The following is a 288,358-nucleotide window of genomic DNA, read 5'->3' as shown; positions in this document are numbered from 1 at the left end:
CCCCATCAGGCAGACCGTTCGCCAGGTGCCGGTCTCTCAATTTGACGCCACTTCGGCGACCTGGAGTCGATGAGGATGTAAGATGATGATGAGGACAGCACAACACCCAGTCCCTGGGTGGAGAAAATACCCTGACGCAGCCAGGAATCATACCCGGGCCCAGAGGATTGACAATCTGTCACGCTGACCATTCAGCTAGTGGGGGCGGACATAAATATTGGTGGTGGCTACATCCTAACAATGCATAGTTATATATGAACTTCAGAACTGTTATAGTCAATCCTGATAGATCAGCTTTAGATTATCCTACATATGATAAAAAAACAATGAAAATTAATCGATAATTATGTTGCAAAAATGTTTGATTATGCGACCATAAAGAAGGAAAATAATATCCAGAATAGAATACCCTTTTATTTCATCAATAACTACATTACACTTGACTGCATCTGTTGCTGATAAAATAAGCATGGTAGGTCATATACCTAATAATGGAGAAATCAATAATGAGAAAAATAAAGTGTGTTATCAATTAGCAATGCTTGGTAGATTTTTTAAAGATTATAAAGAAGTAATGTGGGAATGCGATTTAGCAGTAATTTTCACTAGGAGTTCATGTGCTAGAGATGCTGTTCTTAGATGGGCTGATTATAATGAAGCTGTGGTTGGAATAAAAAATACACTTCCAAATGAAGGTAAAATTGTCATAAAATCGATGGAAATTCGTGTTCCTATATTTTAAATATGAACCAAATTATGAGCCAGAGCAAAGAGAAAATATATTGAAAAATCCGGAAATACCAATATCTTTTTATGAACTACAAACTGTAGAAGTTGTAGGATTAAGGGGAAAGAAGAATTTTGAGTTAGATATTACAAATTTTTATAATTTTGATATGCCATATTTCGTATTTGTTACATTACAGACAAACTGTAATAGTAATCACGTACTTCTCTCTTCATTATTCTATCACATTAAACTGCAGAACATATACTTGAAAAATGGAATAAACGAAATTTTCTCATGGGTCACATGGAATATTAATCTTCCAAATAATTTTTTCAAGGCATATTACTCCTCTCTCGATTTTAAAAGGCTTACACAATTGAAAGGTGGTGTGGATGTAAGCCTATATAATTTTATAACAGTCTGCCCTATATAAATAACAAACATGACATTACAAAAAATATTTTGTCAAGTCCAGAAACAGCTATGAAATTATGTGCTACTTTCAATGATAAAAATTCCTCAGATACTATAATGTATGTAATAATGTATGGCAAGAGAAATCTAACTCATGACGCACAACACAGCATACTAACAGAGAAATTCTAGTAGAATGTGACAGCATTTTGAATTTTTAAAATTGGTTGATAATCAGTTGACAAATAAACAAAAATCCGTCTCTTAAACTGGCTCTGGATGCCTGCAGACGAGAACTCTAGCATAACTCCTGCCCATATGAAACCTCACAGCTGATTGAATATTCCAGCTGTGAGTATCAATTTTTATCTCAGTCCCAAGATTGCACTCCTCACTATCAAATTCGCCATGGCCAGCAGTGTGCAGACTCATTAGCAGCACCTCGCGCAACAACAAACTCGGCATCTGAAGGAAACCCTCTGGGTTTCCTTCAAATAGTTCCAAAGGTTTTGTGCTTTTTGAGAATGAATCTACTTTTTTCTACTTAATTTTATTATCTTTAAATTGGACAATATCAAACGCTAAAGCAGTGTGGCGACTGTCTGGATAAAAAGAATATTGATGAATTTTATGAGGATAAATATCGAAGAGATGGGTATTGTAGTGTATGTAAAGAATGTAAAAAAATATTACCAGAAAAATAAAGCTCCTTGTGAATGTGATAAAACTGTAAGTAAGCTTTTTCTCAAAAACCATTTACAAACAACTCTTCATAAAAATCTTATGGTTGCCCAAGAAGAAAGAATTAGAAAAATTTTATGTAAGCAATAGATTTCTTACAGTCACCATAAATCATTTTATTTTTTCTTACATTCTGCTTTTGTATAAAAAAATAATTTTTTATAATAAGTGAATGTGATAAGAAAAAGTATTTTTTTCTTAGTAATTTATTATAAAATAGACTTTTTTAAATGAAATTAAGTGAGTTAGACCTGAAAAATTGACTCTACTATAACAGATGGAGAATACGAGCATGTAGTGAATGTCTGGCGGAAATCAAAATCTCCACTTTAGGGGAGTATGCACGGCCTTTGGACACAACGTGTGCTTGCATGAGACCATTTTAGAGAAATTCTGGAGTCTATGCATTACCAAATATTCTCTGGATCCCACCTTATATTACACAGCACCTCGGTTGTCCTGGGACACAATGCTCAAGAAAACAAAGTGCAGATTCATTTATTTACTGATGCTGACAAGCTTCATTTCTTTGAGTGAGGGGACTTTGCCAATGTATCCATAGGCACACCAAGGCAAATAACCCACAGTTGGATGACAGGTTCAGAACATATCTTGATTTGAGTTAAATCATGTACCTGAATGTAAATATGGGTACACCATGCAGCAATCACTGCCTATTTTTGAGTTTCTATGGTTCCCCGAAAATGAATACAAGGGATTAGGTGGAAAAATTAAAGGGGGTATGGCAGTTGATTCTGATGTGCGGTATGTCGGAGAGGTAGAACTCACATCTCCTATTAGCATCATGATCTGCACAATGATTTGCCACTGTGTCTGAAACAAGTAGTTTCGCAAGGAGGAACCACCCGAAAACTGATGGTAATGATGGGGAATAAGAGGCGATGTATTATTCATTACCATAATGTCCAGCAGTGTCTCAGCTTGGGGATGGAGCTAGTTAGAATCATCTGGGCTACCACCTTCAAGCAATCGCAACGGTTGAAGGAGTATAGTGGTTCAAAAATGGCTCTGAGCACTATGGGACTTAACATCGGAGGTCATCAGTCCCCTAGAACTTACAACTACTTAAACCTAACTAACCTAAGGACATCACACACATCCATTCCCGAGGTAGGATTCGAACCTGCGACCGTAGGGGTCGCGCTGTTCCGGACTGTAGCGCCTAGAAGCGCTCGGCCACTCCGGCCGGCCGGAGTATAGTCATCTGAATACGAGTCAGACAACTTCTGTGACGTGTAATCTTGAGAAACGTTTTTTAAAATTTGTAAGTACAGTAGAGCGTCGATTATCCGAAGTAACTGGGGGACATGGGTGTTCAGAAAAATGGTTTGTTCGGATAATCGAACTGTACATGTTTATTTGCCAAAAAGAAGTACTGTCCAGTAAATTTATTCACATAAACAGGCATCTCTTTTAGTATTACAAAGTAACATACGAAGGCAACTTCAGTAGGAATATATAGTATGTGGCACAGTTTATTAAACAAAAATATATACATATTACATACGCATTTTGCATGAACAATACACACAGTATACAAAATTAACGTTTAAAAAAATCCTTTATTTTGGTCTGTCCAAGCAAGCCTACACGCTTACGAGTAGGTAAGTCACGTACTTTTTCATTACAGATATCTGAAACTGGTCATTTTTCATCTTGGGCTTCAAACCATCGCAAGGCAGTATCTAAACAAGTGAACGCCTCAGAGGCTGTTAGTACAACCTTTTAATAATCTCGTACTTGTCCCTCATAGAATGGACAACACGTTTACGTTTAAGCATTTTGTATCGTCTAGTTCACTTCTTCACGCAGCAGCACACAAGTGGTCGTAACAGAGAACAGAAGGTGACTGTTTGCACCGTGAGAAGCTCTTCTCGGGGGCGCGAAATCCTTCAAACTGCGCGGAGCGGTACGCCTCAACTCTAAGCTGGTGCAGCTGTTGCTGTGAACAGTTTTGATACTGCCGCTACTTCTACTGCCAGTGCCAAGCCGACAGAAGTGTGCTGCTTGTTGAAACACAGCGACTGGCGGCTTGGCCGGTCAGCAGCGCCTTGTGAAGGCCCCATTAGAAGCAATCTTCCGCCAGCGGTGGCCCAGTGCGGCGACTACTATGGGAAACTTGGTTTGGGAGTGAGGGGGATGATGGACGGTAGGGCGGGAGAGTAACAGGTGCGAGCGAGTACACAGTTCCGTTAAGCGGTCGTTCGGTTGACCGACGTTCGGATAATCGACGCTCTACTGTAATTCATTTTTCGCGAAAAAATGGGGAATTTGAAGGAAGGGTGTGAAATTTTGATTAGAACCAAAAGGGATGGCGTATAGCGCAAGAAAATGCAGCACCAGACTAAATTTTTAATGGGTCACCACGTTCAATGAAAACTTTATTGCTGTGGAAATGGCGAAGTCTACAGTACAGTTTACAAAACCGGTTTATGTGTTGATGTGCATGCTAAACCTGTCTGAAGTCCACGTGTACCACTTTCATTATAAGTTTGCGGAAACGCATTTCACAGGCCCCAAATTACTTTATATAGATACAGGTAGCTTCATCTGCTGGGTTAAGAACAGCAATCCATATGAAGTAATGATGCACCGCAGTAATGACACATGTTCAGACAAGGTTGATAATCCTTATAGTTTTCTACCACAGAATAAGAGGGTTAATGGTCTTTTGAAAGACAAGGCTAATGGGTTGCTGATTGTGGAGTTTGTAGGTCTGTGATCAAAAAGTGATCACATGGGCTGTCGTGGTTAATGCACATGGTAGACCTTGGTTTATTGGTACAATACTGGTTAAGTGCAATCAGTCTACAAGGGAGATTGCTTACAAATAACTCGTGTGACTGGTTCTAGAATAATGCTCAAGAGTGTGGGACCCATACCAAATAGGACTAACAGCAGGTATCTTCCATATACAGAGAAGGGAAGCATGAATGGTGTCAGGTGTGTTCAATCCATGGGAGAGTGTCACAGGGACACTGAAGGAGCTGAATGGGTAGACTGTTGGAGGCTGATGTAAACTATCCCGAGAAAGTCTACGAACAAAGTTCCAAGAACTGGCTTTAAATTATGACTCTAGGATTATACTACAATTCCCCACATATCACACACATAAGGATAGTGAGGATAAGATTAGAATATTTAATACATATACAGAGGTATTCAAACAACCATTCTCCTCACATTCCATAAGTGAATAGAATGGCAAATGCCGCTAATAATTGCTAAAATGGAATGTACCCTTTGCCATATACCTCACAGTGGTTTGCGGGGTACAGATGCATATTTAGATTTAGATGTAGAAATGTATGTGTATCACACATTGGAAGGTCCTATCAAGAGGGAGGCTAAGGCATCGAGAGCCCTCTCTCTCTCGAAGACCATTTATAGTGCCTGTACAGCAATGTACGAAGTGTTGCACTGCAGACACCACATGTTACAGCGAAACTATTATAAGATCGAGAAGGCATAAGATGTACACTGAGAGAGAGAGAGAGTGTGTGTGTGTGTGTGTGTGTGTGTGTGTGTGTGTGTGTGTGTGTGTACTATGAAAAAAGTATAAAAAGTTTTAAAAATATAAAAAAGCTCAAGAAAATATATGACATCTAAATATTTATTTGTTCATACTCATCGAATATGTACTGTGAAAACAATGCAGATATATTTACATACCATGGGTGTCATGTAAATAGAATAGTTTTTAAGAATTCACCTGGTGCTAGCTGTCCAAGACTGATTAGCTTTTAAGTGCTTTTAGCTTACAGTGCATCGGAATTATTGTTAAACCTATTAGAACTGTGAAATTTAGTTGTAGCAAAAAAAGTATCCCTATATTAGTTTTTACCGTAGTTTTATAAACATAATTGTAAATATTCTCATCCAGTGCTACTGAGACAAACTGCAAAAATATTCTCAACCAGAGCTACGCGAAAAAATTTTAAAAATATTCCCAACCAGTCTCAACGTTAATTTTAAAGGTATGCACACAGTAAATCACTTGTACTCTTCCACTGCTCTATCCGCTGGCTCGTCTATGAACCATCCAGCATTTTCTAAATCGTTCAGATCCGAGGGAGAAGCAGAGACATATATTTTAAGAATCGATGTTATGCCTACATTGCATTTACAGTCAATCTCAACTCTGTTCAGTTCATATCATATCTCATGAAACATGAGTGCTGAAGCATTATGTATAAGGTTTGATGCCACTGTAGCAGCGCCATCCCATTTCGTAAATGATCCATCAAGATATATGAAACTCTTGCACAGGACGGTTAAAGTGTCTTTGTGTTGGGTGACAATCCCAAATTTATCCTTTTTGTTAAACATGGTTGAGGTATAAGGTTTATCCGAGAAGTATTCCTGCCATATAATACACTGGTCATATTCCACCAGGCTAATTATATTGAAGCACATCACTGTATAGCTTCAGACCCACTGATTTAAGAAACTCATAGTCTGTGTGTGTTATCATTTTGCTGTTCTGTTGTGTAGTGCTGTGCTGCACATAGTGCTCTTTGATTTTATACATACGTTCACCCTTTCTATGTTAACAATACAGGGGTACTGCGATCCCTGACTAGTTGAAGTTCACCGCCGACGCTTCCGGTCTGGCAAGTTAATGGTCATCGATTCCCCCTCCAACAGGTCCTCGCTGGTTGAAAGCCACTGTCGCTTTGGGTCCCTGCATATTCAAGGTCACTGCTGGTTCTACTTTAGATGTAGTCGTACAATGACTTCCACACCAAGAAATTTGACAAGTTGATTACCCTAGTCCACAATACGCAGCTCCAGATAGTCCGAGTCGCATAGTGCTCAGAGCCATTTGAACCAGATAGTCCAAAGCCTGAACTGTTACTTATCCCCTCATTACCTATTCCCACTGATGGGAAGAATCCGTAAATTATGAGAATAAATTTGTTGTTGGGATAAGAGTTTGTTGAAATGTTACACTCAACACCGATTGTACTGTAGGGACTATATCCACTGACTGATCAGACTGTAGAATTTATTAGGATCTTTCTTCAAAACTTCTCCTTCAGTGAAACATCCTAGCTGTCCTGCCGATCCTTTCTGGTTAAAGTCGATCATTGCATTCGTTGTGTTTATTTCTGATCTGAGTGTATTGATGTTTGCACACAGCGCAATGTAGTCCCTTTTCTAGACCTTTTTAAAACTTCGTTTCAATTGTGGATAACGTACACACCTGTTCTATTTCCAAAATTTATTTTCCACCAATAATTTCCAGATGAAGTTTATAGTTAGCCTCTGTGATATTCGGAATGCTGCTGTAAGTCTCCAGTTCAATCAGCACAATACTGCACTCCACATGGCTTAAAGCAGTCGGTGGGAAGTAATTCGTGGATAATACTGACGATCGTTCTTTCAGAGTCGGAGTTTACGACATTGCATCTGAACCTCGATGACTGTTAGGTGATAACGCATCTCCTTATAAAGATGCTTCTTCGTAAACGTTAGGAAAAACATGATGCACAGGTGCCCCCATACGTGGAATTAAGGTCTTGGTAGCGATGAAAATTGTAGAACACACGCCTTCTGTCAGTGAAGTATCGTTGTAACTCTTCTTGGCAGCTGCAAGTCTCCAAATGAATTGAAATAGTAGACATTATTTGTATTTTCCCTAACATACACCATCTAGTGGTTTCCAGGTCCCCCAGCAACATCTAAATTCACAATTCCACAGTCTCTGGATTTCCACATAGACTTTGGTAATGCATTCCGCGTAAACCTACCACAAAATCTGGGAAAGCTGAAGTTTTACCCAACTCACTTGAGCGCATCTTCACTTGTAAGCTGTCTGTTCAGTACGATAGCTATTGGGCTTTTTTTATTTATGAGAAGGTCTAGTTCTTTCTTGTATGGCTTCAGGTACAGTTCCTTTCCAATGGCTGGTGCTTCCATCATCCAGTTGTGTCCTCTTGCTTCCTCTAGCTCCTCCTGGGAGTTCTGTGCGTCCTTCACTGTTCTGGGAACAGCTGCAGCACCACCAGAGAGACCTATGGGGACAGTAATGAGGAAGGGAAAAATTCCACCTAAGTGCTGGGTATCGGCAGAAACCTGCGTGCTTTAACCATTCCTTTGTACTCCATGGCATTTTTAGCTGCAGTTATCACTGTCATGAAACAGTTTTTTGAACACCACTTCCCTGGCTTCTTCTTCTCCCTCGTTTTCTTCTTCTTCTTCTTCTTCTGCTTCTTGTTCTTCTTCAGTGCCCGAGGTGCAACGTTCATAACTTGCTTGAAATTCACACCCTAACCAAACTTAATTTTACCACACATGGTTTCAACAATTACAAATGCTACAACACACTGTCTTATACCAATATCCTTTCTTGCACATATTGCCTTGGCTTTTATCAGCTAAAATCTGATCTGCGGCATGACATCCTGGGAGATCTTTATGTCTTGTGTATGCTATGTCGTGTTCCAAACACGCTTCGTCAAGCAGTTTAATTCCCTTGTCACCATGAGCCAAACATTTTTGAAGCTTTGTACTAAGTCCACAGTAATTATACCTCGGAATGTGTAATTCGATGGGAAGTTTGTTGAGACTCCAACCATCTCCTATAATGCATGTTATGCTACTGTGCTGATTGTGCTCCATGCACCCCATTATATAACAATTGGTCAACATAAATCCAGCTGTTTTGAGTTGCAGGAAAATCAAGCCATTTAACTAGTGCCCTATTCCCTCAACATCTTATGACACTCTCAATGAGAAACACATGTGATTCTGAGCTCTTCTGCATTTCCTCGGCGCAAAAGTATCCTGAAATTTCAGTGCTATTGCTATCCTTTAAGATGAACACTCTGCGATCTCTTCTCTGCACTCTGGAAATTGTGAATATCTCACTCGACCAGTTTTGGAGGTATGACTTCTCAAATGCTGTCTTGTGTTTTGAGTTAAGTGCCAAATCAGCCTCATTGAATTTAATTTACATGGATCCAGCATTTTAATACAATAGCACACCATATGCATGAGTCTATTATCACAAACATCGATTGGCCTCATTTTCATGGTGCTATATTTGGTTCGATAATACTGTGCAATTATTTCTAGGAGGATATCTGCCCATTTTTATGAGCTGCAAAGATTAAAACACACCCACTTTCGACCTTTTATGGTTCTATTCAGACGTTCAATGATACTTGCCTCCAGATGGGCGAATGCTGAGCAACGATGTATTCTGTACCGCTACATCATGGTCTTGAAATACCTATTGTAAAACTCTCCACCATAATCAGTTTGAAGGTTGTCCAGACATCAATTCATACCTGTGTGCAAAAATTTCTCAAACACATCCACGACATTTCTCCCCATTTTTGTTTTAAAAGGTAATACAAAGGCAAATTTGCAGTATGTACCAATAACCATTATAACATATTTGAATCCGTCATTCTCATGTGAATATTCTGTCATATCTTCAAGATCAGCTTGCCATTAGTCATCGAAATCTTTAATCATAAAATGACTATGACAGTATGTTTTGTGTGCTGGTCTGAACAGTTCTCAAACTACTATCTCCATACTCATTCGATTATACCTCTCTCTCTTAGCTCTGAAATTACTGAGACAACCTCATTTGAATGAACAGTATTGCCTGCAGCAGCTGTTCGCAGTCTTAGTCGATTTATTGTCTCTTTGGTGTTGTCATAGTATATATACTAAGGAGGGTGACTGCTGACTCCTTTATGCTGAATGGTAATACCATCACCGCTGTTATACCGATTGTCTAATAACAATGCTTTAAAATGTCCCTGTATTTCACACTGCATGGTTTCCAGTTTTCCTGTGTACACCAGTCAGTTGTAGTATTTCACCATTCATCTCCAGATCTTTGTGTAAAAATTTTACTGTTTTTGAGGGTTTAAGGAAAATTAGGTTCAGTATAGGTGGTGTTTCTTGTAATTCCCTACCACATTTGTATTGTTCTTCCATTTAAAGTTATAGGCTGGGTGCCCAACACGTATGATTTTTCGCTGCTAACACAGAAAATGTTTTCTGTATAATTTCACTGATAGCTCATCAAAAGACTCAGTAACTGATTTAAACGTTTCTGGCTGTGTCTACTCTCAATCCAAATGTCCTAAACTCAACAACTGTAACTTCTCTCTTATGCCCTTCCATGCAGCAATGATGTTATGCTTAGTTGACATTTTGATATGTATTAAGTGGGCTGCTTCACTGACTATATACATTTCACTCAGGCACTACAGTTACATATATACTTTCTTTTCAGTTCCATCAACTTTTACAGCCAAGACATCTACTTTCTTTCTCAGAATGATGCAGGTGTATGTCTCTAGTTCCTTAATCCTAGCATCTAATTCGGTGATCAGTCTCAGAAGGGTTTGGGCATATGTTTCTAGCTACTTAACTTTACGTCCAAAAGACTGAAATTTTCCATCTCTGTACAGATACATTCTCTGTACATGCACATCTGTCCTCTGAGTCTGAGTGCTTGATATACGGGGTGATCAAAAAGTCAGTATAAATTTGAAGACTGAATAATTCACAGACTAATGTAGATAGAGAGGTACATATTGACACACATGCTTGGAATGACATGGGGTTTTATTAGAACCAAAAAAATACAAACGTTCAAAAAATGTCCGACAGATGGCGCTTCATCTGATCAGAATAGCAATAATTAGCATAACGAAGTAAGACAAAGCAAAGATGATGTTCTTTACAGGAAATGCTCAATATGTCCACCATCATTCCTCAACAATAGCTGTAGTCGAGGAATAATGGTGTGAACAGCACTGTAAAGCATGTCCAGAGTTACAATGAGGCATTGGTGTCGGATGTTGTCTTTCAGCATCCCTAGAGATGTCGGTCGATCACAATACACTTGCGACTTTAGGTAACCCCAAAGCCAATAATCGCATGGACTGAGGTCTGGGAATCTGGGAGGCCAAGCATGACGAAAGTGGCGGCTGAGCACATGATCATCACCAAACAAAGCGCACAAGAGATCTTTCACTCATCTAGCAATACTCTGTTTTTTTTGTTCTAATAAAACCCCATGTCATTCCAAGCATGTGTGTCAATTTTTACCTCTCTATCTGCATTACTCATTGGTTTATTAAGTTTTCAAATTTATATTGTCTTTTGGATCACCCGGTACATGCAAACGTGTCCATGGTGTGATGTACACTAACATACTCACCACTATTTTCATAGCTATATATATAACGCTGTATATATATATATATATATATATATATATATATATATATATATATATATATATATATATATATATATATATATATATATATATAACTCCTAGAAGTTCCACCTATACCTACCATCATTCAGTTTTCTTGATTTATCAGTAACAAGAAACCTGTAATGTGTGTGATTCCAGCTATCTGTAAATATCTTTACAAAATCACTGAATGACATGTGAGTTCGTACATGTGCCTGGTATACGAGTTTTAGATTCAAATTGTCTTGTCTGAAAGCTATAATGAGATTCCCATTATCCCTTGTCAATAGTTTAAGGATTCTGAAATATGTCTGACTCAAATAAAATACATTAGCACCCATATGATGACCAAAGCAGAAATATTGTAGAATTTTATCTTGGTTTTCCACAGCAACATCATCAGATACGAACACTATGTTTGGCTTTATTTTTTCCGGTGGGGGGGGGGGGGGGGATTGGACTGCTTTTACTTATACTGTGTGTATTACACCATAAATACCCTGCAGTAGCTAGTACTGGGCTGAAACAGCGTTTTTGAGAATACACATACATGCTCAAAGCGGACTCCATCTGAGTGTGTTAGTAGTGACATGAGAACATTTGTGTTGCCACAGTTGGATGGACCAACAGTTATTACTCGTATATTATCACATAAGAGTTTCCCATTTTCTTCTTCTTCTTCTTCTTCTTCTTCTTCCAGCCTCCTTCCACATCATCACAGGACTACTCACTTATAACAAAGCCCTGATGCTTCCCCCGCCGGACCACTATATCGATTAGGTCAGATTTTGGTGTGTAAAGGGCATTTATAGATAAATGAATGCTTGTAATAATAATACATGTAGCCTCTATAACACAGTCATCTTATCAACTGAGCTACAATGGCTACTATCATATAATGAGGGGGTAATTAAATAAGCAACAAAGATTTGCGATCACATACACTTATTTTATTTACATTTCAGCAATGATACATAGGCTACATTACATCAACAATAAAAACAACTGATTCATTTTTGTAGTATTTCCCAAATAACTGTTTCTTTTATACAGTAAATTCAACATGTACTTCTCTCAAATTGATGAGTGTCTCTTCAGCTTCTTCTTTTGACATCATTTTGATACACTGTTCCAGATCGTTTTCTTGCACACTGTGCATGCAAACATAGTTCAAGATGTCTTTACACACACTTTGAACATACATCATCCCAAAGTTCAGTCTTTCCAGAACAAGAGATAGAACCATCCACAGGCCAAATAATTTTGTGACATTGGAGTGTTGCAGACAAGTGGATCGCCCTTCAGATGTTACCACAAGTGTCACACCATCGTACAATGATGTTATAGACAGCATCAGGCTAGCACAGTAAATGCCCACAAATGGAATACTCAGAGGTTATCTGTTGGTTGACATAGTGTTCTGCACAACACAGTTCATCTTATTGAAAATTCCATAAACCACATCTTAACACTTCTCAATGCATTTTCAATCCCTAACACAACAACCCAGTCACTGTCCATTGATGCTTCTGTACCAATATTTAAGCGCTTTGAACCGCTAGCTGTGAAATTGTAAGTTGAAGTGAAAAGTATTAAAGCACTGGGAGGAATCTCATCCACCACATCAACATCTTGTCCTTGCAGTCACGCCAGAATGTTCTGTAATGGTGCGTACATTGGATACCAGTACTGACCTGCACCATGCGATGTAAGCGCCCCCCCTCCCCCCCCCCCCCCCCCCCACACACACACACAGTTCTTCTGAAAGTCTGAAACTTGCTGGGTGTCTTCATTATACAGATCAATGAGCAGGATGGACATTAACAGCTTCTTGTCCTGTTCCAACACACTGGTCAGGTGCGTTACAGGATCCCACAGTGATGCAACTGCTGTTGGTCCTAACAGGCCAGGTCCCAACAAGGCGATAGTAGTTGCTGCTGGTCTAAATGTGCTAAATGTTGCAGCCGGTCCAGACACGCCAAAGGCCATTGAACAAAGAAGAAGAAACAGTAAGTGTCCACAGACAATGACATGAAGCTGAACAAATAAAGGTAACTTGGCAAAGAAGAGGTGGAACTGCTACATGCGATAATAGTAGCAACAACATGTAAAGAGTACTTACTTGTACCTTTCTTCTCCGATGGAGAAGCAGATGAGGCTCTCAGTTGCTGTTGTCGCTTCAAGGTCTTTCTTCTTCCGGAGGCTGACTGCATCTGCCTTATTTCCCCTACATCATGATCATGTGACCAAATATCTGTGAATCAATCAATTTATTGACTTCAGCAATATTTCTGATTCGAATTGGGCTTAGAGAGAGTTCTTGTACGTGCTGGTCTCCAGCAGGGTAAGGATTGGAGGTTTCCCACAAAAATGCTGCTTCGTTTGTTGTGACTGTGTGTGACTGTGAGCAATGGTGCATGTGGGCCTAGCAATGGCACATGACAGGGAGTGACCACTTGAGAGAGAGGGAGAGGGAGAGGGAGAGAGAGAGAGCGTGTGTTTCGACAGGAATTCCTCAGGTGTCAATATCAAAAAGATGCCGTCACCTGATACTTTGTTTGTGGATTAGTACGACTTCTGATCTGCATGCCTCTGTCACCAACCTGTGTGCATGGTAATACATGAGGCAGCTGGGGGTGCTGCAGCCAACAGCGGTCGCGCGCCAAAGTGGGCATAGTGCACACTCTCTCCCAATCTGCGCACACAGTAATTCAGGTAGTGGCCAGCACATTGCCCTGTGGTTGGTGTGAAGGTGCAGTTGGAAGTCTTTTATCAGTAAAATTACGTGCAGTGAGTTACGCTGACCTTGATTGCATGACAGTATTCCTTGAGAGATTGGAAAAAACCATCTACTTGTAATTAATTACTTCCTTTCGATGTATTTTACAAGCCATGCATCTTCCGAAACAGCAGAGAATGATGAACATTTCAAAAGAGATCGAACCCCTATGAATTTAATTTTATAAATAAATATAATATCCCTTGCTATATAATTGAAACTGATTTCAATTTCCTGTCGTGAGATCCTCCCTATCTAGTGCAGACTGAGACCATTTCTTGTCAATTTCCAATGGGGCGAAGGGAGGGGGTAGCAGGTGGAAGGGAGGGCTAAGGAATTTCCCTGAGGGGTAGGGGTTGATTAATTTATTGATATAATTAATTAATCACTTAATTTGATGTAAATAGTGTGCTTGTAGAGGCTAGCGGGTTTCCCAGAGTGGAGAGGGAGGAGGAGGAGGAGAAGGAGGAAGAGGAGGGGGAGGGCTGCGGGGTTCCTCAGAAGATTACCACCAGAGGGGAATAAATCAATCCCCTGGGGTCATAAATCCATTAAAAACAGTAGATTAAGGGAAGGGGATCCCATAAATCAATCAAATTTCCCCACGAATCTATGCAACCTGCACTAACAAAACGAAACACACTTTGGCCGCCTACTGACATGTTCAGAACGTGTTGTGCAATGTATGCCTTCAGTTCAGCTATGTTTATAATTGGGGCATTGAACACGGGATCTTTCAGATAATTTCACAGCCAGAATTAACTCAGATAAAGATCAGGTGATCTGGATGGCCAGGCTGCAGCGATATGATGACTGATAATTCTAGCATTTCCAAAATGTCTCTGCTGCACCTGCTTCACTTGCTGTGTAGCGTGCAGAGCAGCACCATCTTCCATAAAAATATCTACCCACACATCCAAGATTTTGAAGGGTTGGAATGATGTTAGTGTGCAAAAGACTCTCATAGCATTTACAAGTCATGGTACTGCTAACAGCACATGCATAACCCATTTCCTGGAAAAAAATTGGTCATCCATTGCAGCACACAGTTATCTTTGCAGGATGAATCAGTATTGGTTGACATGCGAGCGGATTTTCTGTAGCCCATATTCTGAAATTCTGTGTATTGACATGTCATTGGAGATGGAGATAGAGATGGGTTTCGTCTGTCCACAGAATATTCTTGGGGATTCATTGTCCACTTCCATGTGAACAAGAAATTCTTGAGCAAACATTTGTCTTAGTGGCAAGTCAGCATAAAGCAACTCCTGAACATGGGTATTTTTGTATGGGTAGCAATGCAGGATGTTTTGTAGAACTTCATGTACTGTGCTCACAGGTATGTTCAATATTTGGGCAATTCCCTGTGCTCTGCATGTTTGCACATCACTGCTCGACTCCTCCTACAATGCTGTGGCCACATCAGGTTGCATTCACAATGGCACTCACAACAGTCATCTGACCCCATCGCCAAAGGTTGACAGCTTGGTCACGGTGCGTCCGGTCTCTGTTGTCAGTTTTCGGTGGGCTCAAGGAGATTAGGTTAGGTTAGAATCTATTCTCTATATAAAGTAGGTTAGATTTTAAGCTCCAAAACAAGGATGGCTACCATGTGCCACTGTGCTTGGAGACAAGTGCTGCAATGCAGCATTTGCTATTAGAAATATCCCAAATGCATGTAAATGAGCTATATCTGACTTAAAGTCACACATCAAAAAAAGTTTTGCATCACTCCATTTCCCAGAACTCCTGAAGATAGATTTTGACTGTGGATATTGTATTATGTCCATTATAATTATCCGGGCTGTTATGCCGTGGTCGGTTGATGAATTTGGTCTCAATTCCCAACTTTTCGTCTCCGACTGCGGGAGACATCTTCAAGGGGGTCCGTAGGTCGATGGGAGGTCCAACACACCCACTGGCTCGCTACTGACTGCCGCTTAAGTCCGTGTCCGCGCGCTCCGACGCCTCGGCGTGACGTCACGTGTTTTGAAAACGTCAGTGCAATTGGCCGCTGCCCGTCGCCGTCGATCGCCGTGGCCATCACCCAGTAGTGGATGGGTGGTACACATCTTCTTTAACACAGACATCCATATACCGTTTAATTTCACGCCCTCCTCCTTTCGGTTGAAATTATTTGGGTGTTTAGCGATTTCGATTGCCTCCCTGTAGAACCTTTCGTAGTATCCGCTTGTGGCCGCTAGTACTTGCGTCTCCTCGAAACGAATATTGTGGTTCCCTGGCTGGAAAGCATGCTCCGCAACAGCTGATCGTTCCGTTTCTCCTCTTCTACAATTTCCCCTGTGCTCTTCCAAACGTTTAGAAACAGTTCTTTTAGTTATACCCACATAAACATCACCACAGCTGCATGGGATCCTATACACTCCAGCTTTCTCCAAAGGTTTGCGAGCGTCCTTGGCAGGCTTAAGGTATTCCTGTATCTTCCTGGTGGGCTTGTAAATTACGGTAATATTCCGCTTCGTCAAGATCCTCCCTATTCTTTCCTTTACATTTTTAACAAACGGCAGGAAAACCTTAGATTTTGCAGTAGCCTGTACGTCAGTATGATTTCTGCGTGGCTGCCTCAACGCACGTTTTATTTCGGCGGACGAATATCCGTTCTTCATTAGTGCATTGTGGAGATGTTCCATCTCAGCGTCGAGCAACTCATGTTCACAAATATTTCTAGCTCTGTCCGCTAACGTCTTGATAACACCCCGCTTCTGTTGTGGGTGGTGGTTCGAATCCCAGTGCAAATAACGGTCCGTATGAGTGAGTTTGCGGTATACTGAGTGGCCCAAACTACCATTTTCGTTTCTAAAAACAAGCACATCGAGGAAATGTAATTTGCCGTCTACCTCCTCCTCCATTGTAAACTGAATTCTCGAGTTTATGCTGTTTAGATGTTCGTGGAACCGGCTTAGTTCCTCCCTACCATGTCTCCACAGCGCAAACGTGTCATCCAAGTATCGGAACCATACATTTGTTTTTTTGCTGGCAGTACCTAAGGCCTGTTCTTCGAATTTCCCCATAAAGAAGTTTGCAATTACGGGACTTAGGGGGCTTCCCATAGCCACGCCATCCGTTTGCTCATAAAACTGTTCATTCCACTTGAAGTATCAAACAACACTTAAACAGTTCTAAAATATTGGCAGGACAAATTCGATGGAGCTGTTCCTATACATCATTAAGTGGAACCATGGTAAACAGCGATACCACATCGAAGCTGACCAATATGTCCTCCGGCTGGACCACTATGCCATTCAATCTGCTGATGAAGTGTGTCGAAGTCTTTATATAAGAGTCTGAACGGCCCACATGTGGTTTCAACAGCGTAGTCAAAAACTTGGCTAACGAGTAGGTGGGCGGACCAATGGCACTAACTATCGGTCTTAACGGCACATTTTCTTTATGAATTTTGAGCTTTAAAACTCCTGAATGACGACGATAGTATTTTGGTTCTCCCAGCTGACAAAGGAAGCGCAACGGTGCTTATGGATGTGGCCGACTATCAGAGTAAAATTACTGATCTATTGGATCCGCAAGCATATAGGAAGCTAAATAAGGACCCCACTAACAACGTTCTCAGAACTGTGTCGCGGTTAATAAAAAAGTCCTCCATTAAAGAGAGTGTGCAGAAAGGTCTCTGCAATTCGGTTGCGCTACCACCGAGGCTTTATGGACTGTCCAAAGTTCATAAAGAAAATGTGCCGTTAAGACCGATACTCAGTGCCATTGGTTTACAATGGAGGAGGAGGTAGACGGCAAATTACATTTCCTCGATGTGCTTGTTTTTAGAAACGAAAATGGTAGTTTGGGCCACTCAGTATACCGCAAACCCACGCATACGGACCGTTATTTGCACTGGGATTCGAACCACCACCCACAACAGAAGCGGGGTGTTATCAAGACGTTAGCGGACAGAGCTAGAAATATTTGTGAACATGAGTTGCTCGACGCTGAGATGGAACATCTCCACAATGCACTAATGAAGAACGGATATTCGTCCGCCGAAATAAAACGTGCGTTGAGGCAGCCACGCAGAAATCATACTGACGTACAGACTACTGCAAAATCTAAGGTTTTCCTGTCGTTTGTTAAAAATGTAACGGAAAGAATAGGGAGGATCTTGACGAAGCGGAATATTACCGTAATTTACAAGCCCACCAGGAAGATACAGGAATACCTTAAGCCTGCCAAGGACGCTCGCAAACCTTTGGAGAAAGCTGGAGTGTATGGGATCCCATGCAGCTGTGGTGATGTTTATGTGGGTATAACTAAAAGAACTGTTTCTAAACGTTTGGAAGAGCACAGGGGAAATTGTAGAAGAGGAGAAACGGAACGATCAGCTGTTGCGGAGCATGCTTTCCAGCCAGGGAACCACAATATTCGTTTCGAGGAGACGCAAGTACTAGCGGCCACAAGCAGATACTACGAAAGGCTCTACAGGGAGGCAATCGAAATCGCTAAACACCCAAATAATTTCAACCGAAAGGAGGAGGGCGTGAAATTAAACGGTATATGGATGCCTGTGTTAAAGACGATGTGTACCACCCGTCCACTACTGGGTGATGGCAACGGCGATCGACGGCGACGGACAGCGGCCAATTGCACTGACGTTTTCAAAACAGGTGACGTCACGCCGCGGCGTGGGAGCGCGCGGACACGGAATTTAGCGGCAGTCAGTAGCGAGCCAGTGGGTGTGTTGGACCTCCCATCGACCTACGGACCCCCTTGAAGATGTCTCCCGCAGTCGGAGACGAAACGTTGGGAATTGAGACCAAATTCATCAACCGACCACGGCACAACAGCCCGGATAATTATAATGGACATGATATTTCTGGCCGTGAAAGTCTATATTTTAGTAGATTGTATTACAGACATAGTCCTTTCGACTGTTCAGAGATGTCACTAAACCCACGCAAAGATGTAAGCAACCATGCTTGAGCAGTGCCTATTAGATGGAGGGGGTCCGACATCCGATCAGTTCCGGTCATTCCACCTCGACGGAGGTACACAGCGCGTGTTGTCTGTAGTTCAACCATGCCTAGACGCCGTGCCTAGACGGTCAATACCGCGATTCGATCGCGTCCGCATTGTTACTTTGTGCTAGTAGGGGTTCTCAACAACAGAAGTGTCCAGGCGTCTCGGAGTGAACCAAAGCGATGTTGTTCAGACATGGAGGAGATACAGAGCGACAGGAACTGTCGATGAAATGCCTCGCTCAGGCTGCCCAAGGGCTACTACTGCAGTGGATGACCACTACCTATGGATTATGACTTGGAGGAGCCCCGACAGCAATGCCACTATGTTGAATAATGCTTTTCGTGCAGCCACAGGACGTCGTGTTACGACTCAAAATGTGCAAAATAGACTGCATGACGGGCAACTTCACTCCCGACATCCATGGCGAGGTTCATCTTTGCAACCAGGACACCAAGCAGCGCAGTACAGACGGGCCTAACAACATGCTGAATGGACAGCTTGAGATTGGCATCATGTTCTCATCACCAGTGAGTGTCACATATGCCTTCAACTAGACAATTGTCAGAGAAATGTTTGGAGGCAACCAAGTAAGGCTGAACGCCTTAGACACACTGTCCAGCGAGTGCAGCAAGATGGAGGTTCCCTGCTGTTTTGGGGTGGCGTTATGTGGGGCCGACGTACACCGCTGGTGGTCATGGAAGTCGCCATAATGTCTGTACGATATGTGGATTCCATTCTCTAACCGATAGTGCAACCATATCGGTAGCATATTGGCGAGAAATTCGTCTTTGTGGGCGAGAATTCGCGCCCCCGTCGTGCACATCTTGTGAATGGCTTCCTTCAGGATAACGACATCGCTCGACTAGAGTGGCCAGCATTTTCTCCAGACAAGAACTCTATCGAACACGTCTGGGATAGATTGAAAAGGGCTGTTAATGGATGACATGACCCATCTACCACTCTGAGGGATCTACACCGAATCACCAATGAGTGGGATAATCTAGACCAATAGTGCGTTGATGAACTTGTGGATAGTATGCCATGGGGACTACAGGCATGCGTACAGCAGTCTGGACCACCACCTCTGAAGGTCTTGCTGTATGGTGGTACAACGTGCAATTTGTGGTTTTCATGAGCAATAAAATGGGCGGAAATGATGTTTATGTCGATCTCTATTCCAATTTTCTGTACACGTTCTGGAACTCTCGGAACCAAGGTGAATCTAAACTTTCTTTGATGTGTGTAGTACTGTATATTCTGTCCTCAGCTGCTGAAATTACCAGACAAGTTTTACAAATATATTAGGTGAAGGAAAAAAAGCTATGCCACAATAGTTAAAAACTTTGTGGAGCCACTGTCTTTTTGTCATTACCCTTTAGCGTTATCCCATCACCTATGAAACTAACTCACCGTAATCGTTGTTTTTCATATATTTTATAAGCATGTATTACGAAAATACACCATATTAAGGATATACAAGATGGCGGCAACTGACGAAAGTAATTCGTCTCGAAAGTGCAAAAAGTTATTGAAAATTACCGAAATAATAGTGACTTGTGTACTGTGGTGTCGAAAACAATTTCACAGTGATTGTATCGACCTAAGTGGTATACGGTCGCAGGTTCGAATTCTGCCTTAGGCATGGATGTGTGTGATGTCCTTAGGTTAGTTAAGTTTAAGTAGTTGTAAGTTCTAGGCGGACTGATGACTCAGATGTTAAGTCCCATAGTGTTCAGAGCCATTTGAACTTAAATAGCAGCGAAGTTCGCATTGTGAAAAGTTCAAAAGATAGAATCATGTTCTGTTGTGAAACATGTCAGCTCTCACTACGCATCGTAACATCAAAAGACAATGGATCTAGAAGCTACACAATGCTCAAATGGACAATGCGAAACCAAAATTGCAGAGGCATGTGACGATTCCAAACCACATTATAAATATGCAAATAGAGATAAATCGATCGTTTCAGAGAAGCCATCCTGCAATCCAGCCAAACAAACACAAACATTAAGTCCTGTTCTTGAGCAAAAAATACGGACACTGTGTAAATTTAAGTGAATCAGTGGTAACAATATAAAACTAGTGAACAAACTCACAAAAAACAATGCTGAAATAAAAGAAAAACTCGATAAAATACAATATACTAAAAATTCTAGGTTGTGTAAATTTAAGTGAACCAGTGGTAACAATATAAAACTAGTGAACAAACTCACAAAAAACAATGCTGAAATAAAAGAAAAACTCGATAAAATACAATATATTAAAAATTCTAGACCAATCAAAATCTGCTTATAACCCAGGAATATCCAGCGAAAATAAACAAAACAAGCAGTTAATGTCCTCAGAAAAGGAACAAATTGCAGAGACACTCGGTGAAGTGACAAATATACATCTCTACATCTACATCCATACTCCGCAAGCCACCTGACGGTGTGTGGCGGAGGGTACCCTGAGTACCTCTATCGGTTCTCCCTTCTATTTCAGTCTCGTATTGTTCGTGGAAAGAAGGACTGTCGGTATGCTTCTGGGTGGGCTCTAATCTCTCTGATTTTATCCTCATGGTCTCTTCGCGAGATATATAGGTAGGAGGGAGCAATATACTGCTTGACTCTTCGGTGAAGGTATGTTCTCGAAACTTTAACAAAAGCCCGTACCGAGCTACTGAGCGTCTTTCCTGCAGAGTCTTCCACTGGAGTTTATCTATCATCTCCGTAACGCTTTCGCGATTATTAAATGATCCTGTAATGAATCGCGCTGCTCTCCGTTGGATCTTCTGTATCTCTTCTATCAACCCTATCTGGTACGGATCCCACACTGCTGAGCTGTATTCAAGCAGTGGGCGAACAAGCGTACAGTAACCTACTTCCTTTGTTTTCGGAATGCATTTCCTTAGGATTCTTCCAATGAATCTCAGTCTGGCATCTGCTTTATCGACGATCAACTTTATATGATCATTCCATTTTAAATCACTCCTAATGCGTACTCCCAGATAATTTATGGAATTAACTGCTTCCAGTTGCTGACCTGCTATTTTGTAGCTAAATGATAAGGGATCTATCTTTCTATGTATTCGCAACACATTACACTTGTCTACATTGAGATTGAATTGCCAATCTCTGCACCATGCGTCAATTCGCTGCAGATCCTCCTGCATTTCAGTACAATTTTCCATTGTTACAACCTCTCGATACACCACAGCATCATCTGCAAAAAGCCTCAGTGAACTTTAGATGTCATCCACAAGGTCATTTATGTATATTGTGAATAGCAACGGTCCTATGACACTCCCCTGCGGCACACCTGAAATCACTCTTACTTCAGATGACTTTTCTCCATTGAGAATGACATGCTGCGTTCTAATGACATAATTTGTAGCTTAGAAAAGCACAAATCGCAATTAGCCTCTACTGCAATACACAGTGAAAAAATACACAATAAACAAACACTGCCTACAGAAAATGAAGTTACTGGGGAAACACTGAGTGAGCCTAGAAACTCACAGAGCATCAGTGAAATAATGCAACATAAAAAACAATGAAAATATTGTGTGAAACACAGATAAATCTCCAGTAAACCAACATTCTTGTGATATCCAGACTGATTGGCAACAAGTTAGTCACGAAAAAGGAAAGAAACTACACTTTTATGACCCAAACAATCCACCCATGACTACTATTCAAATAAATCCACAACAGCCTTATACAACCACACCTCAGAGCTCTAGACAAAATGAAAACCTCGAAATACCCGTTCTTCAGGTATCTGCTACACCTGAAAGGGTACAGTACCGCCCGACATTGAAAATAGGTACAACATACTTCATTACTTTTGTCAGAACAACACATTTTTTTTTGTAAAATAACTCAATTTCAATTAATACAGTGAAGTCGGATACCAGTGTGGGAAAGAATGACAATTTATTTATTTAATTGATCACATGTGCGCTCCCACAAAGTAAATCCCTACATCCAGCTTGGTGAGATCTGTGAAATGAATGAATGTATGGTCGTCTACTAACCGCAGATAGTGAATGTGAATATATGATCATCTTTGAGACGATCCTTTGGCCACCTTTGGTGGGACCAAAGAGATGAAATTTACCTGAGCTTTGAACGCCTGAAATGTGGCTGACCAATACGGTAGCAAGGTGCTCCCCCACTTCAGCAAAGGTGCGAGAGGACCCGGAGAACGGCCATGTTTCAGCACTCTGCCGCTGGATCTTGTGCTGTTAAGACCTGTTTTAGTTGTGCTCTGTAAAGACAAAAGAGCGGAGACATGGTATGCATGTGGAATATTTAAGAGTAGTTTGAAATAATAATTTCTCTATTTCACGAACTTTTGTGGGGAGAATTAAATGTCAGGCAGGTAATATTAGTGGGATCGTAGTAATCTTCAGAAGTGACCAACGGTCACAATGAAGCCACGTGTAGCAATAAGTTGAAATACTTCCATGTGCTTAAGTTAAGCTGAATTACTAGCGTGTGTACAATAAGTTGAAATATTTAAGAAATAGCGTGTGTACCACAAGTTGAAATATTTAAGAAATGGCGTGTGCAGGACTTGAAATTAGAGACGAGTACTTCCACGTGGTGAGTACTGTGTGAGTCTCAATCTGTGTATGAGACAAAGGATAAAGAGAAGTACTCGCCCATGGTATCAGTTGAGGACTCGCGTGTGTGATGAATATGTTCTTAATATTACTTTGCATGATATGATTCCGTGTGACGCTAGATTCAAACTCTGAGAGAGAAGCAAGGTGAGTCGGCCGTCTATCCAGCAACGCCACTTGGCTTGCATTGCACAGGAAGACGTGCAAATATCTCCAGAGTTCATAGTAGGAAAGTAGAATTACAAAGTGGGGCAGTGTCGTGTGAAACTGGGATAAATACTAATTGAAGTGGGAAAGCTGAAAGTGATAGTGTTGTGACTATTTAGTGTTTTGTATTCCATGTCGTAGTGTGGTGTATGTCATGTAATTTGGGTATGTGTGGTTTGCATGGGAGAGTAGCAAGGTAGTTTCAAAAGATTAGTGGGTTATGCCTGTTCCTTCGGTACCGCTCGGTCTGGAGGAAAGTTTCGTGATGATGATTGTGAGAATCGAAGGGTGAGGTATAATAAAAGATCCACCATCCTATCCAGAAAGTGCACTGTAGTGTTAAATAATTACGAGACCATAATATAGAGATTCACCAATGTAAAGCCATGCCCACTGGGCGGAATTTCTCATGTGTTATTGTTGTAGGTTATAGAATTTGTGTGTTTAGGTTATAGAATTTATCGGAATAAATAAGATAGTGAAAAGAAAAAGATTGGTGGACTTTTCCTTTGAATTGTATGTTGTCATAATGTCCCGAATTTATAATGTGTGTGCCATTCATATTCAGTGTGGTGGCCACGTGTTGACAAAAGCCGTTAAATAAAAAGGAAAGAAAATGTGGTATTGCCAGTGCATAGTGTACAGTCAGAGTTCTGTAAATTACTGATAGTCAGATGCGTGTTTCCGTTGCGTATTATTCATACAGGAGGATAATTTTTAACTTAATTGTGAGTACGAGAGTTCATGTTACTCGATAAATAAGAATGAATCCACTCGCTTGGCAGACCACTCATCTTGCAGGCCTGACTGCTTGATGCCACAGTATGAGCAAGGCATGTGGGTGCCTCTCATAATTTCGACACTGCCAGGATTTTTTGCTGTTAGGGTTTGCTGTTAAGATTTTTTTATGGAATGTATTGTGATAGCGCTAAGAAGTAAATTTTTTTTTGTTTGCAATTTCTTTCTGGATTGGTGAGGATCTTTTATTTTTTTATGTAATTAATTGCTATATCGTCCAAGGCTGGAAGATCGTTGTATAATTTTTTTTTGCGTAATGTCCATAGTAACTAGGTCGCAGTCGAAAAGTGTAGTCACCATGGAGAATAGCGATTCTGGGGTGAACGTAGCAGTGCAGCAGGAAGTAGGTGTCGACCATGGGCTAATGAGCGGGAACGGCAAACACTCGGAAGGGGCTGAATTGTTCAGTGGACCGCTGCTAGGTGATCCTTTGAGCGGCGGGCTTTGTTCACAATCGGGGGCTTTTCCCGACGACGCGGGCGAGCCAGGACTAGGTCAGGTATGCAGCTACCCTTAGCGAAGCTACGGTTTCACAGGCGAACGAGGTGAGCGCGTCGAAAGTAGCAAATGACAATGTGCTACTGCAGTTTTTACAGAGGATGGATAGAGATAATAAGGAAAGATTGGAAGCGATGAATAAAGATAATAAGGAAAGATTTGAAGCAAATAAGGAAAGATTGGAAGCGATGGATAGGGAGCATAAGGAAAGATTTGAAGCAAATAAGGAAAGATTGGAAGCGATGGATAGGGAGAATAAGGAAAGATTGGAAGCAAATAAGGAGAGATTGGAAGCGATGGATAAACATAATAAGAAGAGAGATAGGGACACTAAGAAAAGATTGGAAGCAAATAAGGTAAGACTGGAGGCAATGGATAAGGGAAATAAAGAGGCAATGAGGAAGCTACACACAGTTATCGATGAGCGTCTGTCCGCAGTTAATAATCAGTTAGATGAGGGGGAGAAGAATCTGGATGTGTTGAAGCAAGTATGTGATGCCGTGAAACAAAAAGCCAATAATTTGGAGGTATGAATAAGTGCAATAGAGAGCGATATTACAGAATGTATGGACGTGTTGCCAGATGAGCGAATCAAAGAGATAGTGGAGGACTTACTTGCAGATAAACAAGGAGCATTAGACAGCGTGGAAGCTCAAGTCACCCGGCAGGAAGTGGCGCTAAATAAACACAATCCCTGTTGCGGAGGTAGTGGTCAGAATGAATACGATTAGCGCAGATGTAGAAAAGATCAGTATGAGAGGCGAAACAGGCTCTGACAGTACGCAGCGAGAGGTTTATGCCGACCAGGAGGAGATACAATCACTATTACAATTTAAAGAGGCACAATTAGAAACAAATAGGAAACATAGGGAAGAACTTGCACAGTTGCAATTAGCGAGCAGAAGTGAAGGTGAAACACCACCAGGTAGGCTGCAGAGGGAGAGTGAGATAAATTCAAAAAACGAAAATAGGCAGAAAGAGGAAGACGAACTCAGAGAGTTAGAAGAACGGTTGTGTCGGATAAAACAGGTGGCAAACCCAACTGGGTATAGTCCAAGGTCGGAAAACATAAATGCGGAAGAAGAATGTAGGAGGCACTTCGTGTCGGTACAAACGTACACTTGTTTTCCGGATCCTGATAATTACCAACATCCATGCCTGTGGCTGTCTCAATTTCAAGATTCATTACCTTCATCGTGGGGTCCGCTCCTCAAAATGAAGTTTGTGTGTAACCATTTGAGGGACGAGGCTAGAGCGAAAATGCAGGAAGTTATTAAAGATTGTAGTAGCTACAAGATATCTTGTGACAAGCTTTTAAATGAATTCTGGTCGAAAAGTAAGCAGGACCAGGTTAAGCAAAGCATATTGATGATGCCAAATTGTAACGAAGGTGGTATAAGAGATCCAGTGTCGTGCTATAAAGAAATGCTGAGACGAAATAGGTATTTGGATGTGCCATACGAAACTGGGGAGCTCATTAGGATCTGTATAACGAAGTTGCCAGTGAGATTGCGCAGAGATATAGTGATAGCAGGCAGAGGCTTAGACGATTCTGCGTCATTTCAGCACTTGTTACAAGAATTGGGTAATGAGAGCAAAATCGTGAACGGAGACACGACTCATAGGTCAGATAGTGTCGAGGATAGGAACGGCAGAAACTATCAGTATGACAGGAGAACGTGGAATCCTGGCATTTCATTCTTGTCATAATGGATTGAAGAATAGGAGAAACTAATCCAACATATCAGCCCTTAGCATCTTGCCTTAAAACACATGCAGCTGGCACTGAAAATTGTCTATGTAGCAGACATACTCTACTGATATGTAGGAATGCAAATACCATACTTCTGATCAGAGAATAAAACACCAGTAATGGAATCTGTTAGGCTGGTCTCTCAGAGCAAAATTTGCAAATTTTTATTTCGAACTGTAAAGTAAAAGGACTGTTTCCTCAAAGAAACCAGTTGCTAAAATGTTATGTAATAATGCCAATGAGTCCAGTTTAATTAGTGTGATTTGACTATTGCAGGTACTTAACACGTAATGTAAAAAGTAAACATTGTGATCTGTATGGAATAGAGTACGTTTATACTGCTGTTACAGGTAACATCAGTATTGTGACCGAAGTTTTTAGATTAGCTGCCATCTGATCGGTAGTATGTCATTGTCATAGTGACAGTTATGAGGTGCTGCGTATGGTTGTTCGGAATCTGGTGTTAGTGAAAGAGGCCACTAGCACCAAAGTTTCTAACACTTGGGCTGCCCATTTCTCCCAGCTTGTGTATTCTCTGCACACATTTAATTTTCATGTAAGCTCAGATTCCTAAAGAGCAAATTCTTTACTGTGTATAGTGGACCATTCAGAGTGAGGCGGATTGTCCATGAAAATGCTGTACCGATTGAGACGATCAAGGGAAAACAATCTCGTGGGCTTCATCACATTTCTAACATCAAATTATGGAAAAGTGAAGGATAGATCGAAAGTAGGCAAGTTATGGTAGATAGTCAGTGTATTTATTTGTGGTGTGTAACGTTGTGCAGGGTCAAATCGAACATAAGAATTTTCAGGCGGGATGTCAGGAAGTATGACGGAATAGACTGATCGAATGAGTCATGAACAGGAGTCAACAGAGTGGTGTATGTACGTATTTTTTGTCGTATGAATAAGGATCAAGCAGAAACGACGTGGTGATTAATGAGTGGATAAAGATGGTAGATAGTGAGAGAAGCGACGTGATAAATAGTAATTGATAAAGGTGATATTTAAGGAGAGAAGCGACGTGAAGCAGTGTGATTAATAAAGAGAGATACGACGTGATGAAACAGTGGTAAATAAAGGTGAGTAGTATTAATAATGTGGAGATATCTTAGATGTATGTTACAGAGAGGCCTGTGTATGCTGCAATCGAGATTGATGCGAATGGCGAAGGAAGACCAGGAAATGATGGAGTAATGGACGGACGGAGAGCCGAAATACGAATGAAGAGATGAGGACAACTGCACAATGTGAAAGGACATAAAGGGAGTATGAGATCCAGATGGTGAACGTTGTGGAATACTGACGTAGGATGTAATATAAGTGTAAATCTAATTCTTACCATAAGATTTGCAATTTGGCAAAAATAATTTTTTTGTTGTTGTTGAAGCCTGGTATCAGTATAACTAATCAAAACGGTACCAAGAATGTGTACAGTTATTTTGCAGGATGAGTAATTTGTGTATTTTTTGTTCTTAGATGAAATGTCGTAATTCTAAGTTGATATTTAGCAGGATGAATAGTCGGTAAAGTGAATGCAGAGGTAAGCCGATGGAGAGAGGTGCCAGAGTGAAAGGACGAATTCGGAGACTGGAAAGCTATCTCCGAAACAGCTTCATGTGTTATGTGGTTGAGTATAAGGGAGCAAAGGTATGGTATGTTGTCGTGAGTGTGGTGGTGTTAAGGTTAGCCGACTTCTAGACCTATTCTGTTAGTGTATTAATGGATTGAATGAGAAGGAAAATGTGATGTCTGGTGCGTGAGAGTCGTAGAGTAGTGTGATCAATGCGCACACTCCTGTAAAGGGGATGCTACCGATCCATAACTAAAACACTATTGTGTTATTGTTTGATTTGGATGAACCTCGATGGCAGGTCAGGATCTGGCATCGTGTGGATGGTACATACATGTCCTAGAAATGTTGTTACATGTAATAAAAAGGTAAAATATATAAAGAGATACTAATTTCAATCTGTCACAAGCACAAAGGTGCATTGTGTATTGTAGATTTAGAGTCATCAGTTTCTAAAATGTTTATTGTGTTAGGATGTTAAAGTAGTTTACTATTTAGTAACATGTGGTAGGTAATAGTGAGCTGTGTAGATTATTTCTCATTTTTTTGTTAGAACACTTTCAAGGGGTATTAATTTCAGTCTGTCACAAGCACAAAGGTTCACTGTATATTGTAGTTTTAGAATAAACAGTTTCTAATATTTTCACTGTGGTAGGATGTTAGAGTAGTCTACTATTTGATATTGTAATTATGAGCTGTATAGATTGCTTCTTATTCCTTTTTTTTTTTTTTTTACACTTTCATGTTTTGTATGAGGGACGACAGGTACAATCAATAGCACAAGTGTGGGAAAAACGCTATGCAGCGAACTTTTGGAACAGTACGAGAATGGTGTAGATGAATTTCTTGGAAGAATTGTGACAGGTGATGAAACATGGCTCCATCATTTTTCACCAGAGACGAAGAGGCAATCAATGGAGTGGCATCATGCCAATTCACCCAAGAAAAAAAATTCAAAACCACACCTTCTGTTGGAAAAGTTATGGCTACGGTGGTTTTAGATTCCGAAGGACTCTTGCTTGTGGACATCATGCCAAGTGGAACCACCATAAATTCTGATGCATATGTGACGACACTGAAGAAACTTCAAGCTCGACTGAGTCGTGTTCAACCACATCGGCAAAAGCAGGATGTTTTACTGTTGCAAGACAATGCACGGCCACATGTCAGTCAAAAAACCATGGAAGCGATCACAAAACTCGGATGGACAACCCTGAAATACCCGCCTGACAGTCCTGACCTGGCTCCATGTGACTATCATCTCTTTGGGAAACTGAAAGATTCTCTTCCTGGAACAAGGTTTGAAGATGATGACTCCCTTGTGCACGCTGCCAAATAGTGGCTCCAACAGATTGGTCCAGAATTTTACCGTGCGGGTATACAGACGCTGGTTCCAAGATGGCGTAAGGCAGCTGAGAGGGATGGAAATTATGTGGAGAAATGAAAATATTGTACCTAAAGGATGTATCTACACACTTTAAAACTTTCAAGCATGTATATAAAAGATGGAGTTTGGAAAAAATAGTGTGCGTTTTTTTGGAGTGATCCTCGTATATCGAGAATAGATCTTAAATTAAACTTCGTTGTAGTACTATTAGTCAATAAGACTTCATAATGGCAGGTTCGTTAGTACGTACACACCCAGCTGCGAGGCAATAGCTTTAGAGACGCATTTTCTCTGCTGAACTGAGCGAGCGAGCGAGTTCAGGTCTACTTTCGTGACATATGCGCCGCTTCCTGTCTTTCTCGTGGTCCTCGAGTCGGTTCGAGGCCCACCAAAAAGACAGGCCGTGGCGCGTACGTCGCAGCACGTAACACTGCAGAGCTAACGAGTGCCAGCAGTCGTCTACGGCGGGGAGCGAGTAACTATTTCAGATGAGTTTAATAATTCTTGACTGCGTGTTTAAGTGCTTGTAAGTTTTCGATAGCACACGACAAAATTAAGACCTTCAGTGGGAACTAATATCGGTTTCCCGTGAGGCGCTGCACGCAGCCAAGCTTTCACGAAATGTGGTGGAGAAATCCATTAGTGTGACATTACAAGTTCGTTGCAGGGCCCGTATATTTCGTTGGCCCCGAGTCGGCTTGTCCACCACACTTCGCGAACTCTCGGCTTCGGGCAGAGCGCACGCGAAATCATTATGTATTATGTATTAGAACTAGTAGACATGAATTTGATTACTGTTTCAGTGTACCATTCACCAAATGGAAATTTCGAAAACTTTATCACTAACTTGGAAAGTTGTTTACATCACATAACACACCATAAACCAAAATTTCACTGTGTGGCGATCTTAATGTACACATAGGTGAAAATAGTACAAAAGAGAGAGCATTCTTGAATTTAGTAAATAGTTATAGTCTCTTTATAGCAAACAGTCTTCCAACTAGAGCTGATGTCTGCCTCGACACCATTATTACAAATTTAGATACCTGGAATTACAAAATAAATGTAGTTGATGCAATGATAGCAGACCATAATATATTAGTCATAAAACTACAAACGAAGACGCTGGGTAACCAACAGACAAATACATGGCAATCAAACTATGTGTTTCATAGAAGAATAGTGCCAAAAGAAAAACTAGACACATTCAGTGCCTCATTGTCCATTGTAAACTGGCAGCAATTAATTACAGAAGCAAATCCCAATGACACCATAAATGTTCTTTTCCAGACACTAAAAACCAAATTTGATGAGATGTTCCCACCGATACCAAAGAAAAGCCACACAGATAAAGCACAAGGAAAATAGTAAACGCAAAAACATGGTACACACCTGAGTTAGCCAATCCAAAAAACATTTTCCTAATGTGGAATGACTGTGCCAAAGCAGCCACAGATCCAAATAGTAAACAATTGATACACAGCAATTACATAGAGGCCAATAGAGTTTACAGAAAAAAAGAAGAATTTAAAAGGAGGGGGAATGATAAATTCATAAGAGAAGCCTATAATCCGTGCAAAGCAGCGTGGACTCTAGTAAATGAACATAGGAAGAAGCCTACTTCCTCTTATAATGCCTGCAGTTCCGATGACTTCAATGACTACTTTATCAAAGTTATAGAAAACACTGTTGCTGAAATCCCAGACTCGGTTATAGATTTTTCTGTTTACTTACCAAATAAAACTCACAGTAAATATGGAAAAAAGGTACATACACATGACATAGTGAAAACAGTAAAATCTTACAAAGCTTCAGAGAGTCAAGGTATCTATGGGATGTCCTGTACTGTCCTAAAGAAAATTATTGGAGAAATAGTACATTTGAAATATGGAAAAAAGGTACATACAAATGACATAGTGAAAACTGTAAAATCTTACAAAGCTTCAGAGAGTCAAGATATCTATGGGATGTCCTGTACTGTCCTAAAGAAAATTATTGGAGAAATAGTACAGCCATTAGCAAACAGCTGTAAACAACTGCCTATCTGCAGGAGCTTTCCCAGATTTCTTGAAACTTGCAAGGACAGTACTAGTTTACAAGAAAGGAAACCCAGGTAATTTGTAGAGTTTTAGGCCAATCTCAATCATTCCTATATTAGCAAAAGTGATTGAATCCATCATGAAAGATCAGAACCTAACTTATTTTGAAGAAAACAATCTCTTCAAAGATGCAAAATGCAGGTTCTGGAAGGGAAAGTTCTGTACCACTGCAGCATTAGACTTGTCCAAGCAGTCATGAAGTCTGATGTACAGTTCGAAAACGCTAAAAAATGGTTCATCATCAATAAGATGAAAGTAAACGAAGAAAAAACCCAGTGTATGGTACGCAGCCTTAGAAAAAACATGTACTCTGGCCGTATAGAATCTGTGAAACGCTTAGGCTTCACAATATACTACAAACTATCATGGAACAGACACACTGTGCATGAATGCAAGAAACTCTCTAGTGTAATATACCTCCTACGAAGATTAAAACAAGTGATAACAGACCAGTTTCTGATAACTGTCTGCTATGCTTTGTTCCGTAGCCACATTTTGTATGGATTGCAGCTATACCCATTTGGCAGTCTGCAAGGATGTGCTGCTACTACAAAACAAGGCAATAAGAATTATTACATCGACCAGCAGCCAGGAACACTGCAGACCGTTATTCAGAACATTGGGAATAATGACAGTTTATAACCACTATGTATTATTATGCCTCATCCACATAAGGGAAAACCTAGACACCTACAGCAAGAGGCATAACATCCATAAACATAATATGCACAGCAAAGAATACATAAACCTACCAATCCACTGACTGTCCAAAACAAGAGACAGTTTTCCAGTGATCGCTGTGAGGATGTTCAACAAACTATCTGTTGAACTGCAGACCCTGCAGCTGGACAACTTCAAGAAACAAATTGCTGAAGGCCTAAAACAATGCCCACTACACTTGGCCCAAGAATTCTTTGACTGTGAAGAAAGTAAATGGACACAGTAAACATGACATAGTCTATATACATTACCTGTATAAAGTTAAGCTGTTATTCTGTAATTCATTATATTGTAAATCACTTGATTGTAACTTTGATGCAGTCTGTCCAGCCATGGCTTGTGAATGATGAAGACCTAGTAATCTCTAAAACACATTGTTGTGGATACAGTTTATTAAGCTAAGTGGCAGGAGGAACTATTTTGGTGTATAAAGGTTTTTCCATGAGATTATGAACATATAACAGTTAATTTATTTTGTGAAAGTAAATGTTATTTCTATTACCTGACACACAGATAACATTTGTGTTTGAGTAAGCAACTATCGTTTCATTAATGAAAGGTAGGTTTGTGGTTTCCAGCAGATGACTTTATTCTGAAATTGGTGAAAATTAATGCAGTACTAGCAGTATACCCAGAAAATTAGATACGTGTACTTGGAGTAACAAGGTTTTGTATTTCGTGGTATTTAAGATACAAGACTGAAAATATTAGTTTTAAAGTTAGTTTTCATGGCATCGTGGATAGTATTCAACATGTAAACAAAAGCTTTGAAATTATACTTTTCAGAACATGAAATAGGCATAAATATTGAAAAGATGTGATCGCCAGATGTCAAATGTCGGCGTGTCGTCTAGTTCTACTTGAGCCAGGACCATATCTTTAATCTGGTTCTACATGGATCCTCTGGAAATCACTATTAAGTGCCTGGCAGAGGGTTCATCGAACCACCTTCACAGTAATTCTCTGTTACTTAACTCTTGAACACCTGCATCTTTCCATGCTAGTTCTGATTACCCTAATTTTAATATGATGATTGTTTCTCCCTGTGTTGATCAGTGTCAGCAAAATATTTTCGTAATCAGAGGAGAAAGTTGTGATTGAAATTTCGTGAGAAGATCCGGCACAACGAGAAACAGCTTTGTTTTACTGATGTCCATCCCAATCCTGTATTACATCCATGACACTCACTCCCCTAATTCTCGATAACACAAAATGTGTTGCCCTTGTTTGGACTTTCTCGATGTATTCTGTTAATCCTATCAAGTAAGGATCCCATAACCTGCAGCAATACTCCAAAGGAGGATGAGCGAGGGTAATATAGACAGTCTCTTTAGTAGATGTGTTGCATCTTCTAAGTACTCTGCAAATAAAGCGCAGTCTTTGGCTCGCCTTCTCACAACATGTCCTATGTGTTCTTTCCAATGTAAGTTGTTCATAACTATAATTCCTGGGTATTTTGTTGAATTTAAGACCTTTAGATTTGATTGATTTATTGTGTGACCAAAGTGCAACAGATTTCTTTTAGCACTCATTTGGATGACCTAACATTCTTCATTATTTAGGGTCAACTGCCAATTTTTGCACCATACAGATATATTTTCTAAATCGTTTTGCAATTTGTTTGGATTTTCTAATGAATTTACTAGATAGTAAATGACAGTGTCATCTGAAAACAACCTAAGACTGCTGCTCAGATTGTCTCCTAAATCGTTAATATAGATCAGGACAGCAGAGGGCCTATAACACTACCTTGGGGAAAGTCAGAAATCACTTCTATTTTACTCAATGACTTTCCATCAATTACTACGAACTGTGACCTCCCTGAGAGGAAATCAAGGATGAAATTACATAACAGATGATATTCTATAAGCACCCAATTTCACTACGAGCTGCTTGCATGGCATAGTGTCAAATCCCTTGTCAATAGCACTCAACACTTCGTGTGAGTAAATATATACAATATATGTACCACAATTATGTTGTATATCGACGTTAATGATATGGATTACTTCTACTACCTTTCTTGAATATTGGTGTGACCTGTGCAACTTTCTAGTCTTTGGGTACGGATGTTTCACAAAACAAGCGGTTTTATGTAATTGTTAAGTATAGAGCAATTGCATCAGCATACTCTGAAAGGAACCTTATCGGTATACAGTCTGGGCCAGAAGACTTGCGTTACTTTTATTAAGTGATTTAAGTTGCTCACTACTCCAAGGATATCTACTCCTAAATTACTCATGTTGGCAGTTGTTCTTGATACGAATTCTGGAATATTTACTTAGTCATCTTTGGTTAAGGAATTTCAGAGGGCTGTGGTTAGCAACACTGCTTTAGCAGCTCTGTCACCAATAGTATTTCCGTTGGTACCATACAGAGAAAGCACTAACATATTTTAAATATGACCAGAATCTCTTTGAATTTTCTGTCAGGTTTCGAAACAAAGTTTCGTTGTGGAAAGCATTATAAGCATCTCGCATTGAAGTCTGCTCTAAATTTCGAACTTCTTAATGTATTGGATACATTTAATAGGATCACTAAAAGTACATGAAATTAGCTTTCATTATCCAAAAGTGTTTCATGTATGAGACTTCAGCTTTATGTTCTCGAGATGATTCATGGTGATCCTGAAAATAAAGATTACAGTTACTTTGTTCTGCTGAATTTATTTAAAGTTGTGCAGACATACATCAGTTATGGCCAGTTCGAATTAGCCATCATTCACGTTGCATCCCGCCAAAACATTCTGCCATGCATTTCAAATTGCAGCATCTACACTGTCCGTCCCATCCCGTCACACCACTATCAAGGTTTCTCAGCAAAAAGTTTTGATTACTGATATCATCCACCTGTTGTTGACCATGTGACCCCAAGCTCATTTCCTTGACATACATGGCCATGTGCCTAGCTCCATATCTTGTTTCAATGTGGTTTTCATGGTTAATTACAGTTGTTTACTGTTCGTTATTTCTTACAAAATTGTTTTATTTCGTTATTTCTTTTGTTAAATTTTCTAATGAATGATGAAACATCAATTGAAACAATGAGGCAGCAGTCTGAATTGTATGAAATGAGTGTACTAAATTACTTGCGCTCAACTACTTTTATAAAATGGATTTTTATACATACCAGTATGGTATTTAATATTTTACTATGCAAAATGGCTGTAGCTTGAAGTGAAGAAAGTACAGTGGATAGAATCAGATTGATTGGAAATTATTTGTATTTTGTTAGGCATTTGTAGTGTTTCATAAAGAAATGGATTGAAATCTTCAGATGCTGCAAGTTGTTTGTTTACATATGATTTTGTGACATGCCTATCTGATGTTAAGTAAGTCTCTGGATTGTGTGTGAAACAGTTTTGCAGGCATCAGTGATCAATATTTATGTGGTTTCATTAGCTAACCCCAGTACAAATCAGGCACTTGAACTATTAAAAGCCAAATAAAAAATGTAAAGAAAATCTTTAAATCTTGAATGGAAGAGTATTGATGGAGATGCATCTCTATTGCACAAAAATCTGCAAAGGACTAGTAATGAAATTTAACCGTAAACAAACCTTTTTTTAGTAATTCAGGCTGCAATTTGATGTAACAAATGAAAAAACTGATGCTTCGATTTTCTAAAATATAAAATGAAGATTCCTCTTCCTCGAGTTTCGTGTATAATGTGTGAAATTCCCCTTCTGTACCATATAGTGACATTTTCCTGACCCACTCTCTTTCTTTTGTATTGTTTTGCATCTCTGTCTTCCTTCGCTACTATACAACCTATCCCTGCAAGTCCAATAAACGTCATTTCTGTACAAATGTGGACTTCAACAACCACATATGCTACCACGTGTAAAAACAGTTGAAAATCATCTCACGAAGATCGCAGTTCTCACGAAAAAACCGTTGAAGACAGTGAGTTGAGATCAAGTGACTTGAACTGACTTAACATGCCACGACATGAAAGATGGTATGAATAGACCTCAACGTAATGGTGCCACGATGTGACGGCGCCATGATGGCCAGTGTAATTGGCCTTTAAAGTTCAATGACTGTCATTCAGCATAAGTGTGAAAGACAAAAATCAAGTTTCAAATGAGATACCCCAAACACCTAAAGCAATGAAATGTGGAAAGACATTACACTACATTTGCAAACCACTTCATGTAATAGAAACAGCACCAAACTGACCTAAAACCACCAGTAAGCAGTAATAATAATTTGTAAACGCCTAATGTCTGCCTATTAAAACTAAAAAAAAAAAAGATCCACTATAGTAACTTTAAGCATAAGATACTGGTATGCCATCCTTCGCAGATGAATGAACTATATTTTGAGGTTATAATTTACCCCTAAAGTTTCCAGTTCAGATTTTACCTACTTCTTGTTTCCAAAAAACTGGTGATTTCAATCCACAGATTCCAAACTACGTGCCAATTATGGTATTCTCATCATCACAATGCCACAAACTCCTTCTTTCACTAAATTTATCAGTTTCTCTCAGTCGATGTTTTGTGTCAAGTCGGTCGATATGGTCGAAGAACACAAAGTGATTTGAATTTTACCGATTGTTGTTCGAAATCCATGTGTTCAGGCGATGATGTCGGCTACATTGTGACTGTTACACATAGTGGCACACTGACTGGAAAAGTTTGGCCATCTTCGTCCAATGTTGGTTATCGATGGCATCCACCAATATCAGTGCCACTGTGAGCGCAATCGGATCAATGGGTTTCCTCCCTCGGCCTCACTCCACTTCAATGAACCTCTCTTTTGAATTTCGTGGCCATTTTCCCCAGAGCCTTGGCAGACACTGAATTAATACCTTTCTTCATACCATTGAGTGTCCGAAATATGTGCAGAGCTACTGAAGTACAATCACCATCCCTGTAAAAAAGCTTTACCAGAAGCACATGCTGTTGCATTGAGGAAGTATACCGGTCTCAGATGCAAACTGAGGAACAGCCGTATATCACTCATCTTTTATTTTGCATATTATGCTGTTTACAGCGCCATCTAGTTGTAGAATTTTCGTTAATTTTTTCCCATAGTATTTCCCCCATAATTTATAATATTTCGCTCAAATTTGTGTCATTCTGAGCACTGGTTCAACTTTTACAGCGTTTTGAAACTGTAACTTTAATTATAATTATCCTGTATGTGTTGGGAGATGCTTATCCAAACATCAAAATACACTCCTGGAAATGGAAAAAAGAACACACTGACACCGGTGTGTCAGACCCACCATACTTGCTCCGGACACTGCAAGAGGGCTGTACAAGCAATGATCACACGCACGGCACAGCGGACACACCAGGAACCACGGTGTTGGCCGTCGAATGGCGCTAGCTGCGCAGCATTTGTGCACCGCCGCCGTCAGTGTCAGCCAGTTTGCCGTGGCATACGGAGCTCCATCGCAGTCTTTAACACTGGTAGCATGCCGCGACAGCGTGGACGTGAACCGTATGTGCAGTTGACGGACTTTGAGCGAGGGCGTATAGTGGGCATGCGGGAGGCCGGGTGGACGTACCGCCGAATTGCTCAACACGTGGGGCGTGAGGTCTCCACAGTACATCGATGTTGTCGCCAGTGGTCGGCGGAAGGTGCACGTGCCCGTCGACCTGGGACCGGACCGCAGCGACGCACGGATGCACGCCAAGACCGTAGGATCCTACGCAGTGCCGTAGGGGACCGCACCGCCACTTCCCAGCAAATTAGGGACACTGTTGCTCCTGGGGTATCGGCGAGGACCATTCGCAACTGTCTCCATGAAGCTGGGCTACAGTCCCGCACACCGTTAGGCCATCTTCCGCTCACGCCCCAACATCGTGCAGCCCGCCTCCAGTGGTGTCGCGCCAGGCGTGAATGGAGGGACGAATGGAGACGTGTCGTCTTCAGCGATGAGAGTCGCTTCTGCCTTGGTGCCAATGATGGTCGTATGCGTGTTTGGCGCCGTGCAGGTGAGCGCCACAATCAGGACTGCATACGACCGAGGCACACAGGGCCAACACCCGGCATCATGGTTTGGGGAGCGATCTCCTACACTGGCCGTACACCACTGGTGATCGTCGAGGGGACACTGAATAGTGCACGGTACATCCAAACCGTCATCGAACCCATTGTTCTACCATTCCTAGACCGGCAAGGGAACTTGCTGTTCCAACAGGACAATGCACGTCCGCATGTATCCCGTGCCACCCAACGTGCTCTAGAAGGTGTAAGAACTACCCTGGCCAGCAAGATCTCCGGATCTGTCCCCCATTGAGCATGTTTGGGACTGGATGAAGCGTCGTCTCACGCGGTCTGCACGTCCAGCACGAACGCTGGTCCAACTGAGGCGCCAGGAAATGGCATGGCAAGCCGTTCAACAGGACTACATCCAGCATCTCTACGATCGTCTCCATGGGAGAATAGCAGCCTGCATTGCTGCGAAAGGTGGATATACACTGTACTAGTGCCGACATTGTGCATGCTCTGTTGCCTGTGTCTATGTGCCTGTGGTTCTGTCAGTGTGATCATGTGATGTATCTGACCCCAGGAATGTGTCAATAAAGTTTCCCCTTCCTGGGACAATGAATTCACGGTGTTCTTATTTCAATTTCCAGGAGTGTAGCTTTGAGGATGTTTACAACAATTTCTGTGACTACAGCATTCTGCCAAACCAGTTTCAGCAGATTAAAAATGATAAAAAAAACACATAAGATCGAGTATGGGTGAATTAGACTGTCAAATTCAGCTATCTTGTCGATAGAATGTGACAGCTGCTAAATTTTACTTAAGTACCATAACCAATGAGTTTGCTCCATTCATATCAAGGAAATGGAAACTAAATTCACAATAAAAACACAGTTTTTGGAAAAGAAAATATTCTCAAAACTTATTTGTAGGCCTTCATCTTTTACTTAATAACTTATACTGTAAAATGAGGTGAATCCGATCGAAAACGGCAGTTGTTATTATTACTGTTGTGATATCAGAATAAAAATACAGTATGTTAATTTCATAACCTTGATAATGATATATTCATGTATTACATTATTTTTCGTTCATAATTGCAGTAATTATTTTAAGTTAATTGTTGATTGTTTTCACCTCCTCAGTTGGGGCGAGTCTGATCACCATTGTATTTTGTATGCAGGAATGGAATCAGAATTCCAGTGGTGTGAATCCGATTACTATTTTGATTTTTTTAAAATATATTTCTGTATTTGCAACAAAATTTTACAATTTCTAGACCAAACAAATTTTGTGCAAGCGCTTTAAACTGAGATTTTTGCTATAAAAACACTTGCATTCACGAAATTTGACAAACAAATATTAATTTTTAGTTATTATATGTCGTACTCAATGTGAAAAGTATTTACTCATTGTCATGATCATCCATCCCTTCAAAAATAAATTTACCTTGCCTTCTATGTTCTGGAACAACTTTTTAATGAATTGGGATCTTTCTACCTCAATTGCATCTCAGTTTCTGGAAAGACAAAATAAACATTACCATCAAGAATTTTCTTACTCAGAAATGTTTTTCGTAGGTGTCCTTAGAGATGCTTTTTCTTGTAGGTACTTTTACTATGGTGAAATCATTTTATTTAAACTCATGCCATTCTTTATCCTTCTCCTTGTCCAATTCTTCATTTTCATTTGACTCGTGTTGTTCTAGATCACTGATAGATGTTGTGGATAGGGACCTCCTGCTTGCAGCCCCGTCACTATCATTTTCACTGAAGTCGCTAACAATTCCTTTTCCTCGATTTAATGTTAAATGCCTTGCTTGTCACGGCTTTCCTTTTGTTTCCTTAGAGCGAACCTGTTCCAATTGCATTTTGAAGGTTGCTGCCAAAGAAATTTCTGGTGAGCTGGTGCCATGTTCATTGTTATCGGTTGCTTCTGGAATCTGTGAAATGACTTTATCGGGACAGAAAGGAAAAATTCCTGCTTTCCTGAACCCAGGTATTACATTTGATTTGGTCATGATAGCTACATGTTCAAAGGTCTTTTTCAACAACCTAGGAAATTCGGATTTTTGGCACCACTCCTCTATTCTTCCTTTTCCAATCATCTAACACATTTCTCCAAGCAAGTTTTAAAAGTCTAAAAAAAACGCCTCCTCAAGTGTCTGATACAAATGAGTAGAATTAGGTGGTACAAGCACAAATTTGATGTCCTGTTCCTAGCACAGTTTAATCACGTTATTACACAGTTAGACAGATGACTCTAGAGGTTGTCACCTATAATTACCTTAGGTCCCTCTAATTGCCAGGTATAAGGCAATACAATATCAACAAACCATGATTTACACATTGTTAGGTCAAACCAACCACGTTGATTCTGATTATAACATGCAGCAGCTACGTCCCTTTCAGTCCAAGTATCATAGAGGTGGTTTGCTCTATAAACGGTGCATGGTGGGACGACTGAGCCATCGGCACCTGCTGCTATCATCACACTGATACTTGACTTAGAACTATCCACTATCTTTTCAAGATGTTTTGTGCCTCACTTCACTATTACCTTCACTTGTCCAGGACCATCAGGGAAGTTTGTCTCGTTATAATTTATAATTATGGAGGGAGGGACGCTACTCAAAGTCACTTCAAGGTTTTTAAAATAATCAATCACTGTTTCTTGGGTAACTGCCGCCTTTGCCCTCTTAACATTTTCAGTTACTCTATCGTTAGTTCTTTATGTCTTTTCAGAAAAGACTTTATCCACTAATGCCCAGGACGATTGTTACAAAATCTTTTTCCAATCCTCCCTGCTTGATTGAGATATGCCTGTACAATGCCCCTAACATCATTATTCCTCAAAGGAAATCCCCATTTTGCACAACACAATAATCCTTCAACCAGACTTTTTTTCTCACTATTGGTTAATGTTGGTTGGACGCCTATTTTGTATTTGTACCTTTTCTTGAGTTTGTCATTTAATGTGGTACATCAAGCTGTATATTTTTCTGAAGCTTTCTGGATGCTTAATTTTCCTGGTTTGACAGCTTTCACTGCATTTAGAAGAAATTCTGGTTTGTAGTTATATTTCTGTGTTAGTCCCAGAACCTGTTGGTATACTTGCATGTTTGCATTCACCCTACAAAAGCGCAATTTTGTAATTAGGCTTTCACAGTGACTAAAGAGTATTAACAATGAACAAAAAAACGGAACTGTATCACATAAGACATTCATATGCAAGCAATAGTATTGCAATCTACCAGTTACACTTCGGAAGTAACAGGCACTAGAGGAAGTTTTCGCACTATTATGTTGACTACAAGAGTGTAGCACAAGAATCACACACCTACTGACAATGAATTTTTGCTGGTTGCATGCACTCCAACACACCACTGTTGTTGATAGATTAGTCAAGAATTCACAACAATGGTCAGCTGCAATGTAACTGTTAAAGTGCTATGCTCAGTTATATAAACGTGGAAAAACTGGTAAATGATCGGACTGACACCACCTGATCAGATTCATCTCATTTTACAGCACACTATTAATAATTTATGAGGAGCAAATAAAATCTATTATTTATTAAATATCATATTAAAATCATTGTGCAGTAGCTAACATAAAAATACCAGGACATGGATTTTGCTTTACTTTCAGTATTGTAGAACATTTATATAGTTTGCAATTTACTTACAACAATGATGCGTTTAATTAGTTGGGTGCAATGTTTTTCATCTGTTGTTGTGTTTATTGCTATTGTGGTCTTCAGTCTGAAGACTGGTTTGGCAAAGCTCTTCGTACTAGACTAACCTGTGCAAACCCCGTCAATTCTGCATGACTGCTGCAATCTACATCTATTTGGGAGCAAAATAACTGATGATGATCGAAGTAGAGAGGATATAAAATGTAGACTGGCAATGGCAAAGAAAGCGTTTCTGAAGAAGAGGAATTTGTTAACATCGAGTATAGATTTAAGTGTCAGGAAGTCATTTCTGAAAGTATTTCTATGGAGTGTAGCCTTGTATGGAATGGAAACGTGGACAATAAATAGTTTAGACAACAAGAGAATAGAAGCTTTCAAAATGTGGTGCTACAGAAGAATACTGAAGATTAGATGGGTAGATCACATAACTAATGAGTAGGTATTGAATAGAATTGGAGAGAAGAGGATTTTGTGGCACAACTTGACTAGAAGAAGGGACCGGTTGGTAGGGCACACTCTGAGACATCAGGGGATCACCAATTTAGTATTGGAGGGAAACATGGAGGGTAAAAATTGTAGAGGGAGACCAAGAGATGAATACACTAAACAGATTCAGAAGGATGTAAGTTGCAGTAGGTACGGGGAGATGAAGAAGCTTGCATAGGATAGAGTAGCATGGAGAGCTGCATCAAACCAGTCTCTGGACTGACTATATTCAAGCCTTGGTCTCCCCTACACTTTTTACCGCCCACTGCCTACTTCCACTACCGAACTGACAACTCCTTCATGACTCACAGTGTGTCCTACCAACTGGTCCCTTCTTTTAATACAGTTGTGCCTAAATTTCTTTTTCCTCCCATTTCTATGTATTTGTTCCTCCATCTACCCATTCAATCTTCAGCATTGTTCCATAGCACAACATTTCAAAAGCTTCTGAATTGCCTTTCATTTGTGTTCCACTTCCATACTACACTCCAGACAAATACTCTCCGAAAAGACTTACTAACATTTAGGTTTACATTAGATTTTAACAAATTTCTCTTTTTCAGAAAAGCTTTCCTTGCGGTTGCCACTCTGTATTTTGTTTCTCCCATACTTTGTCCATCAGTAGTTACTTTGCTGTCCAAATAACAAAAGTCATTATTAAATCAAACAATGGAATGTCCAGGATGGAATGTAACAATATGATGAAAAGGAAAATCGCTACTCACCATATAGCGGAGATGCTGAGTCGCAGATAGGCACAACAAAAGGACAGTCACAAATATAGCTTTCGACAAGTAAGGCCTTTCTCAACAATACACACACACACACACACGAGACTGCAGTCTCAGGCAACTGAAACTACACTGTGTTTGTGTGTGTGTGTGTGTGTGTGTGTGTGTGTGTGTGTGTGTGTGTGTGTCGTCTATTGTTGACGAAGGCCTTACTGGTCGAAAGCTTTATTTTTAACAGTCTTTCTGGGACTCAGCACCTCTGCTATATGGTGAGTAGCAACTTTCTTTTCATAACATTAAAACTCATTCTTACTTTTAGTGTCTCATTTCTTAATCTGATTTCATCAGCACAGCCCGATTTACATTGACTACATTCCATTACCCTTGTTTTACTTTTATTGACATTCATCTCATCTTATAACCTCTTTTCAAAGCACTATCCAATTCATTCCACTGCTCTGCCGAGTGCTTAGCTACCTCTGACAGAATTACAATGTCATCAGCAAACTGCAAAGTTCTTATTGCTTCTTCCTGAAGTTCAGTTCCCTTTCATACTCATAATTTCTCTTTGGTTTCCTGTATGGCCTGCTCAATGTACAGATTTAAAACACTGGGGATAGGATAAATCCTGTGTCATTTCCTTCTAAACTACTGCTTCCCTTACATATCCTTTGACTTGTTTAATGGCAATCTGGTTTTTGTACAAGATACAAAATCTTTTGTTTCCTGTATTTTACGCTGAATACCTTTAAAATCACCAAAGACTTTCTCTAAACATACAAATGCTCTAAATGTAGGTTTGTCTTTCTTCAACCTATCTTCTGGGATGAGTGGCAGGGTCAATATTGCCTAGCACTTTTCTACATTTTTCCAGTAGCAAAACTGTTCTTCTCCTGGCCCAGCCTCTGCCAGTTTCTCTGTTCTCCTGTAAATAATTTGTGTCAATATTTTGCAACGATGACATCATTTGGTAGTATTTACAGCTGGTAACAATTGACTTCTTTAGAATTGGAATTATTATGTTCTTCCAGAAGTCTGAGTATATTTCGCTTCTGTCATACAGCTTGCACACCAAATAGAATAATTTCATTATGGATGGCTCTCCCAAGTCTATAAATAATCATTCTGAGGAAATATCATCAACTGCAGGAGCCTTGCTTCCCCTTAGGTCTTTCAGTGCACCATCAAATTCTTTTTGCATTATCATATCTCCCATCTCATCATCTACTTCCTCTTCCATTTCCCTTGTAGAAGCCTTATATTTATACATGCCACCTTTCAACTTTCAGTTCTTTGCATAGCACTGGATTGTTGTCGGAGCTCTTGCTATTCATACAGTTGCTTTTCTTTTCTCCAAAAGTTTCTTTAATTTTCCTATAGGTAACACCTATTTTCCTCTAATAATGAATGCTTCTGATGCCTTGCATTTGCCTTCTATCCCTTCCTGCTTAATGTTTTTGCACTTTCAGTCAGTCTCACTTTTTTAAATGTCTGTATTCTCTTTCACCTGTTTCATTAGTTGTATTTTTATAGTTTTTCCTTTTGTCAGTTTAATTCAGTACCTCCTTAGTTATCCAAGTACTCCTACTAGGTATCGTCTGTTTATCCTCTGTTGCCTTCATTATTTCACCTCTTAAAGCCACCCATTTGTTTTCTGTTGTATTCCTTTCTCCTGTTTCTGTCAAATACAGGGAGCAGGAAACGTGTAATTCTTAAGGATTTTTGGTACCCAGCCTCAGCAAGGAACAGCCGGTAACATTGGGAAACATGAGTACCAACTCCTCTCAATCTAATTTCAATAATTTAAAAATAATGAGCCTTAACATACAATGCATTAAAAATAAAATATTAGAACTTGAGATTGCAGCCAGTGAAGCTAGTATAGATTGTATTTGCATTCAAGAACATTGGTGCATGAGTTATGAACTAGAAAATATTTGCATTTCCCCATACAAATTAGTAAGCCATTTTTGCAGGAAGGAAACAAGACATGGTGGTGTTTGCATTTATGTAAAACCTGAGGTAAAGATTAAAAAGATGACTGTAACTGAATCCTTGAATGAAGAAAAACATTTTGAGGCTGCAGCAATACAGTTGAATATGCAAAAGAGTAAATTAATAATAATGTCAGTGTACAGATCACCATGTGGTGATCCTGAAATTTTTAGAAATAAGTTAGAGGCATTGCTCAAAATATTACATCATAAAAAATCAACAATAATTGTAAGTGGAGATTTTAATGTCAACTTATTGACTGAAGGTGCATCCAAAGATCAGTTCCTGAATGTTTTACATAGCTTCAATTTGTATCCACATATAACTAACCCTACAAGAATAACAAACTCTTCAAAAAGTCTCATAGATAATATCTTCACAAATATAGATGCCATAGATATAGATGTAATAAATGTTGACCTAGGAATATCTGATCACAATGCACTTATCCTTAAATTTCCCATAGCCCCTGTGACCAAAAATAGTTCATACCAAATGTACAAAAGAACCTTCTCCACAAATAGTTGCAGTCACTTCATAAAAACACTGACTAACCAATCATGGGCAGAAGTACTGTTACAAACTAGCACAAACACTGCATATAATGTTTTTTCTTCCCTGTTTATGTTGAATTTTGAAATGTGTTTTCCTAAGAAACTTGTCAAAACAAACACATATGGGCATACACATGCTAACTCCTGGATCACAACAGGTATTAGAAATTCCTCCAGGACCATGAAAATGCTTAACTATAGACTGAAAAGTTGGACTGACCCCAAGTTTAAAGAATATGTAACAGATTACAAAAAAATATATAGAAAAGTAATTACAAAAGCAAAATTACTAAGTAGTGATAAATTAATAAGAAAATCAGGCACTAAATCAAAAACTATTTGGGAAATTGTGAAAAGGGAAACATGTAAGGGCCTCAAGGATCAGGAAATAGTACTCAAAAACAGTGAAAATATTGAATTAAAAGATGAAACTCTGGCAAATTACATTAATAATTACTTTTTAAGTGTACCAGTGTCATTAAGTAAAAACTTTACTAAACATGAGAAATTAACAGCCCCAAAAGTAGACAGTAGTATGTTGTTAACTCCCACAAATGATAATGAAATATTAAAGGTGATAAAGAGTCTAAAATCAAAAATGTCTGCAGGTGTGGATGAAGTGTCTGTGTCAATAATGAAAAAAGTTGCCCAACAAATTATAAAGCCCCTGGTACATATTGCCAATTTGTCTTTCAGCAAAGGTGTGTTTCCTGAGAGGTTGAAAATCTCTAGGTTTAAAAAAGGAGATCCATACAAGGTAGAAAATTATAGACCAATATCCCTTCTCCAATCATTTTCAAAAATTCTAGAGAAATTAATGAAAACCAGACTCATAAATTACTTAGATACTCACAAACTTCTAAACTGCAATCAACATGGCTTTCGCTCAGGCCACAGCACAGAATCAGCTATCCATGCCTATACCAAAGAGATTGTCAGGAGTCTCGACATTAAAAAATGTGTACTGGGAATTAACTTAGATTTATCTAAAGCTTTTGATACAGTAAATAACAAAATTCTGTTAAACAAGATGGAGGCAATAGGTGTAAGGGGAGTTGTGAAGCAGTGGTTTGAATCTTACCTTCCAGATAGAACTCAGGTAGTAGAAATCATCGCAGAACATAAAAATCAGAAAATCAAGTGGGTCTCAGATGCAAAGAAATTGGAAATAGATGTCCCATAGGGCAGTGTTCTTGGTCCCTTATTATTCTTGCTTTATATAAATGACATAAAAAATCCTAATATTTCTACGAAAATAATGTTGTTCGCAGATGACACTAGCATAATTATAAGTGATGATAAAAAATCATTAACCACCACAACTGATATAGTCCTGAAATATATTCAACATTGGTTTAATGCTAATGAGTTAACACTTAATCTAAGTAAAACAAATTATATACAGTATGGCAAAGCAACTCAAGATATGGACCTCCAGTTAAAACTAATGGATAAGAAGATAGAGAGTGTACAATCCACAAAGTTTTTGGGCATGCACATTGATCAAAACTTAAGCTGGAAAGACCATCTCAAGTACTTATCCCAAAGGCTCAATTCGGCATGTTTTGCATTGAGGATATTAGCTACAGTATGCAGCACAGACTGTACGAGACTAGTGTATTTTGCTTACTTTCAGTCCATCGTGTCTTACGGCATAGTGTTCTGGGGTAAAACTAAATCAAGCTTAACAGATATCTTCAAATTTCAGAAAAGAGCTATACGAATCATAACACATAACTCTCCAAGAACTCATTGTAGGCCCATTTTCAAAGAACTGCAAATACTCACAATACCATCACTGTATATTTTTAAAAGCATTCTGTGTACAAGAGCACATATGAAAAATCTACCTACAAATGAGGACTGCCATAATTATAATACTAGAAGAATTTGTATGTAGAAAGGGTAAGGACAACACAAACCTAAAAGCATGTAAGTTATTTTGGAATAAAACTCTACAATGCTCTGCCAGTGTACATGAAGGCAATAATAGATGAAGTAAAATTTAAGACTGAGCTTAAAAATTACCTTTTAAGCAAAACTTTCTATGATGTAGATGAGTACTTTGATTGTGTGTAAATTTATTGCCAAAAATTTTAATTTATATGTCTAAATTTGTACTTTTAAAAAATGCCTTGAAAGTGATATTCCATTATTATGTCTGTAGTACTTGTACTAGTATGATAACTTTGTTGTGACAATTCCTACATCATGTAAATGATATACAGGAAGATAATAAAATGTAATAAAATGAAATGAAATGAAATGTTGCCTAATGCTCCCCCTGAAACTCTCAACCACCTCTAGTTGCTAAAATTTTTTATCCATGTCCCATCTTCTTAATTTCCTATGTTTCTCCAATGTCTTCAGTTTCTGTCTGCAGTTCAAAACGAATACACTAGGGCCAAAGCCCACATCTTTCACTAGAAATGTCTGACAGTGTAAACTGCTTTTGAAATCTTTGTCATGACATTATATAATAAATAAATAAATAAATCTGAAATCTTCAAAAGTCCCTAGGTCTCTTCTGCATTTACAAGTGATCAGTCTTCTGACTGCTTTGGTGTGGCCCACAAAAAAATTCCTCTCCTGTGCCAACCTCTTCATCTCAGAGTAGCAGTTGCAATCTACGTACTCAGTTATTTGCTGGATGTATTCCAATCATTGTTTTCCTCTACAGTTTTTATTCTACAGCTCCCTCCAGTAACATGGAAGCTATTCTCTGACATCTTAACAGATGTCCTATCATCCTATCCCTTTCTTCTTATCAGTGCTTTCCACATTTTCCTTCCCTCTCTGATTCCATGCTGAACCTCCTCATTCCTTATTTTATCAGGCCACCTAATTTTCAACATTCGTCTGCAGCACAACATTTCAGATGCTTCAGTTCTCTTCTGGCCCAGTTTTCCCACAGTCCATGTTTCTCTAAGCTACAATTCTGTGCTCCAAACATTCATTTTCAGAAATTTCCTCCTAAAATTAAGGCCTGTATCTGATACCACTAGACATTTCTTGGACAGGAATTCCCTTTCAGCCAGTTGTAGTCTGCTTTTGATGTCCTCTTTGCTGTGACCATCATGGGTTATTTTGCCATCTAAGTAGCAGAATTCCTTAACTTCATCTACCTTGTGATCACCAGTCCTGATGTTAAGTTTCTAAATGTTCTCATTTCTGCTGCTTCCCATTACTCTCATCTTTCTTTGATTTACTGTCAGTCCATATTCAGTACTCATTAGACTGTTCATTTTGTTCAGCAGATACTGTAATTCTTCTTCACTTTCACTGAGGACAGAAGTGTCATCAGTGAACCATACTGATATCCATCACCCTGAATTTTAATTCCACTTCTGAACCTTTCTTATACTTCCATAACTGTTTTGGATTGAACAGTAGTCGCAAAATACTACATCATCCTTGTCTTACACCATCTTTAATCTGAGCTCTTCATTCTTCATCTTCCACTCTTCTTTTTCTGTCGTGGTTCCTGTACGTATTGTATATTACCCATGATTCCCTATAGCTTACCCTATTTATATCAGAATCTCGAACATCTTGCTCCATTTTACATAGTCAAACACTTTTTCCATGTTGACAGATTCTATGAATCTGTCTTGATTTTTCTTCACTCTTGCTTCCATCATCAAACACAACCTCACAATTGCCTCTCTGATGTCTTTACCTTTCCTAAAGACAAATTGATCATCATCTAATAGATCCTCAGTTTTCTTTTCCATTCTTCTGTATATTATTCTTGTCAGCAACTTGGATACATGAGCTGCTAAGCTGATTATGCGATAATTTTCACACTTGTCAGCTCTTACGATCTTCAAAAATGTGTAGATGATGTTTTTCGGAAAGTCAAATGGTATATCACCGGACTCAGACATTCTACACATCAGTGTAAACAGTTGTTTTGCTGCCACTTTTCGCAACAATTTTAGAAATTCTGCTTGAATGTTGTCTTTCCCTTTGGCCTTGTTTGATAATAAGTCTTCCAAATCTCTCTTAAATTCTGATTCTAATACTGGATCCCCTGTCTCTTCTATATAGACACCTGTTTCTTCTTCTGTCTCTTCATCAGACAAGTCTTCCCCCTTGGAGACCTTCGATGTCGTTCTACCAGTCCATTCTTTCCTCTGCATTTAATAATGGAATTCCCATTGTACTCTTAATGCTTCTACCCTTGCTTATAATTTCACCTAAGGCTGTTTTGACTTTTCTGTAAGTTGAGTCAGTCCTTCCGACAACAATTTCTTCTTCCATTTCTTCACATTTTTCTTGTGGCCATTTTGCCTTAGCTTCCTTGCATTCCTATTTATTCCATTCCTAAGTGACTTCCATTTCTGTATTACCCTGACCATTTTTGTGCTTCCATCTTTCATCGATCAACTGGAGTCTTTCTTCTGTTACCCATTGTTTCTTTGCAGTTACCTTCCTTTTACCTCTGTTTTTCTTCCAACATCTGTGACTGCCCCTTTTACATATGTCCATTCCTCTTCAACTGGACAGTTTACTGAGCTATTCCTTATGACAGTATCTATAGTCTCAGAGAACTTCAAGGGTATCTCTTCATTCTTTAGTACTTCCGTATCTCACTTCTTCACATATTAGCTTTTCCTAATTAGTCTCTTAAACTTCAGCCTACTCTTCATCCCTACTAAATTGTAATCTGAGCCTATATCTGCCCCTGGGTATGCCTTACAATCCATTATCTTACTTCGGAATCTCTGCCTGACCATGATGTAATCTTACTGGAATCTTCCTATATCTCCTGGCCTTTTCCAAGTATACCACCTCCTCTTGTTATTCTTGAACAGAGTATTCACTATTACTAGCTGAAATTTATTGCAGAACTCAATTAGTCTCTTTCACTTCTCTCATTCCTAGTACCAAGCTCATGTTCTCCCATAACTCTTTCTTTTGCTCCTTCCCCTACAACCGCTTTCCAATTCCACCTGACTATTAAACTTTCATCTCCCTTTATGTACTGAGTTACCCATTCAATATGGGTATATCCATTCAATGTGAAGATATCCTCATGTACTTTCTGTATCTCTTCATCTTCAGCTTGCAATGGTGACATGTATACCTGAGTTATTACTGTCGGTGTTGGTTTCCTGTCGATTCTGATGAGAGAAACCCTATCACTGAACTGTTCACATTAACTCACTCTCAGTTCTACTGTCCTGTTCATAATGAATCCTACTCCCATTGTACTATTTTCTGCTGCTGTTGATATTACCCTTTACTTATCTGATCAGAAACTCTTACCTTCTTTTCATTTCACTTCACTGACCCCACTATATCTAGAATAAGCCTTAGCATTTCCATTTTCAGATTTTCTGGATGTTCAAACTTCTGTCTTCCACACCCCAACTCATAGAATCTTATCTTTTCGTTGGTTATACAATCTTTTTCTCGTGGTCACTTCGCCATTGCCAGCCTCTCCCAGATATCCAAATGGGGGACTGGTCCGGAATCTTTTACCAATGGATAGATCATCATGACGCTTTTTCAATTACAGGCCACATGTCCTAATTCAGTGGTTTCCATTGCCTCCTGCACCCTCATGATGTTGATCATTGCTGATTCTTCTGCTCCTATGGAAACCATGAGTTAGTCTGGCTTCTTCACAGATACTCCTTTGTGATTGTACCTGCCATATGGCTATCAGGTCTTTATCATTTCACCTATATGGTTCATTTAAGTAATACTTTTCAGTGCTTCATTTTTATTAAACCCACCTTACAAATTACAAAATGTCCTAAATCTATGTACACACATCCAAAAATGTATTGCATCACCTCAGTTCCAGAACCTGTGCAGCAAATTGGAATAGAGATCAACATAAACATCATTTCTGCCCTTTTTATTGCTCATGAAAACCACACATTGCATGTTGTAACACACTACAGTGAGACCTTCAGAGATAGTGGTCCAGATTGCTCTACACACCAGTACCTCTAATGTCCAGTAGCACATCATCTTGCATTGATACATGTTCGATAGGGTTCATGTCTGGAGAACATGCTGGCCACTCTAGTCGAGCGATGTCATTATCCTGAAGGAAGTCATTCACCAAATGTGCATGATGGGGGCACAAATCATCGTCCATAAAGACGAATGCCTCGCCAATATGCTGCAGATATGTTTGCACTATTGGTTGGAGGATGGCATCCACTATCGTACAGCCATTACAGCACCTTCTACGACTACCAGTGGTGTACATCAGCCCCACATACTGCAACCCCAAAACAGCAGGGAACCTTCACCTTGCCTCACTCGCAGGACAGTGTCTCTAAGGAGTTCAGCCTTACTGGGATGCCTCCAAACACGTATCTGACGACTGTCTAGTTGAAGGCATATGCGACACTCATTGGTGAAGAGGACATGATGCCAATCTTGAACGGTCTATTTGGCATGTTGTTTGGCCCATCTGTACTGTGCTGCATGGTGTCGTTGTTGCAAAGATGGACCTAGACATGGACGTTGGGAGGGAAGTTGCGCATCATGCAGCCTATTGTGCACAGTTTGAGTCATAACACGATGTTCTGTGGCTGCACGAAAAGCATTATTCAACATAATGGCATTGCTATCAGGGTTCCTCCGAGCCATAATCCGTAGGTAGCGATCATACACTGGAGTAGTAGCCCTTGGGCGGCCTGAGTGAGTCATGTCATTGACAGTTCCTGTCTCTCTGTATTTCCTCCGTATCTGAACACCATCACTTTGGTTCACTCCGAGACGCCTGGACACTTTTCTTGTTGAGAGCCCTTTCTGGCACAAAGTAACAATGCGGATGCGATTAAACTACTGTGGTATTGACCGTTTAGGCATGGTTGAACTACAGACAACACGAGCCGTGTACCTCCTTCCTTGTGGAATGACTGGAACTGATAGGCTGTCAGACCCTCTCCATCTAATAGACACTGCTCATGCTTGGTTGTTTACATCTTTGGGCGGGTTTAGTGACATCTCTGAACAGTCAAAGGGACTGTCTCTGTGATACATTATCCACACACAACATATGTCTTCGGGAGTTCAGGGAACTGGGGTGATGTAAAACTTTTTTTGATGTGTGCATAAAAAAACCACAGAAAGGTAGTTTTTCTTTGGAGGGTGGGGTGGAGGGAGCTTTGTCAGTTCTGCCAAGGGCACAGTTTTATCTCAGTATGGGTTTGCTCCTTTGGTAAAGATCAGTATTCCATAGCTATACAAACAAAACTGGAAGGCATTGTCAGATTTTTAAACTGGTTTTGGATTCTTTTAGTTTCTTGTTTTAGCATTATGATAATTTTTTCTTCAATCCAATTTTTTCTTTTACTTTTTAGGAGTTTATCCAAATAATAATGTCATACATGAATAATGACTTGATACTGCTATGGCACATTGCTACCACAAATGGGCAGCTTGTGTTTTTGTGTGAGAATTTGAACTGCATATTGAATTTTTTAATTAACTTTGCAGGCACATCTCCCATTCTGGTTCTTCCTAAATGTGAACACATAAACAAAATATGTCACGCAGTTCAAACACTTTTTCCTGCAATGGATAAAGCTGGTGTTACAGGGCATGGTTTTCGATCAGTGTGAAAACTGGTTGCTGCTGATTTTTTTTTTTTTTTTTAACCAGTGGGATTGTTTTCTAATTACTTCTCTTATCTGCAAAATGTATGCTTTTCCTGCTTAGTTGTTTCCATGGAGAAGTAAGAGGACAGAACTGAGAAATGTCCTCTGACATGCTGCATTCCTTATGCTATGATACATTACTGTGCAAACTGGTAATCCAGTATGTTTTTGTGCTTTTATTTATCTTTGCATTAGTAGACACCTATAGTGATAGCCAAGTCAGTGCTTTTATTATTATTAATTTATGCACTGTAATGTCATGATTAGGAACTCAAAGACTATACTAATTTGAAATGTACAGTAACATTAAAATGATTATCTAAAGATGTTGATATTTCACTCAAAAAGACAGCAGTGACTCCATTCGTAGGTCACCAATGCGTTTTGAATAAAAATTACCGGTATCTGGTGATATTGTTGGAATTATTACCAGCTCCAGCGTTCTATTTTCACAATATTAGTTATTTTACTTCCTTTACAATCGATTGATAGGTGGATAAGTACATGTGGTACCGATATACGTCGTCTTTGTGACTGATCTTGAGTACTGAGAGTCATCATGCAACAAACCTGAGGTGTCTTTCGGGCATTTTTTCCAGAATCATTCATTTTTTTGTGCTATAAACCACCACGGCTTTAATCCGAAATGTTTCTCCTCTCCAGTGACAGTATGTCGTTTTTGTAAAGCAATGCGTTAAGGGAAGGACCAGAAATTATTATCCGTTATAATTATCATGTGCAGCATCCTGTTCACTGAAGTCACCATCTCTCAGTTGTATCAGTATCAACTGTGAACTGAGTGAACTGACCGCAAATCTCCTGTTCTGCCCGATGCAACAGGTGTGAGGGTCACGTGACCTTTGTTTTCGTGTAGCCGGCTGGGTTACCGGTGACAATAGATTGGACGCACGCGAGCAGAGATGCAGGGTGAAGTACCATGTTTTGGTGCGATTAATGCATTGCGCTGTCGATAACCCTGGCTCTCAGCTGCAAGCTTTGTTTTTTGGTTGTTTCTTTTGGTGAAAGCCACGTTATATAATTCGCAACAAAGCTGGTAGGAGGATTTTGTGTTTGTGATATTCAGTAACATAGCTTTCTCGTGTCATGCAAATGAAGCTGCAGATGAATAAAAACCAGTCAGTGTTGAATTAACAGAAGTCGTAGATACGGATTCTTTAAAATCCGCGCCTTTAGCAATGCACCGTTGCAGTCCGTTTGTATCGGATGGTGTTACGACGGATCGTATTGTGCTCACACAGTAATTAAATGTTTGTGGAAGGAATTTCTGTCATTATTTCATCATGTGTTATAAAGTGGAACTTTCACTGTACCCGTTTTGTGTTTATTTGCCGTCCCGTACTGTGATTTCCGATATTACTAGTTGCGATGACATTTACGCTTGTCTTTCTTTTCTATAGACGCAGTTTCTCATGTCTAGAAAGGGTGATTCAAAATGCAGATAACTGTCATTGCTTTCCTAATTTCTTTTGTCACCTGTATACCACGCGGCAATGATAATAACAATGACCTTTCATTGTGGATTGACGAACAGCAAGTAAAAATGTTTAGTGGTAAGTGGAAGAGTTTATTTTTTATATAATGCTTTGCCTTTATAGTACAAGGCCTATTCCATTTATTTACCCATCTTGCAAAATTCAGTTAAATGAAATATGTGTGTTAAAACAGAATTCTCATTAAAATATCCACTACCAATGAAATAACAATACTAGTGAAAAATTGCTGCAAAAATTAGCATTTTCATCATTTTTACAGGTTTCTCAATGGAAATTTATGCAATAGCTAATGGTAGGGTACTCCCATACATATTGGATCCAAACTTTGAGAAATATCTTCCAATTATCCCATCTGAGGTATGTTTTACGCAATAGACATTTAGAATGTGTAGTATTCTACTATTATTTCTTGTAACTAACCATACAGAGTTTGAATTCGTAGACAACTCTGAGGCTACACGCATCTGTAATCCATAATTGTGTGAAAGAAGCTGCTCTAATATTCACTCATATCTTGATAAGATTTCAAAGTGGTGCAAAGATTGACAACTTCCTTTTAATGTTCGGAAATGTAAAACTATGTAGTTCACAAAATAAAAATGTAGTTTCCTATGGCTATAACATTAATGAGTTGCAGTTGGAATAGCCCAACTCATACAAATACCTGGCTGTAACTCTTTGTAGGGATATGAAATGGAACGATCACATATGCTCAGTTGTAGGTGAAGTAGATGCAGACTTCGGTTTATTGGTAGAATATTAGGGAAATACAATCGTTCTGCAAAGAAGATTGCTTACAAATAATTCGTACAACTGATGTTGGAATATTGCTCAAGCTTGTGGATCCTGTACCAGACAGGACTAACTGGGGGTATTGAATGTATAAAGAGAAGAGCAACATGAATGGTCACAGATTTGTCTGGCCTGTGGAATAGTGTCACAGAGATGGAGAAGAAATTGAATTGGCAGGCTCTTATTGACTTTCTTACAGAGCTAGTAAGGGCAATAACCCATAAATAGTTTGATGGGTCCAATTCGTGCCTGGTTTGGTAAGTGAAACATTTAACACCACCTTCCAATAATCAAGATACTGGCCTTCATTTTAGATTTTATTGAAAAAAGCATGGATGATTATTTTAAAAAAGTCATGGGTTAAGATTTCTGAAAATCAGTAAGTCTCCCAAAAAAAAAAAAAAAAAAAAAAAACTACATACAGCTTAGTATGTTGAAATAATTATATTGACATTGCATAATGCTTCTGTTACTTTTCTACATAGTTGTCATGTTTTTCCAAGCATTTTTTGTAATGTGACATAAGTTTTTCCAAACCAGTGTTGTACCGGGCCAGGTCCTGTGCTCGTAATAAGCCATTCACTGTTGTAACATCATCGCTGTTGGCATGCGTAGCTCCAAGATGCCCTTTCAGACCATGATGCACAAGTTTCAAAACTAAAAGATTTTTGTACTCAAACAAATGTTATATATGAATACAAACCATGTAGTAAAGCTAATCCCAGTAAGAGTCAATTTTTACATTTTCTAACACACAATTCAACAAAACCCAACATTTAATTCCACAGAATAGGCATATGATTAGTGAAACTGAACATTTCCAATTTATAGGTGTTAGTTCAAATTTATAGGTGTTCAGATAGATAGTAAACTGTTGTGGAAAGCCCGCATTCAGGATCTTGTTCAAAGACTTAATGCTGCCACTTTTTACAATTCGATTGGCATCGGAAGCAAGTGATAGTACATTACAAAAAGTAGTCTACTTTGCTTATTTTCATTCACTTATGGATATATGGTATTATATTTTGGGGTAACTCATCCCATTCTAAAAGGTTACTTTTGACTCAGAAATGGACAGTTCGGGCAATAAGTGGTGCAAGTTCACACCCCTCTTGTCAGCCCTTGTTCATTAGTCTGGATATTCTGACATTGGCCTATCAATATATATATTCTTTACTGCCATTTCTTGTTAACAATATTAGCTTATTCCCAAGAATTAGCAGCTTTCAGTCAGTTAATATTAGGCAGAAATCCAGTCTGCATTTGGATCGCACTTCCCTGAGTCTTGTGCAGAAAGGAGTGCAGTATACTGCTGCATCCATTTTCAATAAGATGCCTCAAGAATTCTAAAATCTTAGCAGTAATCCACACACTTTCAAATTGAAACTGAAGAGTTTCCTCGTGTCACTCCTTCTATTCTGTCAAGGATTTGCTTGAAATATTAAGCTCATTCCTATGTTATAGTATTGATTGTGCTTACATAAACTCATGGCTTGTCTTTTTTTGGGTTCATTGCACTATTATGAAGCAGATAGTGAACGAGCAAAATCCTCTGACAGTCGCAGAAGATGGTTACCCTAACTTTCCTTATCGAATGTGTGACATTTGCCATTTTTGGGACACTTTCAACAAGTTTCTTCCACACCATATCATCATGTTTTGGTATACCTATAGACTGCATGCTAAATATTGCCAGCCAAATATATTACTTGGTACACCGCTGTAATGGGGGGGGGGGGGGGGGGAACAGTTAACTTCTTCCTTACTGATTTTTTTTCAATTTATCTTTCCAACAACTGAGAGATGACACTTTAAGCTTCAAGGATGATGATTTGTATGGCAGGAGTTTGAGGGGGGGGGGGGGGCAGGGGGAAGAGGAGAAGACCCCACTGCCCCTCTCCCTTCCCTTGCCCCTCTCCCCTCCCCTCCCCTGCCCCTTCCCCTCCCCCGCCCATGCCCCCTCAGCTCTCACCTGCCATCCTACCATTTCTCCCTTCACATATTTGTAAGAATGTTGATAACTTAGTTATTGTATTTTCACGGTGTTAAACCCCACAATGGTCATCAGCAAACAAATCAGTCAAGTCAACCATTGGTTACACACTTAAATTCATTTTTCTGTGTTATTCTGTATGGTACTCATGTTTATGATTTTGTCCATTGTAGGTTGGCTATGTGAATTTTACCTGGAAATCAGGGTCAAAGAAATATATTTACAATTTCGATCGATTACAGTCATTCGATGAAGCAATTTTAGACCCTCCTGTTATCTCTATCAAGACAAAGGGCAGAATACCACGTAGACCTAAAGGTACGTTGTTATTCAAGAAGAATAACTTTGTGGATAAGCAGTTTCCTCAAGTTTCATAATTTGCACATGTATTTATTGTGAATATCAAGCAGTTTGTAACCTTGACCATTTTTAGTTCACAAAAATCTGTCCTTAAAAAAGGTCTAAGGCATTAGCCATCATGGTATGAACTGTGCTAATATTAGAGTGTGTTGTTTGTATGCATAAAAAGGAAAATTCACCCCAGAAAACTAAATTATGAGACAGAATTTCTGGCCATTACTTAATGTCAAGAGGCAAAAATATGAGCAGGCACATATAAAAACACATGGCATTGTCCTAGAGGTGTAGGTTGGGAAAGTGTGAAAGATACCTGCTTTTGATATGTTGTGAAAAAATAACTTTAAATTAAAATATCCATCCTAAATTGAGAAGAAAGATATTTTCATAAATTATATGCTAGTTAAAAAGTTTACATCCCCTGCCCATGATATCTGTGCAGGTGTTGTAAGTGACATGACTGTTCCTAAAATTTTAAATTTTTGCTGTAGGTTTCAGTGTCTCCTTGCCATGCTCAGGAAACAGCTCTGGTATTGCAGCTTTCGGCATTGGCCTCATAATTGAAAGCCGTAAAGGAAAGCCATTGCCGGGCACACCTCTTCGTCTTCGATTACGGAAGGAGTGCGCACAGAGGGGTATGTTTGCTTTTGCAAAAATTGTCCTTTTTATCAAGGACTTTCATATTGTGTTGTTGTACCCCCTGTACTCCTACTACTTCCAGTACATTGTTCATCTTTCACACGTAAAATTGTTCATTTGTTTTTATGTAATTGAACCAGCACATGAATGACTTAAATGGTTTCCCTGTTCTTTTTTCTCCAGAAATTCAAAATAGCATTTACACTTTTCATGATCCAGTCCAGTTTTATCTGAAGAGACGTTTACATTTGATGCCTGTTAACTCATGACAAATGCTCTGAAATATTAATTATATAGTTTCAGCTACAGAATGGAATGACGGAAAGCTGATGGTAGTCATTATTCGCAATTGCGAATTCATCTGATGCTTTTAGTAACAGCTGTGGTCGCCGCAGTGCACCGTCATCAGAATAACACTGGCACTGCAATATTGTATTTATCTGCCAGTGCTGGGCATGCAACTTTCAAGCATAACGTCTGATCTGTATGGGAATACACATAATGGATGTGCGAGTACAGATCATAAACGTATGGAAGTTTGGGTCTGGCCACGAGTTGTGCACGGATAGCCAAATGGTAAGGTGACTGCTCGCGAAAACCTGGAAATCCGGGTTCGAGTCCTGGTCTGGCAAAAATTTTCATTGTCATTCCATTCTACAGCTGGTGGTAGTCATTATTTGCAGTTGCGAATTCATCTGATGTCTTTAGTAATGACTGTGGTCGCCGCACTGTATCGTTACCAGAATAACACCAGCCCTGCAATATCGTATGAATTAATTTGGTCCAGTCGATAGCTGAAAACATTGATAGGAAGAATATAATGAAATATGTCTTTTATTTTAATAACAAATTCAGAGTAAATACCTGTAAAAATTTTAGAGTGATATGTCTACATCTGTAATGTGGTTAGCCGCCTTACTGCGGGTGCTGGTGGGTACTTCTGTACCTACCATTTCTGGCCTTCATTGTTGCATTCACAAAACAGCACGGGAAGAAAGGCTGTCAGTGAGCCTTCATATGAGCACTTAATTTCTCAGGTTTTCACATTGTGATCATTTTGTGACATCTGTTTGAGTGGGAGTAACATGTTGCCTTGCTCTTTTGAGGATTTCATTCTTTTAGAAGCTTGCTTCTGATTCTTGTGATTGCATCTGGTGTCCTTCTTTTGCACAGTTACAGACACCTCAATTATTTTCTTGGTAGTACCACATTCGAAATATATTTAGCACATCTGCTACAAATGAACAGGAAATTCCCACAGCACTGTTTAATAGATACACAGGCACGTCCAAACTAAGTGCCGAGTTAGAACAGACAAGGTGATTAGCAGTGGTCAGACTGTCACCAGTCTTGAGTCATGTGATGCATTAACAGCTCATCTCCAAGAAATGGTGTCAGTGTGTTCATTTATGTATGTGCAACTAACTGCATGCAAGCCATTAAAGAAATGGCACATATTGCTTTTTAAATCTCATCAGTGTTTTGGAGAGCTGTGCTCAATTAAGGGAACAAATATAAGTAAATTAAAATAATTTGTAATAAATGTACTAGTGTGTTTTCCTGGTGAATATGCTGCTTGAATGTCTCTGACATACAGCCACATTGAATGTTTGTAGTATGAACTTCCAGTGCTGTATTGTGCCATCGTGACCATCAGATTACTCTTGTTCACAGACGCCCTGATCGGTAGTGAATGATGTACATAGTTGCCCCCTCCACTCGTGGACCTTGCATTGGCACTCTGCCTTTGTCTTGCTCAGTGTCCTACTTCTGCTTCTTACAGGAAGATGACATCAGATCCAGCCAAGTGGTTGCAGCAGAAAATGATTGAACTGACTTGAAGTTCATTTACAGACAAGGCAGCAAAGAAACTTTGGCTTTACAGGCTTCCAAAGATGCGCAAGGAGGGCATACTCCTGAGATCCATAGTAACCACAATAGGAATGCCAACATACCCCATTGCAAAGCACCTGACATCAGTTTTGAGTCTCTTGGTTGGCAAATTTGAGCATCACATTAAGAACTCTACTCAGTCCGTGGAATGTTTACAACCTGTAAGACCGGTCATCTTAGATCGTGTGGCCAGTTTCAGCATTTTCACTCTTCACCAGGGCTCCATTTAAAGAATCACTACAATTATTTGGGGCCACATCCCCAACTTCTTAGATTTGTGCTGATGTCCACATACTTCCTCTTTGAGTGACATTACTGTGAACAGACTGACGACAAGCCTGTGGGTAGCTGTCTGTCACCCATGGTTACTAATATGTACACAGTTGAGAATAAGGCCATACTTACCACCATTAAAACTGAGAGTTTTATTCATATTTACTGACTATACTTTCATCAAATGGCCACATGGTAAAGAGAGCTACAAGTTTTCTTACAATACCTGAACTCCATCCACATTGAAATAGAGTTCACTATGAAGAGGATGCAAATTGGCCGGTAACCATTCTTGGATGTTCTGGTCTACCGTATCTTCCTTCGCCGTCGGCGTTGTCGTTGTTACCGTGAGACACCGTTATACCAAGAGGAAAGGCGCGTCGATCTTAGAGCATGAGACATGATGACCTTAAGCCATTGACAACACACAACGGTCACGGTAGCACCTGATTCCAGAATAACTGCAGTAGTTAAGATCTACGAACTATTCCCTGTTGACCAGGTCCCCAAAACTGAACTCGTAACGAGATCCCTTCAAAGCAAATTGTCATAACGATCGTCTATAAAGGCTTCATACAACGAGAATAAATGTTACGGTTTATGGAATAATAACAGATACGGCCAAACTGTCTTGTCTCTTCTGCTTTATTTAACATAACTTCGTTCACAGTTTCATTTCGCATTCACCACTCATTCACCGAAACCCTTTTATGAACAGTTTTGGTTGCTTAACACCAACAGTCAATGATAATGATACAGCTTTTCTCCTTTTTATAAATTGAAGCCCGCTCTCCGTGATATAATTTAAAAAAAAAACGGTCTCAATACCGCGTCCCTCGTGAGATGCGAATAGACTTATCCCGGAATTGACCGCCCTGTAGGTGTACTCAATTTAATGACCACACTTCGCTGTCCGCTATTTCGTGTAACTGAATGTCCATTTGTTAGTCTGATTATACACTGTAGCTATTTAAAATTCGCCCCTATATTTTTCACAATGCACAATTAGCACTTTGTTACTTGTTTTCTTTTTTTTCTTCTTTTCTAAGAGTAAACGGAAAAAAAAGACGCCGTATCATCGGCTTAGTCGATATAAAGCAAAACACCTTAATACGCCCAATTCTACCTCTTCTTATAGGATTGGCTACCTTACTCATTAATTTATTACATATTATTTCCAATAACGCTAAACAGGTATCGCCGTTATATTTTAATTGTATTCAAAAGCATGTTACTACTATTATGACCGACCAAATCGTAACAAATCGCGCGGTGTGCGTTTTTAACGATAACTTTACGCTATTCAAGTTCCGTTACAGCTGTCTTGACTCGTAATGTTACACGGCCCCCCAGACTGTGATGTCTTGAAGAGGGTTCCAGACAGAACAGGCTTATTTTTTTTGTGTACTGTGACAGGAGAGGGTATTTGTTTCGGCGAATACACTCACTCTCAGATTCACTCAACAAGTCAGTACATACATTCTACAATATTTAAGTTGAGTTAATGGGCCTAGACAAAATGCCCTTAACTAAATTCCACCTTTGTTTATAGGTTGTCTTAGAAACACTTCGCACTAATCACGTCATATTCACACCACATTTTTTTTTTCTTGGATGAAGCCCTCAGTTCTTCAACCGACTGTGCAAGGCAGGGATCACAGCCGGGTTCGACGATTGGCATCCTAGGCCAAAACCCTTATCAGGCCACTTGTTTAACCAGAGAGGATTTGGTCCTTTTCTTTTCCTCTTAATTCCACTTTTAAATCATCCATCCTCGCTGTTCGGTGAGAGGATAAATCGTATTTCAGTGTCGTCATTGTTGCTGATACCAAGAAGGTATCTCATGGAAATCGTCGGTACATTCTTTAATTTTCTTTGTAAGTTAGTATAAGTACGTATTTATCCATTGGTGCTTTTATTTAGTCCACTGAGTGTAGTCTTGGTATCATTCAGTGTTTCTTGAATCTATATTTTGCTCATTATTGATAATACTTCTTCAGGTCTATGTGAGGGAACAAGCCTTTAATTACATCAGTATCACAATCTGCCAGGAGGTAGCTCCCTTCATGAGGTATTTTCATTATTTTATATGGACCTGTATATAAATATTGCCATTTCTTATTCAGTCTTTTCCTGGCTGATGCTTTTGGGTGATTTCTCAATAAAATTTCTTCCCCTACATCATATGTGACTACTTTCTTCACATTTTTATCAAAACGGGTTTTTCTCAATTGTGCTTGATGCTTCAGGTTTTCGTAGACCTTCTTCACCATATCTTCTTTCTTGGTAATCTTTTGTTCTGTCGCAGGTAATTTCTTCATCCATTCTAGCACAATACTTTCACCAAATACTATTTGGTTAGGTGAATAACCTGTCGATAAGTGTGGTAAGTCATTATACACTTTCTCAAATTCATAAATCCAATCGATCCATTTATAATGTTGTTTGGGTATGTACGTCCGTAAAAATCGGTTCAACTCTCGGAAGATTCTTTCAACCGGATTTCCACAAGGGTAAAATCTTGAGATGTAAATGTGCTGGATTCCTTGTTCTTTCATAGTGTCTCTCCATACTTTGCTTGTATAATAAGCAGCGTTGTCTGTCAAGATCATTATAGGTTTGCCAAGCTCAGTTATATAGTTGTTGATAAATTTACGTAACATGGGTCGAACGTGGAGATTTTTCAAAGGATATAATTTCACATATTTTGAAAAGAGATCATAGAAAGCCAATACATATTTGAACCGTCCACGTGTCATGGGACATGGCCCACAGACATCAAATGACACCAACATTAAAGGTTGTTGTGGGATGATAGGATGTAATTCTATCTTCTGACAATAGTTTATGGGTTTCGCCTTCTGACATATTTTGCACTTCTTAATAATATTTGTAGCTATACGTCCCAAATTTGGATGATAGCAGTATTGTGCTATTTTGGCTGTACATTTAGCGGCACCAAAATGACCCCAATTCAAGTGAGTGTACCATACTAGTGATTCTAAATATTTATTTGGAACACAAACTTTCCAAACATCTTCTTCATCCTTCCTCCGATACAATATTCCGGATTTTAATTGATACTGTTCTTGAGAGTGACTTAGCGTTTTGCTTTCAACAGCATGCCTAATGGATTTCCACAACTTATCATCTTCTTGCAGTTGTGGAAGACTTTGATATAGCTGTGAAATCTGCCTCTCACAATATTGCCTTGATAAATTCATGACTTTAAAGTCAATAGTCCGTTCTTCACACTCGTCGTCATTCTTTCTTTTCGGTAGTCTTGAAAGAGCATCGGCTATGATGTTGTCTTTCCCTCTGATGTATTTGAGCATAATATCATATTCTTGCAGTAGCAAGGCCCACCGGGTTAAACGTGAATGGAACATCCTTCCTGTTAAAATAAAAGATAAAGCTTTGTGGTCGCAGAATACAATGATCTTCTTTCCATATACAAAATAGCGAAACTTTCTAAGGGACCAGACCACGGCCAGTACTTCCAATTCAGTAGTACAATATGCACGTTCACAGCTAGAGAGTGTTCTGCTGGCAAACCCAATTATCTTGATGGTACTGATATCTTCTGGATTGTCCATCTGGAAAAGAGTGGCACCCAATCCTGTTTCAGAAGCATCCGCAGCAATATAAAAATCTTGATCAAGTCTCAGATGATGTAACAGTGGAGCATTAGTCAAAGCATTGCGGATGTTATCAAAAGCTTGCGTGCATTCGGAATTCCACTCCCACATGACTTTTTTTTTAACAGCCGTAACAAACAGTCTTGGCTTCCTAACTGATTGGCTAAAAATCGTCGAAAAAATGAAACTAAGCCGATAAATGACTTTAATTCCATTCTATTCTTTGGATAAGCACATCTGTTAATCGCATCCATCTTTTTAGGATTTGGTTTTATCCCTTCAGGAGTGATTATATGTCCAAGAAATTTCAATTGGTTATGAGCAAACTTGGATTTGCTCAAATTTACAGTAACTCCGTATTCCAAAAATTTCGCAAAAACTCTCCTTAATAAGTCCAAATGTTCCTCCCAAGTTTCAGAAGCAATTAGCAAATCGTCCACATATAAAGTAACTTCATTCAAAAGGTCTCTGCCCAGTACGGTATCTAATGCTGATATGAAAACACCACCGCTTATTTTCAACCCAAATGGCATGACAGTAAACTGGTAACTTCGGCCCAGAAAAACGAATGCAGTATATTTTCTAGATTCTTTCGATATTCTAGTTTGCCAATATGAACTACGCATATCCAAAGAAGTTAAGAAGCGGGCACCATAAAACTTTTGTACTAACTCTTCTAGGTTCTGCGGTCGCGTTTGTACAGGTATAATGATCTTATTGATCTCTCTGGCATCCAACACCAATCTGATGTCACCATTGGGTTTAATTACCGCCACAAGAGGGTTACAATATTCGGAATCTGAGGGCTCAATAATACCCCATTCTAACATTTTATTGATTTCCTTTCTGACTACTTCTTTCTTTGTCCATGGGATAGAATAGGAAGTACGACAAAAGGGTTTATGTGCATACGTCTTTATATGGTATTCAAAGTCTTTTATTATACCCGGACGTTTACTAAAAATTGACTGATATGCTTCCAACAAGTAGTACAGTTCATCCCTTTGGATAACAGATAAATATTCTGATTCTAACACCTTTTCCTGCAATGACATTTTATCCATCATTTCTTCAGAACATGCAATAAGGCATATATCATACACATTTTCATCATCAATACTGACATATTTTACCATTAGATTCATACACAATTGATTTGGAATTACTCGGCCCTTTCTCAGGGTGGTTGTCAAAACATTACCATTGGAATTAAATACACATTCACCTTTCTCTAAATTAATGATTGCACCAGTCTCTCATAAAAAATCCAAGCCCCAGATACATGGTACTGTCATTTTAGGAACAACCAGGAATGTACTTTCTATTTGAGCCCCCTGTATTGTAACGTCGACACGTACCTGTTTCACAACTTTTTGCATTTTTGCGCTGAACGCGCCAGGCACGGTACATCCTGTGATAGGAAAAGTGGGCATTTTTACCCCTCGGCTTATCTGTTTTAAACAGTCCAGCGTCATGACACTAATAGTTGCTCCAGTATCAATTAATATTTCAACATCAACATTATTTATACTTGTTGGAATTATTGCCTGTAAAATTTGTCCACATTTATTAGAAACTTCAGGTTTTTCTTCAATTAATTCATTCCTTATATCCTGATCATTATTGTACCTTAATACTCTCAGTTCAAATTGATGCCTGCCTTCCTTCTCCTTTCCAGTCATCCTAGGAAGGCATTTGGTGACTGGTACTAGTTTAATCTATCTCGTTGAGTCATCGGTGGGGGTTCATGAACTTCCACAATCCGTACAGTATGATCCGAGTTATGGTATTCACCCCGTCACACATTGGAGGCTCCTTCGCCCATTGGTATAACTCCTTGTGCTGGATGAGGACTCGAGGCATTTGTTCCATCCTGCCGATGAACATTATGCTTCGAATTATCTTCCCAAGGTCGAATGCAATTGGGTTCATCACTTGGGTACCTGTTACTCTTATTAATATCACTACTATGCACATTCGCGTCACCATATCGAGGTTTACCTCTAGCACCGTAAGTATCTCTTCTATATTTATTATAATCATTGTTTTTATTGCAACCATAGGATGAAGATTGTCCATGCTCCTGTGATGCGGGTTTGACCTGGTTTTCGGTATTATTATTATCATATGTTAAATTATTATTATAATTATTCGTATTACTATGAGTGTGAGTCGACATTTGATTACTACTCATTTGTCTTGCGTCTTCCATAATCATATCTATAGAGTAAATCACCGACAAGAATTGTTCTACATCGTGGTCAAGAACATTTATTAACTTTTCACGTATATTTATGGGCAACCTTCCCTTCAAAATTCTGATCACTTCCTTGTGAGAAATTGGATCACTCCAATAACGTGTCTTATTTATGTACTTTTCAAAATATTGTCTTAAAGTACTCCTTTTACTGTTAAAATACTCACGTTGGTAAACCTCTTTTCTTAATTTCTCTTGTTTACTCGATGACCAGTATTTAGCCAAAAAAAGTTGTTCAAACTCAGCGCAAGTATGGCAACTTTCACTTACTTCGGCGGCCCATAATGCGGCTTCTCCGGTAATTTTGGATACTATAAATTGAAGTCGGTCGTGTTCTGACCAGCTACGCGGAAATATTCTTTTGAAATTATTGATAAAGATTTTCGGATGCAGGTTGTTCTTTTCAGTGGAGAATGTTGGGAATTGTCTACTTTTAAAAATGCTGTTCTCCACCTTTAAAGAAGACAAATATCCTCGCTGACCAAAAGAATCATCATCTTTACCAACCGAATCATCAACATCCCAATGCAAATTTTCACCACAATTGTACTTCGTATTATCACATGTTTGGTTGTTTTTCGACCTATTCTCCGAACGTTCGTCCTCTGTCAACAAATTTTGTGATGACTTTCGTTCTAACTCCGCCAATTTATGATTGGTTTCCTTTTGCCATTTAGGTAACTTATCAACTATTTTCTCTTTTATTTTCTGAATTTCGCTAGTGAAGAGCTTAATTAATTCATCATTTCTACTTAGGTGCTCATTGATATTTTCATTTGGCTGGGATTCAATAGTAGTCTTAACCTTGTCTACAATTTCATTTCCTTTTATTTCTATCCATTCAGTTAGATCTTCGTCAAGTCTTTTAGTTTGATCTACTAACTACTTGTCAATCCCCTTACAAGCATCAGACTCAAACTCGACTATTTGTTTCGAAAGCTCTTCTATCTGTGCGCTAGCATTGAAACAGCTGCTTTCACACTTAACCATCCTATTGGACAGGCCATCATAACTCTTCGAAACTACCTCATATTTCTTTTCTACGTCATGAAGTTTTCCCATTAAATTATTATATTGCCTTTCTAAGGTGTTAGAAAACTCTACATCTAGTTCTCCAAATTTTGCACTTAATTGAGTCTCCCAGTCCGCCTTTAATTCTTTCTTAGTATTTTCCAGTTTATAATCAAAGGTGTTCAGTTTGCTTTCCAAAGAATCCATTTTAACTTCTAATGAACCAAATTTGGCCTCAAATTTTTCATTTAACTTTTGATTGTCCTCTTTTAATTGCTTATTATCTTTTTCTAGTGAACCAAGTCTTCCATTCGTTAAACCCATTTGAGTATTTATTGATAGCCAAGCTAAAGTTTTCCGGGCACAAAAACGTGCAGTGAGAGTTATATGTGGTGTGAACTCAAGAGCATCCTGCAGAAGCCTGTTTAGGGAACTAGGGATACTAACTACTGCTTCCCAATATATTTATTCCTTAATGAAATTTGTCATTAAAAATATATCACTTTTTCAAACCAACAGCTCAATTCATGGAATCAATACTAGAAATAAGAATAATCTTCACAAGGATTTAAAGTCACTTAGTCTTGTACAAAAAGGTGTGCATTATTCAGGAACACACATTTTCAATAACTTGCCAGCAGCCATAAAAATCTTAACAACCAATGAAATTCAGTTTAAGAGAAGCCTAAAGGATTTATTGGTGGCCAACTCCTTCTACTCCATTGATGAATTTCTTAGTAAAACCAACTGATTTGTATATAAGTACAACATAACTTCTGCACAATTTCAGTGCAGTAATGTGTTCATTGAAAATTTGTGTGTGTGTTTGTGTGTGTGTGTGTGTGTGTGTTAGTATAATCTAACTTCTGCACCATTTCAGTGCAGTAATGTGTTCATTGTAAATAAGTATTACAGTAGTTGTATTACCTTATAAATAAATAAAAAACTTTTTTATTTTAAATTCAGTGCATTAGTATTTGTAAAATTACTCTTAGTGTTCATTAAAAAATGACGATCATTCCACTTGGGACCTGTGGAATGGTACCTTAGCTTATTTGTTTTAATTGTAAATATTTGTCATGTATTGTTGTTTTTCTGACATGTTCCACATCCTGGAGGACCTCCTCACTACAGATCAATTGGAATGAAAGTAAATCTAATCTAATCTAATCTATCAAACATTTTTTGATTAATATTTCCATTTTGAGGATCAACTTGCTGATCTACTTCCGAAACCTCAAGATCTTTATGTTCTCCCACGCTGCTTACCTTACTTATCATTGTATTTGAATCTCCTAACGGCTCTAAATCAATAACTGTATTATTATCTGTACATGTCTCCTGTCCCACATTGAGCTCATGGGATGCATCATCCCTATCCTCTTCACTTTCCTCTCTCTCTCTACTCATTACTCTACTCAACTGCATATTATCATGTATTCTTTTCGTTCGTTTTGACATGATTATTTACTACCAAGACATACACTTATTTTCACTATGTATTTATATATATTTATCTACCGAAATCACAAGTCTCAACTTCCTCTTTTTTTTTTTTTAAATAATTATACAGTTATTTTAATCATACCTGGTAGTATCGCTCACTTTTAGCGATTATTGAAGAATACCTCTTTCATTGCACAGACTCACTGGCTGCTACAATATTTTCCAACTCTAGGGTTCGTGAATCCGGATGACACTCGACTCGATGCAGCAATCCTCCTCGATCGAGCCCCACGTTGGGCGCCACTTCTACCGTATCTTCCTTCGCCGTCGGCGTTGTCGTTGTTACCGTGAGACACCGTTATACCAAGAGGAAAGGCGCGTCCATCTTAGAGCATGAGACATGATGACCTTAAGCCATTGACAACACACAACGGTCACGGTAGCACCTGATTCCAGAATAACTGCAGTAGTTAAGATCTACGAACTATTCCCTGTTGACCAGGTCCCCAAAACTGAACTCGTAACGAGATCCCTTCAAAGCAAATTGTCATAACGATCGTCTATAAAGGCTTCGTACAACGAGAATAAATGTTACGGTTTATGGAATAATAACAGATACGACCAAACTGTCTTGTCTCTTCTGCTTTATTTAACATAACTTCGTTCACAGTTTCATTTCGCACTCACCACTCATTCACCGAAACCCTTTTATGAACAGTTTTGGTTGCTTAACACCAACAGTCAATGATAATGATACAGCTTTTCTCCTTTTTATAAATTGAAGCCCGCTCTCCGTGATATAATTAAAAAAAAACCGGTCTCAATACCGCGTCCCTCGTGAGATGCGAATAGACTTATCCCGGAATTGACCGCCCTGTAGGTGTACTCAATTTAATGACCACACTTCGCTGTCCGCTATTTCGCGTAACTGAATGTCCATTTGTTAGTCTGATTATACACTGTAGCTATTTAAAATTCGCCCCTATATTTTTCACAATGCACAATTAGCACTTTGTTACTTGTTTTCTTTTTTTTTCTTCTTTTCTAAGAGTAAACGGAAAAAAAAGACGCCGTATCATCGGCTTAGTCGATATAAAGCAAAACACCTTAATACGCCCAATTCTACCTCTTCCTATAGGATCGGCTACCTTACTCATTAATTTATTACATATTATTTCCAATAACACTAAACAGGTATCGCCGTTATATTTTAATTGTATTCAAAAGCATGTTACTACTATTATGACCGACCAAATCGTAACAAATCGCGCGGCGTGCATTTTTAACGATAACTTTACGCTATTCAAGTTCCGTTACAGCTGTCTTGACTCGTAATGTTACACTGGTATAGAGAAGACCACAGAATACTAGAAGACAGTATCTATTGGAAGGCAACTCACTTAAACCATTACCCCTGTATGCCTGTAGTTCTAATCACAAGTGGAGGAAGTGCTAAACACAGAGGTCCACAGTGCTCGTGTGATCTCCAACAGAGAAAGTTTAACACCAGAACAAGCCTACCACGAGGTCTTGTTCCAGAAAAAGGCTATAGTGACTGCCACATTTGGCATGCCTTTTGGTTTATGACAACAGGATACATGAGGTCCGAGGAGGACAAGCCTACATCCCATATGTCAGCAACATATCAGAAAAAATTGGAAGAATTTTATGCAGGCACAAGTTCAAATGCTTGTACCACCTGCCAACCACAATTACGTCCCTTGAAAATAACCTGGGGCTCAAAACCTGATGTGTACCTGAGTGTGAGTGTGGAAACACGTGTTGGACAAAGCATCTGCAAGGTTGAAAAAAGATGCTCGGTGACCTCCAGCAGCAAATGAAATCGGCAATTGCTTTTGCATTGCTTAGAGCCAAATCATGAAGTGAAGTATGAAGACAAAAAGGTTTTGGTGAAAAATGGCCGTCTTTTTGGACTGTGCATAGGAGGAGGCCGTCAAAATCTGGCTACGAAAGAACCAATCAACAAGGACTGTGGACCTGAGCTTATACTAGCATAGAAAACAGCACTGAAACTACCTCACACACAGTGGAGGCTGAAGGCTGAGAAGGATGAACGTGGAGCACAGACTGAAATGCACCGTTCATATCTAGAGAATAAGCCACTCCCACAGCTGTCGGTCACATGGGGGGAAAAGGGAGGGGGGAAGAGAAACAACAGGGGACACACACACACACACACACACACACACACACACACACATATGTGTATTCCAATTGATTGCCTGGGAGACTACAGCAATTTGTAATATACACTCCTGGAAATGGAAAAAAGAACACATTGACACCGGTGTGTCAGATCCACCATACTTGCTCCGGACACTGCGAGAGGGCTGTACAAGCAATGATCACACGCACGGCACAGCGGACACACCAGGAACCGCGGTGTTGGCCGTCGAATGGCGCTAGCTGCGCAGCATTTGTGCACCGCCACCGTCAGTGTCAGCCAGTTTGCCGTGGCATATGGAGCTCCATCGCAGTCTTTAACACTGGTAGCATGCCGCGACAGCGTGGACGTGAACCGTATGTGCAGTTGACGGACTTTGAGCGAGGGCGTATAGTGGGCATGCGGGAGGCCGGGTGGACGTACCGCCGAATTGCTCAACACGTGGAGCGTGAGGTCTCCACAGTACATCGATGTTGTCGCCAGTGGTCGGCGGAAGGCGCACGTGCCCATCGACCTGGGACCGGACCGCAGCGACGCACGGATGCACGCCAAGACCGTAGGATCCTACGCAGTGCCGTAGGGGACCGCACCGCCACTTCCCAGCAAATTAGGGACACTGTTGCTCCTGGGGTATCGGCGAGGACCATTCGCAACCGTCTCCATGAAGCTGGGCTACAGTCCCGCACACCGTTAGGCCGTCTTCCGCTCACGCCCCAACATCGTGCAGCCCGCCTCCAGTGGTGTCGCGACAGGCGTGAATGGAGGGACGAATGGAGACGTGTCGTCTTCAGCGATGAGAGTCGCTTCTGCCTTGGTGCCAATGATGGTCGTATGCGTGTTTGGCGCCGTGCAGGTGAGCGCCACAATCAGGACTGCATACGACCGAGGCACACAGGGCCAACACCCGGCATCATGGTGTGGGGAGCGATCTCCTACACTGGCCGTACACCACTGGTGATCGTCGAGGGGACACTGAATAGTGCACGGTACATCCAAACCGTCATCGAACCCATCGTTCTACCATTCCTAGACCGGCAAGGGAACTTGCTGTTCCAACAGGACAATGCACGTCCGCATGTATCCCGTGCCACCCAACGTGCTCTAGAAGGTGTAAGTCAACTAACCTGGCCAGCAAGATCTCCGGATCTGTCCCCCATTGAGCATGTTTGGGACTGGATGAAGCGTCGTCTCACGCGGTCTGCACGTCCAGCACGAACGCTGGTCCAACTGAGGCGCCAGGTGGAAATGGCATGGCAAGCCGTTCCACAGGACTACATCCAGCATCTCTACGATCGTCTCCATGGGAGAATAGCAGCCTGCATTGCTGCGAAAGGTGGGTATACACTGTACTAGTGCCGACATTGCGCATGCTCTGTTGCCTGTGTCTATGTGCCTGTGGTTCTGTCAGTGTGATCATGTGATGTATCTGACCCCAGGAATGTGTCAATAAAGTTTCCCCTTCCTGGGACAATGAATTCACGGTGTTCTTATTTCAATTTCCAGGAGTGTATTTTATTTAGGTTATTGCAAATATTTTAAATAATATAAAAAGAAAGGCATAAATAAGAATATAAAATAATTTGTCATATTAGGCAGTCTATCTACCGTTAATTTAGAAAGAACTAAACATTACAATAGCTTGCAATGTGTTTGCAGGTCCTGACCCAGAGTGTGATAAGAAGTGTGCAAATGGTGGCTGGTGCAATCATGACAAGATCTGCCAGTGTCCTGAGGGCTACATGGGACAGCACTGTCATACAGCCCTCTGCTACCCACAGTGCATGAATGGTGGCAGTTGCACCTCTCCTGGCATATGCTCATGCCCAGATGGCTTTCAGGGTCGTCACTGTGAAGGGGGTAAGTCAGGATATCTCGCATCATCATACTGAGTCTGTCTCTAGCTTCAAGATAGTGATGCACAAAAAGCAAAAACTGGCAATGATAAAAAAAAAATGTTAGAGTAAAACAAGAAATGGCGATAAGATGTATCGTGTAATCACTTTTAAGTGCTAAAATGAACAATTGCACAGTAATAGACTTCTTTATGCAGTGATTGTCATTGTCAGGCAAAAGACATCTGCTGCTGGATAAAGGCCTCCTCTAGACTTAACCATGTGTTTTAGTCTGGATCTACACACATCCGTGTAGGTTTCTCAATGTCATCTTCCCACTTTTCTTTGTGTCCTCATACTGTCTTTTCTTATTTGTTGCAATACAACAAAAAGTTTACTTTGTCCCATCTACCATCTATGTGCAAGACTAAATGTTTCACACCTCCATTTCAAGTCCTTTTACCTTTTTTCAAAAATAATTAGCCCTTTTATTTATGTCAGCATAACTTTCAGTTTTCAATGATACCGAACTTCCTGCTTAATTTAATGTAATTTAGTTCCTTATTCTTAAGTAACCACAAAAGTTCATGCTTAATGGGTTTCTAAATGTCATCTATTTTTATTCTGCATCTTATGTGCCTATGAAAATTTGAAATTCAACATTGCTTTAGGATCATCACAGCCCATAAAACTAGATTAAAAGGAAAATCTATTTGAGAAAATCTATTAATTTGCAAAGAGATAGAGGGGCTGACCAATATGTACCTGCAGGAGGCAAAATTCCAGTGCTGTTGATAGACACGATTAAAACAGATCAAACATATCCTAGTGTTTGAAAGTAGTTCCCTTCCTAATGCAGGAAAGAGAGATCAGTTGAAAGGAAGGGCAGGTCACTCAGATCCCAGGAGGAGGTACCTGTTGAGAAGATGAGGGGACAGATGGAGGGGAGATGTAAAACTTTAGTCTTTGTTTCCCTCATCCTCACAACAGGTGTCCTCCTCTCATCATGGACTCTTGAGTAACCTTCCCTCCTTCCTGACCTTCCCCAGTCTTACCTCACTTTCCTCCCTGAGGAAGGAACTACGGTAATAGTTCTGAAAGCTAGGAATAATTCCTTCACCTTTAAATGTATCACCAGTACTGGAATTTTGTCTTCTGAAGGCATGTTCTAGCCAGCCATTCTGTTTCTTTGTAATAACCTGTAAACTAGTCAATTTTATTTTTATTTCAGTTTGTTCCTTTCATGCCCATTTTATGTTCATTTTATTCTGTAAGAATGGGTTAAGAGCTATCTTGTTCTCAAAAATTTGTGTCACCCTATGATGTCTGTCACTTCTGGAGTCATATCCAGAGTTTCCCACCAAAGAATCTTTATTTAGTTTTTGTTAATTTTATTAAACTCCCCAGTTATCATCTTGTGGGATTTGCAATCATTTATTCGTTTTCTGTTACTCTTCACAGAGTACCTCTTGATCTGTGTACCAGTATATTGGCACATAGACTTGAAAATGATTTCAATGGAATATATTTCTTTAGACATATCTGGTTAGTTATTTCTGAGAGTCATGCAATATTGTTGTTTTCTAATTTTCTTTTTTCAGTAAACCCTACAACCAGATTCATGACAGAGCTCTCCTCCTCTTTAGTCAACCAAAACAGCTAGTTTAATCATACTTCATCATAAACACTCCCCCCCCCCCCCCCCCCCCCCGGTCACTTCTGATAACTAATATATCTCATGCTATTTAACTCCTCTTCCAACTCTACTGATCCCAAAGTTGTGGAATTTATTGCCCTTAAATCAAGTCTAATAGAAACAATTGTGTATTTACAGCCCATGTTATTGCCTATATAGTCAAACTTCATACAAAAAGGTGCAGGTGAAGAAGTAGCTGGCCAGGCACCATTGCCCACTTTTCCTCAGTCCACTACTCTTAACATTCTTTCACCCAAGCTATGACACTGATAACATGAGAACACTGTAGTACGTTGCACCTCCCCTTGCTACAACATTACTCTTTTCGTTTAGTTTCATGACTTTACATAGTGTTTCCATCTTTATTTTTCTCGTCAGGTATTGTATATCATCAGCTAGGTGCTCACTTGAGCTGCCATCTCATTTTCAGTTGTCTTAAAGTACACGAAAAATGCAGATACAGATGCTTCCTGGGGATGTTGAACAGAGTGGACACTGAAAGAGACCCACACACAGATTTGCTCAATAAACAGTGAGCTTCAAAATATTCAGTTGTGGAGTACAGGGCAGCCTATTGTAAATCTACATTAAAAGCAGAAGGAAGGTTGGAGAGAGAGATTTAAAAGGAAGAAAGAGATTTTTTAAATTATAACATCCCAATAGCAATAGGGTCTCCAACAACACTATCTGTAATATGCTAGCCTCCCAGGCCCCAAAGACTTCATTCAGATATGTGGCCAGTGCTAAATCTCAGCAGAGATGTAGCATGTAAGTCTCAGCTGTTGTCTGAGAGATTATAAGTTTCAGACAATATAATCAGTTTGCATGCTTATCATGTAATACTTGGATCACTCCAATCAGTGTTATCAATTCAGAGTACCCTGGCAGATTCCATTAATCCTTATTAGGGTGTAATTTAGGACTCTTTCCCAGTTTCTATTACAGTCACATTTAGCAACCCAAAGTTGTGGTAAATATTGCTAAATATGGTATGGGCTTATTTTGTATAGCATAATTTTTTAATGTTGTCTTTATTCATCCTGTGAATAAGAATGAACTTCCCCTTGACCATTAATTTAGTCCATAGTTTTTCTTCTTCTTCTTCTTCTTCAAAGTACATGTTTAAGGATCTCTTGTCTATTTCTTTAATAAGGTTGTTTCCTTCAAAGTTCCTCCATATATGTCGATAAATAAATACTGCCTGTTGTAGTCCAGAGAACTAGTTGCCATGAAAATGCACTTTGTGTTGTTAGCTCCCATTATAACAGTATTAAACATACAGGTATTTAACTGTGTGGTAGCTACTCCTAACTTTTCAGATTCCTTCACTGTCATAGTGAAACTTTGAATGACAAGGCCACATTTATAATGACATCAGATATATCAGTGCTGTGGTACTTATTAAAGCTTTCAGTGTAACATTTCTAATGGAAGTGTGAAAGGTAAGACTGCCAGCATAGCACGATTCCTAACACATTATGCCGTTTCAGTGATAGTTAAATGGTAGTGAAACTGGTAATGTGCTGGACCAGCATTACAATGGAGTCTCTAAATGAGACAGCAAATCACATGAATCAAAAATCTTTTTGAGAATAATCTGGCAGCAGATGTCATTTGCATTAAAAATAAAATCATTGTTATGCAAATGAAGATTTTTGTGGCATGAGATTGCAATAAAATTTTCTGGAGCTCCTTTCCACATCAAACTGTTTGATTAGTACAGTGAATGTTGCCTGAAAACTATGGAATTAGTGCTGTAGGCACAGTGAAGAGAGATCATATTAATCAGTTACTTAACTTATTTTTTGAAATACTGTAGCTTATTTTTTGAAATACTGTAGGCAGAGATGGACTAGCCCAAGGATTTTAAAAGAGAGAGAGAGAGAGAGAGAGAGAGAGAGAGAGAGTGTGTGTGTGTGTGTGTGTGTGTACGCGTGTGTGTACGCATGTGTGCGCACATGTTATAGAGAGAGAGAGAGAGAGAGAAGGACATTTTACTCCATCCAGGACATATTTTCGAATATTTCTGTCGATGCTCGGTTTCCCTCAGGTTTGCAGCTCATGGTACAGACCAGTGAAATGTCTGCTTACTCCACGCATGTGCCATGCCGTTACATGGATTTGAACAACAAAGAGAAATATGTTTCCAGACTGAGTGCAAAGTTATGGCCCATTTGTTCATGTACTTGTGGAAAGTGGTGGAAACAAACAAATACATTGTAGAGAGAGTGTCTCTGGATCATTGCTGACAACATGTATGTATCATTTACGGCTTACTGCCCACATCTGTGTTACACATTGACAGATCTTGAAAAATGTTAGTAGCAGTCAACAATAGTACAGAAATTACCCAGTACTTGCGAAATGTGCAGGTTTGAACATTGGCAGCAGGGGCCATAACTCGGGGAACAAGCTACTTATCTGTTGTCGGTTCATACTTGAAGAGCAGCAGCAGGGGCCATAACTTTGTTAATGAACTACAGTGGAACTGACGTAGCAAGCATAATTTGTTCCAGGATCTTACTTGTGGTGCGAAACACTTGTTAAGTGAAACAATTTATCTCATATAAAGTATGTAGAAAACAATAATGTGTTCCATGCAGACACAGTACTAAAAGTTTCATCTTACTCATGGCATTTATTCAGAGAAAATTATGCTTGCAGTATTAGGTACTTTATTATTCACAATAAAGAACTAATTCTTTTTTTACCAGTGAGCTATCTACAGTCATTTGTTTCTGCCAACGCTTCAACACTTGGCAAAAATGCGACACAGGATTATTGTCAAATAAATTTGAAGAGCACGTAGCCACTGCATCATTCGGGCGATGATTTTCAATGTATAAGGGGTGTTCAAAAAGAAACGAGCCGGAGGCATAATTACAGAAACCAGTACCTGTATGTTAGAAGTACTGACCCGAGCTGTTGAGACACTTGTCCCACTGTGACAAAAGGCAGTGAAAGGCTGTCTCATAAAATTCCCGGGGCTGCAATGTTAACCAGTTCCGCAAGTACAGCTGGACGTCTTCATCCGAGTTGAATCGTTTACGCCTCAGAGCCTTTTTAAGGGGACCAAAAATAGTGTAATCACAGGGAGAGAGGTCCAGACTGTATGGATAATGGATATGGAAATAGTTCCCCTCCCTGGCCACACCATGGGAGAAGTGAAAGGTTAAGGATGGTAGCGAGACTTATTCGCCCCGGTACCTAGTTTGTACGAGAGCTGATGGGGAGTCTTTCATGATGATGAAGCCTCACTTCTTTGTAGAGCATTTAGAGGACAAGTTTTGGGAGGTGGAGGGCTTGTCCAAAATGCGCTCTGGGGCACTTTTGATAAAAACAGCATTCTCTGCCCAGTCACTGGCTTTACTCGCTTGTGACAGGTTGGGAGATGTTTCTGTTACCATTGCACCCCATAAGAGCTTAAATATGGTCCAGGGCATTATATTCCACAGGGACCTTCTTTTGCAGTCCGATGACAAGCTGCGCGCCAATTTGCAGCGGCGAGGTGTTAATTTTGTCCGGCACGTTGATCGGGGTCCGAGGGATAATCGGATTGCCACCAGTGCCTTCATCTTGGCCACATTGCTTGAGAAGGTCAAGGCGATGGTCTGCCGCTGTGACGTCAAGCCCTATATCCTTCCCCCAATGCACTGGAAGTTCGGCCATATGTCTTCCCGCTGTATTTCCAGCCTCACATGTTGAGACTGCGGACGCTTATCACATCCCAATACTCCCATGTGCCCTGCCTCCCATCTGTGTCAACTGCAGAGAGCACCATTCGCCTTTCTCGCCAGACTGCAGGAACTGACCTACACTGGGGCTAAGAGGAAATATGAATGACTCCATCCTGTGCAAATGACTTCCTCTTATGCCGCCGCTACGACAACAGTGATAGCCCCATCAGGTAAGCGAATTCCAGGCTACACCTGCCCCCTGGGCCATGGGGGGTACTACTCTCCCTGTTGCTCCTGTGCCACCTACTTTGGAGGCAATGTCCCCTCACCTATCAGGGATGTACGTCCCCACTTCTAAGCCGGAGAAGCATCCAACTTCTTTGGCTCCTCTCACTTGGAAGGGGTCCCTTGGGTCCCTCCCTTCCTAGATTTACACCAGTGGAAAAGATGACACTCACCAGTGGCTGAAGTGCCCACAAGCAGCTGGTCGTTGGGCTTCACAATCCTCCTCAGACTTGGAGACTGAATCAGTGAAGCCCTCCCAGACAGTGAACCCCAAGGAGCAGCGAGAAAAGTCCAAGAATAAGACCTCTAAGACCAAGGCCCTTGCGGTGGCACTCACCCCACCGCTACCTACAAGCTCTGCGTCTGAGGTTGAGCTGGAGATTCTGGCATCTGCTGAGGACCTAGATCTTGCCAGACCCTCAGACACAATGGATGTCGATTGTACAGGTACTCAATTGGTGCCAGCAGGTGACTCAGCGGTGTAATCTGTCTCCTCGGTCCCTTCACACCTTTTTCGACCGCGGACTATGTCATTCTCCAGTGGAATTGCAGCGGTTTTTACCACCACCTTGCTGAGCTCCGACAACTTATCAGCCTTCACCCTTTCTTCTGCATTGCTCTCCAGGAAACTTGGTTTCCAGTGATGTGAACCCCCGCCCTCCATGGCTATTGGGGTTATTATAAGAATCAGGCAGCTTAGGCGAGAACATCTGGTGGAGTCTGCATCTATGTCCTTAACTCTCTTTACAGCGAGTGTGTACCTCTTCAAACACCTTTAGAGGCTGTCGCTGTTCGGGTGTTGATGCCTCAGGATGTTACTGTGCAGTATCTATCATCCAGCGGATGGTGATGTCCCATAGCATGTATTGACTGTGCTGATAGCCCAACTGCCACCACCTTTTCTGTTACTGGGTGACTTTAACACTCCTAACCCTTTGTGAGGTGGCTTAGTGGCAACAGGCAGAGGCACTGTCGTTGAGCAAGTGTTGGCACAGCCCATCCTTCCCCTTTTAAATAATGGTGCCCCCACACATTTCTGTGTGGCGCATGGCACGTACTCGTCCATCGACCTTTCAGTCTGCAGCCGTAGCCTTCTACCATCTGTCCAATGGAGTGTGCATGATGACTTGTGCAGTAGTGACCACTTCCCGACCTTTCTGTCACTGCCACAGTGTTGCTCTTCTGGGCGCCTCCCCAGATAGGCTTTGGATAAGGCTGACTGGGACTTGTTCGCCTCCGTTGCCACTATTAAGCCCTTTCTCATCATGCCATTGATGTGGTGGTTCACACAATCACCACCGGCGTCATTTCTGCCGCGGAATCTGCAATTTCCTGTTCGTCCGTGTCCCCTTGGAGGAGGACTGTGTGTTGGTGGTCACCTGAGGTCACTGAGGCAATTAGAGATCGCAGGCAGGCCCTCCAGCATCATAAGCGGCACCCATCATTGGAACACCTCATCGCCTTTAAACAGCTCCACGCCCAAGCCCGCTGCCTGGCCGTTGGAAGCAGGAGTGCTGGGAAAGGTATGTCTCCACCATTGGCCTCCATACCTCTCCATCGCAGGTTTGGACAAGATTACGTGGCTCTATGGATATCAGACCCTTCTCAGCATCCCTGGGCTTTCCCTGATTGGAGCAGTCTGTACTGAGTAGGACACAATTGCAGAACTCTTAGCAGAATTTATGCTCCATTCAGTGAATGGGAATTCCAAAGTGCTGTAGCTGCTTGCCCTGATACGGCTCCCGGGCCGAATCGCATCCTTTATCAGATGCTCAAACACCTCTCGGTGAACTGCCAGCAGCATGTTCCAGACCTTTTCAACTGTATCTGGGTTGAGGGTGAGTTCCCATCACAATGTTGGGAAAGCATCGTCATCCCCTTGTTGAAACCTGGCAAGAACCCACTGGAGGTGGACAGCTATTGCCCCATTAGCCTCACCAATGTTCCATGCAAGTTTCTCGAATGCATGGTGAGCTGGAGGTTGAGTTGACTACTTGAGTCTTGCGGCCTTCTGGCTCCGTCTCAGGGTTGGTTCCGTAAGGGCCGCTCTGCCACTGATAAACAGGTCTGCCATCCGTACGGCCTTTGCCCGCCGTCAGCATCTGGTTGCCGCCTTTTTTGACATGTGGAAGGCAAACGATACAACAAGGCGACATCACATCCTCACCATGCCTCATGGGTGGGGTCTTAGGGGCCTGCTCACGATTTTTATTCAAAATTTTCTGTCGCTTCGTTCCCTCCACGTTCAAGTTGGTTCCTCCCATAGTTACTCCCGAGTCCAGGAGAATGGGGTCCCGCAAACCTCTGTCTTGCGTGTCTGCCTCTTTTTAGTTGCTATCAATGGGCTAGTTGCAACTGTGGGAACGCCCATATCAGCTTCTTTGTATGCTGACGACTTTTGCCTGTACTATAGCTCCACTGGCATTGTGGTTGCTGAACGGCAGCTACAGGGCACTATTCGCAGGGTGCAGACTTGGGTCATCGCGCATGGCTTTCAGTTCTCAGCTGCCAAGACTTGTGTCATGCACTTCTGCCGGCGTCACACTGTTCACCCTGAGCCACGGCTTTATCTTGACAGCGAACCTCTTTCCATGGTGGAGACGCATCAGTTTTTGGGCTTGCTTTTCGATACCTGGTTGACTTGACTGCCTCATATTCGACAGCTTAAACAGATGTGCTGGCGCCATCTTAACGCTCTTCGTTGCTTGAGTCACACCAGCTGGGGTGCTGATCGGTCTGCCCATCTACGACTGTATCAGGTGTTGATTCAGTCTCGTCTCGATTATGGGAGCCTAGCTTATGGTTCAGCATTACGGTTGCTTGACCCCATACTTCACTGTGTGATCCAACTCAGAACTGGAGCTTTCCACACAGGCCCTGTAAACAGCATACTTGTGGAGGCTGGTGTCCCTCCATTGCGGATCCGGTGCCAACAACTAGTGGCCACTTATGCTGCACATGTTTGTAGCTTGCCCGAGCATCCAAGTTACCATCTCCTATTCCCCAACTCTGTCGTCCGTCTTATCGAAACGCGGCCCAGTCAGGATGTCGGATTGCGGTTCACGTCCAGTCTCTTCTCTCTGGGCTTGAGTTTTTCCCTCTCCCACCTCTTTTCCAGGCCCATATTGTCTATCCCCATGGTGAGTGCCCCGCCCATGCCTTCAGCTGCATTTGCCACAAGGCCCGAAAGGCTCAATCCCTCCTGAGGCCCTCCGCCGTCCGCAGACGCTTTCTTTCCATCCTTGCCACGTTTCCCGGCTCTGCCATAGTCTACGCTGACAGTTCGATGGTTGCTGGTCAAATTGGGTATGCTTTTACTCTTGGGGAACAATCTGAACAACGCTTATTGCTGGATGGCTGCAGTGTTTTCACTGAAGAGCTTGTCGCCATCTCTCGTGCTGTAGAGTATATCTGCTCCTGCTTCAGTGAGTCTTCATTATCTGTAGTGACTCCCTGAGCAGCTTATGAGCTGTTAACCAGTGTTTTCCTTGTTCTCGTCTGGTGATGGCTATCCAGGAGTCCCTCCATACTTTTGGCCGTTGCGGCCACTCCTTGGTCTTTGTGTGGACCCCAGGTCATGTCAGCATCCCAGGTAATGAACGTGTTGACAGCTGGCCAAACTTGCTATCAGCTCACCAGCCCTGGAGATTGGCCTTCTGGAGTGTGATCTCTAGTCAGTTTTGCAGCAGAAGGTCCTTGGCACCTGGGGTGATGAGTGGCACACACTGCCTTTACCCGACAAACTTCGGATCATCAAGGAGACTACCGGTGTGTGGCGCTCCTCCATGCGGGCCTCTTGCAAGGACTCCGTTGCCCTCTGCCAGCTATGCATTGGCTACATCTGGCTGACGCATGGTTATTTATTGCGCCGCGAGGACCCACCTCTCTGTCGCTGTGGTTCAGCATTGACAGTGATCCACATTTTGTTGGACCGTCAGCTTTTAACTGCACTCAGGCAGACATTTGCGCTGCCTGATACGCTCCCTGCGCTTTTAACAGATGACGCTGCAATGGCAGACTTCATTTTGAGTTTTATTCGAGCAGGAGGCTTGTATCACTCGGTCTGAGGGTTTGTCTCTCTTTTTTGTGTTGAGTCTGGCCTCTGCCTACGGTTTCAGATTGGGGTTTTTAGTGTGTCTCTTGGTGGTTGGCTTTTATTTTTTTTTTGTTTCCATGGTTGGCCAACCACTACCACTGTGTGTGGTTTTAATTCCTCTTTTCTGGTCTTTGCCTATGTCTTTCTTGTTCTCTCTCTTCCCTTGTCATCTCCTTTGCTTGATTTTGTTCCTTGTGGGTGTTTCTTGATCGTGGAAAAAGGGGCCGATGCCCTCTGTAGTCTGGTCCCTTCAACCCCCACAAACCAACCAACCATCCCCCTCCTCCTCCCCCTCAACTACTGATAGCCCCCCCCCTTTCCCTCCCCCTCCCCCTTTTCTGAAGACTTCCTCTCCACAACTTCCTGCTTGAAATAAGCTGCAACGCCATAAGCTCTTTGGTGGTCATTTCTTGGCTGTGATCTTCCACAACCTCATCAATATCATTGTTATCCTTTTCTAGTCCCATGTTCTTCGCCAAAGACAATCTCATTGACTACAGGCTCCACAAGAACTGACACAAATGCCCCAGAGTCACATTTGACAATGCACGCTGGCTAAAGCTTCTTGCAAGCAGAAGTGAAAGTTCTCTCGGTAACTCCTTTCCACGCCTTTTTGATCATCTTGACGGAGGCAATGAATTTGAAGTGATATTCCCGAAACTCTCTGAGAGTGAGATTGATAGCTTCAGTCAACTCAAAGCAATGTCCGAAGAGTGCTTTAGTGTAGAGCTTCTTAAAATTAGAAATAATCTGCTGGTCAGTGGGCTGGAGTGTTGTTATCAGCGATCATAAAGCGGTTACTGCATCGATGCTTTCAGCTGTAAATAGAAATATTAAAAACGGCAGAAAATTTTTTCTGTTTAGCAAAAGTGACAAAAAGCAGATTTCAGAGTACTTGATGGCTCAACACAAAAGTTTTATCTCAAGAACAGGTAGTGTTGAGGATCAGTGGACAAAGTTCAAAACCATCATACAATATGCATTAGATGAGTATGTGCCAAGAAAGATCGTAAGAGATGGAAAAGAGCCACTGTGGTACACCACCGAATTAGAAAACTGCTATGGAAGCAAAGGGAACTTCACAGCAAACATAAACATAGCCAAAGCCTTGCAGACAAACAAAAATTATGCGGAGCAAAATGTAGTGTGAGGAGGGCTATGCGAGAGGTGTTCAACGAATTCGAAAGTTCTATGTACTGACTTGGCAGAAAATCCTAAGAAATTGTGGTCTTATGTCAAAGCGGTAGGTGGATAAAAACAAAATGTCCACACACTCTGTGACTAAAATGGTACTGAAACAGAGGATGACAGACTAAAGGCCGAAATACTAAATGTCTTTTTCCAAAGCTGTTTCACAGAGGAAGACTGCACTGTACTTCCTTCTCTAGACTGTGGCACAGATCACAAAATGGTAGATATCGAAATAGATGACAGAGGGATAGAGAAACAATTAAAATCGCTCAAAAGAGGAAAGGCCGCTGGACCTGATGGGGTACCAGTTCGATTTTACACAGAGTACGTGAAGGAACTTGCCCCCCTTCTTGCAGCGGTGTACCATAGGCCTCTAGAAGAGTGTAGCGTTCCAAAAGATTGGAAAAGGGCACAGGTCATCCCCGTTTTCAAGAAGGGACGTTGAACAGATGTGCAGAACTATAGACCTATACCTCTAACGTTGATCAGTTGTAGAATTTTGGAACACACATTCTGTTTGAGTATAATGACTAGAAATCTACTCTGTAGGAATCAACATGGGTTTCGAAAAAACAATCGTGTGAAACCCAGCTCACGCTATTCGTCCACGAGACTCAAGAGGGCCGTAGACTCGGGTTCCCAGGTAGATGCCGTGTTTCTTGACTTCTGCAAGGCGTTTGATACAGTTCCCCACAGTTGTTTAATGAACAAAATAAGAGCATAGGGACTATCAGACCAATTGTGTGATTGGATTGAAGAGTTCCTAGATAACAGAACGCAGCATGTCATTCTCAATGGAGAGAAGTCTTCCGAAGTAAGAGGGATTTCAGGTGTGCTGCAGGGGAGTGTCGTAGGACCGCTGCTATTCACTATATATATATATATATATATATATATATATATATATATATATATATATATATATATATATATATATATATGACCTTGTGGATAACATCGGAAGTTTACTGAGGCTTTTTGTGGATGATGCTATAGTATATTAAGAGGTTGTAACGATGGAAAATTGTACTGAAATGCAGAAGGATCTGCAACGAATTGACGCATGTTGCAGGGAATGGCAATTGAATCTCAATGTAGACAAGTGTAATGTGGTGTGAATACATAGAAAGAAAGATCCTTTATCATTTAGCTACAATATAGCAGGTCAGCAACTGGAAGCAGTTAATTCCATAAAGTATCTGGGAGTAGGCATTGGGAGCGATTTAAAACGGAATGACCATATAAAATTAATCATCAGTAAAGCAGATGCCAGACTGAGATTCATTGGAAGAATCGTAAGGAAATGCAGTCTGAAAACAAAGGAAGTAGGTTACAGTACACTTGTTCGCCCACTGCTTGAATACTGCTCGCCGGTGTGGGATCTGTACCAGATAGGGTTGATAGAAGAGATAGAAAAGATCCAACGGAGAGCAGCGCGCTCCGTTACAGGATCATTTAGTAATCGTGAAAGTATTACGGAGATGATAGATAAACTCCAGTGGAAGACTGCAAGAGAGAAGCTCAGTAGCTTGGTACGGGCTTTTGTTGAAGTTTCGAGAACATACCTTCACCTAGGAGTCAAGCAGCGTATTGCTCCCTCCTATGTATATCTCGCAAAGAGACCATGAGGATCAAATCAGAGAGATTAGAGCTCACACAGAGGCATAACGACAATCTTTCTTTCCACAAACAATACGAGACTGGAATAGAAGGGAGAACCGATAGATATACTCAAGGTACCCTCCGTCACACACCATCAGGTGGCTTGCAGAGTATGGATGTAGATGTAGATACCAAATTGGTGATTCCTTGATGCCTCAGAATGTCTCCCAGGTACCAATTCCTTCTTCTATTTAAGTCGTGCAACAAATTCCTCTTCTCCCCAATTCTATTTAGTACCTTCTCATTAGTTATTTGATCTACCTATCTAATCTTCAGCATTCTTCTGTAGCACCACATTCAGAAAGCTTCTATTTTCTTCTTGTCTACACTACTTGTCATTCATGTTTCACTTCCATACATGACTACACTCCATACAAATACTTTCAGAAAGGACTTCCTGGCACGTAAGTCCACACTCAATTTTCTCTTCTTCAGAAAAGCTTTCCTTGCCATAGCTAGTCTAAATTTTATATCCTCTCTACTTTGACCTCATCAGTTATATTGATCCCCAAATAGCATCTACTGCTTTAAGTGTCTCGTTTCCCCTCAGCATCACCTGATTTAATTCAACTACGTTCCATTATCCTCGTTTTGCTTTTGTTGATGTTCATCTTATATCCTCCTTTCAAGACACTGTCCATTCCATTCAACTGCTCTTCCATGTCCTTTGCTGTCTCCGACAGAATTACAATGTTGTCTGCAAACCTCAAAATTTTTATTTCTTCTCCATGGATTTTAATTCCTATTCCAAAAATCGAGTGAGGTGATGCAGTGGCTAGCACACTGGACTCGCATTCGGGAGGATGACGGTTCAATCCCGCGTCCGGCCATCCTGATTTAGGTTTTCCGTGATTTCCCTAAATCGCTCCAGGCAAATGCCGGGATGGTTCCTTTGAAAGGGCACGGCCGACTTCCTTTCCTGTCCTTCCCTAAACCGATGAGACCGATGACCTCGCAGTTTAGTCTCTTGCCCCAAAACAACCCAAAGCAACCCTATTCCAAATGTTTCTTCCATATCTTTTACTGTTTGCTCAATATAAACATTGAATAACATCGGGGAGATGCTACAACCCTGTCTCCCTCCCTTCCCAACCACTGCTTCCCTTTGATGTCCCTTGACTCTTATAACTGCCATCTAGTTTCTGTACACATTGTAAATAGCCTTTCACTCCCTGTATTTGACCCTTGCCACCTTCAGAATTTGAAAGAGAGTATTCCAGTCAACATTGTCAAAAGCTTTCTCTAAGTCTACAGATGCTAGAAACATAGGTTTTCCTTTTCTTAATCGTCTTCTATGATAAGCCGTAGGGTCAGTATTGCCTCACGTGTTCCATTGAAGTTTCATTTCAGCGCATACTACGCTGTAGAGTGAAAATTTCATTCTAGAAACAACCCCCAGGCTGTGGCTAAGCCATGTCTCCGCAATATCCTTTCTTCCAGGTGAGTCGTGCTTAGGTAGCTCAGTTGGTAGAGCACTTGCCCGCGAAAGGAAAAGGTCCCGAGTTCGAGTCTCGGTCCGGCACACAGTTTTAATCTGCCAGGAAGTTTCAATTTCCAAATCGCTAAAGCCTTTTGCTGAAGACAAATTCATAAAGGAGTACCTCTTGGACATTGCATATATACTTTGTCATAAAATCATCATTAAAAATAAGTTGTTCATTGAATTGATACAATAGCTCATGACATTAAAAGATGTTAATGTTGTCATGTGGCCACATTTGAAGTATTTGTGATCACATTAGACGAGAGCACTGATGTCAGGCACAGGCCGTATGTCCCACATCGCTTCTGTGGTTATTTTAAACAGTGTTGCTTGTCTGTTAGAACTGACCACTCTACACAAACACCACTGCTCTTAGTCATTAAATGAAGACCATAGCCCACTGCATTGTCTATGGTGAGGGGTAATACATGAAATTCGGTATTCTCGGCACTGTGGCTCTCAGCATATTGAATTCCTTAACGATTTCCAAAATTGCATGTCCCATGCATCTAACTCCAACTACCATTCCATGTTCATAGGCTGTTACTTTTAGTCGTGTGGCCATAATCATGTTGGACACCTTTTCACATGAACCGCCTGAGTACAAATGACAGCTCCGCCAATGCACTGCCCTCCTATACCTTGTGTAAGCAATACTGCTGCCACCTGTATATGTGCATATCACTATTCTGTGACTTGTCACCTCAGTGTAAAATAAAAAATCTGCTGAATTATTCATCAACAAAGTTTGTGTGCTACACTGAGTTAAATGAAAAATGCCATGTATGTATTTACCAAAAGCATGAATTTTATAAAGTTCCATGCACTAAATCGCTGCCATTTAAAACAGTATTTGGATTAAGTATGCTCCTGTCACAAAGATTTGACTTACCTTTGCGAAGTGAAATGGTTAAGTAAGGACAAAATGCTGAATCTTTTTATGATTGTCAGAAGGAAATAAGATTTTTTGGCTATAAGAGAAAAATCATTGGCTAAAGTAAATGAGCCACAATGGATTTGTGATATAGTATTTTTGATTATCGCAGGCCATTTAAATGACTTAAATTAAAACTTCAGAAACAAGGCCACACAGTTCATGAATTACACAGCCATTTAAATGCCTTTTAGGCCAAGATGCTCATTTGAGAAATGCACATGAGAGCTACAGGGTCAGCTCAAGAAAATGTTGATTATGTCTTTTATGCTGATGGACTGAAATCATTATTAGTGCACGTTGTCCTGCATTTTGTGAGTCTAGGAACACAGACAGCACTTTTGCTATATTTGCCAGTTCAAGAAAATGTGATGACCAAAAGGTCCCAGGAAACCATCAAATGGATCTTATTGAACTTCAGGAAGATTTTTCTTTTAGAGCTAAATTTGTGGAAGTAGACATAGATAAATTTTATAAAACTTACTTGACTGATGGAAATTACCCATAACAGAGACCATTTGCAAACAAAGAAAAAATTGTCTTTTTGGAAGTGCAGATTTGTGTGAACAATTTTGTTCTCCCATAGAAATAAATAAATGCACTATATGTACAAAGTTAACAGACAACAACATCTAAAGTAACTTGTGATTCTGTGTCAGTGATCTAAATCCAGGTAGGAATAATCTGGCATTAAAAATTCAACTCAGAGTTTGCATCAACAAAAATATTTTACTACAGTAATCTGGAGGTTTATTGAGGCATGCAACCAAAGGACTATATCGGGTATCTATTGCTCCTGAGGACATAGTGAAAAGATGTGTGGTGCCTATAAAAAAATTCTAGCAGGAACCTTACAACTCACAGTTGATATACAAGCTACCTCCTTTCTGAATATTTGCTGCAGAAGACTGTCACTTGCATTGGTACAATGACAAAGAACAGACGTGAAATTCTTCCAGAATTTCTCCCAAACAAAACAAAAGAAATTGGAAGTGCAATGTTTGGATTTCAGTAGGATAAGACCTTAGTTTCATATGTTCCTTGTAAAAACTGTGCTATCATACTTTGGTCTGCTGTGCATGACATGTAAACAGTGGATGAAGAAACACACAAACCTGAAATCATAATTGAGTACAACATGACAAAGGGTGGAGTTGATGTAGCTAAAATGTGTGCCTGATACTCCATTTCAAGAATTACAAGTAGATGGCCATTGGCTACTTTTTCATTTTTCTGAACATTGCCAGAATTAATTCGCACACAAATTGTTTGTGAAAGGTGTTATGAAAGTGAACATCTGTCAGATAAACTGGATACATTCGTTTTTTAAAGAACTAAAAGAGCAAAACCTTTTTGTTATAAATGGTGAAGATAGTGAATATGAACTGCTTTCTTCAATAAATATAATAGTTTGTTTAAGGCAAGTTTGTTTTTACTGACAAATGACCAAGTTGTAAACTTTACAACGCATGCCTGCTCGTGTGACAACAGCCTGCTGGAGGGTTAAGGTAATATTAACTAAAAGAAAACCACAGACAGCAACCAGTGGTTGCCTTTTTCTTATTTCAGGTACTGTTCTAGCCACAAATTTCCATTATTATAATATTGGCTTTTGTATAGTCAATTTTGATTCTATCTTGAACTGTTTGATGATATGTAGAGGCCAAATAGTGGACTCAAATGTGGCAGAAAGATAGTAAAACTGCTGTCAGCCAGAAGGTAAGTTTGAACATACAGTGCTTTTATTAGCTGTGGTTCAATTGGAGGTGTTATGCCTTTGCATTCCTCTGATCTTTGAACTGGCACAACCACCCAGTTAGAGGGAGCCTATATAACACAAAGCATCTTGCCAGTTTTCATGTTAACAAATCATGCTAGAAATGAAGCACGTGGTAAGTGACAGAAATTATTGCAGGATTGACTGGGGATTTATCACAAACCTTAGGGCTTTAATCTGGCTGTCACTGACCCACCAGGTCACACAAGAAAAAGTAACTGTAGGCTGCAAGTGCCTGAAACTTTTATTTGAATGATTACATAAGTTTTTTCTGTAACCTTATGGAAAATCTCATCATTTGCTTGTGCAAAAAATTAATATTTTTCAAACATTCACAGAGACACAGTCAGATATTTTTTTCTTTGTGTCCTACCTCAAAATTTAAGATTTAGTTTGAAGTATTAAGCACATGATATTAAGATACCAAGACATAAAAAGAAAAAAAAAAAGTGATTGGAACAAGCATTGTTGTCATTGTGTATAAGAATTGCTGGCATTCATACTTCCTGTTAATGCAACATGGTTACAGTGCATCTCCAAGACTTACCTGCACACACCTTCATGTTATTTTCTTGGGTTAAAAAACTTAATGCATTTCTTCTTGTGCAAAATTTTCTGTTTTACAGACCTTATCCTGACAATTTTACAATAATTACATTGAAACTCTCTGATAAACAGCAGACAACAGGTTTACAATAACAGTTAATTCAACAATTTCTTACACGGCCTCAGATATGGCAATAGCTGTACGACATCCCACTTTGATGACAGCAGTGAGTACATTGTAGAAGGGTGCAGCTTCTGCTTCATGTGCAAGGCCTGTATCATGATGGTCTTGCTCGTCATCTCGAAACTGTCGAATAGTCTCCAGCAGTTCTTGATCCACAGCTTCGTTCTGCTTTCCAACAAGCTCACGCAATTGGCTGTCATAATGTTCAACAATTACAGATTCTACAGCTACTGTGCACGCCATTGCAGCTTTAGGACCTAAGAGAGCACTACCTGCCAATGGAAAAGAGAAATATAAACAAAATGTATACTGAATCAGAGATTGTTTTGTGTATACTTTGGGAGGCAGAGTCGGTTTCTACAAATCTTTGCAAGTTTTCATGTGAGTCATCTCACAACATAACCAAAACATTGGAATATTCCAGATGATATGTTCACAAACCCAGAGTCTACTCAATTGTCCCTTATTCTGTTATCTGCTCTCAACAAAGTGTATTGTAAATCCTAAATTTTGTTAAATGGATTTATCATTTCCATTTCTTTTATGCTTGAAGTAACTTTTTTTTCTGCAGATGGCAGTCATAAATATAACTGTAAAGTTGTTCCATCGTATTTGCCATACACAGATTTTTAGTAGGTATTTTTGTCGTAAGTTTTCAAAAGTTTGCAGAACTCAGAGAGAGAGAGAGAGAGAGGGAGAGAGGGAGAGAGGGGTGGGGGGGGGGGGGGGTGGGGGTGCAAAGAGACAATAGAGCAGCTTACTACTGCTCATACAGCTCATCCTAGATTAATTATACTACTGACATCTGTAAACTGGCAGTTATAGTTGTCCATTAAGAAGTCCAGGAATGCTGGAAAAATCTATACATGACTCTTATTCATCTGGAAAGGAAGTTCCTTGAAGGTTGTTCAACAGAGAGTGGGAAAGATAAAAATCTGAAGGCACAAGTTTATGTGTATAATGTTGATATCGAATGACTTCCCAATTCAACTCCTGTATAGCATTTCTGTCAGCCCAGTAGGTTGCAGGCAGGGTTATCATGGATTAGCACCACTGAATGCAGTCTTCCTGGTCATTGTTCTCGTACTGCAAGACATCTCTGTTGTTAACAATAAACGTCAGCAGTGATGGTTACACCTTGGGGAAGCAATTCATAATACACCATACCATTGCTGTTCCCCCAGATGCATAATATTATCTTTTCTGGTTGCACTCTGGTCTTCGTACGGGTAGTTGCTGCTTTGCCGGGGATCAGCCATTACTTTATTTTCCTTATGTTAGCATAAAGATATCATTTCTTGTCATCAGTACTGATACAAGACAGGAATGGGCAATTTTGTTCACAAGTCAGCTGACGACGCACAAGTAGAGACACACACTTTTGTGATTTTGGCTTAGAACATGCAGTACACATATACCCGATTTTTGACACTTCCCCATTGCAGATGTCGGGGGGGATCTGAAGGCAAAATTTTATAATATTGGGAGTGGTCATTATCCATAAAGCAGCAACTCCTCATGGCATGATAAGTACACAAAAAGTCGTTCATACCCACATTTGCCTGAATACCATATCATTGCTCACCCACTATTCAAATGATGATTACTACCTTCACATTAATTCCATTTATTGCATTAACTGATGGGTACAGTCATCACAGTGCTATAAACACATAATGAATTTCGTCTGGAGTTGCTGGTTTCAGTATTAGTACTGTGGCCATAGTGATAAATGGGACTAGTAGTATATCTGTGCAACTAAGCCCACAATCGGAGCACATATGTATTTGTGATCTTGGAAGACTTGGAAGAAGATCCAGCCACAAAAATTCAGCTTGCATTCTCTCTCTCTGTCTCTCTGTCTCTCTCTCTCTCTGTGTGTGTGTGTGTGTGTGTGTGTGTGTGTGTGTGTGTGTGTGTGTGTGTGAAGTGATGAACAGGACAGGATTGACAGTGCAAGTGACACATCGGAAAGCAATGAAAACAGTAGTGTTTTTAGCCATGAGAAAATTGAATGCACACAACGAAATGTCCTGCAGACTGTTCAAAGAGAAACTGTTGGAAATGGGACAATGTAGCTTATCTTCCTAAAAAAATACTTACTATATTATATCTGAAATAGAAGGTACAGTTTTACAAAGTCTTGGAAAAAATACAACTTCAAATCATTAATGAATCACTGACAACACTGTGTTTTTGTCAGTTACAAGAGAAACAATCTCTTATGCAGCCAAAACATTGCCTTTTTGACTCAAACAAGAACACGTGCTGGTTTCTTGCAACAATGGATGAGCCAGAGGCACACTCAGCTCTAAGCATTTTCATGTCACAGATAAAAAGAAAAAGAATTGAGATTCCAGTTTTTGCTGAAACAATACCACTGAGACATTTCACAGCTCTCTCAAAGTATTTACACTTAGATTCTGATTAACCAGAAACACTACATGATAAACTGAGGAAGATAAGACCAGTTATTTAACAGTTGCTTGACAGTATATGTCAGCACTGATGAGTCAGATAACACCAAGGGGCAGACTTTAATATGTTCAGTACAAGCCACCAAAGGGGCTACATTTTGGCATAAAGGTATATAATTTATGTCAAAGTCTGAAGCCATATGGGAAAGGAGAAGGAAATTTGTGATTTTGCTGCAAATCCAGCCAGTGAACTGACTATGTCAGGCTCTCTTTGGGCAGTGATTAACTGTTTACATGGGCAATTGGTATAGCTCTCTTAACTTGTTCGAGGAATATATACACAAAACACACATGCTATTGGGACTGTAAGACCAACAAGGCAGCCTCAGTTCAGCAGAAGTACCCAGAGAAATGTATTTGCATCAGGCAATAATATACTTGTTGCAAAATGGGCTGGTAACAAAATAGGTACGTCTTATGAACACCTAACAATAGACCAGAGTACATGGAAATGCACCTTCTAGAATGATTGATGAAGTCAAATGTCATTTATGATACGAGAGCATGCTGAAAAGTAATGCCTCCGAATTTTTTATGAGAAAACTCTTAAACCTTTTTAAATAAAACAAACTTCATAATGGTCTACACCTTTAGTCTTTATGTCTAAATATTTTTTTCTCAACATAGTCACCCTGGCGATTAACCCATTTCTCCCGATAGGACACCAGTTTGTTGATACTGTCACGGTAGAACATTCGATTTGCTGACAAAGCCACAACCACACCTCTTTGGATGACAGTGTGCCAAATCACTGAGCCACAGTTGTTTGCGATTGGTTTGTAGAGCTTTCTGGACAGTTCGAGCGAATTATTTGGCCACCCAGATTACCCATTGTGAATCCCACTGAACATGTATGGAACATAATCAAGAGGTTACTTTGTGCACAAAATCCTGCACAGGCAACATATTCGGAATTATGGATGGCTATTGATGCAGCTTGACTCAATATTTCTGCAGGGGCTTCCAAAGACTTGCTACATCGAGTTGCTGCACAAGTCAGTTAAAAGGAGGTTCAGTGCAATATTAGAGGATATCTCATGACTTTTCTCATGTATTATGAAATGGTGCAATGCCTGTGCTGACAATTTGTGTGAAACAGTGTTCATTCAGACAAGCATGCATGTCTCAAGGAACAGACACTGCATTACAATCCATAGCTGCTCATTAGAGATTGTAAAATTTAGATTCACAAATTACAAATCTAAATTGACTTCAGCCGTACTATTTATTGACAACACACAAAATTTGTGCCACACCAGAATGCAAACCTAATTTCCCACTTTATGCAAGTAATCAACTTAACCCATAAGGCTGTCCAAGCACACCTCCAGGGCCATACCAAACTTCCCTTTGTAAGGCTGTCTCCCTCCCTCCCTCCCCCCATCCTCCTCCTCTCCTCTCCTCTCTCTCTCTCTCTCTCTCTCTCTCTCTCTCTCTCTCTCTCTCTCTCTCTCTCTCTCTCTGTGGGATTCCCGCCAGGGAGGGGGAGGTGCATTTTGCCCTCATTAACGAAGCATCTTCTGTAGTCATTCTAGTAATATTTGTTCACTAAAGACTAAAAAAGGATTTTCTTCATAAAGTTGGCATGCAATTTATGTACAGTGTTTCAACCTCTTGTACACACATTCTGCAAATCACTGGTTTTTCCTGCTTTGTTAGTGGAGTTTGGAGGGGGGGGGGGGGACACCTACTTCACTGTACATCTACAATGCGCTTTTTGTCTTTTTTCTCTTACTCTGCATTTGTGTTATTTTCACTTCATCTCACTTTTGGAAGTGGAACTGCAGTTATATATGTTCACATTCAGCACATGTTACACCAGCGCTTAACAACTGGCCGGTTTTGAGCGCGAGTACTCGCGTCTGCTCAGGCACGTGCTCACGAGCGGGTGCAAGGTCACGGAGTAGGGAGATAGGGGAAATGCGTGCGCACGTTTGAATGTGATCTCGCATTCTTAGCAGATTTAACTAGCCATCTGAATGCTTTGAACATTTTACTACAAGGTAAAGATCTGCTAATTACTAATTTCATAGATCGAATACGAGCTTTTAAAATGAAATTGACACTTTGGGTGAGTCAGTTGGAAACAGGAAATGTAGCTCATTTTCCTAAATTGTCATCCATGCAAGATGTTCACAAAGACTGTGAACGTTATTCACATAGTTTAGTTGATCAGCGCTTTCAAGATCTGACAGCACTAGACAGTGATTTTGATCTGTTCTCTCCATATTCGGCGAATATTTAAGAGATTCGTCCTGAGCTGCAGCAAGAAATTATTGACCTGCAGTGTGACAAAGAATACAGAGACAAATTTCAGAACAAGAAAAACATTTTGGAATTCTACAGACACTTCCCTCAGGATAGATTTCCTCGTTTGCACAAACTGGTGGCTACAATAATATCAATGTTCGGTTCCACGTATGTTTGTGAACAACTGTTCTCTGCAATGAAATGTAACAAGATGCGCCTGAGAAACGCATTGTCTGATCGAAATTTAAACCGCACGCTGCGCCTAAAATGCACAAGAACAATTACTCCGAACATAGACGCAATTGTAATGGGCAAAAAGTACAAGATACCCGAGAATCCCACACTTCAGTGACACCTTTTATTGTGTAACAGTTCACAAATTAATGCAAATGTAGAGGCATACACTAAGCTAATAAAATTATGTGGCATGTGTACATTCTCCTTTATTTGTTTCATTTGTCGCAGTAATAATTCGTGAGTGATATCCCTGCAGGTGGCCGCGGATTTACATTGACTGGCGGCAGCTGTTGTGTGCCCCACGTGACTTTCCCCACTCTCCACTCTGGTCCGGTAGTGGGGGTAGCGTGCTCGCGCTGCTCTGTGCTCGCGCCTTGCTGCTCACAGCACGTATGTTGTGAAGCCCTGTGTTACACTTTTGTGTGTGTGTGTGTGTGTGTGTGTGTGTGTGTGTATATAGATTGAGTATTGCCAGACTGCGATATTTTTAAATAATATGTTGTGTGTGTGTGTGTGTGTCGGGTTTCTGTAAACTAGTGTGAATTAGTGAAGATGTCTTACATGTTCAATAAAGATGTGAGTATTGGAGGGGGGGGGGTGTACATGGACTTGTGGTTCAAATTTTAAATTTTGAGGTGGGGGGGGGGGGGGGGGGTAGTGATTATAGGAAAGAAACAGGAAGAACATGCGGAATGGTGCCTAGTCTGTGTCTTTTATGTTAAATAAGTGGTCAGTTGGCTTAAAGACTGTTCGATTTGCCAGGTTGATCTGATCATTTGTGAGTTGTTTCTTTTCTGTTATGGTTTTCTGAATGTGGTAGTTTTCTTGTTGTTGTTTATCCTTATGATTTCCGTGTCTGTGTCTCTAGTGGTGATTTTAGGTTGGTGGAAGTGTTCTGCAGAAGTTGAATGATTTGTCCTATACTTCGATGCACATAGACGTTCTTTGTATCTGGTGTCAAATGCCTTCCTAGTTTGACCTATGTGTCTTTCATCACATGTATTAAATTTCAGTTGTTATATTCCTGCTTTCTGATGTAGACCAGTTTTTCTCTTGTTTTTGGAAAGTACTTTTGAAATGAATTGTTGGTTTGGTGGGCTATTTTTATGCTTTTTTTTAAAGTCGTGGATATTTTGTGGTTGTATGTCATTGTGTACCATTTTTGTTTTCTGTTTGTTTCGCACTTTGTGTTGTTCCTGGTCTTGTGTTTTATATGTTGTTTGTGTGAGTGGCTGTCCACGTGTTGGTAATAGCTGAGTGTTTGCTCATTTTTGTTGCTTGATTTTATTGTTCAGCTTTGTCACCAAGTTTTCTTTGTATCTATTATTTGTGGCTGTTTGGGCTCTGATATTCATTTCCTTTTGCTAGTTGTCTGTGTCTAATGGTATTGTTTAGTTTGTGGGGCATGTATCTAAGTGCTGCCTGCTTTTGACAGTTTTGGTGCTATGATATCTGCTTCATGATTGTACCTGTTGTCAGTTTTTGGTAAATGAATACTGATTGTTCTGAATGTTTATGATAATGACCAAGAAATTTAACTGTCTATTTTGGTCTATTTCTATAGCAAAAGCTATATTATTTTGAATGGAATTTATATCTGTATATAACTGGTCAATTTTAATGCTTCATCGCGAGCGCACGCGCGCTTGTGTGTGTGTGTGTGTGTGTGTGTGTTTGGAGCTTATGTTAACATGTTATCACACAGTGAGGAGCAACCCTATAAAATAACACTCATGACTCACTCTCACCTCACTCACAATGACCACATGCTCACTGTTTCACACATCTTCAGACAATGGAGAAAGGGTGAATGGTAGTATGCATGGGATTAAAATTCAAGCAAAACAAAAGAGGAGCTAAAAGAGAGGTGCAAGGAAATGTGACGGGGGGTGTGGATGTGGTTGAGCCAGTCACCCTGTTACCATGTTAAAAACATCTCCCTAAAATTTTCAAAAACTTGTTGGACAAAGCACAACACCTTAAAACTCTCACTACATTCATTTGACTGTTACTCAAAAGAGAAGGCAGATCTGTCGGTGACTCTGCCACTGCCCACCTTTTGAAAAAACACAGACTGACTAAAATGTATTACACGTGATGGAAGATACATAGCTCAAAATAGGAAGACAATTGACACCAGATACAAGGAACATGTATGAGCATGGAAGTACAGGACAAATTGTTTGACTTTTGCAGAACACTTACATTAAAACTGACATAAAATCACCTCCAGAGATACAAACATGAAAATCATAAGGATAAACTACAGCAAAAAACACCGCCTCACCTTACAAGAAAACTACCATATTCAGAAAATCATAACAGATCATAATGATCAAACAAACCACACACCCTTTAATGTAACTGACCACTTAATACAACATTAAATATATAGCTATGGCCAGACACCATTCACCACTATCCTCTCATCTCAGTCTCTTTCCTATATTAACTGTCCCACCATCACCACAAAAAAAAGAAAAAAATCAAACTGCTTCTCTCAAGCCTCCCCACACTCACATCTCTGTTGATCATACAACTAATTTAGACTAGTTCACATTCACCGACCCATACTCACTAAAAACCACACACACACACACACACACACACACACACACACATTATATATTATTAAAAATGTTTTAAAAAATCACAGGTTGCCAATGCTCACAACCTACACGAGAAACGAAAGAACATAAACACTGTGCTGATTGTGAACACACGACTGTAGACCTATCTCCAAAAGTGGGGTGCAGTGCAAAAACCACCAATGTACGAGGGCCGTTCAGAAAGTAACCTCCGGTTGATTTAAAAAAATACACCAAGTTAAATAAAAATATTTTAATATATACATCTTACAACTACATCTTTGCACTATTTTTCTACATAGTCTCCATAGCGATTGAGGCACTTATCGTATCTCTTCACAAGCTTTGAAATTCCTTCTGCATAAAAATCACCCGCTTGTGCCTGGAGCCAGCCTGTGACCGCATCTTTGAGCTCTTCGTCGTCATCAAACCGCTGTGACACGAGCCATTTCTTCAAATGCATGAAGAGGTGATAATCACTTGGCGCCAGGTCTGGGCTGTAAGGTGGATGGTTGATAACGTCCCACTTGAAGGACTCAAGAAGGGCCGTTGTTCTGCGAGCAGAGTGAGGACGGGCGTTATCGTGCAAAAAAACGATACCGGAAGTCAGCATACCACGGAGTTTGTTCTGTATAGCCCGTCGTAACTTTTTTTTGTTTCACAGTACACGTCTTGATTAATGGTCGTACCACGTTCCATGAATTCAACCAACAACACCCCTTTGGCATCCCGAAACACCGTTGCCATCAGTTTTCTGGCAGAAAAATCTTGCGATGCTTTTCTTGGTTTGGTAGGCGAATTTGAATGTGCCCACATCTTTGATTGTTCTTTTGTCTCAGGGTTCACGTACTTAATCCAGGTTTCGTCACCGGTCACGATTCTGTTTAACAATGGTTCTCCTTCGTCCTCATAACGTGACAGAAAGTCTAATGCAGAGGCCATTCTTTGAGTTTTGTGGTGGTCGGTAAGAATTTTGGGCACCCATCGTGCACAGAACTTACGGTAACCCAATCTTGCTGTCACTATCTCGTACAAGAGAGTCTTAGAAATCTGTGGAAACCCAGTAGACAACTCTGACATTGAGAAACGTCGATTTTCACGAACTTTTGCATCAACTGTCTGAACGAGTTCGTCAGTCACCAATGATGGTCTACCACTCCTCTCTTCATCATGAACGTTTTCTCGTCCACTTTTAAATACACGTACCCATTCACGGACAACTCCTTCACTCATAACTCTTGGTCTGTACACGGCACAAAGCTCACGATGAATAGCTGCTGCAGAATATCCTTTGGCTGTAAAAAATGTTATGACAGCACGCACTTCACATTTGGCGGGGTTTTCTATTGCAGCACACATTTCAAACTGCCACAAAAACTAAACTAGCGCAGGTACGACGTTCACTCGACCACGGCTTGATGCCGACTGACCTGTTGAGTGCGTGAACGCACAGATGGCGTCGCTACTCCCCCCACAACCCGCACTGTGACCAATCGGAGGTTACTTTCTGAACCGCCCTCGTAGATAAGAGAAAGTGCAAAAATTCAACAAACTATCAAGTGTGTATGTACAACAAAGTTTCTTTCACCTTCAAATTCCACTAACAAAGAAGAAAAAGACAGCGGTTTGCAGAATAAGTGAACAAGAGGCAGAAACACCATAAGTAAATTGCACACCAACTTTATAAAGAAATACTGTTTTTAATTTTAACAAACATTCTGGTATACACTGCTGAGACAAGACATGGGATACCTCCTAATACCATGTTGGACTCCTGGCGTAGTGCAGTAACACAATGTGATATGGACTCAACAAGTTGTTGGAAGTTCCCTGCAGAAATATTGATCCATGCTGCCTCTGAGTTGCCTGTACAGAACTTTGTGCATGCATGAACTGACCTCTTGATTGTGTGCCATAAATGTTTGATGAGATTCGTGTCAGGCAATCTGGGTGGCCACTCAAATTGTTCAGAATGTTTCTCAAACCAGTCACTAACAACTGTGGTCCAATGACAAGACACATTGTCATCCATAAAAATTCCATCATTGTTTGGGTACATGTTGTCCACAAATGGCTACAAATGGGTCTCCAAGTAGCCGAACATAACCATTTCCAGTGAATGATTGGTTCAGTTGGACCAGAGGACCCAATCCATTCCTTGTAAACACAGCCCACACCATTATGCAGCCACCATCAGCTTGCAAGTGCCTTGTTGACAACTTGGGTCCACGGATTCATGGAGTCTGCGCCACTCTCAAACCCTACAATAAGCTCTTACTAGTTGAAATTGGGCACATCTGACCAGGCCACAATTTTCCAGTCATCTGGGGTTCAACCAGAATGGTCTCGTGGTCACGAGCCCAGTAGAGGTGCTGTAGGCAATGTCGTGCTGTTACCAGAGGCACTAATGTCGGTCGCCCATTAACACCAAATTTCGCTGCACTGTCCTAACAGATTCGTTCATCGTACACTCCACATTGATCTCTGTGATTATGTCATGCAGTGTTGCTTGTCTGTTAGCACTGACAGCTCTACACAAATGCTAATGCTCTCAGTTGTTAAGTCAAGGCCATTAGCCACTGTGTTGTCTGTGGTGAGGGGTAATGCCTAAAATTTGTTATTCTTGGCACACTCATGACACTGTGGAACTCTGAGTACTGAATTCCCTAACAATTTCTGAAATGGTGTGCCCCTGCATCTAGCTCCAGCAACCATTACACATTCAAAGTCTGATGATAATCATGTCAGAAACCTTTTCACATGAATCACCTGAGTAAAAATGACAGCTTTGCCAATGCATTGATTTTTTTATACCTTGTGTACATGATACTACCACCATCTGTATATGTGCATATCACTATCCCATGACTTTCCTCACCTCAGTGTGCCTATCCATATTTCAAGAATGGCAAAAGAACATGCCTTGTAAATAGAAGTGAAACATGTCTGATGTAAATTTCTCTTTAGTTAATTTCAGTAAGCTTAAGAAAGAGAAGATCAAACAAACATAATATAGCAGTCTAATTGTAAATATTAACATACAGCTATAAAACAATTTTTGTTACATTTAACATGTTAATTAACTTGTGTCACAGAATTCAGTGTTTTCATAGATATGATATTTCAATATTAAAACAATTATAATCACATAAACATCAGACTAACCTGCACCAAGTGCAAATCCTGCAATATTCCACAGTGGCAGCATGACAGTCGGCCTTGCACGGTGTTTACGAATTAAATCTTCAAATTTGGCCAGGTGAGCCTTTTCTTGATCCCACATGTGTTGAATTGTTGCACCGACAGGGCTGTTTCCTGTAAACAGGTTAGGTATTGTGTGTTCTATAATTTATGCTATTGAGCATCAGCTGAATCTTTTTCTGTAAGCAGTGTCTTGCACAGCAAGAATTATTGTTGTATCGTTGACAAGGCAAGATCCAACAGTTATCTTGAGTTAAGGGTGTGACACAGCCTTTGTATACCACTGTAGATTCTATTCTGGTGCAAGCTAATAAAAATTAAATACACTGTCAGAGATAGTGCAAAGTAAATAAGCATACAGATATAAAAACAAAATGATGTGGAGTAGTTCAGTCAACCAGAAGAAGAAAAGCAAGAGAATGAAGTTTCTGCCTTGTGAAGTAAGTGTGCTGCCAAATGGAAGAGTATACCAAAGACTGAGGTTCATGGTGTTAACACAGTCTCATATTATATTCGTACGATTTTTCTCTGGGATTTCTGTATGGGAATTAGTGATCCAGCTTACAAATAAACCTGAAGTAAGGTATGTGTCTGTTCTTGAAAGAGAGAATTCAAACAGTTAAGTGTAATGGGAGGAGATGTTCAAATAACACAATGCAGTACTGAAAAGTTTACATTGCATTGCAGATGAGTGAGTGATACTGAAAAGCACAGCTTATTTAATTTTGTTTCCATCTTCACTTTTAATGTGAGCATATTATAGAATTAACCACTTAAGGCTCTGATGAAAGGAAATTTCTAGTTGAAGTATAGGTAACAGTAACTGTCTACTCTACATCTACAGGGTGGGTGAGAAGTTTAGTCTCAAATGTTATTAAGCAGGTTGGTATCTATGTTACTTCTTGTCAGTTGTTGGAAGTCATGTTCAGTGTTTTTTCATTCAAGGTCAAGTTTTAATCTGTAGCTATGGCAGATGTGAGCAGTAATAGTTAAACTACTGAACAGCATTTAGTGATAAGTTAGTGGGTGCACGAATAACAATACACAGGGCAGATAATGAGAAAGATTTGGGGACCTTTCCAGAAAAGATTTAATAAGATTCCACTGCGAAAAGCAACAACTTCTGGATTGGTAGTGTTAAAGACAGGTCACAGAGTGGAAGGAAGAAGACATGAGAAGAAACAAGTGCTGGAGTCTCTCATTCTTTGAACGATCTCCTATGAAGTCAACATATAAACGTACTTTGGAGCTCAGTATACTGAGGACAAAGCAATCCGAGATCACATGAAAAAAGACTTAAGGTCAGATCTTTACAACCAACATTCATAAAGGAGTTATCAGGTACAGCCCGAAATAAGTAAGTTTTAACATTCTGCGCTTTATTAACTCAGTTTCAAAATTCAGTGAACTGTGCCAAGATTGTGTTTTCAGATGAGTACGCCATTTATTGCAGCTCATGTGCTAGAAATATTGTCATTCAGAGCCAAAGGGAATCCTCATCACACAATCAAGTTAGAAAGGAATCTGTCTCATGTAGTGATATGGGCAGCAATGACATCACAACATCTGCTTGCGCCGTACTTTTTTGAAGGGACTGTAAATGGTGGAAATTACTTACACATGTTACAAACTTGGTTAATACCTCAGGCTGAGGAAAGGGGCCTCACAGAATGCTTACCAGGTCTCTTGATATGGCAACCAAGAAGTCCTGACCTCATCACACCTGACAACTCATTACGGGAGCACACTGTTAAGCTACAAACGAAGACTGTGCAATACTGCTTAGGATGCATTTCACATTATAGCACTGGACATGCACAAAAATATGTCAAGAAGAACAAGGAGAACCTTCAACATCGCAGCGCGTCAGCAATCGTTGGTCAATATATTAAAAAACTAAAAACCAGCCTCGATTGCGAAAAAAGCACCTAGTGTTAAGTGTTAACCCAGGTTTCGCCGTAGATAACTACCACCTTCTTCTGAACAACAATAAAACCAGCAAGTGCCTAAGAAGATCTTTGTCAATGATTAAAAGAACACCATAGCTATACATTTATAAACGAAAAAGAAAAGGAAAACACAAGCAGTACATATGTACAAAGTCAAAACCACTACTTAACTTACTGGTGTACGCTCCACCTCACACCGGCCTATGTTTGATGGGCCATGACCCGCCAAACTGCAGCTACAAACGGTCACTCACTTACAAGCCTGACCCGTCATGTATGCACATGCACAAGACAAGGGAAGTTACTTGAATGCGCATGCGCATCCAAATATGAGAAAGTTTTACATGGGTTGGGGCACATGGAAATGTGGTAACAGCATGCTGCGGAACATACCAATATATTGTTTAATTGGACAGGTAAAAAATCTACTCACCAAGCGACGGCAGAACACACACATGAAATATCTTTTGGAGCCAGTGACTCCTCCTTCAGGCAGAAGGGTTGAAGGGGAAGCAAGAAGGGTGAAGGAAAAGGACTGGAGAGATCTAGGAAAAGGGGTGGATTTTGGGAAAGTCACCAAGAACCGTTAGTCAGGGGAGACTTGCCGTACAGGATGAGAAGGAAAGACTGATTGTTGGGGACTGCATCGGACGAGATTTGAAAACATGAGAGCTTAAAGGTGGAAGACAGGGTAATATGCAAGACAGAGATTACTACTAAAACATCGTGCACGAGTTAATACGAGTGAGAAACTAAGTGCATTGTACGTAATGGAGGTGGGCGGGGGCGGTGAAAAATAGACAGGAAAGACAGTGAAAGATGTAGAAAACTAAAACAGAGTGAAGCAAAGAGTAGTTACAGTGAAGAAAAGCTGGGACAGAAGAAATTAACGTAAATTAAGACCGGGTGGGTGGTGAGAACCACTACATGTTGTAGTGCCAACCTGTGGAGTTCTGAGAAAGTGGTGTCTGGGGGGAGAATCCAAAGCATACTCTGCAACAGGAATATGCGAGTTGCCAGTATAATACCCTCTGCATATGCCCATTCAACCTTAATAATTTGGTGGTAGTCATGATGATGTAGAAGGCTGAACTGTGTTTACATAGTAGCTGGTTTTCGTTGTTATATACGAATATATTGGACACTTAATAAATGAGTAAGTGTTTGTGCTGAAACAAATCAAATCAATTAGCTTTTGATACTAGCAGGTACAGGGACTTTTCGTCCACCCTGTACATACCTACTCCAAAAGCCACTGTGTGGTGCTTAGTGGAGGGTATATGGTACAACTACTAGTCCTTCCCTTTCCTGTTCCACCTGCAAATGGAGCAAGGGAAAAAACAACTGTCTAAATTTTGTCTGTACAAGTTCTAATTTCTGTTTTATTGTCTCCATAGCCCCTACACGAAATGTACATTGGCCTCATTAGAATCATTCTGCAGTCAGCTGCAAATACCTGTTCTCGAAATTTTCTCAATAGTAATTCACAAAAATAACATCATCTTCCCTCCAGAGATTCCTATTCGAGTTCGTGAAGCATCTCTGTAACACTTGCATGTTGACCGAATCTATGGGTAACAAATGTAGCAGCAGTCTTCTGAATTGCTTAAATGACTTCCTTTAATTTGGCCTGGTGGGGATCCCAAAATCTCAAGAGCTACATAAGAATGGGTTGCACGAGTGTTCTACACAGTATTTTCTTTTTAGATGAGCTATACTTTATTAAATTCTCCCAATAAACTGAAATCACCCACTTGCCTTCCCTGCCTTATGTGATTGTTTCATTTCATGTCACTTTTTAGCATTACTTCTAGATATTTAATCAATCAAAGAGTGTGTGTGTGTGTGTGTGTGTGTGTGTGTGTGTGTGTGTGTGTAGCACACCACTAATACTGTATTCAAATATTACATCATTTTTTTACATACTCAACTACATTAACTTACATTTTCTTAAATGTAGAGCAAGCTGCCATTCATCGCATAAAACAGAGACACTGTCTAGGTCATTTGGCATTGTCCTACAGTCATTTGATGACAACACTTCCCATACGTTACAATGTCATTAACAGTTCCAGACTGCGGATCAGGTTATCTGCAGAGAGAGAGAGAGAGAGAGAGAGAGAGAGAGAGAGAGAGAGAGAGACTGTCCTATCACACTTTCCTGGGGGCACTCCTGATATTATCCTTGACTCTAATGAACGCCCACCATTCTATTACTTAACAAGTCTTCGAGAGAGAGAGAGAGAGAGAGAGAGAGAGAGAGAGAGAGAGAGACTGTCCTATCACACTTTCCTGGGGGCACTCCTGATATTATCCTTGACTCTAATGAACGCCCACCATTCTATTACTTAACAAGTCTTCAACCCATTCACATAAATGGGAACCTATTCCATATGCTTGGAACTCTATTAATAGTCTGCAATGGGGTGCTGTGTTAAATGCTTTCTCGAAATTTAGGATATGGAATGTGCCTGTTGTCCTTCATCCTTGCTTCAAGTGCAATTCGTGTGAGAAAAGTGCCAGCTGAGCTTCACACAAGTGAAGCTTTTTAAGTCTGTACTTATTTTTGGACAGAAACTTTCCTGCCACAAAAAAACTTTGTTATATTTTAAATTAGAATATGCTCAAGAATATGGCAGCAAATTAATGTCAAGGATAATGATCAGTAGTTTTGCAGGTTCCGTCTTTTATCCTTCTTCTGATATGAAAATCAAGTTTTATATCTTCAGATGTCACAATATACTGAGACAGATAAATAATTTCTGAAGTGAAAAGTAATAAAAATTCTTAGGCCATAAAATAGATCAACATATTGGTATCACTGTAAGCATCAAAATATGAGTGACAGTCTAAACGCACATTGTGTTTAATGTTGTATAGATAATTTGTGTTACGTTCTGTTTTCTCTGTTACATGTCAGTATTTTCATAAATAAATTAGAATCTATATATCATATCATTTCCACCATGAAATACTAAGATTCTATTTTGACAGATATTATATTTCTTATCTGGTAATGTATAATATGTTACAACTTCTCACCTAAAACAGCCATTTGCCCAGCATAAATTCGATCAGCACCAAGTTCACCAGCATGGTCGACACGTAATATTCGATCAACTGTGGAATCTGCTTTAGTTGAAATCAATCTTCGTGCAGGAAAGGCACAAAGAAATGAAGCTCGAGGTATCAGTGCAGTCTGCATCTGTAGAAACAGCATAATAATAATAATAATAATAATAATAATAATAATAACAACAACTTCTACAGAAATCTGTAATTATTGATACATGTTCAATTACCCGAAAGTTCCTAAATGCAATGTAACATATACCATACTGTTAAAAGGAAGTCACGCTTGATCAATGTCCGCGTCACTTTCCGTTTTTTACCAGACATAACGTCTGAGAAAGGAAAGGAATAATAATAATCATCTCTCAGTACTTTCTATGAGGCAGTTTAAAGTAATAAATGACATTTTCGATACAGGTGCTGTAGTTCCAAGTGAAAAGCACCCAACTTCCTGAACAACAAGAACTTTTGTCTCTGAGGTAGCCTACATGTTTCAAAAGTATTTTCTTAATATCTACTCATACAGTGAGCTCACCACCTCATTTGTATTTTCTTAATACCTATTCAGCCGATATAATTGTCACCCGTTTGCACCACACAACTAGTCTCACAACAAAGTGTAACTACTTAATGATATAACTGATAAAGGCTGGTGCATGTTCTTTTGTCCTGTAACCAATGACGTTGTGAACCAATGGTGTATGCAATATGGCAGTGGGTGGTATACAGCACATGTGCAAGAACCAGTTTCTTTTTCCAGAGAGCTGTCAAAATCATAAAACTGCAAAACTTAGAAACGGTGTGAAAGTCATGTTATGTTGTACATATTCTTTGTTTACATCAATGAGTTAACTCAGGCAGACTAAATGTAGGGTACATGATCTGCATTACCAAGAGAAAAGCCTTAAAAGAGCAATGTTAGTGTCTGGAGTTTGAGACAACAACCTAGACCACTGAATCCTTAGAGAGTGTGAAACTTAATGGGAAAACAATGTAAGGAGGATTAAGTTTTAATGTCTTTTCAATGAAAACATAATTAAAGATATGAATATAATAGAGGGAAACATTCCACGTGGGAAAAATATATCTAAAAACAAAGATGATGTGACTTACCAAACGAAAGTGCTGGCAGGTTGATAGACACACAAACATACACACAAAATTCAAGCTTTCGCAACCAACGGTTGCTTCATCAGGAAAGAGGGAAGGAGAGGGAAATACGAAAGAATGTCTGCTTGTGACTCTGTGTGTGTGTGTGTGTGTGTGTGTGTGTGTGTGTGTGTGTATATATATATATATATATATATATATATATATATATATACCCGTCCTTTTTTCCCCCTAAGGTAAGTCTTTCCGCTCCCGGGATTGGCATGACTCCTTACCCTCTCCCTTAAAACCCACATCCTTTCGTCTTTCCCCTCTCCTTCCCTCTTTCCTGATGAAGCAACCGTTGGTTGCGAAAGCTTGAATTTTGTGTGTATATTTGTGTTTGTTTGTGTGTCTATCAACCTGCCAGCGCTTTTGTTTGGTAAGTCACATCATCTTTGTTTTTAGATATAAAACATAATTAAAGATAGACATGGGAAGGAAACTGAATGGATCCTTTTCCATGAAAGCATTCCAGTATTTGCCTTAAATGATTTAGGAAAACCACAGAAAACATAAATGTGGATCACCCACTCCTCCCAAGTACATGTCCAGTGTGTTAACTACTTGGCAAAATAGGCTATTATTGATAAGGTTAAAGGAATGTCAAATTCAGGAAACTACTCCATTTTTTTCCTTAATGCTATTTGCAAGCCATCATCAGTGATGATGTAGTTTTGTTGTGCTGTTCTCACATTCCCACATTTGTCTTCATTTTCACATGGATAATTTAACATTTTAAGTCCATCTGCAATTATATTTTGCATACATTTACTTTTACCTACTACCATGGGTAAGACCTCTAATGCACACTTATGTGGTGGCGCTCGATTCGGGGGTAAGCCGATTCGAATCCTGGCGGTAAAAATAATTTTCTGACAGTGTTTGGCCAGCAATGGGAAGAGAGGTGGTGGCATAAAGTTCCTGATGATCAAACTGTGCGCCAGTGTCCTGGTTTAAATACCAAAACTCTCTGCAGGGTCTCATGAAGTGAGGGCATGTGATGCTGTTGATGGCAATCCGTCCATCGGTTGGGGACGCTAAGTTTGGTGGCCCCCCTTGGTGCTAATCATAAGGGAGTAGGCTATGTGCAGGCACTGGGTTTCACTTTCTACAGTCTCATCATCATCATCATCATCATCATCAACACAAACATTACACTACACACACTACTTCATACACAAAATACATACATGAAGTATTACAAATAGTGTGTAATGGAGTAGATTTATTTTTTACACTGTATATGGATAACAACGGGTAAAGAAAAAACAGATCTCTTGAGGAAACAGGTACAGGCATGGGAATGTCAGAACAACAAAGATGCTTTGCTCCATCAAAGTAGAATTCATTTCATAATAGAAGAAGAAAATACAGCAATGATCTGCATCAGAATGTAGCAGGTGGAAAAATTACTGAACATAAATCACAGAACTGAGCGAGGTGGCGCAGTGGTTCGACACTGGACTCGCATTCGGGAGGACGACGGTTCAATCCCGCGTCCGGCCATCCTGATTTAGGTTTTCCGTGATTTCCCTAAATCACTCCAGGCAAATGCCGGGATGGTTCCTCTGAAAGGGCACGGCCGACTTCCTTCCCCATCCTTCCCTAATCCGATGAGACCGATGACCACGCTGTCTGGCCTCCTTCCCCAAAACCAACCAACCAACCAATAAATCACAGAAATAATTTGTCACAGTTAATTTGTATGGGGCTGACTGCCATGTGGAGCACCCAGGTTTGATTCCCAGTACTGCCAGGAATTATTCCTTGGTGGGAGGACTGGTAAAGGGTGCACTCACCCTCGTGAGGCCAACTGAGGAGCTACTCGATCAATTATTAATGGTTCCTATGTCAAGAAAATAGATGACTGACTGGGCAGTGTGCTGACCACCACGCCCCTTCATGCCGCATCCAGTGGTGTCACTGACAGAAAATGAAACAGCAGTCGGTCACATCTGATTGGCCCATCTAGAGGCAGAATGAGAGACTTTACTGCCACTTTTTATTGCATGCAGGGTGGCCAAAATAAAACTGGACCAGAAAATGTTCATATGTCTGATACAAAATAAGTTATCTTAGCTATTGAAGTTTCCAACACTTTGGAAAGAGTAAAATAAAAATTATGATGGGACACTGGAATAGCTTAGTAGGGAAAGGAAAACAGAAGGACAGTTGAAGAATCTGGACTAGGGAAAAAAATGAGAGAGGTGAAAACTAATAGTCTGCTATGATAGCTTTGATTTCTGGATTATAAACACCACCATCAAGGGCTGTATGCATTAGCTGCTCTTAGTAATAGTGAAGATAGCAGATGATTATTTTATAACCAACCCAATATTCAAAAACGGTATCAATATGGCAAAAACATTTCCTGGAACAGATGCCGACGCAGATCAGAACTTTCTAGTGGCAGATGTTTGCAAAAAAGCTGAAGAGTATTAGAAGAAGAAACTGGGATGTGGTCAAATGGAACCCTGAAGGATGTAAGGCCACTGTTCAAAATACTGAAGAAAAACTTTTAAATTCAGCAGAATGTGCCAGTGTACCAGAAGAATGGATTACAATGAAAAATACTATTCCAAAAGCCTTAGAAGAAGTTACTAGAAAAGTAAAGATGAGAGGGAATGGATTACACCCAGTATGTTAGATATAGTGGATGAACATAGGAAAAGGAAGATTTGACATTCTGTGGAAGGAAGGAAAAATAATATAGAAAGCAGACTAAAGAAATAAGACAATTAATTGATCAAGCTGGAAAGGAATGGGTGAAAAGTAACTGTGACGAGATTTAAGAACTGGAAAGGCAGGATAATGTAAAAGCAGTGTGCATTGCAGTACAGGTAAGTAGCTCACAAAGACCTAAGAAAAATCAGCAAATAGGGTATACAAAATAAAAATGGAAAGATGTCAGCATGCAAAAGAGAGAACAAAAAGCGTATGGAAAGAGTAACAGTATACTGAAGAATTCTATGAAACACAGAGAGATCATACATGACTATGATTGTAGCTGAAATTGGAATGTGACAAAATGAACTGTAGGCCCAAGATATGTGAAGTGGAGAAAGCCATTAAGGATCTCAGAAAAGGAAAGCAATGGGCTGTAATAAAATACCAGCCAAAGCTTTATCAATCAGATATGGGATGAGGATATTTGGCTTTGATCTATTTAAAAATATTCCAGTATCTTTACCAAAGAAATACAAGGCCAAGATTATATGTCAGTTAATTTCATAGGCAACATTATAAAGGCTGTCAATGAACCAACATTTGACTTCCAAAGAATTGCATATGTGTCTTGAGTGCTAAGTAACCTGTATTATCCATCATAAATGTCTGAACGGTACAGTATTTGGTGCAACAGAGTTTTTGTGTCAGGTGGTATGCACTGAAACCGATGAACAGATTTGTAAATCTCTCTACGTGGAATTGTGACATTGCATGTTTAGGAGTTAACTATTTTACTCAGAATATTAGAAAGAATAATTGAGACAAACATGGGGAGAGCATCAATTTGGGTTCAGGAGAGGAACATAAGGTACTATTGGATGTTTGAGAGGCATAGAACAAAGAGTGCTTGGAGTTAACTGGAGTATTTACATCATTTTTTTTTTTTTTATAGGGAAAAGGCATTTTACAGCGTGGACTGGAGTATCCCCCTGAAAACCTTAAAAGATGTTGATGTAAACCGGAAGGACCTGTGGTTGTAAGTGATGGTAAAGGTTGGTACTGAGGAAACAAACAAAACAGGTATTGGAAGAGGTGTTAGGCAAGTGTGTTATTCATTGCCGATACTTTTCAATATTTATGCTGACGCAAGCTTTAGAGGGGGGGGAAAAAAAGAGACACAATATTAGGAGACTGTATCAAATCTACAAAAAACAACTGCCAACATGAGGAACTTTGACGTAGATATCCTCGGTGTAGTGAAGTAGCTTAAATCACTTAATAAAGGCAAGGCCTCTGGTCCAGATTGTATACCAGTCAGGTTTCATCCAAAGTTTGATGATACAATAGGTCCGTACTTAGCAATCATATACAACAACCGCTCACTCTTTGAAAAATTCAAACCTAAATACTGGAAAGTTACCCAAGTCACACCAATACTCAAGAAAAGAAGCAGAATAATCCACTGAATTACAGTCCCATATCACTGATGTTGATTTGCAGTAGAATTTTGGAACACATACTGTGTTCAAACATTATGAATTACCTCGAAGAAAATGATTTATTGACAAATAGTCAACACGGATTCAGAAGATATCATTCTTGTGAAACGCAACTAGATCTTCATTCTCACAAAGTATTGTGTGCTGTCAATTGGGGATATCAAATTGATCCCATATTTTTAGATTTCCAGGCGTCTTTTGGCACCATTTCTCGCACACTTCCAATCAAATTATATGCCTATGGAGTACTGCCTCAGTTGTGTGAGTGGATTCTTGATTTCATGTCAGAAAGGTCACAGTTCATAGTAACTGATGGAAAGTCGTCAAGTAAACAGAATTAATGTCTGGTGTTCCTCAAGGAAGTGTTATAAGACTGTGTACTGTTCCTGATCTACAAAAACAACTTAGTACACAACTGAGCAGCCCTCTTAGGTTGTTCGCAGATTATGCAGTCATTTACGGTCTTTTAAAGTTAGCAGATGATTAAAACCAATGGAAAAATGATTTGGGCAAGTTATCTGTATGGTGCAAAAAGTGACAACTGATTGTAAATAATGAAAAGTGTGAAGTCATCTACATGTATACTAAAAGAAATTCACTAAATTTTGATTACATGATAAATCATGCAAATCTAAAGGCTATAAATCCAACTAAATACTTAGGGATTAAAATTGTATCTAACTTAAATTGGAATGATCACATAGATAATGCCGTGGGTAAAAAAAAAAAAAAAAAAAAAAAAAAAAAAAAAAAAAAAAAAAAAAAAAAACCAAAGACTGTGGTTTATTGGCAGAACACTTAGAAAGTGCAAAGGTCTACTAAAGAGACTATTTAACACCACACTTGTCCGCCAGAGCATTCAACTGATACTTGTGCAGAGATGGATACACCAAAGAAGAAGGCTGCTCTTTACAGAAGAGACTGGAAATGACTACCATAGAAATCAATCCAGAAAAATCTTGTTGTTTAGTTTACCTTGTCATAAAACAATGAAAACACTTTTGGGCCAGTTCTATTGTACCCACCCTGTAGTTCAAAGACTGTTTCGGACAAACTTTCACTAATGGAGCATATTTGAAGAAGTAAAGGTAACTGCCAACAGTATGGTTGTGATGCCAGCTGAAGTGACTACAAGGATGAGACCAGCTGAAATGACTACAAGGATGAGAGGTGAGTTGGAGGGAAGAGAGGCTGGCAACTATGAGAGGGAGGCAACAATGCCATGGGATAGAAACGTGGGACAGGCAAGCCCACGTTAATGTAAGCAGTGGAAGTTGCATGTGGCACACAATGAAGTGTAAGAGATTGGGAGAGCAGATACAACAGAGGAAGAAGGAAACTACAGAGAGAGCATGGTAGGTGTGGATTAATGAGTGAAGTGGGAGCCATGAGACAGGTGTAAATGGGTGGCCATTTGGATTGAGAGATAGTAGTATGTATTGGAAGGACATATCCCACACACATCCGCCCCTGTTGGCATTTTGCCTCCCCCGCCCCCCACTTATATTGGTTTACATCCTTAGTGTCCTCTCTCTGTTTGTTCTGCTCCCCCAGCCCCCCACCCCCCCCCACCCCTCCCCCCACCCCTTACTCCAACCCTTACACCACCAAACGCACTCATCCACTTCATCACAGCTGGAGGGTAGATCACCTATGCCACATTCCTACATCTCTCTCCTAGCTGACGGTCTCCCTTCTCTCCTCCCCTCTCCAGCACTCCAACACTTGAGCTTGGCCGAGCTGCAGTGCTGGGACAGTGTAGCACTGTTGTAAAAATTATTAGGTTAACTTGGTTTTCTTATAACTGAATGAATATGACAAGTTCACAGTGTGTTAATAAAATGTAATAAAAGTTATCAACAATAAAGAAAAAAATTCTGGACCTAAGATACAGTGAATTTTGATAAGAAACATGAAACTGAGTAGCAATATTGCCTCTAAACAGAACAAGGTAGCATCTTTGTTATGAATGATGCACAGCTCTTTGAGGTTCACAAAGAGCTACAGTGGTAATATTTAGGTTGGCCACAACTTTCTTCAGAAATTCACATCATCTGCTGTGGCTCTGAACAAGTAGCAAATGGTTCCTACTCCATATTGTACATGCAAAGATCATATAGCATCAACATTGATGTATCGTCCCCATATTCCTGAGCTCAATTTTGCACGGGATCATGCTGCAATCACCTCAATAGGATAAAATACAATTCCAGTTTGCAAAGCATCCTAAACTGTTACCAGTGAACCTTACATAAATTAACTCTCTGTAAATAGACTGCTTTCATGGAGACTCTGTAAACCATATTTCCAAACTTAAATAATTCAGTTTTAACCACAATATCTGGGTGTAGTTAGCTCTAAATAGAGAACCTGTGTAAGTATGTTTGGCTGCCCTTGTAACTCTGCGAGGCAGTCTTCAATGATGAGAACTTGGTAGGCAGACCACCAAAGAATGAAAATTTTACTCCAGCTATATTTGTCAGATTTTCAGTCTACCACTTGTATGACATCAGAAAATGATCAAATGTTTATTGCTTTCTTTTGTTTTTTTATTCGCTAATACACTTTATAAGGACACAGTTGTTCTGTAGCTCTTAGACAGATGCGATTGGATCTTGTACCCAAAAAGGTACAGGAATGCTTAACTGTCAACTACCACATCAGGGGCAGCAAGTATGCAATTAACTTTCCCTATTTTTTACTTCAATCTATGTTGCTTCAAATTTTCAGATCTTCGCAAAACTTTGTGTGCCAGTGTGTAATATTATCTTTTTTCTTTTAAAGTGGCACAACTAAAAAGAATAGAACGGCTGACATGGTAATACATGTTTTAGTCTCTTGACTGTAATGTCCTGTATAGACATGATGAGATCCAATAGTTTACTGTTATGATTACAGTAGACTTCACATATGCTGATACCAATTAACAGAAAAATCATACCCATTGAACAGATATAGTTAAACATGTAGTGTGTCTCAAGTAATGTGTACACCCATAATATTTTGTAAATGGTTCTAGATGCCAACAACTGATAGTACACAAGAGCTTACTGTATGAGTAACATTTGCAAGTGTTCTATTTACTCAAGAATTTAATCAACTGCAATTTTTTGATCAGAATAATACATTTTAACAATATTCAGTAAATCTAGAAAAGAAAAGTGTAGCAATACAATCATGTTAAACTTTTCAGAGAATTGGTGGAATGAGATAAATTTGAAGACAAAATCTGCCTGCTGGCTTACTTTAGTATTCACTTCAGCCTTGTGTATCAAAACAGAAGAGGACTGTGCAGCAGACTCTAATCTAAAATTTAGTACATTTCTAAACTATTTTTTTGTGAAATATTGAACTGCAAAACTAAGGTCTTTTCAAGAATTATTAAATTTTACAAAATTGGTATATAGCTTCATGATATCTGTAGATAAACTCAATTGAATTGTAACATTAAGCTCTTTTCAAGAGCTACTAAAAGTTGCAGTGTTTCTTATAAAGCAGTATGACAAGTAGTAACATACTGTAAATAGGACTCAGTATTTACAGATGTGGTAAATATTTTCTAGAAAAAAAAATGCCATTGTATTCCAATAAATATTAAGCTACTAGTAGCTAATAAACAGCAGCTATATAGCAAAACTGAAGAGATAGCAGCTTATGTTTTCGAAGTAGTAGCCTTCCTAGTAATTTACTAGGCTAAATCTAGATGGCATAAATGTGAATAGCACTAAGCAGTATAGTGATACTTTATTGTTCTTCTTAGGTCTTCAGTCATCAGGTTTGTTATCAGAGCTCGCCATGCATTTCTGTCTTTGGCCTTCCTCATGAGGGTGGTGCAGCTGGTATCCTCCATGATCTAGTCGAGGTATTCTAGTTTTTGTCAGCCTCTTGTGTTCTTCCTTTCTAATGTCCCTTCAAAAAAACTTTTAAGATACCATCAAACCTCAGCAGTTGGCCAACCCAAGTGTCCCTTGTGTCGGATAGGCTTCAAGAGACATGGCTTCTCTTCCTCCAGTCTGTAGGATATCTTGCCTATCGAAAGAAATCTTGAGCATTCTGCAGTAACACCACATCTTGAACGTTTAAGAAAAGAGATAAAATTGGGCCATTCCAACCCACAACCTCCCTTGTAAAAAAATGTATCAAAAAGCATCTAACAGTGACTCCAGAAAACACACATATTGTCTCTTCCAAAAGCATGGAAATGAGGTCTGTGAGATTTTTCTTGTCAGAGATGTCTTTTGTAATGTATAGGAAATTTATCCCCAATACAATTTGATTGAGTAAAAATACTTTGCTCACAATTTTCCTTGCTTACCACAGCAGTAACAACCTCTATTTTACTTCCCTTATAAGTTTTGTCATTTCTACCTTTTGAATTGTGTTTTATCCCTATCTGCAGTACCACACGTTTTAGAAAAATTGACCAGGTACGAGTAGGACTCGCACATTAAAGGTTCCATAAAAACTTAAATTATGTATATAGACAGTTTATCCATTCTGGGAATTTAGGATCTTGAAGATTTTTTTTCTTGTTATCAACATTGATACTGGCAACATATCAGTCGCAGGGATTCCAAACATTTTGAAAATGTTGTAACTTCAAGTTTGAAGTCAGATAACAAATGACAATTTTTTTCATGTGATATAATTACAAATTAACAATTTTCTGATTTCCCCTCCCCCCTCCCCCCTTGAAACGTTTATTCTTGCCAAATTTCATGATGCTGTGTCAAGGTGAAGTACCTTATAGGTTTTAATGAGTGAGTTTGCAAGTATAAAAATACGAGGGGGTCCCCAAAAAAAAAGAATAAAAAAAAGAAATAACATTTCTGTGGGTGAAGCTTGTGTAGAATATTTTTCTGCCGCGAAACGTGTGTAGCACAACTCATTGCCAGTTCAGTGATGCCTACGTTGTTGACCTGGCTTGTTCTCTTCGTCTGCAGTGATTTGATTTTGCTAGCGCTGTTTTGTTCTTGTTCCATTTTTTACTATGGCAAGTTTAAGTGAACTACATGCAGCCGTGAAATTTTGTTTTGTACTTGGAAAAAATGGTCCTGGAACTGTTTTAATGTTGAAAAGAGCTTACCAAGATGACACTATGGGAAAAACTCAAGTGTACGAGTGGTTCACTCAATTTAAAAATTGCAGCATGTCGATCGATGACAAACCTCATTCTGGACGTCCATCAACTGCCCTAGTCAACGAAAATATTGAAAAAATTCGAAAACTTTTGCTCACAGAATGTTGACAGACAATTGATCAACTGTCGGAGACTAGTTCGTTAAAAAAGACCCAATTTGTGGCAGACAGGAAACTGGTTATTCCACCATGACCACCCACCTGCACACACAACCATCTCTGTTAGACAGTTTTTGGCTAAAAATGGCATGATTGCACTGCCCCATGCACCTTACTCACCTGACATGGCTATGTGTGACTTTTTCTTATTTCCACTCATGAAAAGGGGCATGAAAGGACAGTGATTTGACAACATTGAATTAGTCCAGAGGGGGGAAAAAAGAGGGGTGTCAGCCATTTCTAAAGTTGAATACAAAACGTTTTTCGAACAGTGGAAACACTGGTGGGACAAGTGTATTAGTTGTAATGGAGAGTATTTTGAAAGAGATAAGGTGGTTTTGTAATCAGTGTTTGAAAATATATAGCTTTTAAAAAATATTTCAGTTCCGTTTTGGGACCCCCCTCGTATGTGACATAAATAATGAATCTTTTGATTGCATTGACTTAGAAGCTAACATTTATTATGCCCCTAAGGCACCACAGATATTAGTATGTGACATAAATTTTAACTTGAGACATCTACCTGTTCCCAAGAAAAAGAAGTTTTAACAGGTGGCTGGACAGATGGATAATTAACAAATTACCAAAAAAAAGAAAAAAATTATTTTTTTCTAAATCTGCCTCCATGGCCGAGGTTGCTAACATGCGCTTGTGCTGTGGTGCTTGACCTGGTGGTGGGAAAAATTTTCACTGCCAGTGTTTGGTCAGCAAGAGGAGGAGGGGTGGTGGTGGCATAAAGTTCCTGATCATCAGACTCCACTCAGTGTCCTGGCTTAAATACAATACCTCTCCACAGCATCTCAAGAAGTGAGGGCATATGAACATCATAACCATCATACAACACAAACATTACTCTACAAAAACACACACACACACACACACACACACACACACAAAAAAAAATACATACATGTAGTATTACAAATATTGTAGTGGAGCATGTTGTAAATAAATAAATAAACAACAAATTTTTTCATGTGATACAATAACAAATTCACAGTTTCCAGATTTATTTCCTTTACTTGTACAGTGAAATCTTTCTTATTGCCAAATTTCATGATTGTAGAGCAACAGGAAGTAACCCTGTAGGTTCTGTTGAGTGAGTTTGTGTGTGTCAAAAAATGTGACGTAAATGCCTATATCGTTTGATTGCATTGATTTAGAAGCTAATGTTTATTATACTGTCAAGGGGCCGTAGATTTTAGCGCTTCACATAAATTTCAACTCTATGCTTGTACCCATTCCTGAGAAAATAGGGGCCTAACAGGTAGCTGGATGGACAGACACATAGACAACAAAGTGCTCATGTGCGGGTTGTGTTTCTTACCGATTGAGTTAGAGAACCCTATAAATGACACACAGAAAAGCCTTTTCAGTATTCTGCACAGAAGTTTCTTTCTAAAATATATTGTCAGTATTTTTGTCTATATGTGTTGCTTCTTAATTAGAAGTCATATGAGTTTATGGTTAAAGTAGAAAGTCAAAGGACTTGAGCTGAAATATTAATATAATATTAATGTATAATAATATAATATATATATAATACTATTAATATTAATATAATATTAAAATAATTTTAGCAGAACGCTATTACATTCTTATATATAAATTTGAGATTCAAGGATTGGAATTCTACATTGTCTGTGATTATAACGTTACAAACAGCCTGTAATAAGTATCTGTTGCTAATGACTGTGTTGCAATTGTAATTGTTTTCAGGTATTTGTGCCGAAAAGTGCCTCAATGGTGGAAAATGCATACAGAAGGACACCTGTGATTGCCCCAAGGGTTTCTATGGCTTGCGTTGTGAATTCTGTAAGTAAGATTATTTCTGTTTATTTTACCAGCATTTAGTCTAGGAGGTGGGATAATTTTGTTGTATATATATATATGGTGCCAGTTTGGCTTGCTATCTGTTTAACTGAACCTTAAATAAATTTCCAGGTTTCTATGCAGTAATGTTGCAACTGTACATTGTACAGAGGTGCTAAGTTAATTAAATGTGAAAATAAAACTTAGAGTGATGTACTGAATGTTTTTAATTGGATATCTGGAGTCAGCTTAAGGAGGCAGGACTTACCAATCTATGCCAGTACAGTGGTCTGTTCACTGTTTTGTACAATCTGTTTAGTTTTTGTATTCACAGATTGTGCAGTGTGTTTAATCCAAGATATTGGAAACCACACCATTACCAATTTGTAAGGTGATGTGATTCTGGGGTGAAGGCATTAGTAGCTTAAATAAAAGCCCTTTGAGGCAACATTCGAACGCACCAAGGATGTTAGAAAGGTTGTGGCAGAGACTTGGATGTGTGTGCTATGCATGCCATAGGGTTTGGTGGCCAGTGCACAGAGCAGCCATTTTGAGCTAAGAAATGGCATGTTATCTCAGATTCAGAACGATGTTACAGTTTACCCCTGTACAAAAAGTTTTGTAACATGTGAATGTTTATGTAACTAATAAATGGAAAAAAATTGCACTTTGCAATGCTGACACATCTGTTTAAGATTATATGTCATTAATTGGGACCTGAAAATGTAGCATTCCAATTCAGTAATTATAAAATCTGTAGAATATTGATTTCATAGCTGTGCAACTCGGACTTGGCACTGTGCTACAGATTAGAACCAAAATTCAACACAAAAGTAGAACTAAAAAAAGCTCTGTTCACACATTACAGAAAGACTTTCAGCACAGTCAGAATATAGTGACAGATTTTGTTTTCCGGTCACTATAGTGCAGAGTTTGGACACTATAAAATGGCAGTTGGCTGCAAATGTAAATTAACTAAAACTACGACCACCTGTGGAAGTGAGGCACAGTGCGAGGTAACAAGCCCTTTTTCTCCTCCCCCCAACCACCGAACCCCTCTCCGAGCAGCCAGCTGACACCTGTGTTCTGTGTATTTGTTGTCGAACTTCATGTTGGAGAAGGATTAGTCTCTTCACTAATTTCTTAGAGAAGAAAACAATGTGCAATGCACGACACAGAACAAAATGGAGTACAGAAAGCATTCAGTAATGACTGGCAGTGTAATAAGTGAGGTAGTTCAGGCTTGACCTCTCCTAGTATTCGACACTTGACAGTTCAAAACACCCATCACTCAACTACCATTTTGAAGTGTTCACCTTATACCAACCTTTGAACTTCAGCCAAATGCATTTTTCTTTGCTCTAAGATGATGGGTGCCATGGCTGAGTCCTATGTTGTGCTATGCAGTGCAGTGTGTATCTCATATAGGCCTTTCAACCACTCACAAGTGGAGTGGCACTAGAGCATTGCTAGCACTAATGTGTCTTTGTGTTTGTACTCTTTTTACTTTGCAAACACATTATTACACACTTTTATCTTTCTAAATTGGGCTTTACCAGATGAAGTGGAGTGCAAGTCACCAAAATTCGTTTTATTTTCAATGTTTATATCCAGAAAATACAGCTTTCAGACTTGTCAGATAACTTCATTCATCTGGATGCAGTTTGCTATGAAATAGAATTTATTAGTAGTCTCACGTTTTTGCATTTTGAGGTCCAATTCACACCTATATTCGCATTTACTACAAATGCATATTTTTCCAGTCTTTACTCATTAAGTATGTACTGCCAGAGTTAGTGTTCCATACTTAGAATGTGGAGTGGAGCAGTCTACCTTTTTTATTTGGTTTTGCATCAAGCCACAGGATTACCTTTCACAGATTCACTGGTGGGAAAATTAACTATTCTGTCCTTTATTCCCAAGTGACACTAAGGCAGCCCAACATACATCTTTATGTGGCACTAGAGAGACACTTCCACTATTTGAAGAGCTATATTCATCACCCATGACCAGTTTTAATTATCCTCAGGCAAAGTAGAACTCTACATGACATTGGTGCACAGTAGCAATTAGTGTGCTAATAGGGCACACGAGAATGTTGCAGTGATATTTCAAACCAACAACAAATAGACTTCTGTGCAAATCAGACCAATAACAGCAGCAATACTAAAGAAAATTGAGAAATCTCTGTTAATATTCTTTAACACATTAATATTTATTGAGCAATAAGGATTTTGAGTAAGTTATCTTTTTGTGAGCACTGTTAGTAGGGGGGTGGATTGCTCTCACCATAAAGATGACATGTTGAGTTGCAGACCGGCACAAAAAAAGACAGGTAAACATTTATGTGTATGAGGGTATCAGTGTGACTTTTGGTAACAAAAGTGGTATTCCATAACATAGGTATTCTTCGTTACAATTTTCAGTCCTGTAACAGAACATATTTCTTTTGCGTGCTGTTAAGCACTGGAGCATTGGTGATGAGGCAGGATGCAGAGTACCATTAACACACATAAAGTTGTATTTAATCTCCTACAAGCTGTGACTGATCATGTCCTGTTATCCCACAGCTAGCCCCATTTTATAACCTGCCCTACATATTAAGTCTGCATCACAGACTCTTCTCTCTCTCTCTCTCTCTCTCCTCCACAGCCTCCTGATGCTGCACCTGGCAGCCTTGTCATGTCACTATCTAGTCCCAGCATGCTCCATTACCCATACCTTGCTATCCCTCCCCTTCCCCACTCTGGATTGCTGCTTTCATTAACAGTCACGTGTGCATGAGGTGTGCTTGCTTGCGCACATGTCTTTCTTTCTTTTCTGAAGAATGCTATGGCCAAAAACTAAATGTGTAACAGTCTTTTCATTATGCCTGCCTGCAACTCTACATGTCACCCTTACAGTGAGTAGCAATATATCCTTTTCACAATATTTTTGATATTCTAACATGGATTTTCCATTGTTTCAAAATGATATCTGGGATGAATAAGGATTGAACCGTAGACATTTGTATTTGTAGTGCAACTCCTAGCCACACCTGTATCTGGCGGTGCATTTCAAATGGCTACTGCTGCCAATTTTATCATTTGATACAAACTGATGTGTTGGCAGAAGAGCCAACACCGTGTTGCTAGAGGAGGCCGAAATGCACGCGTTTAAGCTCACGCAGACTGGCGTGAGGTCTGGAACAGTTAAAGGAGTTGAGTCTACTAAATAAAGTGCGGAGTTGCTTGAATACTTAACTTTAATCCATAATTGGAGAACATCGCTCTTGATGATACATAATTACAGTCTCAATATAAACTGGTAATGGCGCCTTGCTAGGTCGTAGCAAATGACGTAGCTGAAGGCTATGCTAACTATCGTTTCGGCAAATGAGAGCGTATTTGTCAGTATATCATCGCTAGCAAAGTCTGCTGTACAACTGGGGCGAGTGCTGCAATCACTGACAGTGACGACACGTGGGTCCGACGTATACTAACGGACCGCGGCCGATTTAAAGGCTACCACCTAGCAAGTGTGGTGTCTGGCGGTGACACCACATAAACATTAAACCAAATTCACCTTTCACTGTTTTAATACAGATTTTGTCTCCTTTCCCCCACCCACACCTACCCCTTTATTTGAAAGAATATCTCTATAGGTTTTTGTAATAATAAATTATTCATCTTTCTTTTGAAGTTTGTGATATTGGGCATAATTATTGAACAAAATCTCCCATTATCATTGTGTGTATAAAAACATGTTTTACAGCGAATCAGTGTTCGTTGCCTGCAAACTAAAAGTAGGTTACCATTAACTGTGCATGTGTTCCCATGGAAGTATAATCCTAGTCCAAATAAAATGTTCTTGATGTGTTGAAAAATGCTGAGGAGTTGAAACCAGTTGCATAGGGACCCTGTGCATGGTATTGTAATCCCTCCACGAATCTAGTACTTGTACACAATTTGTAACTGAAATGTACATGGCTGAGAACATAAGAAATAACTATCTTGTGATAATCTTCTTGCCTGTGTCTTGTTCAATATATATTAGATCTGACCACATAAAAATGCCAAAAACTGCACATTCCATGGAATTTGTTTCAACTTTCTGTCCTAGAATTATAGTGCAGTTAATCTATAAATATTAATGCAGTTTAGAGTTTACAAAATGGCCACAAAAAAAATCGAGACATATTTTCTTATTGTCTAATTAAAGTTTTAGCAGAAGTTTGTGTTTCCCTATCTTAGAAAGCTGACAGTATATAGAAACTAAGCTCTGAATATACAAAACTGAAGAAAAAGTGGCATGGTTGTTTTACTAATATGTTTCACAAAAATTCTTGAAGTTCCATTGTGTACATTGCAGCAAAGTGTATCATCCCGTGCCTGAATGGTGGACGCTGTCGTGGGGTGAACAAATGTCGATGTCCTCCAGACTTCCGGGGTGAACACTGTGAGGTCGGACGCCGCTCTTCATCCGGTGGCTCACACAGTCGAGAAGAAAGAAGGAAAAGACGATTACGTGGAACACTTTAACTGTTTATTAACAGTGCATGGATACAAATTTTAACAATCTTCTTGAACAATTGCCAAACATGTAATGATAAAGGACATTCTGCAACCATTGCTTTTTCCCAGTAAATATGTTTGATATTATCCATAAGTCTCATTAAAATTTAATAGAGAACTATAAAACCTGCACCTTATTTACACACTGACTCCCAAAAGGCACCTAGTTGCCACAACAGAGACTCACACTTGATGCCAAGTGCCTGATCTGGCTGTGAAACATCCATTACTGTGCGTGCGGCAGTCAATGTATTCAGGAGTAATATACACATTTGTTGTCACCCTTCCCCATTTCTCCTGCGCTACCAGAAAAAGTTAATCACATGAGAGCACATTGTATGTGAAATTACAAATGATGTGTGTTTGAGTAGTATGCTACAGAAAGGATTATGCCATATTTTTATAAACTCCAATTCACCAGTAGAGGTTTGTCAATGAAATGAAAGACATGGATGTTGGTGAGAGTACATAAATGATCTTTTCAACTAACAACCAAGTTTACTGACCAGTGTAAGAGTGTGATTCAGAAAGTAACAGCACACAATTTTTTGGCAAAACACATATTTCACTTGCAAATACAAACAAGATATCATTTTTCAACATAACTACTCTCCTTTTTGATACACTTCTCACACCATTGCACCAACTTTTCTATTCCACTCGAATAAAATGTTTTCGATTGTGCCTGCAACAAAGAGTGCACCACTTCATCATTACTTTCTAATCATTGTCCTATGAGAGCATCCTTCAGGGGTCCAAACCATGTGTAATCTGAAGAAGCAAAATCAGGGCTGTATGGTGATGAAGTACAACTTGAAATCCCAATCTCCAAATGGCGGCAAGAGTTTCAATGGTGGTGTGGGGGCACACATTGTCATGAGGGAGAAGAATGCCTCTAGACAAAAGTCCTCTGTGACAGTTCTGTATTGCCGGCTTTAGCTCATTCTCCAACATGGCACTGTATCAGGCATTGTTCACTGTTTCACACCTTTGCTGATAGTGCTCCAAAATCAGAGCCCATTTTTTTTTTTTTTTTTTTTTTTTTTTTTTTTCCCCAGAAGAGGGTGGAAAGGACCTTTCCAGCAGAGGGCTGAGACTTTAATTTCTTCTTGGTTGGAGATGATGATTGTCACCATTCTGAAGGCTGTCTTTTGGTTTCTGGTTCAAAGAGATGCACCCAGGTTTCGCCACCAGGAACGATGTGTGTCAAAATCGTGTCTTTCAACATTATATCATGCCAGAAATGATGTGGCAGCCTGAAAACGCATCATCTTGTGTTCACCAGTGAGCATTCTAGCCATCATCATGCACAAAAAAAAACGGTACTTGAGTACCTCACTAATAATGGTATGAACAGATCTGACACTGACACTGTCCATACTGGCTAAAGCTTCTACAGAAGTATGCCATTTCTCATGAGTCATGGTGTCAGTGCATCCCACATTCTCATCAGTAACAATCTTGCTGGGACAACCAGAGCGTTGCTAGTTTGTTATTTACATACATCCACTATTAAAGGCATTTACCAACTCATACATATCTCTCACTAATGTAGCTCTCCCCATACCTTTCCAACATCCTTCTATGGATTTGTTGAGGTTTTATGCCCTCTGACCACAAAAATCTTATTACTGCTCGCTGCTCTTCTACGGTTCACAGAGCTAGGAGTACTGCCACTTTGTTTCTACTGCCTCTCCTTTTCAGCTTTTCAGTCCACCTGTTGGCATGTCGAAACTTTGTCAAACCATGCATTTTCACTTCCTGGCGGTTTCAAATCCCTGATGTGTTAATAGCATTTAATATTGATAGTTTGCTGTTACTTTCGGAATTACCCTCATATATTAGAATGAATGGCGACGGACATACTGGCAACATCCAGCTGCTGAGCATGTTACAGAATTAACAGTTGGGATGTGGACACACACACACACAATTGCACATTTCAGCTGCATTTATTTGTGTTTCATTTACAATTACACCCTGTGGTTTCTTTCAAATTAAGCTCTTACATATAAACTGCCAACTACCAATAACTCACAAATGTCAGAACATACTGAAATTTGAATCTTGGCTCATAATTTATTATTATTTCTGAACACTTTTTGTGCTATATCTTCTCCCTCTCCTCACCTGATCCAAGATTTGCACTACTTTCCCTAAAATTCAACATTCATAAAACTTTCCTTGGTTTAATCCAAAATTAATACAACATTTTGATTGTTAAAATCAGTGTGAAAATGTAGACTCAACAACCTTTCACAATGCAAAAGCACTAAAATTGATGTATTTCTTACGAGCAAACCAGCATCAAAATAATTATACAAGAATGTATAAAAGTGATAAGGTTAAAAATATTAAAATGTATTTATTTTGTTTATGTTTGTATCAGTCAAACAGTTTTTGTTCAAGGCCATTATATGTAGTGCGTCTCTGATGTGGGTATTTAAGCGTGACACGCAGGCAACAGATTATTGTGATATTCATGCCTTCCCGATTGCGTGCAGTAAATGCAGAAACGTGAACTATGACAATGTTATTACCAAATGTGTCCAAACAGGACAAATGTGCTGCTATTCTTTTCTTTGCTGCTGAAGCATAAAAACCGGTAGACATCAATCGGAAAATGATGAATGTGCACGAGGGGCAATGTGTCTGTTGGAAACCACCACTGTGGAATGGTGCAGCAAGTTCCATGCTGGTCGTGGTTCAACACAAGACGCCAGTCGATCTGGGAGGCCAGCCTCATACATTATAGCCAAATATGTGGCATTTGAGCACCTGCCCTATAGTCCAGATTTTTCCCCATGCAATTATCACGCCTTCAGTCCCTTAAAAAAGGCATTGAAGGGTTGACATTTCCTGTTGGATGAGAATGTGTAGCAGAAAACACATTCTTCTTCATGCTGCAGGACACAGTTTTTTATCGAATGGGTACCTTCAACCTGGTGTGTCACACAAACTACTTCTTGCAGCAAAGTAAGTTTTTTACCAACTGGGTATCTTCTACCTGGTGTGTCAGTAGGATGATTGCTTCAGTGCTCACGGTGATTTTCCGTAATCGAAGTACCGATTCTAGACTGTAAGGCCTTGAAACGCAAACTTTTTGACTGTCCCCTATTGATTCTTGTTTACTAATTCTGATGGGGGCTTGCCCCTTTGAATTGCATTAATTTTAGTGTTCTGCATTGTGGAAGTGGTAGAGTGTACATTTTAACATTTATTTACTTGTTTCTTTTTCTGTTTTAATTATTTTCCTGTCTTTTGAAGAAGGAAATTTGAAGACTCCGAAGGCTAGAGATCGAAACATGTTTTTCAGTGTAGCTGTAGTAATTTGTGTGCCAAGAGGCTTGGATATTTTTGCGAACAAATTTTCAGGGTTCGTATGTTTCTTAAAAGTACTTAATTTTTGTACTGTGCAATAAAAGTCCTTATAAGTGCTTATTTTGTCCTTTTTTAAATTATAGTTCTTATAAGACCTTATTTTTGTCTTGGCAATTGTATTCAAACTTAAAAATAAATTAATTTGTCAAAGTTAAGAAGGTGGAAAAAAGACTGGATGTATAGGTTGAAGGTCAAATCAGTTATGAGGATCGCTCAGCTGTGTGACATGTAGGATGACGGGCAAGGCTATCTCGCCTCAGGCATGTAGAATAGAGTGGAGTATGATTACACGCAGTACTGGCAATTGACACCATTTGCTTTACATAAACTACAGTGCTGGTAGTGAGAGATATTATACACTGGCAGCAATAGCAAGGGGCATGGAAACCTTAACTAACTTAGTACACCTGTGACAAGAAAATATCTGTGGCAAAGTATCAATCCGTGATTTATCGGCCATCCCTACTTGTAAAACACGTTTGGTGGGAACACTGCAGAACAGGTGTATTTTTAAAATTGTGATTAAAATGCCATGAGAGTGTGCCTGAAGCCAATTGTGGCCATAACAAAATGAATATAAACAATGGCTAGTGCCATGGAGACACATTCACAAAGTAAAGTGTAAGGACATTGATATGTTGTTGATGAGAGAACCAGTAATAAAAGCCCATATGAAAGGTAAGTGTTATTTCAAGTTATATGTAACTTGATGTGCTTAAATTATGCACATTACACATTCAATCGTGAATGAGTTGTTAATACACATCATCTGTACAAAAATACTTGGATAGTAATTATTGTTTAGTACCCGAGCAAGCAAGTATTATAAATTATTGGAACCAACAGAGCTGGTGCAGTGGTTAGCACACTGAACTTGCATTCGAGAGGATGACGTGTCTAACCCGTGTCCGGCCATCCTGATTTAGGTTTTCCGTGATTTCCCTAAATCGCTTCACACAAATGCTGGGATGGTTCCTTAGAAGGGGCATGGCCAACTATCTTCCCCATCATTCCCTGATATGATGGGGCTGATAATGTCGCTGTTTGGTCCCTTCCCCCAAATGAACCAACCTAAATATCACTTAAAGGTGAGGTATAAATGAAGTATATGATTAACGATAACACAAACAGTAAAATATTAGCATGCAATCGCAATTGCTTGAAACTGTGAAAATTTACAAAAAAGATGAAGTATTTTACAATCAAAAGAATAAAAATAAGAAGAAACAAAGGTAAAGACGCTCTGCTTCTACAGTTTGCAATCCACTGTGGGGTGCATGGCAGAGGATACATTACACCTGTTATTAGGGTTTCTCCCTGTCCCATTCATGTATGGAGAGTGGGAAGAATGATTGACTGAATGCGTCTGTGCATGCAGTAATTATTCAAATCTTATCTTAACTATCACTATGTGAGCGATATGTGGGGGTTGTAGTATATTAGTAGAGTAATCTTTTAAAGCTGGTTCTTGAAACTTTGTTAACGGACTTTCTTGGGATAATTTACGTCTACCTTCAAGATTCTTCCAGTTACGTTCTCTCAGTACCTCTGTGACACTCTCCCACAGATTTAACAAACCTGTGACCATTTGTGCTGCCCTTCTCTGTATATCACTCTCATAATTTCGCGAGCACTTTCATTATACAGATGACACAAAGAAGTAGAATTCTCACAGAAAGGTGATTTCAGCTTAAAAGTGTGAATTACGGACGAAATCGTTCAAGTTCAATATGGCATAAGCTGGATTGTTCCTCAGCAGTTATCAAAACCTAATGAGGATGGAGCTGGATCACGTGACAGAAGAGCTGCACCAGCAGCAGATCAAACCCAAAACAGGAACACTACAGAGTGCATACATTTAAGAATATTATAGGGTCCATCTATCAGACCATACCGAAAACTACCTTTACATGATATAACATTGGCGACAACAGGAAGGCGTCGAATCGTCAGGCTGGAGGCACATTTCTTGACTTCTAGGCTCCTTACACCTGCAAAATGCAAATATCTGGGCAATTCCAGGGAAACTATTAAAGAAAGTACTGGCGAAATTGCGTGTTTTGACATATACACTCCTGGAAATGGAAAAAAGAACACATTGACACCGGTGTGTCAGACCCACCATACTTGCTCCGGACACTGCGAGAGGGCTGTACAAGCAATGATCACACGCACGGCACAGCGGACACACCAGGAACCGCGGTGTTGGCCGTCGAATGGCGCTAGCTGCGCAGCATTTGTGCACCGCCGCCGTCAGTGTCAGCCAGTTTGCCATGGCATACGGAGCTCCATCGCAGTCTTTAACACTGGTAGCATGCCGCGACAGCATGGACGTGAACCGTATGTGCAGTTGATGGACTTTGAGCGAGGGCATATAGTGGGCATGCGGGAGGCTGGGTGGACGTACCGCCGAATTGCTCAACACGTGGGGCGTGAGGTCTCCACAGTACATCGATGTTGTCGCCAGTGGTCGGCGGAAGGTGCACGTGCCCGTCGACCTGGGACCGGACCGCAGCGACGCACGGATGCACGCCAAGACTGTAGGATCCTACGCAGTGCCGTAGGGGACCGCACTGCCACTTCCCAGCAAATTAGGGACACTGTTGCTCCTGGGGTATCGGCGAGGACCATTCGCAACCGTCTCCTGTTCCAACAGGACAATGCACGTCCGCATGTATCCCATGCCACCCAACGTGCTCTAGAAGGTGTAAGTCAACTACCCTGGCCAGCAAGATCTCCGGATCTGTCCCCCATTGAGCATGTTTGGAACTGGATGAAGCGTCGTCTCACGCGGTCTGCACGTCCAGCACGAACGCTGGTCCAACTGAGGCGCCAGGTGGAAATAGCATGGCAAGCCGTTCCACAGGACTACATCCAGCATCTCTACGATCGTCTCCATGGGAGAATAGCAGCCTGCATTGCTGCGAAAGGTGGATATACACTGTACTAGTGCCGACATTGTGCATGCTCTGTTGCCTGTGTCTATGTGCCTGTGGTTCTGTCAGTGTGATCATGTGATGTATCTGACCCCAGGAATGTGTCAATAAAGTTTCCCCTTCCTGGGACAATGAATTCACGGTGTTCTTATTTCAATTTCCAGGAGTGTAGTTTGTAGTCTTAGCACGTGTCTGAGAGAAGAAATTCACCGTACCTTGTGAACAGCAGAAGTGCCAATAATTATTTTTAAAAATTGATTTAGGGGGTTATATTAATTACCAAGAGTATTACTAAAAATAATACCAGCATATTTTATGTTGTGGGCTGGCAGGAGAGCCCACTGGAATATTTGAGGAAGCCGAAAGGCACGCGTTTTAGCTCACAAAGGCTGGCATGAGGTCTGGAACAGGACAAGGACTTTATAACTTAGAAAAACGGACGCAGATGGTGGAATACTTAACTTTAAGCCATTAATGTTGAACGTAGCTCTTGTCTGTACATTATTTACAATGTCAATATTAACTGAACATGGCGCCTTGCTAGGTCGTAGCAAATGACGTAGCTGAAGGCTATGCTAACTATCGTCTCGGCAAATGAGAGTGTATTTTGTCAGTGAACCATCGCTAGCAAAGTCGGCTGTACAACTGGGGCGAGTGCTAGGAAGTCTCTCTAGACCTGCCGTGTGGCGGCGCTCTGTCTGCAATCACTGATAGTGGCGACACGCGGGTCCGACGTATACTAACGGACCGCAGCCAATTTAAAGGCTACCACCTAGCAAGTGTGGTGTCTGGCGGTGACACCAAATTTTTTCTTTTCTTCTAGAACTGAAAAACATTGCACTGATGAAACAGCAAGAAAGCATGCTGCATTTTAAAATAAACCACAAGAACATCAAAAAGTGTGGATAATTTACTTTCATTTTCTGAAGACCTGCACTCAAATTAAGAAAAACATGAGGCTTCAAACTGTCCATCTTTGCCAACAGTAAAATTATACGTACCAGGAAATAAATGTTGAAGGCTGAAGTAATTTGAGCAATGAAATGCTGTGAATTAAATTATACTTTTAAATCATGTACAACTATTTCATCATTTATAAATATGTTTCGTGGTAGTGAAATAGCAAAACACTTCACTTGTGGAGAGAAACAATGTGTATATCTAATTTGTTTTGTTATTGCCCCACATTTCAAACAGTTTATTTAAATGCTTAGATTCTGTAGATGGGTATACACTTTTACTTGATGGAAGTTTTTATACATCCACCCAGACCAAGCAGGTGGATATTTTAGTTAGGTTTTGGAACACAGACTTAAATCAGGTTCATACAAGACACTTTATTCCAACTTTCATGGCCCGTGTAACAGCAGAGGATATTAAAAATTCATTTAGGGCTGCTGTGGAAAGTATTACGCTTCAAAAACTTCTGCAAGTGTCTATGGATGGACCTGCAGTAAATAAAAAATTCATTAAGATGCTGCAGCAGAATATGAAACAAGATGATGCATAGAAATGATTGGAATTGGGCTCCTGTGGCTTACACACACTACATGATTCTATTGAAAAAGATGCTCATTTGGGACATATATATTTTCTTAAAAAGTTTATGTTATCTATTTTGTGACTCATCTGCAAAAGTTGAAAAGTACATCGAACTTTCAGACTCAAAGGAGGTAAGCCTGAAATTTTGCCACCATAGGTGGTTAGAAAACCTTCCTGCAGCTCTGAGGGCTCTTTTGAATGACATTTCTCTGTTTGTTGCTAATGTAGAAAAGGAGAAAACTACCATGCCAGCTTCCAATCCCTATAAGGTTGTTTTGTCAGCAGTAAAGGATAAGTTACTACAATTAAAACTTCAATTTTTTGTTGCTGTGGGCCAGATTGTTCAGCCTTTTGTGACTATATATCAAATCTGATGAACCACTCTTGCCTTTTTTTTTTTTTTTTTTGCAAACGATCTCACAAAATTAGTAAATCATGTTTTCTCAGTTCATGCACCAAAGAAAGAGGATGTCAAGAAAATTGATTCCTCAGATAAGCTTGCTACTTATGAAGTGGAGCTATCTTCATTCAGTAAATTAAGAAAAGCAGGTTTAGGCTTTATTGGAGACAAAATTTTGTCTAGCATGGTTGAGGAGGAAAAGATTACCAACAAAGATGTTCTAACCATAAAACACAAAGCACAGTCATTTAATATGAAAATAGTTGAAAGTGTTATTGAAAAACCTTCATTACAGTATTCCTATGTACATTATTAAGCGTGTCTGGATCCAAAAGTTATTCTTGAAAATAAAGGTGGTTGCTAGAAAAAGATGAAATTAATATTGAATAGTCACTCTCTTTTGGAGTTTAGAGATTTTTTACAGCAAATTCCATACCAAGAATATAGAGATTCTGATGTGAAAATTTCATGATTAGATGACTTTCTGTACAAGAATAAGTATTAAAGAGATTTCACAGAAATCTGGATGGTTTGCAAGAAAATTTTAATCTGTTCATATGGTCAGGTAACAGTAGAGATAGAGTCTCAATCAACAAGGTTCTAGGTCTAGAAATATAAAATTTGAAAGAAAGATCCTATGTTGCTATGCAGCAAGTTAAAGACCACCATAAATTTTGTGGGGGACTGCAAACTGTAAAAATTATTCAGGATTTTTGGGCATCTGCATCTTCTACCAGAAAAAATACATGGGCTTATCTTGAACAAAAACAAGTGGAGAAGACCAAGACACAATACGAGAGGAAGTGCAGATTGCAAGAGGAATTGGGAAGGTTTAAAGCAGAAAAGAATGCACCTTGATTCTGACATTTCTTCATTGCACAAATCAGCTGATGAACTTTCAGAGGTTGTGGAAAAGCCAAGCATCATTTCTTACTGCTCACAGTTTAATGCACTATGGAAAGAGACTTGTGAAAAGCAAGTAGTAGTTCAAGCATTAGACAGCCAGATTAAGAAAAAAAACTTTTGAACATAACAACATGTTAGGATTTCCTTTTTTTTCTGTACTGTGGCTTTTTTAATTTATCTTTTTTTGGTGCTTATAAGTTTTTCGTATTGACAATTCATATTCAATTTCATTAAAATTCACACATTTGGAATTATTTCATGCATTATTTTGTGATAGAAACTGTGAAGAGAACTATAAAATGTGCCATGCTTACTTTAACTGATTTAATATGAAAAACATTTCTTGAAGAACAAGCAGACGTGTAATGAGGGATATTGCTGGTAACTTTTTAGATAATTTGCTTTATTTCTATTACTTTGATACAGTTGAATTTTATTGTAGTAATACTATACTGAATTTGTCATCTGCTTGTGCATTTTTATTTTATTCTTGACCTCACTTACAGCATTGAGTGCAACTACTGTCAGTCAAGGAAAGGTGCTTAGAAGTCCTTAATTTTTATTTTGCAAATTCAGAATGAACCATGACCTCAGAAAACCCATATGCAACCGCAAGAGTGACAGAAATAAGCATGTCACATCGACACAAACAAAGGAGAAACACCATAGCCTCCAAATCTATGACAAGCTGTAAATTGTGTAGCAGATTTCATGCTAACAGCATAAAGCAGAATAATAATAGGTTTAGATGACATCAATTGAATGTTACTTCATAAGATATATCACATAAAATGTGGGAATGTTAAAAAACAACAGTTAGCATAATCCATTTCTGAATATACAAAAATTCATGTAAAGAGTATGTAAAAGTAGCAGAGCTGAACCCTCTCACCATTTCTCACTATCATATGACTCTGAAGAATCACAAGAATTAAAAGAAAACTTTCATTTGTACCACTTGCTATATATGTTTCTTATTTGGCACCTTTTTAAATTTTTTATAGTTATTCAATCTATTGCTAACCTACGTGAAATTTGGGTTCAGTAGGATAAGGGGAAGTGGTGTCCCTGGTGCTTCAAAATCGGGAAGTCCACAATATAAAACAATCATCTTCGTAAAATATTACTTCCCCACGACACATTTGTTCATTATCCTTCATTTTCATGTCACAGCCTGCTATGGTTGGATGATATGACAGAACACTGACCCTTAGACAGGCAGATAAAGTAGAGCTTATCCATTTTCATACCCCAACCCTTTCCACCCCAACAATCTTTTGCTTTCAAGAGAAAATACATAGTGTGTTCAAAAAGTTTTGCACAGATGTCTCTAATTGTTTTATTTTTTGCAAAAGAAGAATGAAATGTTTTGAGAATATACTTGGAACATTTAACTATAAGTTGGTATATAACAGTATTTTCTTCTTATTTACAGGTGAGCCATAATGGACCATGAAGTAGATGTCATGTTACGACAATGGTCGGTGATGGAGTCCCTCTTCAAGACCAGCAATGACTCTGCCACGTCGGTTCACAGGAAGTTGCTACCTGTTTATGTGGAGGACACAGTGGCTCACAGCAGTATCCAGAACTGGTTGCAGAGGTTTAAAGAAGGTGATTTCTCTCTAATGGACAATCCACGATGCGGCAGACCATCGACGGCAGTGAGTGATGTGAATAAGAAGACCATTGATCAAATCATCCAGAATGACAGATGTGTGACGACATGACAGCTTGCTGAAATGACTCGTTTGTCATTGAGTAGTGTGGTATCACTGGTACAGTCAGCTCATCACACTACACCAGGACAATGCCAAATCCCATACAGCCCTTACAGTCCGAACTTGGCTCCGTCTGATTTTTATCTCTTTGGTCATCTGAAGGCCCACCTGCACGGTGAAATATTTGATAGTGAGAAAGACCTTATTTCCTGTGTCAAACGATGGTGTTAAAAGTCAATCCCCAGAATTTTACCAAAGTGCATTTACATCATGGAAAGAATGTTGGGACAGATGCATCACAGCTGATGGAGGCTACATTGAGTAGGCTCCACGTATAGCTAAATGTTCCAAGTGTTGTTGTTGTTGTTGTGGTCTTCAGTCCTGAGACTGGTTTGATGTAGCTCTCCATGCTACTCTATCCTGTGCAAGCTTCTTCATCTCCCAGTACCTACTGCAACCTACATCCTTCTGAATCTGCTTAGTGTATTCATCTCTTGGTCTCCCTCTACGATTTTTACCCTCCACGCTGCCCTCCAATGCTAAATTTGTGATCCCTTGATGCCTCAAAACATGTCCTATCAACCGATCCCTTCTTCTAGTCAAGTTGTGCCACAAACTTCTCTTCTCCCCAATCCTATTCAATACCTCCTCATTAGTTACGTGATCTACCCACCTTATCTTCAGCATTCTTCTGTAGCACCACATTTCGAAAGCTTCTATTCTCTCCTTGTCCACACTAGTTATCGTCCATGTTTCACTTCCATACATGGCTACACTCCATACTATTCCAAGTATGTTCACAAAAAATTTCATTCTCCTCCTCCAAAAAAATAAAAAAATTAGAGACGACTGTGCAAAACTTTTCGAACGCCCTTTGTAGCAGTTGTAGCAAGGATAATGCCTTGTTTAGTTCGTTTATGGAAGAAAATTTATTTACTCAGGTATTACTCCCATGAAATAACTGGAAGCAAAATTACATCTGTCTAAGAAATGATAATGGTGTCTTCCTAATGTTTGTGGTGCAGGAATTGATGATTTATTACAAGAAAAAAATTCCAACACAGTAACTGAAAAATGAGCATCAAAATTATAAATGTCGTATCAACAATGGAGGTATCTACAAAGCTTGCCAAATGATCATCAGATGACCAATTTTGTTCAGAACGAGATGACATTTTTGACATAGTACAAAGTAATGCTTGTATTATCACTACTGTTAAAGAAGACAGACAGCTTCTGATCAACCAACAGTTGAGAGGATGGACAGAGCTCCGCATGGAATTGATCACCAACTACTCAAGAAAAAGAAAAGAGCAACTGAGGAAGTAGAGGCAGCTGGGAAAAGGTGAAAGCGAAGATCATTGGGTAACTCTTTTCAAATGCATTTATGTTATAAAAAGTGAAAGGACAAACCTACCATAAGATGTTCATTTTAACATGCTATCGCATATTTTCTCACAGTGACTTGCTGAATCTGTGATGTGTAGTTCCAGTAATGTTGAATCAGAATTACTAGAGTCTGAAGAAGGTCCAGGAGCACCAATGTGCAGTGAGGACACGGTAGGGCTGATATGTGCAGTCGGGAAATTTGGGCGGGAAGGGGAGGGGGGCGGGAGTGCGAGCAGAAAACGAGAGACAGAGATGAGAAAAAAGACTAGTGGTTGTGTTGGTGGAAAAGAAGGCTGTGTACTGTTAAAATGGGAGCAAGGAAGGGGGTATGTAGGTGGAGGACAAGAACTAGCAAATCTTGAGGCTGGGGGTTATAAGAAAGTAGGATACACTGCAGGGAGAGTTCGCACTTGCACAGTTCAGAAAAGCTGGTATTAGTATGAAGGATTCATCCACATGGTGCAAGGTGCAAGTTGTGAAGCAGTCATTGAAATGAAGCACATTGTGTTGGACAGCATGTTCAGCAACTGGATGATCCAGCTGTCTCCTGTCCAATTTGGTGGCAGCCACTCATGCAAATAACCAGCTTGTTAGTTGTCATACTAACATAGGATGCAGCACTGTGTTGGAAATTTAGGTTGATGGCTGCTCTCACAAGTAGCCCCAACTTTGATGGATAAGAGATGCATGTGACTGGACTGGAGTAGGTGGTGGTGTGAGTAGCTATGGAACAAGTCTTGCATGTAGATCTGTATTAGCCGTGAGGAAAGGGGTAAGGAGCAGGGTTGAAGCTGAGATGGACAAGCATATTGTACAGGTTCAGTGGACACCAGAATACCACCGTAGAAGGGGAGGGAAGGATATTCCCCATTTCAGGGCACGAAGAGAGAACTAGTTGAAACCCTGGCGGGGAATGTGATTCTGGATAATCACCCTTTCCATCCTTCCCATGACGGTATTCCCCCATCCACCGAACCTGCGCAATATCCTTGTCCGTCCCTACTCGACCCCTGCCCCAACTCCTTGCCTCATATCCCTGCAATAGACCTAGATGTAAGACCTGTCCCATACATCCTCCCACTACCACTACCATCACCATCACCACCGCCTTCTCTAGTCTGGTCACATGCATTGTCTATCCTATTGAAAGTAGGACTATCAGTGAAATCAGTTATGTGATCTACAAACTAAGCTGCAACCACTGTGCTTCATCCTTAGTGGGCACATCCTTAGTGGGCATGACAACCAACAAGCTGTCTGTCCACCAGAGTGGCCACTGACAAATTGTGGCCAAGAGAGAGCTGGACCACTCAGTTGCTGACATACTGCCATACACAACATTCTTCAGTTTAATGACTGCTTCACAGCCTGCGCCATCTGATCCTTCCATAACACCAGCTTTTCCGAGTTTTACAGTTGGGAACTCTCCCTGTAGTATACTCTTTGTTCCTGTAACCCCTGGCCTCAACCTTTGCTAGCGTTATTCCCTGTCCTTGACTTACGTATCCCCTTCACTGCTCCCACTCTAGCACCACACAGTCTTTAACTCTGCCAACGCGCCCACTAGTATTCATCTCCTTATCTACTATTCCATTACCCCCCACCCCGCCATCAAACTTCTCAACTTCACCTAGCAACTGTACCCTGTCCCCATTGCATTCCTGCATGCTCCTACAAGCAGCACTATACCTGTGACTCAACATTTCCTCCACATGGTGTTTAGCAATTGTGTAGGTGCATAATGAAGGACCCCCAGGATACCGTAAAGTTAATGTTTATTTAAAAAATAAAAAAAAAATTGAAACACCAATCGATCATAAACATTGGCAAAGACGTTAATTATTTGTATATGATTTTGTTTTTTAGAAAGTCTCAGTCAGGCTCTCTCATATTTAGAAGTTTTGTTATGCTGTAATGCTCGGAGTATGATGGGCTACGAGTCTTTTGTATCATATGTGTTTTCCGAATAAGAGAAGACTTAATGACAATGTTAAGCATTTTTATTAAAGTGAAATAGAACCAAGTCAAGAAAAATTCTTTAATATTTTGCATCATCTTGGGTTCCCTGGAGTCGGCTGCCTGGGTCTACAATTGAAATGGAGGAAAAGAAGTCCACGGTCATATTTTCGTAAAATTAACAGAAGGAGAAGCTTTCGGAAGATGAGAAATATAGTGATGGACACAGAAAAAGAAATGTCACAAGGTAAAGTGAATGAACAATAGCACAATTTTGTACACGCAGAACATTTCATAATAATGCAATTGTACTTATATTCTCCCTTCACTGCAAGCGAAAGAACAGTTACCAACCAATTTCTTTCATTCCTTCCTTTCATTTTTTAAATTATTTTCTATTATATTACACAATCTATCCTTTTTCATAATACTATTGTTATTCCATTCTGGACTTCCCAGTGTTTGATTTTGAGTTGATCTATTAGTATTTTTCCTAGACAATCCTTCAAAACATTTTTACTCTACTTGTTTACTGAAAACTACTTCACTGGTCATTCTGTCTGCCCATGAGATCTTCAGGATGCTTCTCCAAGACCATGCCTCAAAGGTCTGTAAGCATTTTGACTGTGGTCTCTATAATATTGATTCAAACTGTGTGCAACCTGTGGCTATTTTATCTGAATGTTAATTACAATGGTCATTGTGTATCTGGTAGGCAACAAGAAGTAATGAGCATTAAAATGCTTAAAAATATGTTGTAGTTAGTTTCACTTAAGTCACTGACATTGTGATCAGTTAAAGAACTCAAAGCACACTCATGCAAAGAAATATTATGTAGAATAACCTAACAAGTAGTTGAAGCTAAAGCATATCTATATTTCAGTATTAACATTAAAGATTAGATATCATGAAGACCAAATAAATTTTCCGGTGACATTTTCACAAGGCATGAGCCTCTTACAACATTCATGAAATGTCAGGTAACATAGGAAAGAAGACAGTAACAGTGGATTAGCGTTTTTTTTTTTTTGTTTTTATTCAAGAAGATTACAGAATCATGTATATTCCCCCAAACAGGCCAGTTCTGAGAGCCAAACAAATTTATATTAATTATAACAGGAATCAAATCATCTTTTTTAATATTCATCTGCGACTGCAAAGTAAATTGATAAAAAAAAAATTGCACTACCACTATATTTGGGACCCCACTACACAGCAGTGTTTTGTGTGTCACAACAGTGGTCAAATGTTCAAATGAAGTCACTGAAGTGTATACCAGTTCAGCAGATAATCTCCCAAAAAATTAAATTGAGCACACATTTTAAACTGAAGATGGCCTTTCGAAGCTTGTTGACAGACTACAGTGTACATATGCCTTAGCTCACTCCCATTCATGATTCAAGACACGGCAGACAGGTTTGCCTTTATTTCCATAACACAGGTAACAATATATAGTGATTTCCTATATTCAAAAGAATAGTGAGGGAGAGGTTTCCAACTGAACTACACAAGTAATAAATGTGGTACAAAACTTTTTTTCAGCAGTAAAAGACAAAGCTGAAGCTGCTCACAAACCAGAGGGTAGTTTGAACACTATTCTGGTGTACTAGGCATGGTTCTGCTGGAGGTGGTATGCTCTTGCCTTCCTCCAATGGAATACCTTTTCAGTGCCACGACTGTTCATGTGGTTTCGAGGCAAAGAATTCCTCGAGCAACATTTGGAGCACATTTTCATCTGGAAAGGAAGTTCCTTGAAAGTCGCTTGATAGAAAGTGGGAAAGGTGAAAATCAAAGGGCACAAGATCAGGTGAATAAGGTAGCTGCAGAGTGAATTCCCAACCCAATGCCTGTATAGTGTTTTTGTTGGTCGATTAGAATGCTGGTGGGCATTATCATGAAATAGCATCACTTCACAGTCTTCCTTGTTCTTGAAAAGCATCTGCAAGAGGTCTCAGTTGTTGACAATAAATGCCAGCAGTGATTGTTACACCTTAGGAAAGCAATTCATAATGCACCACACCGTCTCTGTCCCACCAGATTCATAACATTATCTCTTGTGGGTGTGCACAGGTCTTTGTATGGAGAGTTGCCACTTTGCTTGGGCTCAACCATTCCTTTCTTTTTCTAATGTTAGCACATACACACAATTTATCATCACCTGTAATAATACAGGATCAGAATGGTTGGTATTGTTCATGAGCCAACTAGCGATGAGCAAGCAGAAATGCTCGTATGGCCACTCACTGATTTTTGTGATTTTGGCTTGGAGCAATCGGTACCCATACGCCCAATTTTTGAACCTTCCCATTCCATGCAAATGTTGCACAGTGGTGAAATGGTCACAGATCATCACATTTGCCAGCTGTCCAATAGCATTATCCCCATACACAGGGCAAATGTTTCTGTCTGCCTCCACTGCTGACACCCCTCTATTGAGCTCATACAGAAGAATACACTGATCAGCCAGAAGAATATGATCACCGGCCTGCTATCGATATAAATGCATCCACGCGACAGCAGCATCACCTGGGGAGGAATGACTGCTAGTCAGACACACACATGGTGCATGTAATATCAGTAAGCATGCTTCCAGGGTAATCTATCTGTGCTTGACCGAAGGCAGATTGTGATGGCCCAGAGGCTCGACACGAGCATTTCGGAAACTGCACGACTTTTTGGGTGTCCGAGGAGCGCCATGGTAAGTGTCTTCAACATGTGGTGAAACCATGTCCAGACATTATGGGGCTGGGCAGCCACCCCTCATTACGGATGTCTGACATTGTAGGTTGGACAGACTGGTAAAACAGGACAGGCAGCAAACTGTGATGGAACTAACATCAGACTTTAATTCTGGGCAGAGTACAAGTACAAGTTTGTCTGGACACAAAGTGCACTGAACACTGTATGGTCTGATGAATCCCGATATCTTCTTCATCATGCTGGTGGGAGGGTGCAAATCTGTCATCTTCCAGGGGAACAGCTCGTTGACACCTGTAATGTGGGGCGGAGGCAAGCTGGCGGCCACTCCATTATCGGCCACTCCATTATGCTCTGGGGAACATTCAATTGGGCATTCATAGGCCCTGTGGAGCTTGTGCAAGACACCATGATAGCTAAGGAGTATTGTACACTGGTTGCAGACCATGTACATCCCTTCATAATGATCATTTTTCCCAATGGTAGTGGCAGTTTTCAATAAGATAATGCACCCTGTCACAAGGCCAGGCACGTGATGGAATGATTTGATGTTCTAGTTCCAATTGATGTACTGGCACCCCAACTCACCAGATCTGAATCCATTCAAACACATCTTGGATGAAATTGAACGTGGTGTCAGAGCTCATCATGGTCATAATGTTCTGGCAGATCAGTGTATGTCAGAAATGTTTAGATTTCTCTACTTGGCACTCCATTTTCTAGCATTCTTAGCTCCACTCACTACCTCTATATCACAAAATGACAATATGTAAATTCAAACAGTGACAATGAACTACAAATAAAAAATGACAATCATTAAATAAACCCACAGCAGCCAGAATACCAACATGCAACAAAAAAATGCTACAAACTCACACATCAACTAATACTTAGGTAAAAGAGAAAAAGCCAGAAGCAGCTCTGAAGAGGAGAACCCATAATCAAACGTTTTATTTTATTTCATGAATGCTGTAAATGTGTTGCTAGGTCCTGTGTTTTAAACCTCTCTTATGAAGATGTTAATTTGTGTTAAGAATGATTAAATTAGTTGAACACTAGCAATTATTACTGACACACTTCTTTTTATTTTTTCCTAATTGTCCCCATCATAAAGTTTGGAATCTGAAAATTATAGGATGAATGTCAGAATGGGCTGATACATTTTATGCAAACAGTTTCACTTCTATTTAAGCATTCCTCTGCTCCCAGGTCTTCATTTTTGTAGCCACAAGAAACAAGAAATTGTGGTTCAAATGGCTCTAGGCACTATGTGACTTAACATGTGAGGTCATCAGTCCCCTAGAACTTAGATCTACTTAAACCTAACTAATCTAAGGAGATCACACACATCCATGCCCAAGGCAGGATTCGAACCTGTGACCATAGCAGCAGCGCGATTCCGAACTGAAGCACCTAGAACCGCTCAGCCACAGCGGCTGGCACAAGAAATTGTGACTAGCAATTGCGTGAACAGTATTTAACACTGGTGATCCAACTCCCAAACACTCCAAATGAAGATAATTTTCAAATTGCATCTTCACAAAATTAGGTACATTAATAAAAGACTGATTATGAGGCATGCGTTATTTTCCAAAATGAATCATGACTAACATCCAATATTAAGCATTTGCAGCATGTAGTGCCAAACAGAGAAATCATCATTACATTTAGATCTGCCACTGGTTATATTGCGGCTATAGGTATTTTCTTAGAAGAGAAGAAAGGCCATAAATGCTCTTGGAGAAGAGTTATTTAAACTGTTGGCAGTTAATGTTGTTGCACAAGTGCAGCCTTCCTAAATAAAGATGGTTAAGCCTACAACATACCTATATCTAAGCCTACAACATGCATATATCTGAGCAATGATTGTTATAAATATAATGCAGAAAAGATAGCTCATCCCTCTGTTAAAGAGCTACACTGTGTGATGATGCTGTGTCTGGACATAGCTCGATAACACGCGCACGCACACACACACACACACACACACACACACACACACAATATGCTGCAAGTTGCCATCTGGCTACTAGACAAGAAAGCATATTTTAGTTCCTTGTCATGACCGATCATCCTCGCATGTTGCATCAACAGTGAGCAGTGCAATATTACAGTAGCTTTCTGACACTGCTTTGTAGCCCCTCATTTTGCTCCCACATTGACAAGCCTGATGTTTCTGTTAAGGCTGTCTTTTGCATGGCATTGAGTAATCTTCTGTAATGAATTCTTCAATATGCTCTTGGGGGAAGGGAGGGGGCGGGGAGAAGAGCACTGTCTGGTGGAGATGTAGAAACTAACTAGATGGCAGCAAGACAAGGCACTCAGGTGCAGTGTGGGAGGCTGTAGGGGAAGGAGGGGCAGGGAGGAATGAGTAGAGCAAAAGGAGAGCAGCAGAGATGGGGAAAAGAGCAGTGGCTGCATTGGCAGAAAGTGGCACACAATGAGGTAGATGGGACATGAATTGGATGAAGGTGATAGGACAAAGGGGTGGAGGGGAATAGGTTCTCATAGGTTGAGGCCAGGGTAATTTTGGGAGTGGAGAATGTGTTTTACAGATAACTCCCATGTGTGCAGTTCATAAAAGCTGGTAGTGGAGGGAAGGGTCCACACGGCTGAGGCTGTGAAGTAGTCATTGAAATTAATCATGTTATGTTCAGCTGCATGCTGTGCCACATGGTAGTCAACTCTGCTCTTGGCCACAGTTCGGCAGTAGCCGTTCATCCTGTGGACAGCTGGTTGGTAGTCACACCAATAAAAGAAACTGTGCTAGGATTGCAGCAGAGCTGGTGTACGACATGGCCGCTTTCACAAGTGGCCCAGTCTCTGATTGTGTAGAATAAGTTTGTGACAGGACTGGAATAGGAAGGGCTGGGTAGATGGATTGCACATGTCTTGCACCTGGATCTTCCGCACGAGTATGATCCATGTGACAAGGGGTTGGGGTTGTGAGTAGCATGTTGGGGAGGTTGGGGTTCTGAGTGACATGTTGTGAAGTTAGCGTGAGTGATGGAACACCATTTTAGGAGGGGTGGGAAGGATCTTGAGTATGATGTCCCACATACTAGGGCATGACGATAGATAATCAAAGCCCTGTCAAATGATGTGGTTCAATTGGTCTAGCCTGAGGCGATAATGAGTGACAAAGAGGGTGCTCCTTTGCACCTGGTCCTTAGGGGTGGCGGGAGGGTTGGGGCTGTGAAGGGATATGGCACAGGGAATTGGTTTTGAACTAGGTCTGGGGGATAGCGCCACTCTGTGAAGGTTTTTGTTAGACTGTCAACATACTGGGCACGGGGGTTCTTGTCACTGTAAATACCCAATCCCTGGATGGCCAGACTGTATGGGAAGAATGTCTTGGTGTGGAACAGATGGCAGCTGTCGAAATGCAGGCACTGTTGGTATTTGGTAGGTTTGCCATGGACAGAGGTGTGGTTGGGGCAATCAGATTTGGAGGAGGTCAATGTCCATGAAGGTGGCACACATGGTTGAGGAGGACCAGATGAAACAGAGGGAGAGAAGGTGTTGAGGTTCTGAAGGAATGAAGATAGAGTGTTTTGGCCCTGATTCCAGATCATGAAATATCATCGATGAAGGTGAACCAGACCAAGGGTTTGGGGTTTTGGGAAGCTAGGAAGGTATCCTCTAGAAGGTCCATGAACAGGTTGCCATAGGTGAGTGGCATACGGATGCCCAAGGCTGTGGTACATATTTGTACGCCTTCCCTTCAAAGGAGAAGTAGTTGTGTTTTAGATAGTAAGGAATGAAGTAGTGGGTTGAGCCTCAGGAATGTTGGGAGGGGTAGTGTTCAGTAGCAGTAAAACCAAGGGCATGAGACATGTCTGTGCACAGGGAAGTGGCATTAATAATGACAAGTAGTGATCCTGGAGGTAAAGGGGTAGAGATAGTGGACAGCCCGTGAAGGAAGTGTTTGGTATCTTTGACATGAGAGGCTAGATTTTGGGCAATTAATTGGAAGTGTTGGTCAATGAGGGTCAAAATTATTTCAGTGGGGGCACAATAACCAGCTACAATAGGGCTTCCAGGATTGTTGGCATTGCATATTTTAGGGGTCAAGTAGAAAGTGGGGGTGAGGAGAGAAGTGGATTCAGGGGAGAGGTCCTGGGAAAGGCTTAAGACTTTAAACATGGATTGGAGGTTATGTTGGACTTGTGAGATGGGATCACTCTGGCAGAGTTTATAGGGGAGGAGTCAGACAACTGGCAGTTGCCTTCTGCCAGGTAGTCTTTGCAATTCATAACAACAGTGGTGGAACCTTTGTCTACAGTTAGGACGATTAGGTCAGGATATGTTCTCAGGTTGTGTATGGCTGTCCTTTCTTCTGCTGAAAGACTAGTGTTCTTAGGAAGGGACCTGGGGAAGAATGGTGGGGCCAGGTTGGCGGTAAGGAATTTCTGGAAGGTGACCAAGAGGGGAGAGGATCACAGTTGTATGGTAATATGAACTGGGAGAGGAAGAGGAAGGGTTCGATAATGGGATTAGGTTGGCTATGGTTGGAGGAAGTGTTTCCCCTGCAGTCCAACATGGTTAGATTGAGTGTAGGACTGAAGGTGAGGCCTTTGGATAGAGCTACGTAGAGGGGCCCGGAAAAGAGGTGGAAGAGGGAAAACCTCAAGCCCAGAGAGAAAAGCTCTGACGCAAATTGCGATCGTACAACCTGACCAGGGCCGCCATTCTGGAAGATGGACGACGGACTGAGGGAACAGGAGATGATAATTGGGATGCCCGGGTATCATGTGTAGCATAAGCTGCCAGTAATCGTTGGTGGCAGAACCGCAATGGAGGGACACCTGCCTCCACAAGTATGTTGTTGACAGGGCTCGTCCGGAAAGCTCCAGTGGCGAGTCGGATCCCACTGTTAAGGATGGGGTCCAGCAACCGCAATGCGGAAGAGGATGCCGAACCATAAGCCAGGCTCCCATAATCTAGATGGGACTGAATTAACATCTGGTATAACCATAGAAGGGTAGACCGATCGGCACCCCAGCTGGTGTGGCTTAAGCAATGAAGAGCGTTAAGATGCCGCCAGCACATCTGTTTAAGATGCCGAATATGAGGCAGCCAAGTCAACTGGGAATCGAAAACCAATCCCAAAAACCGATGCGTCTCCACCACAGTAAGAGGTTCGCCGTCAAAATAAAGCCGTCACTCAGGGTGAACAGTGCGTCGCTGGCAGAAATGCATAATGCAGGTCTTGGCAGCCGAAAACTGGAAGCCATGCGCTACAGCCCAAGACTGCGCCTTGCGGATAGTGCCCTGCAGCTGCCGTTCAGCAGCTGCAATGCCAGTGGAGCTATAGTATAGGCAGAAGTCGTCAGCATACAAGGAAGCTGAGACAGACGTTCCCATTGCCGCAGCGAGCCCATTGATTGCAATTAAAAAGAGGCAGATACTTAAGATGGATCCTTGCAGTACCCCATTCTACTGAACTCGGGAGGAACTGTGGGAGGCCGCAACTTGCACGTGGAAGGTAAGAAGTGACAGAAAATTTTGTATGAAAATGAGCAGTGGACCCCGAAGACTCCAACCATGAAGTGTAGAGAGGATGTGATGTCGTATCGTATGCCTTTTGCATGTCAAAACAGACAGCAACCAGATGCTGACGGTGGGCAAAGGCTGTACGGATGCCAGACTCCAGGCTCACTAGATTATCGGCGGCAGAGCGGCCCTTACGGAATCCACCCCGAGACGGAGCCAGAAGGCCCTGAGACTCGAGCAGCCAACTCAACCGCCGGCTCACCATACGTTCGAGCAACTTGCAAAAAACGTTGTGAGGCTAATGCGGTGGTAGCTGTCCATCTCCAGTGGGTACTTGCCAGGTTTCAAAACGGGGATTACGATGCTTTCCCGCTATGGCGACGGGAACTCATCCTCAACACAGATACGGTTGAAAAGGTCTAGGAGGCGTCGTTGGCAGTCCACCGAGAGGTGCTTGAGTATCCGACAGTGGTTGCAATCTGGCCCGGTAGCTGTACCAGGGCAAGCGGCTAGGGCACTTCGAAATTACCACTCACTGAACGGAGCATTGTAAGATTCAGGGTGGCATGTGTGAAATGAAAGGTTCCGACATTCCAACCGCTCTTTCAGCGAGTGGAAGGCTAGTGGGTAATTCACAGAAGAGGAACTCTGAGCAAAATGCTCTGCTAAGTGGTTTGCACATGTGGTGGAGTCAGTACAGACCGCTCCATTCAGCAAAAGCGCAGGTACCTTGACGGGGGTCCGATAGCCATAAATTCTCCTAATCTTGGCCCAAACCTGTGATGGAGAGGTACGGAGACCAATGGTGGAGATATACCTTTCCCAGCACTCCTGCTTGCATTGGCGAATGAGGCAGCGGGCTCGCGCACGGAGCTGTTTAAAGGTGATGAGGTGGTCCAATGAGGGATGCCGCTTTTGACGCTGGAGGGCCCGCCTGCGATCTTTAATTGTCTCAGCGATCTCTGGCGACCACCAAGGTACAGTCCGCCACCGAGGGGACCCAGAAGAACAGGGAATGGCAGATTATGCAGCAAGTACGATGCCGGTGGTAACCGAGTGAACCACTGCATCAATAGCGTCATTGGAAAGAGGCTAAACAGTGGCAATGGAGGTGAACAAGTCCCAGTCATCCTTATTCACACCCCATCAACAGGGGCATCCAGGAGAGTGATGCTATGGCAGGGACAGAAAAATTGGAAAGTGGTCAGTACCGCACAAGTCAAGTCATCGTCCACACTTCATTGGACAGGTGGTAACAGGCTAGGGTTGCAAATCGAAAGGTCGATGGCGGTGTATGTGCCATGTGCCACACTGAAATGTGTGAAGGCACCATTATTTAAATGAGAAAGGTCGAGCTGTGACAACACTTGCTCAACAACATTGCCTCGGCCCGCTGCCACTGATCCACCCCACAGAGGGTTATAGGCGTTGAAGTCACCCAGTAACAGAAAAGGTGGTGGCAATTGGGCTATCAGTGCAGCCAAGATATGCTGCAGGACATCGCCATCCAGTGGAAGATAGAGACTGCAGACAGTAACAGCCTGAGGTGTCCACACCAGAACAGCAACTGCCTCTAAAGGTGTTTGTAGAGGGACACACTCGCTGTAAAGGGCGTGAAGGACGTAGATGCAGACGCCACCACATACCCTCTCATAAGCTGCCGAGTTCTTATAATAACCCCGATAGCCACGGAGGGCAGGGGTTTGCATTGCTGGAAACCAAGTTTCCTGAAGAGCAATGCAGAGGAAAGGGTGAAGGCTGAGAAGTTGTCAGAGCTCAGCAAGATGGAGGATGACATTGTCCACGGCCGAGAAAGGCGTGTAGAGACTGAGGAGGCAGATTACGCCACTGGGTCACCTGCCGCCACTGACTGAGTACCCGTGCGAGTGACATCCATTCGGTCTGAGGGTCCGGCGAGATCTAGGTCCTCAGCGGACGCCAGTATCTCTACCTCATCCTCAGATGCTGAGCTTGTAGGGAGCGGGGGGATTGGGACCACCGCAAGGTCTGGATTCTTGGGTGCCTTCTTCTTTTTCTGTTTTTCTCGCTGTGCCTTTGGTGGTTCTGGCTGGGAGGGCTTCACACTGGGTCAGTCTCAGGGACAGACGAGGACCGTGAAGCCCTACAACCAGCGACCTGTGGTTGCTTCAGCCACTGGCAGGTGTCCGCTTTTCCACTGGTCAGAACCTGGGAAGGGAGAGCCCCAAGGGACCCATTCCTGGCAAGAGGAGCTGAAGAAGGTTTACGCTTCTCCGGCTGGGAAGTGGGAACTGATATCCCCGATGGTTGGGGGGATGTCGTTCCTGAAATAGATGGAGCAGGAGCAACAGGGAGTAAAGTGCCCCCAACCATCAAGGGGGCAGGTGGAGTATGACAGATCAGAGAGCCAACTGTACGCAATGAAACAGGCGATGGTAGAACCGTTGTCACAGTGGTGGCTTAGGTGGATGTCATTAGCACATGATGGAGTCTCTCATATTTCCGCTTAGCCTCAGTGTAGGTCAGACGGTTCAGGGTCTTATATTCCATTATCTTTCGTTCTTTCTGTAAAATCCTACAGTCCGGTGAGCAAGGGGAATGGTGTCCTCTGCAGTTAACACAGATGGGAGGCAGGGCACATGGAGTATTGGGATGTGAAGGACGTCCACAATTTTGACCGGACGTACATCGGGATGACATATACCCAAACTTCCAGCATTCAGAACACCGCATCGAGGGAGGGATATATGGCTTCACATCACAGTGGTAAACCATCACCTTGACCTTTTCGGGTAAGGTTTCACCCTCTAAGGCCAAGATGAAGGCACCGGTGGCTACCCGATTATCCCTCGGACCCCGATGGACATGCCGGACAAAGTGAACACCTCGTCGTTCCAGGTTGGCGCGCAGTTCATCGTCTGACTGCAAAAGAAGATACTTGTGGCATATAATACCCTGGAACATGTTTAAACTCTTATGGGGCGTGATGGTAACTGAAACATCCCCCAACTTGTCACAAGCGAGTAACCTCCATGACTAGGCAGAGGATGCTGGTTTTATCAAAACTGACGAAATGCGAGATACGATACTGCGTGAAGAGTTTGACAGAGTACTGAAAGACCAGAGTCGAAACAAGGCCCCGGGAGTAGACAGCATTCCATTAGAACTACTGACTGCCTTGGGAGAGCCATTCCTGACAAAACTCTACCATCTGGTGAGCAAGATGTATGAGACAGGCAAAATACCCTCAGACTTCAAGAAGAATATAATAATTCCAATCCCAAAGAAAGCAGGTGTTGACAGATGTGAAAATTACCGAACTATCAGTTTAATAAGTCACAGCTGCAAAATACTAATGCAAATTCTTTACACACGAATGGAAAAAATGGTAGAAGCCGACCTCGGGGAAGATCAGTTTGGATAGAAATATTGGGACATGTGAGGCAATACTGACCCTATGACTTATCTTAGAAGAAAGATTAAGGAAAGGCAAACCTACGTTTCTAGCATTTGTAGACTTAGAGAAAGCTTTTGACAATGTTGCCTGGAATACTCTCTTTCAAATTCTATAAAGGTGGCAAGGGTAAAATACAGGGAGTGAAAGGATATTTACAATTTGTACAGAAACCAGATGGCAGTTACAAGAGTCGAGGGGCATGAAAGGGAAGCAGTGGTTGGGAAGGGAGTAAGACAGGGTTGTAGCCTCTACCCGGTGTTATTCAATCTGTATATTGAACAAGCACAAAAGGAAACAAAAGAAAAACTCAGAGTAGGTATTAAAATCCATGGAGAAGAAATAAAAACTTTGAGGTTCGCTGATGACATTGTAATTCTGTCAGAGACAGCAAAGGACTTGGAAGAGCAGTTGAACGGAATGGACAGTGTCTTGAAAGGAGGATATAAGATGAACATCAACAAAAGAAAACAATGATAATGGAATGTAGTCGGGTGATGTTGAGGGAATTAGATTAGGAAATGAGACGCTTAAAGTAGTAAAGGGGTTTTGCTATTTGGGGAGCAAAATAACTGATGATGGTCGATGTAGAGAGGATATAAAATATAGACTGGTAATGGCAAGGAAAGCGTTTCTGAAGAAGAGAAATTTGTTAACATCGAGTATAGATTTAAGTGTCAGGAAGTCATTTCTGAAAGTATTTGTATGGAGTGTAGCCATGTATGGAAGTAAAACATGGACGATAAACAGTTTGGACAAGAAGAGAATAAAAGCTTTTGATATGTGGTGCAACAGAAGAATGCTGAAGATTAGATGGGTAGATCACATAACTAATGAGGAAGTATTGAATAGAATTGGGGAGAAGAGGAGTTTGTGGCACAACTTGACAAGAAGAAGGGACCGGTTGGTAGGACGTTCTGAGGCATCATGGGATCACAAATTTAGCACTGGAGGGCAGCGTGGAGAGTAAAAATCGTAGAGGGAGACCAAGAGGTGAATACACTAAGCAGATTCAGAAAGATGTAGGCTGCAGTAAGTACTGGGAGATGAAGCTTGCACAGGATAGAGTAGCATGGAGAGCTGCATCAAACCAGTCTCAGGACTGAAGACCACAACAACAACAACAACAACAGCTCTATATTCAAGTGGCAAGCAACTATAAATACCCTCAAAACATTTTAAGAAACTAATAATTTTGTACCACAGGTTTTTGTGTTGCCTTAATAGAAATCTCATATTTTGTATTTGCTTCAGTTCTTATAGTGAATTAGCAACTTTTTAGCTAACACATTAAAAGATAATCAGCGGGCTCAATTTATTTTTTCACTGCCTTGTAATAAACTGCACCAGCCAAACGCAGCCCCACTGTGAATGCTATTCTCGAAGAAAGACTGAATTGGTTGACATTTGTAAGCAGCTGGACAACACCCTGATTAGTGTCAAATGATTGGCAACTGCTGCAAATTGATGTATTCGGAGAGCTCCCGAGAGTCTCTGATATCAGTACCAGCGTTACCGCAAGTACTATATTTTCCTGTTGATCCTGTCTCCTCTGCAGAAAGTACAGGATCTGTCATTACTCGTCCACTTGACTGCGAGTGGTGTGTCAGTGGTAGATCAAGCCGTAATGTGCAGGGTGGACAGGGACCAGGGAGGACTCAGGGCGTTGTACTGATATCTCTAACAAACAAGTTTGAGGTGCTCTCTCTCACTGAAACTGAGCCAGTTTTCACCTTATTTGGAGAAACCTGTTTCGGTGTCAGGAGGATGCAAACACAAAAGGGTAGAGTGCAATCAACTGCAGATTATGGCACAAGTTGAAACAAATGATGCCTGCCACCTGGCCTCCGAGGTCATACAGGTAGTTGGGTCATTCCAGCAACTGTCAGTTAGAAGATCAGTCGTGCACATGGAGTTTCAATAAAGCTAACAATTTGCAGAATTGCCCCCTGAGCTGATCATGGCCCTTTGGTTCTGAATCAAGTGGAAGGGCTGAACCAGAGACTTCAAAGATTCTTTGACAGGCTAGGCTGTGACTTCCTGGACTTGCGCCACAGGTTGAGATCTGTTTGGTCCCCATAAATGTGTCAGGTGTGCACTACACATCAGAGGCTGCTACTCAGGTAGCTGACTGTGTGTGGGATGCACACAAGGTTTTTTTTTACATTAGGCGACCCTCCATTCAATCCAGATAACAATAGCTATAGAAAACCCAGAAGTATCAGTGTAAGATCACAAGAAATACCTCCCACAGGTAAGAGTATTAAAATCCTAATCATAAACTGCTGAAGTATTCGCAACAAAGTGCCAGAGTTCAAAGTGCTCATGAAAAGCAGTGAAGATCACATAATACTAGATACAGAAAGCTGGTTGAAACCTAAAATTGAGAGCAGTGAGATTTTTGGAGAAAATTTGTGTGTATGCCAAAAGGATAGGCAAATGGGAAATGGAGGCAGTGTTTTTGTTGCAGGAGACAAGGCACTCAAACGGTAGAAATTGGAGCCACATGTGAGATTGTTTGGGCGAGACTTAATATTGGGGGTGGGCATAAAATGATAATTGGAATCTTCTGTCACCCACCACTCATCTTCCGAAGTAACCAAAAACTAAAACTTTAGAGGAAACCTCAGTTCACATGTACGAAGCTTCTCCTATCATACAGTAATCATCAGTGACGACTTTAATCATCCAACAATTAAATGGAAAAATTACAGACTTGTTAGTGGTGGGTATGATAAGACATCCTGTGAAACAGTACTAAATGCCTTCTACGAAAACCGCCTAGAACAGGTAGATAGGAAACCCCTCATGATGAAAACCTATTGAATCTAATGGCAATAAATAGACCTGACCTCTTCGAGGATTCCACACTGAGACTGGTATCAGCGACCAAATGCAGTTTTGGCGACAATTATTACCAAAGTATGAAGGACAACTAAAACAAGCAAAACGATATTTATGTTCAGGGAACTAGATAAAAGAATCAGTAGTGTCATATCTCAATGAAGAACTTGGAACTTTCAGCACAGAGCAGGAGCATGTAGATGAAATGCCAACGTACCTATGCACACACTGGATAGATACGTACCCAGAAGACCAGTCCACAATGGGAGGGAACCTACACAATATATTGTCACCATAAAGAAACTCCTGAAGAAACAGAGATTGCTGGTGTAAAACAAAGCATAGGGCTATAGACAGATAGATGATGAATGAAACGTGTTTGGCTGTCAGGAGAGCTATGTGCAAAGCCTTCACTTACTACTGTAGTAGAATATTGTCAAATGATCTTTCACAGAACCCCAAAAAAGTTCTCGTCATATGTACAGGCTGTTAGTGGCACCAAAGTTATTGTCCAGTACCTACCAAATGAAACAGGAACTGAAATTGAAGATAGCAAAGTAAAAGCTGAAATGCTTATTTCAGTTTTCAAATGTTCCTTTTCAAAGGGGGGGGGGGGGGGGGGGGCTGGAGAATAGTCCAATTTAATCCTTGTACCACTGAAAAGATGAACAAAATAAATATTAGTGTCTGTGGTGTTGAGAAACATCTGAAATCATTAAAACTGAACAAAGCTCCAGAGCCAGATTTATTTTATGTATTTACACATCAAGTTCTGTAGGACCAAATTGATGAGCAAATCTCCAAGGTCATGAAACATGTCAGTACATGAAATTACAACAGAAAAGTAATAAGAGATATAAATAAAATGAACCTGAAAAACGTCAGCCCATATGTTTAAGTTAACGCAATCAACAATACAACACAGATGGAACCTCAATCAGATTCTATACTGAATTTGTGGCCGAGTTAGCTGCTCTTCTAACTACAATCTATTGTACATCCCCTGAACAAAAAACCATACCCAGGTTTTGGAAAAGAGCTCAGGTCACATGTGTGTGTCCAATATCCTTGACATCAATTTTGTTGTAGTATCTCAGAACATATTCTGAGCTCAAACATAATGAAGTATCTTGAACAAAAAGACCTGCTCAATATCAACCAGCATGGATTTCGAAAAAATCGATCATGTGAAACCCAACTTGCACTTTTCTCACATGACATACTGAAAGCTTTGTATCGAGGCAATCGGGTATATGCAGTATTTCTTGTTTTCTGAAAAGCATTTGATTCATCACCATATCTATGTTTACAGTCAAAAGTTCAATCTTATGGGACATCAAGGGAAATGTGTGACTGGATTGAGGACTTTTCAGAAGGGAGGACACAGCATGTTATGTTGGATGGAGAGTCATCATCAGACGTAGCAGTAACTTCAAGTGTACCCCAGGTAAGTGTGTTGGGACTATTGCTTTTCATGTTGTATAGGCCTACTAATGACCTTGCGGACAATATTGATAGTAACATAAGGCTTTCTGCAGATGATACAGTTATCTATAATGAAGTACTATCTGAAAGAAGCAGCATAAATATTTAGTCATATCTTGATAAGATTTTAATGTGGTGCAAAGATTGACAACTTGCTTTAAATGTTCAGAAATGCAAAACTGTGCAATTCACTGTTGGAATCAGCCACAACTCATACAAATACCTGATATTGAATGATCACTTAGGCTACGCCGTGGGTAAAGCAAGAGGTAGACTTCAGTTTACATGCAGAATACTAGGGAAGGGCAATCAGTCTACACAGTAATGGAGATTGCATTAATCACTCGTGCGATCCATCCTAGAATATTGCTCAAGTGTGTGGGACCCACACCAGATAGGACTAACAGGGGATATTGAACGTATACAGAGAAGAGCAGTATGAATGGTCACAGGTTGGTTTAATCCATGGGAGGGTGTCACAGAGATACTGAAAGAACTGAACTGGCAGACTTTTGAAGACAGGCGTCAACTATCATGAGAAAGTCTATTAACAAAGTTTGAAGAAACAGCTTTAAATGATTACTCTAAGAATAAACTGCAGCCCCCTACATATCACCCATATAGGGATTTTGAGGGTAAGATTAGAATAATTACTGCATGCACAGAGGCATCCAAATAATCATTTCTCCCGCACTCCATATGTGAATGGAACAGGAAGAAACCCTCTCATCTGATGGAGGTTTGCAGAATGGAGATGCAGATGAAAAGCAAAACAAGGATAATTGAGTAGTAGTTGAATTAAATTCGATACTGCTGATGGAATTAGATCAGAAAATGAGAAACTTAAAAGTAGTAAATGAACAGTGTAATTGATGATGGCCGATGTAGAAAGGATAAAGATGTAGAATGGCAATGGCCACAAAAGCGTTTCTGAAGAACAGAAGATTGTTAACATTGAATATGGATGTAAGTGTCAGGAAGTCTTTCCTGAAATTATTTGTATGGTGTGCAGCCATGTATGAAAGTGAAACATAGACAATAAATAGTTTACACAAAGACAATAGAAGTTTCTGAAATGTGATTCTACAGAAGAATGCTGAAGATTAGACGAGTCGATCACATAACTAATGCAGAGGTACTGTACAGACTGAACAGAACTGGGAAGAAAAGAAATTTGTGGCACGACTTGGCTAGGAGGAGAGATTGGTTGATAAAACACAACAGATCACCAATTTAGCAATTTAGTCCTGGAGGGAGAGAGGGAGAGGGTGGGGGGGGGGGTAAAAATTGTAGAGGGAGACCAAAAAATGAATACAGTAAGCAGATTCAGAAGGATGAACGTTGCAGTAGTTATTCGGAGATGAAGGGGCTTGCGCAAGATTGCGTTGCACAGAGAGCACCATGAAACCCGTCTTTGGACTGAAGATGAGAACATGAATAAAGATTAACAGTACTCTTGCCAATAGCTCTCAAGCGCCTTTGTATTATTGCATTGTGATCAGTGGCCAGTGCCTGAAGAGGGGACATAAAGTGTTTTTAATATCCTCTGCATAGATCAATTACTAGAGCTCCTAAAGCTGCTATTAATAGGCTATAATGTACAGCATCTACATATCTTCATTGTAGAACCATCAACACAATGAACAATACTAGCAAGGCACTCTCCTACCTACCCCCCCCCCCCCTCCCTCCCTCCCTCTCTCTCTCTAATTAAAACAGCACCAGAATAGACATGTAATTGAAGCTATATAAGCCAAGTTTTGGCTTTTGTATTCCCCGCTACATGTTGTTGTTCTACCTCATTTCATGATAGTGCCTCATAAGTTATCTGACCAATCAGCAATTACTTTAAAACCGCATTTTTTTTTTTTCCTTACTTATGTCTGTCATAGTGTATTCGTTTCTACACAAATCTGCTAAACACTGAATTTAACGACAGTTCTTACTAGATCAACATTCCTATAAAACTCCCTGAAGGCAAGCCACGTATTATACTTATTTATGTCGAAATGCTGTGATGTTGACTACCTGACAACAAACTCTTTTCGAAGTTGGTTATATTCTCAAAAATCACATACTTTGTCGTGAAACTTTAATATCAGTAGCAGGTAGAACAGCATTTTGGCTTACACTTAAACTTAATTTACTGGTGAGATTTTGCATATCTTAAAACACCACCCCTCTTTGTGGTTGTTAACAGAAGTCTTCACATTTTACTTCCTTTGACGGAAAAATATGCAATTTGAACCTAGTTCTGCGTGAACTGCCTATTACAAGACGCACGTTACGCGTTAATGACGGAAAGTTTGTGAATGGACGAAATTACGTTAAGAACAAAAAATAAAATCTCGTACGAAGTAATGCTGAACGTTATAGTTTAACTTAGGTATTATCTGTATAAAACACAACCTGGCGCTTTCTTCCTCCTCTATAGACGGCGTACGTTATGTCGAAAGATCAGTAATGTAGACGCATCAGTTAACAACTGACATGGATACCCCTACAATACTTACATCCAAAGGAGTAAACTACTTGTAAGTTTCACTGGTCAAACCATCCTCGCGTTACAAGGTAATTCCAGTCTCAACTCCGCATTTCTATTCGACAAACCCAGGACGGTAAAACCAACTATAACCGTGAAACTCTTCCGGTTATAGAATATGCAATTTCCGCAGCAAAATATTTGATTGCAGCCTAGACCAATCTGAGCACCTTACAATTACGTACAAGCAGCATCCCATAAGATGCTCATTTCAAATGTATACGTCGGTATATCTGATTCATTCAGTAACCTTATACCGACAGTAATTATGCACAACCTTCTTATCCACTGCTTTCTAGTAAAAAAAATTGGTCGTATACTGATAGCCAACGAAACTTAGAGCTTACTGTTTTGATATGAACAACAACCATCACAAACACTTTTCAGCGTCTGACACAATTTTTGTCTTTCGCTGATAGATGGCAGGCATATTGCGCGATCTACTCACACATACAGGCGTACGAGAGCGCTTAGAGAGGAAGTAAAAACGCGGGAACCAAAAGCTCAGCCTATGTCACAGACAGAGACAATAAGGTATGTCTATAAGTCTTATTGCGCATAGTGCGATAGCGGTAGTGATTATTACTGACTTCTATGACAGATTTCTGCTTCACCACTCAAACATTTCGTATCGTCTGCTGAAGTGGCTTGTGCGCAGGCTCGGGCAAAATGGCGCCTGTGAATATTTTGTTGGACATTTCCTCGGAAAGTAAGGTTTCGATCGATATTCATAGAACCTTGCTGGATTTTTTAGCTATAGGTGTTTTACAAACATGGTGCTGTCGTTGAACCATTTAGATACGTAATTAGTGGTTGGCGTGATTACTTTCTCCCTAAGTTTCTTCGGAGTGGAACCGGAGACATGTTTTCATGTTGAAATGACCCTCCCTTCACGCAGGTGCGTACGCAGCCGTACTATCTGGATTTTAACTGGGCCTGCTCAGTGCTGTGCCGCGCATTTCTTGTTGTGTAGCGTAAGTTAAAGCACTCGCTGAGCTTATGCGCCGCCAGTTGAGCCGATTGTAGGCCTGAGAAACATAAATATAAGCGTTATAATGGTTCATAATCTGTTGTGGTTTAAATTATTCGAATTTAGGGTGGCCATATTTCAGTTTATCCCTGTCTGTCCTCAAATATGGGCTTATCAACCCCCTTGAACAGACAAGACGAGATACTCAGTGTATCACTTCGGTAGTGATATTCTCAGTAAGTAAAGAAAAATAGAGCTTTTTCTGTTACACTTGACATTTATTACAGTGATAAGGTGATTGCTAATCGAGATAATGTCTCATCCCATAGTTCCAAGTCAGCCCTGTTTACGGAATATTGATTTTCACGATTGATATATGTTGTTGTTTCGTAATGCTTATAGTTTATTCCCGCTCATTTGGTGCAGTATATTATAAATTGCTCATCGGAAGTGCGAAATTCGAATCTAGGGAAAAGCATTGTCATAGGCCTATTGTTACGGTTTTAAAAAAAAATATTAAAAAGTGGTGCTTATGCTTTGATTGAATTAAGGGCCTTTGTGTGCTAGCGTGTGATAAAATAAAACTTCTAACACTTGTGGAACGTTATAGGGCACTGTTGTGCCGATATGTTCATTTATAATGTGGTACGTTCTTTTTGGTGTTACAGAAAAAATTCACTTCTCTCTCGTTGTTTCATTAAGTAATGACGGAGCCTCAAGAGGAAATACGCAATACATTCATTACTATAATATAAAAATAAGTTTTGCATTCACAGTCTGTACCACTACGCGTAAAATATATCAGATCTTCTCTTTAATTCCCTCGAAATGTCACGAATATACATCCAAAAATACTTAATTCCGATTATTTAACACCTACTAATACGATTTATACCCTTCCTTCATGCATTACCCACATTGCCTTAGTGTTCGTTCAGTCACGACAGTTTTATTCCCACCCGTAATTATTTTCACATTGAATGTTGAACAGATAACGCATAGCAGCAGCACATTCACATATTGCTATATCGTACTGATAAACAAACAGTTCCACAAACATGAAAAATTAAATGTCTCCTACATTGTTTACCTGGATCTAGTGTCAAAACTTTCACTTCACTTCGTGACCGGTAGTAAACAGAAGAAAGGTAGTTTCCTTTATGTGAAACAACCAGATTTTTATTGAAATTACTATCATAGTGCCAAAATAGATTTTTATGGATTTGTTTTGAATGCTTTTTGTACTGAAGAACAAAGATTGAAGTATTACTTTTGACAGAGCTGTCATTAAATTATGAAACATTTGGCACTTCGAACAAACAGTAAATCATTTTCACAAATCACTGTCTTCCCTGTTTCGTACTGGAATAGAAGGCAGAATCGATAGAGGTACACAAGGTACCCTCCACCACACGCCGTCAGGTGGCTTGCAGAGTATAGATGTATATTGTTAAGTATTGTTTTTATTTGTATGCACATCTGCACATTTTGTCACAAAAGAAGCTTACATTGTCATGTTCATTGGATAGATGATAATGCAGAAATTTTGTAACTGCTTACTAAAATCACAGTATTTTATATTGTTGGAGGCAGTGATTGTTGTTACAGATATTTGCTGATACATGGTGCTATTATTCTAAATTTGTTTTTTATTGTATTACTTTTCATTGTATTGCATTGGCAGTTTAAATGGACAGTGAAAATTGTGCTTTGGCTCTTCTCATTACCATGTAATAATCGTAATGAGATGTCAGTCACCAAACTAATTTCTTTTATCCTGTCAAACAGTGCAAAATCCAGAATGGAATAGCAATAGTATTGTGAAAAGGATAGATTGCTACTACTCACCATCATGTTTTTGTGAATGTGTGTGTTTTCTTCTTTAGAAGAAGGCCTTTTGGCTGAACGTCAGATGTATAGCAGTATCTTTGTTGTGCTTATCTGCGACTCATTTCCTCTGTATGGCGAGTAGCAGTCTGTCCCTTTCATAATATTCCTTTATCCTGTTTATACAATGAGTAAATGGGTGAATAACAATCTAAGACACGTGGGTGGTAGCCATTGCCTGTTGAAATGTCAAGTTTATTCTTAGACCTTTCTAACGAGGGGAAACTCCCCATCGCATGCACAACCCCCTTACTTTCCCGGATTTAGTGTTAAGAGGTCCCAGTAGACAACCTGTCAAAACCAAACACAGATCGAGCATGAAAACAGGTAGTAGTTGTATTAAACTAAGAAAAAACAGCAAAATATAAACACTCCAAGGAGAAGTGCAACATAGAGCAGCCTGAAAGAGCAACAGCGTCATGGTTAAGTGGTCATGGTGTTGAATTTTTTTTTTCCGCGCAGTTCACTATATTGAAATTTGTGCCTGTGTCGTGGTGTAAGGAAGGGACTTAGTGACAGTTGATTCTGCAAAACTACTCTGTTAGCAGCTGAAAGGAAGTGGCTTTCAAATGGGAACCACAAATGCTTTATTGACAAGGCAACCAGTCAACCAAATCCTTCACCGGAACACACATTTGGTATGTCATAGATGGCATTAGTGACAGTATGTGCCATGATAGGAATGTCTTATTGACCTAATTTGTAAGACTGATATGTGAATCAGATATGCCTCCTTGCCCGATTTAGGCTGCAACAAATGAAGACAACAGTTACACAATCTCACAGTTTTGCTATTCTCTGTCAAAACATATGTTTTTAACTTTTTGAAGTTTCGTTTCATTTTGGAAGTTTTGACTCTTGTATTCCCTTGTTGTAACATAGTTCACACCTTTTTTAAAAAACAATTCTATATTGTATCTCACCTGCTCTCACTATTCATCACATTTACTTGCAACAGTAACATATTAATACTTACCACATGACTCATATTCTATAACCAATGTACAGTATTAAAACTGCCCAAACTACAGATATTCCAGTAACCGGATGGACAGTTCATAATAGTGTGAAAAGAAAAATAAATTTCAGGGGAGAGTTTCAAGCACAGCTCATCCTGTGTACAGTATTTTATTATTATTTATTTTTCTTTTTTTGACAGCTCAGTATACCTTCTTCCTGTTTCCATGCTTGATCTGTGTTCGGTTTTTGATAGGCTGTCCAATGAGCCACCTTATCACTAAATATTAGGGGGTTGTGGTGGGGAGTTTCCCTTGTAATTCACCCCCCTCCTTCTCCTCCTCCTTTATGGGGGTGGCATTGTTATATGGTTTGATTCAGTGTTAGTGACATAGGCTGAATGCCCTTTCATTCACCACCGCAACCTACAGGGCGGAATCTGTATCCCTTCTGGCTGCCTACAGCTTAATGGGTACCTGAGGTGGGATGTAGCTATTTACCCAAGTGGATTTTGGAAACTAACTGAAAACTATGTTCAGGGTGGCTGGCTCACCAGCCCTCGCCATTGACCTGCAAGGCATACTTGGGGTCATGAGCAGGCTTGACTCCCTAAATCCCAGAAGCTGTGTGCTAATCTGCTTGACTGTTGGAATCCTTCTCAGACCTTTCTAAGATGTTGCACATTTGTTCACTGTTTTAAATGACAAGGACACACTCCCTCTATGACTTAAATGTGGATAAGTGCCTGACTGCAGTAGCAGCAAACATTGGTTTTATGAGATAAAAATATACCAGTAGTAGTCCTACTTATTTTTGCCACTGCTATCCCATTTTGAGAATGTACATTGAAACACACCAATTGGCCCTACAGAACAATCAAGCAGACATCAGACATTTCAGATCGTTTAGAAGTTGTGGGCGTAACAGTGAGGGTGAAACTCGTTGTCAGAATACTTCAATGTAAAAGTGTACAGTGGTGCCTATTTGCAGTGTTAGCCAGTTAAAGAAGACGTACTGACAAAATTGTATGTAAATGAGGTCAAAATGCTGGTATATAACTTTAAAGCCAGATTGTTTAGAGTGTTGATGTAAAAATAGGCCAGTGTTTATGCATGTCAAGATGTATTTGATTCATTTCCTAATGCATAACTTCTTCAGTCATGCACACTAAATCTTAAAAATGACTAAAATATTGCATGCATTAACATTATGCTAACTGTTAAAAAAATGAAGCAAACATACAATTTTTTTTTGGGGGGGGGGTGGGGTGGGAGAGAAAGCACAAAATGGAAAAAAGCAGGAATGGCTTGAGGAGAGATTAAAATTTCCAGAAGTATGCATCACAGTGGGAAAGGTAGGTGCTGCATATAGGAAAATAAAAAGAAAGCTTTGAACAAAAGGAATTACTGTACAAAGAGCTAAGATGGAAAGGAGGTACTAAGCAAGGCAGTGAATGCTGAAAGGTGGAAGGAACAGGTAGGGGGACTATTCAAAGGAAACAACCTCAAAGACAATACTACATTAAGGGAATAAAAAGTTAAACATGATGAGAGATCCAAGTTGAAACTAGACAACTGGCGTAGATGACATTCCCTCGGAATGATTGTCTTTGGGAGAATCAACAGTGACAGAACTATTCTCCTGGCATCACAATGCAGGCAAAAAAAGAGTTCATACTTCAAGAAAAATTTAATTATTAAGAAAAGAAATTGTCTTTGGGAGAATCAACAGTGACAGAACTATTCTCCTGGCATCACAATGCAGGCAAAAAAAGAGTTCATACTTCAAGAAAAATTTAATTATTAAGAAAAGAAAGGGTGGGTGAGGGGGGGGGGGTGTTAATTGATAAGTGTGGATATTAACAAACCATCCATTTAACAAGTCATGGTTGCAGAGTACAGATGCAGTTTTACAGACAGTAATAAGATTGGTGTAAGTCAACATGAGGGGAAATTCGTTTGGGTGCTGTTGAAATTTAGAACATTGAGGCAGTACTGAACTAAAAATTTATCTACACCCATCACCATTATTTGGGCTTCTTCCCTTCCATTCACATGGGAGAAGCGATTGCTTAAACTTCTCTGTGTACACTGCAATTAGTATAATTTTGGCTTAATACCTATGGGAGTGATATGTAGGAGCTATAGTATATGCTTAGATTTATCACCTAAAGTTGGATCTTGAAGCTTTGTAAGACAGATTTTACAGGCTAATTCACGTCTATCTTCAAGCATGTCAGTTGCTTTTTCAGCATCTCCATGATGCTCTCCTATGGACGAAACAAACCATTGATCTTTCGTCTTTCGTGCTGTCCTTCTGTGTATGTTAAGTATTGCCTGTTAGATTTGGTATGAGACCCCCCACCCTTAGCAATATTTTCTGATGTACTGCATGAGTATTTTGTAAGCAATCTTGTTTGTAGAATGTTTACATTTCCCTAGTATTCTACCAGTGAACCGAAGTTAAACTGTTTTATATAAGATTAGGTTTATATGTTCATTCAATTTCATATTGCTACAAATTGTTACACACAGGTGTGTATAAGCTGACTAATTCCAGTTGTGACTCATCAATATTCTAGTCATAGTACACTACATTGTTTGTTTTGTGAAGTGCAAGACTTTACCTCTCCGAACATTTAAAGCAAGTTGCCAAAACCACTTTGAAATCTTATCAAGAGCTGACTTAATATTTATGCAGCTTTTTGCAGATAGTAATTCATTACAGATAACCATGTAATCTGCAAAATGCCTTAAGTTCCTATTAATATCATCTGCGAGGTCATTAACATAAAACATGAACAGCAAGAATTACCACACACTTTCCTGGGACACATCTGAAGTTACTTCTATATCTGTCGATGACTCTCCATCTGAGATGTATGCTGTATCCTCCCTGTCAAGAAATTCTCAATCCATTCACAAATATTGCATGATACTGCATATGATTAAACTTCCAATGATAATTGTAGGTGTAGCTTTGTGTTAAATACTTTCATGAAGTCTGCAAAACTCTGCGTCTACCTGACTGCCTTGATTGAACTCCGCTGGGCCCTGGATCTCCGTTCAGCTTTAACCATTTCAGCTGTTTCTTAGTGTTATTGACTTGCTGTTTGTCATCATAGCCATGGTATGAGAATTAAATTGGGTCAATAATCCCACTGGATATTTGTTTGTAAAACATTTAAAAACTGAGATTTTGCTTTGCTTTCCTCAGGTCACAGTTGGACTTTCAAATTTTGAAACTCAAAAAACGAAAAAAACAAAAAACATTTGTAGCTAGTGTTAATTATACTGACCTTTGCCATTACTGTTGTCAAGTCATTAGCAGTATCTGGTGTACTGTGACCATCTGGTACTTGCTCAAATCAACTTGGCCACAGGGATAGGCTCTCCCCTCATATGGTTCCTGCAGCACCATCTTCGAGAACCATTCCCTATATCTGGCAGGAGAAGTTGCACCCTCCTCTGCCGTCTACCGATGACAGGGCTTTCTCTCCCCGAAAATCTACAGATCAAGAGATCCATCACCAGTCAGTGGCTAGAGGAGCCATGGACTGTAGGTCTCAGGGCTGCCTGCTCTTCTTCTATTCCTACATCTGCAGTTGATAAACCCGCAGAGGAATATTGACCACCAAATGATGTGAAAGCGAAGGAGAAATCTCTGCAGAAGGCTACTCTTATGACTCAGGCAACCCCAGATTTGCTTGTGCTGTCAGATACTGAACCACTGTTCATTGATGATCTGCAGCTACTGTTGACACAGTGATACTGGGGTATGAACTGTCCTCCACCACTGATCAGGATACTCTCAACGTGATGACGCAGTGGAACTGCCATGAATATTACTGTCATTTGCCAGACCTACAACAACTAATTTCCTCTTGTTCTCCTATCTGTGTTGCTCTCCAAGGATAAAACCTCACTGATGACCATTCCCCAAATCTTTGAAGTTCCCATATATTCTGTTGGAAGTATACTGACCCCAAGAGAGCATCTGGTGGAGGCTGGAATTTGGTTCACATTGATATCACCAGGGAGTGGATTCCTCTCCATACCTAATTGGAAGCAATAGCAGTGCAAGTTCAGATGCCCTAATGATCACCATTTGTCTCCAGGCAGAGCATTTACTTATCTTGAGATTAAAACCTTAATCCAACCATTTTCCACCCAGCCCTTTTCTCCCAATTGGGGATTTCAGTGCATACCAGTGCTCAGGAGCATCTTCAATTTGAAATTGTTGTCCTCAGTCTATCATCTTGGAATATGACTGGCCATTGATGCTTTCTGGACTAGTTATGTAGACAGTCTGCTTGCGAAAGCAGGCATCTTCTCTCTTCAGTATCAGCTCATGGTCTCCTATGCAATCACTAGTTGATAATTTCCTGATCATCCAAATACCCTATTCTCTTTCCATAAAAGGGTCAACACCTGCCTTGAGGTGAGATTACCAGTTCGAACGCATCTCGCAACCTTCTGCCAGGACCTCCGCTTCTCCATAGAATGTACTCCCCTTGTTTTCCCATGGACCCCCTTTTTTGGTTTAGAGGCCATGAATTAGGACCAATCTATTTCAGGTTCCTAAGATTTCTGTCGTCCCTTGACCTTTTGTTGTCTGCTCCTTTCAGTTTTTAGTAGTTTAAGGATGCTACCATCTTTTACACTGATGGCTTTAAAACTGTGAATATGACAGATATGACGTGACTTCTGAAATTTTCCCGGCGTATTTTTTCTTCCAGTAATTTTTGGGTTTTCAGCCCGATCCCATCAACATTCTGCCATGATATTTCAGCCCAGAGACGTCTGGCCATCCTCAGGTGAGTAGGCGAAGTACTGAAGAGACCTGATGCAGTCATGGTATTTATGGCGAATTCCACGCATGCGAATCATACTGGCGGTTTACAGCACATGCATTAGGTGACATGCACGAGGCAGCCAAGAAGTGTGTGCTGCCCTCAGTGGTGAAGTAAGAACAGTCTAATCACAGAGTATTGACTGAACATGTCGATTCCGCGGTGACCTCATAATTTTGATAATTGAATTCCAGTTTTTATCCAGCTGAAAGCCGTTATCACGATCATTAAATTGTCAACAAGACGTATTTCCATGGATTCTTTAATTACAGAGCCCCAGAAGCTGGAAACTTACTGCACCACTGAGGACAGCACACACTACTTGGCTACCTCGCACATGTCACCTCCTAACACATGTGCTGTAAACCACCAATACAATTTGCATGCATGGAATTTGCCATAAATACCTTGACTGCATCAGGTCTCTTCAGTACTTCGTCTAATCACCTGAGGATGGCCGGACGTCTCTGGGCCAAAATATCTTGGCAGAATGTTGATGGGATCTGGCTGCAAACCTGAAAATTACTGGAGGAAGACAGGATATGCTTTTACATATCCTGCTTGACAGAAATACCATCCATTGTAGGAAACATGTGGAGCTGATAACTGTTAACACAGCCATCTGTAATAAAAATGGGTCTTTCTTAACCTCATTCTAGTATGTAGTGAGTCAGTGAGCAGTCTCCATGTCATTACCTATGTTACTCTTGTCACCTGGCGATATCCGGTATTTATGATTTTCACTCTGATCATAATCATACCACCTGATCAGTTGTCTTCCTGGGTTCCAAGTCATGTGGGTACCTCAGGGAATTAACGGGCCAATTTTGGTGTGAGAAGCAATTACTTATCCCACATTTAGTTAAATGATCTCAGGTGCAGGTGAAACCTCTGCTCACTCAGAGATGGAATCATATCTGATGGGCTATTGCTTCCCCTAATAAACTGTGCACTTTCAAGATCCAGAAGAATACACCATCATATGCCGCCTCTTCGTTGGTCATACCAGACTGACCCATAGGTCTATTTTATGTAACTAGCTACCCCTACATTGTGGTTGCTCTTATCCTGGTGGAATACCCCATCCTTTTTGTTCTCCATGCTAAGCATGGTCTTCAGATTTCTTTGTCTGTCAGGATGGCAGATGACAAGCACAATTGAAGTGATCATCTGTTTTCTCCGTGATAGGGGTTTTTATCGTCAGATATAACATTTTAAACTACTTTTGGTGCAAGAGCTGGTTGTTTTCTCACTTTTACTATTATGAATCTTCTGGTTAGAAGGCATTCTTCGCTCTGAAACATGATTCATCATTAGCCCTTAATCATGTTGGGAGGAGGTGCATTGTGGGTGGAATGTCTCTTGCCACAGCCATTTGCTAAACTAAATTTTATGTTCTTGTTATTCAATGTAATGTGTCTGTTGTAATTGTCAGTTAAGTTATGGTCACAGAGCATTTCAAATATTCGTCTTGCTCTGTGTTTACTGAAACCTGAGGCTTTAAGCATTTTGAATGGTGAGTGAAAACATTATTAATATAATTTTTTGTCCTTCTAACAGGGGAGGTTGTGAACCATGACAGATTGTAATGTGAACTAGAAGATATTCATATTCTTATGACACAGTTCGGAATAAATTCCATTTCAAGACCTTGTGGTACGTACAATTATAGATATATTAATATAGAAGAACTGATGTACCAAACTGATATTTAAAAAAAAAAAATCTTTTTATCACAATAATTTATAGGTAATAATGTGGCAGATGCAAAACGTTGTAGTACTAAGGGGGCTTAATCTGTTACTTCAGTTAACTGTATCTGAGAAATGATCTGATATTTTGTCTTATGACTGAAGAATATGAGTGAGTGCCAAGGAGTCTGTGTATCTAACAGAACTTTTAGCATTGCAGATCAAAAATAGTAACAAGAATAGTAAAGACTACAAATAGACAGAAATAAATAATTTATTGAAGGAATAAAAATATTTACTTAATTTTTCACATTTTCTTTAGCCCTTTGGAGAGGGATATGGGAAGTAGACAGAATTTGCTGTGACCCAAGCACAGATTGCCCCAAGGTGGAGAGTGTAGAGGGGTAAGTAAGTACCACCTCCCTCCTTATAGTATTGGTAAACCCCCCCACCAAAGCTACTATTTCAAGGTGGCTTGCAGGGGTAACAAACACTTCATTATTTCATGTGAACTGTAGTAGCTTTATAATTTTTATGTGCTTGGTAATATCCCCTGCTGGCATATACATGTCACCTTTCATTATAACTTTTTTTTAAAGTAACAATTCATTTTTATTGTAGTTGTGTGAAAGCTAGAAAAAGCAAAAAATTCATCATGGTCAGCATCTGTTAACAGTATGTCTTAATGATTCGCTAGTCACCATTACAGTCAGAAGTAGAAGCACTGGGACCAATGTAATTTTTGATGAGTTCACTGTATCTCCATTACTCTATTGAAGGTGCTTTGCTTTAGTGCAAGCCTTGCCACTCATTTAATAAGAATTCTCTGAAACGAAACACCTAAATGGTTTTGCAAATTTCCTGCGAACCTTTCCACTAGGTATTGTGATTATACAATATATCACTTTTGTGCATCACATTTTCACGGTATTCATGTCACAGTTGTAAGACATGATTTCATCACATTTCTGTGTAGCTGTGACATAAAATGGACCAAAAAACTTCAAGAGGAAGAGAGCCTCTTTCCTCATTCCATTATCATAGGACACATGTCTCCGTTGGTGTCATGCATCCATTATGATTTCACATTATTGTGACACTGGTTTCCCTGTTTGTATTTATAATTCAGGAACACATTTTGTTCAAACCAATTCTCTAAATGTGACCAATTCCTTTGCCTGTGGCAATCTCCTTGTATATTATCAGGAGCATCAGTTGTATTCACCTACAGAAGTCTTCCTGAAGCTGACTGTCCACTATTGTTCTGAAAGAGCTTAAATTGTTCAGGTGAAGTAATAAAATGTAATAATAGTTATTGTTATTCACTACTGTGTTCACACAACAAATATTTTGCCAGCATTGAAGTACATAATTCATACCAACAGATATTATTTGTCAGATCTGTTGGTTTGGGATTTGAAAAATCTACCTTTTCTTGTTGAAAGTTAATACAGACTTAATGTGGTGAGTTTTGTAAAACATGTTTATTCCTAGTGTATGATGCAACTGATGATAGTAATAGTGAAACAAATTTTTGAAGTATATGCAATTAAATGAAATTGGTTTCTACTAAGTTCTGTTTGCAATAAACAGAAGTTTAGCATTGTATTTGCGTATTAATAATGTGGCACAAAATATTTATAGTAATCTCAGACTTGTATGAAGCATTTAGCCATAGGGAAGTAAATGAAAGAAAGATATTAAAACAGACAGCAGAGCTGCAGTGGTATGCAAAACGTTAGTTTACATAAAGGACAGTACTGTATATATTTGCTTCATTGCATTATGCTGCACCGTGTTGGACAAAATTGGTGTCTAATATATAGAAACTAGCAAATTGGCAATTGTGGTGCTACTGTTGACATAAGAATTATATTAAGATAGCTGTGAAGTAGCCCTTGAAAAGTGCTAGTGGAATGGAAACAGGAAAACCTAATCCATTAACTTTCAACTACACGTAGTATAACCATTGTTGACACATTTATTTGAACTTCCTTATCATTATATGGAATACTGTCTATGTTGGATGAATGCTTTTTGTTTAGTGCCGATTGTAAAATTTTTGCCAGTTATAATTTTCTGTAGACCTAACACATTTATTGATATGTAGTTTGGCATTTTCTTTCACTTGCAGCAAAATAAGGTGCCATGTTTCTCAGTTTCATGTGGCTAATAATTCTATGCTGATATGAATTACCAGAGTGATGTGACACTGTAACATGTTAGAACTGGTAAAGCAGTTACTGAGAGATATCTGGTAAGTATGCAGAAAACTGCCAGGAACTATTATTGTTTCAGGCTTATAAGTCACTTCAATAACTTATTATTTTAAAGGAGATTTTTAAGTACCAGTGTTGGTAAATTTAATTACAATCTTGTATTATAGATTATGCAGCTATCATTTTCTCAGTTCTCTGTGCAATACCCACACTTCAAAATTCAGTTCCATATTTACTTTTAGGCTACTGATCAATCTGGAGAAAAGAGCTGTTGGATACATGACTGGATCCAATTGCAAAATATGCAAGGTGCATCCTGACTAGAGGGTAGTTTCATTTGATGGAGAATATCTTATCAACATTCAGGCAAACAATTGTCATGCTGGTGCTCTCTCAAAAACCATCTTCAACATGAAATGTCTACACAGATATTCAGTTAGATCTTGATGATATTTCAAAGCATTGTAAAGATAGGCAGCTTGCGTTAGAGGTTCAGAAATTTAAATTTGTGCACTTCACAAAACAAAACAAAACAAAAAACCAACATAACCACAATTGGAGTTCTGTAATAATTTACTTTGACTATTACTCCACTGTTAAAATATTACAGTATTTGTTTGAAACAGTTTTCATGTGCCTTTCCCAAGTCAGCAGACTGCTACTGTATTTAAAGAACACTAAATGATACTCCTTTCAAAATTATCTAGAAATCAGTTTTTGATTTCCAAGGGTACACACATGCTGCCATAACAATTTTTATTGTCTTTCAAGAAAATGAAATCTAATCAGGAACTGCATAATTATTCTACATTTTGTACAGTCACCATTTGCATTAAGAACTGGAGCAGATGGGAGGGAGGTGTACATGCAATTTCTTTTTCTCAAAAAACCTGTTCCATTGGCATTAGATGCCTATTTCCCATACACCACCTTTGTACTTGATCTGTTGAATTTCACATTTGGCTCTTATTGCCTCTGTCTTTTTCACAGGAAGTGCTTCAAAGATTTTCTGTTAATATATATTCTTTCCACCTTAAGCATGCTTTGATAATACCACAGTTCAAAACTCTTTGAGAATGCTAACATGAGCAAATACTTCTTTTCATTTATGTGCAGTTTTGTAATATTTAGTAATTTGTAGGGAAGTTGTATGTACCATTATAAAACCATGTTTTAAGGAAGTCAGCATGACATTAAAATATGGGTCTTTGCAGTGTTGCCAACATCTTGTCATTTTCATTAGCTACTTGACATCCATTTCTGAATAAAGGTCTCTTTTAGACTTTCCCATGCAGCATGGTCTTCAGATGTTTGATCCTGCCTCTAATTTTAATGTCATCTTTCCGCTTGTGTTAGGACAATGATGCATTCTATTTTCTTATATCTCAGAATCCAGTAAAGATCATCCTAGGTCCCTCTACACTCCATTTACCTGGCAAACTGCCATGCTCACCTCAATTCCATTTTCATTGCCGTCATAATTAAGTCTTTCACTTCACTGTGTTTGCTAGTCCATCTGTTTGTTTCCTGTTTTTCCTGCTAATTTCTTGTGTGTGGATCTCCATTATGTATCGAGCAAAAACTCAGTGTTATCAGCAAAATGAAAGTGATTAAAATACATTCTATTACTACCTAATGTCCTGGTCGGAGGTCCTGCAAGACAGCTAAGAACAATTATGCTAGTAGGGAATAGCCATGACTAACTACGCCTTCAGTTATGAAGTTCTCACAGTTCTGATTAAATGTAATGGAAGCTGTAGCATTGACACACATATTCTTTACTTCCCTCAATCGGTACCTTGTTTCTAAATGTCTGTTAGTAAAGCTGTGTTGAAATAAAGTTAAAGATTTTCAAAATTTACATAGTCATCCTTACTCTGCAGCCCACTGTGAAGTGCATGGCAAACGTTACGTCCCATTGTACTGTCTCTTAAAGTTTCTTCCCATTCCATTTGCATATGGATCATATAAATGCTGCTTAAATGCCTTTGTGTGTGCACTGTAAGTTGTGTAATCTTGTCTCTGTATAATGCATTCCTAGATTCCTCATTTATGGCTGGTTTTTTTAATTTTTATAAGTAGGCGGTCACAGGATAGTTGATGCCATCTTTGAGTGCCTGGCAGTTCAGGTTTTTTCAGTATTTCCATGACGCTCTCCCAAGTTTCACATAAGTTAAGCTAACATGTGGCTATTTGTGTTGCACTTCCGTGTATGCGTCCAGTATCCCCCCGTTAGTCCTATGTGATATGGGTCCCAGGCTCACACAGTTGAGCAATAGTGTAGAGTGGCTTCCACAGATATTTTGCAAGCAGAAACCCATTGTAAACTAATGGCATTTTTGCAGTATTGTATGCATGAATAGAAGTCTGTGACATGTTTACTCATGAATGAGCCTATGTGATCATTTGATTTCACATCCTGACACATTATTTTGGTCTGGCATTTGTATGAATTTACTGATTCCAGTAACGGGTCATTAGTAACTGATACTGTAGTCATTGGATAATATATTTTTGTGTTTTGTGAGGTGCATATTTTTACCTTCTTGAGCATTTAAAATAAGTTTCCAGTCTTTGCACAACTTTGAAATCCTATCAAAATCTGTTAGGACATTTGTGCAGCTTTCTTCAGATAGTGCTTCTGTATAGATAACTGTGTCACTCTGTAAAAAGTCTGGGGTTACTATTGTTGTCTGTTAGGACATTAATATACAATACAAACATAATGGGTCACATTACACTTCCTGTGGAACATGCTAGAAGTTACTTCTACGTCTGTCAATGACTCGTCAGGGATACAGTAAAACCCCATATTAACAAGTCCACTTTTAAGCAGTTCCTTCTTTCTATGAACATTTTTGTCGGTCCCTGTGATAAACCTGTAAGAACAATGTTTAAAAAATAAATGTTCCACATCTCTTCCTAAAGCACAGAACCAATTTCAACTGAACTTGGTACAAATATCTCTTACTATATGACAGCAATTGCTGTTTGGGTGGGAACCAACTATCAACGAATACTGAGATGTGAGGAAAAATGCTGGATCATGCATGAAGTTTTCATACAGTTGTTCTTCACAACTGAGACACTCCTACGGCCAAGTAAGCTTAAGGAAACTCCTGACACCTGGGAGCACTTTTGACCTGCAGCTGTTTTTTCTTGTCTGTTATATTTCTTGTGAGTTATAACAATTACAACATTTTTCTAGTTTTGAGTGATTTCTTGTCTTTCACAGGCATTATGTCAATTATTTTGCTGGCACCTTTTGCACTTCTTTTCCTTCCACTCTGATATCTTGTAATGAAACAATATCTTCAGACTCCTTTCTTTTCTTAATACCCCACCAGACATTTCTTACAGAATGTCATTAGTAACTGCTGACATTTCTGATTGGACTGCTAAGTGACACAAATGTTTTTTAAATTAAAAAAAAAAAAACTTGGTATGCTTGTGTATACTTATATGTAGTCACAAAGTTGTTGGTGTGGCAGTAAAAATAGAATGACATATTAATGTGCACGAAGAAGTTTGCCCTATTGATATTTATGTAATGTCACATAAAGTTGTATTTCCTTGTCAAATAATACTTTGTTCTTATCCTTTACCTGTTGGTAGTCTATCACAAATCTGAACAGTGAGTGTTGAGATGAATTATTTGCTTCCGCAGGAGTCTGCAATGAATGCACAGACAGCAGATTCGCTGACTGTGCTGCATGGTGCAGACACAGCACATGCTCATGCTGTAGTTACTGATGAGGAAGATGACGATGGATGTCCATCTTCCCCAGGCTCTAGCACGCAATATGTCGAAGGCGGTGACTTGATGGCCGCTGCTATGAATGATGAGGTGACAGCGCAGCTCGCCGCAGCAGGTTGGCAAAAGACACACGGTGATTTCACTTTGCTTTGTTTGTCTTTAGTTTTATTACGTTTATAATTTGTGCTTGCGATGGTCCACTGGGGGATATTGGTTATGGTCACCGAATTTTTCTGTAACAGATGGTCAGTTACTTCTTCATTCATAACTGGCTGTAACATTGGTCTTTCTAACATAACTATGTTAGATATGTAGCTTTGAAGCTTAATTCCTGGTGCTGGTAATATTTCCGGTCAATGTCTGTACATTTTTAGTGATTCATAACACATTTCACCCCATCATGGTGCTGGAATATTTGTCTCAAATGTAAGCTCAAATGACCAAGATTTTTTATAAAACCCAAGAAACGAATCACTCTCACAGCACCATTTTGTCTAGTACTGTTTACTTTGTCATTTCAGTGCTTCAGAAAATGAAATATGCTCACAGTATCTACAAGACAAAAAGTTTTGTACCTAGAGAAGACAATTTGGAGGTCTGACTGTAGATAAAACTTGTAATAATAATAATAATAATAATAATAATAATAATAATAATAATAATAATAATAATATGTTCTGCCAGTCGTAAAAGGCGACGAAAAGAACAAACCACTAATAGGGCTAACCCCCCTTTTAGTGTGATGAGTTGGTTCAGGACAGAACTAAAGAAGCCTCGGACAAGCGCCGTCATGGTCGGGGACGACACTTGAACCCTATGCCCGCCCACAATGGTAACGACACTGCTAGCCAACTGGAAAATGATTTAAATCCAAATAGAGGTGTTTTGCAGGATATGCTTCCTGCAACCACCCTAGAAGGAAAACAAAGGCAGAGGATGAGATGGTCAGATGAAGTTAATCGACACCTCATGTTCTGTTATTACCAAGCAACAAACCTAGGAACCAACACAACTGGATACAGATCACAAGTATACACAACATTTATTACCAGATACCCAGAATTAAAATTTTTAACAGAACAATGACTAGCTGATCAGATCCGTGTAATGATGAAAAATAACAGGATACCCCAGTCAGAATTAGAAAACATCAAACAACAAGTACAACAAATACTGGAACAAAATAATGTGCCAACAGAAGAAGAAGAAAATAGAGTAATGGACTCAAACATCCCAGAGCAAACAAACAAAGAACAACGCACATCAATTAAACAATCAGAGGAAAACGAAATCTTGCGACAGCCACCAGAACAAGCACAAATAGAACACGAAGTGACATACATGTTAGATATAGAAGAAAAATTTCAGCTGACATATATAGAATACAAAGGCACAAACACAGACATTAGACCATTCTTGCATAGACCGCCAAGTAACCCACAAGTCGAAACAACAATAAAAACTATCAACACAATCATACACAACAAAATAAATGAATATACAACTATGGAAGAGTTACAACTACTGGTTTATATAGGAGCACTCACTACACTAAATATACACACTAGGCTGAGATCAGAACCAACCAACACACAGAAGAAACCCACAAAACCAGCATGGCAACACAGGCTACAGATCAGAATAGAAAAACTGAGAAAGGACATCGGACAGCTAACACAATTTATAAGAAATGAAATGTCAGAAAAAAAAACGAAAAACGTTAGGTAAAATCTCACAACAAGAAGCGATAGAGCAATTAGATGAGAAGAAGCAGAAATTACAAGCATTGGCCAAACGACTTAGGAGATACCAAAAAAGTGAAAGTAGAAGGAAACAAAACCAAACATTCAACGCAAATCAAAAGAAATTTTACCAGACAATAGATAACACACACATTAAAATAGACAATCCACCAAACATAACAGACATGGAACACTTCTGGAGCAACATATGGTCAAACCTGGTACAACATAACAGGCATGCACGGTGGATACAAGCAGAAACAGACACATACAAGATGATACCACAAATACCTGAAGTGATAATTTTGCAACATGAAGTCACCCAAGCTATTAATTCTACTCACAATTGGGAAGCCCCTGGAAAAGATAAAATAGCAAATTTCTGGCTAAAGAAGTTCACCTCAACACATTCACATCTAACTAAATTATTTAACAGTTACATTGCAGACCCATACACATTCCCTGATACACTTACACATGGAATAACTTATCTGAAACCTAAAGATCAAGCAGACACACCAAACCCAGCTAAATATCGCCCCATAACATGCCTACCAACAATATACAAAATATTAACTTCAGTCATTACACAGAAATTAATGACACATACAACACAGAACAAAATTATAAATGAAGAACAAAAAGGCTGTTGCAAAGGAGCACGAGGATGTAAAGAGCAACTGATAATAGATGCAGAGGTGACATATCAAGCTAAAACTAAACAAAGGTCGCTACACTACGCATACATTGATTACCAAAAAGCTTTTGATAGTGTACCCCACTCATGGTTACTACAAATATTGGAAATATACAAAGTAGATCCTAAATTGATACAGTTCCTAAACATAGTAATGAAAAATTGGAATACCACACTTAATATCCAAACCAATTCAAATAATATCACATCACAGCCAATACAGATTAAGCGTGGAATATACCAAGGAGATTCATTAAGTCCTTTCTGGTTCTGCCTTGCTCTGAACCCACTATCCAACATGCTAAATAATACAAATTGTGGATACAATATCACTGGAACATTTGCTATACATGGATGATCTAAAACTACTGGCAGCAACAAATCAACAACTCAACCAATTACTAAAGATAACAGAAGTATTCAGCAATGATATAAAATGGCTTTTGGAACAGACAAATGTAAGAAAAATAGCATAGTCAAGGGAAAACACACTAAACAAGAAGATTACATATTGGATAACCACAGTGACTGCATAGAAGCGATGGAGAAAACAGATGCCTATAAATATCTAGGATACAGACAAAAAATAGGAATAGATAATACAAATATTAAAGAAGAACTAAAAGAAAAATATAGACAAAGACTAACAAAAATACTGAAAACAGAATTGACAGCAAGAAACAAGACAAAAGCTATAAATACCTATGCTATACCAATATTGACCTACTCATTTGGAGTAGTGAAATGGAGTAACACAGACCTAGAAGCACTCAATACACTTACACGATCATAATGCCACAAATATAGAATACATCACATACATTCAGCAACAGAAAGATTCACATTAAGCAGAAAGGAAGGAGGAAGGGGATTTATCGACATAAAAAACCTACATTATGGACAGGTAGACAATTTAAGAAAATTCTTTCTAGAACGAGCAGAAACTAGCAAAATACACAAAGCAATCACTCATATAAATACATCTGCTACACCACTGCAATTTCATAACCACTTCTACAACCCTTTAGATCACATAACATCAACAGATACGAAGAAAGTAAATTGGAAAAAGAAAACACTACATCGCAAGCACCCGTATCATCTAACACAGCCACACATCGATCAAGACGCATCCAACACATGGCTAAGAAAAGGCAATATATACAGTGAGACGGAAGGATTCATGATTGCAATACAGGATCAAACAATAAACACCAGATATTACAGCAAGCATATTATTAAAGATCCCAATACCACAACAGATAAATGCAGACTTTGCAAACAACAAATAGAAACAGTAGATCACATCACAAGCAGATGTACAATACTAGCAAATACAGAATACCCCAGAAGACATGACAATGTAGCAAAAATAATACATCAACAGCTTGCCTTACAACATAAACTTATAAAACAACACGTTCCCACATACAAGTATGCACCACAAAATGTACTGGAGAATGATGAATACAAATTATACTGGAACAGAACCATTATAACAGATAAAACAATACCACATAACAAACCTGACATCATACTCACCAATAAAAAGAAGAAATTAACACAACTAATTGAAATATCCATACCCAACACAGCAAATATACAGAAGAAAACAGGAGAAAAAATTGAAAAATGCATCCAACTGGCTGAGGAAGTCAAGGACATGTGGCATCAGGATAAAGTTGACATTATACCAATTTTTCAACTACAGGAGTCATACCATGCAATATCCACCAGTACATCAACGCAATACAGCTACATCCAAACTTATATATACAACTACAGAAATCTGTAATTATTGATACATGTTCAATTAACCGAAAGTTCCTAAACGCAATGTAACATATACCGTACAGTTAAAAGGAAGTCACGCTTGATCAAGGTCCGCGTCACTTTTTCAATTTTTAACCAGACATAACTTCTGAGACAAGAAAGAATAATAATAATAATAATAATAATAATAATAATAATAATAATAAATAAATAAAATTAAATGATTTCCACAATTTAAATATCTCGGTGAAACGATTCAGAAAAATGAAATAGAAGTGAAAGCCAACAAGTCAGATGACAGAAGATGGACATTGCTTATCAACTCACTCAAAATATCTACAATAAAAAGTGTGTTCAAGCACACAAAACTATGACATTACATTACTGTCATAAAAACAGAATGCCTATATGGATCAGAGACACTAATTTTAAACAGGAAAACAGACATAGAAAACTTTCAGAAAAAGGAACGGAAGATCATAAGAGAAAATTTAGGTCTTAAACTTGTAGATGAACAGTATTGGCTTAGGGGAAAACAGGAAATCAAACTGCTGTGGTGCGCACAGCCACACAAACGCAATGGTCAGTTACCGCGGGAGAGTTAAGCGGCGCCTGCAACGCAGTGCCAGCGTGTTCCACCAGCCGGCGCTAGAGGTCTTACCGCCAAACATTCAATCAGTCACGAACTATGCACGTGCACGAGCCTTTTTCCTGCGCGTTTGGTCACACTATGATATCACCATCCACCAGTCAGGGATTGCCAACAGCCGCCAATCACCACTCCGGACTCAGTGGAGGAAGGCTGGAGCCCCCGTGTTAAATAGCCGGAAGAAAGGGAAGCAGGCGTCTTTAGACTCGCCGCGGACTGCCGTCTGGAAGATACGTTGACGCAGCCGGAACGTCCAGGTGCCATGTCTTTGCTACACCGGCCAATGACCCTGGACTCTGCGCCCATCTACTTCCTCAGCATCCGCCGGAAAGCGTCGAGAGAAAACCCGACAAAGGAGCGTAAATTCAGATGAGTTGCTAATATTTCAATTCAATAAGGTGGCCTAATTCTTTGGCTTGTTATAAAATTTTGGTAGGAGAAGCAGCTTTTTTTAAAGGAAGTTTTTCTTTTTGTAAAATTACGCGGTGGCCTTGCTCCACCTAATAAAAATATTTTGTTCGCACATGTGTGTTAATCTGTGGATATAACACAAACATTACTCTAATATTCACAATGACATTAGAAAACACAGATTAAGATTCTATGAACACATGGAAAGAATGAATCCGGACAGACTTACAAAGCAAATAGTTGAATTCTATGAAGACAGGAGTAAATCTAAAACAGACCCAATGAAATGGATTAGCAAAATCAAAACAGATCTGAAACTAGCAGGAATTACACCAGAGGATATCCAAAACGGAAATCTTCTGATCCAAAATTGACAAGTGGCAAGCTGACCGAGAGGAGGAACCAAAGAAGAAGACTGGAACAACGTGGTCTCAAGAAAGAAAAGAAACCCACAGCAAAAGAATGAAAGAAGTATGGGCACAAAGAAAGGCAAATGCACGCCACTAAGTACTTTACGTAAGTCCTAATGGGCTCATTCATATATATGCATATGACTATCATGTAAACACTGTTCTGTGTTGGAAGATAAATATTGGAAGGAGCAATATTTATTTAAAGTGGTTTAAAGATAATTTATTTTATTTAACTAATGACATAGTGGAAGAAACTGAATTGATACTTAAAGATTACCTGTAATTTTTCTGTAATACCATATAGCAAGTACTGGAATGATCCAGTAAATAACACTGTGGCCAATTTTTTCTGTAGTCTATGTATGTTGATATATCCAATGGAGCTATTACAGTGGGATTAGGGACCATTGTAATGACAGTAGAAGGGAATAGAATGGGATAAATAATGTATATATTAGTGTAACATGGATAAAAGATAACTGTATATTATTATTTCCTGGCTTTGGGGTGGGGGGGGGGGGGCGCAGGCAATCTGTATATTAAGTTATCCAGTAGCAGAAAAATGCAATTTGTGAATAAGAGACATACAGAATGCACTGGAAATTACCCAGTGTTAATAGCTGAGGCTACAACAGGTTTTAGTCAAGATTTGCAGTGTCTTCACCAAATTTGAAATTGAAAAACCTAATCTGCTGTGCTGTTTTCAATGTTTGCCTACAATGATTCTCTCTGCCCTCTCCCCCCCTTTCCCCATGCACCTTTTCAATGATTTTTCATGTTGAAAAATTATTCAAAGTTAAAAATTATTTCGTCTTATTAATTATCCCAGAGAATGGCAACTGTTTAAATCACACTGTCTTCTGTTATCTTTATATTATATGCATTTCATCATGAGTGTGATGTGATTTCATGTAATGTCTTCCGAAGATGATTAAGGGTATGTTGGTTATCACTTTTCTTGTGCAGTTGATTTTGTTCACCAGGAATGGCTGTTTATTTCTCAATCTTGGACATAATTTTGGAATAGAGTTGTTTATTATATAGTAGGTTTTCGTCAGTTTTTTTAAATAACTACATTATCCGTGTTATTACTTGGACAGTTAATTTTTTTCCATCAGGTATGCCTTTTATATACCTCATCAGTTGACATTTTAGCCATTTTACACACACTGCGGCTGTCATTGGAAATGGATAGGTCTGTGGTGGAGTCTTCGCAATGCATGTTGGGAGGCACTGTTTTAACAGTCATGATTGTTTTGGTTTTTTTAACTTTATTTGCATTTACTTGCTTATTGAGTAGTATAGAAGCATGATGTTTTTCTTCTTTACAGTAGTTTATTTACAGGGAGATACATAGTTGATAATATGTGAGTGTTTTGATACTGTTGATTCAGCTGGAAAATGTGTGTGTGGTATTTTCTGTACGTCTGTTAATGTTTCAGATGTTAGTTTCCGCAACTAATTAACATATGTATGGTGAATATACTGTACAATTGTCATTGTGAAATGTATGCATCTACTGTGCATGCATATACATGCTTAGTAGGCACAAAGAATTTGAGATTCTGACCATAGCTCTTGCTTAACACATTGGCAGAATGTTGTCATTATTAACAACAGAGCGCGCGTGCGCGCGCGCACACACACACACACACACACACACACACACACACACACACCTCTGCCTCCATTACATGTCTGAAATCTGTCACATGAAACATATGCATCTTACTTTATCTGATAGGCGTTCTGCAGTCTTGTATTTCATAGACCCTTAACTGTGTTCGGATGACAAGAGACTGGCCTTTATACTATGAGTTCTTTCACATTGAATAAGATTGTGAAAACAAGTTCTTAACTCACCAGCAACCATTTGAAATCTGTTACTGGATTGAGGCTTCCAAGCATTATGGACTTCAACTGTTGCTTTATGTTGCTCCTTCATGTCTTCATAAAATTCATTTTCTAAGATGCTGAACTTGTCAGTTTCTTTTTTAGTTCCATTTTGGTCCTTACCAAGTTTTTTGTGTACTGCTGGCCATTAAAACGACAGAACTGCGAAAGTGGCAGGTCGCAAATGTCAAATTTACATGAAGCGCACTACATAGTGCAATATGCCAATAATTAGCATTTCAGTGCAACTACACCAGGCAGACAGGAGTGATGCTATTTACATTCTGTATACAAGGAAATCTTACGCAAAAGGTTTCTCATTCAGAAATTGCATTTGAATGTTGTTTATTTTTGAGAAGTTCATTTTATGCCTTGTGTAAGGAGGAGAAACCTCTACCAAATGTATTGGAAGTTGATACTAGAAAGACACATCCTATCAAGAATGCAGTTTTTTGTTCTGTGATATTGCTGCTTGCATTGGTAGAGATCCTACAGCTGTCCTGTTAATATAGAATTGGTGGGTTCAGTAGGGCATACTTAACAAAAAGATGCCAACTATGACAAATCATTCAAATAATTACAAATTTCCATCAATAATTATGACTTTATGAATGATGTAGCAAAAATTAATATTTTTTAAATTTTTTGTTGATTTATAAGAGTAAGCGTATAAAGTGCTCAAAAGGATGCTCAAGAAAAAATCATTCGTTACAACTTGAATTCTCAACAATATTTCTTGGTATACTTGTCCTTTTTCTGCCCTTTGTAGACTTCTCATTCCACCAAATACTATGTATGGTATATGACTTCACCCTTCATAATGTATAACTAGATATGAAGTGGTATATCTTGCACAGTTGTTGTCTTTGCTAATCATATGTCTATTCCTGGCAAGCTGCTCCTAGAGATGTCTTTGTTGTGTTGCGATGACAAATTGCAGTCGAGTTCTGTTTGGTGGTTAATGTTTGTGTGTGTGACATGTTAACAAGTGTTTATTACATTTATCATAAACACATTAATGTAGAATTCTTTTCTAGTGCATACTAGGCATGTGTCAGGGAAATATGTTCAAAAGATTTTGAAATAAACAATGAAAGAATTTCAGGTGCAGCAAAAGTGTGTGATGACAGTACAGGGACTAGTGACAGTGTTAAGAAACCAAGAATTGTTTAAAAAATTTAGGGAAGAATACTTGAAAGCATGGCCCTGTCTACTGCGCTCCTCCAAATCTGATTCACACGCGCTTTGTAGTAGTGTGTATAGCTGGAATTTTTCAGTTGTCTGATGGAAGAGACAATTGCCGTAAATATGTGGGTAGCAAAATTTGTTGACCTACACTGAAGCTGAGGGACACAAACAAGAATTTAACAGTTTTTGCTGAATCCTTGTAAGATGAAAGTTTGGCAACAAATGCAGAATTGTTATTTACGACATTCCTTGTTGAGCACAACTTCTCTTTAGTATGCAGTGACGATGCAAGATGTTTGTTAAAGAAAACGTTGGTGATTTGAAAGTAGCTTCAGGGCATGGTTGTGTGAGAACAAAAATGGGTGTGCTAGTTAAACACACAAACACATGGCATCAAAACAAAAAGCATGTCACCAGTGTAATTTTAACAATCAGGAGCTGCTAGCTGCTAAGGGGGCAACTAGAGTATTCGTTCAAAACATGAGCCTTCAACTTGTACTTCAGAAATATAGTTCTGATCTGAGACAACATCAAACTCTAGCAGGTAAAAAAAAGCTCTGTATTAATCTTTGAATATACTGCATTTTTTCAATTTTGGGTTGATTCGTAGTAATGTCTGATTTAGCAATGCATCAAAATATCCTGCCACTGCCACTCACATGCACATAACCCGCTGTCCCCCCCCCCCCCCTTTTCTCCTGCTTGTACTATCCAGCACATTATTTAATGGATTTCTTAAATGTTGGCATCTCTATAAAGATGATGCAGCATCTCAGCAGCTCCATGTCAGTAGCATGTGAAAGATTGTACAGCAATGTCAGGTACTTTGAGTCAGGAAAGGGTCTTATTTCTTCACACTGTTTTATGGCGTTTTCAGCTGAACAGTGACCAGTTTTACAGCTTCCCATCACGCAACAGCAAAGAGGGGTGTCTCAACAGCGATATGCTCGACAACACTGTACACGGGAGTGGCTCCACATCCATCCATATGAGTCGTGGTTCTGAGTACAGCACCACAATGAATTTATCCTTGTGTGGAGGCTTCCAGGATGGCAGTAATTGCCATATTCCATTTATCATTGTCATACCTTTTGTGATGGTATGGTGTGCCATTGGATACACAACACTATCACCTCCGGTTTTGTTTTCACAGCCATTACATTACTGACACATTAAGACCAGTGGTTGTACGTTATTTAGGAGGTCTCCTGACACTATCTTTCTGCAAGATAACACAAGACTGCATGTTGCCTTGATGCTTTCACCTACCTCGATACAGAGGTTGTTAGACTGTTGCACAGGCCAGCAGGTTCTCCAGATCTTTCATCCATTGAAAACATCTAGTGGTTGGTTGCTCAGAATCTAGTATACCACCTTCCATGAGTCACTTTGACTGACAAACTTAGCATAGAGTTGAAGAAGCATGGAATGATGCGCCCATACCTGTTACCCGAGCTCATTTCACCTTGATAACCAGTCTGGTTAGACCTATATTGATGCCAACTCTGTGTACCAAATTTCGCACCCACATACCCCCAGATCATCTACAAATTTAATCTTCAAGCATGCATACCATTTTCCACGACATGAGCAGGCATGTGGCGCACTTTGTACACGTGTAAAGAATAGCAAAATCACAGTTTGATTGTAGTTTAATTAAACGATGATAAAATAAGCTTACATTAGATGTGCTAAGTCATTGTTATAAACAATAATACAATAATTTTTTCATTGTATCACTCTGTGTGGTATCATAAAAGTATTACTCCACAGTAAAGACCTACTCAAAGCATAAAGAGTGCAATTGCATCTGATTCATGCTAACTGCTTATTCGATTACTAATTCTCTTGGAGACAATTGCCTCGTTGTGAGACTGTGTTGCTAGCTTGGAATCTGGGTCATTTTTTTGCACAGATCATAAATTATTTCTCACCTAACTTGCTATTTATTTTGTACTACTCCTGCTCATTTGAATGTATGATAACAGAAATGACTACTGTGTTAGCTGAAGCAGTGATGAAGTAATACAGACATGGGCTCACAGTTGTAAAACAACAATGGAACAGAAGAAGACAATGTGATTGGCACACTGTATACACAGCCACACCCACTTGAGGGTTAATAATGTATTTTTCCTAGTATACTACATATGCACAGTAAACAAAATTTCGTTGTTTACTGTCCTTATTGGTGTTGCAGTTTTAATACCCAACAGTCTATTTGTTTTCTACTGTTGTGTGATCTCTGCCATTTCTGGTATAGTATATAAGAGTCATCTTTGTTTTGCTTTAAAATGAACTGTTATCGTCTTGTAGTGAAATTTGCTGTTGTTTTCCATCTGCTGTAACTCGATAGTGGTTTTCTTCTTTCCCATCAGATTGTGGGCACTTTGATGTCCAGACTTAAGAAATGTTCATAGAATATCTTTTATTTTTATTTATTTATTTATTTTTAACAAATCTTGCTTTATCATTGCGAAACCCATTCAGGATTGGGAATATTGTTTCTACTTTTCTTGTTTGCAATAAACCCTACTCAGGAATTTCCACATTGTTGTTTTCTTTGTAATGAAACGTGTATACTGATTTTAATTATGTTTGGTCTCACTTTTTACTTGTGAATAACCCTATTGTATCACATTTGTTTACTTTATCTTCCAACTCCATTAACTTATCTTCAATTCCAAAACTGTGTAATTTATTTTCCTTGAATTAAAATTAATAGAAGCAGTTGTGATTGAAGGGTCCATGCCATTGTCACTTTAGCCATACTTAATGTAGATAGGTGTAGGTGGAGGTGTAACTGTGCATGGCACATGGGCTGAAGATGTCATGCGAGTTCCTTTGCTCCACTATTATCAGCCTGCCTCTACAATGGAAGTATGTCTACATCAAGTAATGGTAGTATTATCAGTAGTGTTTCATCTGTATTGGCATATCAATGTCCCATAAATCCACATATGCTGAATATCTCCCATCAACCCTGTACATTGTACCTGAGCCTTCCAGGTCTCCAGGAGTTTGATCGGTTGGCAAACAATGCCAAATATTGGCAAACATGCTTACCTCAAACTTTGCACATGCCTGAGTGTTTGTAGTGTAATACATTTAATTCAGAAGGTAGCAGAGTTCCACTCCCCACATTTCTTCCATTAAAGTTGCTGAGATTCATATCCTTATTTGTTCCTCATAAAGCAGTCAGTCAAGCATTTCATTATAAATACTAGCCACTGAAAAGCATGAGCATCTAAATTGCTTATTTGGACTTATCCTGATTGGTTCACTCGATCCTAGGAAAAGTGTCATTACGGGATCTGCCTTATATCTTAGTAGAGCTACCATTTGTATCTATTATTGGGCTATTATTTAGTAAAAACAATGGGGTTAGTTGCAAAATAGTTACTAATAATCTTACTAACAGTTTTAGTTTTTACTGTTGTCTTAAGTATTAGTGTAATAAGTGATACTTACCGCTAGTCATTTTTGTACAAATGTGCATGGTAAAATTAAGTCAATTTTTATTTCATTGTAATAGTTTGATTTGCATGCCATGTTTGTTAAAAAATTGTATGAGTGTTGGTGTTTAAACATTGTTACATTTGTTTTTATATCTGGAGAGTTGAATAAATTTTATGAGTGATACCAAATGTTCGTCAGAAATTGTAGTCAGATTGTCCCCCTTTTTCTCTCACCCAACCAAAACACTTGAATTTGTCATGTAAGACATGTTTCTGTAAAGTAAGGAGACTGTTTCTGTAAATGCTAGTTCTGTTTTTTCTACAAGATCTACTACCATGAACAGCAACTTTGAAACATCTTTTGACCAGAAACATTTCACATTTTGTTTAGCAAACATCCTTGTCATTCCAGAATGATATTTTCACTCTGCAGCGGAGTGTGCGCTGATATTGAAACTTCCTGGCAGACTAAAACTGTGTGTGGGACCGAGACTTGAACTCTGGTCCTTTGCCTTTCGCGGGCAAGCACACACTCCACTGCAGAGTAAAATCTCACTCTGGAAACATTCCCCAGGCTGTGGCTAAGCCATGTCTCTGCAATACCCTTTCTTTCAAGAGTGCTAGTTTTGCAAGGTTCCCAGAAGAGCTTCTGTGAAGTTTGGAAGGTAGGAGATGAGTCCTGGCAGAATTGAAGCTGTGGGGACTGGTCGTGAGTCGTGCTTGAGTAGCTCAGTTGGTAGAGCACTTGCCCGCGAAAGGTAAAGGTCCCGAGTTCGAGTCTCGGTCCGGCACACAGTTTTAATCTGCCAGGAAGTTTCATCCTTGCCAGTCACTCATTAACATGTAATTAATGTTTCATTACTTGTCTTATTTTATAAACTGACAGAGTGTGTCAATGTTATGAAAGAAGTTCGTGCAGTGTGGTGGGGAAACTAACATGGAAATTTAAATCTGAAGACTCTTATGCTCACACGCGCAGCCCCCCGCCCCCCCCCCCCCCCCACACACACACAGTTTCATTACTTTACAGATACATAGTACGTATTCACTTAAATTGCCTCAAGTATCAGGTAATATGGTAACACTCATTAAAATAACATGTTCTTTACTTTTAATGCTGCCTAAACCTAAGCATGAATTTCCATAGAAATGATTTGCAGTAATTATATGATGATACTTGAATACCAGGTAAGTTGATTATACAGGCAGCATATAGCAGTTGTTGCTTTATATTGTAAGAACGCCGGCCGGAGTGACCGTGCGGTTCTAGGAGCTACAGTCTGGAGCCGAGCGACCGCTACGGTTGCAGGTTCGAATCCTGCCTCGGGCATGGATGTGTGTGATGTCCTTAGAACTAATTAAACCTAACTAACCCAAGTTCTAGGTGACTGATGACCTCAGAAGTTAAGTCGCATAGTGCTCAGAGCCATTTGAACCATTTTTTATTGTAAGAACAGATGGTGGTAAAAGCATGAAATCAAGTTTCTATGACCAGTGAGTCGGCTTAATTCTGATTAAAATATTCATGTCATTTTGGTGAATGTAATTGGAATCCTTCAGTAAAGACTGTTTACTTTGATTTTGAAATACTGTCAGACAAATAGTCTTTCTGTTCAGACACCTTCAGCTTCTTTGAGGTTGTAAGGCCCATAAGTAATAAGTATCTGCAAGGGCTGTTAATTGTAACTTTCAGCTATCTTGCTAGATGAGATTTGTGAATTCTGATTTTTGTCTATGACATACCTCACAGAAGTAAGTTCCAGGAAGATAAATCTAGTGAGCTTGAACTCAGTCCTATTGGCAAAATCTGATTTTGCATGAAGAAGAAATAGTATTTGAACATTTGCATCACAGCCTCAACTTTGTAGGTTATGGTTGTTACTCTGCTGAATTGTGGCTCTCAAAATTTTGGATGGAACAAATTGTATAACTTGTCTACATAGTTCTTCCAATTCACTGTTACTGGAGGCCCCTGTTCTGAATTGTCTTCACTTACAAAACACTATGTCAAAAAATAATATTTTTAGTGTAGAGAGTTCTTTGGTTTAATTTTCTAGAGTTCTTCATTGGCCAAAATAAGCAACTTTATTTCATTCACATTAGCGTCCAAAGGCATGTACGAAGTATGATCAAAAAGTAAGAGGAAGTTTTTAATTTTACTGGCTTTATATATCAGGTTTCCAATTTTTTATATATAAAAATAATGTCACTTAGACATCACTCAGAACCTGCTGACTGAAGTCAATGATCCAGACTCACTAAAGAACGTTATAACAGATGACAAAATGTGTGTACTTGTTCGACTTCAAAACCAAGACCCAGTCATTCCAATAGAAACTACCTGAAGCACTAAGACTTGGGGGGGGGGGGGGGGGGGGAAGAAAGAAAATAAATCGCAAAGGTCAATCACTTGTGAAGGTTCTGCTCACTGTCTTCTTTGATTACAGTGGGATAGTGCATCATGAGTTCCTGTCTGAAGGTCGTACATACCATAAGTAATACTCCCTTGAAGTTATGTACTGTTTGCATGGAGGAACCTGAAGGAAATGACCAGAATTGTGGTAAAACCACTTCTGGAAATTGCATCACAATAATGCTCCCGCTCTCACCTCATTGCTTGTTCATGAGTCTTTAGCAAAAAAAAGAAACTGATATGTTGCCTCAGCCATCGTGTTACTGGACATGATCCCTTGCAACTTCTTTCTATCCTTGAGACTGAAGAGAGCCATGAAAGGATGTCATTTTACCACCATTGATAAGATAAAAACAGAATCACTGAAGGAGCTGAACACCATAATGAAGTGAGTTCCACAAGTGCTTCCAAGATTGGAAAAAGCACTGGCAAAAGTGTATTATATCTGAGAGGGATTACTTTGAAGGGGACAAAGTTTATGTTGAAGAATAAGTAAATATTCTTTATGAAAAACAAAAATTTCCGTTACTTTTTTATCACACGTTGTATCACTCCTCGGTGTGACAGTGTAAAAAAAAAAAAAAAAAGTAAGAGTTTGTTGGGAAAAAATTGCTTTTGAATTATAATGATTTTGCATGGGGACATTTCTGTCTGGCTGTGTTGAGTAGACTGTACAGTTTGGTGGAGCAGAAATATAGTTGAACCATGACTTTACTCACTCTCAATATTTCTTAGTCATAGCCCTACATGATCGTTGATTCGCTCTTCATAAACTGATGCACCCTTCGAAATGTTCTCACATTTTGAATCACTATGGCAGTATCAGAGATAGCTCCATTGTTCACATTTTTGAACTGATGACAAAAAACTGTGGGATTGTGACAATAGGTGTGTTATTAGTGAAAGAAAAGTACAAAGTTTACTTGCTCACTCTGAATGTGACAAATTTCTGCTTCCCACTTCTGCACTGCCCTGTACATTCTCTGCTGTGGTTGATATCCTGATCTGAAGTGACAAATTGTGGCACTTTTTACTAAGAAATATGAAGTAACAATTTGCTAATTGCTAGTGCTGTCTGCATAGTCAATAAAATTGTGTGTGTTCACTTTTAAAGTAACAGTGTAGAAGTTCAGTTTTAATATTTCCCATGAAATTATCTTCTGTACAGAATAATAAAATTTGTCATACAGTTTATTGAAGTGTCAGACATCAATTTATGTAATTTCAGAGGGGCAACTCATAGGCCATAACACTTGAATGCTGTGGCTTCAATGAATGCTGCAGTGGTTCAATATATTCATTTGCTCTTGCTGACAGGCCCTGTGGGAGTAGCAGCAGCAGCGGCCATAGTATCGGCTAAGAAACGCAAACGACCACACTCCTTTGAGACCAATCCCTCAATTAGGAAGAGGCAGCAGAATAGATTGCTTCGAAAGTTACGGGTATGTTGGAAAATACATTCATCATTTCCAGCAAAGATATAGGAAAAAAGAAATATTCATGTGTGTTATTCTCATTAAATATGTGTGCAGTGTTCTAGCGTGACAAGAAAGCAACCTTGCTTACTTTTATAGCAGGATGAATTTATTCTTTTGTTTATGTAACTTTTCATAATACTGTGGCATGCAATAGTATGCATGTTGTATTGTAGAAAGACAGTAAACTTAAGTCTAAAATTAATTATTCCTGTTTGCAGCAAACAATCGATGAATTTGCGACGAGGGTAGGACAGCAGGCTGTTGTAGTTGTAGCAACGCCTGGCAAGCCCCAAAACAGCTTCAAAGTGTTTGGGGCTAAACCACTAGAAGATGTGGTAAGAATGTAATTTGCTTGATTCTTAATTTTAGAATTCTTTGATTAAAAGTGAAAGCATATTTATAGGTAGAAACAAATCCGTGGTAACACAGTGATAGAATATGGATGACTTCAGAAAATAGAAGGTGCAGTGTGTGGCTGATTATCTTTGGTAAAATTTTTAGTAGTATATCAGCACATTATAGAGGAAGATAATGGAGTGAAATATAAGTTGAGGCAAAATGTTGATCTCATAAATAGTATGGAGAGAAATAAGTATTTTTTGTCTGTGTGTATTCAGAGGAATGAGGGTGTTTACTGCAGAATCAGGGAGGAAAGACATATATAAAAATACACTAACAAGAAGAAGGGACAAGATGACAGGATATCTGTTAAGACATAATGGAATAATTTCCATGGCACTAGAGGGAGTTGTAGAGGAAGATAGAGATTGGAATACATCCAGCAAATAATTGAGGACAAAGGTTTGAAGTGCTACTCTGAGATGAAGAGGTTGGCACAGGAGAGGAATTTGTGGCAGGCTGCATTAAACCATTCAGAAGATTGATCACTCAAAAAATTTAAAGCATTTATAAGATCTGTGTTCCAAATAATGTGATGGTCTCAGATCATCACACATCACTGCTCCAGAGAAAGATATCTGCACATTGAGTTTGGAGTCATTACTTGTGTGTGTCTTCAAATGCCTTTCCAAAATTTGGGTATGAGTTCTTGTTTTTAATCGCTTAGGAAAGTTCCTCCTATGAGCTTCATTGAAGGTTGAGGGTATAATACTAATTGCACGTGTTTGATGGTACATACACCCAAAAGGTAAAAAACTATTCAGAATTAGGTGTTGGAGCTATGTGTTAAAGTAAATGATGATAATTTTTGGCACCTGGTGTGATTGGGGATGTCTTGTGTGTCAAGGATTATCTGTAGAGTTTGTTTCATTTTCACACACAATTTAAAGAGAAGAGTTGGAGGAATGGAGTACTTGAGCAAGAGAAAAACGTTACTTCTTAGTAAGGCTTCACATACATCCTCATTTTATCTGTTTTATACTTTGTGCTTTCTTGCGTCATATTTTTGCACAAGTCTCACCCTCACCCCTTTCAAGAAAAAATTTTTGGCTTCCCTGTTCAAGTCACTGAGTAAGGTTGTGTATTGGAAAGACACTGGACACTCTGTCCAGCCATCCTGGTGTAGGTTTTTTGTGATTTCCATAAATAGCTTAAGGAGAATGCTGTAATGGTTTCTTTGAAAGTGTAAGGCAGACTTCCTTCTGCATTTCGAGCATGTTCTCCATCTAGGATGAAGTTGTTGTTGACAGGACACTAAACACTTCATCCATTGGTCTGTAGAAGGTTCAGATTACTGCAAACATAGGTTTCATCACATGTTGTCTGCTTCAGAAATACTTTTACAGGTATATAATCATGTTTCGTGTCATGATGTTGGTCATATTGGCAAGTTTGCAAGTCATCTTCATCAGTGTGGCAACACTACAAATATTGTTTAATAGTCATGGGCATTCACTGAAAACTATAGTCTGCATCACGTTGGAGGGTGGTCCAGTTTTCAGCCGTTCTGCGCATCCCTCTCTACTAGCCACTGGCAACCAGTAATATTCATTCTCTTCCCAAGCGGCCAGCACCAAGTTATAGCTAGACAGTGAGAATCTAGCTCCTACACACTGCATTGTTGCCGTACTTTGTGATAAGCGAATTATTTGTTCAACTGTGAGGCGTGTGTGGTTTTTTAAAAAGAGCCAGGTGACAGCATTAAATGTGAAGTGCTCCATAAGCAGATGATGGAGATTATTTACCGCATTTATAAGTTTTTCAAATGTGATTTTGAAACCAGGTCTCCTGCTGTTGATATTCGAAGACACAAGAACAGACTGCAGAACCATGTGATGTCAGCAAGAGAACTATAAAAGAGAATTGTAAACGAAAGTGTCAGAGCTGTAGGAACAGTAGAAAAAGTTGGCTTCGTGTTGTCTGGAAAGCAGCGAAATCGCAAGGAACCTGTAACACAAATGGATGGTTTTAACAACAATGTTTTAAAGTGCTCCATGTGAATGATGAATGCCTGACATCACAAAAACGTGTTACAGTTATGCAGGAGAAAATTAGCTTCAGTGGTAAGCACTTCGTCAATGTAAAGAATTTTAAAAAACGTTGGTTCCTGATATGTTAAGAAGAGGTTTTAGTTCAAAGACATGACATAGGTGCAGCACGAACTACATCCCATATAAAGATTCATGATGCAAGAGGAGGAGGTAGCTCAACAGTGTATTATCTTGATGAAACACAGGTCAGTTAGGATCTTTCCAGGAAGATCTGCTGGAAAATGAGTGATGGCACTGGCAGCCGAACGGTACACTCCTCAAATGAGTGCGCTGTATTGGTATGCATTGCCATACTGGTGGCAGAGGCGTAGAATGTGCAGATTACCTCAGTTTCATTATTGTTTTCCATACCACAACAATATACTCAATGATACGTGATATAGAGATGTTAGCTCATATTTATGATAGTACTATTGAGGATGTAACAGCTGGAAATACTTTCTTGGTGTGTGTGTGTGTGTGTGTGTGTGTGTGTGTGTGTGTGTGTGTGGGAGGGGGGTCGTCTTGCCTGGCTTTCCCATTAGTACACAAGTTTCTACACAATTGGAATGTATTTATCAAATTAATAATATTTTCAAAATGTTCTTTCTGCTTTAATTTGATTGCTTCACAGTACTTCCTTGTGCCAGTAACATACTTTTTGTTATCTGGGTTTCGTGGGTCACCTGGATGAGAAAATATATTGACAGTAAGCCATAGCTGTTTACCTGTGAAGCTTTCTGTGATTTTCAAAAAGCCAAAGAAACCGGTACAGCTGTCTTCTAAAATTGTGTAGGCCCCCCACAGGCACGCAGAAGTGCCACAACATGACGTGGCATGGACTTGACTAATGTCCGAAGTAATGCTGCAGGGAATTGACACCGTGGATCCTGCAGGGCTGTTCATAAAACAGTAAGAGTATGAAGGTTTGGAGATATCTTGTGAGCAGTATGTTGCAAGGCATCCCAGATATGCTCAATAAAGTTCAAATCTGGGGAGTTTGGTTGACAGCAGAAGTGTTTAAACTCAGAAGAGTGTTCCTGGAGCCACTCTGTAGCAATTCTGGATGTGTGGGGTGTCCCTTTGTCCTGCTGGAATTGCCCAAGTCCGTTGGGATGCACAGTGGACGTGAATGGATGCAGGTGATCAGACAGATGCTTACATATGTGTCACCTGTCAGAGTCATATCTAGACGTGTCATCAGGGGTTCCCTATCACTCCCGCTGCACATGTCCCACACCATTGCAGAGCCTCCACCAGCTTGAACAGTCCCCTGCTGACATGTAAGGTCCAGGGATTCATGAGGTTGTCTCCTTACCCAAACACATCCATCCACTCGATACAATTTGAAATGAGACTCGTCCGACCAGGCAACGTGTTTCCAGTGTTGGTGTTGGCAGTCCCAGGCAAGGCGTAAAGCTTTTTCGTGCAGTCAGGGTGAGCCTGCGGCTCTGAAAGCCCATATCGATGAGGTTTCGTTTAATGGTTCACACGCTGACACTTGTTGATGGCCCAGCATTGAAATCTGCAGCAATTTGCGGAAGGGTTGCACTTCTGTCACATTGAACGATTCTCTTCAGTCGTCATCAGCAGTCCCATTCTTGCAGGATCTTTTTCCGGCCACAGCGATGTTGGAGATTTGATGTTTTACCGGGTTCATTATATTCACGGTACACGCGTGAAATGGTCATACAGGAAAATCCCCAATTCATTGGTACCTTGGAGTTGCTGTGTCCCGCTGTGCGCCAACTGTAACACTCACCCAAATCTTGATAACCTGCCATTGTAGCAACAGTAACTGATCTAACAACTGTGCCAGACACTTGGTGTTTATACAGGTGTTGCCAACGGCAGTGCCATATTCGGCCTGTTTACATATCTCTGTATTTAAATATGCATTCCTATACCAGCTTCTTTGGCGCTTCAGCGCAATGTTGCTCCATATGACCGTGGATAGGCTAGGAGGATTTACCCTCTTGTTAAACCTTTTGTCAGCTTAGGGAAGCAATACTTCACTGGAACTAATTCTCAGTCATAATTTACCTCTTTTCTGGCCTTTGTTTGGTTTCAGAAGTTCACACTCTCTGTTTCTGGCTGGGGATGAGTCCAAGGAGGGATAACGTGGCCTATAGAGAGTTTAATTGGCACCTTGACATACCGCTTTTGACTGTAATACAGGGACATGTGTGCAGAACTCTCTAATATGACTGTAAACTTCTCCCACTACCATGCCACACTGTCTGAATGAGAAGAGGGGGAGAAACTGCAAACACATTGCCTTAGATTGCAGAGAAGGTGCAAGGAACATTGAATGGCATACATGTTGCTATGCTGTAGTAGGAAATTCATAAATCTGAAGCTATGTACACATTATGAAGAGCAATATTATGCTATTACTGACTGTAGATACAAGAAAATACACCTACAAAAATAAAATGAAGTTCGTGTACACCAGAAATATTGTACATGCTATTATGTTCCTCATAAAATTCTAACAAATTTCAAACTGGGGTATAGAAAGATAGACAAAAACAAATAGTCTCTATTGCATGCCATGAAATAAGGAAGAAATAATGCAAGCTACATGTGAAAGAAACTATACTTTATTATCTAGAATATTTCTACTGATATTGCATTGATTACAACCCTCAACAAAATACAGTGTGTATCAAAAAGAATCATCCAATTAAAAACACACAACTATTACGTTATTTGAGATACGTGTGTGAATTCAGTGCTAGTAAAAATGGTGTCGGGACAACAGAAATCATTTTGTGTTCCATGTTTTGTGCAGTGTGGGTTCAGTAAAAAACTATTCAGCTTGACTTTCGTACTATGTATGGTGTGGATCATCCTACAGCACAGAGCAATCGATTATCACATGAGCAATCCTGTGAAACAGGTTGTTTGTGTAAAGACAAATCGCCTGACCTTCCCCGAGTTTCTGACAGATGTCAAACACATCTGCCACAGTTTCAAAAGGATTCCACAGAAATCAGTTTTGCCGTGCAGCTCAATATGCCCCCAATGTCCGTCCAGCATGTGTTGCATCAATGTTTACACATGAAACCATACAAAATTCAATTACTGCAAGATCTTCATGAAGTTGACAAACAACAACGTGGGGCATTCTGTATTTTGTTTCTGCAAGATGGAGGATGACAATTTTCCTCCATGCTCAATGATTAGTGACGAGGCAATATTTCATTTAAGTGGGAAGTTGAACCATCATAATGTGCAAATATGGGGTACAGAGCAACCACATGAAGTTGTATACATGAGAGGGACTCTCCAAAATTTAATGCATTTTGTGAAATTTCACGGGAAAAGGTGTATGGTCCATTTGTCTTTGCCGAGAACTCTGTTACAGGAAGCACATATCGCAATATTCTTGAGAACTTTCTTTTCGCACACAGTTGGAGACTGACTCGAATGACTTTATTTACCAACAAGATGGGCACTGTCGCACTGGCATGTGGAAGTGCGGAAATTTTTAAATCAAAGGATTATTGAACAATGGATCAGTCGCACTGGACCAAAAGATTCACCCTTAACATTACTGGCCTCCAAGGTCACCGGATCTGACTATATGTGATTATTTCTTGTGGCGGTTTACAAAAAACTCTGTTTATGTGCCTCCAACATCAACAGTAATGAATGAACTGAGACATCAAATAACAGCAGCTGTGGAATCTGTAACTCAAAACATGCTTGCTGCAGTGTGGGAACAATTTGAATACTGCATTGACATATGCCGTGCATCTCAAGGGGTGCATATTGAATACCTATGTAAAAGTATGAATAAAAACTTTTTGAGTTTATCAAGAAACAAAATTCATTGCATATGTTTGTTAGTTGCAGAATTATAGACATGCCAAATCAGAGGATTCTTTTTGACACACCCTGTATATCACAAAAAACCACCATTATTTATTATTTTTGTTCACTGAAAATACAATAAAATTGTATGTGACACACCACATAATCGTGATTTAATTAGTTTCGTTATCAAAATATACGTTTCACTCACACAAATGTTGATCCAAACATAGATATCACTTTTTCAGTCTCATTGTAGAGACATGAAGCTCCTCCAAAAGAAAACATTAAAAGTCTTGTACAGCTTTAACGTAAAAGAATTTTTATTTTGATCGGGAATTACGCTGGAGATTAATCAGTTCCGTTTGAAAATTCAGAGGGGGTGCTTTCAACTGGAAAGGAAAATGCCCTCAGTATTATCTCAAACATAGATAGGAGGTTGGCAGTGTCATGAAAATGTTTAGAAAACTGTTCCTGAATTTCTTCCAGCATGGAAATTAAGTCTTCAAAATTCGCGTTTTAACACCAGAGACATAAGGAAAATGGCTAGTGTTTCTTGTGTGAAGTTGTTCCTTCCACAATGTGATTTTGATTTTCTTTTGAAATGCATACACTTTTCCCATCAGTTCAGATATAGGCCTAGTTGCTTCACACCTTGAAATACATTACTACAGATGCTCAGGTGTGCAGTCAAGTCTATTAAAAATTTGCAGTCTGCAATCCATTTTGGATTTTCTGATTTTGGTCCCTGCTATACATTTTACTACAGAAATTGAACAATAACAGGCCTAAAACCAAGTAATTGTTCCCGGTATGCCCTTCACCGTAAGCAACGTACTTCATAATAGTAAATAATGTCTCCATACTAATCATTTAATTTCATCAAAAACTGTTGAAACAGTCTAATAACACATTCCACTTAGAAAATTTGCATTTCGGGCCAGCAACTTAATGACATCCTCCATACCTGCAGGTTTAGAACAAAGAGTTTGCTCAACAATGTTACAACAAACCTATTTTGTTGTAAACCCCCCCCCCCCCCCCCCAAAAAAAAAAAAAAAAAAAAAAAAAAAAACACGCGCTCGCGCGCGCACACACACACACACACACACACACACACACACACACACCAGCACTCCATCGATAGTACTGAGAACAACATGTTCCAATTCAGGTCAGTGGTTTCAATGGCCTCTTCAACAGTTTTGAGCAGATTGATCCCTCTCATTGTGTCTGTCAATGGCACCAAATCTAACAGTTCTTCTGTCACGTGTATGAACATAAATTGCAAGTCGTGCCATGTCTGAAACATTGGTCGGCTTGGGGCAAGAGTGCAATGGCATTGTCAGTTACTGCCTATAGACATCCGCTGCCATTAGTTACGCAGAGAGTTATTGTTTGCTGTGAAAGACTAATTTTGCAAAACTTCTGTAGCTTTCCAGGATTTGCTTGCTGTGCAGCACTGTATCCTCTTAGATTCACCAACTTGTTTACTCTTTAATTGCCAACTAAATCTTTAAATTCTGTGTGTTGTGCTGTAATGCCATTCTATAGCAAATTTGCAGTGCCCAGCAATTATCTTGGTGCATAATAGACATTGAGAACTATCATCCTTCTCTTTGAAAAAGGACTGTGATTCACATGAGGTTTTAAAGACCTTTGACAATGGTTCACTAGACTCCCTCTTTTTGAGTAAGTGATTCATTGCAACAGTTGTACCTTTAAACTTTGTTTAAACCATGATGGTGAGGAGGGCTGGGTCGTGCCTCATGTGCACATCAACATATTGTGCACACGTGCTATTTTGCAAGATTAGGTTGACCGTGTTGAAGTACCTAGTAGGAATCTTCCCTCAAATATCATGGCTTTGAAATTTCAGTGGCATATAGCTGAAAGGTCAGCATTTTCCTGATGCAGCCCAAATAATATTAAATAGGTGCCATTAACTGGAATGTAACACATTTGATTTCTACATGAGCTTTCTAAACTCTGCAACACTTTCAAAAGCAAACAATATAGTTTCCTTTATCAGCTGATAGTTAATGCACTTCAAAATACTCAACATGTCTTTGTTCTTCCAGTATGTGGGTAACTTTAAAACAGAATTAAACAATTTCAGTAACTGATAATGAACTGGCTGACAAAAATACACACATCAAAAAAAGTTTTGCATCACCCCGGTTCCCAGAACTCCTGAAGATAGACGTTGACTGTGGGTATTGTATCACAGACACACAGGAGGTCTGACAGCTGATCAGTTCCAGTCATTCCACCAGGAAGGAGTTACACGGCTCGTGTTGTCTGTAGTTCAACCATGCCTAGGTGGTCAATATTGCAGTTTGATCGTATCCGCATTGTTACTTTGTGCCAGGAAGGGCTTTCAACAGGGGAAGTGTCCGGGCATCTCTGAGTGAACCAAAGCGATGTTGTTTGGACATGGAGGAGATACAGAGAGACAGGAACTGTCGATGACATTCCTCGCTCAGGCCGCCCAAGTGCTATTATTGCAGTGGATGACCGCTACCTACAGGTTAGGGCTCGGAGGAACCCTGACAGCAATGCCACCATGTTGAATAATGCTTTTTGTGCAGCCACAGGATGTTGTGTTACAATTAAGTGTGTGCAATAGGTTGCATGATGCACAACTTCACTCCTGACATCCGTGGCAAGGTCCATCTTTGCAAACAAGACACCATGCAGTGTGGTACAGATGGGCCCAACAACATGCCGAATGGACCGCTCAGGATTGGCATCTCGTTCTCTTCACCGATGAGTGTTGCATATGCCTTCAACTAGACAATCGTCGGAGACGTGTTTGGAGGCAACCCAGTCAGGCTGAATGCCTTAGACACACTGTCCAGCGAGTGCAGCAAGGTGGAGGTTACCTGCTGGAGTGGCATTATCTGGGGGCCGACATATGCCGTTGGTGGTTATGAAAGGCACTGTAACGGCTGTACGATACGTGAATGCCATCCTCCGACCAATCGTGCAACCATATCTGCAGCATATTGGCAGGGCATCCATCTTCCTGGACAACAATTGCGCCCCTACCGTGCACGTCTTGTGAATGACTTCCTTCAGGATAACATCATCACTTTACTAGAGTGGCCAGCATGTTCTCCAGACATGAACCCCATCGAACATGCCTGGGGCAGATTGAAAAGGGCTGTTTATGGATGACGTGACCTATCAACCACTCTGATGGATCTACACCGAATTGCGGTTGAGAAGTGGGACAATATGGACCAACATTGCCTTGATGAACTTGGGGATAGTATTCCATGGCAAGTACAGGCATGCATGAATGCAAGAGAATGTGCTACTGGGTATTAGAGGTACCAGTGTGTACAGCAATCTGGACCACCACCTCTGAAGGTTTCGCTGTATGGTGGTACAACATGCAATGTGTGGTTTTCATGAGCAATAAAAAGGGCGGAAATGATATTTATGTTGATCTCTATTCCAATATTCTGTACAGGTTCCGGAACTCTTGGAACTGAAGTGATGCAAAACTTTTTTTTATGTATGTGTTTATTTTTGCGTACTCCATATTAGTTCATTTCCTGCACTAAATTGTTCTGTTAGAAATCTTGCGTGACCCTGTTATCTTGCAGTATCCTTTCCACAGGTGTGTATGAAAGTAAGACATATTCCATGAGTGTATTCGTTATTTAATGACAAGCGATTTTTGTTATGACTGCAAATTACAAACTTAATATCGATATTGAAAAGTACATTTGTAGTAAAACAGCCACATGACCAGGATGGAGGTAGAGGGATCATCATTACCCAAAAGTTGACAAGTTTTTGCTTACGTGATCTGCTCTGTGGTGATATGGATATGGATATGACTTGGCTTTTACATTGCTTGCCAAACAATTTATAATTGAATTTATTAACTTGACTAAGAAAAAATGGTCTGGTATTTAAATGTTGTCTTTGGGATTGCATAGCAGTAGGTGTGCACTTTACTATAAGATACTGCATATATGTAGTTGAATGACTTACATAAAGATTTCAGTGTACAAATAACTTTTTTGTAATACATTGCCAACCTGTGTGTTGTAATAGGAAAACCTTTTCCAACATTTAGCTTTTAATTCTTTGCTCATACAGAGTAATGGCAAAAGTAACATTAAGCATCAGTCATTGTACCCCTCATAACCATAATAATAAATAACTCACAACTTTGAATATGGAACATTTTTTGTATTTCAAATTATTACTTGTTTGTTTTTCCCATTTGACTCACTTTATGGGAGAGTGTATGGGTTAATGGCTCAGGGGTATAGCGCTATAAATAAAAAGATTTTGGTCTTAATTTGTGATAGTTCTTAGAGCCGGCCGAAGTGGCCGTGCGGTTAAAGGCGCTGCAGTCTGGAACCGCAAGACTGCTACGGTCGCAGGTTTGAATCCTGCCTCGGGCATGGATGTTTGTGATGTCCTTAGGTTAGTTAGGTTTAACTAGTTCTAAGTTCTAGGGGACTAATGACCTCAGCAGTTGAGTCCCATAGTGCTCAGAGCCATTTGAACCATTTTTTTGATAGTTCTTAGAACTTTGTTTTCTTCTTCTGCCACACATCTAGGCTAATGTGTTCTGTGTAGGAAAATTGTCAAGCTATTCCATAATTTAGATTCAGTGCGAAACACTGGTTTCCACAAAATTGATTAGCTCACCTTACAAATAGATGGTAGGGACGCAAGGGCAAACTGCATTTATTAGTATCATATATAGTAAAGCAGTAACTTGCTCAGACCAAGCTTTAGATTGATAACAGCTTTATAAACTGTGAGAGTTTACTTTTGCAACAGTCATATAAACTGGTATTAAAGCATATTGATTGAGAACAACTGTGCATTGTAGTCTGAATTGTTTGACATACAAGACATTGTAACATATTCACATCATTTCTTTTGTTCTACGAAGATTGGACATTCCTTGCTAAGAATAGGTGAATACCCTAGTGAAAGGGACACTGTTTCACTGGATGAGATGGTTTTTGATCAGGTGTAACCTTATGTAGATAACAGATGACCAGTCAGCTGCTTCTTCTGTGATCTAGAGGTAGTATATTTCACTAGATCCTACCCTATAATATTGTTCCTACAGCTTCTACCTACTGATTTCCATCCTTTCAGGCTTTCAAAAATAACTGTCATTTTAAGCAATTAGTGTTTGATATAGATGTTAACAGAACCGTTATGGCATAGCTTCAGATTTTATATGTGCAAGCATTGAGTTTTTGGTGCTGTGGCACTACTTTAATTTTGCTGTTTATTTTGGCTTTTAGGAATATTTTCAAATCTCTGTTCTGTGCACCAGCATAAAATTACATATAGATTTGATATCTCTCCCCCCCTCTCTCTATCTCCCCCCCTCTCTCTATCTCCCCCCCTCTCTCTATCTCCCCCCCTCTCTCTATCTCCCCCCCTCTCTCTATCTCCCCCCCTCTCTCTATCTCCCCCCTCTCTCTATCTCCCCCCCTCTCTCTATCTCCCCCCCTCTCTCTATCTCCCCCCCTCTCTCTATCTCCCCCCCTCTCTCTATCTCCCCCCCTCTCTCTATCTCCCCCCCTCTCTCTATCTCCCCCCTCTCTCTATCTCCCCCCCTCTCTCTATCTCCCCCCCTCTCTCTATCTCCCCCCCTCTCTCTATCTCCCCCCCTCTCTCTATCTCCCCCCCCTCTCTATCTCCCCCCTCTCTCTATCTCCCCCCTCTCTCTATCTCCCCCCTCTCTCTATCTCCCCCCTCTCTCTATCTCCCCCCCTCTCTCTATCTCCCCCCCTCTCTCTATCTCCCCCCCCTCTCTCTATCTCCCCCCCCTCTCTCTACCTCCCCCCCTCTCTCTATCTCCCCCCTCTCTCTATCTCCCCCCTCTCTCTATCTCCCCCCTCTCTCTATCTCCCCCCCTCTCTCTATCTCCCCCCCTCTCTCTATCTCCCCCCCTCTCTCTATCTCCCCCCCTCTCTCTATCTCCCCCCCTCTCTCTATCTCCCCCCCTCTCTCTATCTCCCCCCCTCTCTCTATCTCCCCCCCTCTCTCTATCTCCCCCCCTCTCTCTATCTCCCCCTCTCTCTCTATCTCCCCCCCCCCTCTCTCTATCTCCCCCCTCTCTCTATCTCCCCCCTCTCTCTATCTCCCCCCTCTCTCTATCTCCCCCCTCTCTCTCTCTATCTCCCCCCCTCTCTCTCTACCTCCCCCCCTCTCTCTCTACCTCCCCCCCTCTCTCTCTACCTCCCCCCCTCTCTCTCTACCTCCCCCTCTCCCTCTCTATCTCCCCCCCTCTCTATCTCCCCCCTCTCTCTACCTCCCCCCTCTCTCTATCTCCCCCCCTCTCTCTCTATCTCCCCCCCTCTCTCTCTATCTCCCCCCCTCTCTCTCTATCTCCCCCCCCCTCTCTCTATCTCCCCCCTCTCTCTATCTCCCCCCCTCTCTCTATCTCCCCCCCTCTCTCTATCTCCCCCCCTCTCTCTATCTCCCCCCTCTCTCTATCTCCCCCCTCTCTCTATCTCCCCCCTCTCTCTATCTCCCCCCTCTCTCTATCTCCCCCCTCTCTCTCTCTCTACCTCCCCCCTCTCTCTCTATCTCCCCCCCTCTCTCTCTATCTCCCCCCCTCTCTCTCTACCTCCCCCCTCTCTCTCTCTACCTCCCCCCTCTCCCTCTCTATCTCCCCCCCTCTCTCTCTATCTCCCCCCTCTCTATCTATCTCCCCCATCTCTATCTATCTCCCGCCGCCCCCCACTCTGCCTCACCCCCTCCCCCACTCTGCCTCACCCCCTCCCCCACTCTGCCTCACCCCCTCCCCCACTCTGCCTCACCCCCTCCCCCACTCTGCCTCACCCCCTCCCCCACTCTGCCTCACCCCCTCCCCCACTCTGCCTCACCCCCTCCCCCACTCTGCCTCACCCTCACTACCCCACCGAGTGAGGTGGCACAGTGGTTAGCACACTGGACTCACATTTGGGAGGGCGACGGTTCAATCCTGCGTCCGACCATCCTGATTTAAGTTTTCCATGGTTTCCTTAAATCGCTCCTGGCAAATGCCAGGATGGTTCCTTTGGAAGGGCATGGCCAAATTCCTTCCCCGCCCTTTCCTAATCCGCTAAGACCGATGACCTCACTGTTTGGTCTCTTCCCGCGAACAGTCCAATCCAGTCCAATCCTCCCTACCCTCTCTCCCTTTCCGCTCCCCCTCTCACATGCTTTGTTCTGTATTTCTGCCTCTCATCAATACAATTTCTACAAAAATGAACTGTATCTTTGTAAAACTCACTATCAATGAATAAGAAATCACAGTGATAAAATCCACAAGTTTCTGTTTAATTTGTCTTGCCTCAATGAAGCTGTTGCCCATACCCGGCACTTCTCCTTCTAAGGAAATTAGTTCTTTTAATATGCTGTAACACTTTGTTGTTTTGAGGTGAGGAGGAGGAGGAGGGGGGCGGGCTGGAATATTTTTACTCTTTGGGAATATACTACCTTTGAAGGCAACAACATTGTAGCATAACAGTGGGTTCACACTCCGCCACTGATCAATTTGCTCTGCAAAACTACTGTTTAACAGTAAGTAATAGGTGACTACTTGTTTTTATGCAAGTCATGTTTCATTTGGCTTTATTTTTCATACACTCCTGGAAATTGAAATAAGAACACCGTGAATTCATTGTCCCAGGAAGGGGAAACTTTATTGACACATTCCTGGGGTCAGATACATCACATGATCACACTGACAGAACCACAGGCACATAGACACAGGCAACAGAGCATGCACAATGTCGGCACTAGTACAGTGTATATCCACCTTTCGCAGCAATGCAGGCTGCTATTCTCCCATGGAGACGATCGTAGAGATGCTGGATGTAGTCCTGTGGAACGGCTTGCCATGCCATTTCCACCTGGCGCCTCAGTTGGACCAGCGTTCGTGTTGGACGTGCAGACCGCGTGAGACGACGCTTCATCCAGTTCCAAACATGCTCAATGGGGGACAAATCCGGAGATCTTGCTGGCCAGGGTAGTTGACTTACACCTTCTAGAGCATGATGGGTGGCACGGGATACATGTGGACGTGCATTGTCCTGTTGGAACAGCAAGTTCCCTTGCCGGTCTAGGAATGGTAGAACGATGGGTTCAATGACGGTTTGGATGTACCGTGCACTATTCAGTGTCCCCTCGACGATCACCAGTGGTGTACGGCCAGTGTAGGAGATCGCTCCCCACACCATGATGCCGGGTGTTGGCCCTGTGTGCCTCGGTCGTATGCAGTCCTGATTGTGGCGCTCACCTGCACGGCGCCAAACACGCATACGACCATCATTGGCACCAAGGCAGAAGCGACTCTCATCGCTGAAGACGACACGTCTCCATTCGTCCCTCCATTCACGCCTGTCGCGACACCACTGGAGGCGGGCTGCACGATGTTGGGGCGTGAGCGGAAGACGGCCTAACGGTGTGCGGGACCGTAGCCCAGCTTCATGGAGACGGTTGCGAATGGTCCTCGCCGATACCCCAGGAGCAACAGTGTCCCTAATTTGCTGGGAAGTGGCGGTGCGGTCCCCTACGGCACTGCGTAGGATCCTACGGTCTTGGCGTGCATCCGTGCGTCGCTGCGGTCCGGTCCCAGGTCGACGGTCACGTGCACCTTCCGCCGACCACTGGCGACAACATCGATGTACTGTGGAGACCTCACGCCCCACGTGTTGAGCAATTCGGCGGTATGTCCACCCGGCCTCCCGCATGCCCACTATACGCCCTCGCTCAAAGTCCGTCAACTGCACATACGGTTCACGTCCACGCTGTCGCGGCATGCTACCAGTGTTAAAGACTGCGATGGAGCTCCGTATGCCACGGCAAACTGGCTGACACTGACGGCGGCGGTGCACAAATGCTGCGCACCTAGCGCCATTCGACGGCCAACACCGCGGTTCCTGGTGTGTCCACTGTGCCGTGCGTGTGATCATTGCTTGTACAGCCCTCTCGCAGTGTCCGGAGCAAGTATGGTGGGTCTGACACACCGGTGTCAATGTGTTCTTTTTTCCATTTCCAGGAGTGTAGATGGTGTTACAGCAGCTCTAGACTGCCAAAATTATTTGTGTTGTAACCTTTCATAATGTGGTCAGTAGTACTTTCAACAGAAAGTATGTGTCTATGAACCGTTTTCATAATCATTGATACCTTGCTTTAGACTCCTTATGTGGCTCCCTTATATGTCAAAGATTGGTGTGTTTCACGCTGTCACAGTATTAAAAATATTTTCTTTCATATTTTTGTATTATTTTTATAATTTTGGTTGAAAAGGGGGTGGTAGGTGAAAATATTTACAATAAATTGTACTTTCATCTTTTTTCACAGTTTCTTGTTGATAGTTCTCTGTTTACAGCTACATTTATGTTCTTTTCTAGCAATTTGTTTGGTTGTAATAATGGCAGATGTGGAATACAGGAATTGATCTTTCAGTATAACATTTTAAAGAGATAATTGGAAATGCAACAGCTTATTATCCATATGGGGCTAGTTATAGTTGTTTAATTTAGTCACTGTGGCCCACTTGAGTTCTCCATATTCACAGATGCTATGTTCCCAAACACTTTTTTTTTAAGACACAGTCTGTTGCCACCATGAAGATAACACCTTGTCTTGCCATATATATAACAAAGATACTGTTATATGTTTGTCAGTTGTATGGGATAGTTCCTGCGATACTATTTATTGCTTTGTACTTATGCGAGACAAACATTATTTGTGGATTTCATATGTCTACAGTGCCAAACATGTGTGCACATTTTGAGGCAAATAAATTAATGCGTGAGCATCTTCCTATTACAGCCAGTAAAGACTGCTGGCGAATCAAAGAAATTTCAAGAGAATATAATAAAATTTAAGATGTTGGCCGCAAAAAGAGTTTTGTTAGACAACAGAAATTTGTATTAGAAGAGGCAGAAGCAGACAGATTAAAACAAATCAAAAAGTTTAATAATGTGTGGAGTAAAAAAGTATCACTGTGTAGTTGAGTCAGTGAGTCATTCACGAATTCTTCTTTGGAAGTAATTGACTGTGTGTGTGTGTGTGTGTGTGTGTGTGTGTGAGCGTGCGCGTGCCGCCACCCCCCCTCCCCCCCACCAAACACACACACACACACACACACACACACACACACACACACACACACACAGCTCTCTGCATAGTGTCCTTGTCAGGCAGACTACATTGCAGCTTACTGGTTTGAGGAGGAGAAGGGGGAGGTGGGTGTTGGTTTGAGTGAGCAAGTGAAGGAAAGAGATGTGGAATGGGATTGGAGGTGGGGGAGAAAGTGTTTGATTCTGGGAGGGAGGCAGAGAACACCCAGCTTCACTGGTGAGCTGAGAACAGAGAAAGAAAGGAGCTGTGAAGAAGAGGTGTGAGTACATGAGGAGAGAAGTTAAGAGCATAGAGCAGGGGCTCAAGGTGAATTGGAACAGTGGTTAGTGGAGATTGAAATCTGGAGGATTACAGAATTGGAGAATGTGTTGCAAAGACAACTCCAGTCCGTGTGATTCACAGAAGCTGCTGTTGAGGAGGAAGGATTCAGATGGCATGGGTCATAAAGCAACCATAGAAATGAGGGGGAACAAAAAAAAAGGGAAATTCATCATAAGACTTTTTTTTTTCCAAATGATCCTTCCATTGTTCAAACCAGTTTTTAAATTCACTTATCATGATGTTCTTCATGCCTTCCAGCGATTTTTGTTTTACCTCCTCCACAGTGTCAAAACGTTTTTCTTCCATGTCCCTTTTGTGTCTGGGGAACAAAAAAAAAATCACAGGGTGTAGATCCGGTGAGGAGGGGGCTGGTGGACAATTGGTGTCATGCCGATTTTGGACAAAAATTGCTTTATGGAGAGGGTGGTGTGGGCCAGCACATTGTCATGATGGAAGAACCAGTCACCTGTGCTCCAAAGATCTGCCCTTTTCTTCTGGATACTCTCCCTCAGTCTTTTCGAAACCTCCAACTAGAACACCTGGTTGACAGTTTGACCGGGGAGAACGAATTGCACGTGCACAACACCTCTGCAATCAAAGAAACAAATGAGCATTGTCTTGATGTTTGACTTCACTTGGTGAGCTGGGACAAGGAGAGCCACTTGTCTTCCACTGGCTCGATTGCTGCTTTGTTTTGGGGCATATCCATATCGTGATGATTCATCATCAGTAATAACCTTGGAAAAAAATTTGGGGTTCTCTTTGAGCTGATTTTGAAGGTCAAAACATGCCTGAAGTCAGTGCCCCCTATGCTCATCTGTGAGAAGGCAAGTGACAAATTTGGCTGCAACCTTTCTCGTGTGCAAATCTTCAGATACCTTTGAATTGAAGTCCACGATATTCGAGAAATCTCACAGAATTGATGAATGGTTCGGCAAAGGTCTTCATGAATGAGGGCATTGATTTTGTCAACGTTTTCGTCACTTCTTAACGTTAAGGGTGTCCTGACTGGGGTTGATCTTCAGTTGACATTTCTCCGTTTTTAAAATGTGAAAACCACTCACTCTGGTTTTACTTAGGGCAGCATCCCCACAAGCAGTCTTAAGCATTACACTAGTTTCTGCAGCACATTTCCCGAACAGGAAACAAAATTTCACAGCTGCACCTTGCTCTCAACAATCTGCCATCACATTTTTGCGAAGACGAAAAATGTTATTTTATTAAAAACTTTCAAGGGCAAACCGATGCACTCACAGTGACACAACTTCGCACACTGACTCAGGCATGACTGTAATGTACATCTGGTTGAACAATGGATTCCTCCACTCTCCCTCCCCACCACAACTAAATTCTGTTACTTTTAGGTCCCCCCTTGTATTTCCCCACTTGGTGGTTAGCTCTGCTCTTGGCCGTAGTTTGGTACTGGCCAATCATTCAGGTGTACGCCCAGTTTGTGATCATGCGTATGTGAAACACTTTACTGAAGTTGCAGCAGAGCTGGTACATATGTGACATTACTGCCTTCAAAGGTGGCCCTGCCTCTTATAAAGTAGGATATGTCTGTGTCAGGATTGGCATAGGGTGTACAGGGTGTTGTATTGGACAGGTCTTCCACCTGGGTGTGACCCATGTGGCAATGGATTGAGAATAGAAGTTGCCTCGTGCTAGAATGAACTCACCAATGCCACATTCCTGTCCCATGTAGCCTGCTCCTCTCCCTCTAAACTGACAGCCACCCTTCCCTAATGCTGCTTACGTCCTCGTTCCTCCCCTCACCCACTCCACTTGACAAGACTCCTTATCCAAGTGAAGCTGCAGTACTTGCACATTAGTCAGCTGGGATAATGTAGCCATGCAGGTGTGTGTGTGTGTGTGTGTGTGTGTGTGTGTGTGTTGTCCTACACAGATCTGAAGAAGAATTCATCTGGAAGCTAGCAGCATTCTCAGTCAACAACTCAATGCCAACTTTTCAGAGAGTTGTTATCTTGCATTACTTATATCCCAACAAGGTCTTTCCATTATCATATTCAGAATTAAAATTAAATGGATAGTGGCATATGTTTGGATGAGTGACACAGTGAATTTGTTGACATTAATGCCCTGTTGCTGTAAATACTTTCGCCTAGTTACAAAGTTTTTGAACTCTAAACACATTAGAAGCCTCTACAACAGGACATAATAACTTTCACCGCAGTAAAATAAATTCTGAGTATTATATTTGCACACATCTAACTAGCAGAATCTTATTCAAACATTCAGCAACTTTGTTGCGCATATTAGAACAAGATAGTAATTGGTTTGCGTCATTGAGCCTTTCCATTTGCGAAGGCAACAAATGCTTACTTTCAAATGTGGATTATTTAGTTTTTCATGATGTATGTTACAGAATTATTTTATACAGAGAAACTGGGATTGCTCATTTTGAAGTTTCTTGTTTATGTTGAGTTATTTACATACATTCTGAGGACATTGTTTTATAATTTCATGCAATATTATATTTGTGTAAGAATGAGAAGTTTGGCTCAAACTGAAGACTCATCTTAGCTGCAGAGAAATACGTCTTTTATCTTCTTCATTAACCTCTAAAATTCATCTTCTGAACTAGATTTTGTCCACAATTTTTCTGCAGATGAGGAACATCCGCACAATGATAATGGATGAATTGGAATCTGCATTAGCACAACAAGCTCCACCACCCGTCCAGGAAGACCCGTCGCTGTATGAATTACCTCCACTTATCATCGACGGTATCCCTACGCCTGTTGAAAAGATGACTCAAGCACAACTGCGAGCCTTCATTCCTCTGATGCTCAAATATTCGACAGGGCGTGGGAAACCAGGGTGGGGTCGTGAGTCGACGAGACCTCCTTGGTGGCCCAAGGAACTGCCTTGGGCAAATGTGCGTATGGATGCGCGCACAGAGGATGAGAAGCAAAAGGTTAGCTCACAACTCCTTTCTCCTTGCTCCCACTTTATTCATCCTTCTGCTTAGGAGTCTTTGGAAAAGGTCCAAGGAAATTGTTTCCAGCACCTCACCATTCCAGTTTTTAGTTGCATGTTAATCTCTCGGTACGGTTCTCAAAAAGATACCAATTTAATGATATTTTTCTTTTAATTATAGTATTTCTCTTTTCAAAATTAATTTGTTATGTACTCTGCAATCAATTGTTGGTAGTAGCATGGAGAGATACGTAAGTATTGTGACCAGTTCATAAACACTGCCATGAAACAAATTTTTCATGAATCGCAAAAGAAAAGAAACCTAATCCTTCATCCAGTACAGTGATGAAATTTTTGTTTGAGTTGTCCCTGTTGGCTCAATTAAGTAGTGGTAATAGTAGTTTTTAGTGGTTTTGTGGTAGCAAAAGTATTAGTAAGCATTAATTGATAGTCTGTAGCACACAGCAAGCAGATGTAATGTGTGTAAAACTAGTTTCTCCTTATGTTATTGCTGACAATAGTTAGTTTTGATTGAAAGCAAATACTGCAGCTTTAACTTTTAGCAGCTATTATTTATTTGGCATGCAGTTCCCACATCCTTATTTACATGTAACTGTTGTTACTGAATCACACTTTTAAGTGTTTCTTATGAATTCCATGGTACCGCCCTACTTGTCCGTCAAACTCTGGCGGGCAGTGCTGGGAGCGTGTACATCTGAGATGCAGTGCCGCAATTTGCAGATATCGTGGACACATGCTCTGCGCCAAATAGTCATCAACTGCTACAAGTACCATGGGAGGGAAGATCTGCTCCCTGCATTCAGTGAGGATGAAGAGGCCAACGGAACTGTGACAGCGGTCGTTTCTGGCAGCTCTTCTAGTAACACTGGCTCAGCATCACTTGTGGGCACTGCTGCTACCAGTACTGGTACTGCAACCATTGTGGGAACAGCGAATAGGAGTTCAGTGTCTGCTGCAACACAGGCAACAGTACAGTATATGTTTTCATATTTGATCTGTGTAATAGATTATGTAATGAGAACAGATATAGTCTGTGTTAAACATCTAAGTGTGTGAAAATTTACAAGCTTAAATGTGAATGAGAAGTATTTCTCAGAAGTATTTCGACAGGCAATAAAGGTTTATTTTTCTCTTCTGCTGTTAAATATCTTATACAGGATCAAGTTATTTGATTTTACATTATACTTTACAGATTGCTTACTGTTCCTGTTCAGTAGAACTTAGCATTGCTAATGTAGATAGTGTCGGAAGTTCCATGCGGCTTTTCGCGGATGATGCTGTAGTATACCGAGAAGTTGCAGCATTAGAAAATTGTAGCGAAATGCAGGAAGATCTGCAGCGGATAGGCACTTGGTGCAGGGAGTGGCAACTGACCCTTAGCATAGACAAATGTAATGTATTGCGAATACATAGAAAGAAGGATCCTTTATTGTATGATTATATGATAGCGGAACAAACACTGGTAGCAGTTACTTCTGTAAAATATCTGGGAGTATGCGTGCGGAACGATTTGAAGTGGAATGATCATAAAAAATTAATTGTTGGTAAGGCGGGTACCAGGTTGAGATTCATTGGGAGAGTCCTTAGAAAATGTAGTCCGTCAACAAAGGAGGTGGCTTACAAAATACTCGTTCGACCTATACTTGAGTATTGCTCAACAGTGTGGGATCCGTACCAGATCGGGTTGACGGAGGAGATAGAGAAGATCCAAAGAAGAGCAGTGCGTTTCGTCACAGGGTTAATTGGTAAGCGTGATAGCATTACGGAGATGTTTAGCAAACTCAAGTGGCAGACTCTGCAAGAGAGGCGCTCTGCATCGCAGTGTAGCTTGCTGTCCAGGTTTCGAGAGGATGAGTTTCTGGATGAGGTATCGAATATATTGCTTACCCCTATTTACACCTCCCGAGGAGATCACGAATGTAAAATTAGAGAGATTGGAGCGCGCACGGAGGCTTTCAGACTGTCGTTCTTCCCGCGAACCATACGCGACTGGAACAGAAAAGGGAGGTAATGACAGTGGCACGTAAAGTGCCCTCCGCCACACACCGTTGGGTGGTTTGCGGAGTATAAATGTAGATGTAGATGTCCAAGTCCATAGTTAAAGTTCATCCAATATATGCCATTAGACTTTTGTACTTGGAAATAAGCCAGTTGTGGCAGAGTCCGCAAGTCTTCTTTTATTGTGCTTACAAATTCATGGCATACCTGTTTGCTTCAGATGTTTTATTGTCATGTGTCCAAGTGAGCAGCAATAATATAATATAAAATAAGCAGCAAGCTAGGTGAAAAAAAAATTTATGATCCATGCAAGAAAATGACCCATATTTCGAGCTAGCAGCACAATTCCACAATAAAGCACTTGTCTCCAATTAGTAATCAATAAGTATTTGGCAGGGATCTGATGATACTGTCCTGTTTAATGCTCCAAGGAGGTCATTACTGGGAGTAACACTCGTATGTGGCTACAGAGTATACATTAAAAGTTTATTTTATTGTTGTTTGATTAAACATTGAATTAGCTCATATAATATAAGTTTATTTTATCATTGAACAATTAAACTAAGATTAGATTGTGAAGTTACTCGTACAACTTTACCTTGGTAACATAAAGATAATTATCCTGTACATAGGTACAAAGTATGTCGCAGACCCGCTTGTTTTAAAAAAATCTGCACACCTGCTCAAGGCATTCTGCATTTACGTAACAGATTATGCTTCAGAGGTAGTAATAAAGGAAAACAACACAAGGTTGTGGGCTGGAAGGAAATCCATTAGGCAAAATCAAACAGTGGAGACTCCAGGTTCTAATATTAAGAAAAGGATAGATTGCTGATCGCCATAAAGATAACTCATTGAGTTGCAGGCAGGCACACAAAAAAAGACTGTTAAACTTTGTAGCTTTTGGCCAAATCTGCCACACCCCCCTCTCTCCCTCCCTCCCTCTTTCCCTCCCCCTTTCCCTCCCCCTCTATCCCTCTCTCCCTCCCCTCTCTCCCTCCCCCACCCCCTCCCCCTCCCTCCCACCCCTCTCTTTACCACACTCCCACCCCTCTCTTTACCACACTCCCACCCCTCTCTTTACCACACTCCCACCCCTCTCTTTACCACACTCCCACCCCTCTCTTTACCACACTCCCACCCCTCTCTTTTCCACCCTCCCACCCCTCTCTTTTCCACCCTCCCACCCCTCTCTTTTCCACCCTCCCACCCCTCTTTTCCACCCTCCCACCCCTCTCTTTTCCTCCCTCCCACCCCTCTCTTTTCCACCCACCCCTCTCTTTTCCACCCACCCCTCTCTTTGCCACCCTCCCACCCCTCTTTTTTCCACCCTCCCACCCCTCTCTTTTCCACCCTCCCACCCCTCTCTTTTCCACCCTCCCACCCCTCTCTTTTCCACCCTCCCACCCCTCTCTTTTCCACCCTCCCACCCCTCTCTTCTCCACCCTCCCTCCCCTCTCTTTTCCTACCTCCCACCCCTCTCTTTTCCTCCCTCCCGCCCCCTCTCTTTTCCTCCCTCCCGCCCCCTCTCTTTTCCTCCCTCCCGCCCCTCTCTTTTCCTCCCTCCCGCCCCTCTCTTTTCCTCCCTCCCGCCCCTCTCTTTTCCTCCCTCCCGCCCCTCTCTTTTCCTCCCTCCCGCCCCTCTCTTTTCCTCCCTCCCGCCCCTCTCTTTTCCTCCCTCCCGCCCCTCTCTTTTCCTCCCTCCCGCCCCTCTCTTTTCCTCCCTCCCGCCCCTCTCTTTTCCTCCCTCCCGCCCCTCTCTTTTCCTCCCTCCCGCCCCTCTCTTTTCCTCCCTCCCGCCCCTCTCTTTTCCTCCCTCCCGCCCCTCTCTTTTCCTCCCTCCCGCCCCTCTCTTTTCCTCCCTCCCGCCCCTCTCTTTTCCTCCCTCCCACCCCTCTCTTTTCCTCCCTCCCACCCCTCTCTTTTCCTCCCTCTCTCCCCTCTTTCTCTCCCTCCCTCCCCTCTCTTTCCCTCCCTCCCCCTCTCTCTTTTTCCCTCCCTACCCCTCTCTTTTTCCCTCCCTCCCCCTCTCTTTTTCCCTCCGTCCCCCCTCTCTCGAGTGCCCCCTCTCTCCCGCCCCCCTCTCTCTCCTGTTCCCCATCTCTCTCTCCTGTCCCCCCTATCTCTCTCTCCTGTCCCCCCTATCTCTCTCTCCTGTCCCCCCTATCTCTCTCCTGTCCCCCCTATCTCTCTCTCCTGTCCCCCCTATCTCTCTCTCCTGTCCCCCCTATCTCTCTCTCCTGTCCCCCCTATCTCTCTCTCCTGTCCCCCCTATCTCCCTCTCCTGTCCCCCCTATCTCTCTCTCCTGTCCCCCCTATCTCTCTCTCCTGTCCCCCCTATCTCTCTCTCCTGTCCCCCCTATCTCTCTCTCCTGTCCCCCCTATCTCTCTCTCCTGTCCCCCCTATCTCTCTCTCCTGTCCCCCCTATCTCTCTCTCCTGTCCCCCCTATCTCTCTCTCCTGTCCCCCCTATCTCTCTCTCCTGTCCCCCCTATCTCTCTCTCCTGTCCCCCCTATCTCTCTCTCCTGTCCCCCCTATCTCTCTCTCCCGTCCCCCCTATCTCTCTCTCCCGTCCCCCCTATCTCTCTCTCCCGTCCCCCCTACCTCTCTCTCCCGTCCCCCCTATCTCTCTCTCCCGTCCCCCCTATCTCTCTCTCCCGTCCCCCCTATCTCTCTCTCCCGTCCCCCCTATCTCTCTCTCCCGTCCCCCCCTCTCTCTCTCCCGTCCCCCCCTCTCTCTCTCCCGTCCCCCCCTCTCTCTCTCCCGTCCCCCCCTCTCTCTCCCGTCCCCCCTCTCTCTCCCGTCCCCCCCCCTCTCTCTCTCCCGTCCCCCCCCTCTCTCTCTCTCCCGTCCCCCCCCCCTCTCTCTCTCCCGTCCCCCCCCTCTCTCTCCCGTCCCCCCCTCTCTCTCTCCCGCCCCCCCCTCTCTCTCCCGCCCCCCCTCTCTCTCCCGTCCCCCCCCTCTCTCTCCCGTCCCCCCCTCTCTCTCTTCCGTCCCCCCCTCTCTCTCTCCCGTCCCCCCTCTCTCTCTCCCGTCCCCCCCTCTCTCTCTCCCGTCCCCCCTATCTCTCTCTCTCTCCCGTCCCCCCTATCTCTCTCTCTCTCCCGTCCCCCCTATCTCTCTCTCTCTCTCCCGTCCCCCCTATCTCTCTCTCTCTCTCTCTCCCGTCCCCCCTATCTCTCTCTCTCTCTCTCCCGTCCCCCCTATCTCTCTCTCTCTCTCTCCCGTCCCCCCTATCTCTCTCTCTCTCTCTCCCGTCCCCCCTATCTCTCTCTCTCTCTCTCTCTCTCCCGTCCCCCCTATCTCTCTCTCTCTCTCTCTCTCTCCCGTCCCCCCTATCTCTCTCTCTCTCTCTCTCTCCCGTCCCCCCTATCTCTCTCTCTCTCTCTCTCCCGTCCCCCTATCTCTCTCTCTCTCTCTCCCGTCCCCCTATCTCTCTCTCTCTCTCTCCCGTCCCCCCTATCTCTCTCTCTCTCTCTCTCCCGTCCCCCCTATCTCTCTCTCTCTCTCTCTCCCGTCCCCCCTATCTCTCTCTCTCTCTCTCTCCCGTCCCCCCTATCTCTCTCTCTCTCTCTCTCCCGTCCCCCCTATCTCTCTCTCTCTCTCTCTCCCGTCCCCCCTATCTCTCTCTCTCTCTCTCTCCCGTCCCCCCTATCTCTCTCTCTCTCTCTCTCTCCCGTCCCCCCTATCTCTCTCTCTCTCTCTCTCCCGTCCCCCCTATCTCTCTCTCTCTCTCTCTCCCGTCCCCCCTATCTCTCTCTCTCTCTCTCTCCCGTCCCCCCTATCTCTCTCTCTCCCGTCCCCCCTATCTCTCTCTCTCTCTCCCGTCCCCCCTATCTCTCTCTCTCTCTCCCGTCCCCCCTATCTCTCTCTCTCTCTCCCGTCCCCCCTATCTCTCTCTCTCTCTCCCGTCCCCCCTATCTCTCTCTCTCTCCCGTCCCCCCTATCTCTCTCTCTCTCCCGTCCCCCCTATCTCTCTCTCTCTCCCGTCCCCCTTATCTCTCTCTCTCTCCCGTCCCCCCTATCTCTCTCTCTCTCCCGTCCCCCCTATCTCTCTCTCTCTCCCGTCCCCCCTATCTCTCTCTCTCTCCCGTCCCCCCTATCTCTCTCTCTCTCCCGTCCCCCCTATCTCTCTCTCTCTCTCCCGTCCCCCCTATCTCTCTCTCTCTCCCGTCCCCCCTATCTCTCTCTCTCTCCCGTCCCCCCTATCTCTCTCTCTCTCCCGTCCCCCCTATCTCTCTCTCTCTCCCGTCCCCCCTATCTCTCTCTCTCTCTCTCCCGTCCCCCCTATCTCTCTCTCTCTCCCGTCCCCCCTATCTCTCTCTCTCTCCCGTCCCCCCACTCTCCCGTCCCCCCACTCTCCCGTGCCCCCACTCTCCCGTGCCCCCACTCTCCCGTCCCCCCCCACTCTCCCGTCCCCCCCCACTCTCCCGTCCCCCCCACTCTCCCGTCCCCCCCACTCTCCCGTCCCCCCCACTCTCCCGTCCCCCCCACTCTCCCGTCCCCCCCACTCTCCCGTCCCCCCCACTCTCCCGTCCCCCCCACTCTCCCGTCCCCCCCACTCTCCCGTCCCCCCCACTCTCCCGTCCCCCCCACTCTCCCGTCCCCCCCACTCTCCCGTCCCCCCCACTCTCCCGTCCCCCCCACTCTCCCGTCCCCCCCACTCTCCCGTCCCCCCCACTCTCCCGTCCCCCCCACTCTCCCGTCCCCCCCACTCTCCCGTCCCCCCCACTCTCCCGTCCCCCCCACTCTCCCGTCCCCCCCACTCTCCCGTCCCCCCCACTCTCCCGTCCCCCCCACTCTCCCGTCCCCCCCACTCTCCCGTCCCCCCCACTCTCCCGTCCCCCCCACTCTCCCGTCCCCCCCACTCTCCCGTCCCCCCCACTCTCCCGTCCCCCCCACTCTCCCGTCCCCCCCACTCTCCCGTCCCCCCCACTCTCCCGTCCCCCCCACTCTCCCGTCCCCCCCACTCTCCCGTCCCCCCCACTCTCCCGTCCCCCCCACTCTCCCGTCCCCCCCACTCTCCCGTCCCCCCCACTCTCCCGTCCCCCCCACTCTCCCGTCCCCCCCACTCTCCCGCCCCCCCCACTCTCCCGCCCCCCCCACTCTCCCGCCCCCCCCACTCTCCCGCCCCCCCCACTCTCCCGCCCCCCCCACTCTCCCGCCCCCCCCACTCTCCCGCCCCCCCCACTCTCCCGTCCCCCCCACTCTCCCGCCCCCCCCACTCTCCCGTCCCCCCCACTCTCCCGCCCCCCCCACTCTCCCGCCCCCCCCACTCTCCCGCCCCCCCCACTCTCCCGTCCCCCCCACTCTCCCGCCGCCCCCTCTCTCCCGCCGCCCCCTCTCTCCCGCCGCCCCCTCCCCCTCTCCCCACCCACCCACCCCCTATCTCTCTCTCCCCAACCACCCCTCCTCTCTCTCCCCAGCCACCCCCTCCTCACTCTCCGCCCCGCCCTCTCTCTCTCCCCGCCCCGCCCTCTCTCTCTCCCCGCCCCGCCCCCCTCTCTGTCTCCCCGCCCCGCCCCCCTCTCTGTCTCCCCGCCCCGCCCCCTCTCTCCCCCCGCCCCGCCCCCTCTCTCCCCCCGCCCCGCCCCCTCTCTCCCCCCCGCCCCGCCCCCTCTCTCTCCCCCGCCCCCTCTCTCCCCCCCGCCCCGCCCCCTCTCTCTCCCCCGCCCCCTCTCTCCCCCCCCGCCCCGCCCCCTCTCTCCCCCCGCCCCCTCTCTCCCCCCCGCCCCCTCTCTCCCCCCCGCCCCCTCTCTCCCCCCCGCCCCCTCTCTCCCCCCCGCCCCGCCCCCTCTCTCTCCCCCACCCCCTCTCTCTCCCCCACCCCCTCTCTCTCCCCCACCCCCTCTCTGTCCCCCGCCCCGCCCCCTCTCTATCCCCCACCCCGCCGCCTATCTCTCCCCTCCCCCTATCTCTCTCCCCTAAAGTAAACTTTGGCTGAAAGTCTTTTCAATGTGCCTGTTTGCAACTCAGGCGGTCATCTTTACAGTTAGCAGCAGTCGTATCTTACATCTACATGGTTACTCTGCAATTCATACTTACGTGTCTGGCAGAGGGCAAATAGATAACTTATAATGTTATATGTCCGGGTGAGTAGCAGTAATATTAAATAAAAAGTGAGCTATGTGAGGAAAAAAATTAAGATACACACATGAAAATGACCCGGATTCCGAACTGGCACAACACACTCACAGTGAGATACATGTCTGCGAAATAATTAGTAATCAAATAAGTTTTTTAAAGGGATTTGATGCAACTATGCTGTTTAATGCTCCGAGGGGGTAATTACTGGGGGTAACACTTCTGTGTTGCACAGAGTGATACAACGAAAGTTTTAATTTTTGTTTTATGAAACAGTTATTTTGCTCATATAATATAAGTTAATTTTGTTGTTGTGTGATTAAGTTTAAACTGTGAATTTGCTAATACGTTTACCTTGGTAACATAAGTACAGCTATTCTGTGCATGTGTAAAAAGTACACCATGCATCTGCTTGAGTTACGAAAATCGTGCCCTGTCAAGGGTTAATAATCATAGTTATTGTAATATCTTGCATTTATGTAGCAGACAATGAGTTTGCATTTGGTGTGTATGAGATCATACATTGCTACGTATGAAATTTAGCTAACACATTGAATTTTCTTTAAACACTCTCCAATCTCAAGAAAGTAGATTTTATGTAGTGCATTCAGTTCTACCCACATGCGTCGAAATAAAGCAAAAGAGAATTATTCATAACTGCATCTCCTAAACAGTTCAAGATATCGAAACGATTTTTGGAGAAATGACAACGTGCAAAGAGAAGAGTATTCTTCCATATGGTTAACCTGCAGAATTTTTTTTTGTAATTTTTTAAGCGTCATTGATAGCTGGTGAAATGAGGATAGTGAAGGAACTCCGTATTTATTTTCATACTGAGGATGTGCTTTTTCATACGCTGGTTACTTAAGTTCCTCTCTTTATAACCGACTGTTTCAGGATTCTGTTTGCAATTGGAACTGCACTGGGATGTTAGTAAGGTGACACCATGTACACTCCGCTGTGTCGGTGTAGTGAAAGGGAAAGAAGACGAGGGTTTGTGGTCAGATAAGTGCAGGATAATATCAACAGCAGCAGAAAATGGTACAACAGAAGTAATATTCTTTATGAGCAGGAAGGCAGGACAAAGAATGAGTTACTGGGAACAGTTCAGTGATAGTGGTGTTCTCATCATAGTCGACAGCAAACCAACGCCTACAACACAGTAGGTCAGATATACATGCCGACGTCGCAAGCTGAAGATAAAGAGGTAGTGAAAGTATATGAGGATATTAAATGGGTGATTCAGTACATAAAGGGAGACGAAAGTCTAATAGTCATGGGGTATTGGAATGCGGTTGTAGGGGAAGGAGTAGAAGAAAGGGTTATGGGGGAATATGGTCTTGGTATTAGGAATAAGAGGAGAAAGACTAATTAAGTTCTGCAATAAATTTCATTTAGTAACAGCAAATACTCTGTTCAAGAATCATAAGAGGGGGTGGAATACTTTAGGGGAAGATTTCAGTTAGATTACATTATGGTCAGGCAGCAATTCCAAAATCAGATACTGCATTTTAAGGCTTACTCAGTAGCAGATATAGACTCAGGTCACAATTTCGTAGTGAAGGAGAGTAGGCTGAAGTTTCAGAGACTAGTCAGAAAGAACCAGCACACAAAGAAGTGGGATACAGAAGTACTAAGGAATGAAGAGAGACGCTTGAAGTTCTCTGAGGATATAGGCACTGTGTAATGAATAGTTCAGTAGGCATTTCAGTTAAAAAGTAATGGACATCTCTGAAAAAGGTAATCACAGAAGTTGGAGAAGAAAATGTAGGTTTGAGGGAGTAGCTGTGAAGAAACCCTAGGTAACAGAAGAAATAATTGAGTTGATCGATGAAGGAAGTATGTACAAAAATGTTTGCGAAAATCAGAAATACAGAAATAAGTCACTTAGGAATTAAATAAATAGGAATGCAAGGAAGCTAAGGCAAAATGGTTGCAGGAAAAGTGTGAAGAAATCTAAAAAGAAATGATTGTCGGAAGGACTGAATCAGTGTATAGAAAAGTCAAAACAACCATCAGAGAAATTGAAAAGGAAGGGTAGTAACATTAAGAATGCAGTGGGAGTTCCAGTTCCATTGTTAAATACAGAGGAGAGAGCAGGTAGGTTGAAAGAGTACGTCGAATGTGTCTGTGAGGGAAGACTTGACTCAAATTACAAAGGGTTTTAAGGAGGGATGTAGCCTTCAGTCCTTACCGTTCAATTTGTACATTCAATAAGCAGTGACAGAAGTAAAAGAAAGGTTCAACAGTGGAATTAAAATTCAAGCTGAAAGGATATCATTGTTAAGATTCTCTGGTGACATTATCTGCAGTGAAAGTCAAGAAGAATTACAGCACCTGTTGAACGGAATGAACAGTCTAATGAGTATAGAATATGGATTTAGAGTAAATCAAAGAAAGACAAAAGTAATGAGAAATAGCAGAAATGAGAACAGTGAGAGACTTAATGTCAGTATTGGTGATCACAAAGCAGGTGAAGTTAAGGAACTCTGCTACCTAGGCAGCCAAATAACTCATTATAGACAGAGTAAGGAGAACATAAAAAGCATTCTAGCACTGGCAAAAAGAACATTCCTTACCAAGAGAGGTCTGCTAGTATCAAACATAGGCATTAATTTGGGGAAGAAATTTCTGAGAACATACATTTGGAGCATAGCATTGTATGTTAGTGAAACATGGACTGTGGGAAAACCAGAATAGAAGCACTTGAGATGTGGTACTACTGAAAAATGTCGAAAATAAGATGAACTAATAAGGTAAGAATAAGGTGGCTCTGCAGAGCATCGGAGAGGAAAGGAATATGTGGAAAGCACTGGCAAGAAAAAGGGACAGGATGATAGGCCATCTGTTAAGACGTCAGGGAATGACTTCCGTGGTACTAGAGAGCAGTAGAGGGTAAAAACTGTAGAGGAAGACAGAGATTGGAATCTACCCAGCAAATAATTGAGGACTTAGGTTGCAAGTGCTACTCTGAGGTGAAGAGGTTTGCACGGGAGAGGAGTTCATGGTGGGCCACATCAAACCAGTCAGAAGACTGATGACTCAAAGCAACTCCAAAGAGTATTTAAGGATAATAGGGTATACACTGGAGCTTTCATCCTAGTGTTCCATTGAAATGTTTTGCATGAGAAAGACAAGGTTGTGGTTTATAGGTGCGACGTCAGATGCAGTTGTCCTCCCCATGAGATGTTTTTGGTGTCAGCGTTTTGAACCCATGTCCTCCCACTGTTCTAAGGAGGCTACATGTGGCACATGCAAAAGGGCAACACATGCGGTCAGGCTCCCCCTGTTGTTTGCCGAGATTCAGTTTTCAAGAGAGTAGTAGTACAAATCCACACAAGGCTGCAAACAGTGACTCCTGGTTCTACCCACACGTCAGTGTATGTTAGGGGATGGGACTTCATCTCTTCGACACCCAAACACAGTGCACCAGTGGTAGCCATACCTTGGGTACAACCAGAGATGCTGTGTCCTCTTTCATCATCATCAGTGAAGGGGACACCTGCCAAGGTGCCCTGCTTCCAGGATGAAGCAGACCAGCAGTCTATCACCAACCAGTGGCTGACAGCCATAGGCCATCGTACAATATGCGTTAGATGAGTATGTGCCAAGCAAGATCATAGATGGAAAAGAGTCACCGTGGTACAACAACAGAGTTAGAAAACAGCTGCAGAAGCAAAGAGAACTTCACAGCAAACATAAACATAGCCAAAGCCTTGCAGACAAACAAAAATTACCCGAAGCGAAATGTAGTGTGAGGAGGGCTATGCGAGAGGCGTTCAATGAATTCGAAAGTAAAGTTCTATGTACTGACTTGGCAGAAAATCCTAAGAAATTTTGGTCTTATGTCAAAGCAGTAGATGGATCAAAACAAAATGTCCAGACACTCTGTGACCAAAATGGTACTGAAACAGAGGATGACAGACTAAAGGCCGAAATACTAAATGTCTTTTTCCAAAGTTGTTTCACAGAGGGAGAGTGCGCTGTAGTTCCTCCTCTACATTGTCGCACAGATGACAAAATGGTAGATATCGAAATAGATGACACAGGGATAGAGAAACAATTAAAATTGCTCAAAAGAGGAAAGGCCGCTGGACCTGATGGGATACCAGTTCGATTTTACACAGAGTACGAGAAGGAACTTGCCCCCTTCTTGCAGCGGTGTACTGTAGGTCTCTAGAAGAGCGTAGCGTTCCAAAGGATTGGAAAAGGGCACAGGTCATCCCCGTTTTCAAGAAGGGACGTCGAACAGATGTGCAGAACTATAGACCTATATCTCTAACGTCGATGAGTTGTAGAATTTTGGAACACGTATTATGTTAGAGTATAATGACTTTTCTGGAGACTAGAAATCTACTCTGTAGGAATCAGCATGGGTTTCGAAAAAGACGGTCGTGTGAAACCCAGCTCGCGCTATTCGTCCATGAGACTCAGAGGGCCATAGACACGGGTTGCCAGGTAAATGCCGTGTTTCTTGACTTCCGCAAGGTGTTTGATACAGTTCCCCACAGTTGTTTAATGAACAAAATAAGAGCATAGGGACTATCAGACCAATTGTGTGATTGGATTGAAGAGTTCCTAGCTAACGGAACGCAGCATGTCATTCTCAATGGAGAAAAGTCTTCCGAAGTAAGAGTGATTTCAGGTGTGCCGCAGGGGAGTGTCGTAGGACTGTTGCTATTCACAATATACATAAATGACCTTGTGGATGACATCGGAAGTTCACTGAGGCTTTTTGCGGATGATGCTGTGGTATATTGAGAGGTTGTAACAATGGAAAATTGTACTGAAAAGCAGGAGGATCTGCAGCGAATTGATGCATAGTGCAGGGAATGACAATTGAATCTCAATGTAGACAAGTGTAATGTGCTGCGAATACATAGAAAGATAGATCCCTTATCAGTTAGCTACAAAATAGCAGGTCAGTAACTGGAAGCACTTAATGCCATAAATTATCTGGGAGTACGCATTAGGAGTGATTTAAAATGGAATGATCGTATAAAGTTGATCTCTGTTAAAGCAGATGCCAAACAGAGATTCATTGGAAGAATCCTAAGGAAATGCAATCCGAAAACAAAGGAAGTAGGTTACAGTACGCTTGTTCACCCGCTGCTTGAATACTGCTCAGCAGTGTGGGATCCGTACCAGATAGGGTTGATAGGAGACGTAGAGAAGATCCAACGGAGAGCAGCGCGCTCCGTTACAGGATCATTTAGTAATCGCAAAAGCATTACGGAGTTGATAGATAAACTCCAGTGGAAGACTCTGCAGGAGAGACGCACAGTAGCTCGGTACGGGCTTTTGTTGAAATTTCGAGAACATACCTTCACCGAAGAATCAAGCGGTATATTTCTCCCTCCTACGTATATCTCGCAAAGAGACCATGAGGATAAAATCAGAGAGATTAGAGCCCACACAGAGGCATAGCGACAATCCTTCTTTCCACGAACAATACAAGACTAGAATAGAAGGGAGAACTGATAGAGGTACTCAGGGTACCCTCCGCCACACACCGTCAGGTGGCTTGCGGAGTATGGATGTAGATGTAGATGTCCTCTTCTGTCCCAGTAGTTGGGACAGGAAAACACTCACAGAAACTCGAAACCTCACTGGGAAAAGAACATAAAATCAAAAATTAAGCCAAATTCTGTTCTTCTTGTCAGTCTCGTCTCCCATCTACCTAGAGGCTGCACATATGAAGAATCTCACTTTCAGGTGGAACATGACTCAGCAAAAAAGTAATTCATACTCTCATTTTCCATTCACGGCTTGCTGAGACCCCAACCCTGACTTCCCTTCACTGGGACTGTAATGCTCATCATCAGCATGTGTCCGAACTCCATCACTTAATGGCTGCTTACTCTGCAGTTGGTGTGGCATTTCAGGAGACACGGTTCTCTGAAGCCCAACTCACTACTATTAAAAGCTACAAAATCCTACTGTAAAACTTGCATTAATGTCTAGAGGGCGTCTGGAGGAGTATGTACCCTCAAATGCTGTGACAGCTTCAGTGAGCAGGTGCCAATAACTGCTGTGTTAGGAACTGTGGCTGTTCATGTGTCTGTTACGCTAATAGTATGGAACACCTACCTATCTCTGAATAGGTTTATAGCATATCACCAACTGTACAAGCTAGTTGAATGGCTGTGTCCACATTTCCTGCTACTGGGGGACTTGAGTGTCCAAAATCCTCTTTGATGCAATGAAACCATATCTAGAAGGAGTCAAGTAATGGAACAGTTAATTTCAGAACTGCAAGTCTGCCTCCTTAACACTGGAGCTGCAACACATTTCAGTATGGTCCGTGGAACTTACTCGGCCATTGATCTTACAGTCTGCAGCCCAAGTATGTCACCCGTGTTCCAATGGTGTGTCCATCGCAACCCTTGTGAAGGCAAAAACTTTCCTATCATTTGCTCTTTCTCAAATCACCAATGAGTGGAACATACACTGCATTGCTCACTTTGGAAAGCCAACTGGCAAGCTTTCAACATCAAAGCGACTTTTGAAACCGGCCAAGAGCAGGATATCAAAGGAGTGGTACAGGGTATTATTGGCACAGTTATACACACTGTGGAAATAACGATATCCTATTCTTTATGCCATTACCACTGGTTACCTGCGCCACAGTGGTCTGAAGAAATGGCTGGGTCTGAAGAAATGGCTGCAGCTACCAAAAGGATTCGATGGGCACTTCTACAACACAAAGCACCATCCTTGTGCGAAACAGCGTTCAAAAGACCTCGAGTAAAACCTCACTTCATAATAAAGAAGAGAAAGCAGAGATGGTGGGAAAAGTATGTATCAGGTATGAGAGCCCACATTCCATTGTCTCAAGTAGGGACAAAACTCCACCGCATTTGTGGCCACCCTCCATCCACAGTAGTCCCTCCTGCGGGTCCGGGGTAAGAATAGGCCCGAGGTATTCCTGCCTGTCGTAAAAGGCGACTAAAAGGAGTCCCTACCCCTCAAGGGGGTAGTTTGTCCCTGCATCCGGAGATGGACGGTTCAGTGACTTACATTTGTGGTTTTCCCCTTATTTTGGTTTCTTCTTTCCTTTGTTTGTTTCCTTTCTTTGTCCTTCTCCCTCTCTCACTGTCTTACTTGTTACCTTGCCTTCTTCTCCTTCTCCTTGCCTTCTTCTCCTTCTCCTTGCCTTCTTCTCCTTCTCCTTGCCTTCTTCTCCTTCTCCTTGCCTTCTTCTCCTTCTCCTTGCCTTCTTCTCCTTCTCCTTGCCTTCTTCTCCTTCTCCTTGCCTTCTTCTCCTTCTCCTTGCCTTCTTCTCCTTCTCCTTGCCTTCTTCTCCTTCTCCTTGCCTTCTTCTCCTTCTCCTTGCCTTCTTCTCCTTCTCCTTGCCTTCTTCTCCTTCTCCTTGCCTTCTTCTCCTTCTCCTTGCCTTCTTCTCCTTCTCCTTGCCTTCTTCTCCTCCTCCTTGCCTTCTTCTCCTCCTCCTTGCCTTCTTCTCCTCCTCCTTGCCTTCTTCTCCTCCTCCTTGCCTTCTTCTCCTCCTCCTTGCCTTCTTCTCCTCCTCCGTGCCTTCTTCTCCTCCTCCGTGCCTTCTTCTCCTCCTCCGTGCCTTCTTCTCCTCCTCCGTGCCTTCTTCTCCTCCTCCGTGCCTTCTTCTCCTCCTCCGTGCCTTCTTCTCCTCCTCCGTGCCTTCTTCTCCTCCTCCGTGCCTTCTTCTCCTCCTCCGTGCCTTCTTCTCCTCCTCCGTGCCTTCTTCTCCTCCTCCGTGCCTTCTTCTCCTCCTCCGTGCCTTCTTCTCCTCCTCCGTGCCTTCTTCTCCTCCTCCGTGCCTTCTTCTCCTCCTCCGTGCCTTCTTCTCCTCCTCCGTGCCTTCTCCTCCTCCTCCGTGCCTTCTTCTCCTCCTCCGTGCCTTCTTCTCCTCCTCCTCCTCCTTGCCTTCTTCTCCTCCTCCTCCTCCTTGCCGCCTTCTTCTCCTCCTCCTCCTCCTTGCCGCCTTCTTCTCCTCCTCCTCCTCCTTGCCGCCTTCTTCTCCTCCTCCTCCTCCTTGCCTTCTTCTTCTCCTCCTCCTCCTCCTTGCCTTCTTCTTCTCCTCCTCCTCCTCCTTGCCTTCTTCTTCTCCTCCTCCTCCTTGCCTTCTTCTTCTCCTCCTCCTCCTTGCCTTCTTCTTCTCCTCCTCCTCCTTGCCTTCTTCTTCTCCTCCTCCTCCTTGCCTTCTTCTTCTCCTCCTCCTCCTTGCCTTCTTCTTCTCCTCCTCCTCCTTGCCTTCTTCTTCTCCTCCTCCTCCTTGCCTTCTTCTTCTCCTCCTCCTCCTTGCCTTCTTCTTCTCCTCCTCCTCCTTGCCTTCTTCTTCTCCTCCTCCTCCTTGCCTTCTTCTTCTCCTCCTCCTCCTTGCCTTCTTCTTCTCCTCCTCCTCCTTGCCTTCTTCTTCTCCTCCTCCTCCTTGCCTTCTTCTTCTCCTCCTCCTCCTTGCCTTCTTCTTCTCCTCCTCCTCCTTGCCTTCTTCTTCTCCTCCTCCTCCTTGCCTTCTTCTTCTCCTCCTCCTCCTTGCCTTCTTCTTCTCCTCCTCCTCCTTGCCTTCTTCTTCTCCTCCTCCTCCTTGCCTTCTTCTTCTCCTCCTCCTCCTTGCCTTCTTCTTCTCCTCCTCCTCCTTGCCTTCTTCTTCTCCTCCTCCTCCTTGCCTTCTTCTTCTCCTCCTCCTCCTTGCCTTCTTCTTCTCCTCCTCCTCCTTGCCTTCTTCTTCTCCTCCTCCTCCTTGCCTTCTTCTTCTCCTCCTCCTCCTTGCCTTCTTCTTCTCCTCCTCCTCCTTGCCTTCTTCTTCTCCTCCTCCTCCTTGCCTTCTTCTTCTCCTCCTCCTCCTTGCCTTCTTCTTCTCCTCCTCCTCCTCCTTGCCTTCTTCTCCTCCTCCTCCTCCTTGCCTTCTTCTTCTCCTCCTCCTCCTTGCCTTCTTCTTCTCCTCCTCCTCCTTGCCTTCTTCTTCTCCTCCTCCTCCTTGCCTTCTTCTTCTCCTCCTCCTCCTTGCCTTCTTCTTCTCCTCCTCCTCCTTGCCTTCTTCTTCTCCTCCTCCTCCTTGCCTTCTTCTTCTCCTCCTCCTCCTTGCCTTCTTCTTCTCCTCCTCCTCCTTGCCTTCTTCTTCTCCTCCTCCTCCTTGCCTTCTTCTTCTCCTCCTCCTCCTTGCCTTCTTCTTCTCCTCCTCCTCCTTGCCTTCTTCTTCTCCTCCTCCTCCTTGCCTTCTTCTTCTCCTCCTCCTCCTTGCCTTCTTCTTCTCCTCCTCCTCCTTGCCTTCTTCTTCTCCTCCTCCTCCTTGCCTTCTTCTTCTTCTCCTCCTCCTTGCCTTCTTCTTCTTCTTCTCCTCCTCCTTGCCTTCTTCTCCTCCTCCTCCTTGCCTTCTTCTCCTCCTCCTCCTTGCCTTCTTCTCCTCCTCCTCCTTGCCTTCTTCTCCTCCTCCTCCTTGCCTTCTTCTCCTCCTCCTCCTTGCCTTCTTCTCCTCCTCCTCCTTGCCTTCTTCTCCTCCTCCTCCTTGCCTTCTTCTCCTCCTCCTCCTTGCCTTCTTCTCCTCCTCCTTGCCTTCTTCTCCTCCTCCTTGCCTTCTTCTCCCCCTCCTTGCCTTCTTCTCCCCCTCCTTACCTTCTTCTCCTCCTCCTTACCTTCTCCTCCTCCTCCTTACCTTCTCCTCCTCCTTGCCTTCTCCTCCTCCTCCTTGCCTTCTCCTCCTCCTCCTTGCCTTCTCCTCCTCCTCCTTGCCTTCTCCTCCTCCTCCTTGCCTTCTTCTCCTCCTCCTTGCCTTCTCCTCCTCCTCCTTGCCTTCTTCTCCTCCTCCTTGCCTTCTTCTCCTCCTCCTTGCCTTCTCCTCCTCCTCCTTGCCTTCTTCTCCTCCTCCTTGCCTTCTCCTCCTCCTCCTTGCCTTCTTCTCCTCCTCCTTGCCTCCTTCTCCTCCTCCTTGCCTCCTTCTCCTCCTCCTTGCCTTCTTCTCCTCCTCCTTGCCTTCTTCTCCTCCTCCTTGCCTTCTTCTCCTCCTCCTTGCCTTCTCCTCCTCCTCCTTGCCTTCTTCTCCTCCTCCTTGCCTTCTCCTCCTCCTCCTCCTTGCCTTCTTCTCCTCCTCCTCCTTGCCTTCTTCTCCTCCTCCTCCTTGCCTTCTTCTCCTCCTCCTCCTTGCCTTCTTCTCTTCCTCCTCCTTGCCTTCTTCTCCTCCTCCTCCTTGCCTTCTTCTCCTCCTCCTCCTTGCCTTCTTCTCCTCCTCCTCCTTGCCTTCTTCTCCTCCTCCTCCTTGCCTTCTTCTCCTCCTCCTCCTTGCCTTCTTCTCCTCCTCCTCCTTGCCTTCTTCTCCTCCTCCTCCTTGCCTTCTTCTCCTCCTCCTCCTTGCCTTCTTCTCCTCCTCCTCCTTGCCTTCTTCTCCTCCTCCTCCTTGCCTTCTTCTCCTCCTCCTCCTTGCCTTCTTCTCCTCCTCCTCCTTGCCTTCTTCTCCTCCTCCTCCTTGCCTTCTTCTCCTCCTCCTCCTCGCCTTCTCCTCCTCCTCCTCCTCCTCCTCCTCCTCCTCCTCCTCGCCTTCTCCTCCTCCTCCTCCTCCTCCTCCTCCTCCTCCTCGCCTTCTTCTCCTCCTCCTCCTCCTCCTCCTCCTCCTCCTCGCCTTCTTCTCCTCCTCCTCCTCCTCGCCTTCTTCTCCTCCTCGCCTTCTTCTCCTCCTCCTCCTCCTCGCCTTCTTCTCCTCCTCGCCTTCTTCTCCTCCTCCTCCTCCTCGCCTTCTTCTCCTCCTCCTCCTCCTCGCATTCTTCTCCTCCTCCTCCTCCTCGCATTCTTCTCCTCCTCCTCCTCCTCGCATTCTTCTCCTCCTCCTCCTCCTCGCATTCTTCTCCTCCTCCTCCTCCTCGCATTCTTCTCCTCCTCCTCCTCGCATTCTTCTCCTCCTCCTCCTCGCATTCTTCTCCTCCTCCTCCTCGCCTTCTTCTCCTCCTCCTCCTCGCCTTCTTCTCCTCCTCCTCCTCGCCTTCTTCTCTTCCTCCTCCTCGCCTTCTTCTCTTCCTCCTCCTCGCCTTCTTCTCTTCCTCCTCCTCGCCTTCTTCTACTCCTCCTCCTCGCCTTCTTCTACTCCTCCTCCTCGCCTTCTTCTCCTCCTCCTCCTCGCCTTCTTCTCCTCCTCCTCCTCGCCTTCTTCTCCTCCTCCTCCTCGCCTTCTTCTCCTCCTCCTCCTCGCCTTCTTCTCCTCCTCCTCCTCGCCTTCTTCTCCTCCTCCTCCTCGCCTTCTTCTCCTCCTCCTCCTCGCCTTCTTCTCCTCCTCCTCCTCGCCTTCTTCTCCTCCTCCTCCTCGCCTTCTTCTCCTCCTCCTCCTCGCCTTCTTCTCCTCCTCCTCGCCTTCTTCTCCTCCTCCTCCTCGCCTTCTTCTCCTCCTCCTCCTCGCCTTCTTCTCCTCCTCCTCGCCTTCTTCTCCTCCTCCTCGCCTTCTTCTCCTCCTCCTCGCCTTCTTCTCCTCCTCCTCGCCTTCTTCTCCTCCTCCTCGCCTTCTTCTCCTCCTCCTCGCCTTCTTCTCCTCCTCCTCGCCTTCTTCTCCTCCTCCTCGCCTTCTTCTCCTCCTCCTCGCCTTCTTCTCCTTCTCCTCCTCCTCCTCCTTGCCTTCTTCTCCTTCTCCTCCTCCTCCTCCTCCTTGCCTTCTTCTCCTCCTCCTCCTCCTCCTCCTTGCCTTCTTCTCCTCCTCCTCCTCCTCCTCCTTGCCTTCTTCTCCTCCTCCTCCTCCTCCTCCTCCTCGCCTTCTTCTCCTCCTCCTCGCCTTCTTTTCCTCCTCCTCGCCTTCTTCTCCTCCTCCTCGCCTTCTTCTCCTCCTCCTCGCCTTCTTCTCCTTCTCCTCCTCCTCCTCCTTGCCTTCTTCTCCTTCTCCTTCTTCTCCTCCTCCTCCTCCTCCTCCTCCTCGCCTCCTCCTCCTCACTTCCTCCTCCTCCTCCTCCTCCTCCTCCTCCTCCTCGCCTCCTCCTCCTCACTTCCTCCTCCTCCTCCTCCTCCTCCTCGCCTCCTCCTCCTCCCTTCCTCCTCCTCCTCCTCCTCGCTTCCTCCTCGCTGCCTCCTCCTCCTCGCTTCCTCCTCGCTGCCTCCTCCTCCTCCTCCTCCTCGCTTCCTCCTCGCTGCCTCCTCCTCCTCCTCCTCCTCCTCCTCGCTTCCTCCTCCTCCTCCTCCTCCTCCTCCTCCTCCTCCTCCTCCTCCTCCTCCTCCTCGCTTCCACCTCCTCCTCGCTTCCTCCTCCTCCTCCTCCTCCTCCTCCTCCTCCTCGCCTCCTCCTCCTCACTTCCTCCTCCTCCGCCTCCTCCTCCTCCTCCTCGCCTCCTCCTCCTCCTCGCCTCCTCCTCCTCCTCCTCCTCGCCTCCTCCTCCTCACTTCCTCCTCCTCCTCCTCCTCCTCGCCTCCTCCTCCTCACTTCCTCCTCCTCACTTCCTCCTCCTCCTCCTCCTCCTCCTCGCCTCCTCCTCCTCACTTCCTCCTCCTCCTCCTCCTCGCTTCCACCTCCTCCTCTCCTTCTCCTCCTCTCCTTCTCCTCCTCTCCTTCTCCTCCTCTCCTTCTCCTCTCCTTCTCCTCCTCGCTTCCTCCTCCTCGCTTCCTCCTCGCTTCCTCTTCCTCCTCGCTTCCTCTTCCTCCTCGCTTCCTCCTCCTCCTCACCTCCTCCTCGCTTCTTCCTCCTCCTCCTCGCTTCTTCCTCCTCCTCCTCCTCCTCCCTCCTCCTCCTCCTCCTCCGCCTCCTCCTCCTCGCTTCTTCCTCCTCCTCCTCCTCCGCCTCCTCCTCCTCGCTTCCTCCTCCTCTCCTCCTCCTCCTCGCTTCCTCCTCTCCTCCTCCTCTCCTCCTCCTCCTCGCTTCCTCCTCCTCCTACTCGCCTCCTCCTCCTCCTCCTCCTCGCTTCCTCCTCCTCCTACTCGCCTCCTCCTCCTCCTCCTCGCTTCCTCCTCCTCCTACTCGCCTCCTCCTCCTCCTCCTCGCTTCCTCCTCCTCCTACTCGCCTCCTCCTCGCCTCCTCCTCGCTTCCTCCTCCTCCTCCTCCTCCTACTCGCCTCCTCCTCGCTTCCTCCTCCTCCTCCTCCTCCTCCTCCTCCTCCTCGCTTCCTCCTCCTCCTCCTCCTCCTCCTCCTCCTCGCTTCCTCCTCCTCCTCCTCCTCCTCGCTTCCTCCTCCTCCTCGCTTCCTCCTCCTCCTCTTCCTCCTCCTCCTCCTCCTCCTCCTCCTCCTCCTCCGCCTCCTCCTCTCCACCTCCTCCTCCTTTCCACCTCCTCCTCTCCACTTCCTCCTCCTCCTCAACTATTTCTCCTTCTCCTTGACTTTTTCTCCACCCTATGGTCTCCACCTCAGCGTTTGAGACAGTCTGACCTTTCTCTCCCTCTCTCCCTTTTTCCCCCCTATTCTTCTTTCCTTCCTGTGCGTGCTTGAAGGCAGACCCACACGTTCGCACGCGTAGCCGGTGACGGGGTAATGCGTAATTCCCCGCCCTGGATAGACAAGTAAGGCACGCACATACCCCCTGGTAAAGGCCAGGCCCAGGGACGGGTGATTGCCTGAGCTGACAATTTCCAACCATGCCGATTGGTCGCTCTGTTCGTTTCTCGGGAGATGTGACCTGAGGTGTAAACATCCACCTAAGGCGGGAGCGCCCTCTGAGAGGGTCCCCACAAGGAAGGAGTGTGCCATGGGAGAGGCTGGCAATCATGCGGGATTCATCCGCAATGGATTTCTCTTCTTCTTCTCTCTTGACTTCTGCCCGAAAACGGAAACTTGACCAGCCACCAATGACAAAAGTACTACCACCTGCCCCAAAGTTCCTCGTAGTTTATAGATCTGAGGACGGAAAGGATTTTTCATCTGTCAACCCATTCGTTATTCATAAAGGCGTAGATACCATAGCCGGACCTGTCACGTCTCGTACCGGGATGCATAACGGTACCTTGTTGTTGGAAACTTAGAGTGCCTTTCAGGCACAAAAACTTCTTCGGGCCACACTCCTGTACACGTTCTCTGTCCGGGTGGAGGCTCACTGCACTTTGAATTCGTCGCGTGGTGTGGTATCTACTAGATTGTCTTTCCTCGCTGAGCAGGGCGTGACGGCTGTCCATAGGGTCACGAAAAAGGTCGACAATGACCTTGTACCGACCCGTACATTTTTCTTGACCTTTGATAGTGCTCAGCTGCCATCGCGCATCAGTGGGCTATGAGGTTATTTCTATTCGCCCATATGTCCCGACACCTACGCGCTGCTACCAGTGTCAGCATTTTAATCCCACCCGCCAGTCTTGTTCTAATGCGGCTAAATGCGTCACTTGTGGCAGGGACGCCCATGAGGGTGACTGTCCACCTCCGTCTCCTCGTTGCGTGAACTGTCAGGGGGACCATGCAGCGTCCTTCCGCGACTGTCCCATCTACAAGGATGAATGCTGTATACAGGAAATTCGGGTCAAAGAGAAAATGTCCACCTCGGCTGCTTGCAAGCTGTTTGCTAGTAGGAAGCCCACGCTGCTCCCAACGGGGAAATACAGTACTGTCCTCGCCTCTCCTTGGCCTACCAGGGATGTTTCGACGCAGACATGCGATCTGACCTTTAGCACTACAGTCATCTGTTCGGCCGGTGCTAAGATCACCCGGTCAACGTCTCCTCTTCTTCCATCACCCTTAAGACACAAGCACCTTCATCAGCTTCTGCCAAGAGTAAGACCCAGAAGTTAGATGCACGGGCCTTCAAGAAGGAACCGTCCCGTGAAGACTTCCTATGTACCCCGAACTCCCAGCCATCAACCAGTACTTCGACTAAACGACCTTCCAAGAAGGCTCATAGGAAGCAAAGTTCTCCTCCTCCGCCACGGCGTGTTTCTTCTCCTGGTCCACCCAGTGGTTGCCGCCCCAGGCTGTCATCCGTTTCACCTGGCCGCACCGCTGGTAGCCGAACATCTGGCCATTCACCGGCGGAGGAAGCTACCCCTCCTTGCCATCTTAACATGGTGGCCGACGAACCTATTGAAAAAATGGACAATGACTCTCCGCCTATTGATAGCGGCAGCAGTGCTCGCTCGAAGCCAGGCCCTCAGCGGCCTTCGAGGTGACCCTTTCTTGCCTCTCCTTTCTCTTTTTCTTATCACGATGGCACTTCTTCATTGGAATATTTGCGGCATTCACTCCAACCGAGAGGACTTAAAGTTGCTGCTACGCTTGCACTGTCCGCTCGTAATAGCTCTCCAGGAAATGAAGCTACGCCCATGCGATCGAATTGACTTGGCACACTATGCCTCTGTGCGTTTTGACCTACCCCCTGTGGCCAGTATTCTGGCTCATGGAGTGCTTATGTTGCTGGTCCGGGATGATACCTACTACGATCCCATCACATTGCACACCGATCTACAGGCAGTTGCTGTCCGAATTACTCTCACCACTTTCACGTTTTCCATTTCTACTGTTTACACTCCATCGTCGTCTGCTGTTACTAGGGCAGACATGATGCAAATTATTGCTCAGCTACCTGCACCATTTTTGTTGACTGGAGACTTAAATGCCCACCATCCCCTTTGGGGCTCTTCAGCATCCTGCCCGAGAGGCCTCCTGTTGACAGACCTTTTCAGCCACCTCAATCTTGTCTCTCTCAATACTGGTGCCCCTACTTTTCTTTCGGACACAACTCACACCTATTCCCATTTAGACCTCTCTATATGTACTACCCAACTTGCACGCTGGTTTGAGTGGTATGCTCTTTCTGATACGTATTAGAGCGACCTTTTCCCTTGTGTTATCCATCTCCTGCATTATCCCCATCTCCATGCTCAACTAGTTGGAACATCTCCAAAGCAGACTGGGGGCTCTTCTCTTCCAGGGCGACATTTCAGTATCAAAACTTTGCAAGCTGCGGTATTCAGGTCGCACACCTTACGGAAGTCATTCTCACTGCTGCTGAATATTCCGTCCCTCATACTACTTCTTCTCCACGTCACGTACCGGTCCCCTTGTGGACCGCAGCATGTAGAGACGCTTTACGTGCTCGTCGACGTGCTTTACACATCTTTAAATGCCACCCTACGATGGCGAATTGTATTAATTATAAACGATTACGTGCACAGTGTTGTCGTGTTATTAAAGAAAGCAAGAAAGCTAGCTGGGCTGCTTTCACAAGCTCCTTCAACAGTTTTACTCCTTCTGTTGTCTGGGGTAGCCTGCGCCGGCTATCTGGCACTAAGGTCCACTCACCAGTTTCTGGCTTGACGGTCGCTAATGACGTCCTTGTGGCCCCTGAGGATGTCTCCAATGCCTTCGGGCGATTTTGCCTTCCTCCCCCGAAAACAGGCAGAGGAGGCAAGGCCACCTAACTTTCGCTCCTAAACTCAGGAAAGTTATAATGCCCGATTCACCATGCGGGAACTCGAAAGTGCACTAGCCCAGTCATGGTCTTCCGCTCTGGGGCCTGATTCTATTCATATTCAGTTGATGAAGAACCTTTCTCCTGCGGGTAAAGGTTTTCTTCTTCGTACTTATAATCGCATCTGGATTGAGGGTCATGTTCCCACATGCTGGCGCGAATCTTATTGTTGTCCCGATTCCTAAGCCGGGGAAGGACAAGCACTTGCCTTCCAGTTATCGACCCATTTCCCTTACCAGCTGTGTCTGTAAGGTGAAGGAACGAATGGTTAACTCTTGTTTGGTTTGGCTGCTCGAATCTCGGCGCCTACTTACCAATGTACAATGTGGATTTTGTATGCGCCGCTCTGCTGTTGACCATCTGGTTACCTTGTCGACCTTCATTATGAATAACTTCTTGCGGAAGCGCCAGACAGTGGCTGTGTTCTTTGATTTGGAGAAGGCTTACGACACCTGTTGGAGGGCGGGCATTCTCCGCACCATGCATACATGGGGCCTTCGGTCTCCTCCCTCTTTTTATTCGTGCATTTTTTATGGATCGAAAGTTCAGGGTAAGTGTGGGTTCTGTCCTGTCCAACGCCTTTCGCCAGGAGAATGGGGTGCCACAGGGCTCAGTTTTGAGCGTCACTCTCTTTGCCATAGCAATCAATCCAATAATGGATTGACTCCAGCTGATGTATCAGGCTCACTTTTCGTGGCCGATTTTACCATCTACTGCAGCGCGCAGCGTACGTGTTTCCTGGAGCACTGTCTTCAGCGTTGTCTTGACCGTCTTTATTCCAGGAGTGTCGCCAGTGGCTTCTACTTTTCTGTCGACAAGACGGTCTGTATTAACTTCTGGCGCTCCAAAGAGTTTCTCACACCATCCTTACATCTCGGTCCCATTGCTCTCCCATTTGTGAAGACAACAAAAATTTTTAGGTCTTACATATGACAGGAAACTTAGCTGGTCTCCACATGTGTCATACTTGGCTGCCCGTTGTACCTGTTCCCTAAATGTCCTCCGTGTTCTCAGCGGTACGTCGTGGGGAGCGGATCGAACCATCATACTTCGCCTATATCGGTCGATCATCTGCTCAAAGCTGGATTATGGGAGCTTTGTATACTCCTCTGCACGGCCGTCCATCTTACGCCGCCTCAACTCTATAAAACATTGGGGGTTACGTCTTGTGATCGGAGCATTCTATACTAGTCCCGTCGAGATTCTATACTAGTCCCGTCGAGAGTCTTCATGCTGAGCCGGTGAATTGCCACTAACCCACTGGCGCGATATACTGCTTTGTCGGTATGCTTGTCGGCTATTATCAGTGCCCGACCACCCGTCGTATCGTTCTCTTTTTGATAACTCTCTCGACCGTCAGTACGGGTTGTATGTATCTGCCCTTGCTACCCCCTGGAGTTCGCTTTCGTCGCCTCCGTCAGCACCTTGATTTTTCACTCCCTGCAACCTTTAGAGTGGGTGAGAGCCAAACGCCACCTTGGCTCCAGGCTCGGATTTGCGTTGACCTTGACCTCAGCTCGCTCCCAAAGGAGGTTACCCCAGCTTCGGTATACCGCTCACGGTTTGTCGAACTTTGTTCGAAGTTCATTAATGCGATCTTCATTTATGCAGATGGCTCTAAGACCAATGACGGTGTCGGGTGTTCTTTTATTGTCGGGGCACACAGTTTCAAATATCAGCTCCATGGCCATTGTTCGGTCTTCACAGCTGAGTTATTTACCCTCTATCAGGCTGTTCTTTACATCTGCTGCCACCAACAGTCTGCTTGTGTCATCTGCTCTGATTCGCTTAGCGCCATCCAGAGCCTCAGTGATCCGTATCCGGTTCACCCTTTCATGCACTGGATCCAACGCTCTCTTCAGCAGCTGGCGGCGGACGGTTCTCCGGTTACCTTTATGTGGGTTCCTGGCCATGTCGGTATCCCTGGGAACGAAGCTGCAGATGCTGCGGCCAAGGGTGGTGTCCTCCAGCCTCGGACAGCTTCTTGTTGTGTGCCCCCATCTGATTTTAGCAGGATCATTTGTCAGCGCATTTTATCGCTGTGGCATGCCAATTGGTCTACACTTACTGAAAACAAACTTCAGGCCTTGAAAACTCTCCCCACGGCTTGGATGACCTCTTCACGCCCTTCTCGGTGGGAGGAGGTCGTTTTGGCCCGGCTATGGATTGGACACTGCCAGTTCAGCCACCGCCATCTGCTGACAGCTGCGCCGGTGCCGTTCTGCCCATGTGGGCAAGTGCTGATGGTACGCCACCTTTTAATGTCCCGTCCGAATTTTAATACACTGCGCATTGATCTTGGCCTGCCATGTACTCTCGATGAAATTTTAGCGGATGACCCAGGAGCACCTGCTCGCGTTCCTCGTACAGTAACTGACATCATACCTTCTTGACCTGAAACACATGGCAGAGCAAAACTCCTTATCCTTCCATGCACAAGGCTTTGAATCATACAGTGTTCCATTCACTAAATGACAGTTCTGCAATGCTTTAGCAATGTGTTGAGATGCAGTGTGTGGACTCAAAAAAATCCATAATCAAATACTTCAACACCTTAGCAGTTACATCACGAAACACACACTCTGGTTCTTTAATACAGGGTTGCCTTATATTCTCAGATTAAACTAATTGTTGCTGTTTAATAGAGTATATAAGGGTACATTTATAGGGGCCATCTTAAATTTTCCTCAGATGAAGCTTTGCCTGTTGAGGTCACATGCAGATTTATTTTGAATAATTTGAAAGGCCAGGGCTCGTCGGTAAATGGCACTCACGTTCCAACAGGCTCAAGATTTCTCGATACGCCAAAGCGCTTGTGCAGTATCAACATCACTCGAACAATAATATGACATTGACTTTCATGGCACTAGTGCAAGAGATATGCAAGAAACTATCAAAAAGCTACTACAACAGTCTATTGCTCTGAGTAAAATTTGACAATTTTGTGAAACACAGGAGGAGATAGAATTTAATGCTATCATCTAACAAGCTTTTGTTGCATTGGAACAGGTTTACAACTCAAACATGTATGGATACCATATACAAACATTAGTGTCGCTTTTTAAGTAACGGTAACATTAAAAAATGGAAATGTCCTTCAGACAACATTAGTTGATTCAGAACACAGACCAATATTTTATTTGGTTATGAGGGACTGATTTACTAACTGTATCACAATGAGAAATTCAGTCACTGTTCGTGTATTAGAATACCAGGTAAGGACATTACCAGTTTTTAATCAGCTTTATAACGTAGTGGTGTCATTCAGTTGAAACAAGAAGGAAACTCAATCCAGAATGAAATGTTTAGCAAAAATGTGTGTATGAATTCCTAAGGGACCAAACTGCTGAGGTCATCGGTCCCTAGACTTATACACTACTTTAACTAACTTATGTTAAGAACAACATACACACCTATGCCTGAGGGAGGACTCGAACCTCTGGCAGGAGGGGCCGCGCAATCCGTGACATGGTGCCTCAAACCACGCAGCCACTCCACACGGCTGTCTAAAAAAAGAAATATCATATTAAACTGACTGTAATTGTTATAGTGAGAATAAATTACAGTGGCAAGACTTGTCATGGAGGTAGTACCAACAAGCGTCACTAGATTGTAGGATGAGTGAAAGTTCAAGAATGGGGCTGAATCGTACTAGCTTTCTTTTAGTTGTGTAGTAGTTGTTTTTACATATGAGCTGCACATTAGAAGATATTGTGGTCTGTTTTTCACAGCTGCTCAAGCTCAGCACTACAGGAGGGTTGGAAGGGAACAGTGACACAATCTTGGCTGAGAGCTTGGATAATTCCAGGTAGGGGAGCGGTGAGTAAGCAACAAATTTCATGATATTGCCAACTGTGGTAATCTGTACCACATACTTTGGCTTATTATGAAAATGTATCACATTTAAACTGCAGTTTGCCTGAATCTATTTGTAGTCGGAATTGAAGTGACTTTAGAATTGGACAAATACTCAACAATAGTAGGTAGTTTCTCCAGGAGACAGTAAAGTCTAAATAGGGGCCAGTGGCTTTGTTACGTACATCTTGCTACTATGTTGTCAACACTCGCTGGGTCATGTGACGAGAATGAAAGGGGGTGTGTCAGTTGTTTCTACAGAGCCAATGAGTGAGTGACAGGCAAGTGATATGTTTGGAAGCAAGAGATGGTGTAATAGTATCATGTCAGTATACAAGTGAAATCCAATATGTATTTGAAGGAAGAAGAAAAAGAGGGAGGGGGGGTTGTGTCAATAAAATAGTTCATAATTTTGATTAGTCACAGTATTTTAAAAATAATTTTTTTCTCAAGGAGCCTCTTAAAAAGTGGGGTCGTCTTATATTCAGGGTCATCTTATACTCGAATAAATATGGTATTATTCCTATCCTGAAACAGGGAAAAGACCCTAAAATTTTGGCTGATTCTTGCCCAGTCTTGCTAACGAACTGTTTGTGTAACTTATTTAAAAGAATGGTCGATCGACTCCTGTTTTGGTGCCTGGAAGTCGGAGGACATTTATTGCATTTTGAGCATTCCGGTCCACCACAAACCAACAGATTCATCTCAGATCTACAGTATGCAGTTCTTTTTCCCATTGCCAACATATGATCGCCTTTGATCTGCAGAAAACATTTGATACCACCCGACACCATCACATTGCTTACAGTGCTGCTATCCATTGTATCAAGAATTTCTCCTCCCTTCAATTGTTTCAGGTCCAGATAGGTTCAGCCTTCGACATACTATATGTACAGGAAACTAGGGTCCCTCAGGGGTTGGTTTTGAGTAACTCCCTTCACAATCACCATCAATGGAATAGTGACTGCAGTGGGACTTAGTCTAACCATCACTATGTGGACGATCTTTGTCTGTATCACAGCTCTGCACCATTGTGTACCGCAGAATGTATACTTCAAGTGGCCACATGTAAGGTATATAATTGGGCCTTGAGTCTTGGATATCAATTTGTTTATACAAAGACGTGCATTATTCACCTTCGTAGCCTGAGGACTGTGCACCTGCACCCAGAACTTTACTTCAGTTACCAGTTATTAGAAGTTGTTGAAACTTTCTGATTTTTAGGCCTTTTGTTTGGCATCAAGTTAACTTTTGTACAAAAGCTCAGCTCAGTTTGCACAAGGAAGCCTAATGCCCTCAGATTTCTCAGCAGCACCTGCACCAATTCTACAAAGCTCCTGTCTAAATTACGTGTGTTTCGTTTATGGCTTGGTAGTACCATCAGTTGTGAGTTTGTTAGAACCTGTCCAACATAGAGTATTACTCAACTGTTGCTTTGCAACCAACAGTTCAGACTACGTACAGAATACCCAAAAATGGGTAGACCAGCAGAGATACAATTGGAAGCTCTATGCAAGGACCTCTGACTGCCGCATTCATCTGTGTACATAAGAGCTGCCTCTTGACATTCCTGTGTGCTTTTGCACATGTAAAGGGGTCCGAGAAGTATTCTTTGCCGAGTGCATGCAGCATATACACTGCAGGATTGGTTGCCATGTCATAGGCTTTGCAGTTCATTAAAACTCTCCCTGCTTATTGGATTTCTTGAGACTCCATAAGCTGCATACAGTGCTACCCAAAGAAGTTTTGTTTGCTTACATCCAAGACCTACAAGTTTTCTCCACAGCTCTGGAATGATGGCAACATTCATCTGGACCCTGAGGCATGTGGTTATTCCAGGAAATGAACTCGCTGACAAATTAGCTAAAGAAGCAACTGCATGAGACAAACTTGAACTCTGAGTATCTGGCACAGACCTACAATTACAACTGCGATATCAAAGTTTGAAAACCTGGGATATGGAGTAGCAAGCTACTATGCCCCTTAACAAACCGAGATCAATCAAAGGCACCACCAACATGTGGCATACTTCTCCCCAGATCTCTCAGAATGATGCCATCATACTATGCTTACTGTGTATCAGCCACTTCACACTTGTCCGCAAGTTTGCATCAAGAGGACTCCCCTTATTACAGCTTGCCAAAACCTTGTTTTGATGCCTAGAACCATTTATGAAATATAATGCAGGTTTATGAATAGTTCTCTTTGCACTATTGTGGCATGCATGGGTGGACCTGAATGCACCACTTAAAATCCATTTTCTCAAGACTGGAGACGCATATAAACCACCAACAGTTTAAAGAAAAATTAAATATGTTAGCTAAATTTCATATGCAGCAGTATATGATGTAATGTGCACCAAAAGTGAAAACATAGCAACCCCCCCCCCCTTTTTTTTTTTTTTTTTTTTTTTTTTTTTTTTTTTTTTTTTTTTAAAAAAAAGATTCCAACCTATTTGAATTTCATACAATGTATTACTTAAATGCAAAATATCACAGAAACTATGACCGTTAACAAAATGATGGGCACTTTATAATGAAGCTGACACACAAAGCTATAAATAACAAAAATCTGATTTTTTTACTGAATAGTTTCTGTAATATTGTTCGAGAAAGATCACCAGCACGCGTGCCTTGATTTTGTCAGTGCGGACCATCATTAACTGCCAGTGCTGGCAAACAGTGTCTTGTACAGTTTGGCTCACCAGCAGGCTCTTGTCTGCACCATTTGGTTCCACCACATGGCTGCCATTGTGTGCGAACATGAGGATATTCACTGCACTGGTTCAAATAGCCTCACTCTGTGCTCTGCTGGCTGTTTGGGCCGAGCGATTCTAGGCGCTTCAGTCCAGAACTGCACTGCTGCTACAGTTGCAGGTTTAAATCCTGCTTCGGGCATGGGTGTGTGCGATGTCCTTAGGTTAGTTAGGTTTAAGTAGTTCTAAGTCTAGGGGCTGATGACCTCAGATGTTAAGTTCCATTGTGCTCAGAGCCATTTGAACACTGTCGCCTGGTATGCAGGTAGCCTGCTTTCTGTGAGTATGCACACGTACAAGCCACCAATACCATCGTGCATACTTAAAAAACATTCAGTGTGATTTGAACACATTTCAGTAATGTAACTTTGCAGGATGATAATGATAACATGTTTTATGACTAGGATGTTAAGGAAGTTCACAGATATGTGAGTGGCTCAGACTTCTTAAGTAATAGAACCCAGTATGTTGTCCTCAATGGCGTAGGTTCCTCAGAGAGAAGGATATCATCAGGAGTGCCCCAGTGAAGTGTGATAGGACCGATGTTGTTCTCTATAAACATAAATGATTTGGTGTACAGGGTGGGCAGCAGTCTGCAGTTGTTTGCTGATGATGTTGTGATGTGCCGTAAGTTGTTGAACATGAGTGACTGTCGGAAGATACAAGATGACTTACACAAAATTTCCAGTTGGTGTGATGAATGGCAGCCAGCCATAAATGTGGAAAAATGTAAGTTAATGTGGATGAGTAGGAAGATAAAATCTGCAATATTCAGATACAGTATGTCTAGTGTCCTGCTTGACACAATCAAGTCATTTATATATCTGGGTGTAACACTGCAGGGCAACATGAGATGGAACGAGCATGTGAGAACTGTGGAAAGGAAGGCAAATGGTCAACTTCGGTTTAAAGGGAAAATTTCAGGGAAAGAGTGGGTCACCTGTAAAGGAGACCACACGTAGGACACTGGTGCAACCTATTCTTGAGTGCTGCTCGAATGTTTGGGATCCTTACCAGGTCAGATTGAAGGAAGAAACTGAAGCAGTTCAGAGGCGGGCTGTTAGATTTGTTAGCGGTAGGTTTGAACAACATGTAAGTGTTACGGAGATGCTTCAGAAACTATTCTACTGCCACCAGCATACATGGCGTGTAAGGACCATGAAGATAGGATACAAGAAATTAGTGCTCTTACGGAGGCTTACAGATAGTCGTTTTTCCCTTGCTCTATTTGCGAATGCAACAGGAGGGGAAACGGCAAGTAGTGGTACAGGATACCCTCCACCACACACTGTACAGTGGCTTGTGGGTTATCGATATAGATATAGAAATACTTTAATATACAGTTATGAAAAGTGTAGTAGTACTACAGGCTTTCTAAGTACCACTTCTCTGAAATCTGATTATATGAAAGGTCTGTTTGTTGATATAGTAGGAACCAGATTTGTATATTTTGTAATGTAAAACTAATGTTAATGATAAATCTTATGTCATATCAAACAATTCTCAAGCAGTAGTTCTATAGTTAGAAGAAATAAACCAATATCATAGCCCATTTGAACACCAAAGATACCTAAACCACAAAAATTACATAAATCATGTCGTTAATTAATGCAAATGGCTTACCATTTCAGTTGTTTCTCTTATAATTGACTTAAACCATCAACACTTGCAGGCTAAATTTTTATCCACCACATTTATCTCTGAATGGGCAAATTATTCTTCTTAATTCAGAGGGACTGTTTTTGGGAAATTTAATTCCATATCAGCCAGGGTAACACTGTAATTGTCTAGTGACTATTATTCATAGTTTTCTCAGTATTGGGTGGCTTAATATTTAGAAACTTTTCCCTTAAAGCGGCATGTAAAAAGTGGCCAAAGATATGGACACTTTCTCCTAAACTTGTCTTTACTCATATTGGTTTATTTATTCTGTATAAAAAAGAACACATTGCTTAATTCCTGAATGTAATTTAATGTAAATTTTAAACCATACAATAAGTGTTTAAAAAAAAGTCTCTTAACACCATGCTGAATTTATTACAGCACATGTAAAATCTCAAAATTAACCATGAAATGGTACAAAGCAGTCAATACCCGAGGCCCCTTCACAGGGTTTGCAGATAATGTTAGACCTTTTGACAACTTTCTTTGTGGTTCAGTAAGTACTTCTGCCTCTACCGCTGACTGGTAAATTATTCCCAACATCAGTAAATTTTCGCAATGATTTTAAGCTTTGCCACTTGTCTTTTGTATCTTGTAACTTGAACTTGTTACTGCAACATTTGGTCTTCTCCCTTTCAGTAGCCTACTGCAATAACTTTGTCAGCTCATCTGTGAGCAGCTTACAGAATTTCAAAATGTGTTATCGACTTTTCTCTTAATGTTGATAGTTGCGTAGTTGTCTTGTATATAATGTATGAGTTCACAGTAGCAGAATCTATGAGAAAAAATAACAGTTTCATCCACCATCTCCTAAACTTAGAGGAAATAGAGTAGAAAGACATAAGTTGATGAAACTGGTTGACACTCCCCATGTATTTGTTTTTATCATGTATACACAAAAGGCATGGAATGTGCTCTTTCTCCCCAGACTTTTTCCTCCTCCTGCCAAACGTCAGTGCATTTGGATTGTGAATATTTGATCCAATTACAAGACATTTTTTGCTTTTGTCCTTCCATTTACAGACTGCTAACTCTCCTGTTGAAACAAAATGACTCTTTCTGACTATTTTTAGGTAAGTGTCTTTGCACAAATATGTTTTGGGTAAAATTTTCTGTTTATCTTCGTAGTTCCATGTGCAAACAGGCGTCAGAGAGAGAGAATTTTGAAGCAATGGTATAGGTGGATGGGGGGGGGGGGGGGGGGGGGAGGAATCTGAAGACACAGTAACCATTTCACTGGAACACATTTGTCAAGCTCAGCACTACTCCTTCACCCAAGGTAAACTTATTAATTTTTGCACTTTTCCCTTCATATACCTCATATACTAACAAAACCCTGTTTTTGCACAAGGCAGTGCTCCATAACTTGAAACCACGCTATACAGTCTTCAGGGACGTATTATTTCACAGAGGTCCTATCTTTGAAACCTACCACGCACTCGTCTACAGACCAGTATCTACTATGATTGAAAACACTGTTGTAAACTTTATTAAGATTTTTTACCAACAACCTAACTTTGTACAGCTTGTCAAAGTGTTGGCTACCTCTTTGTGGCATTTTTTCACTGCCATTGAGGTGACAGTTTCTTATAACTTTGAGAAATCCCTTAAGTGACATTACCTTAGAAATTCTTGGCACACTAAAATCGTCATCAGCTGACTAGTATAGCTTAAAACTTGGTAAAACATGTTACCCCATCACTTTCAGAACCCCAAGGAAGGCCTACAGTTCAGTAACAGAAATATGTAAATCAACACCTCTCTGTTGATCATACAAACTGATCGTCATTGTCTGATGACTACCTTGTGCTGACACTGGCCACAATGATATTGTTGACATTGTCCGCATCATTGTCAGCTTCTAAATCAGAGTTGAAAGGCTGATCATCACTGCTCTCTACAAGAGGGCAATTTCTGCCTTCATCACTGAGGTTCTCCAGTTCATCTGCCGTATAATTATTTCTGGACGCTCTATGAGAAAAATAAATGAGAACTTAGCCTTCAAATAACATAATTGTATTACACATAACACTAGTCATGTGTAACAACATGTAATTTGACACAAAATACATGGAAACTCACAACATGAAAAAGTAGGTGTAAAGTCGTAAGGCCTTAATGCGTCAAGTAATTTATTTGTTCCCATAACTCGTTAGTGCAGAACGTAAGAAACAGTAAGCAGCCAAAAGTTTACCTCTGACACTAAAGTTGTTACTGCAGTTTGATTAGAGAACAACACAGATATTTTCATAAAGATTAACACTTGACAGAACATAAATCAGTTGTTTACTCTTTTATGAATGTAAAACTTGAAACGTCATAACTTTCATGAAAATGGTGTCTGTGTAAATAAAATATCAAATAATGTGTAAATAAAGAGTCGGCTCCATGGTTTTGAACATTTTCTATGAAACATTGATGAAAGGCAACACCCCAAATGGCGGAATGAACATTGAACAAATAGTTAGCCACGTTTCAGGTAGGTGGCAGCACTAACATTGAACAAATAGTTAGCCACGTTTCAGGTAGGTGGCAGCACTAACTAGTGAAAGCTGTCCTCAACAAAAGTGGCTACATATTTGACCACAGAATGTTTGGCTACAGTATTTTAGGCAATAAGGTTCAAATCTAATGGTTACGTACAGAGAGATTCGAGCATAATGGAAGTGTCCAAATGTTTAGCCACCATCTGTTAACAACAGAACCATATCAAATATTGTGAGTGTTAAAGGGTTAATGGATTTGGTCTGTGTAAATTCTGAACCCTTCATATGTGCAGCATCTAAGAGTTAAGGATAGGAGAGAAGGGACAATACAGTAGACATGTAGACAGACCTTGGGGGCAAAGGTGTTTCTATCCCACAAAGCTACCTTATACTTGAAACAATGTTACGTCAAATTGAAAATATTTGATTAAATGTTCACACTATACTGATAATTACTGATTAATAATCACTGTGTTCAACAATCTTGTCAACATAATACTTGGCCTTAGCTCACTGAACGATTCTCCAATGACATATTTAACATTATACCAGCCGCATTTCTAAATTTTAAATTATTTAAATGCTTACCTTACAGGTGACAGCGCAGTATGCTCCAGCAGTTCTGCAGACAATTAGCAATGCAGATGGTACAGTCTCCATCATCCAGGTGGACCCAAATAATCCTATCATCACATTACCTGATGGTACAACTGCTCAAGTCCAGAGTGTCACGGTAAGCTGTTTGTAGATAAATTGATGTTTAACCTACAAAAGCTGGATAAAACCCATTGCTGAAACTGCAATGGTGCTATAAGCACTGCTAGAGAATTCTCAGAAAAAAATCTATTTGTTGTTTTTAAAGAAGGGTTTACAGACATGAGAAGTCGCATATTGCTTTCATATCTATTACTCCGAAATCATCTTCATTTTTACCATATAAGATTGAATGACGTTTGTTTGATGAGAAATGGAATTAGACAGCTGCTGTGGTAGGAGAGCAAGCACCCATGTCAGTATGGCAAATAGTGTAGTTCAGCATTTCACACAATTGAGATGTCGGAGCTTCCGTTAGCCATCATTGATGCACTCCAGGGCACAATGGCCATCACATATTGGAGCCCTAAGAGTTCATTGTTTAAACAATGGAACATCCAGGATGTAATGTAACAGTATTATGAAAAGGATAGTTGCTACTCACCATATAGCAGAGATGCTGAGTCACAGAAAGGCACAACAAAAAGACTGGCAGAAAATTAGCTTTCAGCCAACAAGACCTTTGTCAGAAATAGATTCTCTCTCTCTTACACAAACACACACACACACACACACACACACACACACACACACACACACACACACACACACACACACAGTCTTGGGGAGAGACAGCAGGGTATGAGTGGGGGACGGCAAAGTGCTGCTCGAAACATGCAGGGACGAGGTGAAGAGCAGGGCATGGGAGGTTTGATGGAGGGCATGTGGGAGAGCAGGGTAACAGGAAAGGAGGGAAGTAAAAAGACTGGATGCGTTGGAGTAGAGGTGCTGAATGGGATCAGGGAAGAGGCTACATAGGTAAGGACAATGGCTAACAAAGATTGAGGCCAGGATGGTCATGGGAACGTAGGATATACTGCAGGGACAGTTCCCACCTGCACAATTCAAAAAAGCTGGTGTTGGTGGGAAGGGTCCACACAGCACAGGCTGTGAAGCAGTCATTGAAGTGAACACCATCTTGCTGGGCGGCATGCTCAGCAATGTGGTAGTCCAATTGTTTCTCGGCCACAGTTTGTGGGTGGCCATTCAGTTATCATGACCACATAGAATGCAGCACATTGCTTGCAGCTTAGCTTGTAGATCACATGACTGGTTTGATGGGATAGGTGATGTTAGTAACTGGACTGGTGGTGGTGGTGGTGGTGGTGGTGGTGGTGGTGGTGGTAGGGGAGGATGTATGGGACGGGTCTTGCATCTAGGTCTGTTACAGGCATATGAGCCATCAGGCAAGGTTTGAGAGCAGGGGTTGTGTAGGGTTGGACGAGGATATTTTATAGGTTCTGAAGGTAGCAGAATGCCACTATGGGAGGGGTGGGAAGGGTAGCGGGTAAGACATTCCTCATTTCAGTGCACGACGAGAGGTAATCAAAACCCTGGGTGGTACCGAATCACAGGGGAAATGCTTCTTTGTGGCTGGACGGTGGGACTACGGGAATTGTCAGGTGTTGGAAAGATAAGGCATGTGTATTTACTTTTGTACAAGGTTAGGAGGGTAATTATGGTCTGTAAAGGCCTCTGTGAGACCCTCGGTATATTTTGGAAGGGACCGCTTGTCACTACAGATGTAACGGCCATGGGTGGCTAGGCTCTTTGGGAGGGACTTAGCGGTATGGAATGGGTGGCAGCTGTCAAAGTGGAGATATTGCTGCTGGTTGGTAGGATGATAAGGACAGAGGTACTGATGTAGCCATCTTTGAAGTGGTCAACATCGAGTAAGGTGGCTTGATGAGTGGAGTAGGGCCAGGTGAATTGAATGAGGGAGAAGGTGTTGAGGTTCTGGAGGAGTGTGGATAGCGTATCCTCACCCTCGATCCAGATCACAAAGAGGTCATCAGTGACTCTGAACCAGGTGAGGGATTTGGGATTCTGGATGTTTAAAAGGGATTCCCTTAGATAGTCCACGATTAGGTTGGCATAGGAAGCTGCCATGCGGGTGCCCTTAGCTGTACCTCGGATTTGTTTGTAGTTAATTGCTTCAAAGGAGAAGTAATTGTGAGGGAGGATATTGTTGGTCATATAGAATAGAAAGGAGGTGGTCGGTTTGGAATCCATCGGGCATTGGGAAAGGTAGTGTTCAATAGCGGTAAGGCCATGGCCATGAGATTCATCATGTCCACTGTATGGTGAGCTCTTATTATTTGGTACTACTGGTTTAATCCAGTGTGAGCTATGGTGGTGTCTCTGTAACATCAGTTACCAAAATCTGTAGTGTAATGCGTCATTGGTAGCATAGAAATTGATGTTACAGCATGGGATAGCAAATCCAATTACTGTATTCAGAAGTGTAATTTCAATACTGTGGTATCAGTTTCAAACAGTGGGCAGTATTCAAAGAACAACACAACAAGGTCTTGTGTGAGTAACTAAAATCTGACAGTTCTAATAGCTTTTTGAAATAGTTGGTAGAATGTGAATCATTTTAAGTGACGCATCTTGCAGAGGCAGGACACGGATTTATTTGCAACTGTCAGCAGTAAAAATTATGTCTTTGCCTACTTTATGGAACTCGTGTTAACAGAACAATACTGAGAAACTGATGCATTAGACACAAGAACATCGTGGGTATGAGCTCTGCATAGGGTTGAGTTTTTGTACTCTGGTGATTTCTAGCTTATCAGAGCTTTGCATGAGATGCAGCAACTTTTGTTTGTGAATGGATCCGTATTTTGATTATATAAAGTGTTGGGAGTATCTGTGGTAATCTACACAAAACTAAGTGGTTTTAGAAAGTGCAGAGATGATAATCTGACTTTTACTCTACCATATAGTAATGACATTTGTAATTCTGTATTTCTTACACACAATAGTGCTCATACACATAGTGCCTCGTTGATGGAATTTGTAATGCAAAGAACTGTCAGTTGATAATTGTGGCTGCCTGAGATTACTTGAAAGACAGTTTACAAGTAGGGCATCTCTTCCTACAATTTTCCTAGGAGAGTGAAGTAGTCTATGAAAAATTTGTCAGCAAAGTCATTAAGCCTTGTGTCATGTGTGTTAAACAGTTTTGGCCATCTGTAGCCATCAACCTGTATTTTCAAGGATGCTTAATTGTTTTGGACACTGTAAAAAATTGCCCAAAATCCAAGGCTTGATTGTTACCTGGGCGTTACAGTCAAAGAATTAACATTACAATATTGGATTTCAATTAATTGTTGTGTTCTGGTTGCAGGCTCTGGCTGAAGTTGGCCCAGGTCAAGGTGAAAATGTGGCTGTGGACCTTAACAGTGTAACAGAAGCCACTCTTAATCAGGATGGCCAGATCATTCTTACTGCAGAGGATGGTCATGGTGAGCATCAACACTAACTGATGGTTTCCATTCTTACATCTGATTTGTAGTGTAAAGTTTAGTGGTCGAGAGTGAGTTACAGGTTAATTCTTATAAAATTCTACTCATTAAAAACAAATAGCACCTTTACCAGTTCTGCACCAACGGGTTCATCATCAGATGGCTCTTCACATTTATTGTTTCATAAATTGTGCTCCACACAAGATATTGACCAGTTTTGGTGTCGGTGGGAGTTTTTTGGGATGGTGATGTGAAACAACTGCAACTCTCTTGGCAAAACAGATAACAGAAAGAAAACTATTTTACTTTCGTCTGATCTAATGATGATCTAAAACAATGTTATCAACTTGTTAAGATACGAACTATTTTCATTTTGTGATACTCATATTGAAAACACTGTCCCTTCATATATCATAAACACCACAATTTGCTTTTAATAAATAGCATTATTGGTTGTGTCTGATTATTTAATATATCTATCCAGTGTCTCACCGTGAGAATAGTTCTGTGTTGATCATGACATTATATTTACAGAATACGTGAAACTAAAATAGTCTCATTAATGTTTCATTCAGTGTTCCCCGATGTAGAGTTGTTAGAAGATTACCTGACTTCTTAATGTTTCTGTAGCCATCATTCTGTAGACTCCTCAGTGCTTAAAACATAAGCTAATATTGTTCACTCACTATTCCACTAGTGGACAAACATTGTCATCCATTTTCAAACATGTTACACCTGGTATAACATTAAGTCTCAACTTCTACTTCCAACCCCTATCTTGTACAGTAGGATGAATGTTCGGATTACATCAAGGGAGACAAAAGCAGATTGTACTCAACATTTACAAAACTTATTACAGTCCATCTGATATTGTTGAAGTTGTTTGAGCTTCTACATCCTTTCAAACAGCTAGGTGAAAACTCAACAAAATGTACATCTACATTTTTTTTCTGCAAATCCTTGTGAAGTGTGTGGCAAGAGGTTCCCTTTGTACAACATATTAGGGTTCCTACCCAGAAATGCTCTAAGTGTAATCCTGTCCTTGCACTTAAATGTGCTATAGTGGGATAGTTTGAGCATTACCTTAGGGTGTCTCCTAGTTCAGATTTTTCGGCATTTCCAATGCTATCTCACGAGTCAGACAAACCTATGACCATTCATTCTGCCCTTCATTGTGTATGTTCATTATACCCTGTTAGTCTGATTTTGTATAGATCATACACACTTGAAAAATCCAGTGTGGAATGTAACAATATTATATAACGGACATGCTGAGTCGCAGATAGGCACAACAAAAAGACTGTCACAAATAAGCTTTCGGCTAGCAAGACCGTCATCAAAAATACACACACACACACACACACACACACACACACACACACACACATACACACAGTGAGTGAGTGAGTGTGTGTGTGAGAGAGAGCGCACGTGACAAAACTTCTGTTTATTGGTAGCATACTGGAAGAAGTCAGTCAGTCTGAAAAGGAGATGACTGAACCATCAAGCGTTACAATATTACTCAAGTGTGTGTGAATATTATGAAAAGGAAAGTTGCTACTCACCATAAAGCGGAGATGCAGAGTCACAGGTAGGCACAACAAAAAGGCTGACACAAGTAAGCTTCCGGCCAGCAAGGCCTTTGTCAAAAATAAGGCAACAGACACGCATGCACCACACTCATGCAAACGTTTCTCTCTCTCTCTCTCTCTCTCTCTCTCTCTCTCTCTCACACACACACACACACACACACACACACACAGTGTGATTGTTTTGTCATCTCCTTTTCAGACTGACTGACTTCTTCCAGTATGCTACCAATAAACAGAAGTTTTATCACATGCTCTACTAATGATTGAGACATTTCATATTGACACCAATTGTTGCAGCTAGGTATTTGACTGATTCAAATTATGAATCATTGTCAGACTAGTCATAGCATACTAAATTTTTGTTCTTTGTGAAGTGCACAGTTACACTTTCTGAACTTGAAGCAAGTTGCAAAACTTCGAATTTCTGTCAGGTGTAGTTTCTTGAGATAGTACTTCACAATAGATAAATGCATATCTTCCACCCAAGACAACATGAAAGAATAATCACGTAGAATGCACAGATTTCAGCTCAAAGGCTGAGACAAACTGTATTGAACAGAACAAAACAATATCAAGCTGTAGGCTACCTTCATCTTTTGCTCATACTGAAATGTGCGATAATGTTGAGGTTGGCTGCAGCAGTTGCATCCCAAATATTTAGAATTTCAATGTAACGCCCTTATTAGTTTCACATTCCTGTAGCACTCACGTATATATGTGTATTAAAATGATGTTGGCGTCCTTCAACATAAAGGCTTTGATTTTTGTTTCAAATCAGCAAAAATTTCTTTTACTACTTTCAATCTCGAAAAAACATTTAATGAAACAGATTCAGAATTGCATCTTTAGCCCAAAACAGAAGGCTTGTTTCCTTAGTGCTCCACAGTTTTTACTATTTTGATTCAGATAAACTGATGCTACTGTGTTCATCTTTGGCACGTTAATGCAGAAGGTGTCGCAAATTCAGTATAGTAAAAAATTGTGCATGTTCCACATTTATTTTATGTTTATAAGCAAACTTTGTTCTTCATTTGTGTGAGATTGTATATGCCACATAGTTTCTTTCCCATTATCTTCATTGGTTACGTCAAGGCTTATTCATTTTTCAACATTTCAGAGCGGAAAGACTTACCTTAGGGGGAAAAAAGGACAGGTATGGATATGTGTGTGTGTGTGTGTGTGTGTGTGTGTGTGTGCGCGCGGATGGATTGTGTGTGTGTGTGTGTGTGTGTGTGTGTGCGGATGGATTGTGTGTGTGTGTGTGTGTGTGTGTGTGTGTGTGTGTGTGTGTGTGTGTGTGTGCGGATGGATTGTGTGTGTGTGTGTGTGTGTGTGTGTGCGCGCGCGAGTGTATACCTGTCCTTTTTTCCCCCTAAGGTAAGTCTTTCCGCTCCCGGGATTGGAATGACTCCTTACCCTCTCCCTTAAAACCCACATCCTTTCATCTTTCCCTCTCCTTCCCTCTTTCCTGACGAAGCAACCATTGTTTGTGAAAGCTTGAATTTTGTGTGTATGTTTGTATGTGTTTGTTTGTGTATCTATCAACCTGCCAGCGCTTTCGTATGGTAAGTCACATCATCTTTGTTTTTAGATATATTTTTCCCGTGTGGAATGTTTCCCTCTATTATATTCAAATCAAATATTCATATTTATTTACCTACTATACAAATGTGTAATGAAAAATGGGGTTACATATTTTAAAAAATGCAGTTTATATCAATTTGAGCTTTGGCGGCACCGTCTAGTGGGCCACCCATAGCGCCATCTGTTTTCCCCCATTACGCTCGAACAGAGTTGTTCTTATTTTTTCATTAGATGCTAATTTTGTGAGATATTTGGCCCGGTTACAATAAGTGGACCACCCTGTATATCTATCTTATTATGTTCCATTTAGTTATAAACACTGCACCAGCCACACTGCAGTTCCATTGTGAACACTGTTCTTGGACACAGAATTAATTAGTTGTTGACAAACTGCCTATTGGCTTCTGTCTCGGGTTCTTCGGCCGACGTTCATCTAATGATTTTTCTGACGTTTCGCCAGCACGAGTGGCTGGCATTGTCAAAGCTTCACCCTCCATTGCCGGTGGTGAACTGGAGCCGAGCTCGCGGGCGCAGACTATATGTACCTGGCGCGCCAACGTCCGAGGGCTTCTCCGCGGTCATTTCCGGTGCGGTTCTCCTCTTGCTACCTGCGACGGTCGTTCGCTGCAGTACGGGAAGCCAGGATCCGTTGACCTTAAGGCTTTCCTCTTTCTTGTTCAAACTGTTCGCGTGTTTTTGTATTTCTACAGCTTCTCTGAACAAGCGCGTGTGATAGTGGTTCTCTACAGCCAGAACTTCCGTGTCGGCGAATTTTATTACGTGGTCGGTCTCATTCAGTGCGTGTTCTGCCACGGCCGATTTCTCCACCTGCCCCAACCTGCAATGTCGCTTATGCTCCTTGATCCTGGTGTTAATGGATCGTCCAGTCATCCCGACATAAACTTTTCCGCATGTGCATGGTATGCGGTATATTCCCGACATTGAAAGTGGGTCTCTTTTCTCCTTCGCCGATCTAAGACACTCTTTGATCTTCCTTGTCGGTTTGAAGATCGTCTTTACGCCATGTTTGCGCAATATACGGCCGATTCTGTCCGTCACTCTGGGAATGTATGGCAGAAAGGCCGTACCCGACATTTCTTTTTCTGGTTCCTTACTTCGCCGAGTGTTTGGCTCAGTTACACTTCTAATATAATTTGTGGAGTACCCATTGCTCCTCAGGACTGTTTCCAGGTGTTGCATTTCTCGTTTGAGGTGTTGCGGCTCACATATTCGTCCTGCTCTCTTTACGAGCGTACTAATCATGACCCTTTTCTGGCTCGGGTGGTGGTTTGACAGTTTGTGCAGGTATCGGTCCGTGTGAGTCGGTTTTCGATACACGCTGTGTCCCAGGTTTTCGCCGTCCCTTGTGACCAGCACATCTAGAAATGGCAGTTTCTTGTCCTTTTCTACTTCCATGGTAAATGTTATGTTGGCATGGAGGCTGTTCAAGTGTCTTAGGAAGTCACCGAGCTGTTCTTCACCATGGCTCCACACCACGAAAGTATCATCGACGTACCTGTACCACGCCTTAGGTTTGCAAGTGGCCGAGTCCAGTGCCTGTGCTTCGAATTGTTCCATGAAGAAGTTGGCCACCACTGGACTGAGAGGACTACCCATGGCGACGCCTTCCAGCTGTTCGTAGAAGTCGCCATTCCACGTGAAATAGCTCGTGGTGAGACATGCATGGAAGAGCTTTCTGATGTCTAGCGGGAAAATGGAACCGATGTGCTCCAGAGCGTCACTGAGTGGCACTTTCGTAAATAACGAAACAACATCAAAGCTGACCAGGATGTCGTTTGGTGCAAGTTTCAGTTTCTTCAGCTTCTCAATGAAATGTCCTGAGTCCTTAATGTATGTGTCGGTCTTCCCCACGTGTGGTTGGAGCAGAGAGGCCAAGTGTTTTGCCAGCTTATATGTCGGTGATCCAGGAGCGCTAACGATCGGTCTGAGTGGAACGTTGTTCTTATGGATCTTGGGTAATCCATACAGCCGAGGTGGTAGGGCTTCTGTGTTGCGCAGGTTTCTCTGTATGTCCGCCGGCAGAGAAGACGCCTTGATCAATCGATTCGTATTCCGTGTGATACGTTGCGTCGGATCTGCGCTTAGTTTTCGGTACGTCGTCGGATCTAATAGGTCTCGGATCTTTTGCTCATAATCTTCGGTCTTCATTACGACGGTCGCATTCCCCTTATCGGCAGGCAGTACCAATATACTCTTGTCGGCGTTGAGTTTCTTAATGGCTTGTACCTCTTCTTTCTTCAGGTTGCAAGCTGGCGGTTTTGCTCGGCGCAGTATCCTGGCTGTTTCCGTGCGTATTTCCTCTGCCCTTTCACAAGGAAGGGCACGAATGGCTGCTTCGGTGTTGGCAATGATGTCCTCCATAGGTATGGTTCTCGGGATGATAGCGAAATTCCCTCCTTTTTGAAGAACAGACACTTCCGCTTCGGTCAATTGTCGTTCAGTGAGGTTGACCACTGTGTGTGACATGTCGGGAGTCGCCTTGTCGATCTGCTTCCGGCATCTTTCAAACTTTTTCTTCTGTCGCTCGGTGCAGCGCTCGAGTTCGTTCTGCATGCTCCTGTGAGTGATGCTGTCGATCTTGTCCCAGTCGTCTCGATGCATTCTGCTACTTAGTTGATAGAAAATGTCCAGAAGTTCCTGATCCGTTCTTGCCAAGTCTCTCCGTGTTGTATGTATTCGCTCACGAAGAAACGCTCGTTCCATTCTGTCGTAGATTCGATGTGCTTGGGCGGTGGTGAATAGCCGCTTGCATCTCAAGAACTTCGGTGTAGCACATTCATCTCGGCACCGTGACAGAAAGGCGAGAGAGGACATCAGTCGCGCTTTCTTCTTCCGTCGTTGGTCAAGGCGTCGGTACAATCTGCAAATCTCCTCCCCGTAGAGGCGTAATACAAAATTGTTGAGGCTTTCGTGGCCACTTGTTGACAAACTGCCTATTGGCTTCTGTCTCGGGTTCTTCGGCCGACGTTCATCTAATGATTTTTCTGACGTTTCGCCAGCACGAGTGGCTGGCATTGTCAAAGCTTCACCCTCCATTGCCGGTGGTGAACTGGAGCCGAGCTCGCGGGCGCAGACTATATGTACCTGGCGCGCCAACGTCCGAGGGCTTCTCCGCGGTCATTTCCGGTGCGGTTCTCCTCTTGCTACCTGCGACGGTCGTTCGCTGCAGTACGGGAAGCCAGGATCCGTTGACCTTAAGGCTTTCCTCTTTCTTGTTCAAACTGTTCGCGTGTTTTTGTATTTCTACAGCTTCTCTGAACAAGCGCGTGTGATAGTGGTTCTCTACAGCCAGAACTTCCGTGTCGGCGAATTTTATTACGTGGTCGGTCTCATTCAGTGCGTGTTCTGCCACGGCCGATTTCTCCACCTGCCCCAACCTGCAATGTCGCTTATGCTCCTTGATCCTGGTGTTAATGGATCGTCCAGTCATCCCGACATAAACTTTTCCGCATGTGCATGGTATGCGGTATATTCCCGACATTGAAAGTGGGTCTCTTTTCTCCTTCGCCGATCTAAGACACTCTTTGATCTTCCTTGTCGGTTTGAAGATCGTCTTTACGCCATGTTTGCGCAATATACGGCCGATTCTGTCCGTCACTCTGGGAATGTATGGCAGAAAGGCCGTACCCGACATTTCTTTTTCTGGTTCCTTACTTCGCCGAGTGTTTGGCTCAGTTACACTTCTAATATAATTTGTGGAGTACCCATTGCTCCTCAGGACTGTTTCCAGGTGTTGCATTTCTCGACAGAAGAAAAAGTTTGAAAGATGCCGGAAGCAGATCGACAAGGCGACTCCCGACATGTCACACACAGTGGTCAACCTCACTGAACGACAATTGACCGAAGCGGAAGTGTCTGTTCTTCAAAAAGGAGGGAATTTCGCTATCATCCCGAGAACCATACCTATGGAGGACATCATTGCCAACACCGAAGCAGCCATTCGTGCCCTTCCTTGTGAAAGGGCAGAGGAAATACGCACGGAAACAGCCAGGATACTGCGCCGAGCAAAACCGCCAGCTTGCAACCTGAAGAAAGAAGAGGTACAAGCCATTAAGAAACTCAACGCCGACAAGAGTATATTGGTACTGCCTGCCGATAAGGGGAATGCGACCGTCGTAATGAAGACCGAAGATTATGAGCAAAAGATCCGAGACCTATTAGATCCGACGACGTACCGAAAACTAAGCGCAGATCCGACGCAACGTATCACACGGAATACGAATCGATTGATCAAGGCGTCTTCTCTGCCGGCGGACATACAGAGAAACCTGCGCAACACAGAAGCCCTACCACCTCGGCTGTATGGATTACCCAAGATCCATAAGAACAACGTTCCACTCAGACCGATCGTTAGCGCTCCTGGATCACCGACATATAAGCTGGCAAAACACTTGGCCTCTCTGCTCCAACCACACGTGGGGAAGACCGACACATACATTAAGGACTCAGGACATTTCATTGAGAAGCTGAAGAAACTGAAACTTGCACCAAACGACATCCTGGTCAGCTTTGATGTTGTTTCGTTATTTACGAAAGTGCCACTCAGTGACGCTCTGGAGCACATCGGTTCCATTTTCCCGCTAGACATCAGAAAGCTCTTCCATGCATGTCTCACCACGAGCTATTTCACGTGGAATGGCGACTTCTACGAACAGCTGGAAGGCGTCGCCATGGGTAGTCCTCTCAGTCCAGTGGTGGCCAACTTCTTCATGGAACAATTCGAAGCACAGGCACTGGACTCGGCCACTTGCAAACCTAAGGCGTGGTACAGGTACGTCGATGATACTTTCGTGGTGTGGAGCCATGGTGAAGAACAGCTCGGTGACTTCCTAAGACACTTGAACAGCCTCCATGCCAACATAACATTTACCATGGAAGTAGAAAAGGACAAGAAACTGCCATTTCTAGATGTGCTGGTCACAAGGGACGGCGAAAACCTGGGACACAGCGTGTATCGAAAACCGACTCACACGGACCGATACCTGCACAAACTGTCAAACCACCACCCGAGCCAGAAAAGGGTCATGATTAGTACGCTCGTAAAGAGAGCAGGACGAATATGTGAGCCGCAACACCTCAAACGAGAAATGCAACACCTGGAAACAGTCCTGAGGAGCAATGGGTACTCCACAAATTATATTAGAAGTGTAACTGAGCCAAACACTCGGCGAAGTAAGGAACCAGAAAAAGAAATGTCGGGTACGGCCTTTCTGCCATACATTCCCAGAGTGACGGACAGAATCGGCCGTATATTGCGCAAACATGGCGTAAAGACGATCTTCAAACCGACAAGGAAGATCAAAGAGTGTCTTAGATCGGCGAAGGAGAAAAGAGACCCACTTTCAATGTCGGGAATATACCGCATACCATGCACATGCGGAAAAGTTTATGTCGGGATGACTGGACGATCCATTAACACCAGGATCAAGGAGCATAAGCGACATTGCAGGTTGGGGCAGGTGGAGAAATCGGCCGTGGCAGAACACGCACTGAATGAGACCGACCACGTAATAAAATTCGCCGACACGGAAGTTCTGGCTGTAGAGAACCACTATCACACGCGCTTGTTCAGAGAAGCTGTAGAAATACAAAAACACGCGAACAGTTTGAACAAGAAAGAGGAAAGCCTTAAGGTCAACGGATCCTGGCTTCCCGTACTGCAGCGAACGACCGTCGCAGGTAGCAAGAGGAGAACCGCACCGGAAATGACCGCGGAGAAGCCCTCGGACGTTGGCGCGCCAGGTACATATAGTCTGCGCCCGCGAGCTCGGCTCCAGTTCACCACCGGCAATGGAGGGTGAAGCTTTGACAATGCCAGCCACTCGTGCTGGCGAAACGTCAGAAAAATCATTAGATGAACGTCGGCCGAAGAACCCGAGACAGAAGCCAATAGGCAGTTTGTCAACAAGTGGCCACGAAAGCCTCAACAATTTTGTATTACGCCTCTACGGGGAGGAGATTTGCAGATTGTACCGACGCCTTGACCAACGACGGAAGAAGAAAGCGCGACTGATGTCCTCTCTCGCCTTTCTGTCACGGTGCCGAGATGAATGTGCTACACCGAAGTTCTTGAGATGCAAGCGGCTATTCACCACCGCCCAAGCACATCGAATCTACGACAGAATGGAACGAGCGTTTCTTCGTGAGCGAATACATACAACACGGAGAGACTTGGCAAGAACGGATCAGGAACTTCTGGACATTTTCTATCAACTAAGTAGCAGAATGCATCGAGACGACTGGGACAAGATCGACAGCATCACTCACAGGAGCATGCAGAACAAACTCGAGCGCTGCACCGAGCGACAGAAGAAAAAGTTTGAAAGATGCCGGAAGCAGATCGACAAGGCGACTCCCGACATGTCACACACAGTGGTCAACCTCACTGAACGACAATTGACCGAAGCGGAAGTGTCTGTTCTTCAAAAAGGAGGGAATTTCGCTATCATCCCGAGAACCATACCTATGGAGGACATCATTGCCAACACCGAAGCAGCCATTCGTGCCCTTCCTTGTGAAAGGGCAGAGGAAATACGCACGGAAACAGCCAGGATACTGCGCCGAGCAAAACCGCCAGCTTGCAACCTGAAGAAAGAAGAGGTACAAGCCATTAAGAAACTCAACGCCGACAAGAGTATATTGGTACTGCCTGCCGATAAGGGGAATGCGACCGTCGTAATGAAGACCGAAGATTATGAGCAAAAGATCCGAGACCTATTAGATCCGACGACGTACCGAAAACTAAGCGCAGATCCGACGCAACGTATCACACGGAATACGAATCGATTGATCAAGGCGTCTTCTCTGCCGGCGGACATACAGAGAAACCTGCGCAACACAGAAGCCCTACCACCTCGGCTGTATGGATTACCCAAGATCCATAAGAACAACGTTCCACTCAGACCGATCGTTAGCGCTCCTGGATCACCGACATATAAGCTGGCAAAACACTTGGCCTCTCTGCTCCAACCACACGTGGGGAAGACCGACACATACATTAAGGACTCAGGACATTTCATTGAGAAGCTGAAGAAACTGAAACTTGCACCAAACGACATCCTGGTCAGCTTTGATGTTGTTTCGTTATTTACGAAAGTGCCACTCAGTGACGCTCTGGAGCACATCGGTTCCATTTTCCCGCTAGACATCAGAAAGCTCTTCCATGCATGTCTCACCACGAGCTATTTCACGTGGAATGGCGACTTCTACGAACAGCTGGAAGGCGTCGCCATGGGTAGTCCTCTCAGTCCAGTGGTGGCCAACTTCTTCATGGAACAATTCGAAGCACAGGCACTGGACTCGGCCACTTGCAAACCTAAGGCGTGGTACAGGTACGTCGATGATACTTTCGTGGTGTGGAGCCATGGTGAAGAACAGCTCGGTGACTTCCTAAGACACTTGAACAGCCTCCATGCCAACATAACATTTACCATGGAAGTAGAAAAGGACAAGAAACTGCCATTTCTAGATGTGCTGGTCACAAGGGACGGCGAAAACCTGGGACACAGCGTGTATCGAAAACCGACTCACACGGACCGATACCTGCACAAACTGTCAAACCACCACCCGAGCCAGAAAAGGGTCATGATTAGTACGCTCGTAAAGAGAGCAGGACGAATATGTGAGCCGCAACACCTCAAACGAGAAATGCAACACCTGGAAACAGTCCTGAGGAGCAATGGGTACTCCACAAATTATATTAGAAGTGTAACTGAGCCAAACACTCGGCGAAGTAAGGAACCAGAAAAAGAAATGTCGGGTACGGCCTTTCTGCCATACATTCCCAGAGTGACGGACAGAATCGGCCGTATATTGCGCAAACATGGCGTAAAGACGATCTTCAAACCGACAAGGAAGATCAAAGAGTGTCTTAGATCGGCGAAGGAGAAAAGAGACCCACTTTCAATGTCGGGAATATACCGCATACCATGCACATGCGGAAAAGTTTATGTCGGGATGACTGGACGATCCATTAACACCAGGATCAAGGAGCATAAGCGACATTGCAGGTTGGGGCAGGTGGAGAAATCGGCCGTGGCAGAACACGCACTGAATGAGACCGACCACGTAATAAAATTCGCCGACACGGAAGTTCTGGCTGTAGAGAACCACTATCACACGCGCTTGTTCAGAGAAGCTGTAGAAATACAAAAACACGCGAACAGTTTGAACAAGAAAGAGGAAAGCCTTAAGGTCAACGGATCCTGGCTTCCCGTACTGCAGCGAACGACCGTCGCAGGTAGCAAGAGGAGAACCGCACCGGAAATGACCGCGGAGAAGCCCTCGGACGTTGGCGCGCCAGGTACATATAGTCTGCGCCCGCGAGCTCGGCTCCAGTTCACCACCGGCAATGGAGGGTGAAGCTTTGACAATGCCAGCCACTCGTGCTGGCGAAACGTCAGAAAAATCATTAGATGAACGTCGGCCGAAGAACCCGAGACAGAAGCCAATAGGCAGTTTGTCAACAAGTGGCCACGAAAGCCTCAACAATTTTGTAATTAGTTGTTGTTCACAAGCAGCTGGAAATCACCCTGATTACTTTCAAGCAATTGGAAGTAGTGACAAATGGGTGTGTTGGGCAAACTACCAAGAGTCATTTGTGAGGGATATCAAAGGTGCCTCAATTACTTATAATTCTCTGTTGATACTTTCTTCTCTCAGGAAATATGGTACCTATAACTACTCACAATTAGACTGTGAGGCTTGAGTCAGTGACAGGTCTATGAATCCATCCCGCAGAGGGGAGCAGGGACCAGGGATAACTCAAGGTACTACTATCTTCCCCCTTACCGGCAGGTCTGAAGTATTCTCTCCCACTGAAACTGGAACTGCATTGTCCGATCTCAAGAGGAAACAAACCCTAAAGGTTAGGGTTCTGTTGATTGCTAACACTTGAATCCTATGATGAATATTATCAGACCTTATGGAAATGACAAGAAGGGATGGGATGGATCACTTCACACACTGTATGTACCCATGGACACCTCATTTAACATGTTGAAGGGGCTTTTCCATTAACCATTGAAAAAACAGGATGCAACGAGATTATGGCGCATATTGAAACGAAGAATGCCTGGGCCCTGGCAGTGAGTCATGCTGGACTCATTCCAGTGACTGGCAGAGGATGTTGAGAGTGCCATCCTTGCTCACAATGTTTCAGTGAAGCTCACAATCTTCAACATTGTCCTTAAAAATGGTCATGGCCCTCTGGTTTTGAGCCAAGCAGAGACTTCAAAGATTCTGTGGCAGGTCTATGCTACCTCTTAGACTTGTGCTGTATGGTTAAGAAGTACAGGATCCAGCAAATGGGTCAGGCATGTGCTACACATCAGAGACTGCTGTAATGAACGGTGTGTAGAGTGCACATAGATTAGGTAACCTCTCCATCCATGTCAGTTAATGATACCTGTTGGAGACCTTGAAGTATTAATGTAAGACGCATTGAAATTTGGCTCCCTGTCCCCTATCTGCAAATAAACCGATAAAAATCCTAGTGATTGACTGCCGAACCATTGTCAACTAAAAGTCCAGAGCTAGAAGCAGTCCTAAAAAGTGGTGAGGTGTGTTTAATACTGTAGACCAATTAAAATTACTTGATAGTTGATGCTTCATATGGTGTAGCCGGTTCCGTCCGGTCAGAGAGCTCAATGTCATATCTGAGCTGTTTGGCATTGACAATATTTTGAAAAAGATATGTTTACTCACCATAAAGCGGAAATGCTGAGTCACAGATAAGCACAACAAAAAGACTGTCAGAAAATGAGCTTTTGGTCAACAAGACCTTCATTGGAGATTGAACATACTTACACGCAAACCCAACTCGCGCACACACATGACTGCAGTCTCTGGCTGTGTGTGTGTGTGTGTGTGTGTGTGTGTGTGTGTGTGTAATTTCTATCTCCGAAAAAGGCCTTGTTGGCCAGAAGCTGGTTACCACATAGTCTATTGTTGTGCCTACCTGCGTCTGAGCATCTCCGTCATATGGTGAGTAGCAACTATCGTTTTCATAGTATTGTTGCAGTTCTGGATCCTTATGCACAAGATGAAATTCAGCGTCGTTTATACGGTTACTATGATCAGAGATTGGCTTACGGTCGATAAGCTTCAGAGGACATTTCATGAAGCCGAATTTTTGAAGGCCGTCAGTTGTTGTGACTGCGACACCAGAGTCGTACATACAACAGCCTATTACAGTACAATGACATAGCTTAGTAGTTATCATATAAACCTAATGTGTAGTAGAAGGTCAAAGGTTCAAATCTCGTCAAATGCAGCAAAAGTTTTAGAAAAATAAAATCTGGTCAAAATCTTTGTCGCATCATTTTCCTATCATTATGTTGTCATTTGGAATCTGTTAGTGTTGCCTCTATTCTGCAACCAAGTGCCAACCAGTATACTCATCAATTGGTAACACACAATCCCGTGTAACCAGTGTGAGGATAGTTTCAGGTAACCAGTGACTGTGAGAAATTACAAAGCTTTTAGCACCAAAACTGAAATTTTGCTACAGAAGATGGCAATACATTCAAATATATTACAAAATTTTTCCGTCTATAGTTTGCTAATAGTGGTTACCCTTAAATGCGATGAACAAAGCAAACATTATTTTAGTTCTGCAGCAGATTGTTGAATTCTGTTTTCTTGGGCACCTTGCACATCACGAGGTTGTGGTTAGGTCAGGGCACGAGTTAACATTCGCGGCTACAAAACCCGTAGCTCAGTCAACCATTAGTTGACAGAGCACTCCCACTTCTGTCATACGTTGTGGCTGTGACTTCAACCTTGCTCCATGTTTACACATTAACAGCATTTGTAAAGCAACCTACTGTATTTGTGTGTCGACTGTTTGTCAACACTGTAGTGGCAAGTGACAGCCAATGTGAGGATAGTTTCTGGTAACCAGTTACTGTGAGAAATTACAAAGTAATTTTAATTGGACTAAGGTACAGCAAGCTGGCAAAAATTCCAAATTGGTATCAGTGAGATTTTGGGGTAAATCTAAGCTTACATAAAAAGGACAGACTAATGGGTAATGAAGGCCATGCTGTCATCGTAGTAGACAAGAAACTCAAATCCACTTACAAGGAGACCATATGGCAATAGGGTTTTTGTAATTTTTTTAAATTTATGGTGCGTGAAGTCCAGAACTCGTATGTCACACCCAAAACAGTTAGACACCACTCCCTAAACTTCTCGACAAAACTGACTTTAACATTTTCTGAGTGTTGTTAATAGTCTGAAGTAAGGTGGATTTTTCTGTAGGCAGTGTGACACTGTGGTAGAATGGTTGTTTGTCCCATGGGGGGCCCAGGTTTGATTCCTGGCTGATGCAAATTTTTAAACAAAAGGTGCTTGTTATACAAGCATTTCTCTGAAGCATAAAGTACATAAAAGTGGAAAAAAGTGGTGGCGCTCAAGAAGAGTATTCACTAGTCTGCATCTTGTTCCAGTCATTACTTTTTTTCTTATTTTATTCTGTTCAGTTCTAACGTATATATAATTTAAATATAAAGCTCATCAGGTATATGGTAATTAATACATTTCTAGTTACCTTATTTTATGAAAAATCCATGCTGTCTAATTTATAATTACATATTGCACAGAAAAATCCAGTTTTCATTGGTAATATAAATTTTTAATTACTGATCTTTTATGAAAGATTGTTTTAACAAAAAAAAAAAACATTTTTCATGTCTGTATTTCACACTTTGCGGAAATGCTCATAGAATGTGAACCATTGATTAAAATTTTTTTTAAGTTTCGTTGAACTGCTTTGGAGACTAGTATTACAGTTCTGTAGTTCACATACCACTGATATAAAAAAGACAAAAATCTGATTGCCCTGTGGCCTATTTGTGAGATAGAAATAATTATTTGGCCAAGACTTCAACTTACTGTATCTTTCTATTGACCACCATTGTCACCTCCAAATGTGACCAAAAACTCTCGTATTGTCATCTTTGGAGGGCATCACCTTCCTCCTTTTCTACAGTCTCCAGCCCCTAGGCTGGATCATCAACATCTCCATCTTTTCCTGTCCTACCACGTTTCTCTCCGCACCCTGCCTCAGCTTTCACCTCTCTCCTTCACACATCCAACTATCAATTGGGATAATTATAGTTTTGTAATTGATGCACATGACAAAGTAAACTGCTGACTGACAACTTGGAACACACAGAGTGAAACTCATCTTTTACACTTTTCGAGGGCGTTCAGAAAAATGGTGTGTAATATGGGAAATAACATTTTAAGCTGTAAAAGTTACGTATAGGACATGTCCCTTGCATTTTTGCACTTTATGTATGACATGTACATAATAGGTATCAGAATACTTGTCAGGGACTTGTTTATTACCTAATAAAGGCTTATTACATAAAATATGCTGATTTTACTGGAACTGATAACTGGCTGGGAAGTAGAAAAATGTCTGACTCTCTTTCACAAATCGTAAGAGATGTTTTTGGAAAGCTTGGAGCTGTCATTCATTATTTAAATAATCAAACACTGCACCAGTTACATATTTTTTCATGGTTAGTACGATGTGTTTCGAGCATTTTTTCTCATTGTCAGGTGCAAATATTTACGCAAGTATTTTGTGTGGTGTTTTCATGTGTGTTGTTCTGCATCTTTTGCACTGTAGTTGTCTGTTTGATATTATCAGGTACTGTACTCCCTCAGTTACATGCACACGCAAATTACAACTCCCATTGTTTGTTTGTGTAAAATCACAAAAAATACATACATAAGTCCTGTACTTGACAATGAGGATAGATTCTCGGGCTTGCTTTGCTCAGCATGAAAATATATGTATTTAGTGCTGTTTTTGAACCAAAAATATTTGAGCAACTCAAAGTCGGTGAAAATGTCAACTAGCGATGCCTCACCGTTCACACCATTCATGAAACTGTGCATGCACAGTAGACACAGTTTGAAAGTTTGGAAATGGTTGTGACTAGTCAGGAAACATTTATTCGAACAAACCTAGTTACTCGTATCTGCCACCACGCCATGTAGGGCGTGGCGGCAGCAGCAGGAGATACGGCATGAACTGTTCAAATTTTTAGATGTTTACCGATTCAATTCCACTGAGTTAACCACATAATGTTCATAAACACTACTCGATGGCTAACATCATGCCAGTGTCATTTTATGTCATTTTTTTTTCTCCACGAACATTTTTTTAATCAAGTGTATATTGGGGGGGGGGGGGGGGGGTCGAATATGTTGAGGCAAAATCAGGTGCAAATTAACATTGTGGACATAGGAAATCGGACAGGATCAGTAAAAAATGTTGTAAATGGCAAGAAATCGTTAATTTCAGGAACATAAAATCGGGATTATACTGTAGTTCCGAAACCCACTCACGATGAAATTAAAATCAATTACAACAAATTGACCTGACGTGTTTTCGGATGTACGTCCGAATCAGAACTGGTGTTTGTGACAAGAGGCAGTGGTAGCAACATTTATTAGTATAGTATAACTGGCAACTAAAACAAGTAGAAAGTCTCTAAAGTTCGGTAAAGTAGATAAAGAAGCCCTAGTGTCATGTTAGTGGAAGGAACTTGAAACATTTCTCTTTGGGCAAGAGCATGTAGAGAAACTGTGGGTCAGGAATAGTTGAACAAGCACTGGAAAGATGTCCTCAGTGGTATAAACTCACTGTAAAGAACAGCAGCTGCTGCACATTAGGTGCTCTACCTACTGAGACCCTGAATGTAATGTGTTTGGTTGTGAGGAGGCTAGTGCACGATACTAAGAACTCTCCTCTCTGCCATGTACTTTAGTGGCTTGCAGAGTATGTATGTCCATGAAGATAATTGTGGGAATGTGAGATAATGTTATCTTGAATACTGATATCTGATGTTTGCTTAATAACTGTTTTAATAAATAAAATTTTGGAAAGACAGCCACCTACCTATGGATGTTTGATGATGCTATTAGTGGTTGTTGGAGAGGATGGGGGTAGGAGGGGGGGGGGGGGGGGAGAGAAAGGCAAAAGCAGGTGATGAAATCTGCCCCCACCCCCTCTCCCATTATTGTCTGTCTGCCCCCTCCCCTCCTATCATATACAGGTCTAATATGTATTTCTGTTGTTTCCAACCGAACCATTATGTTGTTGGATTGTTTGAAAGATATGTACCACAGATACAAGCCAATTTAACAAGTTTATATTTTGTGTGACATAAAACAGTCCTCTTCACCCTACAAACTTGCTTTTAGGTTATCCAGTATCTGTCTCTGGAATGATAACTGTGCCAGTCACTGGATCAATGTATCAAACTGTGGTGGCAAATCTACAACACCTCCATCCACAAGGGGAGCCAGGTAGTTTGCAGGTGAGTAAGAATTAAATTACATTCTGCAGCATTACATAACAACCAGCTATGTAGTAGCAGTATGTGGATAGTGTTCTTGAGTATTATTTGTAAGCATCTGGTGAAAGATCTTGGTAATTTGAAAGTGTTTAGGGTAGTATTATTATACTCTCCATACCTATAAGAAAAAATGTATGTAGTGGTGGTCAGCATTCTCCATGTCACAATTACATGTGTGTTCAACATGACATTTGGAGTCTTATACAAGCTCTTACTTTGTTGAATGGTTATGTCAAATACTGTACTGTCACCCAGGTATTCAATAATTAGGTAGGAGTGACTGAGTTACACAGAAGTAGTGAGCAGAATCTGACTTAGGTCATGTAAGTCCTCTCTAATTCCAAACTCTTTATGTACTGGAAGCTAAAAATATAGGTTAGCTTCAATGTGTAAATAACCAATCAAATATCAGTTTCCGTTAATGAAGTCGTTATGTAGAAAAGAAATTGTTCTCTGAACTAAAACTCCAGAAGTTCAGAAGACTACAGCATTTAGTAGGAAAGACAAAATTTCCTTTCTGAGAGATGGCACATTTGTCAGTAAAAAACATAGAGGGAGACAGAGATGAATACAGTAAGCAGATTCAGTACTTACTCAGAGATGAAAAGGCTTGCACAGGCACAGGCTAGAGTAGTATGGAGAGATGTATCAAACCAGTCTCCTGACCAAAGACCACAACAAGAACAGTTGTTCTTCCTCTGCTCTAACATTGGCATCTAAATTTCTATGTAACCTTGCAAAGTTTCTGCAGTCATTTAATGCTATTGAAGTCATAGCGTAAAATTGTTTTCATATGTTCTTATAACATTTGGCTTTAAACTTGTCTAGTATTAATAACGGCAGTTTTTCAGTGCCACCCACATAACAGCAATGCTGGCAGGTGGAACAGCCATTACACACACACACACACACATTACTTTTATGTTTTTGTAACAAAAATTCATTTACTTCTTCCTTTACTTACAGCCAAACTAATTAATAAAAAAAGTTCCTACTCCATGTTGAGATATGAAATAAAATATAGAATTTCGTGGTATAGGCAAAACTTGTGTAGCTGGCTTGGTTATCAGAAAATTAGATTTATCTGCATTTCCTGATAATGCCCTCATCATTAATTGTACAATTTTAACATATTAACTTGTTTCTGTAGCTTTGAACACACGAAAAGGTTTAAGAACATTTAATAGAAATACATTTGGGTTAATACTGCATTGAAATATGACTGTAGTAATGTTTGCTAAATTACATTGCATCAATCATTGTTTGTGATTATGTTTTTGCGAATTACAAAAGAGCCAGATAATGTTGTTCATTCCTACCAATGTCAGCAGTACATTTAAATACGTAGAACATTATTACATAGTTACTATTTCCATAATATTTCCCTGAGGTGATTTGCATTCATGTTAAACTGTTTTGTATTATTGTATTTTGATATTGTTACTATCTATGGTTACATGTGTTTGCTTGTAAATTCAGTGTGTATATACATACATCAGTATCTGGACGTCAGTATTTAGGAAATTAATATTCTGTACGTGACTTCGGATACAGTTGAAATCTGCTCCTGAAAGATTTGCACACTATGAAGATGGGGCAAAACCTTTAAGAGCAGATATATGGAACAGCTGATTCACAAAATGAACTGATTTGTTTTGAAAAATTGATTAATACAACAAATATTTTTTACATGCAAAAAATATATCTCTAAACAGAATTAAAAATTTCAAAAGATACAATGTTATATAGAAAATATTGTTAAACAGCATGTAGTAAACTGTAGAATGGCATATGTTAGATCAGAATACCTTTTCATCAAAATATTACATAACATCGGAAAAATGTCTGGTAAATCATCTAATAAAATTTAGAAAGATATACAGTGAAATACAGTGTCACTGGATTGGTTCCCTTTTTGTAAAGAAATACTGGGAACAGTGTTTGCTCATAGGTTTTCCTTCCCCCCCTCCAAGGTTATTTATGAAGCCAGGGTTTTATGCGCAGGGGTTAAGTCAAGATTTGTCTCTAAGTTTATTCATTCACAGAGTTTCCACATTTTGGAAGATTTGAAAAATCAGTTTATGATTAATCTGATCACAGACTCAGAGAATCACTGCTTTTGTTTAACTTCTAAAAATATTTACATAGAAATATTAAAGTATTTTCCACCATCAGTACTGTTTTTAGTTAGTGTGTTTCCTTGTAAGCAAATACACACACGTTTAAACAAAATGAATAGACTTCAATTTAATAGTTTGCACTTTATGAAGCTAAATGCAGTCTTTTCTCTCTCAAACATAACTAGTGTTGATCCATATTTTTCATGTAAAACAGTAGTGTATCAGATTTACAACTAAAATCTTACTCCACATCAGTCCTCAACAAAATCCATCAGATGAGGCTTTGTTTCTCACAAAAACAGGTAAAACGTCAATAGCATTGGCAGAGAGACTTCTCAGGACAAATAATGGTAGAGTCAGTTTTTTTTTTTTCAAGTGCATCTTTAGCTGTGTAGTCATTCTAATAATGTTAAGTGTCTTCCCAAAATCTTATCCATTTACAAGTGTAGTATAAGTAAATGTTGTAAAATTGGGCACGATAACAGCTTCACTTCCAAAGTCACTTCTTAATCTCACTTCATCTCATTGCATACTAACACAGAAAGCATAAGTTTCAGCATTTCATCCTATCCAGCACAGTTCTCTCTTCATTCACCATAACCAACGTGTACAGAGTTGTAAAAAGAACTATCATCAAATGTGTCATTGAGTTTCTCAGTAATATCAGATCTCTACATCCTCTGAATATCTTCAAAATCCTCAAAGTTCCTAAAAGTGTATTAAAATTTGTGAATGTAAGATTATTAACTGTGCATCAAAGTATTCATTTTCAATCACAAGATCATTCATCAGTAGCAATGAAGCATCTCTTATTCTCTCACTCATAATACATCGGTAACTTAAAGTGTGAAAGTTTGTATCAGGCTCTCACAAAATATCTTAAGTATTTTTTTTAAATAATTCTCAATAGTGTCATAGTGCTGTAGTAAAGATCACAATCATTAGTATCAAAGCATGTTATTTTTGCCAGAAGTATAAATGTGTTCTCTCTAAGCAATCTCTTCTCTTTGTCAGCAATGTTGTTGTAAGATTAGCAATAAATTGTGTGGTGGTAAACGTATTAAGGCACAAAATTCGTAAAAGGTATGTTTTCCTTCACCATTAACAGATGTTCAAAATAACTTGCCAGACACAGGGAGAAGTATATTCAATAAATTTCTTCAACAATCTTACAGTCAAAGTTTGTGTGTTTCCTGGTGTCAAAAGTTCTTGTAAAACTAACCTTACATCATATCATAATAACAGAATGATAGAAGTAAGTCCTAAATCAAGTGAAATGTTTTCCCAGAACTTACATCTGAGAATACATGTAACTAAATATGGCTAAAGTGCAGTATTGGTTTCTGAGTGATGCGACATCTGGAATGTGTAAATGAGGCTCATAGACATACAGTAAATAACTGATAAACAAGTTGCATTAAAGTGTTTATGAAGTTTCAAGTCAGGTAAAATATAGTAAAGGTGTTTGTGCAAATTTGTGACGTCATTGTAGCTGTGTAAGAAAATGCCAAATGGTTAGGGCCTTGTGTATGCCACACACACGAAGCATAGATTATGCATCCCGCTGCTTTAGACTGAAATTCTTCTTAAAAATTTCTTCTATTGTTGGAACGCAAATAATAAAGTAAAAACAAAGTGGATATCAATGTTCATATGAAGTAGTAAATTTGTAACATTTCTGAGCCCAAACGGTTTTCTTGATTTGGGATGGATGAGCTGGTATGCATTAGAATGAGGATTTCCCACAACCTCAAATGGGCCAATGTATATGTCAAAGAAGTTTTTGATATCACTGTTTATGAAGTTATATCTTGTATAATTTTTTTAAGTCCAAGTCACTAACATTGAATTGAGTTTATTTTACCCTACCATCATGTCTTTGTTTTCTTTTGTTGCAATGTTGCTTCTTAGTTACCCCGACAACATGCACCCTCTCTTCTGCTGAGATGTGGTTGCACAGTTGAAATTGTGTTGTTCTTTGTTCAAATATGCAGGTTGTTTATCATACATTATTTCATAGGGTGTGAATCATATGGTGGTATGTTGCAGACTGTTTACAGCATCTAAAAAGTTTTCAGTATTTTCTAACCAGTTGGAATGGTCCCTTCTACAATAGGTCCTGCACAGTCTACCTATTTCCCACATATATCATTCTTTTGGATTACAGGATGGAGAGTTGACTGAGGTTTAATGTCATTTTCACTTGTAAACTCCTTCCAGGTTTTGGATGTGATCTGGCTTCCATTATCTGAAAGCAACATTTTTGGTGTAGTGTATGAAAGTAGTCTTCGGTTAGTTTTTGAATTTTTTTCTTACTGGTCGCTTCCTTTGGAAGGTACATTTTAATGAACTTAGAGAATAGGTCTGCCATTACAAAAATTTAGCAATACTGTCCTTCTGCTCTGTGTAATTACCCTATAAGTCAGTACCCATGAGGTCTATTTGCTTGTTAGGTATTAAACTCTGTAAATGGCCCCTATTGGTGTGATTATCAACTTTTGACACTTAGGCACCTGTCACAGGGTGTAAGGCACTTTGTTACTCTGCAGACAGTGTTATGAAAGTACACACACTGCCATATTTTTTTGAGTACACTTAAGGAACTCACAGTGACCAAAATTGGTATAAGTATAAAGTATTCAGAGGTCTGTGTATTCTTCAGGCCAGCAAACCCTCCACCTATCACTGTCAGGACTGTGCCTGTAAAAAAGAATCCTCTTGAAAACCTGACAGTATTGTTGTACCTCTTCATGGCCCTTTTTTACCAGATAACTACTTACCAGTTTCCAATTGTCGTCATGGTTCTGATTTCACCCCTTTATTTACATCGTGGTGAAGTTTTTTTTCTTGATTTCCATCTACAGTGTCATTTACATTTCCCACTGGTAACCTGGATATGGCATCAGACACAATGTTGTCCCTCCCCTTAATGTATTCTACAGAAAAGTTGAATTACCGGAAAAACATAGTCCATTGAGTCTGTCAAGTGTGGTAGTGTTTGCATTCTTGAATATAGCTGAAGGCTTTATGATCTTATGTGCCTGTACTTGGTGACCCAATAAGTAGTTCCTAAATTTTTGGAATCTCCATTTATAGTCACGACTCAGAACTACTTCTTCTCGAATGGAGTATTTTTCTCCTCTCTCTCTCTCTCTCTCTCTCTCTCTCTCTCTCTCTCTCTCTCTCTCTGTGCGTGTGCGTGTGCGTGTGTGCGTGCGTGCGTGCGTGCCTCCCCCCCCCCCCCCCCCACGTGTGAAGGCAACTGAATCGTGTATTTTAACCTCATCGCTTTCTTTTTTTGGAATAAATGAACCACCAATCCAAAATCATTGCTGTCAGTTGAAAGGCAAAAAGGGATGGATAAGTCAAGTCTGTGTAATCTCATAGTTAACTGTGCTTTGATATCATCAAATGCAGATTGGCATCCATTGACCCATTCCCAGACACTATTCTTTGTAAGCAATTTATTGAGACATTGTGCATTTAATGCTTGTTTATTCATGTACTTGTGAAAAAACCCTAGTAAACCGAAAAATGACTGAACTTGTTACTTAGTCCTAGGAGGAAGGAAATCAGCAACTGCTTACACTTTATCTTTCTCAGAGAGAATCCTACCTTTAGTGATCCTATGTCCCAGAAACTTAGTGTTTGAGAGCAAATTTACATTTGGATGGCTTCAATGTCTTTCCTCCCCATCTCATTTTGTCGTCAATTTCCGTCAAAGTTCCCTTGTATTTTTTCCAAGTTTTGGTTGAGAGTAAAATTTCATCTACATGTATAGTCAGTTTTTTACTCATTATTTTCTCAGTATACAATCCAACACCCTTATAAACTCTTCCACTGACAAATATTTTCCAAAAGGCACCTCACAGTAGTCATTGAAGGGGAAGGCATTGTATTTTAAGACACTATATTTTCTGGATTCATCTTCCAATTCTGTCTGATGTCTAGATATCAAGTCAAGGCAAGTCATGTATTTTACTTTGTTGAACTTGTTAAGTAATTTGTCTATACTTTCAGGATGGTCAGTCTCAAATTCTAAAAAAATTTTCAGATGTCTTGAGTAGAGAACTAATCTAATGCCCCCATCAGTCTTAGATACTAAAACCAGCAGGTTATTGTACTGTCTATTACTTATTATTATTATGCTTATTATTATTTTAAAGTTCTCTACCGCCTCTTCTCTTTTGCAAATGGGAATACGATAGGGCTTTATAAAGACCAGGTTATGGAGTTTTAATCCCAAGGTGCATTTATAATTGTTCAACCTTCCAGGTCTTTCCCTGAGAATACCACAGTATTCCCATACAAATGCATCAAGTTCTGTCTTCTCTTCTATACTTAATTCTTTAGCCTCACCTGCAACACAAACTTCTTCCAGCCCCCGGATCTGCTTACTGGTACCATTACATAATATTGACATTTCTGTTTCCCCTGAAATTCCAATCTTTGGGTCAGTAAATATAATCCTTTTATCATTCTATTTAAATTGAACCTTGGCTTTTGTTATTCAGTCTGTGCGTAATATCAATTACTGATAATATAATATAAACGGATAGATAAGAAATCTACTCACAAAGTGGCAGCAGGGGTACACATTATGTAGGCACAGATGGGGAAGTATATGATGATCCCATTATTCCAGTTCATATTACAGTGTAATCCTGCTTCTACATTCCCGGAATTAACGTTTTCCCGCCATTTGCGACATTTTTAATTGGCCCTGTCAAATTTCCTATGCCCACAATGTTGATTTGCACCCGATTTTGTGTCAACATATTTAAAATTTTCCGGCAATTTATGCATTGAGAAAAACTGTTTGTGGAGAAAAAAATGACACTGGCATGATGATGTTGGCTGTCTAGTAGTGTTTACAAATATTGCGTTGTTAAGTTTCTTGACACCAGGGCACTCTACTCAGCAGATTTGAACTGGTAAACATGTAAAAGTTCGGACAATTCGCTCCATATCTCCCGCCGCTACCAAGGTCTAGCTGATGGGAGAAACTAGATTAATTCGAATGAAGATATCATGACTATTTCCAAACTGTCTGTGCTGTGCATATGCAGTTTTGTTATTGCTGTGATCATCGTGACACCTTTGTCGAACCATATTGAGCTTGTTTCGGCATATGGCCACTTGGAGCACTAGTTAACAGTCATTCACTTTGAGTTGATCAAATGTTTGTAGTGGAAACACAGTGCCGGTTACATATTTTATTCATGCTGAGCAAAACGTGTTTCGAGAATTTATTCTTGTTGTCAAGTGCGGTATTTACGTACGTACATTTTGTGATGTTACGCAAACAAACAATGTGAGTGATAGTTTGTGTGTGTGTGTGTGTGTGTGTGTGTGTGTGTGTGTGTGTGTGTGTGTTGTTTTCTGCATAACTGATGAGGCACGATAACTGATAACCTCAAAAAGATGACTACAGTGCAAGAGACACAGAATCACACATATTCGAACACCACACAAAATACTTGTGTACATATTTGCACTTGACAATGGGAAAAAGTTCTCAAAATGCATAGTGCTAAGCATGAAAAAATACATAACTAGTGCTGTATTTCATTGTTTAAATAATGAATACCAGCTGCAGGCTTTCAAAAACATCAGTTATGACACATGGAATTGGGTCAAACATTGCTACTTCCCTGACAGTTATTTCCAGCTACGTCAGTGGTTTTTATTAAATAATAAAAAAGTCCTTGACAAGTCTTTTGATCCCTGTTATGTATATATATATCATACATAAAGTGTTAGGGGGTATCTTGTACGTAACTTTTACAGCTTAAAATGTTATTTTCCACATTTTGCATTTTCCCGGATTTTACACTTAAGTATTTTCAAAAGTGTAAAAGCAGGGTTTCATTGTAGTTGTATAGTGGCCAAGTATGCAGATCAAGTCAAAAGAAAGGAATTGCTTTTTGGGCCGATTAGGGAAGCTTACTACAGAGTATTTTGATAAATTTGAAAAGCGTAATAATCAAGAAGGGACAGTGTACGTAATTTTCCAGGATTTTAGACCAGAAAGTAAAGCTAATTATAAAACAAATGTTGATCCAGTTGCAGTACCGTAGTTAAAAATTAACAGCCTATCGAAAGTAATGTCCCTGTTGAAAAACAAAATGTGTGGTGGCTAGAGCCTCCCGTCGGCTAGACCGGAAGCCTGGTTCACGTCTTTTTTAGTTGCCGCCACTATGGTGACTTGCATGTTGATGGGGATGATGATGATGATGATGATGATGATGATGATGATGATGACATGACACCCAGTTCCTGAGCAGAGAAAATCTCCAACCCAGCCGGGAATCGAACCCGGGCCTCTTTCCATAGCATTCCGCAGTACTGACCACTCAGCTATCGAGGCAGACATGTCCCTGTTGAAAACGAGAAAGACTTCTTATACAGGAGGGAAATTATAGGTAACAATGAAATTCAAAGGAGCTCATATATTCATGTCCAGTTGCATAACTTGAAAGGAAACTGCCTGAGAGATGCTGGGAGTGCAATTTATGGAATCTCTAGAAAATTGAGAGATAAAATATGAGCATCAGTTTCACTGAATTCCCTGAACAGGGGTTAAGCCAAAGGATGCTACAGGGAGAAACAGTAAACTAATTATAAAACTGGTTCTTCTATGCTTTAAAATTGAGTGTTCACACAAGGGTGCCTAGTGGTGGAAGATCTGAATGAATATCTAATATTAGGCATATAATATAAACAGATAGGCTCACCAGGCTATCAGAATGTTAGATTTGTTTACATTTCCTAATAATGCCCTAACCATGAATTGTACAATTTTAATATGTTAATTTGTTTCTGTAGCTTTGAACACATGAAAAGTAATGTTGGCTAAATTACATTGCACTCATTGTTCATGTGTATGTTTTCACAAATTACAAAAGATCCAGATGATCTTATTGATTCCTTTCAATGTCAGCAGTACATTTCAATACATAGAAAATTATTACATAGTTATTATTTCCACAATATTTCCCTAACGTGATTTGTGCTCATGTTAGGCTTTTTTGTATTATTGTCTTTTGGTATTGTTTCTATCTACGGTTACATGTAGCTATGCTTGTAAATTCAGTATGTATATACATATATCAGTATTTAGGAAATGAATATTCTGTATGTGACTTCAGATTTGGTCAAAATCAGCTGTTAAAACTGATTACACAGTGCCTCCATCAAATTGATGAAATTTGTGATACTATTTCCACATGCTCCTTCAGACGTTTTCTGGTTGCAGAGTTTTGAAGCAGTACGAGGTGCATTCAAGTTCTAAGGCCACCGGTTTTTTTTTTTTTTTTTCCTAATTAACTACTCACCCGAAATCGATGAAACTGGCGTTACTTCTCGACGTAATCGCCCTGCAGACGTACACATTTTTCACAACGCTGACGCCATGATTCCATGGCAGCAGCGAAGGCTTCTTTAGGAGTCTGTTTTGACCACTGGAAAATCGCTGAGGCAATAGCTGCACGGCTGGTGAATGTGCGGCCACGGAGAGTGTCTTTCGTTGTTGGAAAAAGCCAAAAGTCACTAGGAGCCAGGTCAGGTGAGTAGGGAGTGTGAGGAATCACTTCAAAGTTGTTATCACGAAGAAACTGTTGCGTAACGTTAGCTCGATGTGCGGGTGCGTTGTCTTGGTGAAACAGCACACACGTTTTTGTTGCAGTGCAGGAAGGAATTTGTTCTTCAAAACATTTTCGTAGGATGCACCTGTTACTATAGTACCCTTTGGAACGCAATGGGTAAGGATTACGCCCTCACTGTCCCAGAACATGGACACCATCATTTTTTCATTCGAAATTTTTTTGGTGGCATTGAATCTGTGTGCTTCCATTTAGCTGACTGGCACTTTGTTTCTGGATTGAAAAATGGCATCCACGTCTCATCCATTGTCACAACCGACGAAAAGAAAGTCCCATTCATGCTGTCGTTGCGCGTCAACATTGCTTGGCAACATGCCACACGGGCAGCCATGTGGTCGTCCGTCAGCATTCGTGGCACCCACCTGGATGACACTTTTCGCTTTTTCAGGTCGCCATGCAGGATTGTGTGCACAGAACCCACAGAAATGCCAACTCTGGAGGCGATCTGTTCAACAGTCATTCGGCAATCCCCCAAAACAATTCGCTCCACTTTCTCGATTATGTCGTCAGACCGGCTTGTGCGAGCCTGAGGTTGTTTCGGTTTGTTGTCACATGATGTTCTGCCTTCATTAAACTGTCGCACCCACAAACGCACTTTCGACACATCCATAACTCCATCACCACATGTCTCCTTCAACTGTTGATGAATTTCAATTGGTTTCACACCACGCAAATTCAGAAAACGAATGATTGCACGCTGTTCAAGTAAGGAAAACGTCGCCATTTTAAGTATTTAAAACAGTTCTCATTCTCGCCGCTGGCGGTAAAATTCCATCTGCCGTACGGTGCTGCCATCTCTGGGACGTATTGACAATGAACGCAGCCTCATTTTAAAACAATGCGCATGTTTCTATCTCTTTCCAGTCTGGAGAAAAAAAATCGGAGGCCTTAGAACTTGAATGCACCTCGTAGTAAGGTTCATATCCAGGTCTGGCACAAATTATCAAGTCGCCATAGATGTCCAGTAGAAACGATTAAACTTTGGATTCAATGTCTGCTGTATGCTTTGATAAATTGACTGAAAGAGATGATTATTTAATTATTTGATATTCAGGCACTACAAAAAGAAAAGAAAAGAAAGCTTCAAACCTGTACTAACTTTCAGCATTGAAACAGCATTCAGCTTTTTTGTCGGGAAGTGCCAAGTGCGTTTCACAGGATTTGAGATTTACAAACTCCACATCAGCAAGAACGACTAAATGGTGTATAAAAAAGGTATTGTACTCAACCTTGGTCATGTTGGTCTCCTCCAAGTTGAAAAGTGTGGGTGTGTTTCCCAAGGTCCTCATATTGTGGAGAAAGGTTTAATATTTGCTGTCGTCTCTCAAACAAAATCACTAGCTGTATAATTTGTTGTAAATCTCCATTTATTCACTAATAGACTAATATCTACTCATTGTAAAATATTGCACAGTATCCAGTAGTGTTGCTCAGTAATTTCACATACAGAATTCATGACAATCACATCCATATATTAATATATTCAAACTGCATGTTTTTTTCTGCATCAAAAAGTCCAAGGTCACATACAGTACTCCCAGCACTAACTTATCTGTTGCAATTTTACCCCTTTACACAGGTGATTTTCCAAAAACAGTAAAGGTCTATAAATTAATTGGATGTTAATGTTTCTCTCAGATAGTATGTTGTTATACTGGTGTTTATAGTGCACCTTTGGTGTAGGGGTAGCACCTGTGATTGGTAATCAAAACACCATCTGTCCTGGGTTTGAACTGTGTCACTGCTTAAATTTTGAATAAAAATCACCAACAGTGGTGGCCAAAGACTTTCGGCAGAAGAAATTGCCTTCAATCTGCCAATGGCCTTGTCAAAGGGGGTGGAGGGACGGACAGATGCTAATGGCACTCTCTTGTCCTTGGCATGGAAAGATGCCCCTAAAAGACATAAGAATCAGCAATGATCAACGGCATGAGGATGCAGAAGGCAATGGAAACCACTGCATTAAAGAGACACAATGTGTACTCACCAGACATGTGGCCTGTAATTGAAAAAAATGTCATGATCATCTCTCCATTGGTAAAAGATTCTGGACTAGTCCCCACTGAGTGAAGTGGTACAGTTGCTAGCACACTGTACTCACGTTCGGGAGGATGACTGTTCAAAGCCACGTCCTGCCATCCTGCTTTAGGTTTTCTGTCCTTTCCCTAAACCGCTTCAGGCAAATGCTGGAATGATGCCTTTGAAATGGCATGGCCAACTCCCTTACCCATCCTTCCCTAATCTAATGTGACTGACGACCTTGCTGTTTGGTCCCCTCCCCCAAATCAATCAACAAGTTCTCCATTCAGATCTCTGGGAGGGGAGGGGGTTGCCAAGGAGGAGGTGGCCATGATAAAAATATTGAATAACCAACAAAAGGATAATATTGTATGAGTTAGGATGTGGAATATCAGAAGTTTGAATCTGGTAGGGAAACTAGAAAATCCAAAAAGGGAAATGCTGTGGCTCAATCCAGATATAGTGGTAGTCAGTAAAGTTAAATGGGAAGAAGACAAGGATTTGTGGTCTTACGATTACAGGGTAATATCCAGAAAATGGTATAGCAAGAGTAGGCGTCATTATGACTAGGACAGAGAGTAGTTACCGTGAGTAGTTCGTAGACATAATTTTTCTGATAAGGATTGACAGCAAACCAAAATGGACAACAGTAGTTCAGGTATATACACTCCTGGAAATGGAAAAAAGAACACATTGACACCGGTGTGTCAGACCCACCATACTTGCTCCGGACACTGCGAGAGGGCTGTACAAGCAATGATTACACGCACGGCACAGCGGACACACCAGGAACCGCGGTGTTGGCCGTCGAATGGCGCTAGGTGCGCAGCATTTGTGCACCGCCGCCGTCAGTGTCAGCCAGTTTGCCGTGGCATACGGAGCTCCATCGCAGTCTTTAACACTGGTAGCATGCCGCGACAGGGTGGACGTGAACCGTATGTGCAGTTGACGGACTTTGAGCGAGGGCGTATAGTGGGCATGCGGGAGGCCGGGTGGACGTACCGCCGAATTGCTCAACACGTGGGGCGTGAGGTCTCCACAGTACATCGATGTTGTCGCCAGTGGTCGGCGGAAGGTGCACGTGCCCGTCGACCTGGGACCGGACCGCAGCGACGCACGGATGCACGTCAAGACCATAGGATCCTACGCAGTGCCGTAGGGGACCGCACCGCCACTTCCCAGCAAATTAGGGACACTGTTGCTCCTGGGGTATCGGCGAGGACCATTCGCAACCGTCTCCATGAAGCTGGGCTACGGTCCCGCACACCGTTAGGCCGTCTTCCGCTCACGCCCCAACATCGTGCAGCCCGCCTCCAGTGGTGTCGCGACAGGCGTGAATGGAGGGACGAATGGAGACGTGTCGTCTTCAGCGATGAGAGTCGCTTCTGCCTTGGTGCCAATGATGGTCGTATGCGTGTTTGGCACCGTGCAGGTGAGCCCCACAATCAGGACTGCATACGACCGAGGCACACAGGGCCAACACCCGGCATCATGGTGTGGGGAGCGATCTCCTACACTGGCCATACACCACTGGTGATCGTCGAGGGGACACTGAATAGTGCACGGTACATCCAAACCGTCATCGAACCCATCGTTATACCATTCCTAGACCGGCAAGGGAACTTGCTGTTCCAACAGGATAATGCACGTCCCAACGTGCTCTAGAAGGTGTAAGTCAACTACCCTGGCCAGCAAGATCTCCGGATCTGTCCCCCATTGAGCATGTTTGGGACTGGATGAAGCGTCGTCTCACGCGGTCTGTGCACGTCCAGCACGAACGCTGGTCCAACTGAGGCGCCAGGTGGAAATGGCATGGCAAGCCGTTCCACAGGACTACATCCAGCATTTCTACGATCGTCTCGATGGGAGAATAGCAGCCTGCATTGCTGCGAAATGTGGATATACACTGTACTAGTGCCGACATTGTGCATGCTCTGTTGCCTGTGTCTATGTGCCTGTGGTTCTGTCAGTGTGATCATGTGATGTATCTGACCCCAGGAATGTGTCAATAAAGTTTCCCCTTCCTGGGACAATGAATTCACGGTGTTCTTATTTCAATTTCCAGGAGTGTATGTAGACGTCACAATCTGAAGGTGAGGAACAGAGAAAGTATATCAGAATATTGAATGGATACTTGAGGATGTAATGGGAGATGAGAATCTAATAGCCACGGGCTATTGAAATATGATTGTAGGGAAGGAAATAGAAGAAAGGATTACGGGAGAATATGGGGTTGGTACTAAGAATAAAAGAGGAGAAACACTAAGTTCTGCAATAAATTTCATCTAATAATAGCAAATACTCTATTCCAGACTCACAAGAAGTAGTATACGTAGAAAAGGCTAAGAGATGCAGGAAGATTTCCATTAGAATATATCAGGGTCAGATTGGTATTCTGAAATTGGATACTGGATTGTAAGGCTTGCTCAGGAGCAGTTGTAGATTTGAATCACAAGTTAGTAGTGATTAAGAATAGGCTGAAGTTTGAGACTAGTCGGGAAGCATCGTGTGCCAAGTAGTGAGGTACAGGTGTGCTAAGGAATAAAGAGATACACTGGAATGTTTCTGAGGCTGTAGATTCTGTGATAATGAATAGCTCAGAAGGCATTTCAGTTGAAAAGGAATGAACATCTCTTGGAAGGGCAGTCACTGAAGCTGGAGAGAAAAACATAGGTTCAAGAAAGGTAACTCTGGAGAAACTGTGGGTAACAGTAGTAGTACTTCAGGTGATAGACATAAAAAGGTAGTACAGAAATGTTTTGGGAAGTTCAAGAATACAGGAATACAAGTCACATTAAGAGTGCAGTTAGAATTCCATTGTTAAATGAAGAGGAGAGAGCAGATACGTGGAAAGAGTAGATTGAGGGCCTCTGTAATAGGGAGGACTTATCTTATGAAGTGAAGTGATAGGGGACCCAGTAGTCGAAACAGAGTTTAGAATAGCTTTGGAAGACTTAAAATCAAATAAGGCAGAGGGGATAGATAACATTCTATTGTAATTTCTAAAATCATTGAAGGAAGTGGCAACAAAATGGTTATTCACAACAGCGTGTAGATGTAAGAGACTGGCAGGTTTTCGGAAAATCATCCATACAGTTCCCAAAATTGCAAGAGTCAACAAGTGGGGAAAGTATTGCACAATCAGTTTAACACCTCATGCATCCATGTTGCTGCCGAGAATAATATAAAGAAGAATGGAAAAGAAAATTGAGGATCTGTTAGATGATGACCAGATATGCTTTAGGAAAGGTAAAGGCATCAGAGAGGCAGTTTTGACATTGCAATTGATAATGGAAGCAAGATGGATGAAAAATCAAGGTGCATTTATAGGATTTGTTGACCTGGACAAAGCATTTGACAATACAAAATGGTGCAAGATGTTTGAAATACTGAGAAAAATAGAGTTATGCTGTAGGGAAAGATGGGTAGTATAACAATAAGATTGGAAGACCAAGAATGAAGTGCTCGGATTAAGAAGTGTGTTAAGATAGGGATATAGTCTTCCGCCCCCACTGCTCAAGCTATACATTGAAAAAGCAATTAAGCAAGTAAAAGGAAAGTTAAAGAGCAGAATTAAAATGCAAGGTGAAGTGTTTCCTTTCTTTAACAGTGTGAAAATATAAATAGAAATTTGATGTTAACAGGAGTACAAGCCTGTTGTGTTATGAAGTTGCGATTTACATTTTAAGAATTCTCCCTCAGCTTAGCATACTGGTGGGATATAAATCCTTTAAACAATAATTACTTTTGTAAACATGAAACGAAACACGTACCTCATCAGATTTAATTATTGCTTCCATTGTGTAGTAATTTTGATGGTCATACGAGTATATAAGTTTCAGTTAGTGACAGACTAGATTGCTATTGTGATTTAAATTGCTTCATGCCTTGAGTTTTGGTTCATTGTGTATTTTCAGATGTGGTACTAATTGCTAATCGAGGGAAAAAGTCATCTTTATGATATTTGTAAATAAAGGTATCATGGATAGTATATAGAAGGTTGTCATTCCAATTATAGGCATTATTTTATAAACCAGAGTGTAAAAACATCAACTGAAGAGATCAGTACCCAGCAACCTGTGATTTGTTTCTTGACAACAGACCCAGTTCTACATGCATAAGTGTAACAGCATGCAAATGACAATTGAGCTGCTACAAAGGGTAATCAAAGAATTTAGAGCTGGACTGGAACAAAAAGTGTCAGCTATATGGAGAAACCTCCCAGTATCTACATGTAAAACAGTTTTTAAATCACTGTTGACAGACAAAGATAATGCATTATTTATTTAAAGTCAAAGTTGGTCACTAATTAAAAATTAATATAAATATTGCGTGAAGTAGAAATAACTATTTACGTTTGTTGAAACAGAAATAATTGACTTGGAGCTGACTGAATACTAATAAGTAACTAAATACAGTGCCTCCAGTTTTTGGAAATTTTTCTGCTGTATTGGTTATTTTTTTAAGTACACTAAAAGTAAAACAACTGCACTTCTAAAAACCAGTTGGAATTATGATTTAATAAATATGACTTCAGTAAGCACTGATAACTAAAGTAAGTTCATGATCACCACTTCAACATATTTGGTACACACGTTTTAGTATGTAGGGCAAACTTTGATTGGATTGCATATTACCTACGCAACAAAGTTTAACCAAGAATTATTCATTAGACTGTCAGTGAAAATATACTTAAACGTGTGTGCTGTCTGTAAACAGGCATTCATATTGTTTGTGTAAAGCATAAGTTCATGATTATTGGTTGACATTCACCAGTTTTAAATGGTAAAGTGGCTGACTGTAAGTTTGTCGGGATGTGTCCATAGCAATGTTGCTTGAGACAAGGTAAAAACCCTGTAGGTTATTGTCTATACTTTCAAATACATAAGTGTTTCCTATATAATCCATGCGGTATAATTACTATGATTATTTTTTTAAATATAATCTATACAATCAATAATGAAAATTGAAAACCTCTTCCACCATTTGCTTGCTGAATGAAACTGAAATGGTGGTGCAAAAATACAAAGTCTCTTTCCTAATCAGTTGACTTTGCCCTGTATACTAAATATAAGAATTATTTAAATAAAAGTCTGAAAGGTATAGTAAAAATTCAGAATATTGTAGTTTCATTCTGAAAGTAGGCTGAAAATATTGACAGAAATTATGTAAAGATGCATGTGGTTGCATCTCTTGGTGCTCAAACGTAATCAGTAAGCAAGGTTATGGTTCTTCCCCGGCAGGGTGAAGACCGTCTGTTCCAGGTGGTGACACCAATGGTACAGGTACCAAAGGCAGAGCCAGGGGGTGATGCATCTGCTGCCACAGAGGTGGAGGCTATCACAGTAACGCCCCAGCAGTTGCTGGGACCACACCAGCTAGTTAGTGTCCCTGGTGAACCACAGCTACTGCAGGTTCTGTCTCTGAAAGAGAGCCCACCAACTCCAGGTAATGCAGCTGTACATACCCCTCCTCACAGATCGACTATGCAGTTACTGTCTCTCAAGGACAGCTCATCAACTCCAGGTAATGCACCAGTGCAGACCCCACCTCACAGACCGACCACGCCGGCTGGTAAGAGGTCTGCGGCTGTCGGCCCAGGAGAATCGTCGGTAGTGGAGGTCAGCATCGATGTCAAAGAGGAAGAGGCACCTGCGCCGACATCAGTATCCGGTACAGGTGGACCGAGTTCTGATCAGTGACGACTTACGGCCCCTAGTCATCTCAAGGCTTTGAGTTGTCGTGGAGTGTAGCTCTTGCAGAGGATACCTGAAAATGGGTTACTTCACCAGAACTGGAGAAATAATTGAAGACTCCTTTACATTAGTACCTGTTTTGAGCCTCGTCAAGAGGTGACAGCTCCACTGTCTGTTTCTGTCTCTCTCAGTACCGTGTGTCCAAAATGCAGGACGAGTTTTGGAGTTTGTAGTTTATTTTCCATCTGCTGTAGTTTGTGAGTCCTTCTCGTAGAGTTTGGTTTGGTACCTTTCTCTTTTGGAAGAGTGACACTACCAACAAGTGTGTGTTCCTCTCACATGAAGAAAGTCTGTAGCTTTAAACAGAGAGTTTCACTCAATGTTGCAGTATCACATGTGTATGGTATTTAATCTGTAAAACTATGTTGTTTATTCAGTCATCTAGTAACACATACTGCTACAGAAAAAAATTCAGTTTTTATTTAATGTTGCAGTATTAGTAAAGTGCAACTATAGTATTTGAACTTAAAGATCAGTTAAAAATTCCGAAGTTATTGGTACCATTATGATCTGACAGAGTTCAGAGCACTGTGTTTCCTCCCCTTTTTAATGAGTACAGAGCTTCAGTTATTTCAAAACAAAATCGTCAACATTACTTCAGCTGTGAGTTGTGGATGTGAAGTGTTTCTCGCTTACGCGGTAAGAAAACTACATCTGTCATATATAATATTTGTTTCTTCAACATTCATTTGCAAGAACTAATCATCTTATGCATACAAATTATTTGGTCAAATTTCTGTGAGCATTATCTTGCACAGAGATTATCAAAATATGTGTATGAAATCTTTTCATAGGAATTAAATCATTCACATACCAGATAAAGTTTTTAATATTATTTAGGAGCTATGGAAACAGATCTCCATGAGCTTTAATGTTAAAAGAGAAAGATCACCATGTTGTTGTTTGTCATTTTCTGCTGGGATCAAGTATAATCTTGAAGACATTTCCAAAAACAATGTCTTTCTCTTGATTAGTATTAAATATCTTGTGATAGTTGAAATATTTCCCATGGACCCAGTACATGAAATATTATTTTTACACAGTAGTGATTTTTCCTTTACAGCATTTGTTTACTTTGATAGACCATAAATTGTACATGATATGCTGGGTCATGTGAGAACTATAAACGTCTAATTTCAAAGTCTACAGCCAACCAGGAATCCACTGCTCACTGCTGTAGTGTTTTGTGGGCCAAATAAGTTACACTATAAAACAGTAATTATATTACTTGAACGTTCAGTCAGGGTTGAGTGTTTTGTTCCCAGATGTAAATACTTGTGACAATTAATATTTTATGCAAGTATTTTATTGGAATTTTCATTTTTTTGTACCATAAATATTTGTAAATAATGAAAAATTAATGAAAATCCTTTGCAGTGTTAATATTTATAAATTTTTACACAGTATGATATAAATTTGTATTGTGCTTGTCATATCTTAGCTTAAAGCTTTCACTTTTTCTGTATCTTCTCCATATTCACATATCATTGCAAAAACGTGAAACAGTAAATCAGTGCTGAAACTTATAATTGCACAAATGTCATCACAAAATTTGTTTTTTCCCCCCTCGTGTTTGCATGCTGTCGAGTTTGTTCGGGCATAAGTAGCCTCTTAGGGTAACAGAATTCATTACAGTTTTGTGCCATGTCATAAACTGGGCATCTGGAAAGAAATTTAAGATTTTCTCTTGTTTTTATATCAACCTGACATCTGCGTTGGAATAGTCATTGCACATAATAAAATCCAACCAGTCTTTATTCTACTTATTTCTGGTTTCTAACAGAAATTGGTATCAGAAAGCACATTATAATGTTCCCAAGTGCTTCATTAAGAGCAAATGCAGGGAATGAAGTTACCAAAGAAACTTTATTTTATGATACATTCTAGTATAAAATGCTAGTGATACTTTGTTGATCTGTTTATAGTGTACAGTTATTTTACTTCGTGCTCCACCAAAAGTAGAGGGTAACAGGCAAGTTGCATGAACTCATCAGCACTCTGTTGACATTGTTAATTTTACCAAATTTTTTACCAATACACAATAAGTTTGTGTTACCAAAATGTTGATTAATTGTAATGAAGTAGTATCTTTTATCAGTTTTTGCTAGTAATGTACTGGACTGTTGCATATATTGTTGCCTCATTGCAGATATATCAATCTTTGACACTTTTAGAATACTGAGAATGCTTACTATCCTGGTCCATCTCTCTCTCTCTCTCTGTGTGTGTGTGTGTGTGTGTGTGTGTGTGTGTGTGTGCGTGCGCGCGCGCGGGTGGTCGTGCGCCCATGTGTGCATTGGATTTCAGTAGTAGAGTCACCTTTTAACTTGTGCCTGTTGTCTTTAACACAGTCTATTTTAGGGAACTATTTCTAGGCAAATTACTGTATTAACAGTTGATTGCAGAGGAAACTAGAAGAACCATTCACTGTAAAACTATGGCATCTGTGTAATTCTCCATCAGGCACATATCATTATGAAGAATCAGTATTTTGGGAAATATGTTTAAAGAACTTTAAAATTTGCATTATTTTGGCATATTTATGGCAACATAAATTCTATATGTTACTACGCATCTGACATACATTCAATGTGAATATGTTTGTAGTTCTAGGAGAAGCATGATGTTCGCATGAAATGTGATATTCCTAATATGCCAGGCAATGTAATGAGAACACAATAGCTAGAAAATTGGTAGAAGTGTTAACAGTTCATGTGACTGTTAATGTATTGTAATAGTGTGTCTGGTAATTTGATATACCTAAGAGTGTCTTAACAAAATTTTTAATAATACAGTAATGATTGTTGGACTGAAATGGACATTTACTTACTGGTTGATAAAATGTGAAAGCAGATGAAAACTATCAGACACAAGTGAGGTGAATAAAAGATACATATCTTGAATCTCTAATTTTGAAAATCTTAGTGATGAGGCAGTTAGTTGAGAGGAAGAGGAGGAGGGAGATATACTGTGATACAAGAGTGTTGGAAATTACACCTCTAAGCCTCATTTAGACAAGTCAGATGGTATGGATATTGACAGAAATCACTGTGGGCTTTACCAACAGAAATTAAAATTCTACAGTTACTTTTTGCTTAATTTCCTGCACCTTTCTCTCTTAGATTCTGTCTCGGCTTCTTCTGCCTGGCATATAAATTTTCAAAAGCTGGAGATTCATTATCTGTTTTATCACTTGTGTTTTGTCAGGTTTTCCTCAGCTTTTTTGTTAAGTATATGTTCTTCTTTGTCCCACATATGTTTGTGTTGTATTCTGCTTTACTTTTGTGAATTTTAATTATACAGTGACTGGTTCTTGCACTTGACTTGCACAGAAACCACCATTGGGATAGTAATGCCTGCCTTTACTCCCTTATTTCAGGATGAACCTAAGATGTGAGGTGATCTGTTCTCTGCCAACAATATATGCAGCTTCCAGTAATGTTCTTCTTTGGCATAAGAAGCTTAATATGTGACTGAAAGTGAATAAATAAGCAAGTTGCCAGTTGCTCTCGTTTTTGTTTGTAGGAGTTATTCTTGTTGTTCAGGTATTTTTAAAAACAGGAGCAAGGGTAAAATTGAAGAAGTTCCTTTAAAAAGGTATCAGCTGAAATTGTGTTACATACTATTTTGTTGTTCCAACAAATAGCGAAATGTTCTGTTGTTGCACTTTATTGTGCAGTTCTGTTGTTTTTTTAAAAAATTGTGTAATGTATAGTTTGTTGTGAGTACCAAATTATGTTATATACTTTCGTTAATATGTGATTGATCAGACAATGTAAAATAACTAGAAAGTATTATAGTACTGGATGAAGGAGAGGGTGGTAGAATGTGTTATGCATCTACCTAGTCATGTTTTTCATTACAAGTGACCTATGAGAAATATAAAGGGTTTTATGAAGCAGTGAACCTCAGCTCTATGGTCCAGAGGACCAGTGGGTATGTCTGAACAGTTCATGAAATAATGCATTTAGACTGATGTATTTCAAGCACGACACTGAATAGTCATTTTCCTGTGATCTTTGTGCCATAGGAAATATTTACATTTTATATTTGTGAGCTTAAATACAGGGTGTCCTCTCACATGGAAAAACAGTAATGATTTGTGCAGTTGCTGAAAAGTGCAAGACAAGATAAAATGTGTTTGGGCAGCTGTTCTATTTAACAAGTGCGATGTCCGTGAGTTGCTGTCAAAAGGACCAATATGTTTCTGGTCATTGTTGCTTGTATTATGTTTTTGTGGTATCACTGAATAAAAACAATTTTGCTCCTGGCACATTTTGAAAACTTAATTTGTCAAAAATGTTGACAGTGTAATAGTGATGGTGTGAAAACACTGTGCAGTTAGGCTATAATAAAAGATTTTTTTTAAATAAAATGAATAAATACATATAATATTCAGAAAAAGAATGAACACATAAGCCTGATACACTGAGCTTTGATTGTGTATTCTGTGCTTGTTGGAATTCAATAAAATATGTAATGATGGTGAGGTTCGTAAACAAATCGTGAAACGAGTGACAATGGCAGAAGGAAGCATCTTTAGCTATTTTCAAAATTGGAACTTAGTGTAGTAAACTTAGGTATTGAGTCAGCTGTCACATTTTGTGAACGTTGCATATTCAGTCTGTGTACCATAAATTTAGTCATACATGAAAAAAAAGAGAAAGACTGAAGAATTGTTACTAATAGTGTTAAATATGAGTGGGCACCCTGCACAAAGGAGTAAATAAAATAGAGAAGTGAGTGAGTGAGTGAGTGAGTGAGTGTGTGTGTGTGTGTGTGTGTGTGTGTGTGTGTGTGTGTGTGTGGCGAGTGCACGAATGTGCGCATGCTTAGGAGTGCATGAGCGAGGGCGAGTGCGCAAACGTGCGTGCGCTTGGGAGTGTATGAGCGTGCATGCATGTGCTCGTTTGCACGTCCAGTTGTTGGTGTGGGATATTCAGACATTTAATTTGGATAACATTCATTCTGAAAGATCACATTTTCATTTTCAAAAGTGTATTCATTAGCAATTGTCATTCCCATATCACTTTGTGTCTGGTTGTTTTAATCATTGTTATATAGATCACAGAGCCTCTGATGTATGTTGTTTACGTGGTATTGTTATGTGAGTATTAAGATTTATTTTTTTCTTCCCACAGAAATTTCATGTTAACCATGATTGCTTTAGAAATGATCAACAATAGTGCATTTAGTTATTTATTTTTCAAAATGTATACAGCACAGGAGACGACAGTGATACAGATTGCATCACATGGGACTTAGGTGTGTTAACAACTTCAAGCCCTCCAAAGATTTTTACAGTACTCAGCCTTCACACTAAGGATTTCATGTTAGTGAAGAGCTTTATTGCTTTCTCATAGTTACTTAACTGGCTGCAGATAACTGTAGTTGCAACTACAAGACCTTTATTTAGAAAGATGCTGTCCCCATATTCCATAACTCTGTG

At 41.3% G+C, this 288,358-nt stretch overlaps 3 protein-coding genes across 12 annotated transcripts; 2 read left to right on the top strand and 1 right to left on the bottom strand.

Moving 5' to 3' along the window:
• Nucleotides 1-54,390: 54,390 nt before the first annotated feature.
• Nucleotides 54,391-123,830, top strand: LOC126262355 (protein shifted). Of its 4 annotated transcripts, none has more exons than XM_049958934.1 (8): nucleotides 54,391-54,515; nucleotides 55,007-55,159; nucleotides 55,362-55,459; nucleotides 58,061-58,205; nucleotides 58,736-58,879; nucleotides 73,243-73,443; nucleotides 119,059-119,154; nucleotides 123,502-123,830. In XM_049958934.1, the coding sequence occupies exons 2-8, from the start codon at nucleotides 55,042-55,044 to the stop codon at nucleotides 123,669-123,671; spliced, it is 972 nt and encodes a 323-aa protein (XP_049814891.1). In that variant the 5' UTR covers nucleotides 54,391-54,515; nucleotides 55,007-55,041; the 3' UTR covers nucleotides 123,672-123,830. The 4 variants fall into 4 exon arrangements, with proteins under 4 accessions (XP_049814891.1, XP_049814888.1, XP_049814890.1 ...); XM_049958931.1 differs by having other exon boundaries at nucleotides 54,454-54,642; XM_049958933.1 differs by lacking the exon at nucleotides 54,391-54,515 and adding an exon at nucleotides 54,649-54,846.
• On the bottom strand, nucleotides 90,647-157,107 carry LOC126262356 (5-demethoxyubiquinone hydroxylase, mitochondrial). Of its 7 annotated transcripts, none has more exons than XM_049958936.1 (5): nucleotides 156,780-156,825; nucleotides 128,990-129,076; nucleotides 106,694-106,856; nucleotides 101,667-101,816; nucleotides 90,647-91,221 (listed from the first exon to the last, which is right to left on the bottom strand). In XM_049958936.1, exons 2-5 carry the CDS (start codon nucleotides 129,005-129,007, stop codon nucleotides 90,938-90,940), a joined length of 615 nt encoding a protein of 204 aa, XP_049814893.1. In that variant the 5' UTR covers nucleotides 129,008-129,076; nucleotides 156,780-156,825; the 3' UTR covers nucleotides 90,647-90,937. The 7 variants fall into 7 exon arrangements, with proteins under 7 accessions (XP_049814893.1, XP_049814894.1, XP_049814896.1 ...); XM_049958937.1 differs by lacking the exon at nucleotides 156,780-156,825 and adding an exon at nucleotides 156,404-156,418; XM_049958939.1 differs by lacking the exons at nucleotides 128,990-129,076; nucleotides 156,780-156,825 and adding an exon at nucleotides 157,023-157,107 and having other exon boundaries at nucleotides 90,648-91,221.
• A 58-nt stretch (nucleotides 157,108-157,165) lies between these two features.
• LOC126262354 (DNA-binding protein P3A2) lies at nucleotides 157,166-287,182 on the top strand. Its single transcript, XM_049958930.1, has 13 exons — nucleotides 157,166-157,330; nucleotides 166,659-166,754; nucleotides 168,924-169,046; nucleotides 172,676-172,898; nucleotides 188,720-188,844; nucleotides 189,099-189,215; nucleotides 208,213-208,521; nucleotides 209,250-209,513; nucleotides 244,307-244,444; nucleotides 247,658-247,775; nucleotides 265,196-265,311; nucleotides 282,397-282,601; nucleotides 286,289-287,182. The coding sequence occupies exons 4-13, from the start codon at nucleotides 172,685-172,687 to the stop codon at nucleotides 286,291-286,293; spliced, it is 1,611 nt and encodes a 536-aa protein (XP_049814887.1). The 5' UTR covers nucleotides 157,166-157,330; nucleotides 166,659-166,754; nucleotides 168,924-169,046; nucleotides 172,676-172,684; the 3' UTR covers nucleotides 286,294-287,182.
• Nucleotides 287,183-288,358: the final 1,176 nt, after the last annotated feature.

The sequence above is a fragment of the Schistocerca nitens genome, chromosome 6 (assembly GCF_023898315.1).
Source record: "Schistocerca nitens isolate TAMUIC-IGC-003100 chromosome 6, iqSchNite1.1, whole genome shotgun sequence".
NCBI classification, from domain to species: Eukaryota; Metazoa; Arthropoda; class Insecta; order Orthoptera; family Acrididae; genus Schistocerca; species Schistocerca nitens.
Note: the sequence above shows the minus strand (reverse complement) of the source record. Positions and strands in the feature narration are given on the sequence as shown.

Coding starts and splice junctions, on each gene's coding strand:
- LOC126262355 (XM_049958934.1), top strand. CDS start 55,042: ATGCAGATAACTGTCATTGCTTTCCTAATTTCTTTTGTCACCTGTATA. Junction 73,444..119,058: donor GGGTCGTCACTGTGAAGGGG/GTAAGTCAGGAT, acceptor AATTGTTTTCAG/GTATTTGTGCCGAAAAGTGC. Junction 119,155..123,501: donor TGGCTTGCGTTGTGAATTCT/GTAAGTAAGATT, acceptor TGTACATTGCAG/CAAAGTGTATCATCCCGTGC.
- LOC126262356 (XM_049958935.1), bottom strand. CDS start 156,803: ATGGTTGTTGTTCATATCAAAACA. Junction 106,857..156,779: donor TTGTTGTTCATATCAAAACA/GTAAGCTCTAAG, acceptor CTGTTTCTACAG/ATGCAGACTGCACTGATACC. Junction 91,222..101,666: donor AGGATTTGCACTTGGTGCAG/GTTAGTCTGATG, acceptor TTCCATTGGCAG/GTAGTGCTCTCTTAGGTCCT.
- LOC126262354 (XM_049958930.1), top strand. CDS start 172,685: ATGAATGCACAGACAGCAGATTCGCTGACTGTGCTGCATGGTGCAGAC. Junction 172,899..188,719: donor AGGTTGGCAAAAGACACACG/GTGATTTCACTT, acceptor TCTTGCTGACAG/GCCCTGTGGGAGTAGCAGCA. Junction 208,522..209,249: donor CAGAGGATGAGAAGCAAAAG/GTTAGCTCACAA, acceptor TCTGAGATGCAG/TGCCGCAATTTGCAGATATC.